This window comes from Eubalaena glacialis, chromosome 20, assembly GCF_028564815.1.
Source record: "Eubalaena glacialis isolate mEubGla1 chromosome 20, mEubGla1.1.hap2.+ XY, whole genome shotgun sequence".
Classification (NCBI taxonomy): Eukaryota; Metazoa; Chordata; class Mammalia; order Artiodactyla; family Balaenidae; genus Eubalaena; species Eubalaena glacialis.
Window position 1 is genome coordinate 32,324,112 of NC_083735.1, and position 236,362 is coordinate 32,560,473.

The 236,362-nt window shown below is 41.8% G+C and overlaps 5 protein-coding genes and 1 non-coding gene across 7 annotated transcripts; 3 read left to right on the forward strand and 3 right to left on the reverse strand.

Moving 5' to 3' along the window:
- Window positions 1-11,362: 11,362 nt before the first annotated feature.
- Window positions 11,363-113,504, reverse strand: ADAM9 (ADAM metallopeptidase domain 9). Its single transcript, XM_061177174.1, has 22 exons — window positions 113,190-113,504; window positions 103,053-103,150; window positions 100,429-100,487; window positions 85,442-85,520; window positions 79,784-79,860; window positions 78,569-78,764; window positions 76,874-76,939; window positions 74,871-74,942; window positions 71,384-71,553; window positions 68,161-68,242; window positions 67,498-67,631; window positions 60,148-60,319; window positions 53,881-53,973; window positions 52,658-52,853; window positions 50,005-50,110; window positions 42,655-42,838; window positions 27,590-27,670; window positions 27,235-27,340; window positions 21,959-22,100; window positions 20,207-20,294; window positions 13,883-13,950; window positions 11,363-12,154 (listed from the first exon to the last, which is right to left on the reverse strand). Exons 1-22 carry the CDS (start codon window positions 113,284-113,286, stop codon window positions 12,061-12,063), a joined length of 2,460 nt encoding a protein of 819 aa, XP_061033157.1. The 5' UTR covers window positions 113,287-113,504; the 3' UTR covers window positions 11,363-12,060.
- On the forward strand, window positions 81,404-81,476 carry TRNAR-CCU (transfer RNA arginine (anticodon CCU)). Its single transcript has one exon. It is a non-coding gene; the product is annotated as a tRNA-Arg (tRNA).
- A 268-nt stretch (window positions 113,505-113,772) lies between the features above and the next one.
- On the forward strand, window positions 113,773-118,529 carry TM2D2 (TM2 domain containing 2). Its single transcript, XM_061177322.1, has 4 exons — window positions 113,773-114,092; window positions 114,927-115,014; window positions 116,691-116,806; window positions 117,796-118,529. Exons 1-4 carry the CDS (start codon window positions 113,866-113,868, stop codon window positions 118,007-118,009), a joined length of 645 nt encoding a protein of 214 aa, XP_061033305.1. The 5' UTR covers window positions 113,773-113,865; the 3' UTR covers window positions 118,010-118,529.
- Window positions 118,530-120,490: 1,961 nt separating this feature from the next.
- HTRA4 (HtrA serine peptidase 4) lies at window positions 120,491-136,058 on the reverse strand. Its single transcript, XM_061177369.1, is given in 13 exon segments — window positions 120,491-120,708; window positions 120,711-120,760; window positions 123,820-123,915; window positions 124,323-124,380; window positions 124,905-124,989; window positions 132,739-132,771; window positions 133,202-133,396; window positions 134,224-134,428; window positions 135,162-135,207; window positions 135,210-135,260; window positions 135,657-135,909; window positions 135,911-135,935; window positions 135,937-136,058. Coding segments are annotated over 13 exon segments (1,437 nt in total).
- A 285-nt stretch (window positions 136,059-136,343) lies between these two features.
- On the reverse strand, window positions 136,344-191,796 carry PLEKHA2 (pleckstrin homology domain containing A2). Of its 2 annotated transcripts, none has more exons than XM_061177337.1 (12): window positions 191,624-191,796; window positions 180,439-180,602; window positions 166,629-166,685; window positions 161,161-161,209; window positions 159,661-159,758; window positions 153,944-154,084; window positions 152,988-153,134; window positions 152,588-152,656; window positions 152,162-152,232; window positions 148,409-148,472; window positions 140,728-140,805; window positions 136,344-140,290 (listed from the first exon to the last, which is right to left on the reverse strand). In XM_061177337.1, exons 2-12 carry the CDS (start codon window positions 180,577-180,579, stop codon window positions 139,928-139,930), a joined length of 1,278 nt encoding a protein of 425 aa, XP_061033320.1. In that variant the 5' UTR covers window positions 180,580-180,602; window positions 191,624-191,796; the 3' UTR covers window positions 136,344-139,927. The 2 variants fall into 2 exon arrangements, with proteins under 2 accessions (XP_061033320.1, XP_061033321.1); XM_061177338.1 differs by lacking the exon at window positions 191,624-191,796 and adding an exon at window positions 191,258-191,344.
- A 20,402-nt stretch (window positions 191,797-212,198) lies between these two features.
- On the forward strand, window positions 212,199-212,591 carry LOC133081378 (small ribosomal subunit protein eS25-like). Its single transcript, XM_061177473.1, has one exon. The coding sequence runs from the start codon at window positions 212,199-212,201 to the stop codon at window positions 212,574-212,576; it is 378 nt and encodes a 125-aa protein (XP_061033456.1). The 3' UTR covers window positions 212,577-212,591.
- Window positions 212,592-236,362: the final 23,771 nt, after the last annotated feature.

Genomic DNA, 236,362 nt, shown 5'->3' on the forward strand with positions numbered 1-236,362 from the left:
TATAATGTCTATAATTTGCTCCAAATAATATGAGAATAGAGGAAGTGGTAGGGAACGTAAAAAAGAAACAGAATTAACCACGAGTTTATAATTGTTGAACCTGAGTTCTTTACTCTTCTATTTTTGCATTTATTTGAAATCCTCATAATTAAAAAAAATTTTAATAACATGGAGGCCAAATAGCAATGGAGTAACCTTCTCAAAGTGCTATTGGTAAAATAACTGTCAGTCTGAAATTGGCTATCAAACTAAATTGTCATTCAACAGTGAGGGAGACATAAAGACATTTTCAAGTAAACAGCCAATTTACCACTCAAACTCTTGATGAAAAAGATACTAAGAAGGAAAGAGTAGGGTGCTAGAAAGAAGGTAAGCAAATAAAGCTGTAAACTTGTGGATAAATCTAAGCAAGCACTGACTGAGTAAACAAGTAACAATAAAGATGATGACTCATTTGGGAAACAATACATAAAAGTGGCAGTAAATACTAAACAACAATAACATGTAAGATGATAAAGGCAGTGTCTGACAACTTTCTAAGGTCATTGTCTTTTTTAGAAGAAGACACACTGCTTAATTGTAGACTCTGTAAGTCAGTTATACATGTTACATTAAAATTAGAAAAACATATAAGACAGGAAATAAGATTTCTAATGATATCAAATAAAAAGCATAGTAAATAGAAAGCATAAATATCATAAAAGAATTAAATACAAATATACTCTCCTTGAAAGCAGCATGGTTTTTCCAGTTTACTTCCTGGAAGTAAAGGGCTCAAGAGTTGTTTTAATTCTCAAATAGTCAAAAGCTTGTATAATCTGAGTTTGAAGTTTGGCAGTACACTACCATCAGAAATGTAGAAGTTTCTTATCTAGTTGTCTTCAGTAACTTTGCCATGCAATTAAAACACATATAAAACTTTTTAAAGTCATAATTTTCAAATCTGCTTTATTTCTTTGCCCTTTATTTTCTGGATACTAGACCCTTTTCAGACAAATCATTTACAAATATTTTCTCTCATCCTGCAATTTCTTTGCCTAACTCCTATTTCTCCTCCCCTCCTCTCTCATCTCTCTCTGTCTCTCAACTAAGTGATGGCAACCATAAGTCAGTCTAGAAAAATATAATGTAATGCCACACCCTTGATTGCAATTTTCTCTGAGAGTTTTTACTGAGGTTTTGTTGCTCAAACCTTTTTAAATTCCATTTCTTACTATTTGAAATCTGGAATTGGTCACCCTTTAAAGTCCTGAAAGGCCCCAAGTTTCTGGATTTATTCCCTATTAATTCGATTTGCAAACTGGTCAATTGTCTCTTGAGATTATCTCTTTCTCTTAACACTTTGACAAACTTGGGTAATGAAACCAACCTCCACTGCTAACAATCTGTTATCTAACTTCTACAGAATGTAGTCTGTCCCACAGTTTTTACCAAATGTTTTGTCACTTCTTATCATTGATTTCCATTTTTTCCAGGTGGTTTCCATTTCTTGTCACCTGATACCCATCAATACCCAGCAGCAAAGCCAAAGGCATATATTTTAAGTTTATCATGGCAGCACACCACTTCAAAGCTCCAATTTCTATATTAGTCAACTTAGGCTGACCAGGCTACGGAATGGCAATAAATAAACCTTGAAATCTTGGTGGCTTAACACAATAAAAGTTTATTTGTTTTTCATGCAAAATATGATGGGAGTCACCAGGGGCTCTCATTCAAATAGTAACTCAGAGATCCAAGCTCCCTCCAAGTGGTAACACCATAAACTCAGCTCATAGCTTCTAAGGTAAATCTGGCATCAGAAAAGAAATATGGAAGAGAAATACCAGCTCTTAATTGCCTTGATCTAAAGTGATGCAAATCACGTCTTTTCAACCCCATGAGCAATAGTATTTAAATTGACCCAAACTAAATGGAAAAAGGCTCAGAAATGTAGGCAAGAAGATGGATACTTAGTGAGCACTGGGGACTTTGCCACATAAAAGGATGGGAAAAAATATGTTCACAGCAAATATTAACCAAAGGGAAGCTGACATACCTATGTTAACATTAGCACTAATAGACTCAAAGGAGGAAAAAAGCATTATTAGGAATAAACAGGGGCAGGATATAGTTAATAAAAAGAAACCAGAATGAATGCAAATAAATAAAGTTGGAACCCTACCTCACACTATGTACGAAAATTAACTCAAAATGGATCAATGACGTAAACATAAGAGCTAAAACAATAAAATTCTTAGAAAAAAAGATAGTAAATATACATGACCTGAGATTTGGCAATGGATTCTTAGATATGACACTAAAACCATGAGCAACAAAATTAGATTCCATCATAATTTAAAACTTTTGTGAGTCAAAGGACACTCCCAAGAAAGTGAAGACAACCTACAGCATGAAAAAAAATATTTGCAAATCATTTGTCTGAAGGTCTAGTATCCAGAATATAAAAGGAACTCTTGTAACTAAACAAAATGAGCAACCTAATCTTTAAAATGGCAAAGGACTTGAATACTCATTTCTCCAAAAAAGATATACAAATGGCCAATAAGCATATGAAAAGATGCTCAACATCACTAACCATCAGCGGAATACAAATCAAAGCCACAATGAGATAACCTGTCATAACCATTAGGAAGACTATAATCATTAAAATATAAAAGTAAAATAACATGTATTAGGAAGAATGTGGAGAAACTGGAACGCTTGTGCACTGCTGGTAGAAATGTAAAATTGCACAGCCAGTATGGAAAACAATGTAACAGTTCCTTAAAAAATTAAAAATAGAAACACCGTATGATCCAGCAACTCCACTTCTGGACATATACCCAAAAGAATTAAAAGCAAGGACTCAAACAAGTACAGGTACATACATGTTCATGGCAGCATTATTCATAATATCCAAAAGGTAGAAGCAACCTAAGTATCCATCAACAGATGAATGGATAAACAAAATGAAATGTATATTTTTCCATATGTATTTCACACAATGGAATGCTATTCATGTGTCAGAATAAAAGGAGAAAATTCTGACACATGTTACAACATGGATAAATATTGAGGGCAATTATGCTAAGTGAAAGAAGTCAGTCACAAAGAAAACTACTGCATAACTCCACTTACACGAGGAAACTAGAGTAGTCAAATCCATGGAGACAGAAAGTAGAATGGTGGTTGCCAACAGCTGGGGGAAGGGAAGAATGAGGAATTAGTGTTAAATGGGTAATGAGTTTCAGTCTGGGAAGATAAAAAAAAAAAATGTTCTGGAGATGGATGATGGTGATGGCAAAACAAAGTGAATTTACTTAATGCCACTGAACTGTACACTTAAAAAAGGTTAGAATGAGCACAAAATAGAAATCACAGAGCTGAATACAATAACTAAACTGAAATTTTCAATAGAGGGGTTCAACAGCAGACTAGATCAAGTGAAAGAAAGGATCAGCAAACCTGAAGACAGAGCAATAGAATTCATCCAATCAGAGGAGCAAAAAATTAAAATTAAAAAAAAGAATGAAAAAGAGTGAAGGCAGATTAAAGGATTTATGGGACACCATCAAGCAGACCAGTTTCCACATTATAGAAGTCCCAGAAGGAGAAGGAGTGGGGGTGGAGGGCAGAAAGCTTATTTAAAGAAATAATGGCTAAAAACTTCTCTCAACTGGCGAAAAAAGAAAAGAAAAATAGACATCCTAATCTAGGAAGCCCAAAGAAAACCAAAAAAAAAAAAAAAAAATTAAAGAGAACTACACTGAGACACATTATAATTAAACTGCCAAAAATTAAAGACAAAGAGAAACTCTTAAAAAGCAGCAAGAGAAAGACAATTTGTTATGTACAAGGGAACTCCCATAAGACTATCAGTGGATTTTTCAGCAGAAACCTTGAATGGAGTGGGATAATATATTCAAAGTACTGAAAGAAAGAAAATTCCACCTAAGGATACCATACCCAGCAAAGCTGTCCTTCAGAATTGAAGGAGAGATAAAGAATTTCCTAAACAAAAGTCAGAGTCCATCACCACTAGAATGGCCTCACAAGAAATGTTAAAGAGAGTTCTTCATACTGAAACAAAAAGACACTAATTTTAAAAACTAAACATCTCCTTACCATATGATGCAGCAATAGCACTCCTTGGTATTTACCCAAAGGAGTTGAAAACTTATGTCCACACAAAAACTTGCCCACAGATATTTATGGTAGCTTTGTTCATACCTGTCAAAACTTGAAAGCAACCAAGATGTCTTTTAGTAAGTAAATGGATAAATAAACTGGTATATACAGACAATGGAATATCACTCACTGCTAAAAAGAAATAAGCTATTCAGCCCTGGAAAGACATGGAAGAACCATAAATGCATATTACTAAGTGAAAGAAGCCAATCTGAAAAAGGCAACATACTGTAAGATTCCAAATATATGACATTCTGGAAAAGGCAAAACTATGGAGACAGTAAAAAGATCAGTGGTTGCCAAGACTTAGGGGAAAGGGAGAGATGAATAGATGAAGCACAGAGGATTTTTAGGGCTGCGAAACTACTCTGGAGGATACATGTCATTATACATTTGTCAAATTCCATAGAATGTAAAACACCAAGAGTGAACCCTAAGGTAAACTATAGATTTGGGGTGATAATGATGTACCAGTGTGGGATCATCAATTCTAACAAATATACCACTGCGGAGCAGGATGTCTATAGCAGAGATTGTACATGTGTGGGGACAGGGGTATGTGAGAAATCTCTGTACCTTTCTCTCAGTTTTGCTATGAACCTGAAACACTCTAAAAAATAAAGTTTATTCATTTTTAAAATGGTTGAAGATGGTAAATTTTATGTTTTGTATATTTTACCACAATTTAAAATAATTTTAAAACAAAGGTATAAAGAAGATGTGGCACATATATACAATGGAATATTACTCAGCCATAAAAAGAAACAAAATTGAATTATTTGTAGTGAGGTGGATGGACCTAGAGTCTGTCATACAGAGTGAAGTAAGTCAGAAAGAGAAAAACAAATACCATATGCTAACACATATATATGGAATCTAAAAAAAAAAAAAAAAAAAAAAAATTGGTTCTGAAGAACCTAGGAGAAGGACAGGAATAAAGACGGAGATGTAGAAAATGGACTTGAGGACACGGGGAGGGGGAAGGGTAAGCTGGGATGAAGTGAGAGAGTGGCATGGACATATATACACTACCAAATGTAAAATAGCTAGCTAGTGGGGAGCAGCTGCATAGCACAGGGAGATCAGCTCGGTGCTTTGTGACCACCTAGAGGGGTGGGATAGGGAGGGTGGGAGGGAGATGCAAGAGGGAGGAGCTATGGGGATACACGTATATGTATAGCTGATTCACTATGTTATAAAGCAGAAACTAATACACCTTTGTAAAGCAATTATACTCCAGTAAAGATGTTAAAAAAAAAAAAAAAAAAAGGTAATGCATTTAAAAAAAAACAGATGGGTAAAATATCCATTAAAGTTCAAAACAGACCAATGGATTTTAACATAACATATTAAGAAAAATTCATTGATATGTTTTAGATTCCACATTGCAACTAAACTTTACCATTTATCAAGTCTGTATTTGGTGTAGTATCCAAAGAGGAATACTGGTAATTACCTGAAACGGCTCATAAACTACTCCCTTTTCCAACTACATAAGCTGGATTTTTTTCATATATTTCAAACAAAACATTTAGCAACAGACTGAATGCAGAAGTAGATATGAGAATCTAGCTGTCATCTATTAAGCCAAACCTTAAAGAGATTCACAAAAATGTAAAACAATACCACTCTAAATTCTTTGTTTTGGAAAATATAGTTTTTATTTTTTAAATATGTTACTTACGTTAACATATAATAGGTCTATTACTGTAACTGAGCGGGACCCTATGGGGTTTCCCAGGACAGACCTCCCCCACCCAATGTCCTCTGCCTGCCTCCTGTCTGTAGAAAAACTTTAGTCAAAGAATAAATTCAATCAGAGAAGTGAAAATAAAAAAGCAGAACCAAAGGAAAGCAGTCAAACAAGACAAAATAATAATAGTTTAGCCATTAAACAAAGTCCAGGACCTTTAGTTCCTCTTCAAGACCTACAGATAATATTCTGAGCCATGTCCTTTGAGCTGTTTTGCAAACACTGAAACCCTCACCAGGTGGGAGAAGTTACCTACATAATGACCAGACTGCAGCCAAGGCATAAGCTGCTCCATCTTGCACAATTCCAAGAACTGGCCTCAAGGAAATGGGAACCAACCCTGGAACTGAAGATTAACTGAACTTAAAACAATCAAGATGACACTGATCAGACCACCACATGACCAATTTCAAGATGATTGTCATAGAGCTGACTGTGCTGTTCTGCACGATGTAGCCCCCTCCCTCTGCCTATACATCCCTCAAACTCCCCTTTCAAAGCTCTTGCTCCCTGATCAACAACCAAGCTGGTTTTTGGACACGAGTCTACCTTCTCCCCAGGTTGCCAGCCTCCTGAATGAAGCAACCTTTCCTTTCCTACCAATACCTCTCTCTCGAGTACTGGCTTTCGAGCCGCGAGCAGCCAAACCAGAGTTCAGTAACATTACTGTTATTTTTTAACGAATTAATAAAAATTCTTAAATTTCTACATTAATTTCTAATATGACAAATACTGACGAATATAAGCAAAACATAAACAAAAGCTCTCTGAGAACTTCAATAATTGTTACATTTTTGTTCATTTCTTTGCTGAAAGAAACATTCCGAAAAGTTTCAGAAACACTGTATTTAAATGTTGCAGGTGTTATGGTGAAGGTGTGTCCCCCCCCAAATTTTCCTATTGAAGCCCTAACCCCCAATGTGATGGTATTTAGAAATGGGATCTTTGGGAGGTAATCAGGGTTAGATGAGATCGTGAAGATGGATCTCTCATGATGGGTTTCGCGCCTTTGTAATTAGAGACAAGTGAGTTTGCTCCTTCTCTCTGCTCACAAAGAGGTCACGTGAGTACACAGCAGGAAGGGAAGGGTCTACTAGCCAGGAAGAGAGTCCTCACCAGATCCCCACTATGAGAGCACCCTGATTTCAGGCTTCCTGCCTCCAGAACTGTGAGAAAATAAATCTCTGTGGTTTAAGCCACCGGGTCTAGGGTATTTTGTTGGGGGAACGGGGGGGCGCAGTCCGAGTTCAGCAGTGTAGCATGTAACAGCAAAATGACTGGAAACAATCCAATAGTCCTTTAATAAGAGAACTGGCTGATAAATTGTGGTACCTCCAAGCCACAGAACACTATGTAGTTGGGGGAGGAGAAGACAAGCTATCCCATGTACTGACACAGAATGGCAAGATTCAGAACAGTGTATAAAAAGGGAAGGAAAATAAGAACATATCTTAAAATTGTACTTGCATCTAAATCCCCCCCTAATATATTTAAAATTTTTGAGGACTCTCTGTAACTGTTCCCCGTATTGTCACAATGTCAGCACTCGAATATTTTTTTGGTATTGCAGGACAAGTTATTGAATGCAGGACAAATTATACTGGAACAGATGATATCTGAGGAGACGCAGTTTTCTGGAGTCTGAGTAGAGTTCATGAAGTTTCTGGGGTGCTTCTGAGCGCAAGAAATTGTGAGGTAGTTTTGTGAGTGCCTAACAGACCTACAAAAAAAGGCTGCCCCAAACCCAGATTCAGAGAGTCAGAGCGTCAGAGATTTAGTCCTTGAGCTTATTAAAAGTATCTTCCTCTCTCATGAGTCAGTTCTGTACCCCTACGGAGCGCCTAAAAACGGCCCGGTTTCCTGACTGGCAAAAGAAACCTAAAAGCAGGGAAGGGCGCCGAGTTTTCAATCGAGTCGGGGCGCAGTTTGACCCAAGCAGGTACGCGTGGAAAGAAGGAAAACAAAAATCTTCCTCCTCCCCATACCGGAGTAACAAACAGGGCATCCTCGGGCTTACCGGGTCTTGACGTTAGCAAGCCACGGAGCCCCGCTAGCAACATCATTAGGCGGAACATTGCGTGACTCCCGGCTTCAAGCGGAGACTTGAGCTCTACTGCCGTTGGCCGTCCGTGAGCGGCGTTCTCGCGAGGCTGTGGCACCTGCCCGAGCGCCCGGTACTCAGCGCCCCGTCCACCAATCGCCTGCAGGGCACGCCCCCCTTTATAGTCGTGCGTCCGGGTCTGCAGGGCGCTCTTTTCCCAGCAGCCCGCTCTATTCGATGGCCAGTTCGTCTGGAGGTCCCCTACCACCCCAGCCCTCTCCGTCGCGGTCATCGTCCCCCACAAACCTTTCACTTCGTGTGGATGGACCTAAAAGAACTAACATATTTATTGTGGGCTGTTTTGTATCAGACACTACTTGCTGAATTTAAAACTATGCGCATACGCACACAAACACACACACGAATTATACATTCATATTTCCTAAAGCTGAGGTTTTTTAAATTAAAACAACAACAACAACAAAAATCCAGATAGATTTTAAAACGATTCCAAGAAAGGGAAAAGTGAGTAGATTTTGGTATCTTAGGAAAGTACCTGCTATGGTTTTTTCCATACCCACTGCCCAAATATACCTTGTAACCAGGCTGTGTCTACTTTTTCCTCCAAACAAAAAGGTTCTCCCCAAACCGTTGGCTAAAATTCATGTGATGGCCTGCTCTTGTTCAGTAACTTCTCAGTACAATAAATATTCATTCATTCATGTAATGAATGAAATGGACAAGATTCTTGCCCATAATTACAGTAGATATGTTCCAGTAGAAAATTCTAGCCAAATTCCTCAACATAGTATTCAAAATTTTCTAAATTCGGAGCCCAGGCTGCTGCCTCTTTTCTTCTATCCCCAGTGCTAGGACTACTTATGACTTCCGGTCTTTCCTGAATGAAAATTGCCTTATTACCTTGGACTGCAATGCCTCCTCCCTCCCAGACTCACCCCCCCAGTCTCTACGTATATGCAACATCCTTTAATTCTTTCAGATCCCCAAGAATGAGTTAATCTCTCACACCAATTAACAGAACAGCAGATACACAAACTAAAATGTCCCGTGGTGACACAGAAAAGTTCATTTGGGGAATCACCACATCTAAACTCACAGATGAGATGTGATTTTATGAATGCATAGGATTTCAACAGGGTAATCTAAGCCTGCAAAAGAATATCATGAGCATAAACACGGCAACAAAAATACAACTGGCCTCTCGGTATCCACGGGGAGATTGATTCCAGGACCCACTGTGGATACCAAAATCCCCAGATGCTCAAGTCCCGATGTTGGCCCTCCGATTTCCGTACCTGCAGATTCAACCAACCATGGATACTGAACTATTTGCCACTTGCGGTTGGTTGAATCCACGGATGTCAACCTTCAGATATGGAGTGCCACTATATTTTTATTGGAAAAAAAAAAAAGCTTGCAAGTGGATCTGCGCAGTTCAAACCCACGTGGTTCAAGGGTCAACTGTATACACATAGCTTGCATCTCAACAGGAACAAAAAATGCTAGACTAACACTTCTTTTAGGGGGTAGTTGAGCCAAAAGCTGGTTTCATCTTGCTTCACAGCATTAGAACCATTACAGTAAATGCTTAGACTTGTTAATTAGTGGTAAGTACTTTGAATGAATTTCTAGTTATTTCATTTCTTTGTTATTTCCTTCTCCACAACCTTTCCTGTTTAAATCTTTTAAAAAGCAGACTTTATGTCATTCTTACTTGTGTATATGGCTCTCTCTATAATGGGAGGCATGTCTCATCCAGAACTTATATATCACAGGACCTAATGACCTACTGTGGTACCTGCAAGATGGTAGAGTTTCAGTAAACATTTGTAGAATTTAATAAAATCTGATCTGTGCTTAGAAAACCTAGATCATGTTTTACTATATGGTTAGAGACCCAGGCAGCTGCCTGATAGAAAGGGAAAATGCAATACCTCGAACAAGGTAATAAGCTTGTGAACACAGTCATACAGCGACACCAAAGTTACATACAATTTATCCTTGATTATTAAAACATCTTTAGCAGATGGCAAAGAATACCTTTAATATTTTCAAATTTTTAAGTGGCATCTATGACCAAGAAATTTTACAATTTTTAATAACAATCCAAGATAAATCAAAGACAAACCTAAGTGAAAAGAATATAAAATATGTAAAAATATATATAAAAGCAAAAGAAGTTCAGACTGATCAATAGTCTTTTAGAAAAACTTTCTAAATATTCAAAGATCCAAGGAATTATCTAATTCTGAAAAAAGTTTTAAGTTGCATAGTTAATATATTACCAACTGTGAAATTTCAGTGATATGAATGACAATTGCAAAACTGTGCAAAAACTGTGGGACTATCTCAGTGACAAACACAAACATTTTTGGTCGTATATTAATTCATTCAGAGATTTAAATTGAAATGAAGACTCTTTATTTGGGACTGTTTACAATTTTTAACATGTACCTGATTGTTAAAATAATGTACCATCTTCAGAAGACAGATATGTGTCTTCTTCAAAACCAATCTGTTTTTCTTTTTAACAGAAAGTCACTGTTCACAATTTGGCAGAAGTCTGGAAAATTAGTGAGATAGTATCTGTAAACGTTTGACTAGTAGTTTTACCTAAAACTAGTATAATGTTTTAATTAATAAGGTTATAAGTAGCTGAGTATTTAAGAAATTACTGGGCAACACAAATCAGAATTTCAAGTATTTTATTTATTGTAAATCTTATGTTTGTATATGTATGTATACACAAACCAAAAATTTTTTTAAAACTAAAGAAATTCTGTTAATAAACTTATTAATAAACTTTATTATGAAAAATTATGAAAAAAATTTAGATGCTTAAATTTTTATCATTCATACCATTTCTTCCACAGTAAAAATTCATTTTTTATCATAGCTGGGACGATAACTCACAGATACCACTAACTTTTTTGCACTCATCTAAGAAAACTTTTTCTTCCTTCCTTTCTCCAGCCTAATTTCTTTAAAAATATTAGTGTCAACAGAGACATTATCAAGCACACTTAGTAAATGTAAACATTCTAAATTATATTAATAGCAATCTTTGAAGTTTCAGATTTTGGACTTAAAATTAAAGTGCTTATGAAATTCTCAAGTGGTTTTATGATAGCTCAATTGATTGAAGATATTATAATTGTTCCTGCTTTTTATTACAGCCAAGAATCAACAGCGTATCTGATTAGTTCTATTAAATACTTCGTACCTTAAAGTTTATAATTAATTTAAAATAATGCTATTGTAAAAGGATGCTATGCTTTAACATGATTCATAATAGAAATTCTATTATTAAATTAACTTTTCTAATATTCATTATCCATAGATTGATCCACGGAATCTATTATCCATAGAATCCATAGAATCATATATCCATAGAATGTTCATTAAAATGGAAGATAATAACTGTGTGTAAGTATACACATACACACCTTTAGTGTGTTTTTGCACTTTTAAATTTGTATTATGATATCTTAATTCTGTATTTTGTGCATTCTTCTGAAGACAGAGTATTCCTTTATTCATGTAGTGAATGAGATACACAAAATTCTAGTGTGTGATGATTATTAGTCTGTGCAAGATTAAAAATATTAGATATTAATTGACAGCTAATTAGTTTTCACAGGTATTAGATTATTACATGTTCAATCAGAAACTACATTAATGATAACTAAGGTCAAAATTCAGAATTACATTTAAGCACATAATGACAAAACTTAAACCAATACAGTTAATTTGAGAATCATTACAATAACGTGTTCAAATAACATAATCCATGTCAGGTGCATTAACCTCACAGATGACTGAATAAAATGGATTCAGTAATGGAAATGAAAATGTTATTCTAATTTCCCTGGCTTTACTGCATTTCTTCTATTTCTCATTTCCCACTACTCAAGTTCTGTTTTTCTGTATTAATAAAGTTTGTTTTGTGGTATTTTGTTTTCATTCATAATCGCAGCAGGAAGAAAGGCTTTTCAAGAAAGTATCAGAAAAAAAAAGTATTAGCTCAGTTCCCTGAAGATGTCTGCAAAATGAAAGGTTAAAAAGAAAAAAAAAATCAAGTGAGGGAACTATATAAAGGAGGTGGAGGGGCAGGACGAGCAGGAATTAAATTTCCCTGAGATGATACTTTCGGTTGTGGTGGAGGTGGCCTGTGAGGGGGAAAAAAGACAGTTAATCGTATGTTTCAACTGTATGAAATAATGCTACCTTCATTACAAGCCCAACGTAACACCATTCTTGACATCACTGACAATTCTTAAGGGTACATTATATTCTGAGATCATTATGAATCCGGTATGTAATAGTTAAAAGTCTCCAATCGGAGTCGAAAATGGAGTAACTACCTTAAAGTCATGCTAGTGTATAATCAACAATGTACAAAGGTTCTGGTGTATATGTTTTTAAAAAGGATGGTACATGAAATAGAAAAGACAAATTGTAAAAGACAAGTGAAGATACTATGTGAATTAAGCACCTCTTGTCCTGTTAGGATTTAAGGGGAGCAAATCACAACTAAGTATAAACCTTACATACATATATAGAGCTGAAATTCCAGCTCTCTCAAATATAATTTCCACTCCAAGAATTAAACCTGCTATGACTTCTATACCTGTCCTTCTCAGTTCTCATGCTTTAACCTGTGGATACCCTTCCTTAACTTCTTCATCCAATTCTAGTATACCTCTATTCCAATAACAAACTAGAACTTCACCTGGTGAATATGTGTCTCACAATTTATATATTCTGCCCCTGATGCTCAGTTGGATTTCAGTACACTCTCACTGCATAATAAAGATTATACTTGAGGATACTACTCAGTGTGCAATTCAATTGTAATTTGAAGGACTTTAGCGGGGAGGGAGGGGTGAGATGTATTTTATGTGATGCAAAATGTTATGATAAATTTTCTCCTTTCTTGCTGATGTTACACCCATCCACTGAGTCTTTTATATTTCTTGTGTTTTTCAGTTCTAGAATTTCCATTTAATTCTTTTTTTAGGTTTTTAAGTTCAGGACATCTAGTTCTGTGCTGAAATTCTCAATCTTGACTATTAATTCTGTGACGTAATCGTCATAGTTACTTTAAAGTCCATCCCTGATATTAACTGGATACCCTCTGAGTCTGCTTTTCTTGGTTTTAGTCACATTTTCTTTTCTTATGTGTCTAGCTTTTTAAACTGGGGGCCAAACATTAAAAATAATAATAATAAAACTGTAGGAAATAAGTTGAGGGTCTGATTCACCCTTACCCCGGGGTCCCAACACAAAGACTGGGGTATTTGCCAGGGTACCACCTCCTTGACAGGGCTCCAGTCTTTGTCCCCTCATGCCTATGAGTTTGTTGAAAGCTCTCCTCAGCTTCGTATCCTCTCACGTTCAGAATAGGTAGATATTTACAATCTAGGATGAAAAATGGTCCCAAAAGCTGAGATTATCTCTGGACTGCCTTCCTCTCCTGGACCATAGTCCCATAATCTCTCATTTCCTTGGTAGTTTTCTGAGGCCTTCAAATACATATTTTCTTATATCGTCTAGCTTTTTTCTAGCTGTTCCTAATAGGAGGGCTGGTTCAGCCTATCTGATTTCCTATTGCTGGTTATTTTAAAGGTCGTTGCTTCTGAATCTTACAGACACCAAAGGCTACAGCAGCTGTTGACTGTCTTGTTTGGGCTTCTTTAAAATTTCATTCCGACGCTGCATTAATATGATAAAACTTATATAAAAGCTCTTAAAGGTTTTTCTGCAAATTGTGTTCTATCTAAACTGTTAGCAACAAATACCTTGTCCTAAATTAAATTAAAAATACAAGGGAACTATTTAGACATTAACCCTGGGTTTTATTCTGGTCAAGTAATCTAAGCAAATTCACTTCAGACCTTGATGGGAACTGCTGAGGCTGCTTGGCTGCATACGTTGGTACTGGAAATCTGTTTGCATATATAGGCTAAAAAGGAAAAAAAAAAGTTATTACCGCAGTGCACTCATAATTATATTTTCTATAAAGTTTATTTTCTATATAAAAGTAATCAATCTATTTAAAAATCAATGAATAGATGACTAGTAATGTTGACATTTTAAAATACTTTGCTTATTCAACATGTCTTTGCTACTGAGTGTAGAATATTTAATTCTTTTAAGATTGTATATATTTTTTAATAGATCTTTATTGGAGTATAATTGCTTCACAAAACCGTGTTAGTTTCTGTTGCGCAACAAAGCGAATCAGCCATATGCATACCTATATCCCCATATCCCCTCCCTCTTGCGTCTCCGTCCCACTCTCCCTATCCCACCCCTCTAGGTCATCGCAAAGCACCAAGCTGATCTCCCTGTGCTATGCTGCTGCTTCCCACCAGCCAACTATTTTACATTCAGTAGTGTATATATGTCGATGCTACTCTCACTTCGCCCCAGCTTCGCCCTCCCACGCCATGTCATCAAGTCCATTCTCTATGTCTACCTCTTTATTCCTGCCCTGCAACTAGGTTCATCAGTACCTTTTTTTTTTTTAGATTCCATATATATGCGTTAGCATACGGTATTTGTTTTCTCTTTCTGACTTAGATCGCTCTATGATGGACTCTAGGTCCATCCACCTCACTACAAATAACTCAATTTCCTTTCTTTTTATGGCTGAGTAATATTCCATTGTATATCATGTACCACATCTTCTTTATCCATTCATCTGTCGATGGATATTTAGGCTGGTTCCATGTCCTGGCTATTGTAAACAGTGCTGCGATGAACATTGTGGTACATGACTCTTTTTTTTTGACATCTTTATCGGAGTATAATTGCTTTACAATGGTGTTAGTTTCTGCTTTATAACAAAGTGAATCAGTTATACATATACATATGTTCCCATATCTCTTCCCTCTTGCATCTCCCTCTCTCCCACCTTCCCTATCCCACCCCTCTAGGTGGTCACAAAGCACCTAGCTGATCTCCCTGTGCTATGTGGTTGCTTCCCACTAGCTATCTATTTTATGTTTGGTAGTGTATATATGTCCATGCCACTCTCTCACTTTGTCACAGCTTACCCTTCCCCCTCCCCATATCCTCAAGTCCATTCTCTAGTAGGTCTGTGTCTTTATTCCCATCTTGCCACTAGGTTCTTCATGACCTTTTTTTTGTTTTTGTTTTTTCCTTAGATTCCATATATATGTGTTAGCATACGGTATTTGTTTTTCTCTTTCTGACTTACTTCACTCTGTATGACAGACTCTAACTCCATCCACCTCACTACAAATAACTCAATTTCATTTCTTTTTATGGCTGAGTAATATTCCACATCTTCTTTATCCATTCATCCAATGATGGACACTTAGGTTGCTTCCATGTCCTGGCTATTGTAAATAGAGCTGCAATGAACATTTTGGTACATGACTCTTTTTGAATTATGGTTTTCTCAGGGTATATGCCCAGTAGTGGGATTGCTGGGTCATATGGTAGTTCTATTTTTAGTTTTCTAAGGAACCTCCATACTGTTTTCCATAGTGGTTGTATCAATTTACATTCCCACTAACAGTGCAGGAGGGTTCCCTTTTCACCACACCCTTTCCAGCATTTATTGTTTCTAGCTTTTTTGATAATGGCCATTCTGACCGGCATGAGGTGATATCTTATTGTAGTTTTGATTTGCATTTCTCTAATGCAAATGATGATGTTGAGCATCTTTTCATCTGCCTCTTGGCCATCTGTATGTCTTCCTTGGTGAAATGTCTATTTAGGTCTTCTGCCCATTTTTTAACTGGATTGTTTGGTTTTTTGATATTGGGCTCCATGAGCTGTTTGTATATTTTAGAGGTTAATCCTTTATCTGTTGTTTCATTTGCAAATATTTTCTCCCATTCTGAGGGTTGTCTTTTTGCCTTGTTTATGGTTTCCTTTGTTGTGCAAAAGCTTTTAAGTCCCATTTGTTTATTTCTGTTTTTATTTCTGTTACTCTAGGAGGTGGGTCAAAAAAGATCTTGCTGTGGTTTATGTCAAAGAGTGTTTTTCCTATTTTTCCTCTAAAAGTTTTATAGTGTCTGGTCTTACATTTAAGTCTTTAATCCATTTGGAGTTTTATTTTTGTGTATGGTGTTAGGTAGTGTTCTAATTTCATTCTTTGACATGTAGCTGTCCAGTGTTCCCAGCACCACTTATTGAAGAGGCTGTCTTTCCTCCATTGTATGTTCTTGCCTCCTTTGTCATAAATTAGGTGCCCATATGTGTGTGGGTTTTTCTCTGGGCATTCTATCCTGTAGCATTGATCTATATTTCTGTTTTTGTGCCTGTACCATACTGTCTTGATTACTGTAGCTTTGTAGTATAGTCTGAAGTCAGGGAGCCTGATTCTTCCAGCTCCGTTTTTCTTTCTCAAGATTGCTTTGGCTATTCGGGGTCTTTTGTGTTTCCATATGAATTGTAAGATTTTTTGTTCTAATTCTGTGAAGAATGCCATTGGTAGTTTGATAGGGATTGCATTGACTCTGTAGATTGCTTTGGGTAGTATAGTCATTTTCACAATATTGATTCTTCCAATTCAAGAACATGGTATATTTCTCCATCTGTTTATGTCATCTTTGATTTCTTTCATCAGTGTTTTATAGTTTCCTGAGTACAAGTCTTTTGCCTCCTCAGGCAGGTTTATTCCTAGGTATTTTATTCTTTTTGTTGCAGTGGTAAATGGGAGTGTTTCCTTAATTTCCCTTTCTGGTTTTTCATTGTTGGTTTATAGGAATGCCAGAGATCTCTGTGCATTAACTTTGTATCCTGCAACCTTACCAAATTCATTGATTAGTTGTAGTAGTTTTCTAGTGGCATCTTTAGGATATTCTATGTATAGTATCATGTCATCAGCAAATAGTGACAGTTTTACTTCTTCTTCTCCAATTTGTATTCCTTTTCTTTCATTTTCTTCTCTGAGTGCCGTGGCTAGGACTTCCAATACTATGTTGAATAAGAGTGGCGAGAGTGGTCATCCTTATCTTGTTCCTGATTCTAGTGGAAATGCTTTCAGTTTTTCCCCATTGAGTATGATGTTTACTGTGGGTTTGTCATATATGGCCTTTATTATGCTGAGGCAGGTTCCCTCTATGCCCATTTTCTGGAGAGTTTTTATCATAAATGGGTGTTGAATTTTGTCAAAAACTTTTCCTGCATCTCTTGAGGTGATCATATGGTTTTTATTCTTTAATTTGTTAATATGGTGTATCACATTGATTGTTTTGTGTATATTGAAGAATCCTTGCATTCCGAGATAAATCCCACTTCATCATGGTGTATGATCCTTTTAATGTGCTGTTGGATTCCGTTTGCTAGCATTTTGTTCAGGATTTTTGCATCTATGTTCATCAGTGATATTGGTCTATAATGTTCTCTTTTTGTGATATCTTTTTCTGGTTTTGGTATCAGGGTGATGGTGGCTTTGTAGAATGAATTTGGGAGTGTTTCTCCCTCTGCAATCTTTTGGAAGACTTTGAGAAGGATCGGTGTTAGCTCTTCTCTAAATGTTTGATAGAATTTGCCTGTGAAGCCATCTGGTCCTGGACTTTTTTTGTTGGAAGATTGTTAATTATGGTTTCAATTTCATTACTTGTGATAGGTCTGTTTATATTTTCTAATTCTTCCTGGTTCAGTCTTGGAAAATTGTACCTTTCCAAGAATTTGTCCTTTTCTTCGTGGTTGTCCATTTTATTGGCATATAGTTGTTTGCAGTAGTCTCTTATAATCCTTTGTCTTTCTGCAGTGTCAGTTGTGATTTCTCCTTCTTCATTTCTAATTTTATTGATTTGCGTCCTCTCCCTTTTTTTCTTGATGAGTCTGCCTAAGGGTTTATCAATTTTGTTTATCTTCTCAAAGAACCAGCTTTTAGTTTTACTGATCTTTGCTATTATTTTCTTCGTTTCTATTTCATTTATTTCTGCTCTGATCTTTATGATTTCTTTCCTTCTACTTACTTTGGGTTTTCTTTGTTCTTCTTTCCCTAGTTGTTTTAAAAGTGTATTGTTTATTTGAGATTTTTCTTGTTTCTTGAGGTGAGATTGAATTGCTATAAACTTCCCTCTTAGAACTGCTTTTGCTGCGTCCCATAGATTTTGGGTCGTCATGTTTTCATTGTCATTTGTTTTTATGTATTTTTTAATTTCTTCTTTGATTTCTTCAGTGATCTCTTGGTTCTTTAGTAACGTACTGTTTAGCCTCCATGTATTTTTGTTTTTTACAGTTTTTTTCCTGTAATTGATTTCCAATCTCATAGCGTTGTGGTCAGAAAAGATGCTTGATACGATTTCAATTTTCTTAAATTTTCTGAGGCTTCTTTGTGACCCAAGATGTGATCTATCCTGTAGAATGTTCCATGTGCACTTGAGAAGAAAGTGTATTCTGCCACTTTTGGGTGGAATGTCCTAAAAATATCAATTAAATCTATCTGGTCTATTGTGTCATTTAAAGCTTGTGTTTCCTTATTTATTTTCTGTTTGGATGATCTGTCTCTTGGTGTAAGTGGGGTGTTAAAGTCCCGTACTATTACTGTATTACTATCGATTTCTCCTTTCATGGTTGTTAGCATTTGCCTTATGTACTGAGGTGCTCCTATTTTGGGTGCATAAACATTTATAATTGTTGTGTCTTATTCTTGGATTGATCCCTTGATCATTATGTAGTGTCCCTCCTTATCTCTTGTAACAGTCTTTATTTTAAACTCTATTTTATCTGATATGAGTATTGCTACTCCAGCTTTCTTTTGATTTCCACTTGCATGGAATACCCTTTTCCATCCCCTCACTTTCAGTCTGTATGTGTCCCTAGGTCTGAAGTGGGTTTCTTGTAGACAGCATATATACGGGTCTTGTTTTTGTATCCATTCAGCCAGTCTGTGTCTTTTGGTTGGGGCATTTAATCCATTTACATTCAAGGTTATTATTGATATGTATGTTCCTATTGCCATTTTCTTAATTGTTTTGGGTTTTTTTTTCCCGTGGGTCTTTTTCTTCTCTTGTGTTTCCCGCTTAGAGAAGTTTCTTTAGCATTTGTTGTAAAGCTGGTTTCGTGGTGCTGAATTCTCTTAGCTTTTGCTTGTCTGAAAAGCTTTTGACTTCTCCATTGAATCTGAATGAGATCCTTGCTGGGTAGAGTAGTCTTGGTTGTAGCTTTTTCTCTTTCATCGCTTTAAGTATATCCTGCCACTCCTTTCTGGTCTGCAGAGTTTCCACTGAAAAATCAGCTGATAACCTTATGGGGATTCCTTTGTATGTTATTTTTTGTTTTTCCCTGCTGCTTTTAATGTTTTTTCTTTGAATTTAATTTTTGTTAGTTTGATTAATATGTGTCTTGGTGTATTTTTCCTAGGGTTTATCCTGTATGGGACTCTCTGTGCTTCCTGGACTTGGGTGACTATTTCCTTTCCCATGTCAGGGAAGTTTTCCACTATAATCTCTTCAAATATTTTCTCAGACCCTTTCTTTTTCTCTTCTTCTGGGGCCCCTATAATTCGAATGTTGGTGCGTTTAGTGTTGTCCCAGAGGTCTCTGAGATTGTCTTCAATTCTTTTCATTCTTTTTATATCTGCTCCAGGGCAGTATTTCCACCATTTTGTCTTCCAGCTCACTTATTCGTTCTTCTGCCTCAGTTATTCTGTTATTGATTCCGTCTAGTGTATTTTTCATTTCAGATATTGTGCTGTTCATCTCTGTTTGTTCTGTACTTCTTCTAGGTCCTTGTTAAACATTTCTTGTATTTTCTCAATCCATGCTTCCATTCTATTTCCGAGATTCTAGATCATCTTTACTATCATTACTCTGAATTCTTTTTCAGGTAGATTACCTATTTCCTCTTCATTTATTTTGTCTTGTAGGTTTTTACCTTGCTCCTTCATCTATGACATATTTTTTTGCTGTCTCTTTTTTTTTTTTTATGAGTGGGATTGTGTTCGTGTTTTATTGGTTGTTTGGCCTGAGGCTCCCAACACTGGAGTCTGTAGGCTATTGGGTAGAGCTGGGTCTTAGTGCTGAGATGAGGAACTCTGTGAGACCTCACTCCAATGAATATTCCCTGGGGTCTGAGGTTCTCTGTTAGTCCAGTGGTTCAGACTCAGAGCTCCTAAATTCTTTGGAAATTATCTATGTTTATTCCTATATGATGTAACAATTTTTTTAATCTTTAAAAATTTGATATCATAATATAGTAAAGAAAAAGAATTTTTCATTTAAACTTACAACTTCTCTGGGAGGAGCCACTGAAGAAGCATGTCCAGGAACACTCACTGGCTGTCTAGAAACTTTTGCTTGATTTTTGCCATCTGACCTGAAAGATACAATTACTTTTGAGCTAAGTTAAGATTAAAACATTTCTACATGATATATTACATAGACCTTGCATTTTCCCAAGTACAGAACAATGTTGTTGGTAGTGGTGGTGATGATGATCATGAAGACAACTAAAATTTTTATGGCATTTTTAATAGCTTTCACCCAGTTTTAATCCTTAGAGTACTAGAAAGTTTTATTAACCTCATTTTACAATTAAATAAACTGAAATTCTAAGAAATTATGTAATTTGGTCAATTGGGCCAGTGTTCTCCAACTTCTCTCCTCAAGTTTTCCTGAAATGAGAGAGGAGTAAAAGCATATTCTTAGGTTTGAAGTAGTCACTCTGAATATTAGGAAGTCCAAGAGGAGCAAACAAGCTGGCTAGAAAGATGTCAGCTAAGATTTAGACATGCCAAAATGATAGTAAGTCAGCTAGGTAGAAGTGTATAGGAGATAGCTATTGCTATGGAACTAAAATTTCAGAGATGCAGACTGGGGAATTATCTATAGGGACTGGTCAGTCTGAAGTTAAGAAAAAGGATAGAAACATAAATCTGGGGAAGTCCCTGGCAGTCCAGTGGTTAGGACTTGGCGCTTCTACTGCTGTGGCCTGGGTTCAACCCCTGTTCAGGGAACTAAGATCCCACCAAGCCAAGTGCTTGGCCAAGTGCAGTGTGGCCAAAGAAAAGGATGGGCGAGGGCGCTACGCCTCAACAAATTATGTTTTTTAAAAAAAAGAAATATAAATCTGTTTTAGAATACATTAAGAAAAATAAAGCTAACATCAGGATACTCTAGGAAAACATTATGCAGTAAGTGAGGTAAGTGAGAAATAGGGCAATGAAGTAAAGGTGAGCAATCAAGGCAAGATTTGAACATTTTGGAATCATTATCATAATAAAGATTAGTTATTAAGTAATTACATTGTGCTATGGGTTTTATTTGTTAGTATTTCCTCATTTAATCCTCACATCAACCCGAAGAGATAGGTAATATCATTATTCCCATTTTAAAGGAAGTAAACCAAGGCTCAGAGACTTTTTTTATTATTCCAGTTCATAATTCTAGCAAATGACAAACTGGAACTTGAACTTAGATCTGACTACAAGGCCCATGCTAATATATGCTACATTCCAATGCCAACATATTAGAAGTGATCGTTGAGAGACAGTTGTATAAGAGTCCAACACATAGACTAGAAATATCAGGTGTCTGAATTACGACAACCCTTTCTTCCATCAAAGCTTATTTCTTAAAAGCTGATGATTCACAAAATCTGTTTTCAAAACAGACCTGAAGAACACTTCTCCTATGAGAACTGATACTTGAAATAGACATGGAAGAAAATTTTTTAACGAAGCCCAAATCAGAAGTTGTAGTCCAATTACTCCACTATCAGAAATCAAAGTCAAGTAAAATGAAGCCTAGCAGCCATTTTCAGTAGCATACAGGCTGGTCACCATAATCCTTTCCCCTCACCATTATAAGAGGTGGCTGAGTCACCACTGCCCTTTAACTCCTGCTAATCATGTCAAAAGAATGGAGAGATAACTTAGAACCCTATTTTTAAACCAGCTTCTATGATACGACTATCATCATTAATAATTATTATACTTTAAATTTTTTAATATGAATTTAAAAGAAAAATAATCTAAGTACTCATATGTTTGTGATCTCTTCCTTCTGCAGTAGCTTTTCTGTAGCTGGTCTCTCTTAATGAAGACAAAAGCAGCCAATACAGTAAGAGGAACAATGACGAAGAAGAACACCAGAAGTCCGTCCCTCAAGGCAGTATTCTTTTCTACAGAGAAGGATTTTACATTAATGATCATTAAATTAGAAGTTAACTCATATTAACTAGAACATATTAGGTGATGATACGTTTTACATTAATTTTCACATTGTTCAAAAGTCACACTGATATAAACTGAAATATATTGAGAAGTCTTGTTCACTCCTCATGCTTACCCACTTCATTTTTGCCTCCCTGAAGATAACCACTTTTATTAATTTCTTATATAATCTTACAGTATTTCTTCATGTAAATATAAGCAAGAACAAAATATGTTTTATTGTTAACCCTTTCTTACACAAAAGGTAGCATGGCATAAATGCTATTCCACACATTACTTTTATCACTTAGCTATACTACATATCTTCCCAAACTATACATAGAGCACCACCTCATTTTCTATACAGCTTTACGAAACTCCATTGCAAGGATGTCCCATAGTTTATTCAGTCAGTAAGTACCCTACTAATACTTTTATTTTTCCAATCTTTGCTGTTACAAAAAAAAATGTTATAAGGAATAACCTTGTACATATGTCATATCATTTCGGTGCAGGTATATCTGTAGAATAATTTCCCACAAGTAGAATTCCTGTATCAGAAGGTGAATGCATTCATCATTTTTTTTAAGGCACTATCAACCTTTCTACCACAGTGGTGGTTACAAGTTAGCATGCCATATATTCAGACTATAATTCAAAAAGGTACATGCACCCCTATATTCATAACAGCAATAGCCAAGACATGGAAACAACCTAAATGTCCATCGACAGATGAATGGATAAAGAAGATGTGGTACAGATATATATAATAGAATACTACTCAGCCATAAAAAAGAATGAAATAATGCCATTTACAGCAACATGGATGGACCTAGAGATTACCCTACTAAGTGAAGTAAGTCAGACAGAGAAAGACAAATACCATATGGTATCACTTGTATGCAGAATCTAAAATATGACACAAATGAACTTATCTATGAAACAGAAACAGACTCACAGACATAGAGAACAGACTTGTAGTTGCCAAGAGGAATGGGGGGAGGGAGAGGGATGGATTGGGAGTTTGGGATTAGCAGATGCAAACTATTATATATAGAACGGATAAACAACAAGGTCCTACTATATAGCACAGGGAACTATAGTCAATATCCTATGATCAACCATAATGGAAAAGAACATGGAAAAGAATGTATATACATGTATAACTGAATCACTTTGCTGTACAGCAGAAATTAACACAACATTGTAAATCAACTATACTTCAATAAAATAAATTTTTTTAAAAAGTTAGAAGGCCAGCCAGCAATATATAAGAATTTCTCACAGCCTCACCTATAGAGTCAAACTTCTGCATGTTTGCCAACCTGGAAGGTGAAAAACTCTATCTTTTATGATTTTAATTTGCATTTCTCTTTTTATACTATGATTTGAGCAACTTTTCATGTTTAAGGAAACATTGTATTTCTTTTTCTTCTCAGTCCTTTGACTGTTTTTCTGTTGGTCTATTGGTTTTTTTTCTTCTCAGTTTCTAAAAGCCTTTACATATTAGGGAGAATAGTTTTATCTGTATGTGAGTTGGAAATATTTTCCCCATTTTGTCATTTGTCTTATGGTACAATGCTTTTCTCCATGCATAAGTTTACTGTTCTGAGGTAGCTGAATTTATCAGTCTTACTTTTTATGGCTTATGGATTTAAAGTCTTATTATAACTTTAAAAATTCATTAATTAACATTAATTTTGTCTGTTTCATGTTCTTTAGTGAAAGAATATAGTAAATATGAACACGAGTGGTAAACTGTGAAATTATCCTCATAGTTTTAAATTTGTAAAAGTACCAAAACTTTCTGTTTCAAAAGTTATATGAAACTACATGAAACACTCAACCCAATTAAAAATAAAAATATGAAAAATTAAAGCAAGCTTGATCTATCAGTTTATACTTACTAATAAGTAGACAAGATTTAAATTACAGCATCCAACACTGGCCAGGTTATGTTAAAATTGGTACCTTCATACTGTCAGTGGCATTACACAAGTTCATTTGGAATTTTTATCGAGAATCATAAAAAGGGGCTTCCCTCATGGCGCAGTGGTTAAGAATCCACCTGCCAATGCAGGGGACACAGGTTCGAGCCCTGGTCCAGGAAGATCCTACATGCCACAGAGCAACTAAGCCCATGCACCACAACTACTGAGCCTGCGCTCTAGAGCCTGTGAGCCACAACTACTGAGCCCGTGTACCACAACTACTGAAGCCCATGCACCTTGAGCCTGTGCTCCACAATAAGAGAAGCCACCGCAATGAGAAGCCCGCGCACCGCAACGAAGAGTAGCCCCCACTCACCACAGCTAGAGAAAGCCCGCAGGCAGCAATGAAGACCCAATGCAGCCAAAAATTTTTTTAAATTAAAAAATAAAATAAAATAATCAAAAGAAAAGGATCATAAAAAGGATTATAGCCTTCAATCTAATAATACCATAACTGGCAATTTATACTTCAATTGGGAAAAAAGCATGAGTATTAAGATGTACACTACAATGTTATCAGTGTGTATCAAAAACTTAGAAACAACCTAAATGTCAAATAATTAGACAACAGCTAAGTCAAGTTATGGCACATCCATCAAGGGAATGATACACAGCCATTAACACCCATAGTTCTAACTTCTGCTTCTAGACAAGATGGAGTAACAGGGACCAGATTTATCCTGTCAGCTATAACAACCAGAAAACCAGGCAAAATACATGAAGCAATGGTTTTCATGGCATTGGACATAAGGCAATAAAGAACAATGACCCCTGAGAGACAGAAAGCAAATAAGGTGAGCTTTACAACAATCCCAGTTTGCTGCCTAGAGAAAGTTAACAGACTGTGATGAGGGGTGTGGGAATCCAAGCAAAGCCCAGTGGTCTCCTCGAGTTGAGGAATGCACGCTAGTTGTCTGAGGAAGAAGCCAAGACAACTAGAGTTCACAGGCAAAGTACCAGAAGGGAGGCAGCTGCACAGATAGAACTTGAAAGATCTGCAAAGGGTTCCCCTCAAATACTCAGCTGAGTACTGATCAGTGTATGCATGTAAGGAAACCATCTGAAGCCAGAGAAAGAATCACCCGAAAGGATTAGTGGGAACAAACCCAAGAACTCACACAGGACTGGAAAGAATGCCTGTTCCTGCCATTTCCAGTGGAAAACTCCATAGTTAATGGCATTGAGTAGAATAAACAGAAGGGGTTTGCCTCAGTAATGGGGCAAAATCAGCCCTAGGCTAAATGCTGCTCAGGTCCCCCTAACAGAGCTTAAAAAAAAGCTTCAAAAGAACCGTACTACAACCATGTAACTTAAGCCCACTTAAGCTTAAGCCCAAAGTTCAGCAATAGAAATCCAAAAATACCTAATATACAACAGGCAAAATTCACAATTTCTGGCATTTAGTAAAAAAATTAGAAGGCATGCAAAGAAGCAGAAAAATATGACCCAAAATGAGGAGAAAATCAATCAAAATTAAGAAATGATACAGATGATAGAATTAGTAGACAAGGACATTAGAAGTTATTATAAATGTATTCTACATGTTCAAGAAGATAAGTAAAGACTGAACATGCTGTGTAGAGACATGAGGAAGGAAAGAAGGAAGGAAGGGAGGGAGGGAGGAAGGGAGGAAGGAAGGAAGGGAGGGAGAGAGGAACGGAGAAAGAGAGAGTGTAGGAGGGAGGGAGGGAGGGAAGAAGGGAAGGAAGAAGGGAGGGAGGGAGGGAGGAACAGAGGGAGGAACGGAGAAAGAGAGAGTAGAAGGGAGGGAGAGAGAGAGAGGGAGTGAGGGAAGGAGGGATGGAGGGAGGGAGGAGGAAGGAAGGAAAGCAGGCAAAGAAAAAGAGAGAGGGAAAGAAAGAAAGAGAGAGAGAGAAAGAAAGAAAAAGAAAGGAAAAGGGAGGGAGAAATAGAACTTACAGAGATAAAAACTTCAATGTCTAAGATAAAGAATACACTGGATGGAATTAATGGCAGATCAGACATCACAGAAGAAGACTGAACTTGAAGAATAACAATAGAAACTATTCAAAGTTAAACACAAAGAATAAAGAATTTTTAAAAATCAAGGCAAATCACTGAGATGTGAAAGAACTCCAAGTAGCCAAATATACATGTAATTGGAGTCCCTGAGGGAGAGGAAAAAGAAGGAAAAAGGAAGAAAAAATATTTGAAGAAATAATAACCAAAATTTTTCCAAATTTGAAGAAAACTATAAAAGCACAAATCCAAAAAGTTTAAGAAATTCCAAGCACACCAAGGCACATTATAATCAAATACTAAAAATGAGAGATAAAGAGATAATCTTACAAGCAACCAGAGGGTAAAAAAGAGACACACTATAAACAGAAAACGAAAAAAAAAAAGATGATGGCAGATTTCTCAGGAAAAACAGTGCAAGTCAGAAGACAACGTAGGAACATCTGTGAAGAAGTAAAAGGAGGGAAAAAACTGTCACCTTAGAATTCTTTACCTAGTCATCATTCCAGAAGGAAGGCAAAATAAAGACTTTTTCAGATATACAAAGCTAAAAGTATTTGTCACCAGCAGAAATGTGAAAAGAAGACCTTCAAGCAGAAATTGAATGATGCCAGATGGAAATCTGACTTTACACAAAAAAATGAAGAGCACCAGAAATGGTAACTATGTGGGTAAATATAAAGACATTTTCTATTATCTAAATTTCTTCTTAAAATAATCAACTGTTTAAAGCAAAAATAATCACAATGTATTATAGGTTTATAACATATGTGGTATGATGACAATAGCACAAAAGCTGAGAGGAGAGAAATGGAAGGATCCTGAAATGGCACAATATCACATGAAGGGAGACTGTGATAGAAAAATATCAATATGGTAGATTTAAACCCAAACATATCAATAATCAAATTAAATATAATTGCCCAAAACAACTCAATTAAAAGGCAGAGATGGGCAGAGTGGATTAAAAATAAAACCAAGACCCAGCTATAGGCCGCCTACAAGAAACCAACTTTAAATATAAAGACACAAATAGATTAACGGATGTGGAAGCGAGGGCAAGGTACAAGGATGCCCCACTTTTGACACGGGCCACTGAAAGACCACACTAACTACCCTCCACATTACTTGCCATTGTATGCAGGTCCGCTATCCACACTTCCTCCGTACCCTGTAGCCTCACAATAGGGGGGAGCCCAGCCGCTGTCACAGTGACAATTCTTATTGCTGTTACATACCTTCAAAACAAAATACCACTTTTGTTAATTGTGAATGTTGCTCTACATGATGAACTCAAGAATAGAAACCAAGAGAAAAGACTAAATTCATGCAAATCCATAGACACTCTTTTTAAGAATGAACAATTTATCAGGTATCTAAATTCCCCAATATCTAAAAATCTAAGAAGTCTTACAGAGAATACTCACTAAGAATTCTCATTATTCAGCATTACTTTCGTGAACAAACCAAAAGAGGCTATTACCTACCCCATGTCCATGACACTTTTTCTGAATATCACAGTCATAATTCAGAACAGAAGCATTTACACATTGGAAATTTCTACAGATCTGAAAAAAAAAAAGAAGTAATGAGTAAAGAAAACTTGAACACATTAACAAACTAGCCAGAAAAAAAACAGACCTGGGTGTAGATTATTTCATTGGTGAATTCTTTCAAACTTTTAAGAAATAGTTAATTCCCATATCACATATTTGAAAATTTAGAAAAATAAGTGAAATTAACTAATTTGGATAGAACTAATGATCAAAGATGACACAAAGGCCAAAAACAAAAATAAAACTATAATCTATCCTTCCATACATATATAGATGTGAAAATCCAAAGTAAAACATTCACAAATGGATTTTTTCAAGTCAGAGATGATCCCACTACTACAGAAAAGGATCAATGATAGGAAATCTATTACTATAATACCTTACATAAATTGTCATTATTAAAATAAATATCAAAAAAGCATTTGATAAAATTTGACACTCATGTTAATTTTTTAAATTCTTTCCAAAATAAGAATAAAAGGATACTTTGTTGACAAGACAAAACCTGTCATCCAATATCATGACTAATTATGAAACTAATTCATGGAAATATACAGACATTCTTTTTAAGAGACAAAATTGAAATGATTCCATGATATTTTAATTTTTTATGGCAAAACAAATGACAAACTGCAAAAAAATATTTACAACAGACATAACTATCAGCTAATATTCTTTATATACGAGGAGCCTGTAAAAACAATAACAAAGATAGCCCAACAGAAAAACAGAAAGATATGAATATGGACTTAGCAGAATAAATGAATATGAATATGAATATGGCCTGTAAGACTTCTGCTGAGAAATCCATTGATAGCCTTGTGCAGTTTCCTTTGTAAGTTGCAAGTTTCTGTTTTCTTGCTGCGTTTTCTTTAATTCTTTTTCTTTCATTTTAATTCTTTGTCTTTAATTTTTGACAAATTTATTATAATGTGTCTTGAAGAAGATCTCTCAGTTGAGCTTGTTTGATGACCCATTTGCTTCGTGAACTTGGATATCCAGTTCTCTCCTCAGCTTTGGGAAGTTCTCAGCCATCATTTCGTTAAATGAGCTTTCTGCCCCCTTCTCCCTAGTTTCCTCTGGAACTCAATAATTCACAAATTGCTTCTTTTGATGTTATGCCATAGATCACATCAGCTTCCTTCACGCTTTTTCATTCTTTTGTTATTCTTTTCCTCTGAATGGATCATTTCAAAGTTCCTATCTTCCAGCTCACAGATTCTTTCTTCTGCTTCATCCATTCTATGATTGATGCTCTCTATTATATTTTTTTTCATTTCATCCATTATATTCTTCAGCTCCAGAATTTGTTTGGTTCTTTTCTTATGATTTCTATCTCTTTGTTAAACTTATCATTTTGTTCGTGTATTGTTTTCCTGATCTCATTAAATTGTGTTTTCTGTGTTCACTGAGCATCCTTCAAACAGCTATTTGAATTCTTTATTGGTACATTACAGATCATCATGTCTTTGGGATCAGTTACTGGAAGATTATTGTGATCCTTTGGTGGTGTCATGTTTCCTTGACTTTTCATGTTCCTGGAAGCTCTGCATTACTATCTTCATATCTGAAGTAGCAGTCAACTCCTCCAGTCTTTACTAACTACCTTTATGAGAGAAATACCTTCTTTCAGTCCTGCTAGGGATTCTGAGGCTTTCTCAGATTCTCTAGGATATGCCTGCTCCATACTTCTTGCTCCCTCTTAGGAAAGAATTCTTAAGCCTATTCTCTTCTCTCAATCCTGCAACACACCAAGCCAAGTGCTGACAACTCTCTCCAAAGCTGAAGCTCAAATCTGCATTCCCTCTCTGGCCAGCAGATTCTAGCTGGCTCTCTGCACATGCTCACTAGCTGTCTGCAAAAGCTCACTCTTGCACCACTGTTGGGAGGGCACGTAGGGTGCTGGCCACAGGGTGAAGGGTGTCTGGGTAAGGCATGCAGCGAGCTGGAGGCTCCTGTTGGCCACTTGGGGGGATCTGCAGGCAAAGCATCCCCAGCCGCTCATGGGTGGGTTTCTTGATGGAGTCCACCTCACAGTAGGATCTGCATTCCTTTAATATCCTCTGAGAGTCCTATGTGCCACTCTCCCAGCCTCTTCTCACCTCCCAGTCATGCAGCTCACAAGTCAGTATTCTGAACAGGATGGAACAGAATGGTCCCCGTACAGCTGGGGAAGCCAGGTGCTCACTCACCTGCTCTCATTTCCCCCTCACAGGAGAGATCACAAGCTGAAAATATCTCTCAGAGCCCTAAGCTGTGTCGCCTTGGGTGAGGGGTGCTGAGGGTAAAATCAAACCATTCCCCTTACCCTCTCCGATACATCCAATCTCATATTTTTTTGCTCCAACGTTGTGCTGGAACTTCTTCTCTGAAAACTGGGATTTCCACAAAGGCTCTCTCATCGTGGGTGACTAAGACGGTATCTTCCAGAGGCTTCCAGACTGTAGCCCAGAAGGGCTGAAGCCAGGCATAGGCCATGGCAGGGTCCACATCAAGAACTGAGGTCCGTCTGCCTATTACCCTGATACATGGGAGGCAAGACTCCTTCCAGGTTCCCTAACATTTGGTACTGGATCCCACAGTTCCCCCAAAGGCACTTCTGTCCATGGATGGATGTCAAATTGTTATTGCTGGGGCGGGGGGACAAAAATGAGGGACCTCTTATTCAGCCATGTTGCTGATGTCACTTAAAAGCCTGGGAGTGTTATTCTAATGGAAGTTCCTCCACAAGGAAACAATGAAGAAGGGAATAAATATCCCTTGCCAACAATTAGGACAAAACACTGTTGATTTCAAAGCGAGTTACTAAGAGTGTATTTTCCTTCTTATATAGCTTTTGTTTTTACTACAGCTAATACTTGTCTTTCTTCTTATACAATTGGCCTTTGTCATATCAGTATTCAATCTCTTCACCAAAAAAAAAAAAAAAGAAAAAGAAAAAAAAAAAGTTCTCACGTCCTTTCCTCTTTCAAGTTCCCTCTTTCTCTAGAAACCTCCCTGCAGGGTCCACTTGCTCCAATCTAAATTGATTACTCTCCTGGCCTGGTACATAGCTGCTATTTTAGAATTTCTCTTTGATGTTCTTCTGTGTCCTAGACTATAATTCTCTTTTTGGTTTACTTCCTCATTTGTTAGAACATTGTGTTAGATGATTTCCTAAGACAGGATAAATAAAGATAAATTTTCTGAAAAGAAAATTTGAAAAGATACGTTGTCTAAAATGTTTTTATTGTGCCCTCTCACTTGATTGCTACTTTGGCTGTGTATAGAATTCTAGGTTGAGAATCTTTCGGAAACATGAATGTGTTGCTCCCTTGGTTTCCAGATTTCAATTCTCAATCTCATCCTTTTATATGTGACCTTTGTTTGTTTTGGGGGGACCGGGAGTTTGTCTCTGGAAGCTATTCTTCACAAGTACTCTGACACAAGTTCGCTTCTCTGTTTTCTTTCTTTAAATTAGAGATTTAAATTAGTTGGATTTTAAAAGCTTTAGTTGATCCTTGCAGGCTTTTATCTTCTCTCTCATTTTTCTGTTTCAGTCTTTTTGTTCAGCTTCCTCACAGAATTGTCCAAGTTCATGTAACAATCCATCTATAGTTCAGTTATATATGCATGAAGGAGAACAGTATACTAGGGTTAGGACAGGGAGACAACAGTATACTAGGGTTAGGACAGGGAGACAGACATCTCCTAGGAGGATGACCAAATAATATCAAAAATCTTATCTTCTCATCTCCAACCTGTTCCTAGGGGAACAGGCAACTGGTTGCTGATGCTTTGTTGACAAGATAGGAGAAGCAGACAGACAGAAGAGCTAGCCTCTCCATTGGTAGAATAAACTTAAGTCCATTTTCAATACCATGCCTTCCCCCCACCAACCTCTCTCAGCTATAACCACTGTTTCCAAATCACCAATCTGTTTAGGATTCTGCCAGACTAAGATACAGGCTTTTTGTTCACACCCTATCAGTCTGCACTGTAAGTTGTAGGTCCCACTACTCAGTCAAACTATCAATACTTTCTCTCCTCTTTCAGTTTCAAAACGTGTTGAAGTTTTTATCTATTGATGAAATCTCATATACTTCACACTTTGGAATCTATTCCCTAATTTATTCCTTTATATTTTGAGAGATACTGGCAAGGCGAACAGGATAAATGAATATTACAATCCACCATCTTTTACAGATTTTTTTCCAATTCATATTTTCACTCTGAACTTCATAACTTGTAATAACTGACTGTGATGATTACTTTTATGTGTCCACCTATATGAAACAGAGGGCGCCAGGATCCATGGGTCCAGGAATGAAGGGGTGGAAGTGCAGTGGCACCACTTACTATTTCTCTTTGTGACCCACTAGCTAAATGTTTGCTTACTGCTCCCAGGACCTTATGCTCTGTTGGCCTAGAAGTCTTAGCTCTAGAGGGAGGAATGCTTCCATCAGGAGACACAACAGTGATGCCACTGAACTGGAAGTTAAGACTTCCAGTTAAGCTCATGCCTCTGAATGAACAAAGAAGGGAGTTACTGTAGGCTGGGGTGACTGATCCTGACTCCCAAGGGGAAATTGGACGGCTACTCCACAATGGTAGTAAGGAAGAGTATGTCTGGAATACAGGAGATCCCTTAGGGCGTTTCTTAGTATTATCATACCCTGTGATAAAGACCAATAGAAAACTACAACAACGCAATCCTGGCAGGACTACTAATAGCCCAGAGCCTTCAGGAATGAAGGTTTAGGGCATCCTGCCAAGTAAAGAACCATAATCAGCTGAGGTCCTTGCTGAAGGCAAAGAGAATACAGAAATAGTAGGGAAGAAGGTAGTTAAAAATACCAGCTATAACTGTATTACAGAAACAAAAACTGTAATTATCATGAGTATTTCCTCCTTATTTTATTATGAATATGCTTGGGTGTATATGTGTATCAAATATCTTTTTCTTCTTTCTCTTAGTCCCTTAGGTAACTCACAATGTATTGACTTTAAGTATTGTTAACTTTACATCACAGGATTTAAGTTACAGGATATTAAGAAAAGTAAACAATGGCCAAAGATTTTATCTCCTTTTCGCAGTAGGATTTAGTGCATTTTCGGTTGTAAGCAGGATACAATGGTTGTACACAGTTCTACCATGTTAGGTAGAATTATGATTGTGCTATTGTCTTCAAGATTGTTTTGAAGATTGTTATTGTCTTGGAGATTCTGTATGGTTTAAGGAGATGCATATGGACACCAAGCTGACAAGGTGTGGACCTGTGATGGTTAATTTCATGTATCAACTTGACTGGGCCACAGAGTGCCTAGATATTTGATCTAACATTATTCTAGATGTTTCTGTGGGATGTTTTTGGATATGCTTAACACATAAGTTGATCAAATGAGTAAAGCAGATTGTCTGTATGTTGGTCTCATCCAATCAGTTAATGGCCTGAATAAAATGAAAAGGCCGACCCTTCTCCAAATAAGCGAGAATTTCTCCTACCTGCCTGCCCTCTAGGTGGGACATTGGTTTTTTTCCTGCCTCTGGACTCAAACTGAATCATAACTCTTTCTGGGACTCAAACCCGCTAGCCTTTGAACTGGAACTACACCATCAGCTCTTCTGGGTCTCCAACTTGCCCACTGCAGATCTTGGGATTTCTTATCTTCCATAATTGTGTAAGCTAATTCCTCATTAAAAGCCTTATATATATAAACACATACACACACACACACACACACACACACACCCTTTTGGTTCTGTTTCTCTGGAGAACCCTGACCAATATTTCTTCCTTATGCCCAAACCAAGAATAAACAACCCAAAACAACTGAAATGTACCAATGTTGAGGTAAACCAGACTTTAGCACACTGAGTACAATGCACGACTCAACAGCAAAAGCTACATGGGCATGAGGCAGGAATGAATATTATCCAACTTCAATTAACTAAAGTCCATTCTAGTGGCTGTCTGTTACAGACTCAATGATTGTGTTCCCCTCAAAATTCATATGTTGAGGCCCTAATCCACATGTGATGGTATCTGAAGATGTGTAATTAAGGTTTGTTGAGGTCATGATGGTGAAGCCCTGGTCCAATGGGATTTAGTGCCCTTATATGAAGAGACACTAGAAAGGAGATACTCATGTCTGTGCCTCATGAGATCCTGAACTGGTGCTACACTCAGCTCCAGCCCCTCAAGCCACAGTCAGGAAGCAGCCCAGCACGTCCAAGGACCTGGCTGGGACATGCACATCCATGCCTCAAGAACTAGGCCTACAGACTTCAGTTTTGGCTGTGGAATCTGAAACGGCTCTGGGATTTCATTCCAGCCAATCTCAGTCACAGTCCAGGGTTAGTGCTGCCCATCCAGGGACCCAATTAATGAACAGACAGCAGCCCTCTTAGGTACCTGATGGGAGCCCCACCCGTCTATGCAACTGGTAATAGGCCTGCTGTTTAAGGACCCAACTGTGGACCCTGAGGCAGACCCCTGTCCTGGGGCCACCTCCTGAAAAAGGTACTGGAGGTTGGGCTTCCCTGGTGGCGCAGTGGTTGAGAATCTGCCTGCCAATGCAGGGGGCATGGGTTCGAGCCCTGGTCTGGGAAGATCCCACATGCCGTGGAGCAACTAGGTCCGTGAGCCACAATTACTGAGCCTGCGTGTCTGGAGCCTGTGCTCCGCAACAAGAGAGGCTGCGATAGTGAGAGGCCCGCGCACCGCGATGAAGAGTGGCCCCCACTTGCCACAACTGGAGAAAGCCCTCGCACAGAAACGAAGACCCAACACAGCCATAAATAAATAAATAAATAAAATGAATAAACCCAAAGTTTAAAAAAAAAAAAAAAAAGGTACTGGAGGCAGTTCAATCCACCCAGGGACCAGTCAGCACCCATGCCCTGCCAAGTCCGTGATAAAAAGTTCACCAACTGCAGGCCCTGCTGCACATCCAGAAACAGCTCTGTAACCAGCTCCAAACCAGGCAGACTGAGATCCCAGAGGTAATCCCATCAGCACACAGAACAGACAGGAGGTGTTTACCAGCTGAAACCAGTCTGTAAAGACTGGTGCTCCTTCAAATGCACAGACACCAATGCAAGGCTACATGGAAGAATCAAGCAAATATGACAACATCAAAAGAAACTAATAAAGTTCCAATAAATGATCCCAAAGAATGAAGACCTATAGTTTGCCTGACAAAGAACTCAAAATAATCATCATTAAGGAACTGAATGAAATGTGAGAGAACACAGGTAGCCAACCCAGCAAAATCAGGAAAACGATGAATGAACATAATGAGAAGTTTAATAAAGAAATAGAAACCATTAAAAGTAACCAAAAAGAAACCCTACAGAAGAATACAATGACAGAAATGAAAAATTCAGCAGAGAGCTTCAACAACCAACTTAATCACCCAGGAGAAAGAATCAGTGAACTCAAAGACAGATCACTTGAAATTAGCCCGTTAGAGAAACAAAAAGAAAAAAAGAATAAAAAAGAGTGAAGAAAGCCAATATGAATTATGGGACACCATCAAGGAAACAAACATTCGCATCGTGGGAGTCCCAGAAAGAGAAGGAAGAAAGGGGCAGAAAGAAAATTTAAAGAATTAATAGCAGGGACTTCCTGGTGGTGCAGGGATTAAGAATCCGCCTGCCAATGCAGGGTACGCAGGTTCGATCCCTGGTCCGGGACGATCCCACATGCCCTGAAGCAACTAAGCCTGTGTGCCACAACTACTGAGCTTGCACTCTAGAGCTCGTGAGCCACAACTACTGAGCTTGCACTCTACAGCCCGCGAGCCACAACTACTGAGCCCACTCACCACAACTACTGAAGCCCGCGTGCTAGAGTCCGTGCTCCACAGCAAGCCACCACAATGAGAAGCCCACGCACTGTAACAAAGAGTAGCCTCCACTCGCCGCAACTAGAGAAAGCCTGCGCACAGCAACGAAGACCAAATGCAGCCAAAAATTAAAAAGAAAAAAAAAAAGAAAAAGAATTAATAGCAGAAAACTTCTGAAACCTGGGGAGAATATGGACATTCAGGTACAGGAAGCTCACAGGACCCCAAGCAAGATTAACCCAAAGAAGATTGCTCTGAGACACATTATAATCAATAATCAAAATGTTAAAAGTTAAAGACAAGGAGAGAGTTTTAAAAGTAGCAAGAGAAAAATGACTCATCACATATTAGGGAAATCCACCAGCAGCCCAGTATGGCTATCAGTGGATTTTTCTAAAGAAACCTTGCAAGCCAAGAGAGAGTGAGATGATATATGCAATGTACTGAGTGAAAAAAATTGCCAACCACGAGTACTAACCTGTCCTTCTGAAATGGAAAGTTAAAGACATTCCCAGACAAACAAAGCTAGGGGATTTCATCACCACTAGACCTACCTTACAAGAAATGATAAAGAGACTTCTTCAAGTTGAAATGAAAGGACACTAAGTAACAATATGAAAACATAAAAAACTACAAAACTCATTGGTAAAGGTAAATATATAGTCAAAATCAGAATATTCTAATACTGTAATGATGGTGTGTAAATCACTTTATCTCGAGTATAAAAGTTTTAAAAAAAATCAAAAATAACTAAAGGTACAATATTGTTTCGGATATGTCTCCTCAGGGAAGGAAAACAAATGGAACTACAGCAAACTAAAAAGCTTTTGCATAGCAAAAGAAACCATCAACAAAATGAAAAGGTCATCTACTAAATGGGAGAGATATTTGCAAATGATATATCTGATAAGGGGTAAATTATCCAAAATACACACACACACACACACAAAACTCATATAACTCAACATCCAAAAAACAAACCACCTGATTTAAAAATGAGAAGAGAATCTGAATAGACATTTTTCCAAAGAAGACATACAGATAGCCAACAGGCATCACTAATCATCAGGGAAACGGGCAAATCAAAACCACAATGAGATATTACCTCACACCTGTTAGAATAGCTATTATCAAAAAGACAATAAATGACAAGTGTTGCCAAGGATGTGGAGAAAAAGGAACTCCTGTGCACTGTTGGTGAGAATATAAATTGGTGCAGCTGCTATGGAAAACAATATGGAGGTCCCTCAAAAAATTAAAAATAGAACTATTATATGACCCAGAAGTTTCACTTCTGGGTAGTTTTACAAATAAAACAAAAACACTAATTTAAAAAGATATATGCACCCCTATGTTCATATGCACACACACGCACACATACACACGCACACAATGAAATATTACTCAGCCATAATAAGAATGTTGCAACAACGTGGATGGACCCAGAGGGTATTATGTTAAGTGAAATAACTCAGACAGAGAAAGACAAATACCATATGATTTTACTTATATGTGGAATCTAAAAACCAAAACAAATGAACAAACATAACAAAGTAGAAACAGAGTCACTGATAAAGAGAACAAACAGGTGGTTGCCAGAGGGGAAGAAGGTGGGGGAATGAGTGAAATAAGTGAGGGAAATTAAGAGACACAAACTCCAAATGAGGCATGGGAATGAAATGTACAGCATGGGGAATATAGTCAATAATAACATAATATCTTTGTATGGTGACAGTTGGTAACCAGAGTTATCATGCTGATAATTTCGTAACAATTGAAAATATCGCATCACGATGTTGTGCGCTAGGAACTAACATAGTTTTGTAGGTCAACTATACTTCAAAACACAAACAGACAAACTCATAGAAAAAGAGATCAGATTTGTGGTTACCAGAGGTGGGGTTCGGGAGAGAGAGAACTGGATGAAGGGGGTCAAAAGGTACAAACTTCCAGTTATAAGATAAGTAAGTACTAGGGATGAATGTACAACACAATTAATGTAATGAACACTGCTGTGTGTTACATATGAAAGTTGTTATAAGAGTAAACCCTAAGAGTTCTCATCATAAGAAGAAAATATTTCTTTAATTTTGTATCTATATGAGATGATGGATGTTCACTAAACTTACTGTGATAATCATTTCATGATGTATGTAAGTCAAACCATTATGCTGTACACCCTAAACGTATACAGTGCTGTACGTCAATTATATCTCAATAAAAATGGAAGAAAAAATGATGAAAAAATAACTATACGTACAATAATTTGTTAATGGATGCACAATATAAAAAGATGTAAAGTATGACATCAATAGCATAAAATACAAGGAAAGGAGAAGTAAAAGTGTAGAGCTGTGTATACAGTTGAAGGTAAGTTGTTATCAGCTTAAAATAGACTGTTATAGCTATAAAATATTTTATGTAAGCCTCATGGTAACCACAAAGGGAAAAAACTTAAACACAAAAGATAAAGAGAAAGGAATTAAAACATGCACTACAAAAAAATAAATCACAAAAGAAGACAGAAAGAGAGGGGCAAAAGAACTAAAAAACAGTCAACAAACACTTAACAAACTGACAGTCAGTAGGTCTTTACCTATCAATAATTAAATACTTTAAACATAAATGAACTAAATTCCCATATCAAAAGACACAAAGTGGTTGAATGGATTAAAAAACCAAGATCTAACAATATGTTGTCAACAGGAGACTCACTTTAGCTTTAAGGACATACATAGGTTGAAAGTAAAGAGATGGAAAAAGATATTCTATGCAAATGGTAACCAAAAGAGAGCAGAAGTAGCTACACTTATATCACATATAATAGACTTTCAGTCAAAATCAATCACAAGAGACAAAGAAGGTCACTACATAGTGATAAAGGGGTCAATTCATCAAGAGGGTATAACAATTATAAGTATATATACACCCTACATTGGAGCATCTAATATTTAATGCAAATAAGAACAGAACTAAAGGGAGAAATAGACAACAATACAATAATAGTATAGGGGACTTCAGTTTCAATAGTGGATGGATGATCCAGACAGAAATGTAATAAGGAAACAGACCTGAAGAACACTACAGACCAAAATGGACCAAAAGACATAGACAGAACAATCCATGCAACAGCAGCAGAATACATATTTGGTATGTATTCTGTACATACATATTCTGTATGTATCCATTCCACAGGATAAATCATATGCTGGGCCACAGAGCAAGACTTAAGAAGATCAAAATCCCATCTGGTCTCTATCTTGACCACAGTGGTATAATTAGAAATCAGTAACAGAAAGAAAACTGGAAAATTCACAAAAATATGGAAATTAAACAACACATTCCCGAACAACCAATCCTGCCATTTGCAACAACATGGATGGACCTTCAGGGCATTCAGACTAAGAGAAATAAGTCTGATAGAGAAAGAAAAATACCATATGATCTCACTTATATGTGGAATCTTTTAAAAAGCTGAACTCAGAAACAGAGAGTGGAAGGGTGGTTGCCAGGGGCCAGGGAAGAGGAGAAATGGGGAGTCACTGGTCAAAGGGTACAAACTTCCAGTTATAAGATGAACAAGTCCTGAGGATCTAATATTCAGCATGGTGATTATAGTGAACAATACTGTATTATATACTTGAAAGTTGGTAATAAGAGAATAAATCTTAAATGTTCTCACCACAAAAAAAAGTTCTATTTATGTGAGGTGATAGATGTGTTAACTAACCTTATTGTGGTAATTATTTCACAATATATATGTGTATCAAATCATCACATTGTATACCTTAAACTTACACAATGTTATATATTGATTGTATCTCAATAAAGCTGGGCTTGGCGGGGGTGGGCAGAGAGGGGACCAACAAGGGAGAAGCAGAAATGAAAGATACAGGAAAAGAACCACAGGGACATTATCTCAGATTCTGGGTTCCAAAGCTCTTTATTTGATTCTGTGGTTTGAATCAGTAAATTTCCTGCTATGCTTTAATTCAGTCTTAGCTGAGTTTTTGTGAGATTTAAGAGTACTGACTATAATCCACAGAGTAAAATTTCATAAATTAAAAAAACATAAGTATACAGCTTCAGAAATATAAAAGTATATTCACCAGCACACAGAATCCAGGAATAAATCTACATTACCAGTATTCGCTCCTGGAATGTAAAGACAATTTATAAAGACGATTTAATGTCGAGGAATTTATCAATATAACCCAGCACATTAATAAGTCAAAGGAAAATATGTAGTGATTATTTAAATAGCTGTTGAAAAAACTACTTATAAAATTTTTAATCTATTTGTTCTTTTATTCTTACTAATCACAACTAAAACGATTCTCCATTAAATGAAAAATACTACCTACCCCAAGCCAATAGCCAAAATCATATATAACCTTGGAAGGCTAGATGCATTCCCAGTCAAGTTAGGGAGAAGACAAAGAAGTACACTATTATCATTAGTATTTAAAATTATCCTGAAAGCTCTATCATTGCAATTACACAAGAAAATAAATCCAAATTGTAAGTATCAGAAAGGAAATCAACTTTCTATCATTTACCGATGATTGTTTACCTAGAAAATTTTAATACAATCAACAATAAAAATATGTGACACTAAGTATATGGCTGGTAACAAAATAAATATATACAAGTGAATATATTTTTCTGAATATCAATAATAGCCAGTAAAAATATAAACAAACCAGTCTCTCTTATCAATAAACACCAATTAGAAAATGTAACATAACAAATTAGAAAACATAATAAGAGGCTATTCATAATAACAATAAAAATATAAAATACCTAGGAATAAAACTAACAAAAAATAAAAAGGACCTTTATAACTAAATCTTTAAAATAAGACCCCCCAAAAAATCGAGAGACATACCATGTTCTTCTATGGGAAGACTGAATAATGTAAAGATGTCACTTTTCCCCATGACAAATTTATAAATTTGATTTGATCCCAACCAAAATTCCAAAGCGCTTTTATTTAAAAAATTTTTTTTGCACCTTGACAAAATGATCTCAAGTTCATCTGGAATAATAAATGATATTAATAGCCAAGAAAACTATGAAAAAAGAATGAGGGGGCATTTGTATGACCAGATAATAAAAATATATTATAAAACTGACAAAAACTAAAAGAAGGAAATACTGACACATGAGTAGTCAGACCAATCAGTGGACATTAAGAGAAAAAGCAGAAATCAAGCCCAAGTGTATGTAAAAATTTAATAAGTAATTTAAATAAGATTTCAAATTAAAAGAGAGATTATAATTGAGGTGAAGGCAAATAACAAACCATTCTGAAAAAAAGTAACATTAGAAATCAGCATATAGTCATCATCTCTGAATGAATAAAATGAAAAAGGAAAAAAAGAAGAATGCCAACCTCATACTATACACTCCATATTCCCCTGGATTAAAGAGTTAAGTATTAAAAAAAATTAAAAATCTACTAGAAAATAATGCTCTGATACTATACTAAGAAAGTCTTGTAAAACATGTAAGTAAAGTTGGAAACCATAAAGGAAAGGAATAATAGATTTGTTTACATAAAAATGTAAACATGGCAAAAAAATACTAAAAACAAAAGGAAGAGGCAAGTAATAACTGGGCAAACATATTACAAGTATTACATTACATCTTATATGACATATGTTAAAGTTCTTTAAAATCAATAAGAAAAACACATCAATTTTTAAATGAACAAATAACATCGACAAGCAAATCACAAAAGAAGGAATAAATATATGGAGACAAAAAAATTCAACATCACTAATAATCGAGAAAGAGTAAAAAGAAAATTACCAAACGAAAGTTTAAAAACAATAGCACCTAATCCTGACTAGGATATAGAGAGTTAAAACATTTATTATTGAAAACTGCTTGGAAGATAAACTAATAAATACTTTTCTAAAGAGAAATTTGGCAAAACTATATCTAAAACCTTAAAAGTACACACCCCCTTATAGTAATTTAACCTCAGAAAATAATCAGGATTTTGTGAAATTTTTTAGAAAGCCATTTACCTCAGCATTGTTTATAGTACCTGCAGCAGTTGAGTTTACGGCCTGGCAAGGGCAGGCACAAGAATACCAGGGTCTTTTTGGTAAGAAGTAAGGGGCAACAGAATTGGAACTGAAAACTTGGTAGAAACTGAGGTAACTTGTGGGTCCCTCTGTCTTTTTCATTTGTCCCATAATCAATTGATTGTGTTCGCTCTCTCCTCCTCTATTCTCCCATGAGTTGGTTTCTTCAACTTGTTCAACAATCCTGCTCCCTCCGTCTCTTGTATATAGCTTAAGCTCGCCATAACCCTTCTAGCCCTCCTCCTATATCATGCTATCTCTCAAAGAATTCGTAGTTGCAGCACTACTCTTAACTACCCTTCTTTACTTATATATTCCCCCCAAAAAAAGGAATTAGGCCTAGCTCCTGTCATCCGGGACCACTGGTAGTAAGTCAGCGGCTAACTCTTGGCTCACACTGGATCCAAACAGCTGTGGCCAGGGTAGCAGGATGCATGGGCAGGACAAGCGTTATGACATTTCTAGTACAAAGACACGGATGCATGCACACATACACACATACACATACACACACACTCACACAAAATCCTGGAAATCCCAGTAATAGCAGCCTGGCTAATAAATTATAGCACATTGATGGGGATGGGGGGATATGCCCAGTATATTACAACATAGAAAACACAGGTTATAATATATGACCCCAATGAAGAAATCGGGATAATAGAATTATAGCTGTTCTTTTTTTTTTTAATGGATGCAGAAGTTTCTTTAATGAAATTGTGGAAATTATCCAATGAGATGCAGATAATGAATACTCTAATCTAAGCAGATCCAGTGACCATGATGAAAACTGATCATTTCTGAAGTTAAAAAAAGCATTACATGAAACTAACACAGCATTGTAAATCAACTATACTGCAATAAAAATTTTTTTAAAAAAAGAAAGCGTTATATGGCTATAAATCATCAGGAGGTATAGCTGTTCTTATTTTTATTCTTGGTAGCTTTCTATTTTCCCAAATCTCTACAATAAACAGATTTCTTTTATACCCAGAAAAGAACGACTAGTTTTATATAATGATTTTTTTAATTTTTAAAATTTTACTTTGTTTTAGAAAACATTATGATTACCTTTCCAACACCACATCTGGTGCCTTCATTCACCATGCCAGGATCGGGAACATCTGACCCAAGCTGGAAATCCACACCCCAACATTTGGTGCCTCTCCCAGGAGTCTGAATAATAGCAGGCACAATTCCAAATACAGGCATTTCTTGTACATTCTCACATTGAAGCTTTCCACACAAAGCATTCCTGGAAAGATAGAGAAATAATGCAAACTACAATGCATCCAGTGTAGATACAAAAGAAAAATTATATATTTTTAGTATATAGGCAGGGAGTATATTGCTGTTTAGCTAAAGGGAATCTCAGCAGAAAACGTGTGTGAAAGCAACAGAGATCAAAGTAGCGCTCTTTAAATATGGCAGAGAACAGGTAAGTGGATGCAAAGATGCAAATTAGTAGGGTATCACTCACTGCGGTGGCTTCTCTTGCTGAGGAGCACGGGCTCTAGGAGCGCGGGCTTCAGTAGTTGTGGCACGCGGGCTCAGTAGTTGTGGCGCACGGGCTTAGTTGCTCCACGGCATGCGGGATCTTCCCGGACCAGGGCTTGAACCCGTGTCCCCCGCATTAGCAGGCGGATTCTTAACCACTGTGCCATGAGGGAAGTCCTAATTGATTGTCTTTTGATCCAAGCACCTACCCTATTCTTAAATCTCCCCTATGCTATCACTGCCAAGTCATTATAGGATATTGTTTTCCAATTCCTCTAATTCATCACCTCCTAAATATTCTCATACCAGCTATCATATCTTTTACTTCTTGAGTTAAAATCTTTCTCCCTATAACTTTTCCTCATTGGTCCCAGATCTTCGACATGAGACCACACAGATAATGTCTTTTCTTTCCTCCACATGGCAGCTTTTTAGGACAATTATCACGTAGGTCCTAATTACTTCACAGGACAATAGTCTACAATCATTTCTCATGCAACAAGGAAGCTCTCCTCTAAATATGTTCTAGTTTGTCTCCCTCCCTCTTGAAGCACAGTGCTCGGAGTAAAACATGAAATTTCAGCTACAGCCTGACAAGCAAAGAACAAGATGAACTGTCATTTCCTTTATTCTAGATACTGTACTTCTATGAAGCCCAGGATGACAGTAGCTCTTATGGTAACTACATTACATTATTGATGTCCTTGAATTTATCCTCAGCTAGCACCCCTATTTACTTTTTGCACATGCTGCTATTAAGCCTCCTCTTCCTTCCATCCTTCACTTAAGAGTTAGTTATTTTGTCCCATCTTTACATTTATTCTTATGTCACCATTTATTCACGAAGTAACCTGAGTAAAGTGCTTAAACTTTCTTAAGCTCAGTTTCTTCATCTGGAAAACAAGAGCTAAATAATGATGCCTATCTCACATAATTAGTTGAAATTAGATATGAAAACCTCTAAAACAAAGCATAGAAGAAAGCAGATCTCAGTTAGCATCTACTGGAACCTACCAAAATTCATGCTGCTATGATATACTTAATGTCTCATGTATAGTCTTAGTGACATATTAAGAAGTAAAAGGGGGGCTTCCTTGGTGGCTCAGTGGTTGAGAATCTGCCTGCCAATGCAGGGGACACGGGTTCGAGCCCTGGTCTGGGAAGATCCCACATGCCGCGGAGCAGCTGGGCCCGTGAGCCACAATTACTGAGCCTGCGCGTCTGGAGCCTGTACTCCGCAACAAGAGAGGCTGCGATAGTGAGAGGCCCGCGCACCGCGATGAAGAGTGGCCCCCACTTGCCACAACTAGAGAAAGCCCTCGCACAGAAACGAAGACCCAACACAGCCATAAATAAATAAATAAATATTTAAAAAAAAAAAGAGCACTATATCTTTTAAAAAAAAAAAAAAGAAGTAAAAGGAAAATACTCTTAACATATTAAAAGAAAACTGTCACAAATCATTAAAAGGATAGTCACTTCAACAGAAAAAAATTAGCAAAGATGCAAATAGGCAATTCACAAAATAAGAAATGCAAACAGCCAACAAAGCTAAGAGATGCTCATTGTTATAGTAATAAAAATTATATTGCAAGCACCAATAGAATAACTGCTTCAGGCAAGGATCATCAATGCACGCTTAAACCATGAGGTGAAACACTGGTGGGGAACTGGATATTTATGCGATACAAAATCATCACTCCACATATTACTTGATAGTTGCAGTAGGAAAGACCTAACTTTACAAGAGCAAGATTTGGTCATTGCCACTTAGTAACAGTAATAATAAGACAATCCAGAATTATGTGCCTCCTTGACATCATCTACCACTTACGAAGTATTCAAATACTTATGAAGTATTCAAAATGTTTAACCTGAATCTAATTAAGACTTTAGATTTAACTTCTGATGTATAGAAAATTCAGGGAATAAAGACATAAGTTAAGCAATGTTGAGAAGAAACTACCAAACAAATCCAGAACATGGGCCACCCTAAAAGACCACTGGCCCAGTCATTTCCTCAGGTCACTGTCATTGAAAAGAAAAAAACAAATAAACTGAAGAAGAATATTTTAGATTAAAAGTGACTTAAGTGGGGCTTCCCTGGTGGCACAGTGGTTAAGAATCTGCCTGCCAATGCAGGGAACACAGGTTCAAGCCCTGGTCTGGGAAGATCCCACATGCTGCTGAGCAACTAAGTTGGTGCACCACAACTACTGAGCCCGCGCTCTAGAGCCCGCGAGCCACAACTACTGAGCCCATGTGCCTAGAGCCCGTGCTCCGCAACAAGAGGAGCCACCGCAATGAGAAGCCCGCGCACCGCAACGAAGAGTAGCCCTGGCTCACCGCACTAGAGAAAGCCGGCTCACAGCAATGAAGACCCAACGCAGCCAAAAATAAAATTAATTAATTTTTTTTTTTTTTTAAGTGCCTTAAGTGACATGACAACTAAATGCAATGTGTGAACCTTGGTTGAGTCCTGATGTGGAAAAAAAAAAACAGCTATGAAAGACAATTTGAGGACATGGACAATTGGAGAAATGTAAATATTGACCAGGGATTACATGACATTAGGAAACTCTTAATTTTGTTAGGTATGATAACAGTATTGAGAACGGGCTTATATGTTGGAGATGAATACTCAAGAATTTAGGAGTGACGCATCATAATGCTGATAATTTACTTAAAAATGGTTCAGCAAAATCTAGACAAGGTAAATATGATAAAATATTAACAATGTTTTAATCTAGGATATATGGGTGTTTATCATACTATTCTTTCTACTTCTCTGTGTATTTAAAACTTTTCATTTAAAAAGTTTAACAAACTATTGAGTGTTAAGAATGGTTCAAGGATGTATTTGTACAATACAACATGGGGAATATAGCCAATATTTTGTAATAAATGTAAATGGAAAGGAACCCTTAAAAATTGTATAAAAATATAAAAAATGTAAATAAATAAATAGTTTAAAAAGATGACACCATCTACGTTCTGAAAGAGAGGACAGCTCTTTTGGCGAAATGGAACAAGACAATGTGCACAGCAGGGGGTGGGAGTCGGGTGGGGACTAGGAGTGTATATGTGCATAATGAACTCTGGAAAGGCAGACAAGAAGCTCAAAGACACACTTGAAGAGCAGGGTGGGAAGAGGGGAAAAGAGAGTAAGAGTGGAAACCACATTTTCTCTATATCCCTTTAAACATTTTTGAAAAACAACAACAAGAAATTAAATAAGTATTTACAAATTCATTCAAAGCAAGAATGAAATATCTATTTGAGGTAACAAATTGGAAAAGTATTTCTTAAGACAATACTCTGACATTGATGAGGGGGTAGTGGAAGTATAAACCAGTCAAACGTTTTGAAGGCCAATTTAGAAGCATCTATGAAGAGCCTTTAAACTATTGTCCATTTTCTTTTGAGAAAAATCTACTAAAGAAACAATCAGAGACATAAATACTTAAACTGTATTTATCACAGCCTTGTTTAAAAAAACAAATTACTGGAAACAACTTACATTTCTAACATAAGGAAATGGTTAAAAGAAGCTGGGTATATCCTATAAATGCCCTTAATAGAGTGGAAAGTAAATACATCAACTTATAAAACAGTATAAATCATACTATGCAATTTTGTTTATACACACAGATGTGGGTCTCTGAGTACACATATGCGTATGTATACATGTGTATGATACATATTTATATGCTTATGAATACACATGAGAAGGAAATAACAATAAAAATTTAACAGTATCTCTGGATGACAGGACCATATGTGACCAGTTTCTTGAGACTTTTCTAGATTTTATGCATTTTCTATGATGGGGATGATTATAAAGAGGGTGATGATGATGATGATGATAAGTCCTACAATGAACCAGGCACTCTTCTTAGTATTAACATCCACCAACTCATTCAGTCTTTAAAACAACACTTAGAAATAAGTACCATTATTATTCCCATTTTACAGAAGAGAAAAATGAAGTAAGTAAGCGAAGTAACTTGTCCAAAGTCTCAGAGATCTTAAGTGGTTAAAGCAGTATTCAAACCCAGAGTCTAACTTCAAATGTGTATTCCTAATGACTATATTACATTATCCTTATATTACTATTATAAAACGCTTTTCAAATCAGCTACCCAGTAATTTAAGTTTTGTAAATGTAGTTGCTATATTTTCATTAAGATATTCATAAAAATATGGAAACGGGACCAGGCTAAAGACAAGGATAAGGCATATGTAGCAAGCCCCTTACAGGTCTGCATCAATCCACTTATCCCAAGGTTTAGCTCAGCTCATTCAATTAGTTACACTAATTCCACCCATTAGATATATCATCTGTTCCTTCATTCATTCAACAAACAGTTAATAGGCACTTACTATGACAATGTGCCAGGCACTATGTTAAACACAGAATGGACTTTACAGTGTAGTGACAAGGGTGGTAACCAGATGGTCACTTAAACAAATGAGATGTTTTATGAGACAAATACTACAAAAAAAAATTCCGAAGTATTAAATTTGGTAGTAATGAAAGGATCAGTTCTTCCAGAAGACATAACAATCCTAAAAGTGTATGCACCTAATAACATAAGCACTGAAGTACACACTTCAAAACACATACAGCAAAAATTTATAGAACTAAAAGAAATAGACAACGTCATAATGACAGCTGGGGATTTTAACACACCTCTCTCAGAAACTGAAGGGTAAACAGATAAACACACACACACCCAAAATATACAAGATTTGAACAAGACCATTAATTAACTTGACATTTATAGAATAATATATCCAACAACTGCAAGATACACTTTTCTTTTTAATTGAACATGGAACATTCACCAAAATAGACCATATGCTGGACACTAATTCACATCTCAATAAATGGAAAAGAACTGAAATCATAGAGAGTATGTTCTCAATGGAATTAAACTAGAAATCAAAAACAAACAGATAACCAGAATATTCCCAAATATTTGGAAATTAGCAATACACTTTTAATAACACATGAGTCAAAGGAGAAATCACAGTGTAACTTAGAAAATATTATGAACTGAACAATAAGGAAAATACAACACATCAAATTCAATGAAAGAGAAACATACAATTTTTTAACCAGGTCATCCTTCCTTCAACTTTCAAATTGCTACTTTTCTCATTTTGATTTAGCCTAATTATGTTAGCCAAGATGGGTCCAATTCCTCCAAGTGCAGGACAGAGCCCTCCTTGGTCTTTTCTAAACACCATAAAAGAATCTTGATAATGCTGTGCCTATAACTGGTTTTGTATCTGACCTTCCCTTTATCTGGAAAATTACCTATTACACTATCTATTGGACTGGCCAAAAAGTTCATTCGGTCAGTGAATATGTTGTTCAATAAAGTTCTTCGTGAAAATTTAAAATGTGTCTTTTATTTTTACTTAAAACCGAACGAACTTTTTGGCCGACCCAATATCTTTTCTAAGGCAGTATCGTTTTTAAGTGATTATTCTTGCTAAGGCAATGGTTTGGACATAACCTTCCTGTGCAATTTAAATATACTAAAAATTTATTAAGAATAATAGTTTGACTTCCTCAGAAAAAGAGTGCTATATAAGTGCAAGAGAACTTATATCTACAACTAGTTTTGAGACTGTACAAGGTAGTCAAAACAGTTATGTTCATACCCTCTTTTGAAATACTTTCTTGTTTTTCTAACTTCCTTCAACCTTCTCTGTTTTATATATCAAGAAAGGTATATTCTAAATATTCTGTGAAATATACTTTATGTGGATAACTAATTTGTAAAGAATTAGAACAACATAATTTGGCTAACATTAAAAAAATAAAAGCACACAGCATTAAGAACATCTATAAGAGGGACATCTGACCCTGTTAAGGAAGTTGAGGAAGTCTTTCTTAGAGAAGTTATACTTAAAATGGCAGAGGGGAGAGCATGCCAGGCAGAAGGAACAGCACGTGCCAAGGCCCTGTGGCAGAGGACAACATGTAGACCAGTAGAGCTGAAGTATTTCACATTTAATGGCTCAGTAGAGAAAGATGAGCCTACAAATAAATACATTAAAGTAGCATCCGGAAACAGAAAAAAATACTAGAAGAACATTCTACACAAAAGCCAAGGAAAGGGGTGTCTTCAAGGAGAAAATGGTCAACATAGTTGAATGCTACTGAAAGGTCCAGAAGCATGAAGACCTAAAGATGTCTGTTGGATTTCGGAACACGGAGGTCACGGTTGTTATTTCTTCTTAGTATAAGCACTGTTTTACCTCAGTTGCTTAGCCTAATTGGCAGAGTAGGAGGTGAAGTGAATAGAAGAGAAGCACAGTATTATAGAATAATTCCAATTATGCAAAATGTTAGTGTGTGTATGTATAGTGCACAGAAACAACAAAAAAAGGGAAGACATACACTGAAATTAGTGAATACATACAGACAGAGATTATGGATGACTTTTGTTTATATTTTTGTAATAATACTAATTTTTTTACAATGTGCAAATGTTATAGAAACAAAAAAGGCTTTTAATTTGTCACTTTCAAATTATATGGAGCCAGAAGAAAATGATGAAGTCCAGAATTAATTCTGCAGATACCTTTATGTATGGATTTAGCAGCATAATCTTTTAATGAAAGGAAGAGGGAGAAGAGTGTTTATTTGGGCTTCTTATTGTAGAACAGGATAAACACAAGTAACATTGTAAAAATCATTATATTTTAGACAGATAATGTCAAAAGGTATGAATAATTTTACCCTTCCTATTCAGAATCTCTCTGAAGTCATGTGTTACAAAATTGTAAGTTTGAAAAGTTAGATGTTTAAGGGGGAGAAAGTCGGCAGTCACAAGGAGCTGTAAAAGAGACTAAAGATAACTGATCTTACAATCTTTCATATTCTTTTATACTCTCGCCTCCACTTACCCAGTGGCACACTTCTTGTATTCATTGCCAGAGAAACCACAATTGCCAAATCTGTCACCTTTGGAATTCACATCAATGAAACAATCCCTTGGAGCAGCCTTGGCTTCTGTAACATCAAAAAAAATTTTTTTTCTACACCTGAAACTAACACAACATTGTAAATCAACTATACTCCAATAAAATCAAAATTTAAAAAAAATTTTTTTTAAGTTATGGCAATTTAATTCAGAAATAAAAGTATTCCCTACGACAGTCCACACGCCTGGATAAACTGCCTCAACACCTCTGAAAAGGTTTCAGGACCTACAGATAAAACATTTTGTTCCACATTTTATAATTAACAACAAAATGTGAAAATAAAGCTTAGATGGTACTTAAAAGTTAGCCTGGACTCGAGCACTCAAGTCCTCAAAGAAGTGTCATTAAACAAGATGAAATTATTAACCATGATGAAATTAAAAACCATGCACAGTATGGTAGCACTTTCAGCAAATTAATTCTCATTGCTCTCAAACACAGGCCTACTGCACCCCTGGTTAGATCAGCCTGGGAGGGCTGGTGAAAACACTTCCAGGTATTATTTTTTTTAACTTACCATATATGGATGCTTACTTTAGGTATTAATTACATTGAAAAATAGCCATGACAGCTACTAAAGTATCAATCCATTCTTGTTTTCTTATATTTTATATATGTACCACTTAATGTTTGATTTTTCCACTTAATTATATATTCCTAAAAATATTTTATTTGGAAATATTTTGAAGCCATTTTGGCAGTACATTCTATCTAATAATGGAAATTCATGTGTCTGTCTTACACACCTGATACTACGTTGTTCAGTTTACAAGAAAATGGATATGCGGTGAAAGGAGTTGGAAGAAAAAAGAGGTGGAGGATCAAGTAATCTGAAAATGGATGCAGAATACTTGCACAGGATAAACGTCACATGGCAATAACTCTAGCAAAGCACACGCTCACACTCACATTTATATTAGGAAAAAGTGACTAAATTAATAACAAGCCCCCCCCCCCAGTAATGTGGTTCCTTCGGTCGTCCTAGACTTTTTTGCAGGCCTCTACAAAGATAATATACTTGCTAAATAATAGCATTTGCTTCTCTAAAATGCCTATCTGTAAGTACTTTTTTGGTCTGCAGTAACCTGTCCATTCCTGCAAAATATATCAGAAGTTCACAGATCTCTACCACTGTATCCCATGACCTGACTAACATAAATGAAGTCCCATTTCATGCTTAGTCTTCTCTCCTCCGACCCTATCTGATCAAGGTTCCCATGACCCCCTCCTTGGGTTTGATTAATTTGCTAGAGCGGCTCACAGAACTCAGAGAAACATTTTACTCACTAGATTACTGGTGTATTATCAAAGAATATAACTCAGGAACAGCCAGATGGAAGAGATGCATAGGGCAAGGTATAGAGACAGGGGCTTGGAGGTTCCAGGCCCTGCCAAGTGTGACACTCTCCTTGCATCTCCACTTGTTCACCAAGCCAGAAGCTCTCGAAACCCTGTCCTTTTGGGGTTTCATGGAGGCTTCATTACATAGGCATGATTGATTAAATCACTGGCCACTTGTGAGTACGGCAATCTCCAGTCCCAGAGGTGAGGGAACTGAAAGTTCCAACTAATCACAGGGTTAGTTCCCTGGCAACCAGCTCCATCCTTAAGTCACTGAGGGGCTTTCCAAAAGTCACTTCATTGACATAACAAAAGACACTTTTACAGCTCTCATTACTTGGGAAATTCCAAGGGTTTTAGGAGCTCATGCCAGGAACTGGACAAAGACCAATTTTTTTTGGTTTGTTATAAATTACAACATCACAACAGTCAACACTGCTCTACCTAAAATTATAATTAATCCATATTAAGAGGATGGAGAATGAAAAATGAGCATGAGTAGGATGAGAGCTGACAAGTGTTGAAAGAAGAGAAGGTAAGAAATTAAATTATCGTCCTCCGCAGTGAAAAATTAACAGTTAATACCTAGAATGGAAAAATCGAAAAGTAGCATTACCAAGAAATTATCTAAAGACCTGGAGCAAGTAACAAAGTAATCGGCTAGAAATCAGCAAGAAAAGGTAAAAATGGTTGCCTTAAGGGATGGGGCTATTATGTGGAGGCACACTTTACTTTTTCATAAAATCTTGTGAATGATTTGGCTCTTTACTGTATGTATAACTTTGATAAAAATGAAATATTTAAAAAGAGACACAATAAAAAATATAATAGAATACTTTAATGCTCTATGATCTAAATATAGCAATACAGATGGATTGCAAAAACATTTTGAGTGAACAATTAAAATAGAAGATCCATATGTATGTCCCCATACTATTTACATGAATTTATTAAATCTAGAATATAATACTGTGCATATATATGTATACATATAATGTTAATATACACAGGATAGAGAGGTGAGAAAGTATTATACAAACAAAAATCACCAACTGAACTTGGACACATCAAATTCATGACCATGATTGCCTACAGAGAAGGAAAGAGGGAGACATGATAGGAGAGAGGAAACAGGAGAATTTCAATTTTAGCAATAATGTTTGTTTTCCATTTTTAACAAAAACAAAAACAAAAAAATAAAATCAAAGCAATCAATATAAATAAAATATCTTACTTGAGCCAAAGATGACTTGACACTGAGCATCATAATATTGGCACATGCCATTGTAACAATAGGCTTTGTTATTCTGGCAAGGATAGCCATTCTGAATAAAAACATCTGGCTGACAGAACTGAGAAGAACCGTTGCAATATTCTGGAACATCACATTCATTGGTTTTTCCTCGGCACAAAGTACCTCCTGGAAGGAACTAGGGTAATAGGATTGAAATTGAACAGGAATATCAGGAAAATTCCCACAAATTAATCAAATTGGAAACCACAGTATTTATATCTATAAAAAGTTCTAACAAAAACAAAAGATTAAATAACCCAACAGAAAAATGAACAAAGGCCCGTAATAGGCTATTCATAAAAGTCATGAAACATGGAAAATGAAAAAGCATAGCCTCATTGATAACCAAAAGAAATGCAAATTAAACTAAGATATAAAAGCGCTTTACACCTATCAAACTAACCTGGATCGTAACACTGGCTAGCAACCAATGTTAGTACGAGGAAACAAAAATAGTGCTTACATGATGTAATCAATACTGTACACTGTACAGTAATCAGTGTATTGATTATACTGGCAATTACAGACTGGCACATTTGTAGAAGGTATATAAAATGTGTGTCAAAAATTTTCATATGCATACTCTGTCCCAACAATGCCACTTATAAGCAAATATTGGAAGCTATCTAAATGTCCATCATTAGTAGACCAGATAAAGAAATTATGGTACAGCCATACAAAGGAATACTAACTATATAACCTTGTAGAACTACCTGAATGGAAGAAAATCCATGGTATCTTACTGAAAAAACTGCATAGTAAAAATATGTACACCCATGTTTACCCACTTTCACACACACACTCATACTCACATTTACATAGGAAAAAGTGACTAATAACAAATAATCAAACAATGGCTACCTGAAGAGGGTAAAATGATAGAGGGTCTTTCAGTGTCTACTTTCTATTGTTGAATTTTTAATGAAAAACATAGACCACTCTTAAATCAGAAAAATAAAATATTTTTACTTAAGAAAAAAAAATCTCTTTAGACCCCACTTGTCATAAAAGAACATGACACAAAACTGCAAACAAGTGTCATAAAACTTTTCATGTAATCATGTAATAAAAATAGTACTCTCTTACAGATCAGAGAAAACCAATTTTGATATATGCATATTTTTCCTTTTTCTATTTTTTCCAAATAGGGAGGAATTCCCTACCCAACAGTCTTGACAACAGTCGCCATATGCACATTCAGCAGATGATTTAAGTTTACAAGTACTTCCTTCACAACAAGGGTCCAATTCACATTCCTGTGAAGAGAAAATGACTGTCAATAAAGAAATAAATTATTGTCATCAATATTCATTAATAAAATTCTTATCTTAGACCTATGCTTTCTTCTAACCTGGCTGTAACAGTTACTCTCTGGAAACAGTCCCTTACTATCCTTCTGGATTTATCAGTGACTCTTTAGCTATTATCTAGGTCTCAACATACTTCAAAGGACTGAAATCACAGAAAGCATGTGTCTTAGTCTGCTGGGATTGCCAGAACAAGATACCATAGACTAATGACTTAAACAAAAGAAATTTATTACGTCAGCTCTGAAGGCTAGAGGCCCAAGATCAAAGTTCCAGCCAATTCAGTTTCTGGCGCAGACTCTCTTCCTTGGCTTGCAGACAGCTGCCTTCTTGCTGTGTGCTCACATGGCCTTTCTTCAGTGCATGTGTTCAGAGAGAAAGCAAGCAAACTCTCCAGTGTCTCTTTTTTATGAGGACTCTAATCCTATCAGATCAAGGCCCACCCTTATGACCTCATTTAACCTTAATTACTTTCCTAGAGGTCCCTTCTCCAAATACAGACATACTTGGGGGTTAGGGCTTCAACATATGAATTTGGGGGACACAAACATTCAGTTTATAACAGTGTGTTTAATGATCACAGGAAATTAAGCATCCATAAATGCACTTCTCTTCATGCTCAGGGTCTGACTTCTCTGTTGGGTGGATTTCCATCCATGTGGACATTCTTTTTATCTTGCTTGGCTTCTCTCACCCCACTTTGGCCCACCATGGCTCCCTACTCCTGCCCCAAACCTTCCACCCAGTGACATCTACTCTCCTATGTTCCAACTAATGTCTTCAGGTATGAATTGTTTGAGAAGGGAAGGAGAAAGGAGAGGGGGAAAGAAGAAGATAGGAGAAAGGAGGAGGAGGAGAGAAGGGGGCAGGGGAAATAAGCTTTAATTTTTGAAGAATATTTATTTTCCTATGTTGCAGAATTCTAGGCTGACGGTTTCTTCCTTTCAGAACTATAAATCTGCTGTTCTACTGTCTTCTGCTCCCAAAATCACCTGCCATTTATACATTTGTTCCCCATTTTCTTCTGACTTCTTGCATTATTTTCTGCTTATCTCAGCACTTTGATTACAATGTGCCTACAATCATTCTTAGTAATGATTCTGATTTGGCTTTACTTAGTGTTTTAGAATTGTAACTTAATATTTTCTGTTAAATATGGGAAATTTTCAGCCATTACTTCTTTGAATACTTTTCCCATCTCGTTCTCACTCTCCTCCTGGGATTTCACTTATAATTACATTAGGCTCTTTGATATTGCCTTCATGTCCCTGATGCTCTATTCATTTTTCTTTAATCTTTCTTCTTTTTTCTTTAGATTGGATTATTTCTTTTGTTCTACTTCATGTTCATTGACTCTTTTTCTGCCATCTTAGTCTGCTATTAATTCTACCCAGTGAATCTTTCATTTATTAGACTTTTTAGTTCTATAATTTCATTTGGTTCTTTATCATACATTTCTCTGCTGAGATTCTTCATATGTTTATTCATGAAGACCATATTTTTCTTTAATTCTCTGATGATAAAGAGTGGACTATAATTCATGGCAGCTTTATTCATAATAGCAAAATGTTAGAAACAACCTAGATATCCTTTAATGGGTGAATGGTTAAACAAACTTCAGATAGGCCCTTTGAGCTGGTGGAAATACCAGCCTAAACATTATTCCAAATCCCTGAAGTAATATCCATACAATGGACTGTTACTCACTAATAAAAAATAAAAAAATATTAACACATGCAACAACCTAGACTGACCTCAAAGGCATTACGCTTAGTGAAAAAAAGTCAGTCTCAAAAGGTTATATGTTGTATGATTCCATTTATTATTATTATTTTTAAAGATTTATTTATTTATTTTTGGCTGTGTCGGGTCTTAGTTGCAGCACGTGCGATCTTCATTGAGCCATGCAGGATCTTTTGTTGCAGCGTGCAGGCTCTTCATTGCAGCTCTCGAGCTTCTCTCTAGTTGTGGTGTGCAGGGTTTTCTCTTCTCTAGTTGTGGCTCCAGCCATGTGGGCTCTGTAGTTTGCAGCACGCGGGCTCTCTAGTTGAGGCGCGTGAGCTCATTGTTTGTGGTGCGCGGACTTAGTTGCCCCAAGGCATGTGGGATCTTAGTTCCCTGACCAGGGATCGAACCTGCGTCCCCTGCATTGTAAGGCGGATTCTTTACCACTGGACCACCAGGGAAGTCCCTCCATTTATTATTATTTCTTTTAAGTCTTTATTGAATTTGTTACAACATTGCTTCTGTTCTATGCTTTGGTTTTTTGGCCCGAGGCATGTGGAATCTTAACTCTCTGACCAGGGATTGAACCCACACCCCCTTCATTGGAAGGCAAAGTCCTAACCACTGGACCACCAGGGAAGTCCCTCTATTTATTATTGAAATGGCAAACATTATTGAAATGGCAAAACCACAGAGGGAAGCCAGGGGCAGGGATAAGGGCTGGAGTCAGGGTGGGTGTGATTACAACAAGGTAGCAGGAGGGTGTTCTTTTGTGGTGATGGAACAGTTCTGTATTTTAATTGAGGTGGTGGCTACATAAATCTATATATGGGATAAAACTGCATAAAAGTTGACACACACACACACGAATGCAGGTTAAAATGGTAAAAGCTGAATAAAGTCTGTAATCTAGTTAACATACCAATGTCGGTGTCCTGGTTTTTATACTGCACTATCACTATATAATTTGTCACCCTTTGGGGGAAACTGGGCGAAAAATACATAGGACTCTTTGGACTGTTTTTGCAACAGTCTGTCAGTTTATAATTATTTCATAATAAAAATTTGAAAATTTGAAAAATGATCTATACCTTGCACCGTACAAAAAATTAAGTCAAAATGGATCATAAACCTAAATGTAAAACCTAAAATGATGGACTTCCCTGATGGCACAGTGGTTAAGAATCCACCTGCCAATGCAGGGGACACGGGTTCGAGCCCTGATCCGGGAAGATCCCACATGCCGTGGAGCAACTAAGCCCGTGCACCACAACTACTGAGCCTGTGCTCTAGAGCCCGTGAGCCACAACTACTGAGCCCACATGCCACAACTAGCGAAGCCCGCGCTCCTGGAGCCTGTGCTCCGCAACAAGAGAAGACACCGCAATGAGAAGACTGCGCACCGCAACAAAAAGTAGCCCCCCCTCGCCACAACTAGAGAAAGCCTGTGTGTAGCAACAAAGACCTAACACAACCAAAAATAAATAAATAAAATATAAATAAATTTATTTTAAAAAACAACCTAAAATGATAAAGCTTCTAGGAGAAAACATTTGCAATCTTGGACTAGGCAAGATTTCTTAGATGTAACACCAAAAGCACAAAAACATATGTTTCACATATGCAAACAGGTATCAAAACCTAACTTGTATGCATTAAACGGGTGCAGTTCATTGTTGACAAGTGTTTATAATTGCCTGTTTCTTACCCTTTGCTTTGTCTTGACCAAACTTTAGCGAGCCTTCTCTCTTTCCTATAGGCCCTTGAACTCTGCTTGTCTCCACAAAAAAAAAAGGAACAAGTATCCCCACCCCTTCCCAGCTTCTCCTGGCAATCAGCTGACCAAAAGACAACTTCCTATCAGACCTCACTGGCTATTCTCCCCTGCTTATCCAGCTTCCCCATAAAAGATTCTGCTTATCTCTGTTTGCTCCCACATTTACCCTATAAAAGAAAAACCTTTTTGTTTGATTTTGAGACGCTTCCAGATGTCTGAGGTCAGCGTGTTCTCCCTACTACAATAGTCTTTCTTCTGGATAAAGCCTTTTCTTATCTAAGTCCGAATTTGGGGTGGTTTTTTTTGACATTGTATTCAATTATACTTCAATACAGCTGTTAATTTTTTTTCACAGCTACTGTGCAAGACAGACAGATGGCTTCATTAAAGAAAAGAGAATCCGGAAATAGACTATGTACACAGGAATTTTGTTTATGGTGAAAGTACCATTTTAAATGGTTTTGCAACAACTGACAATTAATGGGTAAAAGTCAATTCTCTAGCTCACTCCACACGACCCCCCCCCACCAATTATACAGCTCATACAAAAAACTGTAATTACAAAAGTGCTAGGAAAAATTATAGAGGGGCTATATGATGATAATCTTGAAACAGGAGTAAAACTTGTACCTTGCTCAGTTAACAAAACTATGGGGGACACTAAATGCCATGACATACTGTTGGTAAAAGTGCAAACTGACACAGCCTTTTTGTAGGAAATTTGGTAGTCTCTAATAAAATTAAAAACACACATACTTTGCAATTCAATAATTCTACCTTTATGTAATTATCTTAGAGAAATACTTGTATACATAGGTATGCACAAACACACATACATACATGGAGCATATACAGGGATGTACTGTTTGCAACAGAAGAATAGTAACTACAGTGAGTAAATGTCCTTTAATGAGAGTACGGTGAAATAAATCACAGTATATCCTTATACTGCAACACTAATCAGCAGATTAAAGGATTATGGGTAAATAACATAATGACATGGAAAAAGTCTCCAGGATATATTAATAGAAAAAAAAACTCTGCATGCAATGTATGAAGTCGGATTTCATTTATGTAAAAAAATAAAATCCTAAAACAAACCCAACTATGGTACAAATGTACACACTGTATATAGGTACATAAATGCATAGAATAAAATCTATGAAGAAACACACTAAACTTATAAGAATGATTACCACTGCAGAAGGAAGTGAAAAAATGTATGGGAGAAATAAAGGGGAATTTTGCTTGTGCTTGCTATTTGAAACTTTTATACCAAGAAAAACACCTGTGATATTTGAGGGGGAAGCGGTACTTTTTTCAAGAGTAATTTGTAGTGCAAAAGCTCGAGAAGCAAATATAGACTATTTCAATTAGTTCGATAATGAAGTAAACAGTCAGGAGAAATCAAAACATATATAATATTTTAGGAGAATGCCTGGAAAGAAGAGCTTGGTCATCCTAACAGTATAACAGTAATTTAGAGACTAAACATAACCTCATTAGGCTTTATTTTCCTCATTTGAAAATGAGAATATAAAGAAATATCAATCTCCTAGAGTTATTGTGAGGATCATACCATGGAAAACATTTAGCAGAGGCTGCTGACATGCAGCAGTAGTGCAATGAAGGCCCATGACAATTTCGTCATAAAATACATACTGCCTGGGAATTCCCTGGTGGTCCAGTGGTTAGGACTCTGTGCTCTCACTGCCGAGGGCCCAGGTTAGACCCCTGGTTGAGAAACTAAGATCTCACAAGCCAAGCGGTGCGCCCCTCCCCCCAGAAAACAAAAACAAAAAAACATACTGCCTTTCTAGAATGTAAAGCCTTCTGGCAAAAGCCAGGGATGTGTGGTCAGGTAAGGGAGAAGAAGCAGCACTTGTGGAAAAGATTGAGAATATAGTAAAGTTTACATACAATTGAACCAATTTCTTTAAAATTTAAATTTAATTTTTTTTAATTTTTGAAATTTAATTAAAATTTTTTTTCCTCCTAAGCCTTGTCTAGGAAGTCTTAAGTAGGCCATTTTGAGAGAAGAATGGCTGAGATATAGAAGAAGAAGAATAAAGATGGGCACAGACTTACGGCAGTAAGTGTGGGTAATAGGTGTGAGAAAGCCAGAGCGCGGTAGGTGAACTGAAGCTTACTAAAGGGAGAATGTTAATTTGAGTAGCAAGAACTTTGTTAACGAAGAACTTGGACAATGGGCCAGGTTCAATTTATTATTAAAATGAGGTCAACTGAATAAATGTTTCTGCAATGGCAGTGCCAGAACAGTAAAAGCTTATAAGTAAAGAGCCAAGAGAAAAACTGATTCATTCTTTAAAATAAATAAATGACTCAGTAACCATAACAGAAATGGTAGAAGGTAGCAAAAAAACAGAAGAATAAACATGGTGCTTTCCTGGACACCAAAACAGATGACACCATTGGTTATGTTCTAGGAAGGAGGGGATGATCAATCCCAGGAACATATCCCCACAAGCAAAATACCAATCCTCATTTTGCCACTAAATTTTACTTTAGCTCCTATGCTAGAGTTGCCCAAAGTGAGCTATTTTATTTTTTTGCAAATCCCAAGGTAACTTCGCAAAGCAAACATCGCACATTAAACTGACCTTTGGAGTACCACAGTCACACTCTTCCCCAGGGTCCACCAATTTATTACCACAGAAAGGAGCACTGTAAGCTTCATCAGGCTTTGGAATATTAAGAAGGCAGTTTCCACCTTTATTTAAAGTTAACTTCTCAAAGTCTTCTGCACTGCAAGTGCTGAAGTTTCTGGAACCTCTGTAATAAACATGAAGAAAAAGATCTTAAGTCATAGCAATTACTCACTTTGAAAATCTTAAGTCATGTCTTCAACCATCAAGAAGTGAACATTTAAGGGCTTCCCTGGTGGCGCAGTGGTTGAGAAGCTGCCTGCCAATGCAGGGGACACGGGTTCGAGCCCTGGTCTGGGAAGATCCCACATGCCGCGGAGCAACTAGGCCCGTGAGCCACAATTGCTGAGCCTGCGCGTCTGGAGCCTGTGCTCCGCAACAAGAGAGACCGCGATAGTGAGAGGCCCGCGCACCGCAATGAAGAGTGGCCCCCGCTCGCCGCAAGTAGAGAAAGCCCTCGCACAGAAACGAAGACCCAACACAACCATAAATAAATAAATAAATTTTAAAAACCCAAAAGTTTAAAAAAAAAAAAAAAGAAGTGAATGTTTAAAATGGCAGAGGAGGGCTTCCCTGGTGGCGCAGTGGTTAAGAATCTGCCTGCCAATGCAGGGGACACGGGTTCGAGCCCTGGTCTGGGAAGATCCCACATGCCGTGGAGCAACTAAGCCCGTGAGCCACAACTACTGAGCCTGCGCGTCTGGAGCCTGTGCTCTGCAACGGGAGAAGGCCCGCGCACCGCGATGAAGAGTGGACCCCACTCGCCGCAACTGGAGAAAGCCCTCGCACAGAAACGAAGACCCAACACAGCCAAAAATAAATAAATAAATAAATTTATTTTAAAAAAAATAAAAATAAAAATAAAATAGCAGAGGAAGTTCCCTGGCTGTCCAGTGGTTAGGACTCCACGCTTTCCCTACCAAGAGTCCAGGTTCAGTCTCCGGTCGGGGAACAAAGATCCTGCAAACCGCGAGACATGGCGAAAAAAATAAAAAATAAAATGGCAAAAAGTAAAAAATAAAATGGCAGAAGATACAGAAAATATTCACAGAATCATAAATCTCAGCATCAGAAGAGACCTCAAAAATTATCTAGTCCTCTCTAGAATTAAGTTTTATTTGTCTTCCATAGTAAAGGTTCTTCAAATATGTGAAGCGAGCTCTGTTTCCCCAACCTCTTTTCACTATGCTGAATGACATTCCTGCGCTCCCCTCACTAACACTTACGAGGAGCTATGTGACAATAATGTGAATCCAGCGATGATGCACGCACTATAGCTACCGAGAAGCAGCATGCACAGGGCAGAATTTCAGCTACAGTTTGAGGTTTAAATGCCTCTGATGGTAATTTCTAAGAACTGTAGTTAATACTCTGAAGGCTAGATGGGCTTCTAGAAATGGTCCAACTTGAACTGTCTATGTGATATTTATACGAACACAATTTTGATGTGTTTCTATGTGTTGCTGGGTTGTTTTTAGTTATTGTTTTACTCAATAACGATATTTTTAGATAGTCCCACTGGCTATGTTCACTTTTGAAGACTAGTGGGAGACACACTCAACTATAAAACAAGAACCTTTGAGAAATCCAAGTCACATTAAAATTTTATTGGGGGCGTTTGGTGCCCTGAAAGAATCTCTTTTTCATCAGTTTGAGCAATGGTACCAAAAGTAGCAGTGGGAATGAGAACCGTGTTACGTTACAGTGATTGAGAACTGTATTCCTATTGATTCTGTGTCTTCTGTACATCCAAGGAATCTAAGAAACAGATCCTTTCTGGGAGACTTTGTCCCCTGGGTAAACTCTTCTTTGCTAACCGGCCCAGAGTCTCCCAGGAAGAAGACAGTCCTGGCTCCTGGCTCCTGGCTTTTCGGACTGGAAAGCAGTCACACAGAAAGTAAAGACCTAGCACAAGATTTCCGATAATGACCAAAACACTCGTTTTCCACATTCTTCTTTTTCTTGCTACTCTCTGCTTAGGAATATTGTAAGGAGGAGCCCTTTTGTACAACGCTGTTCCTTCAACAAATCTTTGTGGAACATCTATCATGTACAAGGCACTCTTCTTCGTGCAAGGGAGAAAACAGTAAACAAGGCAGACAAAAATCCCCGCCCCTGTGAAGGCAACATACTACTGAGTGAAACAGACTATAAACATAATGAAGAAATAAATTCAATAGTACATTAGAAGACAAGTGACGTTGGGGGAAAAAGATGAGGAGGTGAAGAAGACGACCTCTGCAGGGGGAGGAGCGACTACAGTTTTTCAAAGAGCTGTCAGGACAGGCACTTCAAATACTGAGACAACTAAATCAAAACTGGATTTCTAGGGGAAGAACATTACCGGGAGAAGAAACAGTAAGTGCAAAAGCCCGAAGGGAGAAGCCTGCCTGTTCAAGGAACAGATAAGGAAGCCAGCACAGCTGGAGTGGAGTGAGACAGTGCGGGATACAGACAGCAAGGTGGGAAGAGGCCACTGCAAGAATCTGACTTTTTACGATCAGTGAAATAAGGAGGGGGGAATGACACAATGGAAAGCGTGAAGCAGGAATGATGTGATCTGATTTATGTTTTAATAAGATCACCATGTTTGCTATGTTAAGCAGGAAGAAGTCCACTCAACAGATGATGACGGACAAACGTGGCAGTGGTGAAAGCAGTAAGAAGGGTTTGGATTATTTATGTGGTTTAGAGAAATAGACATTAAGGCAAAGAATGTGAGAAAAGAGAAGTCAAGGGTGACTGAGATTTTTGTCCTGAGCTACTAGAAGGAAGGCGCTATCATTAACTATCACAGGAAGATGGGGGCAGAGCAGGTTTTAGGAAAGACAACAAGAGTTTGAGTCTAAGGACCTCAAGTAGAAATGTCAAACTAGAGCATGTGATAATTATCTGATAAACAAGGAGACTTCAATTTAAACGATCTTTTTTTATTTCCTATTATTGTTCTTTATATGGCTAGTACAGTGCCTACCACACAGTACATATTCAATAATGTTTTCTGTAAGAATATATTAATCAGCTGATAGTCACAGGAGTTGTACAGGCATATGTGTGTATTTCCTACACTTGAGCTCCTAATTTTAATCTACAAAGTTCACCACTTCTGAACAGATTATTTTTGAAATAAGCTTTTTATACAGTCTTTGGAACACATTTTCTGATAGAAACAATGTTTTATATGTGTGATCCTAAAGCAATCTACACACACAAAAAAAAAAATCTGTTTCACCCGCAGTGAAGTTGACTATAGTACTGAAAAGGATAACAAAATCATAACCACTTCTTATGCTGTTTAGTATGTGGAGATAATAACAAACATCCCCAAGTTGGCCTTCACTAACACTGTGGATAATAAAATGAAGATATTCTCTCCCTAGTCATCCTTGGATGTCACCTACAGTAATAAGAAGGATGATCTTTCTCCTGATACTTGGCTTGAATAATAGCAACTAAAGTACCCCTACTCTCTATCACTTCTGAGTACTCAGATATGAATCTAAAGCATCTCCGAATCTCTTTTGTCACATCTAGGTGAGTTTTATAAAACTGATTCAAAAGGAGATAGATGGGACTAACAGTGTTGGAAATGGTCTACCAGGATATGACCAAAAAAAACCAACTATCATTTAAAACATTCTCTCTATGACTAATCTGGAAATAAGCAGAACACATTTCCACCACTACCATCCTAATCCCCACAGCCTAGGAATAGGAAGTCCTAAGAAAGAACTCTAAGTGATGACACTTAATTAGATTTTTTTTTTTAAAAAAAGAGCACTCTTTTAAAAGCCTCCGATTATGGAGGCTTTCTGATGTAGGTGGCATTGAGGGGCAGAATTAAGAAAGCCATTTCTCTAGAAAGGTACCTCCCAGGAATAGCACCCCTGACACGTCCAGGAATCCAAGAGCAGTGTGTGAGGGGAATACTACCAGGTCCCTCAAATATCTTAAATAATGATAAAAATTATGTTACAAAGTTAGATTATCCACTTTTTAAACAGAACTGGATCCAACTGATTTATCTGGAAAAACTCTAGCATCTATATCACTTGCATCTAAAAAAAAGCCTAACTTATAACAGTCAACTAATGTTCATGAAATAGCGTACGAAGTAGAAGGTGGGAAATCTGTCCTCAAAAAGAAGATTTAATACGCCAAGGATAACATAATCCTACTTCTCAAATTATTTCTTACCAAAAATTGTTCAAATACAATGTCCAATACTTTATCAAAACATAACATGAAGACACAAGATACTGTGAGAACAACTATAAAAAAATTAAAAGACACTATAAGGGAAAAAAAAAAAACCAGATATAGTCCCATAAAGTCTCCAGATACTAGAATTATCAAACAATAACCCAAAAAGAGAAAATCTCTGCTTGCTATGGTCAGAGAGAAAAATGAGAAGCTTGAAAATTTTAGCAGGGAACTAAAATCCACAGTTGTAATACAGCAGATTTGATGTGTTTTTCTAAAACACATTCTTTACACATTTAAAATACCCTGAAATTGAGATTCATCTTAAAATTTGTATTAACTTGATAGGCACCGTTTTTTCATTCTAAGTGGTATGTTAATAATGGTATCTTATAATCAGTGTCACCTACATTTGCATAAATACAGTGTATTAGTGATCATATTAAACATAAGTAGATTAAATGATTCAATTAAGAGACAAATATTGTCAGGCTGGATTAAAAAAATAAAACCTAAATATAGGTTGTTTAGAAGCATATATCTAAAACACAAGAATAAAGAAAAGTTCAAAGTAAAGGAATAGAAAACATATACTGTCAACATTACCAAAAAAAAAAACAAAAACAAAAAACAAATCTGGGACAGCTAAATTAATATCACACAAAACTGACCACTCAAGCTAATGCAATAAAAAAGGAAATGAAAGACATACAAATTGGGAAGAAAGAAACAAAACTGTCTTTGTTTGCAGATCTCTGCCTGCTGTTGGACTGCTGCAGCTTGTGCCCAGACCCACGCTGAGTGCCCACACCAGCCCCTCTTGTCCCAGCACTGCTCCCCCCGCCCCGGGGAGAGGGTGCTGGTGCTGGGAAAGGGGACAGCACACACTTAAAGGGAACAGAGCGGGCTCAGACCCGACCCTCAGCGCTTGTGCTCCAGCAACTGGGGACCAAACCCCATGCCTGATAGGGCAGTGTTGGCCACTGAGCAGAGGGGAAGTCCCATCACAAACCCAGCTCCAGCTCCAGCCCCTCCATCCCCAGTCCCAACCCCTGCTAAGGTGATAGCTTCCAACACACGTTGAGGAAAGACATGACTTGTGTTCATGTCAAATCCAGCTCTCCCACGAAAATACAAATAACGCAATTTAAAAAATGGGCCATACACCAGATTAACAAATTGAAGAATAAAAACCATATGATCATCTCTATAGATGCAGAAAAAGCTTTTGATAAAATTCAATATCTGTTTAGGACAAAAACTCTTCAGAAAGTAGGCAGAGAGGGAACATACCTCAACATAATAAAGGTCATATAGGACGAATCCACAGCTAACATCATTCTCAATGGTGAAAAGCTGAAAGCATTTCCTCTAAGATCAGGAATAAGACAAGTATGCCCACTCTCGCAACTTTTATTCAACATAGCTTTGGAAGTCCTAGCCACAGCAGTCAGAGAAGAAAAAGAAATAAAAGGAATTCAAATTGAAAGCGAAGAAGTAAAACTGTCACTGTTTGAAGATGACATGATGCTATACACAGAAAATCCTAAAGACCCTACCGGAAAACTACTAGAGCTCATCAATGAATTCGGTAAAGTTGCAGGATATAAAATTAATGCACAGAAATCTACTGCATTTCTATACACTAACAACAAAATATCAGAAAGTGAAATTAAGGAAACAATCCCATTTACCATCACATCAAAGAATAAAATACCTAGGAATAAACCAATTTAAGGAGGCAAAAGACCTGTACTCCAAAAACTGTAAGACACTGATGAAAGAAATTGAAGTTGACACAAACAGATAGAAAGATATATCATGTTCTTGGATTGGAAGAATCAATATTGTTAAAATGACCATACTATTCAAGGCAATCTACAGATTCAATGCAATCCCTATCAAATTACCAATGGCATATTTCATAGAACTAGGACAAAAAATTTTAAAACTTGTATGGAAACACAAAGACTCTGAATAGCCAAAACAATCTTGAGAAAGAAGAATGGAGCTGAAGGTATCACACTTCCTAACTTCAGACTATATTACAAAGCTACAGTCATCAAAACAGTATGGTACTGACACAAAAACAGAAATATAGATCAATGGAACACGATAGAAAGCCACAGAAATAAGCCCACACACTTATGGTCAATTAATCTATGACAAAGGAGTCAAGAATATACAATGGAGAAAAGACAGCCTCTTCAATTAGTGGTGCTGGGAAAACTGGACAGCTACATGTAAAAGAATGAAATTAGAACATTCTCTAACACCATATACAGAAATAAAGTCATAATGGATTAAAGACCTGAATATAAGACCAGATACTATAAAACTCTTAGAGGAAAACATAGACAGAACACTTGTTGACATAAATTGCAGCAATATTTTTTGGATCCCTCTCCAAAAAATGAGTAACAGAAATAAAAACAAAAAATAAACAAATGGGACCTAATTAAACTTAACAGTTTTTGCACAGCAAAGGAAACCATAAACAAAACGAAAAGACAACCTACGGACTGGGAGAAAATATTTGCAAACGATGCAACCAACAAGGGATTAATTTCCAAAATATACAAACAGCTCATACTGCTTAACATCAAAAAAACAAACATCCCAATCAAAAAAATGGGCAGAAGATTTAAATAGACATTTCTCCAAAGAAGACATACAGATCACCAACAGGCACATAAAAAGATGCTTAATATCGCTATTATTAGAGAAATGCAAATCAAAACTCAATGAGTTATCACCTCACACCAGTCAGAATGGCAATCACTAAAAAGTCTACAAATAGTAAATGCTGGAGAGGGTGTGGAGAAAAAGGAATCCTCCTATACTGTTGGTGGGAATGTAAATTGATGCAGCCACTATGGAAAACAGTGTGAAGGTTCCTTAAAAAACTAAAAATATAGCTACCATATGATCCTGCAATCCCATTCCTGGGCATTCACCTGGGGAAAACTCTAATTCAAAAAGATACACATTACTCCAATCCAAACAATTCACTGTTTATTTTTAGCATTAAACAAATGTTCAATAAATAGTTTTAAAAAAGAAAAAGGAAAAAGAATAAAAAGAAAGAATTCAGTTACTCACGATGCTCCTGAATTCATGATGCAGCTCTTTGCTCCACAATAACAATCTCTCCCATCATCATGATTCATTCCAAGGTTATGACCCAACTCATGAGCAACAATGGATGCAAATGTCTCCACCGTGATTTGCCCAAACTGCCCAAACACAGGAAGGTATTCATTAGGTTTCTGAACAAAAAGGATATGCTTTTTGTTTCTCAGATTACTTTTTCACAAAAGGAAATTCATCACTACAATATTGATAGCCTACGTGATAAAGCAAGCATCCAACATCAGTGTGTAGACATTGCAGTCTAGTAGGAAACTGGTGTGACTTAACATACTGATGATAGAGATAGACTCTTTAAGCAACAGATCAATTCCTTTAGCACCAACAGATTATTCATGGTGGTTGATGGGAATACAAGTTCATTGTTCTGACTTAATTTTCTCAAATGGAGCCTCTGTTTCCTCATCCATAAAAAGTGAGGCGCTAATAAACACACAATAAATATTAGAAAACTTAATCCAGTCTCCAGGGAAAGAACACATCTGCCACTTCTACCATGCCCCTCATAATAGCCAAAATATTGCTGTAAGGACTAGGAGAGGAAGTATAGAGTCACTGAATGCTGGACATTTCCTAATGCAGATTCCAAAGATGAACATCAAGAACAAAACGTACCACGTTAATCCCGCCCGCGTGGCTCCTTGAACACACTGTTCCCACAAACGCCATTCCCGCGGTCCCACCAAAACCTTTCTTCCTAAATGAAGAGAACAGGTAAAAGTTATAAAATGTACTTGGGGAGGAAAAGGTACACATTGCTCCTATTTCTTTGGGTAATCTTAAACTGATTGGTAGACCCTACGAAAACTGGGAGAAAAATGGCAAAGGTAAATAACATTTTAAACATCACAATTCAATTAAAGACATCTCTTTTTCATTATCAGAGTGGAGATTAATATTACAAATTCATTTTTCAGACAAATGAAGAGATACATACATTTTTGATATCAAACCAAGTTGTTTTGTACCTTCTAGATGAAAAACCTTCCTAAAATGCAGTATATTTATTTATTCAAAAACTCTATTGAGATCAGGTAACAAAATGACATATTCACACAGGAGGCTGCAGGCAGGGAGCACAGGGAACAGAAGAGTCACGATGGTCTCCGTGTGGCTGCTCAATCATCGCGGACACACCTGTATCTAAGGACCTGGTCCCTCTGCCTGGAACTCTCCTCCCCAATATACAGCCTTAACTCACTCTCTCACCTGCTTCAGGTCTTTACACAAAGGTCATCTTCTCATTGAGGCCTTCCCTCACCAAGTTACCTAAAATTTCAACCTCACTCCCCCCAATACTTCTATCTCTACCCTCCCTGCTTTATTTTTCCTCCTTACCACTTATCATTATTTAGCATATTATATACACTTATTTATCTCACTTATGAGATAAATCTCCTCCACCACAATATGAACTCCATGAGAGCAAGAATTTTTGTCTGTTTTGTTCACTGCTACACCCCAGAGCCTAGGAATACATCTAATAAATATCTTTTAAATGAATGAATAAACCCTTCTCTCGGGCATCTGAACAGCCGGGACAAGAGGCCTAGAGATATTGACATAAGGGGACTGCCAAGAAAACATTTTAGCCAGATCACCCTGTAGTGAACCCCACAGTCCCCAAGCCCCACTTATGTCCTCAATGCTTCCAAAAGGCATTTTAGTACCCCATTCCTAACCACAAACAACCAGGGATTATCAGACATCTGGGAAACGCTTCTAACATGGCAGATGGAGACCAAACGGAGGAGACAGCTTGGTAGGTGTGGTTGGGCAAAGCACAGGGAGTGGGCCTGGTGCCAGTCCCTTTTGTGAACGAGAAGGCATGCTCACCGCCAGGGTATGAGGACACTCCCAGGTACAATTTTACTAAAAATTAATAAAAATGTCAGGATCAAGCTTTTGTGGTTATGGGGCCATAAAAATCCATTTAGGCATTCTCAGTGCCTTGCTTTAAATTAACTGGTATGACTAAATAAATAAGTAAATAAATAAATAAAATCAAGGGAAATTTCTCCTCAGAAAAACATTTGAGTTTTAGGTACCATCAACATTAAGGGAGGCAAAAATTATTACATGAAACATTTTTTGGCAAAATGTCAGCCCACCAACCAGAAGATTTTTAAGAAGAAAGAATTTTTTTAGTATTTTTAAGTGAGGGTTTTGTATTAACTTTTGGAATATATTTGTATTAAGTGATTACATAAGCTTAAGTTTTATTATGGTTCCATGAAAATACTATGTAGAAAGAAGAAAATTTTAAAAAATATATCAGAAATATCTCAAAGAGAGTTTAAAAAAATTATTATATCCATGAAATAAGAATTTGACCAGTTCTCTTCTCTTCTCTTCTCCACCATCTTATGTACGGTTAAATTTGCTCCTCGCCATGTCTTCTCACAAGACTTTCAGGATCAAGTGATTCCTGGCCAAGAAACAAAAGCAGGGAATCGTTCCATTCCCCAGTGGATTCAAATGAAAACTGGTAATAAAATCAGGTACAACTCCAAGAGAAGACATTGGAGAAGAACCAAGCTAGGTCTGTAAGGAGCCTCGCATATGAGGTGGCACACATTTTTGCTGGGTCAAGGACACTTGCATCTTACCATATCACTCTGAGAACATCACTACTACCCAAACAGCTGGATGGGTTTTATTAGGAAAGTGATTTTTCTCTTTGTGTCAGTGTTTCTGCACTAATACTTTGGCTCAGTAGTAAATATGTGGAACCTTTTGTTGGGAAAAAAAAAAAAAGAATTTGACCATATAAAAATTTTAAGGGGGACAAAAAAGAGCTAGATATTAAACATTAAAAATAAGATAGCTGAAATGAAAAACTCAATAAAAACCTTAGAAGGTAAATTTAAAGAAATATCCAGAAAGCAGAACAAAAAGACAAAGAGAAGGAGACAAAAGATAATAAAATTAGAGGACAAGCACAAGAAACTCAATAGCTGAGTAAAAGGAATCCCAGAAGGAATGAAGACTAAAAATAAAGAGGATGAAATCATCTACAAAATAATTTGAGAAAAATTCCTAGAACTGCAGTTTCAAGATTGAAGTTACCCACTAAGAACACAACACAATGAGTGATAAAAGACCTACACCAAAGCATAGCATCAGGAAAATTTAGAAGCCTGGGAACCAAGAGAAGATCCTACAAGTTTCGAAAGAAGAAAGAAAAAAAAAGGCCACATACAAAAGATCAGGAATCAGAATGAATTAAAGCTTCTCAGTAGTAATTCTGGAAGTCAAAAGACAATGGCCATGCCTTCAAAATTCTGAAGGAAAAAATTTCGTGCCTAGAATTTTATACTCAGCAAAATAACCTGAAATTTACAAAACAAACTAGAAAGCACACCTCTGCAAAACTGAGTTACTTAAGCCCTAGGATAATCAGAGTTCAAATTGAGATAATTTTTTTATTAATTGAAGTACAGTTGATTTACAGTGTTTTGTTACTTTCTGGTGTACAGGAGATAATTTTTAAATTCTGTTTCGAGACCATGAAACACATTTTCCAACAGGCAAGAGGTCAAAATTTTTTCTTTCAATATATCCTTACACAAGAAGAAACTAGAAAACATGCCATACCAAAATGAGGAAGTAAACCCAAGAAAGAGGAAGAAGGACATGGGAGAAAGGTTACAGAGGCTCCAACACAAAAGAGAGGTCTTATTATCATACTGTCACTTGTCCTATAGTAGCAAAAATTTCCCTCATTTAAATGAATGCTCAAAAACCTTAAGAGAATATGATTCTAATAAAAGCAAAAAAGCAAAAATTATTATTCTGACCATGCCATTAATAGTACCTTTAAAAAAAAATCACTTACAGAACTAGCTGTGCACTGTCATGTCTCCGACGTGTTATAAGAAACTTTTCCCGCCACTGTACAAAGTTCCCCAACACATCACCCGCACCTCCGATTATGTTGATCAGATTTCCATTTGTCCAAATCTCCAGTCCAACTAGCACAATTCGAATATTTAACATGATGTACATCTGGAAAGAAAACAAATAAAAATATATAAAATTTATTAAAGAATATGAGAATAATTCCTGGTTATATATCCGAAAAAAACAAAAACACTAATTCGAAAAGATATGTTAACCCCAATGTTCACAGCAGCATTATTTACAATAGCCAGGATATGGAAGCAATCTAAGTGTCCATCAACAGATGAATGGGTAAAGAAGGTGAGGTATATATATACACATACATACAATGGAATATTATTCAACCATAAAAAAGAATGAAATTTTTGCCATTTGCAGCAGCATGCATGGACTTGGACAGTATTACGCTAAGTGAAATAAGTCAGAAAGAGAAAGACAAATACAGTACGGTATCACTTATATGTGGAATCTAAAAACATACAACAAACTAGTGAATATAACAAAAAAGAAACAGACTCACAGATATAGAGAACAAACTAGTGGTTACCAGTGGGGAGAAGGAAGGGAGGGGGCACTACAGGGATAGGGGATTAAGAGGTAGAAACTATTATATATAAAATAAGTTACAAGGATATATTGTACAACACAAGGAATAGTAGCCAATATTTTATAATAACTATAAATGGAGTATAACCTTTAAAAATTGTGAATCAGCATACTGTACACCTGTAACGTATATAATATTGTACATCAACTATGCTTCAATAAAAAATAATACAATAGGGCTTCCCTGGTGGCGCAGTGGTTGGGAATCTGCCTGCCAATGCAGGGGACACGGGTTCGAGCCCTGGTCTGGGAAGATCCCACATGCCGCGGAGCAACTAGGCCCGTGAGCCACAACTACTGAGCCTGCGCGTCTGGAGCCTGTGCTCCGCAACAGGAGAGGCCACGATAGTGAGAGGCCCGCGCACCGCGATGAAGAGTGGCCCCCGCTTGCCGCAACTAGAGAAAGCCCTCGCACAGAAACGAAGACCCAACACAGCCAAAAATAAATAAATTAATTAATTAATTTAAAAAAAAAGAATATCTTGTGATGTGAAAATTCTATGGAATCCAAATTAAAAAAACAACAAAACAATATTAAAAAAAATAATAATAATAATACAATAAAATAAAGAATTTGAGAATATCTTTTAAGTAACAGGGCTTCCCTGGTGGCGCAGTGGTTGAGAGTCTGCCTGCTAATGCAGGGGACACGGGTTCGAGCCCTGGTCTGGGAGGATCCCACATGCCGCGGAGCGGCTGGGCCTGTGAGCCGCGACTACTGAGCCTGCGCGTCTGGAGCCTGTGCTCCGCAACGAGAGGCCACGATGGTGAGAGTCCCGCGCACCGCGATGAGGAGTGGCCCCCGCTTGCCGCAACTGGAGAAAGCCCTCGCACAGAAACGAAGACCCAACACAGCCAAAAATAAATAAATAAATAAGTAACACAACTGCTTAAATTTAAAACAGGACTCCTCCCCTCCAAAAAAAATTCCCTTCAATATAATGAGACTCTAACTTCTCAAGGGTCTCAGTTTCCTCATCCATAAAACAAAAGTAAAGATTCAAAACCCTTTTTATCTTCCATTCCAAAATCTGACAAAGTCTGGATATTTAAAGTTTTGGGTATTTTGATTCCAAAACTTTCCCTAAACTAATGCAAGCCTATTTATAGTCCATATTTAGCTCACTTAATGCAAATATTCATATATTTCACTACAGAAATATCAATGAGGTTGATTACAAGGTGCTACCCCAGGACCCTGTTGGAGCTGTAATGTAATACATAGTGAACTATATGTTATAAATGTATGCGAAGTGAACTATATTACCTATCTAAACTCTTATCTAAAATTCTAATGACATGTACCCCAAAGGTTTCAGATAAAGGCTTATGGAACTCATATCTATTTCACAGAGATACTGTGAGGAATAAATGAGTTAATAAATGTAAGGCAATTGACTCAGTTTCTAGAATGTTATAAATATCCAATAGAATGCTATCATTATCATCATCATCATTATTATGCTTGGTATTCGTATTAGGGGAGCAACTTAGAGATGAAATTATCTTATAAGGACATGTAGCTAATTCTCCAATATCTCCCACTGGATGAATAAACTCCAAAATCTCAAACCAAATCCCTCCTTCCCCCTCTCTCTCTCTCTCGCTCTCTCTCTCACACACATAGACACACACACACACACACACACACACAGTGTCATATTATAGCTTCAGAGGAGGCAGCCTTATTTAAAATAAGATTCTCTCAGTAAAAATTCAAAGATCTTTTTATAAATACCAAAGTACCTTAGCCTATCTGCTATGAAATAAAAGTCATATTTTATGGCAAGATGAGAAAAATTTAAACAAATACATTTTTCTCTGCCCTTTGGCCTCCTCTCTCCCCGCACTATGCATTGTGTATCTGCATTAGGCATCGACCAAGCCTCTCCCATTGGCAGAAATACCTGCTCAACCATAAAGAGCAGCATTCTCCTAGCATCAATAAGACAACTCCTTAAAAGATAACATTCCTGGGCTTCCCTGGTGGCGCAGTGGTTAAGAATCCGCCTGCCAATGCAGGAGACACGGGTTTGAGCCCTGGTCCGGGAGGATCCCACGTGCCGCGGAGCAACTGAGCCCGTGCACCACAACTACTGAGCCTGCGCTCTGGAGCCCACGAGCCACAACTACTGGGGCCCGCATGCCTAGAGCCCGTGCTCCGTGCCGAGAAGCCACCACAATGAGAAGCCCGCGCACCGCATCAAAGAGTAGCCCCCGCTCGCCGCAACTAGAGAAAGCCAGCGCACAGCAACAAAGACCCAACGCAGCCATAAATAAATAAATTGATTAATTAAAAAAAAAAAAAAAAGATAACATTCCTTCTTGACCTGTTAGGGACCACGATGATAATTAAGTCTGGATTGTGTAAACTGTCAATAATACCTTATTGAATGTACAGCTCTCTGTCTCAAAAAACTTATATAACTGTACCTTGACTTCTAACGAGGGGAACAGTTCTCAGAGCTTTCTGAGATGCTCTTCCTGGGTTATAATCCTCAAATTTGGCTCAATAAAATTTTCCATTTCTTTCTTAGATCAGCTGATGAATTTTTCGTTGACACTACTCTAAAGATAAAGTAGATGCTAATTCGAAATCTCTTGCTTGTCTCAGAGTCTCTCTCTCTACAATTATACTTTACTTTTAAACATAAAAAAGTTACAAAACAAATTAGAGAGCAGACCCCTGAAAGACTGAGTTACTTACTTAGGCTCTAGAATAATCAGAGCTCAAAATGAGACAATTTTAAAATTCTATTCGGAGACTGTGAGAGGAGAGGACAGAATAATCCCAGTTGATAGAAAATACAACTCACGCTATCCAAGTAGTTTGCTAAAAGAATCATCTCTTCTCGCACCGCAGTCTGGTTTCTTCCCATCATGTCATACTGAAAAGCAAAGAAGGGAAATCATTATCACCAAAGCAGTTTAAGAATAAAATTTCTATAATCTCTTACAATGAAGATAAGAATCCAAATATTTCCTCTGAACCAAAAACTGAGGCACTTAGACATTCTCCTGCATTTCAAACTAGTAAGTCTAAAGGATACATTTTAGTGATAAATAGGAATAAAAGCAAAGCAGGTACATGGGTGAAATGAATAATAATGAAAAAGCACTGAAATCTTAATTTTCTCCAAAGCAGTACAACTTTAAAATGAGTTTTGTACTTAACAGTCTTTAATTCATTTTAATGCAAAAATATTTTCAAGCATTTCACAAAGGTAGAGTTTAAAACAATCAAAATGCATAGATAAAGGAATGAAAGACAATCTGAAAGACTTCCTGATCCTTTCACCTCTTAGGCTAACGACATTACCAATAATCAATTTCTAAACTCTGGGCTAAATTAATTATCAGAGATTAACCAACGTTCACTAGTGAAAACATTATATGTAGATAGAAATATAGAGATATATAAAAGTTTAACCATATTAAGCCAAACAGTTGATTATGACTGATTCACTTCTTTGAGATCTAGCTAAATCCAAATGTCTATTTTAATATTATTTTAATATAACCAATTTAATAACTAATTAAAAGAACATTTTTAAAAGAATATGTGGTTTTGCTCTATGATAAGGGCATTAATACCAGACTATATCAGATTTTATTAATTAGACATTTTATCATGATTCTCCTAAACAAGAAAAAAAAATTTTTTAATACATTTGACAAGGTTTGATTAAAATGGAACCATTTTTATTTTGAACCATCTTCTACCTATGTGGAGAGAGTAATAAAGAAAAACTTTTCAAATCTCTATTTTTGTCACTTGTCCACACCATTCTACAGGAACATTTTACACATTATCTGGGACAAAGTTCATGCTTGTTCATATTCCTTTATGCTTCTTCCTTCTACACTTGAGGATAATGAACCTATAATGAACAAATCTGAATATATTTCTCTCTCTTAAAAATACGGCTTGTTTTTTTTCCAGTCTACATACAATACGGGATTTTTTTTAAAACACCATAAAAATCCTCAAAACTGTCTCTGCAGGTTACAAGAAAGGACTTGTCAATCGTGTTAAGTTTCTGCAAACAGCTTATTCGCACAAACAACAAAGTTGGCAGTACAAGTCAGACAAAACATTTCAAATAATCTATAGGTTAAATTATATAGCAGCTGTATCTAAAATTGATAATGCTGTAAATGCTGAAATAGATACATAACTTTTTTTAGTTGAGTAAAGCACAATTCTTAAGTATGAATAAGGAAAATGCCCTGGTGTTATCCTGTACAATAGAATACATAGTAAATGCTAAGGTGACCCATTCTCTGCTCCCTTCTAAAGCATGCCAGAACCTGGAAGTTTTCTAACTCTTCAATAGAATAGACAGATAGATAGATATCTCTTAGAGATATCTTTCTCTTAGATAGATAGTTTTCTATCTCTTAAATAGGTTAGCTGAAATACTAGAAAGAAAAGCAATTTTATTAGGCAACAAAGCAATACCTGATTAACTGGGTTTATCACCACAGTCCCTTAAATGTCTCTGAAAAAGTCTCAAGAGCTTAACTGAGAGGCAGAACAGTTTCACTTAAGAAATGTAGCATATGCAAACCACCCAAAAGAACAGGGGGAAGAAAATCACCAGTAAAAAATAAAGGTAGAGGTAATCTCATTTGCTACATTCCTTCTGGAGGTATTAGGAATATCATGTATGAATATCAAGAAAAAAAGTCATTTTAGTTTTAAAATTACATTTAACAAAAATCAATACAAGTACGTTATATTTAATATTTCCTTCATGGGATGCTCACTTCTCATCTGCTTTTCATGAAAAAGAAGAAAAACTGTCACCAATCCTACCCTTTCCTTGTCTACGACAATGAACAGCTCCACATAGCGGGTCTGTGGCAGGAGAGCTCTTCTTCTCTGTCAAACACACAAACATTATAAAGGCAAAAGAAAAAAAAAAAAAGGTATAAGACTACACGTTTTTCATACATAATGGTCTTACCCTAACCTCTAGTCACTTATTTCATGTCTGTTAAGAACTTCATAAAATGATTTTAACACATCCTAGATCAATAAAGCCAAAAAAACACGTTTTTTTTTAAAAAGTGATATCTGCCATCTGTACTGATCTGAGAAAAATTCTATCCAGTTAAAGATAATATGAGTTATTCAAGTTTCCAAAGCAGAATAACTGATCTTCTAATATCTAAACTACACACACACACACACACACACACACACATTTTAATAGGAAACTCCATCACTTTGTTGGGAGTAGAAGACAGAATATCTGCCAATAACCCAGAGCAGGAGGAAGGACAAGGCTGTCATTTTCTCTTGTTGTTGTTGTCCTTTATTTATTTATTTTCCTTCCAGTTTCATTGAGATGCAATTGACACTGACATACAAGGTTGCCACTTTAAAAAAAAATTAGTTTTGCGATTTTACAGAAATTTAGATAAAGTATAGAATGAGCTAAAATTTAATGTCTTCCAATGATTAAAAAGAACAGTACAAAAGTCAAAAGAATGAATGGCACGAGAGGCAATGAAAATAATGCCATAAACTAGTATGAGTTAATTAAAATACACCAGAAGAAGAGGCACAAGCCTCTTCTAACACAGCGACATCATCTCATTATGTAGAAAGCCGCCTTCTCTGCAACTGAGGTTCCTCTGGTCCTAGAAACAGTTCAGGTTAAGAGACTCCTGTCAAGAGTAAGCCAAGGAATCCTAAAGAAGTCTCAAACCAGGGATACCACGAGTGTCCCTGGAAAAAATCTGAGACCATTAAAGTCCTAAAACTCAATCTCTCTCTTTCCCTCTCTCTCTCTTTCTCACTTTAGAGCTCCAGAATTACCACTCCAGTCTGTGTAAAGCACATCCACATCAAAAAGCTCACAGCTGGACTTCCCTGGTGGCGCAGTGGTTAAGAATCTGCCTGCCAATTCAGGAGACACGGGTTCAAGCCCTGGTCCGGGAAGATCCCACATGCCACGGAGCAACTAAGCCCGTGAGCCACAACTACTGAGCCTGCGCTCTAGAGCCCGCGAGCCACAACTACTGAGCCTGCGCTCTAGAGCCCTCGAGCCACAACTACTGAAGCCCACGCACCTAGAGCCCGTGCTCCGCAACAAGAGAAGCCGCCGCAATGAGAAGCCCGCGCACCGCAACGAAGAGTAGCCCCCGCTCGCCGCAACTAGAGAAAGCCCGCGCGCAGCAATGAAGACCCAATGCAGCCAAAAGTAAATAAATAAATAAATATTTTTTTAAAAGCCCACTGCTCTCTCAAAGTAGCAATGACAAAAAGAAATACAGTTACTGTTTAAGACTTAAGCCCTAGTTTCCAAAACACAGAAGCCTGATTGTACTCATCTTGCTGGAGGGAACTGCGTATTGCTCGTCTTTTTATCCCCTTAGTACCCATCACAGTGTCTGGCACACAGTTGGCAAAAACACAGTAATAACAGGTATTGGTTTAAGGCACAAACACATCATTTTTTTAAAACTTGAGTCTTAGCCATGAAGAAATACATTATGTCCTTACTCGAAGTAGCCGAGTGACGCTAGGAGGCTCTTCCTCTTCATCCTTTGTGGTTTCTTCCTCTGTATCCTTGTTGGAAACCCCACATTTCACAGGCTCTTTGTGGACATCATCCATTCGATAAAAGATGTGCTCAAAATGAGAGCTGTTTTGCAGGGGTTCAATCCCATAACTCACATTCTCTATATGCAGCAAGCCTCTAAGTGTTGTATTACACGTACACAGTTTTTTAGAATGAAAAAAAAAAAAAACACAGGAAAAGGAATTAAGAAACCTGAATAAAAGTCCTACTTCTTAACATATGTAAGAAGGGGTAGAATGGTATAGAGAAAAACAGAGAGGCTTTAGAGGCAGGCAGACCTAAATTTAAAGCACAAGATGACTACTCACTAGCATGACTGCCTGAAAGTTACCTAACCTCTCTGAGGGTTTGCTGTATAAGGAAAGGCAATTCAGAACAGTGGCTAAAAGTGTGAAGTCTGGAGCCAGAGGACCACAGTTTGAATCCCAAATGTTTCCTACTAGCCTTAGTTTACATTCTCCATAGAGTTGTTCTGAAAACTAAATTATTTAATACACACAAAATACTTAGAACGTTGCCTGGCACACAGTAACTGTTCTACAAGTATCATTACTTAAATGGAGATAGTAGTCATAGCCATCTTACATAGCTGGTTTGAGAATTTAAAGTAATATTTCTTAGTTCAATCAATCATGCAAACAATCAACCAGCCCAGTGTCATACTGCCTGGCCCTTAATAAATTTAATTTTAATATTATTATCACTTCACTTGATACATGGTATGATTTCTCTGAACCTCAAATTGCTCACCTAAATATGGAAATAATCAGCCCCCTTCACAGTCATTATGCACCTTAGATGAAAGAATATAGGTGAAAATTTTATAAACCTAAAGGGTGACAGAAATTTAAAGTATGCTTTATTTTAAATATTTTAAATAAATAAAGTTTATTTAGTGGACTCAAAAAAATTAAATTTTTTCTTCAGTTATTAAAATTCATCAACTGCAAGAGTGTCCTAAATAAACATGCTGAAAATGACATCTGAAACACAGCTATAAAGACCTTCAGCAACATCAAAGTAAAATCTAAATTTAAGTCCCCTAAAATGACTTGATCTGGAGACAGAGATAGGTAAAGGGGAAAGAAATAAGGGAATGAAAAAAAAACAAAAAATTGATAAAGAAAATTCCTTACCTGAGTCCAAAACAGTTGCTAAGAGCAACGGATGAATTATAAACGCCCTCCACATATCCCCGATAATGACAATGATTCTAAATGATAAAAACTGTATTATCTTCAAATACTGTTACATTGCTGAAAATCATCATAGAAACTGCAGAGCTAACAAAATTATTTAAGGTCCATAAACTAAAAATTTTTATTATTGGCATCCCACAATTATCACATGGCATTCTTTGTACTATCTTCAGACTGTCTACTATCACCCTACAGCTACACAAATGTTTAGGCAGAATTCCAGAGGACACTAAGTACAAACAACTCTACTCCTATAACTAGAAGCAGAACAAGGAAGCATAACGTCATGTTTAACATTTTTAATCACAGGCAAGAAGATGCCACAGCAGCCAACTGAAATCCAATACAGAAGAGGACCTTGTGACAGGCTAATGACACCAAGGGGGAAAAAATTCAGTACACGGCAAAAACAGTGACTTTGATCCGATGATTTTCTTTTCTTCATATAAGCATACTGATTATACTATTATTATTATTATTATGTTATACATTTAACCATCTTTAAAAATTAAAGAGACTTTATCCTTAATCTTGAGCAAGAAATTGACCAGTGGAAATGCAAGCATATCACTTACTAATATCGGATTTTTTTAGTACACAATGAGATTTTTTCATCTTTAAAACAATTGTAAAGCACTAAAAAAAAAGCCAAGGGGAGTGGGAGGAGGAGGAGGAGGACCAGCCCTGCCAGACCTTATGACATATCATCAGGCCTTAATAATTAAAACAGTAGGGTCCTGGTGGTGCGTTAACTGAGAGACCAACTAGTGGAGCAGAATACAAAGTCTCAAAATAGACTGAAATACATGTGGCGCCTTACATGATAAAAGTGGCATCTCAAATCACTGAGGCAAAGATGCACTTTTTAACAAGTGGAGCTCAGCCAACCGGTTAGACATTCAAAAAAGGATAAAAGTAGATCCATACCTCACACCACACATAAGAATAAGCTCCAAATGGATCAAGAATCCAAACATTTAAAAAAATGAACCCATGAAAGAACTAAAAGAAAACATGGGTGAATTCCTCTTTAACCTGGTGTAGAGAAAGACTTTCTATCACTCAAAATCTAGAGTCAACAGAAGAAAAGACTGATAATTTTCACTGTATTAAAAAAAATTTTTTTAACTTCTACATTAAAAGAAACACCAAAAAAACAAAGTCAAAAGACAACTCAGAGACTGGTGAGAAGTATCTGTAACTTTTATCATAGATAAAACTATACTATATTATATATAATACAAAGAACTCTGAAACATTAAAGGGGAAAGATTAAACCCAATAGAAGATGGAGCAGAAGAGTTGAACAGACAATTCACAAAAGAAGATATAAAAATGCCCTTATATAAATGAAAAGATTTTCAATTTCACTAATGATACAGTAAGAACCCATGAGTCTATGCTGATATAAACAAATAAGAAGGAAAAACTCTTCCTTACAGTAGAAACCACCAGTGAATACAGAAGCACTGATGAAATTAGGAAATCGCCATTTTGACAACCATCATAACAACTGATTCAGGCAAATACTAAATACTAAAACTAGTGGGCGGGACTTCCCTGGTGGTCCAGTGGTTAAGACTCTGCACTCCTAATGCAGGGGCCCCGGGTTCAATCCCTGCTCAGGGAACTAGATCCCGCATGCCGCAACTAAGACCCAGCGCAGCCAAAACTAGTGGGTAAAAATGTGAGAAGCATTGGGATAGTTACTAAGCTTCAAAGTATCTAATCAAAAAAGACAAAACACAGTAACTTTACAGAGAAGAAACCTAGCAGACAACTCCTTAATCATCAATGTTAACACTGTCAGTGATAAACTAATTGCAGCACATGCTCATGATATGATACAGAGAACGGCTCAATGTCCCTTCAGGGTGGATTCCTGCCAAAAGTGCATAACCTGAATCCAATCATGAGTAAACACCACACAAACCCAAATTGCAGGACGTTCTACAAAAAGTCGGCCTGTACTTCTCAAAAATGCCAATGTTGTGAAATACAAGGGGAGACTACGGACTTCCGGATTAAACGAAAACGGGAGACTGCTGAGCACAACACGTGAACTTGGATTTCCTTTCACTATAAAGTACATTATTAGGATAATGGACCAAAACAAATACCAATAAGGTATGTAACTGAGTAACAGTATTGCTTCAATGTTAACTTCCTAATTTTGAGAATTATACTATGGTGACATAAAAGAAATTCTTGTTTTTAGTAAATTTACGCTGACGTATTTAAGGGTAAAGGGACACCAGGTGTACAATATACTCTTCAGGAAAAAAAAAAAGAGAGAGAAGAAGGGATAAAGTACACGTGATAAATGTTAACATTTGGAGAATCTAGGTGAAGGGTATGCACGAATGTTTTCTATTATTCCTGCAACTTTTCCTATAAGTCTAAAACTGTGAACATTTTTTTAAAAATTAAACAATTATGCACTAAACAACACAGGTGAAATTTCAACATTTTACAACTTTTTCCAGTGTGAGGCTATTTACAACCACTGTTTTCTTTCTAGTGCTTTGTAGTTAAAGTCTAGCTTTGATATTGTCTTCTCACTAGAGGAAAAGAAACACCTCTTCTATTACAGATGAGGTAGCACTTATGAGATAGTAATACAGTAACTCACAGCGCTCAAAAATTAAATGCTTTCTCACTTCCACTATAATAGAAGCTCTCATTTGACATGACTGAAATCCAGCACTTGATCACTCAATCTACCAACTTGATGGTATTTCTTTAATAACTTGGTTTTATTAAATCTTTCCAAAGCCTTCAGTTTAGTTTTTTAAAAAAACAACAAATCCTACTTCGCAAGTTTACAAAACATCCAATTGAATCGCATGATTAGAGTAAAGGTATAAATGGCATAAACAGTTTTGGAAACACAAAAACTGTAAGCAAAAAACTCAACTACCGGGAGGAGAAGTACTCAGAAGTATCTGAGAAGAGCCAACCAGCCACAAGAGCCAGCGAGCTTGGGGCCGTCAACAAATTTTTCAGAGGAAAGAAGGAGCATTAATTAACTGAGGGAGTTAGTTGAGAGACTTTCTAATGCATCTGCAAGGTACCCCAAAGTTCAACAACTAATACTAATTTGGAGTTTTATTTCACACAGCAACTCATATCAAGTGGTTATTAAAACTGTGTTTCTTTGTGAAAAATGGCCTTGTGAAAGATGCTGATGATGAAAGCCGCATAAGAGCTTTACAAATTAATTTAAATAACAGAATCACAGGGGAAAGCATTTACATTTTCTCAGTGTAACTTAACTGCATTTTATGAACAGAAGTATATTCCATGATGATATCTGACAATGTTGCCACACACAAAAACATCCCAGTACCAAAGTTTTAATTACTATCTCAAATCTATAGTCACACTTTTATCTATTTGAACAATATTCAATAACCAATAAGTGAAAGGCTCCATCTGGCTTAGTTTATATTTTTCAAACACCCAGGAAAACATAATTAAATTGTAATACTTTACGATAACAGTTGTATAAATTTCTATAAAACTGAAATCTATTTTTAGCAGTTTTAAGCATATAAACTTTCAATAATAGTAAAAAATAATATTTATTGAGTTCACAGTTGTCAGACTGACTGTTCTAAGTAGTATCTTACAAGTATTAACTCATTTAAGCTTTCCAATAACTCCATGAAGTTATAATTATTATTCCCATTTTAAGGTGAGGATTCTAAGGCATAAACAGATTAAAGAAACTTGACCAGCAAATAAATAATAGAGCCAGGAATCAAGTCCAAGCAATGTGTGTTACCAAAATCCAGGCCAAGAAACCGCTCCAAGAGAAAAAATGCCTTTTTAAAATCACTGCTTTTGTTGAGTGGCATAAATTATGTGGTCTTTGGTCTCATGCTATAGTAATCTTCGGATGGATGATTGGATGGATGGATGAACGGCTGAACGGATTATCTGTGTTCTGGTTTATGCTATCACACACATTTAAACCCCTCTACTATTTTGCTATTAAACAATGGACAAACAATAAAACAAAACGAAACAAATAAAGTAAAACAGTGGACAAACAGAACACTAAGATAAAGGAATCAGAAAACGGGCCAGCAAAGGATGGATCTAAGTCAGCATTGCCTTTTTTTTTAAGTACTAATAATTAATCTAAAATAAAGGTTTTCATAATTCAAAAAGAGTCATGTACCACAATGTTCATTGCAGCTCTATTTACAATAGCCAGGACATGGAAGCAACCGAAGTGTCCACTGACAGACGAATGGATAAAGAAGATGTGGCACATATATACAATGGAATATTACTCAGCCATAAAAAGAAACAAAATTGAGTTATTTGTAGTGAGGTGGATGGACCTAGAGTCTGTCATACAGAGTGAAGTAAGTCAGAAACAGAAAAACAAATACCGTATGCTAACACATATATATGGAGTCTAAAAAAAAAAAAAAAATGGTTCTGAGGGGCAGGACAGGAATAAAGGCGCAGATGTAGAGAATGGACTTGAGGACACGGGGAGGGGGAAAGGTAAGCTGGGACGAAGTGAGAGAGAAGCATTGACATATATACACTACCAAATGTGAAATAGCTAGCTAGTGGGAAGCAGCCGCATAGGACAGGGAGATCAGCTCGGTGCTTTGTCCACCTAGAGGGGTGGGATAGAGAGGGTGGGAGGGAGACGCAAGAGGGAGGGGATATGGGGATATAAGTATACATATAGCTGATTCACTTTGTTATACAGCAGAAACTAACACAACATTGTAAAGCAATTATACTCCAATAAAGATGTTAAAAATAAAATAAAGGTTTTGCCTTCCATTTATTTGAAGAGAGCTGCAAAAGTGCAAAGCTAACATAAACAATTCCACCTAGCAAAACATAACAAAGCTCAGGGGAAAAATAATACATGTTTAATGGTAGCAAAGATTTCTCATGAAAACTATAGCAAAAAGTAATAATATATAATACCTAACTGCCAAAAGGGACTTTAACACACTCTTCCCAACTAAAATTAGAAATGTTTATGCTCTAATTAAAAAACACATAAAGCAAAGTTGACATCTGCCAATTATTTCAAGTATTCCTGGCCAGTTCTGTCCTCAGGAAAACTCTGTTCTCTGATGCAAAAAGGACCACACTTCTTAAGAAAAGAATTGTTTTCAGCAAAAAATCAGAACATATAATAGGAAACAAGTGTTTGTTCTTTACTAAGTACTAATGGCAAGTCAAATGGTTTAATAAGCAAGTAAGATGTACTTTAAGAGGTATCCATTTTCAGCAAAATAAATAAAATAAAAAATAAAAAAATAAATCAAACTTTTCCCCTTCATAATCAGTAAGGATTAACATTAAATAGAAGATTATTTTCCTGGTCTTTTAAAAATCACTTGACCATGGAGAACCAGGAGAGCTGTAAGGTAATACAGTTTAATTTATGTCAGTGCACTCACACTCCCACCCCAGGACAATGCCATATATAATAATATCAAAAGAGGCCCTTGGGGAAGCACAAGGTAACAGTCCTGAGTACCTGAAGAGAACGCACTTTAAAATTATAATTGTTTTAAATTCTGCTATAGGGTCAAGAGGAAAATATATTACCTGTATATCAGGGTAGTCAGAGATCAGAGCCCCTTCCTTGCTGTAGGTATAAACTACAAAATCTTTGGGTAAAAGGTCCCTGCAAGAGGAATAAAACACACCATTTAAAATTATTTTATCTATTTGCAACTAAGGACACAACTTATAAGGCATTATTCCCAGAAGAGATGAGCAGGAATAAAAACTTTCACCTGATAAATTGTTATTCAAAGAAGGAGCTACCATAAAACTACAAGCTCATGAAGGGACTTGCATCTGAAATCATGCGCATTACTCCCTCAGAAAGAATGGTAACGCTGCACACTTGTTCTCACGGTCATAAAATGCTGGTTGCATAAAAAAATACGTAACATCCTTAAAGTTTTCTGATACATCTCATAGGAAAAGTATAAATTAGGTTATATAGTACATCATATTTCTAGAAGAAAATAAATGATTTTAGCCTCTTTTAAATGTCCTATATAAAGAAGCAGCACTCCTTTCCTTGACCTCCTAAGTATGGGGGCAAAATCTGTGTCAGCTGTTGGAGGAAACAATCATTGCTGATTCCTGAAGCTTCCTTCCATGTTAAGGTAGACTGATAGTGGAAACCACACGTGCAAAATAGGGTTAGCTTTGTCAACGAAAATATATCCAATGATGCTTGTTGAAGATGGTAAGGCGGACTTTATTATCGACATAGGTATAGGGACCACTGCAAAGGGATTTTACAGGGCGGTGGGGAGAAAGACCAGGCTCAACTCCAAATACAGCATGGGGAAGTAGGAATTTATAACCAAGGAGCATGGTGAGGGTCAGTGGATGGAAAATTACTAAAAGGAAACAACAGGGGTGAGGGGCATTCTGGCTAAACCAACCTAACAGATTCTTGCTGAGGACAGGCCAGGGTGATCAGACATCACTGGGCGGGGAAGGGGAGTGGAAGATAAAGAACCTGATCAGACATCCAGAGTGATCAGACATGGTGGGGAGGGGGAAGTTCTTGCTAAAACTAGATTTTACAACAAACTACACTGATGGACCTAGGAGAAGGTTCAGGAACCTGACTAAAGTTTGGTCAAGCAAAGAATCTTTGTCAGTCTCCCTTCTTGTTCAAGGAAAGAAAAGACATTCTTCTTTCCTCTGAATAATACAAGTCCATTTCCTCATTCAGTTGTCTTTTGTTCATTACAGACCAGCTGAATCATCTATTGGAACCTGATAGTAGAGGATATTTGCTGGGTGGTGCTAGCAGTCAGGCATTTAATGAGGGGTGTTGCTATGAAAAATAAAAGAAAAACAAAGATTACTAGTTAGAAACCCAGTTTCTGAGTCCAGGAGGAAGCCATCAAGATTTTTTAGACTTGAGCTTGGAGCATCTTCAGGTGTTAGACTGAGGTCGGCACTGGCCACCTGACACATTTTCCTAGTTTGCAGTTTGAATGTCACTGGTGATAACATCAGGTATTCTGATGAATTTCCTGAGAGGTCCACACAGCAGGAGGCATGAAGCTTGCCCATACATGATCTATTGTAATCTTTTTTTTTTTAAGTTTCTATCAAGTCTTCCAGCTGCAGCTTACAGAGTTTCAGGAAAAGGGCAGTTTTAGTTGTCAATGATTCCGAATCAGAAAGGACAAAAATTGGAAATGTTAACTTAGAGAGTTGTAGCCAGATACTGGAGGAAACTAGAAGAATTCAGGATTTGGTAAAGCTGGCAAAATGTTCAAGATGAAAGCAGCAACAGTTCACTATAGTTTTCCATTGAAACAAAAAAAAAAGCACGTTCTCTCTACAGTCACCCGCATTTCTGTGAAAGATAAAGTAAGACTAATTTGTTTGCAAGGAAGTTTGGTCTCATTAAACTTGGCCTGGTTATTTACATAAGTACAGCAAAAATAGTGATTGACCACATAGTACCTTGTGTGAGTTTGCTTTGCTGGAGCATTGCCTCTGAAGGCTAAGAAGCCAAGTCAAGAACTTGCCACCAGATCTGACAGCAATACCTATAGATTTGGGTGAATTCCTCTCTTCTGAAGGTCCCCCAAATATCCTGAGGTTCCTGGGTCTGCCAGAAGTGACCTTCCTTACTCACCTGTAAGGCAGGAAACCCTGAAAGCCAGGAACAGGATGGTTCTTCCAAGGGGAGCTGTATAAACATTGCCTTCTTAAAGTCAACCTTAGTTCCTTAGAGCTATCTGGTCATATCTGATTCAGTACCACATCATTCCCAAATATGACATTACAATCAAAGCCTTGGTAATATAAGCAAGGTTTCCAATTGCTTGTGTTACAAGGAGGATAGATTTTGACTGAACTTATGCAAATAACTATACTGCCGTGAATATAAGATGTGTTAACACTTCAAATAAACCTGATTAGTTCAACAACTCTATTTTTATAAGGAGAGAGACAAATCCTTTGAGACTTTCCAAGGGCCGTTTTGGAAATATTAAAGTTAGTTTGGGGTCAAAGAGACTCCACTTAGAATTTGATTTGGGGAAATTGTCAAAAATGCCAAAAGGTTTGAACACTTGACTAAATTGGATCACAGGTGTCACTGTGAAACAACACTTAGCTGTCCATTTAACCAAAGTCACAATTAAAAGATTTCAAAGGCAAATACAGAAAGTTACACAGTTACTAAAAAAAACAAAAAACAAAAAACTCTTAGCTCTCTTAATATTGAGAAGATCTGGTTTTCTTAAATAATCAAAGACCTGATAAACACATGACACATTGGAAATTATCTTAAAACACAAAATCTTATCTTCTCAAGCTGATTACTTAAATGTAAAGAAAAACAACCTTTTTTACCATTTCTTATTATGAGGAAACCAATAATCTAAGAAAACCTTGTGTTTTAACAGAGAAAGAAAACCAAATTCTGGTTTTGTATCAGTGTACTATTAATACTAAGGCAAATTAAACAAACAAACAAACCAAAAAACCTTACAAATAAATCCATCCAGTATTAGCCAGTTTTGACCACACAAGGAAAGATTCCTTTTCCAAGGTCCCTTTTCCACAAACTTGCTTTAGAAATTTTCTTACATCACTCAGTTTTTGTCCTACATTTTTCTTCTTTCTCATTCTAGAACAACAATTCATTCTACTTTGGGACAAAATTATTCTCTCTTACCCTTAGCAAAACATATCTTTCATACCCTTCCTTATCAAAAATACATCTTATATTTTCCTTGCATACAGTTTGTTTTCTTTACCCTTATTATTCCTAGTAGTTTCATTTCTTTATATTGATTAGATTTTTTAATCATTAGTAACTCTAATTTTCAGTAAAAACTAGGAAGCAGGCAATTGCAAACTGTCTGCTACATACTATCATTCTGTAATAATCAATACATTATTTCATAATTTCTAGAGATGTGTCTTTTTCACAGTACAATTCCTCATGCTTACTAACAGACCCAAATATATTTAGCTTCTCTATACCATATGAAAACAAGATGCCAAAAGTAAATAAAATTAAATTTCTCTTCAGCAATTAATATTTCAATATTTTATCTTATTTGGATATTATGTAGTCAATGATTATCCATCTTTGACTTAACTTTGTATAGCTTTAAGGTTTCAAGTTATGAAAAAAAATTTTGAAACTATTTTTCAGGAGGCATAAAACATAATTACCATTGAAAAGTTCATTTATAAACTTTTATTCCACTTACATCTATTTAATTTACTTGTTCTGAACAATTATACTTGAATTACTCATGAAAATTTCATGAGCCATTAATTAAACAAAGCTAGCCATCCATCATCTTGTTTTACCTGTTGACAAGTCATGCAAGTATCAAAAAAAAAAAAAAATCACAAAAGGGAAGAACAAAAAATTATACATTTATGGTTCTTCCCTCTTTTTTTTTAACTGCCATGCTTGACATCAAGCAATTCCTTTTTATTATACATTTTGTTCTAAGGGTTGATTTATAATTTATAATCTTAAATATCTGGTAAAGATAACATAAGCTTGTTTGAATAGTAAACATAGGTGGAAAAAATTGCATATCTGCATTACATATTTAAAGCCGACAACCCTGAAGTTGTCAGTTTATCAACAACTGTATCAACAATATAAGAACTAGCAAAAAGATTATTCAAGATCATGTGAACTTAAAAAAAACTTGGGTTAGTTTCTGTATTCCTGAGAGTTTTAAGAAAATAATTTATCTAAGTGCTCATTTATCTCTAAACCAATTTGAATAGAACTCTTCAAGGGATTTTATAAATTAATGTGATAATACCATCCAGAGGTAGGAAACTATCACACACCTATAACATACATATATATAGAAATACATAAACATACAGACGCAAATAGAGAACTTAGAGTTTTCATTTTAAAATTTTAGCCATGAGTCAGTAAAACAGCAATACAATCTCATTTGTTTATCTCCACTTCGTATTTTCGTCTGAACTGTCTCTGGCAAATGAAACAAGTTAAGGTCACCTGCCTACCAATACTTCTGGAGGAGACTTTTAAGATTTTCTTTTGCCATGATATGTAATCTTCCTTTGCTGTGGTCTAAATTTTAGGCAACAGACTGAAGAGACATCTAACTGCTGTCTGGATGTTTCCAAAGCCCATGTGAGTGGACACATCATTCAGTTCTATTTCCAAATAGCCTTTTGTTCTTCTTTTCAGACTCAAGTAGTTGCTTTCAAGGCTACCTGAGTTTCTTGAGAGCCCCCGATGGACGGCAAGGGACCAAAAATGGAAGTGACTGTGGGGAGCTGAGGGGCTGCAGTGGGAGGGGAAAGTCTGACGGGTGTGGACAGAGGGATGGAGGAGGTGGCGGTTTGAAGTGGGGCATATCAAAGGATCCAAGGGAACTGGGGGGAAGATTGATGGTGGTAAGAGGAGGACGGAGGAGCAGAAGCAACAGGGAGGGAGCAGTATTAGAGCAGTCAACCTGGGGAGATCTCAAGTTTCCAAAAGACGCCAACAAAGTTCCAAATTATCCTCAGCAAAACATGCCAACAAGAAAGGAAGCAGACAGAGCTGGCACAGCAGAGAGTCAGCAGGATGTGAGAAGAAGTGGTTTAGTTGGCTGAGAAGTTCCAATGGGGAGAAGCCAGATCCAAAAGAGAGAACAGAGAGACTTCACACAGAGTCAGGAAGAAAGGAGTTCCAGCCCAGGACATCAGAGAATAATCCCCATTCAGAACACGGAGCCAGGAGGACCTTCCAGCCCAGGAGGTACCTGTCGAAAGAAGCCTGGGTCTCTAACCCAACTTCAGAGGGTATACTCAAAACCGTAAAAATCAAGTCAGCTTCAACGGATGCTTGTCTGGAGCAATGGTTCAGGAGTCAGAGTCACCAATGGATCCCCGATCAGTCAGTCAGGACTGAAGACAAGGGCTTCAAGGTGCATACTTAGGGTCCAGAGTGAGAGGTCGGGGGGTCCAGTGATGAATCTGATCCTATACGAGTCATGGCGCCATGGCTGTCAAAGAAAAAAAATATTCAATGACACATGTTAAAGATGGTGAGGCCAAGCTTATTCAGGACCACTGCAATAGGTATAGGGACCACTGCAATGGGATTTTACAGTGGGGGACAGAGATCAGGCTCAACTCCAAGCACAGCATGGGCAGGCAGGAATTTGTACCCAGTGAGCAGGGTGGGGGTCAGTGGATGGAAAATTACTAAAATGAAACACCGCGGTGAAGGAAGCTCTGGCTAAACCGACTAACGGATTCTTACTGAAGACGGGCCACGGTGATCAGACATCACCCGAGGGGATGGTGGAAGATGAGGAATTTGATCAGATATTGAGGGTGGGGGGGTTCTTGCTAAATTCACTTAGCAGGGTTCTGGCTAAAACTGGATTTTCCAAGGAAGTGTAGAGATGGACCCAGGAGAAAGTTCAGTAGCCTGACCAAAGTCTGGTCAAGCAAAGAACCTGTGTCATTTGCAGCAGCAATGGAGCAGCAGTATACTTATCTCCAAGGCTTACGGACAAGTCAGGGATGCAGGTGCCAGCTAGTGGTTTACGACGTGACCCTTAACATTCTAAACTCCAGGCTCAGACTGTCTAGACTGTTTAAGAGATGGAGAGATCGATGGTTTACGTGCTGTTTAATCAGTTACACAGCCTGACTTTAGCCACGTGACCAATATAGTATAAAAGACCCCCTCGGTAAACGTGTGCCTGGGCTACCCTGAAAAGATGATGCTTCAGTCATATCTCAGTGGTTTGTAATCTGAAGACAAAGCACATCTGTGCAACTGAGAAAGGACCCTGGGGGGCTCTGTCTGGAAGTGTTCAAACCCCTTGATGATCTCCTCTGCTTTCTTTGTCCTGATGTCCTGTACCCTTTACCTTTATGAAAGTCTTCTTGAGTGAGCTTGGGAGTAGCCCGTGGAGTTTTGAGTCCTTTCCATTATCCAACCCTGTTCAGTCACCGCCCTGTCTCTCCCCTCTCTCTCCCCAACACATACACACTCTTTGCTCCCTCTGGTGGTGAATTTAAAAAGAATAAACTGGAGATGGTACTTGGCTTTGCTCTGCCCTTCCTCTTCCTTGCAAGTCACTGCCTGCCAGTGGGACCACAGATTCCGCCACGCTCCTCCAGGAGCAGGCCTGCCACCGTGCAGGCTGACGTGAGTGGCTGAATCTGCCTAATCCGGGGTTCAGGACGGGCAGGTCCATCAGGCTCTCATTCTATGGTAAATCCTCTAACCCAGTCCTTATCAATAATAAAAGCGGTATTTTGACCTCCTATCTAACTCACCCTTTTAGTTTATGTTTAAAGTTGTTGAGCACAGGCAGAGAAAAGGTGTGCTATCTTCTGCCCCACAACCCCCAGTCCCTGCCAAATAACCCAACAGAAGTAATTATGTCCACCCCTCTGCAAGGAGGCGTCGTATCTTTCAGCAAGGGATTCATGACCAAAAAAGGTTAAGACTGCCATTGTAGAGGCCCTGGGAGGAAAAAAATAAGCACTCACTCAAACAGAGTCCCCCCCTTCATTGATAGCCATAATAATAGGCTATCTACCCTAACTCTTTTTCACTAGTGATCATTAGCTTTGATGACTGCCTTTCAAAGACATTCAAAGACCTGGCCCCTCTTAACAAGTGCTTGGAAAAGTACATTTGCCCACTAATTCAAGAAGCATAGGAGGGACCTTCAAGATGGCGGAGGAGTAAAACATGGAGATCACCTTCCTCCCCACAAATACATCAGAAATACGTCTACATGTGGAACAAGTCCTACAGAACACGTACTGAATGCTGGCAGAAGACCTCAGACTTCCCAAAAGGCAAGATACTCCCCAAGTACCCGGGTAGGGCAAAAGAAAAAAGGAAAAACAGAGACAAAAGAATAGGGATGGGACCTACGCCTCTGGGAGGGAGCTGTGAAGGAGGAAAAGTTTCCACACACTAGGAAGCCTCTTCACTGGTGGAGATAAAGCTTCAGAGCCATGGAGGAGAGTGCAGCAACAGGGGTGCAGAGGGCAAAGTGGAGAGATTCACGCACAGAGGATCGGTGCCGACCAGCACTCACCAGCCCGAGAGGCTTGTCTGCTCACCTGCCGGAGCAGGTGGGGGCTGGGAGCTGAGGCTCGGGCTTCAGAGGTCGGATCCCAGGGACAGGACTGGGGTTGGCGGCGTGAACACAGCCTGAAGGCGGCTAGTGAGCCACAGCTAGCCGGGAGGGAGTCCGGGAAAAGGTCTGGACCTGCCTAAGAGGCAAGAGACCATTGTTTCAGGGTGCGCGAGGAGAGGGGATTCAGGGCACTGCCTAAATGAGCTCCAGAGACGGACGCGAGCCGCGGCTATCAGCGCGGACCCCAGAGATGGGCATAAAACGCTAATGCTGCTGCTGCAGCCACCAAGAAGCCTGTGTGCAAGCACAGGTCACTATCCACACCCCACCAAGGAGCCTGTGCAGCCTGCCACTGCCAGGGTCCCGTGATCCAGGGACAACTTCCCCAGGAGAACACACGGCGTGCCCCAGGCTGTTGCAACGTCACGTCGGCCTCTGCCACTGCAGGCTCGCCCCGCATTCCAATTATAACTACCGTACCCCTCCCACCCCCCGGCCTGAATGAGCAAGAGCCCCCTAAACAGCCGCTGCTTTAACCCCCTCCTGTCTGGGTGGGAACAGATGCCTGGGGGCGACCTACATGCAGAGGTGGGGCCAAAACCAAAGCTGAACCCCAGGAGCTGTGTGAACAAAGAAGAGAAAGGGAAATTTCTCCCAGCAGCCTCAGGAACAGCAGATTAAATCCTCACAATCAACTTGATATACCCTGCATCTGTGGAATACCTGAATAGACAATGAATCATCCCAAAATTGTGGTGGTGGACTTTGGGAGCAACTGTAGACTTGGGGTTTGCTGTCTGTGACTGATTTGTTTCCGATTTTTATGTTTATCTTAGCTTAGTGTTTAGCACTTGTTATCATTGGTGAATTTGTTTATTTGTTTGGTTGCTCTTTTCTTTTTTTTTTAAACTATTATTATTTTTATAATAATTTTTTAAAATTATTATTATTATTTTTTTCTCCCTTTTCTTCTCAGCCGTGTGGCTGACAGGGTCTTGGTGCTCCAGCCTGATGTCAGGCCTGAGCCTCTGGGTGGGAGAGCCAAATTCAGGACACTGAACCACAAGAGACCTCCCGGGCCCACATAATATCAATCGGCGAGAGCTCTCCCAGAGATGTCCATCTCAATGTTATGACCCAGCTCCACCCAACAGCCAGTGAACTCCAGTGCTGGACGCCCCATGCCAAACAACTAGCAAGACAGGAACACAACCCCACCCATTAGCAGAGAGGCTGCTTAAACTCCTACTAAGTTCACAGACACCCCAAAACACACCACCGGATGAGGCGCTGCCCACCAGAAAGACAAGATCCAGCCCAACCCACCAGAACACAGGCACCAGTCCCCTCCACCAGGAAGCTTACACAACCCACTGAACCAACCTCACCCACTGGGGACAGGAAACAAAAACAACAGGAACTACGAGCCTGGAGCCTGAGAAAAGGAGACCCCAAACACAGTAAGTTAGACAAAATGAGAAGACAGAGAAACACACAGCAGATGAAGGAGCAAGGTAAAAACCCACCAGACCTAACAAATGAAGAGGAAATAGTCAGTCTACTTGAAAAAGAATTCAGAGTAATGATAGTAAAGATGATCCAAAGTCTTGGAAATAGAATGGAGAAAATACAAGAAACGTTTAACAAGGACTTAGAAGAACTAAAGAGCAAACAAACAATGATGAGCAACACAATAAATGAAATTAAAAATTCTCTACAAGGAATCAGCAGCAGAATAACTGAGGCAGAAGAACGGATAAGTGACCTGGAAGATAAAATAGTGGAAATAACTGCCACAGAGCAGAATAAAGAAAAAAGAATGAAGAGAATTGAGGACAGTCTCAGAGACCTCTGAGACAACATTAAACACACCAACATTCGAACTGTAGGGGTCCCAGAAGAGAAAGAGAAAAAGAAAGGGTCTGAGAAAATATTTGAAGACATTATAGTTGAAAACTTCCCTAACGTGGGAAAGGAAATAGGCAATCAAGTCCAGGAAGCACAGAGAGTCCCATACAGGATAAATCCAAGGAGAAAAACGCCAAGACACATATTAATTACACTACCAAAAATTAAAAACAAAGAAAAAATATTAAAAGCAGCAAGGGAAAAGCAACAAATAACATACAAGGGAATCCCCATAAGGTTAACAGCTGATCTTTAGCAGAAACTCTGCAAGCCAGAAGGGAGGGGCAGGACATACTTAAAGTGATGAAAGGGAAAAACCTACAACCAAGATTACTCTACCCAGCAAGGATCTCATTCAGATTTGACGGACAAATTAAAACCTTTACAGACAAGCAAAAGCTAAGAGTATTCAGCACCACCAAAGCAACTTTACAACAAATGCTAAAGGAACTTCTCTAGGCAGGAAACACAAGAGAAGGAAAAGACCTATCAAAACAAACCCAAAACAATTAAGAAAATGATAATAGGAACATACATATTGATAATGACCTTAAATGTAAATGGATTAAATGCTCCAACCAAAAGACATACACTGGCTTAATGGATACAAAAACAAGACCCATACATATGCTGTCTACAAGAGACCCACTTCAGACCTAGGGACACATACAGACTGAAAGTGAGGGGATGGAAAAAGATATTCCAGGCAAATGGAAATCAAAAGAAAGCTGGAGTAGCAATTCTCATATCAGACAAAATAGACTTTAAAATAAAGACTATATTACAAGAGACAAAGAAGGACACAACATAATGATCAAGGGATCACAATCCAAGAAGAAGATATAACAATTGTCAATATTTATGCACCCAGCATAGGAGCACCTCAATACATAAGGCAAATGCTAACGGCCATAAAAGGGGAAATCAACAGTAACACAATAAGAGTAGGGGACTTTAACACCCCACTTTCACCAATGGACAGATTATCCAAAATGAAAATAAATTAAGGAAACACAAACTTTAAATGACACATTAAACAAGATGGACTTACTTGATATTTATAGGACATTCCATCCAGAAAAAACAGAATACACTTTCTTCTCAAGTGCTCATGGAGCATTCTCCAGGATAAATCATATCTTGGGTCACAAATCAACCCTTGGTAAATTTAAGAAAATTGAAATCATATCAAGTATCTTTAGCGACCACAATGCTATGAGACTAGATATCAATTACAGGAACAAATCTGTAAAAATACAAACACATGGAGGCTAAACAATACACTACTAAATAACCAAGAGATCACTGAAGAAATCAAAGAGGAAATCAAAAAATACCTAGAAACAAATGACAATGAAAACACGACGACCCAAAACCTATGGGATGCAGCAAAAGCAGTTCTAAGAGGGAGGTTTATAGCAATACAATCCTACCTCAAGAAACAAGAAAAATCTCAAATAAACAACCTAACCTTACACCTAAAACAATTAGAGAAAGAAGAACAAAAAAATCCCTAAGTTAGCAGAAGGAAAGAAACCATAAAGATCAGATGAGAAATAAATGAAAAAGAAATGAAGGAAATGATAGCAAAGATCAATAAAACTAAAAGCTGGTTCTTTGAGAAGATAAACAAAATTGATAAATCACTAGACACACTCACCAAGAAAAAAAGGGAGAAGACTCAAATCAATAGAATTAGAAATAAAAAGGAGAAGTAACAACAGACACTGCAGAAATACAAAGAATGTTGAGAGATTACTACAAGCAACTATATGCCAATAAAGTGGACAACCTGGAAGAAATGGACAAATTCTTAGAAAAGCACAACCTTCTGAGACTGAACCAGGAAGAAATAGAAAATATAAACAGAACAATCACAAGCACTGAAATTGAAACTGTGATTAAAAATTTTCCAACAAACAAAATCCCAGGACCAGATGGCTTCACAGGCGAATTCTATCAAACATTTAGAGAAGAGCTAACACCTATCCTTCTGAAACTCTTCCAAAATATAACAGAGGAAGGAACACTCCCAAACTCATTCTACGGGGCCACCATCACCCTGATACCAAAACCAGACAAAGATGTCACAAAGAAAGAAAACTACAGGCCAATATCACTGAGGAACATAGATGCAAAAATCCTCAACAAAATACTAGCAAACAGAATCCAACAGAACATTAAAAGGATCCTACACCATGATCAAGTGGGGTTTATCCCAGGAATGCAAGGATACTTCAATATACGCAAATCAATCAATGTGATAAACCATATTAACAAATTGAAGGAGAAAAACCATATGATCATCTCAATAGATGCAGAAAAAGCTTTCGACAAAATTGAACACCCATTTATGGTAAAAACCCTCCAGAAGGTAGGCATAGAGGGAACTTACCTCAACATAATAAAGGCCATATATGACAAACCCACAGCCAACATTGTTCTCAATGGTGAAAAACTGAAACCATTTCCTATAAGAACAGGGACAAGACAAGGTTGTCCACTCTCACCACCATTATTCAACACAGTTTTGGAAGTTTTAGCCACAGGCCACAGCAATCAGAGAAGAAAAAGAAATAAAGGGAATTCAAATTGGAAAAGAAGTAAAGCTGTCACTGTTTGCAGATGACATGATACTATACATAGAGAATCCTAAAGATGCTACCAGAAAACTACTAGAGCTAATCTATGAATTTGGTAAAGTAGCAGGATACAAAATTAATGCACAGAAATCTCCTGCATTCCTATACACTAATGATGAAAAATCTGAAAGAGAAATTAAGGAAACACTCCCATTTACCATTGCAACAAAAAGAATAAAATATGTAGGAATAAACCTACCTAAGGAGACAAAAGACCTGTATGCAGAAAACTATAAGACACTGATGAAAGAAATTAAAGATGATACAAACAGATGGAGAGATATACCATGTTCTTGGATTGGAAGAATCAACATTGTGAAAATGACTATACTACCCAAACCAATCTACAGATTCAATGCATTCCCTATCAAACTACCAATGGCATTTTATCACAGAACTAGAACTAAAAATTTCACAATTTGTATGGAAACACAAAAGACCCTGAATAGCCAAAGCAATCTTGAGAAACAAAAACGGAGCTGGAGGAATCAGGCTCCCTGACTTCAGACTATACTACAAAGCTACAGTATTCAAGACAGTACGGTACTGGCACAAAAAGAGAAATATAGATCAATGGAACAGGAAAGAAAGCCCAGAGATAAACCCACGCCCATATGGTCACCTTATTTTTGATAAAGGAGGCAAGAATATACAGTGGAGAGAAGACAGCCTCTTCAATAAGTGGTGCTGGGAAAAATGGAAAGCTACATGTAAAAGAATGAAATTAGAACACTTCCTAACACCATACACAAAAATAAATTCAAAATGGATTAAAGACCTAAATGTAAGGCCAAACACTATAAAACTCTTAGAGGAAAACATAGGCAGAACACTCTATGACATCAATCACAGCAAGATCCTTTTTGATTCACCTTCTACAGAAATGGAAATAAAAACAAAAATAAACAAATGGGACCTAATGAAACTTAAAAGCTTTTGCACAGCAAAGGAAACCATAAACAAGACGAAAAGACAACCCTCAGAATGGGAGAAAATATTTGCAAATGAAGCAACTGACAAAGGATTAATCTTCAAAATTTACAAGCAGCTCATGCGTCTCAATCAAAAAAACAAACAATCCAATCCAAAAATGGGCAGAAGACCTAAATAGACATTTCTCCAAAGAAGATATACAGATTGCCAACAAACACATGAAAGGATGCTCAACATCACTAATCATTAGAGAAATGCAAATCAAAACTACAATGAGGTATCACCTCACACGGGTCAGAATGGCCATCATCAAAAAATCTACAAACAATAAATGCTGGAGAGGGTGTGGAGAAAAGGGAACCCTCTTGCACTGTTGGTGGGAATGTAAATTGATAGAGCCACTATGGAGAACAGTATGGAAGTTCCTTAAAAAAAACTAAAAATAGAACTAACATTCGACCCAGCAATCCCACTACTGGGCATATACCCTGAGAAATCCATAATTCAAAAAGAGTAATGTACCACAATGTTCATTGCAGCTCTATTTACAATAGCCAGGACATGGAAGCAACCTAAGTGTCCATTGACAGATGAATGGATAAAGAAGATGTGGCACATATATACAATGGAATATTACTCAGCCATAAAAAGAAACGAAATTGAGTTATTTGTAGTGAGGTGGATGGACCTAGAGTCTATCATACAGAGTGAAGTTAAGTCAGAAAGCGAAAAACAAATACCGTATGCTAATACATATATATATGGAATCTAAAAAAAAAAAAAAATGGTTCTGATGAACCTAGGGGCAGGACAGGAATAAAGACACAGACGTAGAGCATGGACTTAAGGACACGGGGTGTGGGAAGGGTAAGCTGGGACGAAGTGTGAGAGTGGCATGGACTTATATATACTACCCAATGTAAAACAGATAGCTAGTGGGAAGCAGCTGCATAGCACAGGGAGTTCAGCTCGGTGCTTTGTGACCACCTAGAGGGGTAGGATAGGGATGGTGGGAGGGACACGCAAGAGGGAGGGGTTATGGGGATATATGTATAAATATAGCTGATTCACTTTGTTATACAGCAGAAACTAACACAACATTGTAAAGCAATTATACTCCAACAAAGATGTTAAAAAAAAAAGAAAAGAAAAGAAAAAAAAAGCATAGGAATGCAGACCAGACATCACACATGTATATACATCACTAGCCTTACTGAGGTGGGATCAGGTGAAATCATGACAAAATGAGGAGAAGAGATTAAAAAGGGGGTGAGAGACCACTGCTATGGACTGAATGTTTTGTCCCCCTCCCAAAATCCTTATGTTGAAGCCCTAACCCCCAGAGTGGCTGCATTTGGAGATGTGGCCACGAAGGAAGTTATGGTTAAATGAGGTCATAGGGTGGACCCCTGAGCCAACAGGATTAGTGTGCTCACAAGAAGAGAAGCCAGAGAGCTCGCTCATCCATCTACCCCCCTCCCTGTGCACACAGGCCAAGGAGAGGTCATGTGAGCACTGGCCAGAAGGTGGCCGTCTGCAACCCAAGAAGAGAGCCCTCACCAGACACTAACCCTGCTGGCACCTTGATCTTGGACTTCCAGTCCTGTGAGAAAATACATGTCTGTTGTTTACATCTGTAGTACTTTGCTGTGGCAGCTCTAGCAGACTGATAAAACTACTAAAGACTTCTTTACCCCCTGCTCAGCTGTTTCTTGGGCCGATCATGATTTTAAAGTTTTCTTAAATACAACTTTCTCTTCCTTTAATTTAGATTTATTTTCCTTTGCTCTAATGTCAATGGAAATGCAAAATAGTATGGCTTTTTCCATACTTCTACTCTTATTATTCTCACCTTTTTATCAATCTACTAAGCAATATCTAACTAGAAAAGATACCCATATAGCACTGAAAAAAAAATTACTGAAAAGCCAAAGTAAATTAAATTTCTTACTTATTCCTTTCCAAGTGAATAATATGCTCTTTTCCTTCAGCTTGAATGACATAAGACACCTAAATGCACAAAGGAGAAAAGAACAATAAAACACTATCTTCTAAATAACTTTTCAACAACAGAAATTCCATCCTGAATGAAAATAACTTGGTACTGACTAGAACTATTTTATGAAAGAACCTTAAATATACTCGTAAATAATAAAAATATACTCTGATCATCCCTACCTTCCTTTAATAAACTATTGTGGAAAACGACCTGCATGTTTACCTAAACTCTTCTTAAATTCATTTATAATTGAGCTATAACTTAAGGGATTATTTTTACTAAGTCCATCCCTGTATTACCTATAGTATAAAGTAGTTCTTCCTTTCGTTTTAAATGAAATGAACCTCTTAGTTTCAAAAGATATTCCCTCGTTCTGGTTAGACGAAATTAATAGCCTTTTATGATTTTATATCTTCACATGGCTCAACACATTTCATCGCTTCTAAACAGACTTTTTCCCCCTCACGTGAACATCTTTGAAATCCGGATACATCGTACAGAGGCAGAGCATTCTAACTGGTAGCACTCTGTTCCTTTCTTAATTAGTGGTACATTAAATAACAGTGTGATGAGGCAACTTACACTTACACATCCTCAGCTTGTGGGAGCCCCTTCTCTACCTCAAACGCTAAAATAACTTGCCCAGTGACTCACTGTTTCATTAGCAAGAAGCACTTAATGTGATCTCTAGGGCCAGGGGATTCACCTTTGCCATAATTCTCATAAAAAAGACAGTCATGGAGGGACTCAACAAATAATAATAGTACCAGAAGTGTCCTCTTATTCTCCCTACTGTTTCTGGACTCTAAGTGAACGTTTTGCCAAGAAACAGCAGGATCTCCTTTCCTAGGGCACTTCAACATCTGACTTCTAAGGCCGAGACCGAGATCCAGGTCCTGGGGTTCTGCTTCCACATCCTGTGTGGGGACCTCAGGACTCTGCCATCTACCTCCTTCTCCACTGAGGCATCAAAAATACCAAGCTCCTTCCAACGCCACAGTTTTGGCGTGTGCCTTTCTATCCTTTCTGCTCTTGGACAGACATAGGACGTAAAAACATCACTGTCATCTCCTCCGAGAAGAATTCTGAGGATCTGAGAATTGTTTTGTGACATTACATTCTTCCCCCAAACAGCTGCCTGGGTTGCTCATTCCCTTCCTTCTGGTCTTTGCTCTGCTCCAGGGTTACCTTCTTAGTAAGGTCTTCCCGGGCTGTCCTATTAAAAAACACAAACCCTCCTACCCCTTCACCCCAACCCCCAATTCCAACATTCCCCACCCCCTCCCTGCTTTAATTTTCCCCATAGCACTTCTTACCATCTTAAGTAATCTCTATTATTAATCTATATTGCTTATTTGTCTCCTCCTCTCCTCCCACGAGAATGGAAGCTCCACAGGGGCATGGAGTTTGTCTGTTTTGTTCACTGCCATATCCCCAGTGCTTAAACAGTGCTTCCACCTCTTCCCCAAATATTTATCAGGGTGCACGCAGGACATTTACTACAATCCCAAGTAGCTATGTGTGCAGTGTTGATAAAGGTCATCAGAGGCACGATAAAGTGGAAAACGTCCCTGTGCTGCTAAGTGAAGAAAAGGGGAAAAATAACAATGAAAACAGAAATTAATTCTACTCTAAAGGCAAAACAAAAATCAAAGAGTAGAATGTCCAGTTTAAAACAAAACAAGGAAAAATTATAAACTGTTCCACTGGAAGGAGATCTTAGAGTCATTTATTCCTTACTTATAAAGAAGTAAATGAAGACGAATGATCTACCCAATTCGTGGTAGCACCCAGAGGGAGGGCTAAAGCTAAAAGCTCCTGATGCTAACTCCAATGTTCTCTTCACTATGCCTAGTCCCTAAACAATGGACAAGCTGCCTTATCATTAGAAATATATCGGCAATTCAGAGGTAATAAGCTAAACTCTCTATCCTTCATCACCTGTTACTGTTAAACTATAATAAAGTTAAATTATACTTCTATAAAGTTGAAGGGTTTGCAAAGTCAGTTGATATCCAAATATATTATTTCTGAGCTTTACAGTAAGAGAAAAATAGCATAAAAATTAATTTTTGTGCATTGGTTTCCCTGTTAGCATATTATGTTTCTTCTGATATGGAGATAAAACTCACTTTTGAGCAAACATTCCCAGATATGAAATACATGCATATAACACACCACTATTCTCCAGTGTCAGTAAAGATACAGCATGTAGTACTCTACCTATCACACACTGAGAGAGAGGTGAATTCTTATTCTTATAACAAGACGACTGTAACCATCACCAGTCAGGTAAGGGTCAGAAATCTATGTAACCAGCATCCTACCCTGGTCACAGAATTTTACTTAACTGACTATTTCATCCTCTTATGTTTCAAGTTGATTATTTTGTCTTTAAAAAAAAAAAAAGCTACTAAGGATCAGTATGTCACTTTACTAGAATAATGTCCAATGGACACCGGTGCCATAATCACTGGCTGACATTACACACTGAACCAATCACTCCTGAAAATAACACCCTTGTCTTAAAAAAAGTGAAATTTAAATACATATATATTTCTCAAGAGATAACTTACCTGCTCTGAGCAGGGCCTAGGGGCTTCTCTTCTTTCTCTAGTTAATCTCCAAGGAGTTATTATTTCATAAGAAGAGAGATGGGAGGTCTGTTGAAAGCCTACAGAAAAGGGAATAACAAACATTATATAACAACTGAACCTGAAAAACTACATGTCCTAAAATACAATGGAAATCAAAAGCTGAATGTTCAATTCATAGAAAAATCATCTGATGTTCCCACACTAAAATATATATAGCTTTATACAAAGTTTTATAGGAAAATAGTAATATACTAGATAAGTATGAGGGGGAAGAAATGTATTTCTTAAAAAAGGATGTCAGCCTTTATCCAAACAGTATATACACAGCAATCATTTTCAAACAATTTTTAGCTATAAACCCTAATCCCCTGTCTTAAAAGAAATCTTAAGGCATAAACACAAGGGAAAAACTGCTCCGGTCGGGAAATGGAGGGAAGGCATCTAGAATCTGGCACCATTCACTCCTGTCTCTTTTCCCACCTTCACCCAACATGAATGACATCCCGAGATGGTACGGGGATACTTACGAGACGGTCAAGGACAATAAGAGGGAAAAGTTACTTTTAATGCCTGATGGATTAACTCTAATAAATACATAGCTAACAATGTAGCAATTATCTCCAATGAAATTACTGCCACTAATCTGTCCTAAAAAGTTGAATAGATTAAATGTATTAAAAATGAAGTACTCAGAGCCATCATGCAAGACTTCCTCCCAATTCCAATCCTGTACAGCTCACCACAGAGTGGAGTCACGTCTGAGTGGGGCCTGGGTTCTAAACTCATCACTTGAGAGGGGAGAGCGATAAACTAGGAGTGTGGGATTCACAGATACACACCACTATATGTAAAACAGATAAACAACAGGGACCTACTGAAAAGAACCTGAAAAAGAATGAATATATGTATATGCATAACTGAATCACTTTGCTGTACACCTGAAACTAACACAACATTGTAGATCAACTATAATCCAATAAAATTAAAAAAAAAAAAAACACCAAGGACCTACCGTATAGCACAGGGAACTATATTCAATATCTTATAATAATCTATAATGGAAAATAATCTGAAAAAATATATATATATAAAAAACTGAATCACTTTGCTGTATACTTGAAACCAATACAATATTGTAAATCAACTATACTTCAATGAAAAAAAAAAAAAGTAAATCTTCCTAAAAAAATTAAAATGAAAATAAATAAGTAAAGAAAACAATGAGCAGAAAGCCATTTTGGTTCATTGCATTGAAGCAGTCAAGCAGGATTTATGTATAAATACAAAGTTTTATTGTTAGGTTTCCATTTTGTATTTCTGAAATTATCAAAGGTATTAAATAATCATATATTATTTAAAAAATAAGATAACTGGAAAAAAAGTAAAGTCATCACTTAAGCAAAATTTGGGTATAATTAAAATGGCCCATTCAAATCCCTTAGGAAGGCACACCCCATGTTGGCATCTGATACAGTCTCTCAATACAACCAACACACCTCTTCTTCCTCCAGCATAACTGCCGATGATGGCATGTCAGTTTGTTCAGAGAACTTGATGACGTAGATGGTCACCATCTAAGGACCACGGATGAAAAATCTCTATCTCTATATATCTCCATATACCAAAACCACATTTGTTATGAGGAGGCTTGAGAATGGCATACACAAACAGAAACACTGAGGGAAGAACAGATTCACAGCTTCTACTCAGTGGGGATCAATTTAGGAAATAAATTCATTAAGTAGAATTTCTTGAACAAATAAATGTCATGAAACGGAGGAAGAGGGGACCATTATAAATTAAAAGAGCCATATAACCAAATGCAATATCTGGACCTATCTGGATCCTAATTAAAATAAATCAACAGAAAAAAAAAAAAATTCTGAGACAACCAGGGAAATTTTAACACTGTATAGATATGTGATGATCTTGAGGAATTAGTATTAATTTTTTAAAGTGTAATAGGCATATTGTGGTAATGTTTTCTTTAAAAGTCCTTATGTCATAGAGATTCATTCTGAGTATTCAAGGGCAACATGACATGAATCCAGGATTCGCATCAAAATAATCCAGTGTGCGTTTGAGGGACGAGATACATATGAAACTATATTAAAACTGGGTAATGGGTACAGAGGAGTTCATTACTCTTCTCTCTACTGTTGTGTATGTTTAAAATTTTTGATAGTAAAATAATTATTTTTTAAGTAGTTATCTATAGGGAGTGGGATGAGAGGAGAGACTTTTCACTTTATAAGCTCTGTATTATTTACAGTGTCTATGAAATGTTACAATTACAACATATATCATATATATGAGACTATAAGATGTGTCATAAACAAACATGTAAGTATCATAAGTAAATGTACCAAACTTGTTTAAAGCGGCTACCACGATGGAATAGAACCAGACAGTAATGAGATAAGGACTCAGGCTTTATTTCCTGTACTCATGCATGTCCGTATTGTTTGAATTTGTTTTTATAATGAGTATTTTGAAACCCCAAATTACCATTGAAATTAAAAGGGGGAAAAAGGAGTGTTTCTTCAATTAAAAAAGAAAAGCACAAGCTATTTAAAGTACTGATTATCTACTATCTCAACACCTCCTGTCTTCCCATCAGTCTCATTAACCTCACATCCAGACTATGATACCTTCTCACTCCCGCTCTCTCCTCTCCTTTGGATCCAAACTCTTATGTTCATTCACTCCTTAATTGCCTTATGCCTCTCAGATTTCTCAAATGCAGATTAAAATGAAGCATCTTCACCTAACCTTCCACAAGCTAACACTGTACATAAAAATGTCTATAACCTTGCCTAGTTTGGAATTTTTAAAGATACAATGTAAACAGGAAAATATAAATTATATCTCATTCAGTACAACATGTCATACTAACACTCTGCAAACTCTTTACCCGTCAACCCCTTAAATCTTAATAATTAGGCATAACATACCATCTAAATGGGGCTTCACGTCATTACATAAAAATACCAGAAATAGACTCCAATACTCACAAAAGCAACCAGGGGCTGGCTGATCTAAGGCATACTTACGACATACTATGATAAAATATCCTTCAGATATTTGGAGTTGCCAAATGGGAGCCGTGTCAAAAGAAATCCATGGCCTTGATAGAAGCAGGCTTCAAATCACTAAGTAGAAATATCCTTCATCCTAAATTAACTGAGGTACCGGACTATTTCCTCACCCAGAATAAACCTTTCAAGGACCTTCAGTTTTCTCAAATTCCTAAAAACACAAATTTCAATATTATCCTTAATATTTTTCTTTTAGATCATGGTAATTTGTTCAACTACTAAGACAGTCACTCTAGAAGTAATGGCAGGAACAGATGGCAGGAATAAATGCTTTCAGTGGGTTTCAGAGAAGAAGCTCCATATGATAAAAAAAAGTCAATCATCCTGTGCATTTATATGCAACTTCCTATGATTCTATAATTATTTCAAAATAAAAGATTTCTTAAGTAAATCCTTACAGGCAGGGATAAAATGTTAATAGGCTCAGGCAACTGTTATACTAGAAGCTAAACAATATGCAACTAAACTGAAATCTTTTCATCACAGCTCAGAAGCAAACATCACAGAGAAAAAGAAATGCCTCAGAAAAGACAACTACAAATGAGCAGGCACATATTTAAAGAGCTCTCATTTTGAAACGTGTTAAGTGACTTTATAAGGTCACAAAGCTAGTTTCAGGCCAGGACTGAAGCTATGGATCTTTTACCAAGATTGTTAGAGAAGAATGAAAGTCCAATAAAGGAATATAAGACACATTCTATCCTTTCTTCCATTTTAATGCACAATTCTTGTTTTAAAAAAAATATAAAAACTAATCATTTATTTTTTAAAGGCTTTCAAAATTATACCACCCCAAAATAACTTCTATTTACATATAAGAGCTGTTATTCTGATACTGACTTCTTGGTTTTAAAATCCAAGGATCCACTTTCTGAACGCCATAGGAGTTCCAAAACATCATAAGAAATGCACATATTTTGCTTATGTCAATGAAAAACAATACACACTGGTTGTATGAAACGCCTTCTTCCTGTATTTTTTCAACATTCCTTCATCCCTAGTCCTGGCTTATTTTTATTCTTTTTCCTGTTCATACCTTGCATAGATTTTCCCTAAATTCCTTTTATTTTTTGTTTTTAATTCCAAATAGTAGCACTTTCTCATGGGAATCTAAAGATCAAGTTTCCCATGTCACTATAAAGGATGTGCATCAACATTATTTGTACTATAAAGCTTCAGCCTCAGCACTATTGACATTTGAGGCCAGAAAATTCTTTGCTGTGGGTGTTTTTCTGTGCAATGTAGGATAGTTAGGAGCATCCCTGACCTCTACCCACCACTGGCCAGAAGCACCATCAGTGTGACAACTAAAAATATCTTCCAGATGCCTTCTGGGGGCAAAATCACCCCCCTTGAAAACCACTGGTATAGAGTTCACAATGAAAACTAAATCTTAATACAATCAGCTCCATGGAAAATACAAACTATTTTATCAGAATTTGACAGAATTTGATGCACACCATCAAAAGTCACATTACTAGAAAACATGGGCCGGAGATAAAAGTAAGAGTTGAGGGCTTCCCTGGTGGTGCAGTGGTTAAGAATCCGCCTGCCAATGCAGGAGACACGGGTTCCAGCCCTGGTCCGGGAAGATCCCACACGCCACGGAGCAGCTAAGCCCGTGTGCCACAACTTCTGAGCCTGAGCTCTAGAGCTTGCGAGCCACAACTACCAAGCCCGCGCACCACAACTACTGAAGCCCGCGCACCACAACTACTGAAGCCCGCGCACCACAACTACTGAAGCCCGCGTGCGTAGAGCCTGTGCTCCACAACAAGAGAAGCCACCGCAATGAGAACGCCACGCACAGCAATGAAGAGTAGCTCCCGCTCGGCACAACTAGAGAAAGCCCGCGCACAGCAACGAAGACCCAACACAGCCAAAAATAAATAAATAAAATAATAAATAAATTTATTAAAAAATAAGTAAGAGTTGAAACATGAAACTTAAAGTGTCTTAAACTTAGTAAAAGAAAGAAAAAGGTGTTAGTTGTCCTTCTTTCTTCCTTTAACTCCTTAGATATTTTTACGTACTGTGTTTTGGAGGAAGTCTAAATACATGTTTTGTAATAGCATCTGAGAAACTGAGTCCCCCTAAAAATGAGTCCCCTTACTGAGTTTATGATTAATCTCTCTATTCAAAACTTTATCCCCTTTCTTGCCCCCTCTGACCTCAATCCTGCGCTAACTGAACACTAATCAACCAGAGTCAGATGACAAAGATTGCTGTTGTTGATAACATCATTATGTGCCTAAAACTGCTGTTGTAGATACCACTATCATTCACGTACAAACTCAGGTTGCTTCTCCAGGGCAAGATGCCCTCATAGGCCCCCAGCCATGGACCACCTGGCCAGAGAATGTAAACCAGAGGCATTCTGACTCCCAAAACCAGGATTAAGAAATGTCAGAAGATGATGATTAATCCCAGCATCTTTGTTCTTCCCCTTTAAAAAAAAAAACAAAAAAACCCCACTTCACTCAAAAAGCCAAGCTGGAGTGGATCTGAGACTTGTCTTCCACTCCCTTGCTTGGCGCCCTACAACATACCCTTACTTTGCTGCAAACACCCGCTGCCAGAGTTTGGCTTTCTGTGCCCTGGACACAGAAGCCCTTCCTCGGTTACAAATGTAGATGGATATAAGTTAAAAGAATTCTACCTAATTGCAAAGCAAACAAATGTAAACCCTCAGCCAAGGGCTTTTCTCCTTTCCTTCCCGCCTATTGTGTAAACAAAGAGCCACCCTTAAGTACTTTCACTATAGAAAATAAACCTGGGTTTCACATACAAGATGAAGAAGATAATTCTGTTGTCTGAGTTATTTCTTGAAGAGAAATTGCAATTAGATCCATAAATTGCTGTTATTTTGAGCCATATATTTCCATTCCATTCACAAGGTCAGTGCCAAGTAAACATATATTATATATTAATAGCTATCTTCAAACATAATTATAATTTCCACTGTTATGTCCTACATTCTGACATTTTTTCCGTTATAATTTTTTTTACATTTACTCATTTTTACATTTAAAAAGAAACAGGGCTTTTGCTATTGTTTGTTTGTAAGTGGCCCTCGGGGGAAAAACACTCACCATTTATAAGATTCAATGCCCTAAAGAATTTAAATTCCTCTACCAAGGAATTTAAGTTTCTTGAAACAAAGGACGGTACCTTACTCATCCCCTATTTCCTGCACTGGTACAGTAGATATTCAACAAATGTATTGAGTAAATGACCTCTTTTGATCTTTACAGCTATACATACATAGAGCTCATAATTGCAAATTATCATGTACAACCTAAAATAAGCTTTATTTTTTATGATTAGCATCTTTCATATCAATTTTCCACAAATCCTCACGGCCCACACATTTGTCATGTTAATGCAATGCCACATTTCACTGTATTACTCTGCCATTGACTGCTTACCCTCCCCTCTGAAGCAGCCAATGTGTCAATAGATGGGGAACAGGCTCTCCCAGGCTCTACTTGTATGAGAGTTCTTAGGGGCTACTAAAGGAAGGGGTAGGGGGCACCTTCCAAAAATGAGTTAAGCCATAAAAAAATCTCATTAAAAGGAAAATATGTCAAAGGGAAAGAAGCATTTCCCATGTATGGGAATGGGTTTTGTCCTACAGTATGACAAATGTTTGGCGGTGACATCATTTTTACTTATTATAAGCTGAAATACTCTAATTCTTACGTTAAAATCAACATAAACCGATACGAAAACAACTGCAAATTTAAAAACTGACCAAAGTATTTATAAGTGAACTTCTCAGGTTCCCTAACTCATTCTTAAAGGGTGTGATTCAAGCAGTTCCTGACACATGATCACTTTGGGGAAAACGATTTGACTGAAATAACACTTTCACAAAATGAAAAATAAACTACAAATAATATATGAACAAGACTATACAATTCAAAGTGCAATTCAACTTTAATTGGGTCCATGTTGGCCCCATTCAAAGGCAGGGTGGTTGGGAGGTTAGTTACTGAGATACCTAGAGGACCAGATTTACTTATGCGGCAGTCCCATAGTTCTGACACAAAGGTGGCATAACTCCAAGACTCTGCTATATACTAGGCATCAAAGAAAAAAAAAGAAATATCATGAGGCTATCTATGTCATATATTTGAGCTTGTGGCTATTCCAAGAAAATGCTTCCAGTTACTTAAAGCTTGCATCTTTGGGGGAATTCTACCATAAAATAGGATTAAAAAAAAAAAAAACATATATATATATATATATATATATATATATATACACACACACACACACACACACACACACACACATATAAAGTCAACTTTGGTAAGGTAAAAATTATTTATTTAAATTTGGCCTCGCCACTCAGCTTACAGGATCTTAGTTCCCCCACCAGGGATCGAACCTGCACCCCCGGCAGTGAAAGCACGGAGTCCTAACCACTGGACCGCCAAGGAATTCCCGGTAAGGTAAAATTTAAAGTGTGTTTGGAAAACTGTCTTGGAACCCAGCAACTTGTTCTGTGCATATTTTAATTATAAATGTTTTACTTCTTTACATAAAAGTCTGAAACTCAAATTATCTTTATATTTAAAAGATTACATTCTCCTATTCAGAACAAACATACCAAATTCAAATAATTCACAGGCACCTAAAAACAAAATTAGTACAGACCTAAGTTCTTACCATGTAGTTCATCTTATAGTGATTCACCATGAGTAAGCCTTAAATCTCATTTCTTCTAGAATTCTAGTCTTGAAAAAAAAAAATTCTAGGTCTGCGCATCATAATCACTATCTTAAAAGAAGAAATCAGATGAGGTTTCATACCTGCCTGATTCCCTTTGTTATTGTTCACAGTGATACAAAGGTACCTTTGTCATCCCCAGTTTAAAAAAATATATAAAGTTTACTGTGTCAGCTTTTGAGAATTTATACTGCATTTCCTCATCAACACAATGTTATAAATGGTAAAAAAATAATAATAATAAAATCCTACAAAACCTATTTAACTCCTAATGTAACTGGATGTGTAGGTGGTACTTACTGAGTAAGCAAATTCCTCTTTCATTAGCAAAAAAGGTTTCAGTGCTGCTTTAAACATCCTGTATTGCAAAAATTCGGTCAGCTGATTTTGGAAGAACATTCCCGTAGGGAAACATGAGTTGACTCATTGCACACTAGTACAAAAGCCTCTTAACTGCTCTCTCCCAGCCTCCAGTCCCTCCCTCCTATATTCTGTCCTCCACTGTGTAGCCAGTTATATTAATCGCAAATCTAGTTATGTCACATCCCTACTTAAAAACCGTCCTGCCCAAAGAACTTCCTCCACGGTAAAGTCCAAGCCCCACAGCACATCACAAGAAGACTCTCCCCAGCTGGTACCAACCTACCTTGGTTTTTTCCGTGCCTCCCTTTCATGTAGACTGCCTGGTGACATTCTCATAATTCCCTAACTAGTCATGTCCTCATACCTCTCCATACTCTTGCAAAAACCCTTCTGCTTAGAAAAAATTCCTACTCCTTTCCTTGAACATTCACCTATATAGATCAGTTCAAATATCACTTTCTCGATAAAACCTTCCCCTATATCCCTCAGATAGACTCAGCACATTTGGTCACCTCCTGCCCCTCCACAAGCATTAAGCTTGGTGTTTATAGGCGTTTGATAAACGCTGACTAAATTTTGAAAGCATACACATGCTTCAGTGAGGGACTGGCCATAAACTGTTAAAGCTGCTATTAGAAAACATAAGGATATTCCATCCATCTATATGCGGGTATGCAATAAACAGACAGAATCATGGATTACTAAAACTCCAGATGTTTAACCTACTTCCCCTTAAATGTTGGTAAATGTTAACCATATAGAATACCACAGCAAAAAAAGTCTCAACCATAAAAGATTGGGTAGCTTCCCATTCAATAAAGTTTCAGCATTTAGAGCTTCAAAATTCCTGCAATGGGGCAAATTTACCTAATTGAAAAAGAATAAACCAAACATAAGAAAAAATTTAAATTTAGTCCTGCCCTGAAATCTTCACCTTTGAACAACTCTCAAGATAAAGATTTAGTAGAAACCCCCATTCTCCATCATACTCTATGGCTGATAAAGAAAACACAACCGTGCAAACAATAATTTAACACGAGCCAAAATAAAGAAAGAAGGTGTTTCCAGAAAGAAGCTAGTGTGTTGGCGATTTGTTTCCACTATGTTTGGGCATCTCCAATACAAATACGTTATATATTCAAGGTTAGTTTCACAAGTCAAAAGCGATTTCACATAAATGATCTAATTCTCACTGTAATCCTGTGAGTTAAGCAGAGCAGGGATTATTTGTCGGTATTTGAGATATTACCAACCCAATAAAAAAGAAGATAAAAGACCGTTTGGCTATAGAAATGTAGCACTTCGCTTCCAAAAAAGTATTCTTACTACAACAACAAAATGGCCCAAGAAAAAAATAAGAACCCCCCCCCCCGATTCCATCGCTAAATTTAGCTCTGTGTACCTAGTGGTGACTCCGCTAATAAAATGAACATCAAAATTTCAAATCATGATAACCTGGAGCAAAAGTTCCATCTCCCGGTCTGCTTCCCAGTGACATTGACTGTACAAGCAAGAGCAAGCTCCATTTCTCAAAGCACTTCTCAAAACCTCCGCTCGCACCCAGCCTCCAAGGCTCTCAGTCGAGTCCCCGAGGTCAGGGTCGGACCCAGAGTCGCCCCGAGAGGGTCTGGGGGCCCCAGCCTTGCGCGAGATGGGGGTGGGGCGCGCCGCAAAAGGCTCTGCCCAGCATGAGACCGAGGACGAGGAACCAGACCCGAGAACAGTGCCGAGAAGAATTTGGGGCGCCAGACCCCGAGCCTCAGGTCCGAGCACTGTCCACACACAGCTGAGCGGCTCCGCCTCCGACTCCGGGTTCAGTCCCCAGGCCAGGCCCCTCCACTCCCAGGCACCACGGGGTAACTCCGAGCATCCCAGCCCTAGGAAACCCGAATCCCAAAGGGTCCTGGGGCCGGACACCCACCTGACCGAGCCCCACCGAGGGCTGGGCTCACCAAGCCGAACAAGAGCAGCCACAGGAAGCAGAGGGTCCCAGAGGGCGAGCCCGCGCCCGATCCCATCTCGGCCGAGTCCGCAGGTTCCCCTCAACACTCGGTCGCCCCTGCCTCCTCCCGCTCCACCATTTCCCAGCCCTGCCGGGGCCCCAGAGCTGGCAGCGATGCGCGCGCTCGGCACTGACGCAAGTCGGCTCTGGTCCGAGCTCGCTCCCGACGCGGCGCTGGCTACACTGACGTAGAGAGCGATCCGTCCCCGGCGGGAGAATGGACTTTCTATCGGGCTCCTAAGACCCTCACTAGTCTGCCCCGCCCATCACTATCCGCCCCGCCTCCTCCCTCCAAGGCCCGCCTACTTCGGGGGTCGAGGGAGCCCATTGGAGGAAGCAATCGAGGCAAAACAAGGCGGAGCGTGAGACCCAGAAGCGGAATTGACAGGCACAAGGGAAGCGCAGCCCCGCCTCCTGCGCAGCCTCTTCTTATTAGCTGTCGGGGGTCGGGCGGAGCGTCGAGCTGCTCTCCCATTGGCTGTTTGGCGGCGAGGAGCGGGGCTACGCGGAGAGGCCTGACCAGGCAGGGCTTGGGTCGGCGGTGCCGGCCGGGGTTTGAGGTTGAGCTCGGGTCTCCGCCACTGGGCCCGGGAAGATGGTGCTGGGTGGTTGCCCGGTGAGTTACTTACTTCTCTGCGGCCAGGCGGCTTTGCTGATGGGGAATCTCCTGCTGCTGCATTGTGTCTCTCGGAGCCACTCGCACAACACTACCGCCGAGCCCGAGCCCACATCCGCTGGCGCCGCCCACCCGGAGGGCTCCACCGGCTCCGCGAGCTGGGAATATGGCGACCCCAACTCTCCAGTCATCCTTTGCTCTTACCTGTAAGCTACGCAGTCGTCGAGGCGGGTGGAGATGGAGATGGGGCCTGGGACATATGGGTGTTATGCAGGGGAGAGGAAGGGAGGGAGGCAGGCTGCTTTTTTCCCCCAGACCCTCTCCACCTGAGGACCTGATAGTCAACACGCGGGAAGTAAATATCGTGACAGGTTTCTCACTCGTCTCACTCATGCAGGGGAAAACCCTGTGTGTCGGTGGCAGATCCTTTGGGATCCCCAAAGAGGAGAACTAGGGAGGAGTGACATCATATAGCCTCCGGAAGAAGTGTACGGGTTGTGCCTTCTCTGTCCTGCTCCCTTTAACCTAAGGAGAAACCATCGTAGGTGCTGCTACTGAGTAGGGCACAATTGGAGTAAGTTATTTGTACCTACAAGCCACTTCCTTACAAAAAAAAAAAAAAAAAAGAATATCCTTACTGTTGCAGAGCCAAGTCAAAATTTTTAACATCTCTTTTAAGTCAAATAAGAAAAGGCGTTTGGGAAATGCAAAGAGGGCTGGGAATCCTCTGGCTTCAATTTTGCCCTCATACCTTGTGGCTGTTTGCCTAGGAAGAGATGAAGCCATGGCAGAGGTAGAATCCGTGTAGAAATAGGACCAGAAACACGCCCCTGGCACAACCAAAGGGTCATTTGGATGGCTGTTTGACCGGCTGTGCTTCAGCCTAACTGACAGCACTTCTTGTCTTTGGGAAGAGTCAGAATGAAATTAACCCCCAGAAAACTTAAATTTCTCTTTCCTGTTTTGATTATATACATGTAAACAGCCATTTGCAAAACCTTAATGATGATGACAATGATGCTCTTACTGGTGATTTACAGACCCGATGAATTTATAGAATGTGAAGACCCAGTGGATCATGTTGGAAATGCAACGGCATCCCAGGAACTCGGTTATGGTTGTCTCAAGGTGGGTTTTTGTTTTGTTTTATGAGCAAACTCTTCCATAGAGAAATAGTACTGGCTAAATGCTGTTACAGAAAAGTATAAGGGGCATGAAGTTACCTTTTTGTAAAATTCATTGGAATGACTGTTACTGGAAATTTTCAGCATGGCTAGGGTCAGTGGCTGAACAAGACATTTAGTTTCCTCAGGAAGAAGCAGTCTCTGTGCCAAAACTACCCAGGTGCAAAGACCAACCTGTCTTTGGTTCCTTTGGCCATTGAGATTGACAGATTTGGAACTCAAATATCACCGCTGACAGTCCTTCAAGGTATGTACTTTCCCGAAAGAGCAAAAGAAAGGTTTAGGCAGTTTCTAAAACTGATGATGGTTTGAGCAGTATCTTTGTTACACATGCATTTGGGGCAAAGATCCTCTTGCCAGTGACCTTTCTTTTCACCACACAAGCAGTTTCCACTGTGTCCTTAGGAAATAGGTAGGGTCTATCAGTATATGTCTTTGTAGGAGGTTATAGCATTCAGGAGAAGCCTTTGATAACAGTGGCCTCTTGGAATGGAAAGAAGCCATTCAGTTCCATTAATAATATCCCTAAAGCTGGATGCATGCTTCCTAGTCAGTGAACCAGTGAAGTTCACATACTTCCTCCCCACTGTGGACTCACCATTATGTTATATCATGCTACATAATGCAAGTCAAGACAGAGTCAGCTATAAGAGAATTATGGAAAATATTCTTTGTGCTAAATCAGACACAGAGGAATAAACCTGAAAGTAGTAAGGCCAAAAAGGCCACTCTTACTGCAGTCATGTGTAAAGAAATATTTTCAATACAATGAGATTTTGTTCTATGGGTAATTATTGATAAAAGTTTGAGTGAGTATTGTAGAGAGATCACTTCCTTTTACCCATTTTCATTAAACACTGGGTTGATCCTGTCAAGGTGCTCGGACTGTCACTTCCCCCAGAAGTCCCGGAGGACTGTCAACATTCAGGCACCCGTGTCCTAGGGGAGGACCCACCCCTTCCCTTTGAGGAATGTTCCAGCAAAAACAGTAGTGAAGCACTTAATAAGGTGCCAGTGGAGAATGTACAGCTGTGCTTTCTCTGCAAGCATTCAGTTACACAAAGGGTCAGAGGTCCTGTTCTGAAATTTTTTGCTGGAATTAAAACTTATACTATAGATGTATTACAGACATCTGAAAATCACAGTTTCGTGACCGAGGTGAAGTCCTGAGTCAGTTGCTATTCTGAGTTCTTTCCTAATGATGTTCATTTCTAATATGTATAAAACAGACCTCAACTACACATTGACTTTTTAAATACCCATTCCCAAATGTTCAGTAATGTGCTCTTTTTTTCCTGTAAATACAGGATAAAGCATTGTGTCTATTCTAAATGGCATTTAATGAAACTGATTATAAACTTTTTTATTATATTATTAAAGAAGGCAGTCATAAGGAAAGAAAAAAGAGGAGTTTATTTAAAACAATGTACATTTAGGATGGACTAATGTAAAATCACTTGAAGCATGTCACTGCATTCCTTGCTCTTTAGCATAGCTTTACCTCACCTTTGTTAGAATAATTATTGTCCTGAGTCAGCTTTTACTAATATAAAGATATATTTTATGTTACTTGCTCTGGTGAGTTTGGTTGGTTGTTTTGTTTTGGTCGTTCTTCCCCAGTTCGGTGGTCAGGCCTACAGTGATGTGGAACACACCTCCGTACAATGTCGCGCCCTGGACGGAATCGAATGTGCCAGTCCTAGGACCTTCCTACGAGAGAATAAACCTTGTATAAAGTAAGTGTTACTCTGAATGGAGTAGTTGTTACTTGGATGGAGGTAGAGCTGTTCTGTCATTTCTTGATGTGACTTTTTCTTTTACCGTAAGTGTTAAAGGGGCAACATGATGACTACTGTGCATCCTCCATGGACACCAACAATGTAGTTATAACAGAGGGGACACTGGACAGGAGACCAGAGGCTGTACATTCTAAATGTCTCTTTCACCAACCAGCTAAGGACCTTTGGCCACCCAGAGTCTCTATCCTCTCATCTGAAAAATGAAGGAGTTGGACCAGATGATGTAGCTCCAGAAGTCCTAGGATAGGCATAAATCCTTTGAAAACAGCCTTAGAATTTCAGGAATAAAGATTTTATTACAAAAAGTATGGGCCATTCTCCCTGAAAATCAGGTATTACCTTAAAGAATTAGGGTTATTTCTGTAAACTCCGCTTGAAGGCACAGAATTTACTATACCATTTGCTAATGGAGAGCCTGTGACTGTGTTAAGTGATGCTGTTAGAGCATCTGCAATTGATTGTCATCACAGTACATAAGACAGAAGACCTTACAAAGAAGTCCCGTTTTTAGGTGCCACAAAACAGCAGAAAAGGAATATGGAGATCAGTATTCATTTAAGGGAAGGTAACACCTCTTTAGAGAACTACATTCAGAACTGCAGCCTCCCTCGGGAAAGGAGCCTGTGTAGGAGGGATGGGGGCCCAGACTCCACGCCTACCAGGATACCTATCGTGCAAATGTGCTTGATAGTTTCTTGTCCAGTCCAGCTCTGTATTGGTTCCTATAGGTCCTCCATACCTTAGCAAGTACTCTTTTGAGACTCTAGACAAACAAGAGATTTTCCTTTTTGGGGGCGAGAGGGGGGGCAGTTAAGAGGTCACAAAGGGACTGCCCCACCATCTTTTCACTTACGTGAAATTCACTAATCGTTAAGTGTTTTCATTTTCACGTGGTAAACATCTTCCTCTTAATTCCCTTTGTGTAGGTATACCGGACACTACTTCATAACCACTTTGCTCTACTCCTTCTTCCTGGGATGTTTTGGAGTAGATCGTTTCTGTCTGGGACACACTGGCACAGCAGTGGGGAAGCTCTTGACACTTGGAGGACTTGGGATTTGGTGGTTTGTTGACCTTATTTTGCTTATTACTGGAGGGCTGATGCCAAGTGACGGCAGCAATTGGTGCACTGTTTACTAAAAAGAGCCACTACCGTGGCCCAGAGAGGTAAGTCTCCTGAATTCATCTCTACAGGCTCAGAACTCTTCCTTATTATCAGACCTGACCATTGCCTTCCTCTTTGGAGGGAATGGCTTTGGTTAGGAAGGTTTCTTTGGACTGTGGATTTTCAACCCAAACTTTACCTTGCAGACTAGAAATGACAAGCAAACAGTATTGTGGGTATCAAGTTTGCACCTTTCCTCATGTACAAAAAATATAAAGGATAGTGATTAACTTATAAGCTGCAGAAGGGTTTCCATACTCTTTATTTCTGTGCGTTGCTGTATAATCAATCCTTTGGAGCAAGTGGACCCAACAGGATCAGCAAAGTGAATATTTTTAGCCTTGTGCCTTTTGTGACCCTGAGTCCTCATGCGGTGGAGATCGGAAGCTGAACCAATGAAAATCTTCAGAAGTAGAAATGGCGATGGATTTTAATACACACTGAAATTCTGACTTTCTGAATTTAAATTGCAGAATAAATGTTGCCAACCTGGAATGCTCGTTTGGGTGTTTTCAGTAGGTAGAGTGAAACTCAAAATTATATTTGTTGTGCTTAAAGCTAAGCATTTGAACTGAGCCTGATAATAAACCCTATTGTTTCATCATTATTATGCCTGAGAGGGAATATATCCAGTACAGTAATTTCCTCATTCCAGTTATGTTTTGGATAGCTGAACATGGCTGAGTTCAGCTATCCTCTTGGCAGAGTCTTCCTATCAAAAAAGTAGTATTTACCAGTTTAGAGAGCCCATGTTGTAGACTAGTAAAAAAAAAAAAAAAAAAAGATTTCATACAAGTAACTGTAAATCTGTTCTTCATGATTAGGTAAGATAATATGAGGGGCCTCAGGCCCCTGGAAAGAAAAGCAGACTCTTCCTTAAAGGATATTACTACTGAGTGCTGGGTAGAGTTAGGATGTGATCTGGTGGGCAAAGAGAAACTGAACACATTCTGTCAAAATAAGCATGGTACCAAAATCTCTCAGTGTGGGCTATAGCAATCAGTCATAGGGAAAGAGACAGCCAAGGTTTCGAGTTCCCAAATCACTGGGAATAAAAGAAAATGTTCTGAATTATAAGTGGTTTTTAAAACTTAGTTCCCATCCCTTGCAATCTGAGTTGAAAAGGATATAAGGCAAAAATATAAAGTAAAAATGGGGTTTGTAAGGTAAATCAAACTAAGAGCCTGCTATTTGGGCAACTTATAAATTCTAGAAACAATCAAGGTAGAACTGCTCAAAGTTAAGTCTCATAATAATTGACATAAAGACCAAGAATCCCAGTTAAAATAACTCTGAATATGCTCTATCATTATGAAGTTTTCCTAAGAGTTTCAGCTTTATTATCTCTGATTAATATGACCACTGTTCTTACAGTATTAAATGGTGGCAATTATGTAAAAGTTAAAACAGATTATTCTATTTTGTCCTGAAAGTTATGTACCACGTTGACCTTAACCTTCTTTATAACAGTAATAATTGATAGCTTCTTATTTATAATCTCTACACTCTAAGGCAGTATATTTTAAATTGTTGCGGGTCATGAAGAAACTGGACCTTCTCCCCAGAAAAATGCACAGAAACATAAAATTTTGCATAGAACTTAAGAGGGTTCAAGGATGCCCCCTTTTAAAAAGAAAAGGAAAAAAAAACTTCTAAGAAAAATCTGGAAAACAAACTAAAATTGAAATCTTACCCCAAATAAGATACTACTTTAAAACCACAAATCCTGCTTCATCTCACACACACAAAAATAAAAATCTCCTTAAGGATATTCACAAACCCCATAAAAAGCTATTTTCCTTTAAAAATAAAAAATAAACTGTGGCAGCTTTCAGACTCAAAATCATTAATCATTAGTGTTTCCAGGAGGAAGAGCTTGGGTAAAGAGGTAAAAGTCTGTAAGTTATTAAATTTTGTATTTTATAGAAGAAGCCCTTCTCACAGAAAAGGTGATGGGGATCAAAGTTGTTTCCACTGCTAGGTGACAGCCTGAGAATCTTTACATTCCTCTGTGATGATCCGCATTTGTCAGTTTCAGTGTGGCTTCTAGGTGATGCCCATCCTCTGTATTCACAAACCCTGGCCAAATATGATACAACCTGAAAAACTATTTGAATAAAGGAATATTTTGAAAAATGTGATTTCCTTTACACTCTGGATTCAGTTTGTTTCTTAATATTTGGTAGATAGATCTATTTGTTTGTGTTATATCCAGTTTGTGGCTATAGAGAAGTTTTTAAATACTGAAGTGTCCTTCTTGTCAAGGTTAAACTAGAAACTCTGCCTGTTTTCAGTTGTTTCCTGTCTTTAAATAAAATTTTATCAGCTCCCCAGACTTCCTGGCACCATGTCCTTCTTCCACTTGCCTTAGGAATGCTTCTTAGCAGCAGTTATAACACCCCCAACCTAATGGTTCCGGAGTGTGTGTATGTGTGTTTTAAAGCATTCATTTTCCTTTATAAGAAAGAGATCCTAAAACCCCTTGCCATCTTTGGCACATCTTCAATACAAACCAGGTAGTAAAGCTTTGGTTTTGTTAGATCATTTCTTTTTAAAGCAAGACACTTAATTATTTCAGGTGTGACTGTCAGGATCAACGTTTGACTTCTCCGACGAACCAGGATAGAAAGGGAATCATTGGCCTTAACAGCTTCAATCACGTCGGTTGTTGTGTGACAGGTTGTCCGTTTATGCTGACTATTACATCATGGTCTCTCAACCCAGAGCTGGGAGGGGAGAAGAAAGGACCATGAAACTGTAAGAGTTTTACTTATCCCCATCTAGAATTTAATGTCTGTCTCTTAAGGCACTACCATTTTGCTGGCATTAAACATACAAACCAGGAAACCAGAAATAGCCTCCATCCTTCCGAATGTGAGGCCTGCTCTAATATATTCTGCAAAATCACTGGAGGACAACAACCCTATTTGCCTTTCCAAAACTAATATTCTACCAGAATCATGTGTAAGAAGTTTGCTCCTCCCATATATGAGATTTGGTTTGCAATAGGGAGTTGAGCTTTTCATTTCTATCAATCCCTGACCTCACTTAACCTGAAGCATACACTCGGCCTTACCAACAAACGTGGAAAGCCCAAGCAATATATATTTTTCCAGACAGTTACACTCTAATCAGTTTGATGTTGACAGCCCACTTACTTGCCCCATCTTCACCCACAGTTTATGGACCTGGAGGGTATGCTGAGCTGCACTATAGAAGCAGCTTCCAGTAAGTCAAAAACCAGTCACCAAGGTCTAAATATTTAAGGCTCTGGTTCTAGGCTCCTTTTCCTCAAAGTTGTGATTATATTCAGCCTCCAACATACTTGCTTCATGTAGAATATATATTCTAGAAACAAAAACCAGCTCCAAATACAAAACACTAGAATAAATATATAGCCATGCTGATGATCTGTCTTAAAGTCAAAAATAGCCTGGAAGTCAAATTAAATGACTGCAGGAGACATCATTTATGAGAAATGGGGGGAATTCCCTGGTGGTCCAGTGGTTAGGACTCAGTGCTCCCACTACCAGGGGCCCGGGTTCGATCCCTGGTCAGGGAACTAAGATCTCACAAGCCGTGAGGTGCAGCCAAAAAAAAAAAAAAGAGAGAGAGAGAAACTGGAAGCTGGGAAGCCCAGGGAAGAATGATAATGTGGGAGGATTACCAAGGTATGCAGAGTTTATTTTTTAAAAGAAAGAAAATTTAAAGGAAGAGGATGTGAAGTTGGAGCGTAGAACTAAAAGCAGGGAAAGCCTCAAGAACCAGGACAGCTCAGGGGAATGCCTGGGACAGTGCATAAAGAAAGTACTTAATTCATGAAAGTTCCGTGAGAAAGAAACCTGCAAAGTATTACTGAATGCAAACTATGCACCAAATATGAGGAAGTGGGGCTCAGGCAGGATAAAAGACCTTTTCCGTGTCCCACAGCTTGTAAGAGGCTAAAGTAGGATTTCATCCTGGATCTCTCAGACTTGAAAACCCATCTTCTTGCCAATCACTCTGCCTCTCAGAAACAAAAAAAGTAGCCGCAAGAGCAGGATAATACAGGGGCTAAGCTACGGTGCACATCCCTGCCGTCTGACTTACCGTGTAACTCTCAAGGTAATTAACGTCTCTGCACCACAGCTGCTGCCTCCGTAAAATAACACCTATATCCCAGAATTACTGGGGGCTCGAACAAGTACGTAAGACGCTTTAAATGATGCCTAACATAGTAAGTGGTTGATAAATGCCAGCTGTTATTACTGGAAGTATTGTCATTATTCTTAGATATAAGTGGGTGACGCCAGAATGATTTGCGGTTTATCAGGGACTTCAAGCAAGCAGTAATTCCCACATTTTAATGTGCATCTGAATCCCCTGAAGATCTTGTTTAAAAAGCAGATTCTGATTTTTTTTAAAACTTTTTATTTTATATTGGAGTATGTTGTGTTAGTTTCAGGCATACAGCAAAGTGATTCAGTTATACCTATACACATACCAGTTCTTTTTCAAATTCTTGTTCAGCGGTGCCCCTGTCACTGCATTTCTACAAAGCTCCAGCTGATGCTATTGCTGCTGGTCTACAGACCACATTTTGAGGAGCAAGGACTTGAAGAGCTGAAAGGGATAGCTTTGGCCTTGAACCAGAAGTTAAAAATAAGTGGGGGGGAGGGGGGGTGGGCAGGGACCAAGAACGTCTAGAAAAGCCTGTGACGCGTCAAATTTAGTAACAGGAGGCCTAACACTTAGCTCTTCTGAACAGTTAGTACCCTATAGATCCTTCCCCTCTGAAAAGAGTTGCCATAATCTAAGCAAAAGCAGTGAGGGAGGGATATGGAAGAAGTGTGAGAGGGAGACCGGGAGAATGTCTGTAGGCCAAGTCAGCCTGTCTCTCCGTAGTTACTATAAATGTCTCAAAACGTCTCTAGCCTTTGCTTTATTTACTGTATGTACTTGTTCGTTTGTTTAGTGCTGGCCTCTGATACTGTCATCCGGAATTCAAAGAAAAAAAGTGTTTTAAAGTACCTAAAATAGGTTCTTAAACTCCTAACCCCCTGGATTCTTCTGATTCTTAATAAGTAAGGTAGCAAAAGAGTAGATTTGGGAATTCCTAGCAAAATTAAACTTATGTCGTGAACTCATATCATGAATTCTTGGGCTGCAGAGAACCATGCCTTTCAAAAAAAGAGAAGCTGGGGGGGCCCTTACTAGTACACTCAGCACTGTCCAATAGAAATGTAAGGCAAGCCACATACATAATTTAAAAAGTTCTGGTAGCCACATTCAAAAAATTTTTAATTTTTAAACTTTTTAAAATTTTTAAACAGATGAAACTAATATATAATATAAAAATATATTTTAATAATATCTTAACTCTATATCTAAAATATCATTTAACATGTCATAGTTTAATAATTATTAATACATATTTTATGCTCTGTTCTAAGTCTTTGAAATCCTCTAGAAACTGTACACACCCAACATGCTGCTATACGATGATAATCTCTTACACAATGCAGTTACTAAAGTGAAACGCAGTCTCCCCAAAACACAAAAAGTGTGTTTCAGGGGAAAATATTTTACATTGCTTCTGGGTTTTTGTATTTAAATCAATTAAAGTTAAATAAAATTAAAAATGCAGTTCCTCAGTCACACCAGCCACCCCTCAGGTAGGTGTTCAATAGCCTCATGGCAGGCAGGGCCCACCGTATCAGGGCAAGTCTAGATCCTACACACATTTACCACGGGGCACATCTAGTGAGAACAGAGGAGGATGGTCAGAGGCCCGAGCTGCTCTTACCTTTCAGCAGCTGTTCCTTGAATCATCTCATATACAAAAACTCCAGAGGTCACATCAGGGAAATCTGGATCTTGCCTTTTCATTTCCTGAAGCAGGCTAAGAAAAGTCAGAAGAGTTTTCCCATGAGGTTAGGAAGCACAATGAATTAGTCTCCTGAGCCCTGGACAACCCTCCAACTGTCAGTGGGGACTCTATCTGCTCTGCTCAAGGCTCACACACATGGGACGAGGATGCCCTCTAGCTGGTCACCGACATTCTTCCCCAGGGGTGGTCTGATTCTCTGTGCCGAAGCCTAGAACCATTGGACACAGTGAAAGAAACCACTGAAAAGTACAGTGCGTGCTGGTGCCAGCAGATGCAGTCACCTACCCTGTGACAAGTAGGGCCTGCGGTCACGAGAGGAGCCAGCCGCTGTCCAAATGCTTTACCTTCCCCGTTCAGGCTCTCTACCTATAGCTTGTGCTTCTGAAAAACAACCCAGACATGGTCACACCCGCGCTTACTTCATAGTGAGGGGCAGCATGCGCAGACCCAGCTATTTCTTCTGTGAAACAGCCTTTCCTGGAAAGGAGAATTATAACCTGTTACTAACAAAGCCTTCTTTCCTTTTGGCAGACCGAGTCACAGAATATCCTTCCAATGTTAGCTGCCCTTTCAGGCTGCCAGCCAAGACAAACATGCCTCAGAGAACCTTTGTCGCTCACACAGGCCCACCTCCCCACGTCCAGCCCAGGGCTTTCCTTTCCACAATAGTTCCATCCAACTATCTCTGGGTACAGCTCAGGCTGGGTTTTGCACCTATTCCCCTGGTACTGCTGCCTGGATCACTGTGATCGGAGCTCAGTACCGGTGACTCTGTTTTCTACAGAACTCAAAGGATTGTCTCAGGGACTTCCCTGGCGGTCCAGTGGTTAGGGCTCCACGCTTCCACTGCAGGGGGCACGGATTCAATCCCTGGTAGCAGAACTAGGATCCCACAAGCCACACAGCATGGCCAAAAAAAGGGATTGTCCTCACCACAGTGGAGCCCTTTGAGGGCTCCTGAAAAGCACGGGAGGGGAAGAAAAAGTCCTAATTCCCCTTACCTTTCTGTCGAATGCGATCCAAGGGAATTGCAAAGGAGATTCCTGTGGTCACCTTCAGTGTGTTTATGTCAATCACATCACCATTCTGACAAGGGAGGAGACATTAATTCAGCAGCGCAGTTCTGCAGACTGACAAGCAAAGGAAGGAGAGGAGCTTAGGGTCACTTAGGGTCGAGCAACAGGTGGCATCTTAGCAGACCAAGGCGTGCAAATTCCTGCTGAAGAATTCTGGGTTTTAATGTTGAGCTCTTTTTTTTCTTGGCCAAATTACATTGCTTTTCAAAGTGAACCACAGTTTGTATTTTGACACAGATATGAGGGCAAGGAGTATATGTCTTTCCATTCCTTAAATGAGACTAAAAGTAAACACGGAAAAGGCAAAAAGCTGTTGACTTTCAGCCACACTTCAATGAAACTATTCAGAAGATTCAGCAAATTGACCTTAGGAACAAAGCTCTACTAAACTAAATTTATGAAGTGGGAAATACTTTCCTTTTTGTGCATTTCATCATCCCTTAGCCTTTGTTAGGTAACGGGAAGGATAGAAAAGAGACTTCCGATCACATTAAAATACAGATTATAATTCAGTAGGTCTGGAGTGTGGCTTGAAATTCTGCATTTCATCCCTGCTCTAGTAAACTCATTGTTTACTGGAGAAAAAGCAGGCACAAAAATCACATGCAACGTTAGGAGTAAAGAGGGGCGGAGTCAAGATGGCAGACTAGGAGGATGCGGAATTCGCGTCTCCTCACAACTAGGGCACCGGAGGGGGACCATGCACCGGAGGGGGACCATGGACACCTAAGGGGACGGGAGGAACCCCCATCGACCAGGTAAGATGTGGGGCTTGGGGGAGTGAAGGGGGAGGAGAAGTGGAGGTGGGACAGGACTGGCGCCCCTGAGGGGCCGCTGGGGGAGGGGAGGAGTTCCTACACCCAGCGGGACACACCCACGGTTAGGGGTCCAGCCGCAATGGGGGAGACCCTGGGGGAGATGGTGGGGGAGGGGCGTGGAGGAACGGAAGGGAACGGGGCCAGCACTTTTCCTGTCCTCTTAGGCACGGGGAACCTGTTGGGCTCCCGGGCCTAATCCTCTGCCCTAGGAGCCTCCCTCCTGCCACGCAGAGCCCCGCCCCTACACCCCCACCCAGGGCCCCACCTCTACACTCGGAGACCCCCTCTGAGACCCCCTCCAATGCGCTGGGCCTAAACCCCACCCACACACCCTCACCCAGGGCCCTACCACCAAACTCCTGAACCCCACACTCCAGAGGCCCTGCTTTCCACATGCTGCCTCTCCCCTTCCCTGCAGGCCCTAAGCAGAAGCCCCGCCCCACGCTTGAACGTCGCCTGCCTAGGCCCCGCCCCATGCCCAAACATCACCTCCCACCCGCCTAGTTCCCACCCACACTAAACCCCACCCCTGCTGAAGTTCCACCCCCGCCTAAACTCCGCCCCCCATAGCCAAGGCTTTTTTTTTTTTCTTTTTTCTTTTTTCCTCTTTTAGATTGGGGTTCTGTTTTACCTTGATTCATTTATATTTTTATTTTTCTAATAAATCTTTTAGTTTTCTAATTTTATTCTTTATACTTTGTTATTGTTCTCCTTTTCGCTTGTTCCCTTTTTTTTTTTCTTTTTTCTGTTGTGGTTTTATTTTACCTTGTTGCAGTTGTTTCAATTATAGTTTTATTTTTCCTAATATATTTTTTGTCTTTCTAATTTTATTTTGTTTTTTATTCTTTGTTATGGTATTGCTCCTTTTTCTTTTTTTTTTTCCTCCCGTGCCACACGGCTTGTGGGATCTTGGTTCCCAGGCTGGGGGTCGGGCCCGAGCTTCTGGTGGTGGGAGCTCTGAGTCCAAACCACTGGACTAACAGAGAACCTCAGACCCCAGGGAATATTAATCGGAGTGAGGCCTCCTGCAGGTCCTCATCTCAGCTCTAAGACCCGGCTCTATCCAACTGCCTGCAAACCCCAGTGCTGGACACCTCAGGCCAAACAACCAGTAAGACAGGAATACAGCCCCACCCATCAAAAAAAAAGCGATACGACAAAAAAATATGTTACAGATAAAGGAGCAAGGTAAAAACCTATATGACCAAATAAATGAAGACAAAATAGGTAACCTACCTGAAAAAGAATTCAGAGTAATGATAGGAAAAATGATAACAAAATCTCAGAAACAGAATGGAGAAAATACAAGAAACATTTCGCAAGGATCTAGAAGAACTAAAGAGCAAACAAACAGTGGTGAGCAACACAATAAATGAAATTAAAAATACTCTAGAAGGAATCAATAGCAGAATAACTGAGGCAGAAGAACACATAAGTGAGCTGGAAGATAAAATGGTGGAAATAACTGCCAGGGAGCAGAACAAAGAAAAGAGAATGAAAAGAATTGAGGACAGTCTCAAGAGACCTGAGGGACATTAAACGCACCAACATTCGAATTATAGGCGTCCCAGAAGAAGAAGAGAAAAAGAATGGGTCTGAGAAAATATTTGAAGAGATTATAGTCGAAAACTTCCCTAATATGGGAAAGGAAATAGTCAAGTCCAGGAAGCACAGAGAGTCCCATACAGGATAAACCCAAAGAGAAACACACCGAGACATGTATTAATCAAACTATCAAAAATTAAGTACAAAGAAAAAATATTAAGAGCAGCAAGGGAAAAGCAACAAATAACATACAATGGAATACCCATAAGGTTAAGAGCTGATCTTTCAGCAGAAACTCTGCAAGCCAGAAGGGAGTGGCAGGACATATTTAAAGTGATGAAAGGGAAAACCTACAGCCAAGATTACTCTACCCAGCAAGGATCGCATTCAGATTTGATGGAGAAATCAAAAGCTTTACGGAAAATCAAAAGTTCAGAGAATTCAGCGCCACCAAACCAGCTTTAAAACAAATGCTAGAGGAACTTCTCTAAGCGGGAAACACATGAGAAGAAAAAGACCCACAAAAACAAACCCAAATCAATTAAGAAAATGGTAATAGGAACATACATATCGATAATCACTTTGAATGTAAATGGATTAAATGCTCCAACCAAAAAACATAGACTGGCTGAATGGATACAAAAACAAGACCCTTATAAATGCTTTCTACAAGAGACCCACTTCAGACCTAGGGACACATACAGACTGAAAATGAGGGGATGGAAAAAGATATTCCATGCAAATGGAAATCACAAGAAAGCTGGAGTAGCAATACTCATATTAGAGTAAATAGGCTTTAAAATAAAGACTGTTACAAGAGATAAGGAAGGACACTATATAATGATCAAGAGATCGATCCAAGAAGAAAACATAACAATTATAAATATTTATGCACCCAACATAGGAGCACCTCAATACATAAGGCAAATGCTAACAGCCATAAAAGGAGAAATCAACAGTAACACAATAATAGTGGGGGACTTTAACACCCCACTTACACCAATAGACAGATCATCCAGACAGAAAATAAATAAGGAAACACAAGCTTTAAATGACACAATAGAACAGAAAGACTTAATTGATATTTTTAGGACATTCCACCCAAAAGAGGAAGAATACAGTTTCTTCTCAAGTGCACATGGAATGTTCTCCAGTCACATTTTGGGTCACAAATCAAGCCTTGGAAAACTTAAGAAAATTGAAATCATATCAAGCATCTTTTCCGAACACAATGCTATGAGATTAGAAATCAATTACAGGAAAAAAACAGTAAAAAACACAAATACATGAGGGCTAAACAGTGTGCTGCTAAATAACCAAGAGATCACTGAAGAAATCAAAGAGGAAATCAAAAAATACCTAGAAACAAATGACAATGAAAACACACAATGACCCAAAACCTATGGGATGCAGCAAAAGCAGTTCTAAGAGGGAAGTTTATAGTAATACAGTCCTACCTCAGGAAACAAGAAACATCTCAAATAAACAACCTAACCTTACACCTAAAGCAATGAGAGAAAGAAGAACAAAAAAACCCCAAAGTCAGCAGAAGGAAAGAAATATAAAGATAAGATCAGAAATAAATAAAAAAGAAGTGAAGGAAACAATAGCAAAGATCAATAAAACTAAAAGCTGGTCTTTTGAGACGATAAACAAAATTGATAAACCATTAGCCAGATTCATCAAGAAAAAAAGGGAGAAGACTCAAATCAATAGAATTAGAAATGAAAAAGGAGAAGTAACAACTGACACTGCAGAAATACAAAGGATCATGAGAGATTACTACAAGCAGCTATATGCCAATAAAATGGACAACCCGGAAGAAATGGACAAATTCTGAGAAAAGTACAACTTTCTGAGACTGAACCAGGAAGAAATAGAAAATATAAACAGACCAATAACAAGCACTGAAAATGAGACTGTGATTAAAAATCTTCCAACAAACAAAAGCCCAGGACCAGATGGCTTCACAGGCGAATTCTATCAAACATTTAGAGAAGAGCTAACCCCTATCCTTCTGAAACTCTTCCAAAATATAACAGAGGGAGGAACACTCCCCAACTCATTCTACGAGGCCATCATCACCCTGATACCAAAACCAGACAAAGATGTCACAAAAAAGGAACCTACAGGCCAATATCACTGATGAACATAGATGCAAAAATCCTCAACAAAATACTAGCAAACAGAATCCTACAGCATATTAAAAGGATCATACACCATGATCAAGTGGGATTTATCCCAGAATGCAAAGATTCTCCAATATATGCAAATCAATGTGATACACCATATTAACAAATTAAAGAATAAAAACCATATATCACCTCAATAGATGAAGAAAAAGCTTTTGACAAAATTCAACACCCATTTATGATAAAAACTCTCCAGAAAGTGGGCATAGAGGAACCTACCTCAACATAATAAAAGCCGTATATGACAAACCCACAGCAAACATCATTGTCAATGGTGAAAAACTGAAAGCATTTCCTTTAAGATCAGGAACAAGACAAGGTTGCCCACTCTCACCACTGTTATTCAGCATAGTGTTGGAAGTCCTAGCCACAGCAATCAGAGAAGAAAAAGAAAGAAAAGGAATACAAATTGGGAAAGAAGAAGTAAAACTGTCACTGTCTGCCGATGACATGATACTAAACATAGAAAATCCTAAAGATGCCACCAAAAAACTACTAGAACTAATCAATGAATTTGGTAAGGTTGCAGGATACAAAATTAATGCACAGAAATCCCTTGCATTCCTATACACTAACAACGAAAGATCAGAAAGAGAAATTAAGGAAACAATCCCATTTACCATCGCAACAAAAAGAATAAAATACCTAGGAATAAACCTACCTAAGGAGGAAAAAGACCGGTACTCAGAAAACTATAAAACACTGATGAAAGAAATCAAAGATAACATAAACAGAAGGAGAGATACCATGCTCCTGGATTGGAAAAATCAATATTGTGAAAATGACTATACTACCCAAAGCAATCTACAGGTTCAATGCAATCCCTATCAAATTACCAATGGCATTTTTCACAGAACTAGAACAAGAAATTTTACAATCTGTATGGAAACACAAAAGACCCTGAATAGCCAAAGCAATCTTGAGAAACAAAAACGGAGCTGGAGGAATCAGGCTCCCTGACTTCAGACTCTACTACAAAGCTACAGTAATCAAGACAGTATGGTACTGGCACAACAACAGAAATATAGATCAATGGAACAAGATAGAAAGCCCAGAGATAAACCCACGCACATATGGTCACCTTATCTTTGACAAAGGAAGCAAGAATATACAATGGAGAAAAGACAGCCTCTTCAATAAGTGGTGCTGGGAAAAATGGACAGCCTCATGGAAAAGAATGAAATTAGAACACACCCTAACACCATACACAAAAATAAACTCAAAATGGATTAAACACCTAAATGTAAGGCCAGACACTATAAAACTGTTAGAGGAAAACACAGGCAGAACACTCTATGACATAAATCACAGCAAGATCCTTTTTGACCCACCTCCTAGAGTAAGGGAAATAAAAACAAAAATAAACAAATGGGACCTAATGAAATTTGCCCAGCAAAGGAAACCATAAACAAGACGAAAAGACAACCCTCAGAATGGGAGAAAATATTTGCAAATGAAGCAACTGACAGAGGATTAATCTCCAAAATATACAAGCAGCTCATGCAGCTCAATATCACAAAAACAAACAACCCAGTCCAAAAATGAGCAGAAGACCTAAATAGACATTTCTCCAAAGGAGATATACAGATTGCCAACAAACACATGAAAGAATGCTCAACATCACTAGTCATTAGAGAGATGCAAATCAAAACTACAATGAGGTATCACCTCACACCGGTCAGAATGGCCATCATCAAAAAATCTACAAACAATAAATGCTGGAGAGGGTGTGGAGAAAAGGGAACCCTCCTGCACTGTTGGTGGGAATGTAAATTGATAGAGCCACTATGGTGAACAGTATGGAAGTTCCTTAAAAAACTAAAAATAGAACTACCATATGACCCAGCAATCCCACTACTGGGCATATACCCTGAGAAAACAATAATTCAAAAAGAGACATGTACCACAATGTTCATTGCAGCTCTATTTACAATAGCCAGGACATGGAAGCAACCTAAATGCCCATCAACAGATGACTGGATAAAGAAGATGTGGCACATATATACAATGGAATATTACTCAGCCATAAGGAGAAACGAAACTGAGTTATTGGTAGTGAGGTGGTTGGACCTAGAATCTGTCATACAGAGTGAAGTAAGTCAGAAAGAAGAAAAACAAATACCGTATGCTAACACATATATATGGAATCCAAAAAAAATGGAATTTAAAAAAGCAGTACTAATGAACCTAGTGGCAGGGCAGGAATACAGACACAGATATAGAGAACAGACTTGAGGGCACGGGAGGGAAGGGTAAGCTGGGAAGAAGTGAGACAGTAGCATTGACGTATATACACTACCAAATGTAAAATGGATGGCTAGTGGGAAGCTGCTGCATAGCACAGGGAGATAAGCTTGGTGCTTTGTGATGGCCTAGAGGGGTGGGATAAGGGAGGGTGGGAGGGAGACGCAAGAGGGAGGGGATATGGGGATATATGTATACATACAGCTGATTCACTTTGTTATACAGCAGAAACTATCACAACATTGTAAAGCATTGAAACTCCAATGAAGATGTGAAAAAAAAAAAAATTACGAGTAAAAAGCGCTCAGTGATTTCACACACAATTCCTCCTCCTACAAGCAAATGTAATATGTGAAGAGAAACCAGAAACAATCAGCTCAAGGGACTCAGAGAGCATGATCACAGGCCGTGTGTCAAACAGCACTGCTCTCTTGTTGTATCTGAGCAACTAGAAACCCTGGCATTTCCATTAGGGATGTTGAATAAAATTTAAGAATTAAATACATGACAGAAAAACGGATTGTTGTTGTGGCTTTTTTGTCGTGTCTAAGCAGGTCAATACTAAATTAGCATTTTGGGATGAGACTTAGTTCTTCACATGCAGAAGCAGGGGGTCTTCAAGGATATACATTACATAGTACAGTTGTCATTTGACATAATTTGGGTTTAGTACCCAGGACTTTTGTTAAGTACCCAATGAAAGCAGAAAGCACACTGAAGAGATGCAAGTAGGTGTTAAGGAAACCCTGATGCCCTCGGCTGGAGGAGCTCACATGCCAAGATGACAAATCCATCGTAGATCTTAAATTTTTCCTAGCCCTTTATTTAAGATGCAATAATAGAAAAGCATCGTACCACAAATCTGTACACAAGAGCGGCATCCCAGTCTGCATCATGAAATTTGTCAAGTTTTTGAAAGTTAAGAAGAAGCGTGAAGCAGCAAGGAAAGTGGTCACTTACCAAATTCACCAGAGGCCCCCCAGAATTCCCATGCTGAAGACAGAATTTGAAAAAGCCATCAGTACTTTTCTCCCAGTCATCTATATATAGTTCCCAAATAGGTTTACCAAAAACAGCCTGCCCTAGTGAGCCCCTGTTTCCCCAGGGCAGGCAAAGTTGGGCCCCATCATGATCATCTCCGAAGTCGGTGCAGGTAAAGAACAACAGCAAGAGGACCACCACCTCCTACGGCAGCAGTGACCTCTGCGACAGACCCTAGGAGACCATCCAATACCGTAGATGCCAGTTATCACACCAAACAGGCTGACCCCTAACAGCGTGGCATTCCGTACCTCTCACGAGGATAGACCTGATCTCTGGACATCCCCGAAAGGCCAAAGGGAAAAGAAGGCACCCTGAAGTGTTCTTCCCACCGCATTGCCAGTATCTTACGGGCTGAGGACAGCCTACCCCTGTGACTTACATTAATCATGGCATCCGTCTGGATATAGTCCGTGCCTGAATCCTTCAGCCCCAGCTCTTTGCCCTCTCGCTGTGTGGTGCTGACAGTGCCTGCCGTCACTGTGTTCTGCAGTGAAAACAGGCTACCCAAGGCCGCCACGAACTCGCCAGCTCGCAGGTCAGATGACTTTCCCAGCAGCAATACAGGAAGTCCAGTCTGCACGTGGGTGAGGAGGGACCGGATGGACAAATTAAGAATGGAACCAATCAGCGTTTGTATACAACCCATATATGACGTGGTCTTCACCATTTCGGCATCTATAATGCAAGAATCACCCACCCACCTAGTTTCTACAACTGCCTGAGTCTTCCTCCTTACAGTCCAACTACCACTAAACTCTTACTTGTTAAGATGATAGGGATCATCTCTAAAAATCTAAAATTATTGCCTGTAGAAATTACAATAAGTAAACCACCAGTGAAGTGACTGATGAACATAAACTGACATTAGCAATTTACTTAGCACCATTCCAGCTCAGAAGTTTACAAAGTTAATAAGCCACGAACAGAAAGGAGGTCACCCAAAGCAGTGCTTCTCCTTAATGTGCATATGAATCTCCCAGTGATCAGTAGACCTGGGTATGGTCTGAGTTTCTGTATTTCTAAAAAATTCTCAGATGATGTCAATGCTGCTGGGGTGCAGACCACACTTTGTATAGCAAGGAACTCAAAGCACTCCTTAGCAGCTTTGAATCCATTACAATCATTTCCGGTGTTCTGAGACAAGCAGAGAAATAAGTTTCCCAGAAGCAGCATCTGTTGAAGAAGGAACTGAAGGAGAAAAAAAGACAGCTGGGTAGTTAATAAAAATTGTTACAGACATACAGACAGGCATGGAAGAAAATAAACAAAAGAAGGAGTGAAGAATAGAAAGAAAGCAAACTAGAAAAAAAAAAAAAGTATATGCCAGGGAGAAAAGACTTGTGGTGGGGTGGGGAAGAAAATATCAGCAAGTTGATGAAAATCCTCGAATCGCAGACTCACATTTGGCTCAGTTTTAATCAGGGCAAGATCCAATTTATGGTCAATGTCCTTGACAGTGGCTTCATACTGGACCCCGCTCTGGAGCTCCACCTGGATCCACTGCTGGTTCGTGAGGACGTGGGCATTGGTAACAATAAGCCCATCCTCAGACACTATGAACCCAGAGCCACTGGATGCAGGAATATCCTCACTGCTGAGAGGCGACCTGTCTCGGCAAGACAACAGCATAAGCAGAAGGCGGGCAAATCAGGGCATCCGCCATAGTCTGGAAGCATGGGAACCTGGCATTTATCAAACATTCTTCCACCACAGTTTCCTCAGACATTTTACTTTTCCCTGTCTGTTTTCATTCTCTCCACATGTAATTAGACTCTGTCTGTGTTCAATGTCCTGGCCATCTCTTGTGAACAGGACTGAGAGCTGATTCCAACTCTCCTTTTCCAGGAAAAGCAGCACCCCTCTGCTTCAAAGACAACTAACCTAATCGTAATACTGGGGGCAAAAGTGGACCTAGTGCCACATTATCCAGCACCCAGGCAGGGAGGGAGTCAGAGAAGTCTGGTCCCGGCTTAGGTTCCACTACTAACTGGCCTTGTGACATAGGACAAGTTTCTCTTGCTCTCTGGGTTTGGGATTCCTTACGTGCAAAAGAAGGGGCCGGGCAAGATCACCATCAAGGTGCCTTCTGGCTCTTACCTCTGACCTTGAACTTGTCTGAGAGAGAGGAGTAGCCCAGATTTGGAAGTCAGAATCCTTATGACTCTGCTGTTTGGCTAAACGACCAACAGGCTATGCAACCTCTTTGAGCCGTTTGATTTCCTCACCGTGGTTTTTACAACTAAATTGTGCTGGGAGAGTGGTTGCGCGGGGCCTGGAGCAGGGAGGCGCTCGGGAACAGTTAGCCCGGGGAGCTGACGTCCTCCTCCGACCTCCTTTACCCGCGGAACAGCTGTAAGTGGACCACGGACGGGGCCGCCGTCTCAGCACGGCGGCGATGAAGTTGTACTTGCTCCTGAGCCAGCCTGCGCTTCTGGTCTCTGCAAAGAGATGCTCCATTCTTTGGTTGGGGAGGTGGGGGGGTGGGGGACGACCCTTGCTGCCTGACCGCATCAGGCATCACTTCTCTCCTCCCTCTCTCTCCTCTTTCCCTCCCCCTCCTCTCTTCGGTCTCCCACTGTGTATTCACTGCGGTCGCATGAGACCAGACCTGTCACCCCGATTTGAAAATAACTTAAAAGGGAAGACGGCGGCCACCAGCTATGGGGAGGAAATTGGGGAGCAACCACATGGGAACCGGTAACCGGACACCTAAGGAGGGGAAGAAAATCGGGAGCTAGGAGGCGTTGAATCGCTCTGGCGATGCAGCAGGGAGAACCGCGCGAACGGAACTCGCTCCTGAAGAGGGCGCGGAGAGCGCGCGGTCCTCCGCTCACCTGGGGCTCCACAGTCCCCCTTCCGCACCGGCACGGTCGGGAGCGCGCCACGGAGGCGCGCGGCGCGGTTCTCGGCGCGGAGCGCGCACAGGCTGGGGTAGGTGCGCTCGTCGCCGCCGCACGCGGCCGCCCCCCGCCGCCGAGGAGCCGGGGCGCGAGCGGCGCACGGCCGGCCGAGCGCCCCGCCGCAGGCCTCGCCCTCGGCCGCGGCGCAGACGCGGCAGCCCCCGCGGCGGTCGAGCCCCGGGGCCGTCTCCCGCCGAGCAGGGCGGGCAGCGGCGGGCAGCGCGGCGCGGGCCTGGCCCTCCTGGCCTGGACTCCGCGCCCCGGCGCCGCGGGCAGCCGCAGCCACGGCAGGACGAACGGTCCGAGCCCGGCGGGCCGCATCAGGGGTCTCGTCATCCCGCTCCCTTCCTCCTTGCCTCCCACTTTCCCGAGGACTCTCCTCTGGACCCGCAGCTGCTCTCAGACGAGCAACGCTTTCTCCGGACTGGGGTGCCGCCTCCTTCAGCCCCCGACTTTAAGGGGCAGAACCTGGCAGCCCTCTCCACACACACCCGTTCCCCACCCCGCCCCGCGTCCCGGCCCTTCCCCACCTCGTGAAATTCAGAACACCAAGAACGGGGGCAGACTGACAACTCACGCACCCACGGACAGACGATCCGAGTTAGGAAAACACACACCCTATTTCAGTATTTCACATGGTTTTTATTACAAAACAAGCGACAAAACAGTTTTAGAAAATTATTTTTTGCTACATACCAAGTAGGAGAGCGCTTAAAATGAGAAGCATAAGAGTTTCCATGCACTCAGCTCAGCCTACAGTCAGTGCATTTCACAGCTGAAACATACTGGTTCAAAACACAGAATCATGCTACACCTTGGGGAGCAGTGGGGGAAGGGGTCAAACAGTATGTTTAATATTCGCTTTATTCAAACTCTACCGAGCATGAGTGACTGTAATTCACTACTGCAGGCAGTAACAGAGAGAAAAAGGGAGTAAGAAAAAAAAGTGACATTGGTAGAAAAGATGTAATAAATCTGTCCATTTCTGACATGTTCAAAGTTTATAAACAAAGCTGATTTGGGAAACTCAGTTTCCAAAACTCTGCTACTTCCTTATGCCTATTTATCTGGTTAACAGTGAAAACAAACATATCAAATCCCACTACTCAACCACTGAATCTGCCACTTATTTATTGGATCCTTTTAGCCCATATCAGAGCACAGTTACATTCAGGGGGAAAAAAATAAAACAAAAACAAACCACCTTCTGCTTCAAGTGAACTATGCAGTTGGACTCTTTCTCATGGGAGCTCAGCATTCTACTCAGAAACAGATGTGTAACTCTGCAATTTTCACCTGAGATCGCTTTACCTGATGGGAACCTTAGTACGACTGTCATCTCACAGAATGCAAAAGGCCAAACTACGTTCACCAGCCATCAGCTGACCCTGAGCAAGCAATTCCGTAACTTTCAAGAACAGTGGACAATAATAGTTCACCTATGGGGAGACACCTGGAATTGTTACACACAGTGGGTCAAGACCACGTCAAAAGTCTTATGAAAACAGCACAACTCAGAGAACGTTTTTATTCCACACACACAAAAGAAATGCAGTACCTTTTTTGGTTCCTTTTTTTAAAAAAAACAAAACAAAACAAACAGATTTATTCCAGAGCCTATGCACTTAACTACTAATCGATATTGCATCCCCTCCTTGTTTTTTCCATTTGGTTCCATTTTTCACATTTGAAACCAAATGCTTTGGTCGTATATGCACCATCTTTGGCTCACATGTGTAGTGACATTAAAAGGTGTGATGTGAAATCAACCAGAAGCTAAGAAATATGAACACAAAAGGAATTCTGAAATAAGATTTGGCAACGAGAATGCCTCTAAGCTTCATTGAAGACAATTATATTTATCTGGTGCTGGAACTACATGAACAACGCTCTAACTTGGAATTCCCAAGTATCTGCCAACTAGAATCCCTGTTTCCCCTCTGTTATGATACTACAATCTGGATTTATAAGTATGTTTAATTTAATACATTCTCAAAATAAACCTTACTGAATAAGAAACAGATCGGCTTACCATAATGGCCAATTAATTTAGCAGTAGTAATCTAGCAGAGAGTTTATTTAAAGAAGAAATGGGTAGATTTAAAGAAGAAATGGGAAGAAATGGGAAGAAATGGGTAGATTTTCACAACTTAAACACCAAGAGATGACATCTTTCCATGAGTTAGGGAATGTTTACAGAGATCTCAAAAGTTTCTAATTTATCTTTGTTAGTTCCATATCTCTGGGCACTTTCTTTCACCTAGCCAAAGAATTTTCTTGAGGAAAATCTGAAGATGAAACCTGAGACAAAGAACTTTAAGAATTGGGAATGGCTTCTTGAAATCAGGCTACTTGAAGTATGTTGTCACCTTGATCACTCATAAATAAATAATCTCCAAACCAGGGATTTCTAAGGACAAAAGTATACAGGAGGCTGCAGAAAAGAGGGGGGAAAAAAGAGAGAGAGAGAAATCTAGAGTAGATTTCCGTTTTTATACCAGGACCACTAGGGCAAACAATTTAAGTGAAAGTTATCTCCAAAGCAGTACGGTCAAGAAAAGTTCTCAACCTGACACAGACTTCAACTACACTGCCCGAAACAAACAGAAGATTTCCCTCAAGCCACTAAGGATGTTCTGATCACAGTCTTCTCCTCCACTCGTTAATTCTTAATTTAAAGACAAAATTAACTGATCTAGCTGATAAAGAGTTCTAGATAGAACTGAGTTAAGCTCCCTCCCTTTAGGGAACCTTGGTAGCAGTTCACCACATAAGCTGGACAGATAATTTCTCCCAGGGACCCTGGAAATAGGATCTCTTGTCAAATGGAAGAAGGTACATCCTAAAATACGGGATGGGAAATACAATCTATGCTCTTCTACCTGGGAAATCTCTAACCAGCAATGCATAGCCTCTAAATCAATGTTCTCTGCACAGTTTCTATTTTATTAAAGATATAAATATCTCTCAAGATTATCTTTGTTATCTCCTCACTGTTAAGTACGTAGAACCTCGTCAGACGACAAGATTTCATCATGCAAGTACAGACACGAGGCATCATCCAAAGGGCAACACAAAGAACAGAAAGAAAGCAAATCTGCCAAGGTATACAATATACAGCACTTAAAATTAGACTACTATCGGCCCATGAAAGAAGAGCTGAGAGGCAAGGACCCAAGATAATCTGTCTTTGCGAAAAGAGACCTTTTCTTCTGTCTGGAAAACATGGATCAAAATTTTTTAGCTGGATGAACTAAACTCCATCTCTTCCCGGCACCTGCTTTAAAGCAACTCTCAAATTCTAAAATACAGATTTGATGTATCACACAAGTGAATTATCATACACTCAGCAACCCTCCACACATTCCAAGTAACGCCATATCAAGGGAAATGTCTGTTCTGTTCTCAGCACTGAACACTGATAAACCCATCCTAAGGGCCTGACACAGCAACAGGGTGGGCAGGTCTGTCTCTCACGGTGACAGTATTTGGGGTCAAAGAACATCTCAAAGAGAACAGAGTAATTCCCAAAACTGGCTGATGCACTGGGGTTGGGAGTGCGTTCTCCCATTCCTTACAAGAGGTCCCTATTTCTTCCCCGATGGAGGTCCCCTGGAGGAGGGGGGAATCTGCCCTGGTCGACATTCAGGGCGCCCCCACCAGCGCCCAGATTTTAACACCTTCCCTCAGAATGTATCACGGCCAAGCTGGAGCCTGGGTGTCCCCCACCGCTTCCCCCAGTTTCAGTTGGGTTAGTTCCCACCCTCCTACTTCACAGTCAAACTTCAGCCAATGAACAGGAATAGGATAAAACCAGATGACTGGCCTCAAGGGTCTGCGCCCGGCCTGAAAACAAAGCGAAGAAACTAATAAGACAAGGACAAGGAACTAAAACTTGGTTAGGGATGAAATTGGACTTCCAACCTCCTCTCACCAGGTGGACCATGGAAGAGTCAAAGTAAGAGGCACCCCGCTCTCCACTGAGCAAGCCTACAGGTCTAACCTAGTGACTTTCCCGAATTAAAAACACTGCATTGATTTTTAAAAAAAAAAAAAACCAGCTGGATGCTCCCCTCCCCCAAGAGAGCTCCACAGGGATGTGAGTGCCAGGAAGGCCTCTGACTGTCCTCCAGCAGGTGGAGAAACTGAGTCACGGCCCCTTGGACGTCTGAGTCCTCCCCCTCCCTCCTGGGCACTGCGCCTCATCACACATCAGAGGTCCGTATGTTTTCATCATCGAGGTTGAACACAAATGGCTTCTCCTTGGGGTGCTGGGGCTCCGATCTGTGCCTTATCCGGGAGCTGGGCAGCACCCCAGAAGTACTGCTCTCCCCAAGTCGAGGCATGAACAAAGAGTCCTCAGGAGTCTCTTCAGTGGGAAGCAGCTTTTCCCCAGCCTGGGGGACAGGTGTCCAGGGTTGCCAGGAGGAAGCCACGGAGGGGGCTTTGCAGAGGGCCCTTCTCTCCTCCAGAGGCGGCCGCCCTCTGCACAGGACAGAGTTGGGCCCCCCTGAGAGGCTGGAGCTTCCAGAGCGGGTCAAAGAAATGGATCGAGAAAAGGACATTTCCTACAAAAATAAAAGGCGGGAAAAAAAGGAAAGTAAGAGTTTTCCTGACAATGTTTATCCCGAGGTCCCAGGAAGAGGACCCCCTCCAGGATCACCACCTCACAGGCCCAGAGACACACGTCTACAGAAATTAAATATGGCCAGCGGCATTCACCCCAGAAGTGTCAAGGTCTGCCTGGCAGGGAGATGTGCAGGACACATCAGAAGCTCTGGTTCTCTATCCAACCCTACCTCACCTCCTCCAACTACTGAAAAAAACAAAAAAATAAAAATTTGTACCCAAACCAGTCAAAAGAGAAAAACAAGCAAGACAGACCGGGGCTTCAGCTGCATCTGGGCACCGGGCTGCTTCCCTACATCACCAAATAAAACCCACCCACTCGGGACAACTCATCACGAGGTTGACAGTGACTGTGAACAGGAAGGAAGTGACTTACTCTGGGGTGGCACTTGAGGGCCTGGACAGCTGCCCCGATCTCCTTAATCCAGCTGTGCATATCTTCTGGACTGTCTGCCTGCAAAACACCCACCACACTTACAGAGACATGTCTGGCGCTGTCATTTCAGCTTTCACGCCTGTGACTCAATTCTAAGTTCATAAAATCACACCATTAGAGCTGGAAGGGATCTCAGAGACCATCCAGACCAGTGGCTTTCAGACTTCTGAGGACATTTTTTTCCCCAGCAAAATCATATTTGTCACCCCATAAATAAAAGGGCTCAAAGTGGGGCAGAGGTCGTGACAGAGGGAGAGCTTAGAGGCCCATCCCTACTGAAGTCCCTCACGCCCTCTGGAACACAATCGGCCTGGCCTCACCCCCTGTTTTACAGAAAAGGAAAATGAAGCCCAGAAAGCCAGAGCCCAAGGTTTAGGGCTGGTCTAGATTCCAGTTCTCCTGACACCCAATGCAGTCATCCTTCTACCACAGCTATCCCAACAAATGATCCCACTTTCAGCTCCAGGCCCATTAAAACCAAATCCTCTGCAAATCCTCCCAGACAGGTGGTTTCTCCAGGAATAAGGCTTCTCTCAAAGCACAAGTGATCTGGGTCTGTCCTGAGTCCCATCCAGGCCTCAAGAGTTGCTAGACTTGCAGCACCAAGCTCACCAACATGTAGGGAGGGCACAGCCGAGGCCTTAAAAAGTTCTTCCCCCAGAAATACCGAGCAACCCCAGAAGGGGGCAGCAGCGGCTCTGTGAAGAAAGAGGAAAATCAGAAGCCAAGCCATAGTAGGTAGAGCCCTGGGAATTCTCAGTGCTTTCCAGCTTTACAGGAGTTGAATCCAAGTGAACCTGGCAAACATTTACTGAGGCCTTACTCAGGGTGACACGTGACATCACGTACCAGGCACAGAGATGGGACCAAGACTGAATGAAGCCTTGACCTCCAGAAACGTTTTATTAGTTAACCTCTCTCTGTCGCCCTGCACCTTCCCCTGATAGATAGAGCCATCCAAAATTACCAGAGTGCATTTGCATGCCCGTGCATACATGAATGCAAACACCACACACGCTGGCCTGCAAAATTCTCCACATATACCCCTCACTCTCCCCTTCCCTAAAATGATTCTTTCTCTTTGCATTATATCAAGGTAATACATGACCAGTCTTTTTAAAACTCTCAAATTTGCATGCTTACCCCATCCTGTCCCCAAACCAACCCTCCCTGGTTAGGTGTGTGCAGGACACTTACAAGGGGAACAGTTTCACACCCTGGCACGCTGGGCCAAAGAGAGGCAGCAACGGTGCCCCAGCAGAAGACCCTTCTCACGCACCATAGCTGCAAATTCACCTGCCCTCTCTCTTCCCTGGACTTTTCTTTTCCCAGTTACTTGACAACCTGGTGGTTTCCCAGAAAGAGAAATCCATCCCTAGTCTAAAAAGATAACCAGGACACGGTCTCCAAGATTCTTCCAGAAGGTATTTTACTGATAGCAGGGCTAGCTAACCTGTTCCACAAGTAGAACTATTGGGAAAAATTAAATGAACTCATTTAGGTAAAGCAGTTTGAAAGTGCCTGATACACAGAAAGGGCTTCATATTAGTCATTATTGTTATTATTATTATTATATGAGGGACACAGATGAAGCCTTAAATTCCAATATTATAAATATGTTTGCTGCCTTCTCCCTACAACTTTTTAATTTCATTTTCTTCATACTCAAACTGCGGATAATTCTTACCTAAAGGATCAAATTGTTGGGATCAAATAAGATAACATACTTTTTCTTAATATGCTTGTTTATCAGCCCCATAAAATGGCTTACAGACGGGAGGGTGACCAGGTCTTCACTGCCTACCTGTTTTCTACTGTATTCTTTTCAGCCTTCTTAAGGATTTCTGTACACATGTCTATATTTCTTGAAGTCTCTCAGATTCCTTGGGTTGTTTGAGAAGATATTAATAATTATTTCTATTATAAATAATATTATCCATAAATGCTAATGTCTATTTCTACAGTTAGGAAATTTAAAGTAAAACTGTATTATATCTCAATTCACCTCAGTTGTATTGCTTTTCTCTGGATAAAGTGACCAATTATACATTGCATTTTCTAATCTCAGTTTCAAAAGAATACTTTGCTAATTAAAAAATCTTTCAACTGTAAGCAGAATAATATTACAGCATGCTTAATTTACGTAGAAAGTCATATTCAAATTCTTAATTACTTCACTAGTCAATTACATTATAGAGATGACCCTGGAAACAAAAAGTAATGTAGAAGACAGCAAGTTGCAACTCTGGGGGGGAGGGGGGCGTTTATCAAGTCAATATGTAAAGAGCCTCTGCATGTAAATTATTGTCATTGTCAAGTAAATTAAAATAATATGAGCAAAAGGTAAAGGGAACTTCTGTAAAAAAAAAAAAAAAAAAAAAAAAAAAAACCCAAATAAGATAACATATTTGGGGGAGAAGAAAGGCTATTTTGAATTGGAATGAGACGGTGGCAATTAAATTGTCCATCAGCAGAAAAGCATTTCTTACAGATTTTCCTTCTAGGGGAACAGAAGTTGATTTGGTGGGGAAATGTGAGAAGACAGAGGGAAAGATGGGGATGGGAGCTAAGGGAGAGACAAAGGTCTCCCGCATCACACAGGAGATGGAACATTTTCATTAAACAGATTGCAAGACCCCCATGATGACAGTCCAATAGTCAGTTTCCAGGGCTTTTTAAGCTACTTTTAGTCCTTTTATCACCATAGCAAAAAACGCCCCACCCACAAGCCACAGACCACCTATCTGACTGTCCTTTGAGACAGTCAACAAACACTCACTCCTTCTCTAGGAGCAATCACTCAACCAGCCTAGGTGTGCTCACCCCAGCTCCACTTAGCAAGGAATCCTGAATCAGAGAACACTGGGAATCACCTGACTTAACAGCTGGAAACTCAAACACAAGAATCCAGATCCTCTAAAATTCGTTCAGATCATTTCCAATTCTCTAATATAAACAATACTGCTATTCACATCTTTGGGTATAAAGCTTTTGTCACACTTAAGATTCTTCAGCTCCCAGGGAAGTTGCTAAAGAGTATGCATGCTTTTTGGGGGGGGGGGGCGCACCACATGGCATGTGGGATCTTAGTTCCCGGGATCGAACCCACGCCCCCTGCAGTGGAAGTGCAGAGTCTTAACCACTGGATGGCCTGGAAAGTCCCAGAGTATCAGTGCTTTTAAGGCTCTTTTTATATATGGCCAGAGTGATTTCTAGTCAATAATACAGATTTCATTTAAATATATATATATATGTATGTATACTACATGCACCCTTGTTAGAATTAAATATTACAGTTAAAAAACTTTTTTAAATTTTTTGGCCACAATGCGCGGCTTGCAGGATCTTAGTTCCCCAACCAGGGATGGAACCTGGGCCCACGGCAGTGAAAGCGTGGAGTCCTAACCACTGGACTGCCAGGGAATTCCCTCTTATTTTTTCATTTCTTTTTGTTTTATATATTACAATGTTTAAAAAATCTTTGCTAATATGATGGGGCAAACAATTAAATCTCTTTCTTAAAACATTTAGTATTTGAGACGGAAATTGTTTGCTAATTACATTTCTTCCCTAATGCTCTAATTCCGTTTAAGGACATTTTTCTGTCAGATAACCTAGGTAGTGAACCCAGCCATGAGGATAATAAACAGTAGTAAACATTATTTTAATGTTCACTGATGTTTAAAACATTATTCAAGGGACTTCCCTGGTGGCGCAGTGGTTAAGAATCCGCCTGCCAATGCAAGGGACACGGGTTCGAGCCCTGGTCTGGGAAGATCCCACATGTGGCGGAGCAACTAAGCCCCTGCGCCACAACTACTGAGCCTGCTCTCCAGAGCCCTCGAGCCACAACTACTGAGCCTACGTGCCACAACTACTGAAGCCTGCACACCTAGAGACCGTGTTCCGCCACAAGAGAAGCCACCGCAATGAGAAGCCCGCACACCACAATGAAGAGTGGCCCCCGCTCACCGCAACTAGAGAAAGCCCGTGCGCAGCAACGAACACCAAACGCGGCCAAAAATAAATAAATAAAATAAATAAATTTATTTTAAAATATATATATATTATTCAAAGAGAAAAGCAGATACTGATCCCACATGAGAAGAAATAGGATATTACGTTACTGAGATCACAGTTTAAATCTCTATTAGTAGTTTTAAGAACTGGACTCCACTGGCAACAGAAATTAAGTGAAACCTCAAAAATTATATGCAAAAATTACAGTGTATGTGTATATCTATCTTTTATGGAAAGCCTGTGCTTAGCTTTCATCAAAAACTCAAAAATATCTTAAAACCACATCACAAAGGTAGCTCCATGAACCAGTAAAACACAAGAGCTGAAATCCACCCACCCTGTGGTGAATTACTAAGAGACTAAAAAAAAAAGCCTTGAAACTCAATAGGACAAGAAGGGAAGTGCCAAGCTTACACCTTTGTCTCTTCCTGGTTTGCTTAAGTGTGTACATGTCTCTGGTGCTTGGTTCAAAAGGAAAAGTAGGGTTTCTGTCCTTGAGGGCAGTTTTTGAGGTGAGAGGAACAAAGGGTATTAAATGAGTCACTGCAGTCTGTGGTTTTATTGCAGTCCGATAAGCTTTGATGATCTGGTATGAGCCCGGTATCATAACATTTGCAATGGTTTCAAGCACTGAGCTCTAACGGGCCATCAATAAAAGGCTTCCCATATGTACCTCTGGTTACTTCCATTGCAGCTATCCAAAAGATTTAGGCATCTCCTCCTTAATCTTATTCCCAACCTCTGCAGCCCTCCCTTTCCAACGAGCTAATAACCCCTACCTCTCCCCAAGAACCAATCCCACCTTTAGATACAGCCCTGCCACATATGATCCATTCAAAGTGCAAAACTGACCAATGGATTTTAATGTAAGAGTATAAAAGTTTATTGATGATTCCACACAGCACCTAAACATTAAGAAACTACGATTTGTCAAGTTTCGGTATAGAATCAAAGAAGATCCACAGTTATCTGAAAGAGCTATTAAAATATCCCTTTATTCCAAATACATGTCTCTGCGGGGCCAGATTTTCTTCATACTCTTCCATCAAAACAACATATGGCCACAGACTGAGTGCAGAAGCAGACATGAGAATCCTGCTGTCTTCTAATAAACCAGCCATTCAAGAGATTTGCAAAAATATATTTTAAAAAAAAGGCTACTCCTGTTGCTTTTTTGTTTTAGAAAGCGTTATTTTTCATTAAATGTTACTTGTGTTAACATAAATGAGTTTATAGTTGTTGTTTTTAAATGAATAAATACATATTCTTAAAGAGTTTTAATCTCTACTCTTCTCCAACCTTCTATTCTGAGTGTTGGTGCTATACACAGATTTGTCCATTCGCTCATTTATTTATTCAGGGGGATGTGAGTGCTCTTTTATCCTAGAAATGTGGGAGCAGATGGCAAACTAGGACAGAAATGATGATAAGGTTCTGGTCAATGTGCAGACACTCGTGCCAATGATGCAGTGTCTTCTGAACTTTTTTTTTTTTTGGTTGGCGTTCATGTTTCCCAAATCACTATCTCCAGTCCAAGGCTCTGTTCTAGACTCTTAACCCCAGCATAATCGCTCCCTTCACCCCACATCCAATCAACTCTCAAGTCCTGGAAAGGACTCATCAATAGCTTCAAATGTTTCCACTTTTCTCCATCCATCCAAGTTCAGGCTTCCTTTATCCCTCACTGAAACCATTACAACAGCCTTCCAACTGCTCTCCCTGGCTCCTGTCTAACCCTTTTCTTACCTGTCCCCTCCACTGCACCGGACAGGACATTCACCGCCAGCATCCCATCAACAGGACCAGGACTGAGGGCTCTCATCTCCACTTTACAGATGAGGAAAACAAGGCTCTTAGGTCACTTGCCCAAGTGGGATTTTTAGGAGGCAGATCTGATTGGGTCACTCCCCTAGCTTAACCTCCAAGGACCCTAACTCCCAGGATAAAATACAAGCTCCTGAACAAGGCCCACGGGCCACGGGCCCTCCATATCAGCTTCCCAGCACCTGTGCCCCTTTCATCTCCAAGATTTTTTAACCCCTGTGGTTTGCTGTTCCCTCTGCCTGGGCCACTCTTCCTCCAAGGGTTTGGCTTCGGTGTATCTTCCTTCAGGAAACCTCCCTTGACTCCCTGCGACTGGGGGAGGTACCCTTCTTGGAGTTCCCATGGCAACCACTGCTCACTCTAAGGGTAGCCCTTCTCACACTGTTTTCTTGTTTTGTTTTTTGTTGTTTTATGCCCCCACCCCCATGAGTGAGGTTGTTTCATACTTGTAACACATTGACGTTCTTTGGTCATATTCTGCATGCCATGCTAGGATCTCCTGACCTCCTAAATGATTTTTAAAATTTGCATATTTAAAGGTTTATGCTCTGTGCTGTGAAATTCGATTTCACGCATCTGCCACTGCAGTATCACACAGGACAGTTTCACTGCCCCGAAAGCTCCCCTGTGTTCATCTCTCCAACACGCCCTCCCCACCTCAGCACCCTGTTCTAACTGCCTGTTTACCTGACTATCTCCCCGTCGGGTTCAGGATCCGTTCTGTTGAATGCGGGGTCCCCAGGATGAGGCAACGCCCGGCACTCTGAGGAGGCTCTACCACTATCTGCCAAGTCCAAGAACTGGAAACTCTTTTGGGGCACCGACCGCTCAACCATGTCCCTGAACGGCAGTGGAGGCTGCTCGAGGGCCCCAGCAGCACTTTTCCACAGCTCTTCCCAGATGCTTGTCGAAATGAACGGAACACACAGACGCCTCAGGCTGCTAGCATGTCTGCTGGGCTCAGGCAGGGGGACCCGCTCAGAGGGACCTGCTGCTCACGAAACGGGTGAGGGTCGACCTCGCGAAAGGGAGGGTGTTGAGTGGGGAGCGCGCGGGGAACCCTGAGAAGCTTTGGTCAGGGAGCCCCACATTTCAACCAACACACTCCATGGCAGTCTTGGCGCTAGACGGGCACCGTCACCGCGAGGCTGCAGGGATCAAGGCATGCTCTGTGGACGGCTAGGCAGGCTGCAGCGAGGACTTGGCCTTGAAAGTCTAGGCCGTGCTAGAGGCTAGAAATCTGCCTTTCTAGCTCCTATGATTTGAAAAGGAGTTGGGAGAACTCCAAGGCTGTGGGTGGAGGGGAGATGCTTCTGAGAGCTGAACCGTCGGAGCCCAAACAATGGCTTTCTCTGTGCAGCTGGCTGTGCACCTGGTGCCCGCACAGGGCCCTCTGTGCTTCTGTCCTTCCGCACACAGTCACACAGTGCTGTCCACACATAGACGGGGCTTATAAATACCCTCCAAGGGAGAAGTGAAACCACTGACCAGTTCTCCTTTTCTCTGCTGAGCTGGCGCCCAGCAGCTACGAGCAGCTGGTACAAACTCACATTCCCCAGTGTAGCGGCTCAACCCGCTCTTACTATTTTACGGTTGGGAAGCTTTTGGCAAACATCCTGTTTAGAATAAAATGGGACTCGGACTGACTATCGGGGGCTAAATTTACCACCTAGAAACTTCGAACAAAATAAAAGAGAAAGCAAAGGGAAAGGCAGGCCTACAAGTACACCATCCACAGAGAAGGAACGTCAGCGTCTTCTGGCAGCGAGCTTTTTACCTGCACGTAGAAGGTCCTGGAGCTGGTTATTATTTCAAACAGGTTGTCCCTCATCAACAGATCGCTAGACAGAGAAAGAGATAGAAAGTTACCAGGCGTGCTGGTCACCCGTTGAGGACTTGATTCACCCTGAGGCAGGTACCCGTGCCCCCTACCCTAAAAAGGGGGTTCACAGGCCATTCCTCTTGCTGCCCTGCCTCAGAGGGCACTACAGGGTTTCCTCTAGCTTCACTTCCTGGAGGGTCTCCAGTGGTTTAACCATCCCCATGGATCTCCCTCCCCAGTACACACCACCACCAGTTCTAACAGGACAAAGCTCCTTGGCCTCCAAAACCTCTTGCCTCACGTGCACCACACCCCACACCGTCTACGACTGTGTGTTTCTTTAGTGGCTCAGATGTACTGATACAAAGTGCTTGGTGAGAAGTACTGTTTCAAGTGTTTTTATTTGAGGGTCAAGTAGATGAAAATTTTATTGGTTTTATATATATACACAAGCACACACTGTTCCATGTCCATTATGCTCCATTAAATATATATTTTTATATACATATATATTATAGAGAGATGGACATATAACGGTGTATTTGTAAGATAAAAAACAGTATATTCATTTCAGGTGTACAACATGATTTGATATTTGTATACACTGCAAATGATCACTGTCTCGTAACACTCAAATTTTTTTTCTCGTGATGAGATTATAGCTTTTAAGATCTATTCTCTTAGCAACTTTCAAATATAGACTACAGTGCTGTCAACCACAGTCACCGTGCTGCACATTCCATCCCCAGGACTTACTGATTTGATAACTGGAGGTTTGTATCTTTCGACCCCCTTCACCCATTTCGGCCACTCCCCACCCTCTGCCTCTGACAACCACCAATCTGTTCTTTGTGTTTTTTAATGTGTTATTTCATCCAATCTTCCCAACAATCCAATGAGGCAGTAAGACTTTCCCCACTTTATGGATGCGGACACCCAGGCTCAGAGAGGTTCTGTGACGTGTCCATGGCACCGGAGTAAGGAACCAGCAGAACCAGGATTTGAAACCGGGTCCGACTCCAGAGTCTACGCTCTTAGTTACTCCACTACCAGGTGCCTCTCCTAAGGGACCTGAATCTCCTATTTCCAAAGCCTTTCTCCACCCACACAGCAGCTGCATCAGCTTCACCAAATCCCTGCTCTCAGGAGGGGACTGGATGCTCAAGAGGAAAAAGGGAAGGAGAGAGGCGACCACTTGAAGATGCTTCAAGTTGGGTGTGAGGTTTGGAAGAGGGACCCTGTTTCCGCAAGGAAGAAGGCGAGAGGTAGCTGATGCTCAGCCACAAACCTCCCATCAGCCGAAATTATTTACAGGGTGAAATGCCTGCTCTGTGTATCCAGTCACTGTGGGGAACATATAAGGAGTAAAAGATCCAATTCCTTCCCCATGAAAGAACATAAAAAAGCAAAACTATACAGTCAGATGTTAGACTGCGTGTTATATGCCAAGAGTTAGAATAATTCCAAGAAAGGACTAATCACAGGGGGACTTCTCCAGCGGTCCGGTGGTTAAGACTCTGTACTTCCACTGCAGGGCGGCCCTGGTTAGATCCCTGGTTGAGTAACTAAGATCCTACATGCCATGTGGTGCGGTCAAAAAATTAAAAAAAAAAAAAAAAGAAAGAAAGGACTGATCACAGGCAGGGCTGGCTGCAGGAATCAGGACTTGGAAGGAAATGGCAGGTGCGCTGCCAGTGACATGGGCACCTGGGCAAAGGAGGAGCATGAGACTAAAGACCCACATGGGCGGGGACAGCAATCAGGGGTCAGACAGACCTGGGGCCCAATCCTGACTCCACTGGGAAAAGGTATTTTAGGAATATTTTTTAAACTTTGTGAGCCTTTCTACCCCAACTGTAAAATGGAAATCAGAAGCCCTCCTCTATCAAGCTTCTTACCACAAAGATCAGTTATAAGTTAAATAAGGCATCTCATAAGTTATATGAGGCACCTGGTACAATGAATGTCACATAGTGGCCATTTGAAATGCATTTCATCAGCTATTATAATTACTTCCTGAGTATCTGAGTGGAGATGGCTCTTCTTTCTGGATAAGATGGTTTAAACTCTTGAACTATTCATGCACATACAGCACAATCATGCAACCTACTACAGAGGAGGTAAAAGCAAAACAGGGAGGAAATCCCCACCCTTTTCATATCTACTTCTCAGGCTACATGTCGCCTTTTAATTCAACTCAATTCAATTCAACAAAACGTTAACTGACTACTCAGATGCCCTAACCCCCGTGACTGGGTTTGGGAGACCCCAGTCTCACAGGCCTGGAACCTGCAGAGCCTCGGCAACTTCCTTCCCCGAGGATCTTCAACTCCCTCAATTCTCTTCCTCGGAGTTCAGTCTGACCCTGGCTCAGGCAAAGTGCAAAGCGCTCTTAGGAACGAACCTTATCTGGGTTCCCTAAGCTGCCCCAATACGCTCATCAACCTGCACGGGCCTCCAGGGTCAGGAACAAGCCCCATCTCTCCTCCACCCACTGTCACCTCTGGAGCCACACTTCTGCAACTTCCATCTGTAGCACCTTTCACGAATGATAATTTGTCGGTGGGAACTTCCCTAATCTTCCATACTCTGCAAGACCCTCCCATGCCTTCATGTGAGAACAGTCAGCCTGCTGCTAACAGCTTCCCTGGGGACGCAGGCTCTGCATGCACAGTCCGTGGGACGGAGATTCAATATAATACCCCTACAGACTGCAGACTGAGGGCCAGATGAGGACTGCTAGATGCCCGGATGCCCTTGGGTCTCTAAAGTTTGGTTCCAGGGGCACCTGTATGGGTGTCGGATATGGGAGAGCCCTCGAAGAGGCCCCAGGTCCCAAACTCGTCCTACGCTCTGTGGCACTGGAAAGGTGACCATTTCCTAGTGGAAAGAGGAACACATTAAAAATACTTCCTCGTCCTGCCCAAGAGCATTGCTGTGCATCAGCCTCGTGTTAAGAAGACATCAGGGACTTTGTCAAAATGAGGAGAAGAGAAAGGCATACCAAGTTCAGGGCAGAGGCACTGGCATACACAGGGGTCTGAGCGGATGCACTGAAAAGCAAGTGACTACGGGCACAGCGCCCCTCCACCTCCAAGCCCAGTCCTCCTGTGACATGAGCAGCTGACACCTGAGAAGCACCTCTCCCTCCTTTGTTCTATATCCTTTCTCTTTCTCCACCAGAAAAGTATCACATAGGCTCATTTCAGGAGTGAGAGTAAGGGCATGGGAAGAGGGTGGGTTTGCCCAGCGCCACTTCACAGCTGCGGCAGCTCGGATGTGGAGAGTCAGCCACAGATGTCAGGGAGACAACACCTTCCTGCTCGTGGAAGAAGGTTCTGGAATAGAGCCTCAGAAGGGGAGTAACAGAAGAGTTAAGGCTGAGACGAAGTGAGAGAGTGGCATGGACTAATATACACTACCAAATGTAAAATAGATAGCTAGTGGGAAGCAGCCGCATAGCACAGGGAGATCAGCTCGGTGCTTTGTGACCACCTAGAGGGGTGGGATAGGGAGGGTGGGAGGGAGACCCAAGAGGGAGGGGATATGGGGCTATATGTATATGTATAGCTGATTCACTTGTTACCCAGCAGAAACTAACACACCACTGTAAAGCAATTATACTCCAATAAAGAAGTTTAAAAAAAAAAAAAGAGTTAAGAGGGCACACGGAGTTCTGACCAGAGAAGAATAAGCAGAGACAATTACCCAGACTTGACCAGACACTCGTGGGTCTTGAGAACATCCTTGAGGAATATGGTACGCAGTGGTTCTCGGTCCTGGGGGGGAAACAGAGAGAGAGTGCATGAGGCTGTCAGCCCCACGCCCAGACCAGGCAGCCATCATCATCAGAGATGACTGGTTGAAACCAGGTCGCAAACAAGACAAGGTCTCAAAATAATCGAGAGAGGAAAGAAATCTAAGAAGATGCTCTGTGGCTCTGACCACGAAGGCAGGGAGTTAAGGCCACTTTACATCACCGTGAAGATGCGCACACCAGGCGGACGGAGGTTAGACACAAGCACCCCCGGAGGCTGTGTGCCCACATCTCTGCTCAGACACACACACGTGGGTGCGACTCCTGTGCCTCTGCCCTGCACGGCCTCTCAGGCGGGCCCCAGAGTGACTACAAACCTGCTCACACTTGAAGTAGCAGATGGTGAAGTCGTCCAGCACAAAGAAGCGTCGTTTCCAGCTCTTGCGCTGAAATAAAGGGTAAAGAGCCGGATGTGAGAAGAGTTCCCAGCGTTTCCGGGGGTGGGTTCTGGTTCTAAGCTTCTGGGGACCCCGCCCCACCGAAGCCAGGCTCCCACGTTGGGGGTCAGGGGCAAGGACTTCTCATGGGGCGACTCCTCGGATCACCTCGAGCTGCGGGGCGGGAGTTCTCCCCACCCCAGCCTCTCCCTGGTTTGGGCGGTTTGGGCGTGGCTGGCTCCACGCTCCTCCTTGCAAACTGCCCTCCCCTCTGCCTCGCCCACACCCACTGGCTGCCGGGGTCCCCAGACCCCCTCCCAGCCCCCGCACGGACACTCACCACATTCCCTTGCTTCACACAATAGCCGCTCTTAATGAGGGGGGGCCCGGCGGGGACACGGCAGCCTGTCGTGGGGATGTAACTCTGAGACCTTCGAAGGATGGCGTGGGAGCCGGGCTCACTCCCTTCCTGCCCATCCCCACCGTTCTACAAGGAAACAGCTGCAGGATTAGCGCCTCCCCCTCCTGACGCAGCCACACCCCTGACCCCACCCTCTCCGGCCAGTCATCTCTTCCTCTTGGGCCACGATGGCAGTCAAGTAAGAAATAAACCAGATGGGTAAGCTGGGACGAAGTGACAGAGTGGCATGCACTTATATACACTACGAACTGTAAAACAGATAGCTAGTGGGGAGCAGCCGCATAGCACAGGGAGATCAGCTCGGTGCTTTGTGTCCATCTAGAGGGGTGGGATAGGGAGGGTGGGAGGGAGACGCAAGAGGGAGGGGCTATGGGGACATATGTACATGTATAGCTGATTCACTTTGTTATACAGCAGAAACTAACACACCATTGTAAAGCAAGTATACTCCAAAATGAAGATGCTAAAAAAAAAAAAGAAAGAAAGAAACCAGAAAAAAAAACCTTTGGCTTTGCCCCGGGGAGTGCGTTCACAGACCAAGGCTGGGGAGGTTGGGCAGACCCGGGAGAAAGGGAAGACTCTGAACGCAAACCGGACGAGGCCAAGGGACAGTGGGGCTTGTTTCCAGCCATCCTCGACCCCACTTCTCACGGGGTTCACAAGTGCCGGTCCCCGTGGATGATGCAGAGCCGTACTGCCACAAAGCTTCAGATGCAGTGGCCTCAATTTCTGCACTGCCGGTATTTTCTTGACCACCATGTGCACTGGCTCCACCGCCCTCACCCCTTCCTCGGTCCAGCCCTTCTGTCATGTCACTGACACACCACGGACACCCCCGAACCCCTCCACCCTCTGGCAGCCCCAGGCCCCAGCACCTGGCTGATGGGCGTGTGTACCACCACGCCTCCGATGATCTCTGTCTTGTAGGCCACCTGTGGCTTCTTCTCTAGGGCCAGAGGAGTTGCTAGGCTCTTGAGAACTTCGGTCGTCAGGGGCAGGTTCCCAACTTTGGGTACCTGGGAAGAATGACAGAACAGTTAACAGGGAACAGAAGGCCTAGGAAAAGTGGGGAGGCAACAGCAGGAGGGGGTGGGGAGAGAAGCTAATGTACGAAATTATAGCACGACGCCCCTCTCCCCACTACCCTTCCATCCATCCAAACCTGTATACGAGGAATTCAGCAAGCCACGCCCACCACACGCATACACACTCAACAAATGTACTGAGCACCTACTATGAGTCAGCCTTTGCCTGGCTAGAGACCAAAGGTAAACCAGCAATCACAGACACATGTCCTGCCCTCACACCACATAACGTGCTGATCAGGGAGACTGACCAAAAATACAGAGCAAGACTGACAATCAGAATAATTACAAATCGTGGCGAGTGCCATGAAGACGATAAACAGGAGCTGAGACTGACAGCAGCAGGGGAACGACCTGAAATGGAATGCTTGGCGTGGCTGGTGTGGGTGGTGGAGGTCTCCAAGGGGAGAAGATGCTGAAACAGTAACCTGGAGGACGAAAAGGAGCCAGGAACATAAAGACGGGAGAAAGCACGCTCAGCAGTGGGTAAGTTGCCTGTGGTATATGGTACAGGACTCGGGGAGCATGAGCTCTGGAGCCCCAGGGCCTGGGGTGTAACTCCTGACCTGTCACTAACTGAGTGACATAGTCATAGAGTTGTCATGGTCATCAAATGATAGAGGATATAAATTTCAACCCTTTAGAAATATGAATAAAAATACAAAAGTATTTTAATTGTCAAAATATTCTAAGTAACTTTTTATAAATGGTGCTAACATTTACAAATGCAGCCCTTTCTGCGGAACGAGTTATCTTTCCTCCTCTCTGTGACGGAGTTCGAGCACCACTGCTGATGAAAGAATCATGGAATTTTTAGGGCAAGTTTGAGACCACAGGTTGCAAACTGGTGGCCCAAAGGTAGACTTGCCCCAACTGTGTTTCATTTGTCCTATCCAGTGTGTTTTTCAATCTGCTGTCAAAATCTGGGATATTTCACGTAAAAATCTTGATTTCCAGTGAAGCAGCTGTCCACTCTAAGGATGGGGAACAGATTCTTCAGTTTGCCGCAGTCCTGAACATCCTCCCAACCCGAGGTCATTTATCCTCATTCATGTTGCCGCTTTTCTTCCTCCTTGTCCATTTCTCATTTATACGGGAAAATTTTTCATCACAAGAGAGGCCCAGAGTAGTCCAGTTATCTGCCCAACGCCGATTAATACCTAGACAGAGACCAGACCCTGACGCTGCCGTTGCAGTACCCACAGCATCACAAAGCCTGTCCTTCCACAGATGTAGAGAACAAACATACGGACACCAAGGGGGGAAAGCAGGGGCGGAGGGGTGGGGAGCGGAGATGGTGGGATGAATTGGGAGATTGGGATTGACATGTATACACCAATATGTGTAAGATAGATAACTAATAAGAACCTGCTGTATAAAAAATTAAATTAAATTAAAAAAAAAAAAAAAAAGCCTGTTCTTCACAAGGACTCAACGTCCCGTGTGGATCTGCCAGGAAAGTGACTGCAGACACCACGAGAAAAACTAACATCCTCTTCCACTTCTTCTACAGCCCTGGGAGCTAGAAAGACCTAAGAATCCAGACTGTTCAGGAGCTCACGGCCCAAGGATATATTGTATAATGCAGGGAATATAGCCAATATTTTGTAATAATTGCAAATGGAAAGGAACCTTTAAAAACTATATAAAAATTAAAAATTAAGGGACTTCCCTGGTGGTCCAGTGGTTAAGAATCCGCCTTCCAATGCAGGGGACGCAGGTTCAACCCCTGGTCAGGGAACTAAGATCCCCCATGCCGTGGGGCAACTAAGCCCGCGAGCCGCAGCTACAGCACCCACGCGCTCTGGAGCCCATGCGCCACAACTAGAGAGAAGCCCGCGTGCCGCACCGAGGAGCCCACGCACCACAGCAGAGGATCCCACATGCTACAACTAAGACCTGATGCAGCCAAAAATAAAATAAATACATAAATAATTTTTTTTTAAATTAAAAATTAAAAAAAATAAACTATTGCAAGCCACGGGGGAAAAAAAAAGAGCTCACAGCTCAGGGCCATAGGAGAACTCTGCCTGCCAAGGACAGGGACCAAGGGCCACACCCCCTGGCATCTACTGAAAGGACTAAGGCCATCAATGATGACACTGGGGTCCCAGAAAGGAGACAGGGCCCCTCTTCCTGGCCTGTGCACTCAGCTTAGACCATGGTGACCTCTGCCCACCACCTCTCCAGATTGGGCCAGAAATCCACCTTGTCCTTTCCTTCTGGCTGAGGGACAACCGCAGCTCCCATTGCTTTGGGCCTCTGTTCAGTGCCAGGCACAGTACCCATCTCTTTACTGCATTATCTCTCATCTCAGACGATCTTATCAGGTAGGCCTTATTTTCTCCATTTCATAGATGAAGTAAACTAAAGCTCATTGAAATGAAGTAATTGCCCCACTGCTAAACACCACTACCTACCTACCTGGACCATCCTTTCCGATTTCTCTGTGTTTTGCTCTGATATGATAGAATTCTTTAGGGATGTGGATTAGTGCTGGGGTGTCCAGAGATATAATCACCATGGAACAACACAACTGCCTACAAATGACCCAAATGAATTCCTGAAACCCAGCAAAGAAGGAGGGAAGTGGCCTTTCAGCATTCACGGTGGCCAGAAGAGGACTCCTGGTGACTTGGCTGTTGTGTTGCCTCTCAACCCGTCAGCCCACCCGGAGAACCGCTGGTTGTCACCACTCACGCCCCTGCATCGTGGGCTGCCTCTGGCCAACCACCTGGAGCCTCTGCAAAGCTGTTTCCACTTCCTGAGACTCTGAATCAGCCTGTGGAGGACAAACTCACCAATAACTACACTCCAGATCTTGAAAACAAGTTCATCCTCTTGGTTTGTGTATCTCCCAGAATCCCAATGAAAGGTGGGACCCCTTTCACCCATGTGGAGGGTCCTCTGATGGGGGAGGTCCACAGGGTTCCCATTTGCAACGTGAAACGAAATTTGCAAGGACTCATCTTTCTTCCCACCAGGCATGGCTAGATTGCTACAAGGAATAATCCAACTTGGGAGGGAACGGGGGTAAGCTGTGCTTTACTTTTACTGCTCAATTTTCAACCCTTTTGAAAAACTTTAGTGAGTTGAATAATGTCTCCCAAAATTGTCCACCCATAACTTCAGAACGTGACTGTATTTGGAAATAGGGTCTTCGCAGATATAATTAAATTAAGATGAAGTCATGCTGGTTTAGGGTGGGCCCTAAGACCAATGACTGATGTCCTCCTAAAAGGAGAGGTCACACAGACACACAGGCCATACAGTGGTGGAGATAGAGATGGAGGGATCCAGCTATTAGCCGGGCAACGCCAAGGACGGCCGGGGGCCACTGGGAGCTGGAAGAGGCAAGCAAGGATTTTCCCCTTGAGCCTTCAGGGGGCACATGGAGGGCCCTGCCGACACCTTGATTTCAGACTTCTCAGGACTATGCGAGAATACATTTCTGTTGCTTTAAGCCACGCAGTTTGTTACGATAGCCCAAGAAAACTAACACAGGAATACTGATACTCCGAGCCAACTCAATTCTTTAAATACCATTATGTTGACCATTATCTTCAATCATGAGAACTCAATGACCCAGCACTAAATGACCAGTGATCTGCGGGCAGAAAAATTGGCTCCTGACCCTGGGAGGATCACTGATCTCCAGGCACGTCCACTGCCTCGTTTATAAACAGAGATAATCATACCTCCCCTCCCTACCTAAGGTTTTCACAAGGCTAAAAGAAGCCATGGATATAAAAGTGGTGTGTAATCTAACCTCTTTTACAACTGCTGCTCATTTTTCATATATTTATAAACTCTTTGAGATCTTGGAAGTCAGAAGGTCCTGGGTTTGAATCCCAGCTCTGCCATTTACTAAACTCTAGATTTGGGGCAAGACTCTCATTTCTGTTTTCCTCATCTTAAAAATGGCAGTGAATGCACCTGTCTCACAGGAGTGATGTGAGGGGTGAAGGATGTGGCCCGTGAGAAAGCTTGGTTCACTGGATACGCTGTCTGTGTCTTTCATCTCTGCATCCCCCCTGGGATGCTTCACTTTGCACACAAGGTGCCCTAAGATAAAAATGCATGTAATCAGGCAGTAGGGTACCCCTCCTCTTCCTTCTGTCGCACAGGACCTTTGGCAGGAGGAGTGAAGAGGTGTATAAACGGAGCAAAGGAAAGTCAGGAGGACCCTGGAGGTTACGGAGCCCCTGCAGAGGCTGTGCCCTCCCCGCAGGCCTCTGGACTCCCGGCCTCTGGGTACCATCCCGCTCCCTCCCACTCCTGTCACCTATCACTTCTGTCCAGTGGGGCCAGGAAAGAGGACGGGGAACTAGCTGCTTAGAGCAACTCTACACTCATGGCACAACAGCAAGGCAAAGAGGCCACCGCTGCCTTGCAGGCTGTGTAGCCCAGTTCACCAGGCAGGACCAAGGGAGGAAACACTTAACGAGAAGAAGGTATTAGACGGTGAAAGAAATGCCCCAAATTGTGGAAGACACAGAAGGGTGAAGACCTCAACTTGAACGAAGAAAACCTTTACTAAAGTCAGCATTCTAGAGCCACACACACAAACATGTGGGTAGCAGAAGGGAGTTAGCAGCTTCCTCCCCCATGCCACCCCGCCATTTCTCTCTCTTTTCACAGGTTTACCGTTTATCAGAATAACGAGCCAACAAGCAAATCTGCTTTGTACTCTGCTTGGGTGCGGTATCACAAGTGCTGGGTAGAGTGTACAGGTTTCTTCTATGACTTTATTCACGGGAACCCTGAGATACCGGGGAGAATGATCTGCCCCAGCACGGACTGGTTGTTACCGAAGTCACTAGAATGTAAGCATTTCTGACTGTATGATACAGAAAATCAAGCTTTTCAGCAAAGCGTGCATTGCATGCCCGAAGCCTGCCTATATTATCGGTTAAAGGTCCAGTTTTTTCCCAAACATAGTTTCCCCCTCTCTTCCTCCCTACCCATCTCCCTTTTCCTGTATTTCTAAGAAAGGAGTTCTTCATTAGCCAAGTCAAGGAAAACAAGAGTCCTCACAGAACAGCCAGTAAACTGGTGCTTATAAACGGAAGGCTTCCCCAGGACAGGTCGGTAGATGGCCTGGACTGGTCCCCAGGTGGCTTCTTAAAGTCAGAAGAGTCTCCCCCAAGCCAGGAAAAAGTTCTGACTTCCCTCCTCATGTGAGTTTCCTTTACTCTGTTTCTCGGAGTCAGCAATCCATTTTCCAATCCCGCCACATTCTGAGTCAGCATCCCAGAATGACCCAAACCACGACCGACCAGGAGCCCTCCCAGGAAGCACAAAGGGGACACTCCATAAACTTCCCCTTGAACTTGATTCAAACTCAGACTCTCAGTTCAACTTGTGGTTAGTCAGCCAAGGTGTGAGAAGAGGTAGGGGAACTAGTCTGGAACAGGGTCCTGGGAAAGTCCCCGCCGCCATCTGGGTCGTTCCCATGCGGGGAAGAGGCCCTGACTCCCTCCAGAAAGGAGAAAGATCATACGTACAGTGATTTTGCTGGCTTGGTTCAGGGCTTCGACCCAGTCCTTCAGATCTTTCTGGTCATTGGCTTGAAGAAAATACCTCTGCGAGAGGGCGTTGATGACTGCAAAAGGCACGGGGACGAAGAGAGAAGAACCCAGGTCAGAACACACACAACACAGGGACTCCACAAAACTAAGGCACTTCAACTAGCAGGGCGGAGGATCCCCGCCACGCAGACAAAGACGTTTCCCACGGTGCAAAGTCACCTGCGTGAATATCTGGGAAGCAGCAGGCTCTCATTTTTAAAAGGTGTGGATTATTCCATTGGCCACAAGACAACAACAACAGCCTTAACGTGCTGCTGTGCAGTGAGGCGGCTCATCCACCATCCACAAGACACACGCTTGGACAGCTTTTCAGAGGCACCAAGAGATTGACAGTCATGATGATACATACATAATTTTGGCCCCAGTGCTCCTAGTTTCCACTGGCACAACTGACCCAGGTTAGGGGTCTTGTCTGTGGTTGAGAAATGTAACTAAGCTTGCCTGCGATCAAGTCTGTGACCTGGACCTCATTTTCAACCTGGTCTTTCCTCTGAGCACTCCATAAAGTCAACAATTTACTTCTGGGTTCACTTTTTTTTTTTTTTTTTTAAGATCCGCTGACCACAAAATCTGAGAGTCATGTTTGAGCTTGGTCATGATATTTAAAGGGAGTGGGAGAAAGAGCACAAAAGAAGTTTGAAGCAACCTGAAGTTGGGAAAGGGGACAGCTCAAAGGACCATTTTACTTTCCAGGCATAAATAAGCCGGAACTGGAGGAGGTGAGCATTGTGGGGTAGACAGAGAATCCCTTAGTTCATTCATTTATTCATTCAGCAAATATTTAGTGAGGACCCACTGTGTGCCAGGAACCACACTCTAAGTGCTGGGGATACAGCAAAGGCAAAGCAGAGGAGCATCCCAGCTGTCATGGAGCTCACACTCAGGACCAGATAGACAACAGAAGCTATCTGTTAGCACCTGCTCGTAGCACTCAGTACAGCACTGAGAAGGCAGTAGAAGGCAATACTGATGATTCAATGACCTGCCTCCACTGAGCGGCTCTGCTTCCTGTGTCACTCCCACCGGTCACTCATTTGGCAACAAGACTCTCAACAGAATGTTCCTTCTTTTCTATTATCCCCCAACTCCTTCGAGTCTCCACGTTTCCTGAGCACACCATTACTCTGCTCTGAGATGAAGGTTCCTGAAAACTTCAGGTAGATACCCGGCACCCTGCCCTGCGGAGCCAGGAAAACTGAGACATCACTGGCCCCTGTGCCTCTGTCTCATGCTGTTAACAATCTCTGCAGGGAGACCAAGGAAAGGAGTATCACTTGAGACCCACGGACATGGCTGGGAAAGCAGTCACTCACACACACAGGGTAGAAGTCACATGAGGTCACAGGACTGTCTCCACTCGAAAGAGGAAGCTGCTGTAGGAGTGTTCAGAAAACCCATCCTGGGCTCAGTACTTACCAAAGCAAAACGGAGTCTTGGGTTTCTGCTTTGGGGTGGCTATGCTCACCTAAATCAAATGAAAAATAAAAGAAACATGAATATGTTTCCAACAGTGTTGTAAAGTTGTGGGGGTTTTTTTTCTCAAATTTTTTAAATTGGGAAAACTTTATACAAAAAGAAGAGTATATAAAACATATTTGAACATTTTAAAAACTAATAATTAAGTGGAAACCCTGTACTCATCATCCAGATCAAGAAATAAGCCACTATCGGTCCTATTTCTTAGAAGCCCTTTGTGTGCCCCTCCCTGATAGAATCCCGTCCTCACCCCTCGGAGATAATCACTATCTTGATATCTGTGTTGAATCTTCATCCTTGCAAAAACTCTTAAAATCCACTGAGTCCTGATAAAATTCTCTTTGGACCACAAACATGCACTGGCCCCATTCACACAAGCAAGATTCCACTCCTCTCCCAACCACCAACGTCCTCCCTAAACAGCTCTGCGAATTAAAGGTGGAACTGTCACAAATACATAGATTCCAATCAGAGCTCGCAGAAAGGTGAGACAGCCCGTCACTCACTGCACTGGGACAACTGATCAATTTCCCTTATCTCTACCCTGACTGTTTCACCATAAAAATAAGCACTTGCCACCTGCCCAGAGAGAGGCCGATGGAATCAGAGAGCATACCTACCTGTATTGAAGTAGAAGGGTTTTTCTATCTGCTGCTGTGTTATCTTGCTTTTTCAAGCCTGCCTCTTACATGTATATTCCTGAGTACGTACATGTTGGGAGCCCACCTCATTCAGGTTCAAATACACTGAACAAATAAAGGAAAGCATATTCCATCATATGGAATTAGGTGACTGCCCTTGACGGAGGCTGAACCTCCCTGGAGCAGGCATCTACCACTGTACCTGGGAATTAAAATTAATACTGCCCGGAATACTCAAGACGGGAACCAAGGTGGCAGTCTATAAAAGAACAAAGGAAGGCCAGGCGGTACAGCCTGGGCTTCGGTGCCAGACCACCAGCCCCCAATCCCAGGCGGCCCAGTTGTCAGACCCCCATTTCCTGTTCTGTCAAATAGGGTTAGTAAATCACGTTCTCATAGGGCTATGGTGAGGATTAAATGTGACAGTGCAGGTGAAGCACTTAAGCCATCCTGTTATACAGGAGCTGCTCAACGAAGGAGCGGCTATTTACACCCACTCCACATACCAATACAAGCCGTGCCGTGCTTGGCACGATGGGCAAAATGCTGAGGGCCTTGTGAGCTTCTCCGGGGCCTAAAAAAATGCAACATTAATAAATATTTAATTAAATGTCTGTATAACATTATATCAACCTCACTGACAAGTATTTAAATAAACGCCTACAAGATGTCACACATTAAGTCAACTTCGTTCACGTTTCAATTAAACATTCACAAAAATCGCACTACATTCGAAAATAGTTAGTAGCTTCGATTTTCTTGGTTCATAAGAATCCTTGGATGCGCAAGGTGATAGCTGAGAAATTAGAGCCAATCATAAATTAAATGAGTTACAGCCAAATCATTCCAAAAGTAAAATGATTTAAATCCTCTCAAATATCTTACAGCCAGACAATTAAGAGTCAACGAGGGATGTGGGTGCATTTTGATATGTTTACCATGATGTGAGGTGGAGGACAGAGGGCCTAAGAAAGTGTTTAAATAGTCCCGAAAAACATGAAGATTTATGCAAAGGTAAGCCCCCATATCCTGAGTACAGACACACACAATGCAAATTCCATTACATCTTCAGCACTCCCAGGAACCGTGCGCTGGAGCCTCATGACGTTGAGTCCTGGCCCCCGTGCCACCTTGTTCTCCTGGGAGTCAGACCCCAGAATTCAATCTGAACAACACTGTGTGCCTTTATCCTGTTTGCCTCTGATGCTCTGATCTGTCAGTGACTCATGCGCTTCCTCCTTCAGCATCCGTGTTCCTGCAGGTCCTTGAGCCCATAGCTCCTATGCATCCTGCCCTTGGTTCCTGTATAACCTTGACCGTCGCAGAACTGCCTCGGCCATCCCAGTCCTCAGTACCCAGCTATCTCACGGCTGCCCTTCTACCTTTGCCTTTCAAATGGCAGTGAAAAGTTGGGTGCTTCGAGACTTTTCTCTGGCTTATTAGGAGACTTGCTCTTTCTGCCCCGACACTGACAATTTATCATCAACAAGAGAGAGCACCACTGTGGACACTTTCGCCCTGGCTGGGTGACAAACAGGCCCACTCTGACCACAACTTATTACCAGCCTATCCGGGGAGAATGTGCTTATTACCGGAACCCAAGCTTTCAAAGAGATCGCCTGGTTTTTCATTTGTTTTTGTATGTTTATCCAGCTTTCAGTTGGGAGTACGCTGATTACACACATGCACGTCTATAATTTGCCTCATGGTGACCACAGAAGGATTATTTGGCAAAGCAGCTCTTGCTGAATTAACAGGACGTCAGTTCCAGGTCAGCCCCCATGGGCTGTTGAGCAAGGGTAAGACTCTCAACATCTCTGATCAGCTTCCCGATTGGCAAAGCCAGAGTGGAAATCTAGTCCCCTTCTTAGAGTCCGGGAATGACAAAAGAAGAAAACGAAGTCATAGCTACTGGTTGCTGTGCCCTCCAAGAGAAGGGCCAGGGTTGCAGGGGGTCTCACTTACCATGAAGAGGTACAGCTCTGGCCTCCCCCCAGCAGAATCCCTGCCTCCTGGGAGGCATAACCCCACTCCTCCCACCACTACCGTCTGTTGGTCACCAGGACAGGCCGTGCAGCCTCCTTCACAAGAAGTAAAGGAACAGAGGCTCTTGAAGCGGTGTGGCTGACAGGCTGACGCTGGCCGCAGTTAAGTAGCTGCACAACGGTGGTTGACTGATGGGTCCTCGGTGAGAAGGCAGCGAGAGGCGGTCGGGACGTGAGGGAGGGACGGGCACGGGTCACCCGCAGGGTGACGCAAGCGAGGCCGCCCCACAGCTCGACAGGCTCTCAGGAACTTGCTCTTATCAGATCGCGCACAGACCACAGGAGCAGCAAAGTCGTGGGGCGCCGGGGCACTGCTAGCCCGCCCCACCCTGTCTGCCCGCGGCCGGAAGTGGAGCTGGGGCCCCTCTGGCAGAAGCAGCAGCAGCAGCCACGGTCTCGGAGCTCCGGTGCAGCTCGCGGCCTCCGTGTCCAGGGAGACCCCGCCCCACGAGGTGGCATCAAGAGCAGGGGAAGCAGCGGCCACCTACCCAGAGCAGTCGGAGGGGCTCTAAGCTGGGGTCTCTGCACCAGCTTCAGGGAGTCAAGGGGCCCTGAAGTCACAGGCAAAATCAGGGTGCGTGCACACATGCATGATTTACCTGGGAAATGAGACCACGCTTTTCATCGGACTTTAGAAAGGATCCCTGACACCCCGCCCCCGCAAAAGCCAGGAACACTGTTCCAGGAGGGTCTTCATTACAGTTAAGGGCCAGGCCCTGACAAAACGGAACGCGAGCTGGAGGTGGGACGGTGGGCCTGGCTGTGTGGAAGAGAAGGGCCCCCAGGCAAAGCGCGGAGGTGGGTAGCACCAAAGGCCAGCATCCATTTTTTTCTGGTTTGCCCAAGAATTGGTCCTGCCTCTGTCAACAGCCTGGACGACATCAAGTCAAGAACCTTTATCTCTGCTGGCCTCTCTGAAGGACCCCATCTTCCCAACACCAGCCTGCAAGAAGGAGCACCCCTGAATGGAGAGGCCACACAGATGCTCCGGCCAGGCTGCCACTGCCGGTTAAACGCTTTCCTCGGGGAGGGAACACCTAGGGGTTAACAAGAAGTAACCCGGAATGCTGAATTTGATACCAGCACCCGGCTACATGTTTTTCTGGGTAAACCCCTGCTTTCTGACATTGGGTCAGGTAGCAGTTAAAGGCTCTCCTCTCTGTGAAACCTGACCCAGTGGCAGCTGTGGGTTTTGCAAAACCCATCCAGTCCTGCCTCTTCCATCCATGAAGGGTAAAAGGCAGGACCACCCCTGCTAAATGACGGCAGCCTCCCAAGCTGAGAATTCTAGAAACCCTCATCTGAGCTACATTTATACATCACGATTCTGCAGGAGATTGTATTCACTCTTCTCCCATCAGGAAAAACGACGACGACAAAACCCTCTCCAACAGGAGAGGGTTTGGAGTTTCATTAATATTGAGGGTCTCTGCTCCCCGCTCTCTGAATCCTCTTTTTCTGAACCTCCTAATGAAATGACCTAATGAGCTCTCAGCAAGACAGGACAGAAGAGAGGAGGGCCCAGGCCTCTGACCGCTGGGCCGGGAGGCGGCCACATTCTAACCACAAGGCATGCAAATTGCCTGCTTCCACAGGCCCTTCCCCCTCCCCAGGTCCTTCCCTGCTCCCTCTAAGGCGCTCAGACACTGCCTGCAGCTTCTGCCTTGGCACCCGGCTGTGTCTGCCAGACTCTGGCCTGCAGCCCCTGCAGCTGCTCCCACCTCCGGCCCAGCTGAGATGGAGGGCTGCCCAAGGACTCCCGAAGCCTGTTACAAAAAGGAGCCAGGGGCCACTCAGATCAGGGCCTCATCCCCCTGAGGATGGGAGAACATGGACAAGGAAGCCGAGGTCCCCAAGAGACTTGACGTGAGGGGTGTGTGGGGAGAGCAGGCCTTCCGGAACCTCGGTCCTGGCTGGGCGCCACCTGGCTCTCCTCACTGGACAGAGCTCCTCTTTCTAACGAGGCTCTAAATCTCCCGGCCTTTTTTTTTTATCACTGCTGCACCACAGTTCAGCGCTGGTGCCTGCTCCAGGGAGGGGCCGCGAAACAAAGCTGAATTCAGCAGCTACGTCTGGGCATCAGCAGCCAGCCCCAGGCCCCACCCAGGTCTCAGCACGGAAGAGGGGCTGCTCTCGCCCTGTCTGTGCAAACAGGACCAGGGAGGGGATGGACTGTCGGCCTGCCCGCCGGACCCTCCAGCCCTTATCTGGCTGCTGAATGGCTTCCTGGCTCATCTGGGAACCTCCTCGGGGCGCTCGCAGCCTCCCCGCCACAGTGATCCCGTCCAGGTGATGCATATAATTCCAGTGCAGCCCTCGCTCCTTGTGAGCCACGCCAGTGCAACCACGCCATTTGGGAGAATCCTTTCCAGCCACCAGGGTTTTTGTAGTTGTGTTTGTGTTCCTTTTTGTCCCGATTACAAAAAAGTCACGTCCCACTCTTCCCCCCATCCCCCATCCCTCCTTTGCGGGAGCTGGCAGCATCACTGACTGCTGGGTGCCAGGAGTGAGAGGCCGCAGGCCACCCTCCAAGAACCTGCTGACCACAGGCCACCCCGCCCCAGTCAGCCGCAAGCTTCCACGGGCCACCGTGAGGAAGGGGAGCACTTTATGGCCAAGCAACATCCCCAGATGCCAATGCCCGAGGTGTGACGCTTTCTCTGGTTTACATCCTCAACCTACTCACGGACCATGAATCCCCAGAGCTCCAGGCCAACATTACCTTCGAGATGTAGGTCAGCTGCAAAGATCCGACGGCTCCTGCCCCAATTGCCAGGTTCTGAAAGACACATGTTTTGCGTTTTAAGAAGGATGCTATCTGAGGCAGTGAAGCACAACTAAGAGACAGAAGACCAAGATTCTGGTTCCGTTGATGCCACTTTCTGGCTTTGCAACCTTGAGCAAGTCACCCTACCTATTTCTTTTTTGATTTTTTATTTTATATTGGAGTACAGTTGATTAACAATGTTGTGTTCGTTTCAGGTGTACAGCAAAGTGATTCAGTTACACACATACATGTATCTCTTCTTTTTCAAATTCTTTTCCCAATTAGGATGTTACAGAATATTGAGCAGAGTTCCCTGTGCTACACAGTAGGTCCTTGTTGGTTATCCTTTTTAAATATAGCAGTGTGTACCCATCAGTCCCAGACTCCCTAACTATCCCTTTCCCCTACCCTTCCCACCTGGTAACCATAAGTTCGTTCTCTAGTCACTTACCTATTCTTCAGCTCACTTTCCTTGTCTGTAAAATAGTGATAATTCTTGCCGTGGGTATGTGGACTTAACATTTCCCTTGGTCTCATTTATTATAGAGAGGTATTCTAGTACAGTGGTTAAAACTGGGGCCTCCACCATTTGACTGTGAATAAGTTCCTTCACCGCTAAGCCTCAGTTTTCCCTTCTGTAAAAAGAGGGATAATAACGGTACCTACCTCACCAGACAGTTCTAAGGATGAGTTAATAGATTTACACCACCTGGAAGTGTCCCTGGTATATAGATGACTCTGAACAAGTGTTAGCTATTTTATATATATATATAAAATTCTTCAAGTTCTTTTCTTAACAAATAGGGTACAGGTTCACACAATATAGAAAAAAAAGAAAAGAAAAAAACATAGCTGTTCAGTCTATTTCAAAGGACACTTACGAGTACCAAATGGAATGATGTCTGTACACTATAAAACACTAAGCCAGTGCACTATTAAAACATCAAGAAACTCACAGGCACCTTGTCTGGCAATATTCTACCCTGGCACAATCTCTTTGGCTTTCTAACTTCTCCACTGTCAGAAATGAAGTGATGAAGACACACGGGCGGTAGCGTACCAAAAAAATGGCCAAGATGAGAAATCACAGCTGTGGAGTTTCTCATTTATAACTTGGCAAATCCAATCCCACAAGGACCTGAGAACGTGTCCATATCTCCTGGTGGCCTCTTAAACTGCTGCCAGAGGCCTCAAAGAATAACCTGGAAGCCCTCATTTTGAAGACCTGGGGTCTTCTCAAAGCAATAAACAGAGGCAAATCTAGGACAATGGGGATTTAGTAAACTTCCTAAAGGGTCAGTGGTGAAAAGACCTGTCATTCCAGGAGACTGCCCTTAAGAAATACCTTAGGTGGCAGGGGAGTGTCCTTCTAAGCCCAATTACCTAAATTAACATGCATCACTTGAAGCAAAGGCAATGTGTGAAGTTTCCTATTCACAAGAAAATGGATGGGGATAAAACCACAACAAAAGGATTCTCAGAGCTCAAGAAATTTAGAGAGAAATCTAGAAAGGACATCTCCCCCCTTTTGCAAATGAGGCCATAAGTCTAAAAGCTGCTTTTGAGTAGCTGATTTAGCATTTTGAATATGGACGATTAGATTTACACATTTGTTTTAACTACATAGTGATTGCATTTGTTTTTTCTTTTTTTTTTTTTAGAAAAAACTCTATTGGGTAATGACAGATAGGCCTTGTATCCCTAAATCAGAGTCCATAAAGGAGCCACAGCACCCCAAAAGGCCAGTGAGCAGCTGACACTGCCCCGGAGGAGGCCGTGAACCACCCTAGGCCTCTGCTGGACACTGGGCACCTGGCCCTCCCCCAGCCCCCGTTCTGCATTTGAGGAAAGTGACTCATGAGTGAGGGGATTTGCTCAAGGTCACACAACTGGCTCGGGTCTCCTGACTTCCACGCTGATGCCCTAGACGCAGCACACTGTCATTTCAAACCCTTGAGCGGCTGGAATTCCAGCTGAGACATTACCGCCCTAGGACCTCAGGCAAGTTTCTCTACCTATAAAATGGGGCTCATCCGCCCTGTTTCCTAAGCTTGTTGTGAGAGTTACATAAGAATAAACAGCGCAAGCCCAGCACAGGGCAGCTCCCATCCCCGACCCAGAGCGCTAATTACAAGCCGCAGATGCCAAGTCTCAGGGCCACTCTTGCTCAACTTGCTCTCCTCACCCCAGACCGCAGCCTGAAGGCCTCCAGAGCCTTAGCCTGAATTACAAGCGATGAAGTGGGATTTGGGGAGCCACTCAGACACTAACCTGTGCGTCCTGCCAGATACGAGCTGATCCCATTCCAATGACTTCATCCCCCCTACCCTCCAGAGGGAGGGCAGCTCCACCCTCAGCCCCTGCCCCCCTGAGCTCTCCCGCTTCAGAGACAAGGCCACATCAGTCTCCCGGCCCAGCTACCCTGGGACGGGGGTGTCCCCACGCCCCTCACCACGGCCCACGCTCGGCCTGCCTGCTCCTAGGCTCACAGGCACCTCCCTCCACCATGAGGAGCCAGGAAAATCTGACGCATGTCTGAAAATGCAGCTTCCCTCCACCTTCCTCCCCACCCAGGGGGAAGTGGGTGACAGGAGAAAATAGCGCCAAGATCACAGAGGCTCGATCCAGACGGATGGCTCAGCGTCCACTCCGACTGCTGGACCTCGGAGATGAATGACAACAGCTCGCTGCCAGGATGGCAGCCCCGGGCAGACACTTCCCGGGCCAGGAAAAATGTGCCAGCTGCCTGAGCAGAGTGCTTCGCAGCCAGATGTCAGGGCAAGGACACCAGGAGCCAGCACCTGGGGAGGGCCAGGTGTCAGAGCCCATGCAAGCACCATCTCTCCGGGGAAAGGATGGGAGGCCCTGCCTTCACAAAGCCTTGCTGTCCACCGCTGCAGCCTGCCCTGCCCTCCCGCCCCCGCCTGAATTCGTGCGCGCCATCCTCCAACTCTGGTGCACGTCAGCCTCTCCCGGGCAGCCTGTTTTAAAAGGCCCAGGCTCAAGCCTCACCCGAAAAAACACTGAATCAGAATCAAGTGGAATATGGTCAGAAAGTGCACATTCATTTTTCGAGCATCCCCTAAATAGGCCCACGTTTGAGAACACTGGTCTACATGACAAAATCTAGCCCTGGATTTTTTGTTGTTGTTTCTGCCCACACGGTGTGGCTTGCGGGATCTGAGTTCCCCGACCAGGGATCGAAACCGTGCCCCCCTGCAGTAGAAGTGCGGAGTCCTAACCACTGGACCGCCAGGGAAGTCCCCAGCCCTGAGTTTTGTATTGGAGTGTATTTTACTGTGAGTTTAAGTCTCTTCTTGCTAGATTTTAAGCACTTTGAGGACATGAGCAGCATCTTATTCCTCTACCCAGGAGACAACTCGATTTTTAAATGAAAACACAATTTGCATGGTGGTTAAGTTCGCAAACCTGCTACCCTCATAGGATACTGGACAACCAGGACAGCTTCTCTCTACCACTGGCAAACACTGTGCCTTCGAGAAGACCTGTTCAAGTTCGAACTTGGGTGTCACTTGAGTCTGCAGTTCCCCTGTCCTGGGGCAGGAACTGGGTGCAGGGGGGAGCGAAAGGAAAGAGTCCCCAGTAGAAGGGAGTCAAGGACCTGGGGGAGGAAGTTGAGGAAGGGGTTAGGGAGGGGCCAGCAGACAGGGAGTGGAGACAGAGGTTGGTGGGGAGGCTGCCTGTATGGATCACCTGGGGACATTTTCATACAAAGAATGCCCGTGCTTCATCCCAGGGTTTTAACATAAAGGGTAGGGCCCAGGCACCAGTATGTTTTTGAAGCTCGAAGGTGATTCCACCTTATGGCCAGGTCTCAGGCCCCCAGCTGCAGACTCTGGCTGGGCCTGCTGACTCTGCACTAGAGACCCAGCAGCGGGTGAGAAAGGCCAGTCACCCTGTCGTTGCACCATCACCAAGAGGGAAGAGGCAGACGCCAGGGCAGTGGGCAGAGAGGAGGAAAGGAGATCCCAGCACCACGCTGGGTGTCTGTGAGTCAGGAGCAGCCTGTCCATTTCTGGGGCTTCTAAATTTTCTGGAACAACGTAGGGCACAGGGCACGTTCCTATTTAATGACGGATGGTTTTAGGAAGACGTGGCCAACCCTTGCTTTCTGCTCAAGGGTTCTCCTGCCACCAAGGGCCTCAAGGGACCTCTCACTCCCATGAGTGGGAAGCAGGGGGTTGATTCTTTCCCATCACCAAGGAAGGAGCTGAGGTGCCCACAGAGATGTGACACACCTCCCAGGGGAAGCCTTTTTTCTGGAAGCAACATTGTTTCTTGAAAGAGAAAAATGTCCCCATCTTCTAGTGAGAGTAACAAGAACACAGAAATGACCAGAAGACCTATCTACAGATTCCTAAATTCATGGAATGTCAGAGCCAGAAGGTTCTGCGGCCACCCCATCATTCACCACGAGTCCTCTAAGCCTCACCTTGGGGAAATGACTTCCTCAAGGAGCCGAGTGAAGACAGACAGAGGTCCGAACTCCCAGAGTCAATCAGGTGCTTTGGCAAAGCACAGCCCGAGAAAGGAAGGCGGAAACTGACAAACGTTTAGAGTCTGTTTTGCACCAAGGCTGCTGCACACTGTCAGTTCATCCTAACAAGCCATTTCACAGGTGAGGAAACTCGGGATGGAGCAGGAGAAGCAAGTGCTCCGGGTCACATGGGTACTGGGTAGTCAGGCGAGGATTTGAACCCAGCCCTTCTTGATTCTCAAATACCAGGCCTTTATACCAGGTATAAAGGTATATTCTTTATACCAGGCCACCTCCTGTGAGACAGTCCTTCACATCTACCAGGACCTGCTCATTATCTAAGAGTTGATTATCATCGAAAGGTAAATACAAGAGCCGGACCAGCAGGGTTACACCAAGACGCCCTAAACAGTTGCCCAAACTGGGCAGGGCAAGAACTAGTCAAACTGGCTCTTGGATGCCAACTCCAGAAGACCAGGATTCAGAGAGCGAACAGAGGGAAGGAGAGATGCTGGGCCTTCTGACCTTCTCCTATGTGTCTCCTGGGTGCCTGGCAGACAGTCAGGACCTTAAACTCAATAAGCCCACTCCTCACCCCTTTCCTCAACTCAGCCTCCAACACATTTGCCTCAAACTCAATCATCACGTCCCCTCCACCCTCTAAATGATTCCCTCCCCAACTTCCCCACGTCCATCAGCCGCTCCACATTCTCCCACAGTCAACCAGGTTACCACGCCTTTGACCGCTGAACTTCGCCCTTCGGTCAGTCACCAAGCTTGCCACCGTCTTCCTTCAATCGGCCTTTAGATCTATCTGTCCCTTCCTCTCTGTTCCCACTGCACCACCACCGTGCAGACACCCCAGGAAAATCCAGGACAAATTCCTCGCTGTCTTCCCCAATTCCAGGCCCTCCCACTTCCCCGTCCATCCTGATGTCACTGCCAGAACAAACGTTAACAAATAGCACCTCTGTAGTGCTTTAGAGTTTATCAAAGCACTCTCCCATTCATTACTTTATTTAATCTTCACAGCAACAATGTCAGAGGTAGAGACAACAGAGGCTCAAAAAAAGGGGTGTTTCCAAATTAACGTGTTCATCAAGTTGTCCTGTGCTTGGCTGATGTAACTAACAAGATGGATTCTGAAGCAAAATCTGATATGCAGCCCTTCTCTCAAACACACCATTGCCTGCTTTGCCTTAGAGACATTTTTTAAAATAATAAAATGGCATTCTTTTGTATATAAATAGATATATAACTATATAAAAATAGATGTATATAATAGATACACTAAACAAATGCTGAAGGTTACAATCTAAAGCAAAACTTAACAACAATATAACCGAAGACAAATTTTAAGAAAACTTAGAACAGTCATCACCATGGTTCTGCATTAGTAAAACCTCTGCTAAGTTTCATAGCTTCCATCTCTTTAGCTGCTTGGACTTTAATATCCAGTAGTGCTAGCTATTAACATGATTGTCCCAAAGTGCTTCTTAATTTTTACTTCTTTTTAATTTAAACAAAGTACATCTTGTTATAAAAACGAGAATCGCCCTAAAGAGTAAGATTACTATAGAAAGCGCATAAAACAAAACTACACTTACAGTATTTTATATTAACTCTCAGAAAGTCCATACAACATTTTAATTCTAAAACCATTAATTTAATAATAATTTACCCTAAGCAGAATTTGCATTTTGATGAAAAAAAAAAAATCTGTTGCTCGAAATCTTCTTTTTGGAGTTTTTTTCCCCAAAGGAATTCTGCATTCTACTCTAACCCAGTATGGACGAAAACAGGCCAGAAATTCCACTTAACCCTTGAAATCACGTGTCTCCATGGATAGTTAATATACCAATTACATAAAATCCATGAATTAACAACACTTTGCCCCCAAAACTGATAAAGATCTGAAAGTTATCATGATGGTTATATGTGCTGAGAATATCTCTGGACAGACACACAAGAACCTGGAAACCCTGGCTGCCTCTAGTTAGGGGACCTGTGACTGGGGGCCAGGAGTGGAAGGGAGAAACGTGTCACTAAATCAACTTTCCCACATTTAGAATTTTATACCATGTGTATGTATTGGCCATTTTTTAAAGGAAGTTATCTTCCTGCTTCTTGGCATTTTGACTTTCTTGGCAGGTTTAGCATATGATGCAAACATCTTTTAAACATTGTTGGATTTCAGCCAAATTTTGCTCAAGGAGGTTTCTGATACAGAAAATGCAATTTTTTAAAAAATAGCAATTTTCACCCAGCCTTTAAGGCAAAACTATTGTCCATTCCATGTTACATGTTAATATCATTTTCTACCACTCTTCTGTATTCTTTCTACTAAAATGCAGCCAAATATCCATCTTTTTGTAATACAGCTGAAGCTCTTTGCCCCTTTCAGTGGAAAGAACGGCTTTCAGCTTTAAAAAAAAAAAAAAAAAGCAAAAAGCAAAGGGCTTTTATCGGGGCCCCAGAGTTACAAGGAGAAATGCTATCTTTTTGGATATTATGATGATTCATAATTCACATCATGGCCTTTGTAAAGTAAGAGCATCTGAGTATTTATTGGCAAAAGAGAGAAAATACAATCTACAGAGTAAATCTAACAAGGACAACTATCTAGTGCAATACTGTTTTCATGCTTCTGTTTATCCTTTGTCCGGGACTATATAATTTAGTCTCGCAATTACCTATCCACGTGGGCATCACAAGAGTTGAACGTAAGCATCCCCGTGCAACTAAAACATAGTTGGTTACTCGGTTGGTAATAAAGTAGAGCAGGCTAATTAAGAAATTTCACCTTTTCTGTCATGATAGGGACCAACATTAAATTAAATACATGTGCTGGTGCCATAATATCATCGTAATGTTTGGCAGGAAATCCAGCCCATGTTTGTCTCTATTCAGGAATTATTTGTGTGCTTGATATTGTCAGCAGATTGATTTTTAAATGCATGAACCAAATCAGGGGCCATAGTCAATAGTATTGAAACTTTCCATTTATAGGGTCCTTTTTAGCTAATGGGTTTCATCCTCTATCTGTTTGGTGCCACCACTGCCTGGATTAAAAAAACCTTGATTTCATACTTTATCACATGGATTCGAAATTCCATCAGGCACTCAAGGCTGTACCTGGTCCACCACGCTGACCCCCGACACGCACCCACCACCATCCCGCCAGTGGACATGCCACTGGCCTCCTAAATCTGACGTTTTGCTGCAGCTCTGCTTCCAAGGGCTGTCCTCAGGTTACTGGATCCATTCCGTCCCCCTGCGTACAGCCAAGACCATGACCGTCCACAGTGCGGTGTGCGAAGCCAGCTCCCTTGGGACCACTCTTGGGCCTGATTCACGGCAGGTCCCCTGGGGCATCTGGCTAAGCGTTTGCCGACTTCGGCCTGAGCTCAGACCCTCGTCGGGCTCCCTCCCCTTCCCTGTCCTGCTTCCCAGTTCTCTCCTTAATAAAGAACTTTCCACAAATCCTTGTCTCGGTGAGTCCTGGTCTCAGGGTCTCCTTCTGGGGAACTGGAGCCTGAACACGCTCCAAGCAGGCGAGCTCGCCTTCCCTCCCGGGCGCTGCCTCTGTCCCATAGCGATGCTGCTTCCCTCACAGGTGCCCTCCTGTCCCCTTGCGCTGTGCTTAGGACAAGGCGCCTGACAGTCAAGTGAGATACTATAAGTGAGAACACTTCAAACCTGTAAAATGCGCTACAAACGTGAATCGCTTGTAGCAATAATGACTCTAACCTCGCTCATCCTTGCAGACCTGGATCTAAGCCACCCCTCCTTGAAGGGGTGCCCTGCAGCTCTCCCTGCCGCAATTTTGTCTAATCCTCTATATCCTCACTTATAGTGCAAGCCCCATGAAGGCCCAGACTTCTTTGTCTTATGCACTGTTGCAGCCTCAGCATCTAGGCTGGTGCCTGGCACATGGGGCATATTTAGCAAATATGTGTTAAATAATGATGCTGAATTCAAAGGTCTTGCTCTAGTCTCAGCCACTTGGGAAACAGAAGGGCGAAGAGCCGGGTTAAGGATCACCCAAAGTGCCTACGATGACATGCCTAACGTACAAAACAACTCAGTGGCAGAGCCAGGACCTGATCCTTGATCTCTTGTCTCCCAGGCCTGGGACCGTTCCATCTGAGACTCCACCTCCAGGCCCTACATCTTCCCTGGACCGCAGGGGAAAACTGCAACCCCTTCTCCTTCACCCAAACTATCGGCATCTGCGCTGTTCACTTTAATGATACGCTACCTTGTTATAAAGACGGACTGGGTGACTTCCTTGGTGGCGCAGTGGTTAAGAATCCGCCTGCCAATGCAGGGGACACAGGTTCGATTCCCTGGCCCGGGAAGATCCCACATGCCGCGGAGCAACTAAGCCCGTGCGCCACAACTACTGAGCCTGCGCTCTAGAGCCTGTGAGCCACAGCTACTGAGCCCATGCGCCACAACTACTGAAGCCTGTGCGCCTAGAGCCCGTGCTCTGCAACAGAGTAGCCCCCGCTCTCTGCAACTAGAGAAAGCCCATGTGCAGCAACGAAGACCCAATGCAGCCAAAAATAAATAAATAAAATTTAAAAAAATTTTTTAAAATAATAAAGACGGACTGGGATTTTTAGCACTGTAGGGGTTTTTTTTGCCTTTTGTTTTTGTTGTTGTTGTTTACCAGTAAATTTATTTTTTTTTAATTGAAGTACAGTTGATTTACACTGTTGTGTTAATTTCTGTTGTACAGCAAAGTGATTCAGTTATACATGTGTATATATATATATACATTCTTTTTTTTAACATATTCTTTTCCATTGTGGTTTATCACAGGATACTGAATACAGTTCTCTGGGCTACACAGTAGGACCTTGTTGTTTATCCATTCTCTATATAAAAGCTTACATCTGCTAATCCCAAACTCCCACTCCATCCCTCCCCTGCCCCTCTCCCCCCTCAGCAACCACTAGCACTGTAGTTTTATGTGTGCTGTTTTCATCTCCCCAACTAAACCTGAAGCTTCCTGGTGGCAAAGACCTCTCTGAATTCCCGTCCACACCGTCTTCAGGACCCTGCACAGGACGGAGCACACATATCCGTTGGAGGAAAGAGGCAGACAAAGATGAAGCGTGCAGACGCTGAAGTCAGACAGACCTGGCTCCAGTGCCCGCTCTGCACTTACCACCTGCCTGGCCTTGAACAAAGCCGCTGACCATCTCTGCACCTTGCAGAGAAAGTGAGAGAGTCCCCGGGCCCCAGGATTACTGGGAGGACCTAAAGAGATAACACATGCCAAGCGTTCCGCACAACGGCTGGTATATGGCAACCACTCAGTAAGTATAACCTGCAGTTAGTAATACTAGTAGCAGTGGTAGTAAAAGCAGGCTCCCAAACACCAACTTCCAAGTGGTTTAAACAGGCAAAGATCAAAGACCTGAGTTCAGAAAAAATCCTGCTTATTAATGCCTATTAAATACCTAAACTATTATATCAGGTGTCTCCTTTTCCTTATAAACTTAAGATGTTCAGTAACTACACACAGTCCCCAATGTCCTTCTCCACAGGGAAAGGCCAACCCCCCTCCCCCCACAGTTTGCTTTTCTGGGTCACCTCCCATCCATCTCCTCCTGACTCCTGGCTCCCTGCTTCGCCCCACTTTGCAGAGCTTGCATTGGGTGTAGACTCCATCCCCAGTCCCAGGAGAGCAGTGCTGGACACTTTGCATTTCACAAAGGCATCCCTTCTGATAGCCTCATTCATTCATTCAATGAGCTCACATTTATCAAATGCTGGACACTTGGATCAAAAGCCAGATGAGCACCTGCCCTCTAGGACCTCCCAGCCCTGCGAGTCCCCCAGCTTCTCTTTCTTAATCACAGACTCCCCTTTGAGAGCTCTCCTTCCTCCCAAGCAGCATTAGGATGACTGTCTCATTCTCAGCAATAATAGCAGGCGAGCTGGATTCAGATGGCCAGAGTTAGAATACCGGCTCAGTCACTTTTTTATGACAAAACCATGGGCAAATTTCTTTCCCTCTCTGCCTCACCCACCTCACATTTAGAATGAGGATAATGATGCCTACCAACTAGACCTGTCGGAATGAAATGAAAACCCAATGAGCCTATATGGGATAAGAACCTAAAACAAGAGTGGATATATGCATATGTATAACTGATTCACTTTGCTATACACCTGAAACTAACACAACATTGTAAATCAACTATATTCCAATAAAAATTAAATAAATAAATTAAAAATATAAGAGAGTGGGATAATAAAAACATTTTTCTAAATGTTTTATTTAGAAAAAGTGAAAAAGTCTTAAAGTTAGAGTAACTTTTTTTAAAATAAATTTATTTATTTATTTAATTTTGGCTGCATTGGGTCTTCGTTGCTGCACGTGGGCTTTCACTGGTTGTGGTGAACGGGGGCTACTCTTCGTTGCAGCGCGCGGGCTTCTCATTGCGGTGGCTTCTCTTGTTTCGGAGCATGGGTTCTAGGCGTGCGGGCTTCAGTAGTTGTGGCACGCGGGCTCAGTAGTTGTGGCTCGTGGGCTCTAGAGCGCAGGCTCAGTAGTTGTGGCGCACGGGCTTAGTTGCTCCGCGGCATGGGGGATCTTCCCGGACCAGGGATCGAACCCGTGTCCCCTGCATTGGCAGGCGGGTTCTTAACCACTGCGCCACCAGGGAAGTCCCAAGTTAGATTAATTGTATCCAAAATGCCTACTAACTGTTATGCAGTAAAATCATTTATATACTCAAAAAAAAAAAACCAATAAAGTCTTTAGAACAGTGCGTGGCACATAGTAATAAATGCTCACTGATACCATTTTACAACTTACAAAAAAGATCTACCCTTTAGTTGGAACGGCTGTTTGGCGTTAACACAACAAAGAGCTAAGCTAACCACTGAAGAAGAAGAAGTAAAATGTTCTGAACTATTGCTATGTCACAGCAAGACTCTCCTTTTTTAGGCATCTGCCAAGCCAGCTAAAACCTCTGCTTCCAGGGAAAATGTAAAGAATCTTGAGCAGGGACCACAAGTTCTATTTGTAACTCAAACTCAAAGAAGGCTCTAGAACAAAGAGCATCCTGACAGCTCAGGGGGCAGAGAGGTGCAGGAGGCTGCCCTGGGCAGGGTGCGACCTGCCGCAGAGGCTGACCCCAGAGACCCCAGCAAGGCGGCCCGAGGCACAGCGTCCGAGGGAAGTGCAGGTTCTGGAACCAAGGGACAGCCAAATCAGAGGGCAGGACACAGCAAGGGAAATCCCTAGCACTGGCAACAGTTGAGATCCGAGATGGTGGCAATGTGGTCCTGGGTGATCCGTCACCAACAGCAAGACTCTCGGCCTGTGGCCCAGGGCGTGAAGGAGGGTCCACTCTCACGGGAGGGAGCTGGCAACAGCTGGGCAGGATTCCCCAAGCATGTGAATTTCAGTTAACAACAGTCCTGGCAGGAAGCATGGCACTAAGCAGGTAAATCAGGACAAAAATCCATTCGAAACACCTGAGCTAATAAGGCAGGTGAGCAGGAGAAGGTACTCAAAGGGAGAAAAGGGAAAAGATTAGACCCAGAGACCCCAGCCTGGGGCTCAGCCCTGGCCCATCAGAAGCCAAGTGTACTGGCAACAAAGACTTGATTCCAATCCCTCCAACGGTGGGAAGGCAGCACCTTAAATGCTACTTCCTTTCATAGTAGATGTGTTGACACAGCTGTGGGCACCCGTGCAGAGCAATGGAGGGAAAATGATGCAGCAGAGCCCAAAGGCAAACCCAAGACCAAAACATCGTAAGAGGCGAGCATTCCAGGTACGTCAAGGATGGGAGTGTCTGTGTGTAGGTTTCACTCTGCACGCTTAGCACGTTAAATGAAAGTCGCCCACAGAAGGGTTTACCAGGGATGTGGGGTGAAACATGGGGCTTCTATTTAGGGTTAAGTCTTTCCCAGAGAAGGCGATTAGTGGCAGTGACCTGAGTACGTTGTCTGTATTTATAGCATTTTCTCTCAGCCATCAAATCCAGAGGACAAATGCCAAAGGCCTCTAGAGGGTGAGTACCCGGATTTTTTCCACTTCACCTCTTAAAGCAAAACCCCTCCCCTAACACTCAGACTCTCCTCTGCCCAAGTCTCTGAACGAGAGCCAGCTCTCAGCCCACACCCCTTCCCGCCCCAACAGGGCCGTGACCCACGACCCTGCTGGGTCCAGAGGCCATGCCAGGCCTTGGGGTGGGAAGGGGTGTGGGACCCACCAGACTGCTCCAGGGAAGCAGGAAAGGAAGAGCGAACCACACTCACAGCGCCAGGAAAGAAGACCTGAGATCCCAAATCAGGAGCAGAGCAACTTTTTCCCAGACTGGTGATGACTCAAGGGATTCCCGGGCACAGCAATAAAGCCTCGGGGGCCGTCTTCGTGCCTGATGCCCCAAAACGCTAAGTGAGTCACCCCGTTCTGCTGCGTCCTTGCCAAAGTCAACTTCAATGTGAGCCTCAGTTTCTCATCTGTCACAAACTGGGTGGCCCCCAAAGTCACCTCCCACCCAGGATCCTATGACTGCCTGAGCAGGAGACCAAACAGGTCCAACCTTTGTCCAGTTCAGGGAACCAGGTCAATTCTCTGCTGGGTAGGAGCCCCAGACTGGAAGAGCAGGAGTGGTCACGAGGCTGCACTCCTGACAGAGGTAAGAGGAAGCAAGCCATGCCTCAGAGCCTGCATCCAGCCCAGCCAGCCTCTGCCGGACTTTTTCAAGTGTTAAATTCCTAGGCTTGAGAAAAGACACCAGATCCCCCGGGGCAGGAGAGAGATGAGCTTCCTCCTCCTCCAGCTAAGATCTGGGATGGTTTCCTGTGCATGTGTGTATGCGTGTGCGTGCGTGTGTGTGTGCGTGCGTGTGTGTATGAGCGTGTGTGTGCGTGTGTGTGTATGCGTGTGCGTGCGTGTGTGTGTGCATGCGTGTGTATGCGTGCGTGTGTGTATGAGCGTGTGTGTGCGTGTGTGTGCGTGTGTGTGCACGCGTGTGTGTGCGTGTGTGCGAGTGCGTGTGCGTGCGTGTGTGTGCGCGCGCGCGTGTGTATGCGTGTGTGTGTGTGCGTGCGTGCGTGTGTGTGCGCGTGCGTGTGTGTGTGTGCGCGTGCCTTTGTGGGGTTTTTCCCTCCCTCCTGACCAGCAGGTTGTGCTGCCCATGAGAGAGGGAGCCCTTGAGGCTAACCCTGTGTGCATCCCCCCAGCAATGATGGGCAGCCGGCCGCCCTGCCCCTTCCCATACCATCTCTTACCTGGGGGTTGTCCATGTACCAGAGAAGGCAGTTGGCCTGCGTGTCCAGAATAAAGTACCTCCGCAGAAACTTGCCGCTGTTCTCATTCTCCTCGATGTCCAGGAACCCACAGATTCGGTTCTGCCGATCCACATAAGGCATTCCTGGGCTCTGCTCACATTACCCTGTGTGGCAGGAGGGAGGGAGGGGCCATGAGAAGGAGAGTAAAGCGGGTGCCTCACTCTGGCCTGACTCCCCTCTGCCAGAAGGGAGGCTGGCACCCTCTCCCACTGGTGTCCTTCCCCAGGGCCCCAGATGTCCCACCCCAACCAGACCCTGGAAACTTCTGTCAACTCTGTTCCATGAACAGTCACCAAAATCCATTAATTCAACTAACTTTCCTGAGGCTCCACTACGTGCCAAGCAGAGTGCTAGGCAACTTTACATGCGTGGAAGATGTGAGTCTAGACTCTGGGTCAGGGGCCTGGGTTCAAATCCCAGTTCTGGCCACTTACTGATGTTTGTGTGACCACAAACTGTTTAACCTTTCCATGCCTCAGTTTCTGCATCTGTAAAATGGGGATAATAATAGGACCTACACCAGATTTTGGAGAGAATTAAGTATGTGGCAGACATAAAGCATTCATAAACACTAGGTATTATTATCACTCTTCAGAAAAGCCTTATAAAGTAGGTTATAACCCAATTTTATACGTAAAGAAACTATTGCAGAAAGGATTTAAGCTCCAGTGCAAACACTTGGATAAACTCTGCCGAGAATTCAGGTGTGAAGAGCAGCCCCTGCAGCTCCATGAAGGTACCAAGGAATCAAATCCGAGGGGTTCCTGGGGCCTGGGGCAGGTCCACACCCCTCAGCCCCAGGATCACTTCCTTCACTTTGCCGTTTCCCAGAAGCCACTTGTAATCGAAGGAATGAGGGAGCAGAAGAAAGCCCAACCCTGAACACTTTCCTGATTGCAGAAGAGGGTCCGGCGATTTGAGACAATCCGCACCCTCAGACGGGCCTCCCCTCTCCTGGCTCCCTTCTGTCTGTCTGAAGAGCCAAAGGAAAAGGCAGGAGCTCTGTTCTCCTCCCCAAGAGGAAAAGCACCCTCCAACAGGCAGCTACACCCCACCTGGACGCACAATGCACTGCAGAAGTGGGACACGGTGCCCAAGGGTTAGAAAACCCCACGTGACAGTCAGACCTTCAAGGACAGACGCCACCCACCCCACCCACCCCTGGTTCTGCTTGGCTCCAACAAAGCAAAAATTCACTGTGACCCAAGCCCGCCATGGCCCTGAGCCTATGACTAAGCACGGCTGGGAGACAGCTGGCTTCGGGCCGTGCCCTGCACCATGACCCTGGGTCAGCCCGTGAGCTACCAAGATGCCACGCCCGCAGGCTTCCTGGCCAGGAGGAAAGTCCCACATGCAGAGACACACATTTCCACAAGACAGGGCGAATTCTAAGGATGTGGATGGTGGCGTGGTCTGCTCTCTCCTGCCCCCGCAAGGGGCCTTGTGGTGCTGAGACGCTGCCCCAAGAAAAAAATACCCTGCTCACACACCAGGATGCCAGGAAACAGTGAATCCCTTGATTCCAGGTAAGGTCAGGCAGAATCCCAACGGGGCAGATGACTCAGTCAGGAGGGAGACGGGTCAGGGGATCCCACGGCGACTCACTGGGCAATGATGGGGGACAAAAAAGGAAAGCAGGCAGGGAAACAGGACACAGATGAAACAGCACAGCTAGAAAGGAGTAAAAGAGGAGGAGAGAAAAGGAGGAAAAGTGGAAAGAGGAGGTTTAAAAAGATGGCAGAGGAGAACGAAGTAGCAGCACAGTGGGAGAGGAAGACCCCGAGGGTGAGGGCCGGGGGGGACACCCCTGCACGCAGTGCATCACGTGGTCAGAGGTCCCTGTGGCCAGATCCCCAGCTTCTCGGTACCTCCCCAAACTAAGCCTCCATCCCAGCTCCCGTCTCACCACTGGCCAATGTGAGTTCAGGAAAGGGAGAGAGATGGGTTCAAGCCAAGGGGTAGGGTCAAAAATGGGGAGGGAGAGGCCCAGCGCTGGTTGGGGAGGAAGCGGATCCCTGAGAAAGGATGCGGCTTCCCCCAGGGAATCAGGGGAAATCAGGAGTCCCAGGCGGAAAGGCTGGGTCAGCCCTGCAGTGAGGGTGCACCCAACCCCCAAGAAAACTCAGCAAATTCCCCTGATGCCAGCCCAGCCACAGAGACAGACGTTCCGGGGGATTCAGCGCTGTCGCCACCCCGGGACATCCCTAAGGGGAAGGGTATAAACTGCAGTGGATAACAAAGCCAACCGTCTCTGGGTGCAGCCGGTCAGCACAGCATCCGACTTCACGCTGCCTTTCCAATGTCTCCTCTTCAGCCCAAGGGGCCTTTTTCTCAAGTCAGAGGCCAGAGGAGCCACTCTTTCCACAATCCTCCAACAGTCTACTCTTGTAGAGGGGGCTTCCCACTTGCATGGTGGGAGAGGACCCTCAGGGACCAAAAGGAAAGATGATAAAAAGAAGAAATCTGGTTACACATCTCCTGACTGTGGTTCTAGCCCAGAAAAAAAAGCTGCTCAGATGTCCTGAGAAGCAGCTGAGTCACAGGGCTCATCAGCATGTGGGAGGTGGGTGGGGGCAGGATGGGCGGCAGGAGAACCAAGCATCACACGGAAGTGTGGTTAGAACGAACAAGCCCACCCACACACAAGCGACAAACCCAAAGATGGCGCAGACACACAAACCTGAAGTCCTGAGCCCGGCCCTCTGACAGCGCATCCTCATCCTGTGGGTGCATCCCTTGTCCCAGCAGCTGCTGGTACAGAGAGCCAGCCGCCCCCGGCCCCCAATCCCCTCTCCCTGCTTCTTCAACCTGCCCCCCAGCGTCGTCCAAGTCTCCGTTGGCTCCTCCCCTTTCTCCCAGAGAGGCCCCTCAGATGCGATTAACTCTGCCACCCCCACCCCCAGCCCCGAAAACCAGGCAGGGAGGGGAGAAAAGGAAGTGCCAGCAACCGATCCATAAGGGGCAGGACACCCTGATGCACATACACATACTGTCTATCACCTCTTCGAAATGTCCTTTCCAACTTGCATGACACTCCTCGGTTATACAGTTCTAGCCTGTCTTTTAAACTTTAAAATCACTTGTTACCTTAAATTTCATTTTAACCGAGTTCCCCAGTGTAAAAATACTGGGGGGAGGGTGACACTGGGTGATGCGCCCCAGGAGTTGCCCCATGCATATCCCCAGCCCCACCGTATCCTGGGTCCCTCACCTGGACGGTGACTCTCGACCCATCTCCTGGGACAGCACGCAAAGTGTTCTGGCTGGGTCAGAGCACCGGACGGTACTCTCTCAGGCCAGCCCCTCCACTTTCGCTCTAATTCCTAACGAGACCACCCAGCGAGGAGCTCCTAGGCCATCACAACACATGCACGACAAAGAGCACAGACTCTGTGCACAGGAAGGGACCTCGGTCCACCGCACTCAGCACCCTGTCTTTCCAAAGCATGCCAATCTCCCCAGCGTTTTCTGTTTCTAGTGCAAAATTCACAATATAACAATGCTGGCATTAAAAAAAAAAATCACTCTAGCCAACTGTTTTCACTTTTGCATGCTTTTTCATGCTTCTGTCCACATAATCAACCTTCTTAAAACTTTAAATTATACCGTAAACATGTTCCATGTTGCTACACAGTCTTTATAATCAGTGTTTTTAATGGTTGCATAACATCACTGGACTGGATTTACTATAATTTACTTAAACCATTTCTCCATGACTAGACAGTTAGATGATATCCAATTTTTCTAATGCTAAAATTCATCTTTTTATACTTTGTTTCTTCTTTTACACATGGATACAGCATAAATTCCAAGTAGTAATAAAACTAGATCATAGGTTATGAACTTTTATAACTCTTGAGACTTATTACAAAATTGCTTTCTAAAAGTATTTCATCTGTTTACACTGCAGCCAGCAATATATTGTTACCATTGCTGTAATCTTACATACATAATGTTCTCATTATTTTAAACTGTGGCTAGTTTAAATATATAATGACGCCCAGTGAGGCAGAACATTTTTTCATGTTTGTTTCCTGCTTCACATTCCTTCCTAGACTTTGTTAAATGCAAATCAAAATTATGTGTGCACACAATCAATTTCTCTCCCTCTCTCTCCCTCTCCCTCCCTCCCTCCCTCCCTTTCTCTCTTTCTCTCTCTCTCTCTCTCTCACACACACCCCCCCCCAAACAAAACCAAAACATAGTCTCAATAATTCAAATAAGTAAATAATGTACCTTAATGAAAAGTAAAATAGAAAAGAGGCAAGTTTTACACCATCTAGATTTCCTTAGTACATAAGTTGCTAAGCATGTGGGCAAATGAAAATATGTTAAATATTTAATTGATGGTAAAAGTGAAACTTTTTTTTTTTTTTGGCCGCGAGGCTTGCGGGATCTTAGCTCCATCACCAGGGAGGGATCAAACCCGGGCCCCCTGCAGTGGAAGCACAGAGTCCTAACCACTGGACCCCCAGGGAATTCCCAAAAGTGAAACTTTTAGAAAGAAAGGGACATTGCATGGAGTTACCCATTGATCAGCAGCAGAAAATGGGTTAAATGTCAACTAACCCGAGATTCCTGGCCAACACTTGCCCGCTGATGAGATGAAGCTCGTGAGAAAAGAATTAATGGCTGCCCACCATCGAATGAGGTGAGGGCACAGGGCAACCTCCCTGTCCCAAATATCTCCTCTACTGCCCATTCCAGTGCCTAAGCCTCCATCACTGGAGGAGATTCAAGCCAAGAATAAAATTCTCCCCTAGGAATTGAGACAACTGACATCTTTATCAGGCTCATTAATATACGAGAGACAACTTGGGACCAAGACCCTAAGAAAATAAAACATGTCCCAACGGGAGACTGAGGCATTAGCGGGGAAGAAAAGTTAAGAAGGCTGTCTCCTGAAGACACTTCTTAGGATTCTTATACACCCGGGACAGTAGTATGAAGCTTTCTGGAAAGCAATTTGGCAGTATGGAACAAGAGAGCTAAAAATGTTCATATCCTTTGACCCAGAAATTCTACTTCTAGAATTCCATCCAAGTAAATAAACAAAGATGCAAATACAGATTAAAATAAAACGATGGCAACTGCAACAGAATTTATAATGACACAAAGTTGGAAATGCCCTGAATGTCCAAATGATTAGGGAATAATAAATAAATGATAGGACATTCACATAAGGAAATGCTGCACAATCTTTAAATAGCTATGTTTTCAAGTACTTTTAAATGAATTAGGGAAAAACTCCCCAAAAGTTTTTTAAAGATACAATAATATGATTTAGAATATGATCCCAGTCCTCTAAGTATTATTTTTATATTTCTATATTTGGATAGAAAAAGACTGACATCCAGGCACTAAAATATTAGCAGTTATTATCTATGGGTCACGGGCGAATTTTATCTACATCTATATTTTTTTCCATATTTCCCAAATTTTCTACAGGAAATGTATGTTACTTTATTTAGCAGGAGGGAAAGCTATTTAACTCCACACACACCCCCGTCCCCAGCGTACAAGTTTTGAAACTGAGAATAAATTTCTCAATTCTCCAGAGTCCATAAACAAGCAAAACCTTGCCTAAATTATAGCGCTCTTGGGACTTCTTAGTGTTTCAAAGTCTTAAATCTAATAAAGCCATGTTCCACCCATCACAATTGCCCAAAAGTTAGGTACCTACCCAGAGGGCTTTGGCACCCTCCAATCTAGTTGGGTTTCTTACTTCCTACTGCAGCCTCCCCTAAGAGAGGCTCTTTCTTTCCTCTCTGGGTTTGGTTGCTTGCTCTCTGGTCTTCATAAGAGGAGCCCCTGTCCTGGGGGTCAACTGAAGATTCACACCCAAGTCAGTGCCTCTTTCCCTCTGTTGTCACAGAGCCTGCAACACAGCAAGCCCAGAAGCAGGGATCCCGACAAAGACCCCCCCCCCCACAGTGGAATTTTCCTTCTTGAAACTTGGGAGACGGGACTGACGTCTTTAAGTTAAATGTCTAGATAGATGAATGAAAAGATGGATAAATAGGTTTTTTTTTTTTAAAGGAAAGCTAAAGAGCTATTAAGTCATGAAAGCTCTGGCTTACTGTACTGGACATCTTATTTTTAAGATCTCTAATGTGGCTTGAAGATACAGGAAAAAATAGAGTGAAATAAGGGAGATTCATCTGCCTGATTGTCCTGATACTTCTGAGGTAAATACAAACGAAAGAAAGTGGTAACAGAGATAAAGCCTTAAATGGTATTGGCCCCAGGATGAAATAATCCACTATAATCTCCAGTAGTTCAAAACTGAAAAAAAATGAATCCATTTTTAAATTTGGATATTTTTCTTTCATGTTACTTGGCGTTGGTAGGAAAGGGAATTTCAGGGATTTTGCTCCAGAAAAAAGTCAGGAAGGTGTTTCTTAACATAGCGGGGCGGGCAGGGATGCAGTGAATACATCTGCTATCTTGTCATCCTCGAGGGCGGAAGCTGGGGACAGCAGCATCAGTGGTAAGTGAGAGGGATACCAACAGGAAATTGCTACATTCTACAGGAGAAAGTTAATCGGGAAATGACATCAGAGGTCTCAGAGAGGGCTGTAATAAGCAGACAGGAACTGGGGTGTGGAGGTTAGAAAACGTATGGGCCATGCGAACAGAGAGTTCGCCTATGTTTCCATCTCCCGCCTACATAAGGGTGCATTGCGGAGGGCCCACGAACGCCCAGGGCCCAGTAAAAACACAAGAACGACAACAACAAAACGCAGGCATGGCTATTTCAGAACACAGCTCTGAGACTGGGCCAAAGGCTCTAACTTCCAAAATGTGGGACCATCTATTTCCTACTGTTATAATATCATTGCATTCTGAAGCTGTCGTAAGAGCAGACTCCAAATAGTCTGAGGCCGGAGAATAATGTGAGCGAGAAGGGAATGTACTGAGAACACATTCCCAGCGGAAGAACAGGCTGAGGAATGCAGACATCCACAGGAATGGGGAGGGCAAGAGAAGGTGCCCAACGTCCCCTGGACCCGAGAACTCTGAATGGAGGACAAGAGACACTCGAGGAATTTTTTAAGGGAAAAAAATACTGGGGAAAAGGCAGGAACGACTGACTACTGATACCACTCCAACAAAGATGCCAAAAACAGCAGAACGTTTTAAACACTCATGACCTCTCTGAACAGCAGCTTCATCTACGTTCAGAGAAAATGTGATTGTTAGAGCTGGTAGGAAACAAAGGCCTGCCCTTGACTCAAGGCTCCTGAGACCACCTCCCCCCCCCCCCCGCCCCCCCCCCCCCCCGAGAGTTCACCAGCCCAGGGAGCAGCCCCAGGGGTTATAAATAGCCTATAAAAACTGAGATCTCCCACTTTCAGAATCCAGTTACTAGGCTCTGCGATTCAGTTTCACTGTAGGGCTTCTTACTGGTAGCAGCACAGGAGCTTGATCTTCATTTAAAACTTGACCTTTTCACCCACTAACACCTGGGCAGTAGGAGAATGAAAAGAAAGCATCCTTATTTCTCCTATGTACTAGCCTTTTGCAAAGTGCTGGGGGAAAGTCTAAACGGCCTAAGCCTGCGCGTCTAAAGGCACCGTGCTCCCATCTCTGGATGTAGGGAAGGAGGAGGGGCCAGGTGTGGCACGGAGCACGTGCAGGTGACAAGGATCGGCCTGAGAGCATCTGACGAAACTCTTGCAAGAACGTGACCATTGAAGAGGGCGTGCTGATTTCAGTTACCCACCGATGTGCTGGAGTGAAGTGAAAGGGCATGGGTTTTAGAGTCAGACAGACTCTACTAAACTCTTCAGGGCCTATTTCCTCATTTGCAAAATGGAGAGAATCGCTGTACCTACTTCAAAGGCTGCTGTGTGGATTAAACGAAATAATGTGTGAAAAGTGCTTAAGAGGAGGTCTGGCAAAGACTAAGCACTGGGTAACTGTTGTTGTTAAGATGTGTGCGTGTGTAGTGCCTAACAAGTAGTACGGGACTCCCACCACTAGGTAAAACAGGGCAGGCAGCTGCAGGCTGGCTCCACCCCTCAAACAGCAATAAGTAAATCCCACTGGGAAAGCAGTGACGCTGGAATCCTCACAAAGAAAGGCATAAGCTGCCCTTACTCTTCTGTCTACTCCAAGAACCATCATATTTCTCATCTCGAAAATTCTCCAAAAGGTTAAAAAAAACAGTCTAAGAGATCCACTGACTCCATCTCGGCCAGGCCACCCTGAAAGTTAACAGAACCAGGCCTGCGATCAGATGCCAAGGAAGGGCCTCTGGAGCCACCTCCTGCTCGGCCCGCGGGAGAATCACAGCAGCAGAGATCCGCTCTGCACATGGATGGCCAAAAGGGAGTCCTAGCTGATGGGAGGGCGAGCCCTTGCCTTTGCACTTTAACCACAGCGTTTCTCAGGGAGAAGGGGACCTCCCTCTTTATCTCAGCTGGCAGGGCAGAAAGGCAACCCAAGGTTCGGAGTAAAGGTGAACGGGGCCTTCCAATGACTGTCCCACTGCAGCAACCACAGGCCTATGCAGAACGGGAAGCAAGGGACCCCATCCCTCCCGCCCCCCAGCAGCCCTGTCTCCCTGCCCTGGCCAATTCCCTGGCTCAATGATGGGCTTATATCAGGCAGGGCTGGGATTCTGCTCTTGCCATAGACTGTCACACTATAATATTTGCTCTGCTTCCTTCCTTTCCAAAGCCTAACAGATTGGATTGCCGGAGTCCTCTCCAGCTCACTAAGACACGTGGAAAACTGAAAGTAAGGCAGCGGTGGGAAGAGGGAAGAGGCCGAGCAGTGCAACGCCCCAGCACCCAGATCATCTTTTCCAAGCTCCACGACTATCTCAGCCAAAATAACTACTTGCTACAGTTTCAGGGAAACAGAAGAGATATTTACTGCACTGGGGCCACAGCAAGATCTAATTTGAGGCATTCCAGCCTTTTAACAGGGGCATCACCCACCTGCCCACCTGCCCCATGAAGAAGACCCGAGATCAATGAAGCGCCAGCTGGATGCACATCCGGAGATCGCGGCCCTGCTGCTCCCGGCTCCCTAGTGATCCAGCACTTTCAGCAAATACCAGGCAAGCTAGCAGGAGGGCTGCTCGGAGGGGCTTGGCTGGCTGAGAGGGCTGATGATTCTCCCTCCCCATTTTTGCAGAATCTCTCCATAAGTAGGCACCAACCAAAATCTGCATGTCTCCAGGATTTACTTTAACCTCGGGGGGAAACACCGAGCTGAATTACAGTTCAGCACACTACGATGACACGATGGGATTTGCAGGCCCTACTTCCTTATACAGAAGAGAGAAGCAAGCACCAACGACAAGGGAAAAGAAGCATTGCAAACTCTCCACCAAAGGGCAGGTGGTTCCCCAGTCCATACCTAGGTGATTACCCATCTGTGAAGTGAGCGAGGCTCCCATCAGTAGGAGTGCCATAGGCACTTTGTCAAAAGCGGGGCTTACAAAAAGGGCGAAGGATACTTAGGTCCAAAGGCAACACCCAAGGGAAACCCTCATGAACCAGCTCAAACCAGCTTGAGGCACCACCACATTGCTCTCTTCTCTTCCATTTGGATAGGGGCAAACAATTTATGTGCTTGCAGTCACTCACTCATTCATTCAAGAAACGTTTACTTAGCACCTAGTAGATGTCATACACCAGGCTGGCCACAGAGTCTAGACTGCAAGCTATGGCAAAAGTCACCTGCGTTCAAGTGGCACACAATGGAGAAGGCTAATATATGAAAGGACGAGGAGGCTTTTTAAAAGCTTCCTCTGGCTTCTCAAAGCATGCTGGATCTCTATTTTAGCAATCTGCATTGTGTCCTAGGTCCTGGTGTACCGCCTGTGTCCTCCATCAGATGGTAAGCTCCCTGAAGACAGAGGCTACATTTTGTTCATCACTGCCTTTCGTGTCTTAATTACCCAATAAATGTCAGCTGAATGCAACTGAAATAGAAAACAAACACTTCCATTCTTTCAAGATCTTTGGCTTTACTGTTTCTGAAGGCTTTGCCACCAAACAAAGAAAAATGATGAAGCTCCAGAAAGGAGGAAAAAGGGGATTGACTTAGATATATTAAGAAAACAGAAGTACAATTTTGGAACTTCAGCCCAAGTGCAACCACCACTCAGCGGACCGAGATGCCTCGGGGGTATCACCGCTGGCGTCCCGGTAGAATGCCTGTCCCCTCCCCTTCTCTGCGGGTTATTCTCCTCTGAAAATCCCCATTTGGAGCCCTAAAGAAAGACGGGGCGGGTGGCGGGAGAAGGAGTTAGAAGGGGAAGATTCACCAAGTAGCAAGGAAACCTTACAGCGAGAGGCTGGGGGGTCAGGGCTGGCCTGGGGAAGAGATGGGTCCGCCCCCAGTGAGGTGGCCCTGCCGCGCCTCCTCTCACACTTTTCGTTTCTACAAGGCCTCTCTTTTCCCTTTCCTCTTTTTTTTTTTTTTTTAATTCGATGAAATAGCAGTCTTCAGACTGGAGCAGAAGAGGGAAGCGTGTAAGGTGAGGAAGAAGTTCGTGAGACAGACAGACAGACAGCTCCCCTCGAGTGCTTTCCCAACCTGACACCAAATCTGCATTTTAGGACAGTTTCCTTTAAGTCACCCCAGAGCCCGTAGTTCCAGAAGCCCGAGGGGCCCGGGCTGGACCCAGAGGGAAGGGAGGGATCTCCCTCGGGAGCCTTCTAGGCCTGCCACGGAATAAGGTAATAGGGGAAGAGAAAGATGAGTCTCCACGGCCCCATCCGTGCCCCCGGGGACTTGCCTGCACGTTCTCTGCTCGTCTCCCCTACCCGCTGCCCGGGCAGTCGTGGCCGGGCCGGGGCCCCAGCGCCAGAACCCGCGGAGAACTTTCGCCGCTGCAAACGTGAGAAAACGCAGCTCCGCAGAACACCCGCCCCCACCCTGCCCGCGGCCCCACCCCGCAGCCCGACCCCTGGCGGCGGCGACCTTGGCCACCCCGGGCGCTCCCGAGGGCCGGAGGAGGGGCTGCCCTGCGGGCTCGCCGGGGGCCACCGGAGGCTGCCGGGGGCGGCGGCGACCTCCCCTCGGCCCGCACGGGGGCGCCTCCCCCCGCCGCGCGCCCCTCGTCGCCGCGCCGCTCCCGGGCCCGCGCGGGCGCCCCACTTACCCCGCCGCGCAGGGCCGGGGCTCGGGCAGGGTGCGTGGGTTACATCGGGCTGGGAAGCGCCTCTGGGGCCCCGCGGGCCGTCGCTCTCGGGGGATGTCTGTCGCCGCCAAACTCTCGGGGTCTCTCGCGCCTCTCGCTCCTCTCCCCCCTCCCCTCCCCTCCTCCCTCCTTCTCTCTTGTCCCTCGGCTCTTTTTTCCGGGTTAATTACGTTTCGCATTAAAGCAAAACCCAGCCCCGGATGTGAGTACAATGCTCCGCCGAGCCCGCCGGGGGCGGAGAGGGGTGCCGGGGCGCCGCGGGCTGGGAGGGGGCGCGGCCAGGCGCGCGGGCTGCGCGGACCCGGCGGGGGCGGGGCGCCCGGAGGCGGCCCCCGAGGCTGCGCGCCGGGACCACCTCGCCCAGGCGGGCGGCCGCGCCGGGGGAGGCCCTGCTTCCGACGCCGGCCCCGGGCAGCAGGTGTCCGAGTGGGAAAGGGGCCCGGGGATGAGGGCATCCTAGAAACAGGGAGACGAGCTGGCCCGCGGGCTCACTCTTTACCCCGTTTCTTCTTCCCAAAGCACCCACCTCCTCCCCACCCCGCTCCAGCGACTTCAGCCGGGCCTTCCCCGGACCCGGAGCCTTCAGCCATCGGGGTTTAGGGTTAGCGTCGAAGGAAGCATCTCAGATTCTCCCGGGTTGTCATGCACGTGCCCCAGGAGCCCAGGGGGGTCGTAAGTTCTAACGGCTGTATAGGGACTTTTTCAGAGCGTGGCGCAAAGACGCCCTTCCAGCCCTCGGAGCGGGAGGGAGCTCTGGGGAAAAATGGGAAACAGACAAGCAGCAGGTATTAAGTAATATTGCCAAGAGGAACCTAAGAGAACTGTCGGGTGCCGGTGCAGCCTCTGCGTTATCGCATTTGATCCACGCTGCAACCCTATGGGTATAAATCCCCTTCACGATGAGGAAACCGAGACTCAGAGACGTTAAGGAGTTTGCCCTGGGTCCCACAGTTATCAATGGCTCGTCTGTCAGGTTCTGACGCCGGCCTCCCACGTGAGGAGATAGATATTTAAATGTACATGCAGCCAGGCACATAACATTCGAAACAGAAACGTAGTGGATTCACCCTGGGATGGAGGACCGACCGGGAGCTGCGATTCCTGGGGATTTTGGTGCAAATATAGTTGATAAGGTCCGAGTCCTAGTTACAAGGCTTTGACGCAGGGGAGGGCCGAAGAAGACCCTTGAGGCTCAAAGTCTGGATGGGCGGGATTGCGGGAAAGGCTGGTCCACGTCCCTGTGTTGGAAGGGGAAAGGCAGACTGTTAAAAAGTCTCCAGGACCTGAGGCAGCAAAGCCTGGGGGAAGGGGGGCCCCAGCCAGACGAGCCGGGAGGAAGGTAGGACCACGCTCAGCACACACCCCGAAAGCACCAGTGATGAAACCACACAAGTTTCCTCTTCCATTTTGATTGCCAAAGCAAAAATGAACCGCCCCGCTCTCTCAGGTGTGAAAAAAGACTGTTTGCTTTAGAACATTTTGCTTTGAATGAGGAAGGAAAGGGGGACACAAGAAAAAAAGCATTTCCTTTGAAATAAATACATCAACGTCATTTTTTTTTTTTTTCTATCTGCTCATGAAGATTTTTGCCACTTACATAAATTTCAGGCAGAGCATATACTCTGGAACCAGATGGCCTGGGTTTGAATCCCAGCTGTGGTGCTTATTAGCTTTGATCCCAGAGCAAGTGACAACCTTTCCGTGCCTTATTTTCTACATCTGGATGCTTACAAAGAGTGAATGAGTTCACATGTGTAGAGTGTTTGGATTACTGCCGAACGTGAAGTAGGTGCTATGTAAATGTTTTTGAATTTTAAAATTAGATTATGGTTTTCAGGGTGAAATGGAACAAAATTCCATCCAGCTCCCAGCAAATCCAACTGGAACGGATGGTTTCCAGTATGAGCCATGAGGTAAAAAGTCTCAGATTCCATGGTATGGTTCATATTAAAACCCATAACACTCTAGTCCCTGTGGGGCCTGCCTGAGTTACTCAGTCACAGAGCCACAAATATGTCCTGAGCACTACTGTATTGGATGCCTGGGAGGCAAAGCTCGTTGAGAGGATGCAAGTGTTACTAGGAGGTTGACGCAGCCTTGTCTCCCTCCTGGAAATGCCATGAAAATGGCACAGAGTGACAAAGTACTACCAACTTTTAGAGGAACAAGACGTGTGTGTGCGCGCACGCACGCGTGTGTTTGGGAGGGGTCCTCGAGAAGGAAGCAGTGAATTTTGAAATGGGCCTGAGAAGATGGGGGCAATTTGACTCCAGTGTTGGGCTGGTGGCGGGGGGGGGGGGGGTCATCAGTGCACTTTGGGTGATGCTTGTACTTCACTGGGATCCCCGTTTACTGCCACATTTGTTGCTAGCCAGGACCTGGCCCCAGTTAGACTACAATTTCTTCTCTGACTCCTGTATTTCCGCTGTTTCCTCAGAGGACTCCCGCCACCCCCTCCCCTAGTGGCACAGAGTGTCAATTGAGTCTGAGCCCTGGTGTGGTCCTTTTGCCATCTCTGACACATTTTGAAAGTATTTCCATTGACTGATTTTATGCATTCATTTTTTTCAGTGCAATAAACAGCCCGGATGTCTGAAAATGTGACTCTGCCTATTGGGAAAAGAATGTCAAAAAGGGCCTTTCACATCAGCTATCTCAGTCCCCTGTTGTATCAGTGCAAGATGAGGTTCAACAATTTGCTGAAGGTTTTGCAGCTGGTTAGTGGCAGAGATGTTTCTAGAACCCAGGGTTGACTACCCCCAGAATCTTCTAGTATTGATATGGGAACCTTTCCATGAAGATGGAGACTACTGGTCCAGAACCTAAGAATTTAACAGAGAGCCTTATACTCCATAGCCATTTATGCACTTTTCTATTCATTTTCAGTGTTCACGGCTGGGTAACTAGATGCCCTAACGACCTTCAGTGGTGAGCCAGGGCACCCTCCGGGGAACCACATTGTGCTCTGTCCTTAGAGACACCCATTATAGAAGGTACCAGGCTGCAGCTGGGGTCAGGTAGTTCCGTTGGGGAAAGTGTGGGACTGAAGAGGCCAAGGTCAGTGATTGATCCTGGTTCAGGCCAGTTAATTTCGCACAAAGATGAATTGCTCCAAGGCCATTGCACTTCTAATGCTAGCTGGTCATTTTATAAAGAGTTGTTGTTGGTTTCAATAGCAAAGTACCATCCATTTCTAGAAAGATTGCTCAAACTACTATTGTTCTATTCAGTCCTATTCATTCAGCAAACAATGATCTGAACCTATTAACCTTTTTTCCTCCCATATATCTTGTACTTACTTATTTTCCAGGTACTTACTAAATGTTAATTGCTTTACATGTATTGTCTCATTTAAGTCTTACAACACTGGGAGTAAGGTACTACTATTTCCCCATTTTATAGATGAGGTGACTAAAACATGGAGACCAAGCCTAGTTACAAACCTGTGCAGTCTGATGCCAGAGCTGGCCCCCTCTTAACCACCAAGTTTGTGAAGGATTCAGGAAGACATAAAACAAGACTCTTTCCCTCCACATTTTCGATAATTATCATCATTTAGAATCTCCTTTCCTTTTCAGCTAGGAATTTCATGTCCAAAGCTTTGTCCTACAGAAAGTCATCCGGAGATATATATAGTATAGATGGAGTGTATGTTTATGTGTATATACAAAGTGTATATGTGGAATATATATGCACATTTGCTGCAGCATAATAGTGAAATTTGGAAATCAGTCATTCTCATCAGCAAGGGATTGAACAGGTAAATACCATTAATGCCATATAATCTTATACTATGCAGCTGTTAAAAAAGAATGAGATACATCTCTATATGAAAAAATACTAAATAAGTAGGAATAAAAAAAGGTACAAAGGTGCCTGTATAGTACAATCCCATTTCTGTAAATAAAAACCGTACATGTTTATTACATGAAAAAAAAGTCTAAAAGACTATATTCCAAACTGTTAGCCACAGTTCTCTTAGGGCATGGGAAGAGGGGCTATAATGACGAATCTCAATTTCTAAGAGATGTATTTCTGTAATGTGTTATTTTTTGCAATAAGCCTGCATACATTTGCTTATCAAAGAAGAACAATAATGATTTAAAATTGTAATGAAAAATTTTTAAGTTCTATGAGAAAGCATATTGCACCCCTCAAGAATCCCATCATTTAGTTGGGAGGGAATGTAACAAACAGAAAGAAATGTCATAAAAGCCAGAAACTGATACACGCAGAGACAAGAGGAAAGAGAAGATTTTGTGGGAAAAAAACAACCAGCTGGAGTCGAGAGGTGCAGGAGAAAATGTATGAAGGAGATGGCACTTTGGAAGAACCTTGAAGGTGTAGAGAGTGTAAAATGTGGAAGGTGGAGAGGGGCATGAGAATAAATGGGTTCCAGATAAAGTGACTGGTCCTGTGCAGCTGGAGCACGGTGGGAGCAGGGAGGATGAAGGATTTTCATGGGGAACAAAACAAGAAAGAAAGGTTGCTGGAGGGTCTTTATTGCTAAGCAAATGAGTTTTACTTTATTACTTTAGACTTTAAGAGCCACTGGAGGTTTTTGAACAAGGAAGTGACACAATTAGAAGTAAATAAGCAGCAATTTCGTAGTTCGTGACTGCATGGTAACTGGTCTCTTAACACCAAGCTGCCACCAGGATGTGACTCCTGACTCTGTTCCTAATTAGCTCTATAGCCATGGACCAGTTACTCTGCTTCTCTGTATTTCTATAAAATGGAGAAGGTGGTGATAACAGATAACTTATCTCATACCATTGTTGTTGAGACTGAGTGAGTTAATGTTTTTAGGGCACATGGTAATTGCTGAGAATGTCTGTTAAACTTTAACAATTAGCTTCATACCTTTGGATTAAAATGTTTGCATTTCATTTTGAAACTTTTATTACAAAGAGCTAACATTACACGACAAATTATTAACTATTCTTTCTTCACACTTTCACAGGTTTATAGATTATTAATCCCATTTTACAGGTGGAAGAATTTAGGTTTTTAAGGAGAGATACAGTCTCAGAATCACATAGCAAGACATGAGTTGTGAGTCCTGGTTCAGTGGTCCCTGCCCAATACCCAGGGTTATCGCTTAGCTCCAATTCTCAGAGCCTTGAGAATAGGAAAAATAAAAGAACGTTGGCAATTTCTGTTTATAGGATAAGGGAAACAGCAGTAAGGGACAGTAATAAAGTAAAATCAAAAACGAGAAAACTTTGGTGAAATACCTGGAAGTGTGTATATAAAATCAAATTTGTTATATATATATATATATATATATATATATATATATATATATATATGGTGAATTACGCTACCTCCAAAATAAAAGTCATATGTTGAAGACCTAACTCCCAAGCTGACTGCATTTGGAGATAGAGCTTTTAGGAGGTAATTACGGTTGAATGAGTTTATAAGGGTGAGGTCCTAATCCGATAGGATTGAATGGCCATATAAGAAGAGGAAGAGATCTCTCTCCCTGTCTCCAGGGCACCAAGGAAAAGCCGTGTGAACACACAGCAAGAAGGCAGCCGTCTGCAGTCCTAGAAGAGAGCTCTCACCAGAGCCCAACCGTGCTGGCAACCCCATCCCGGACTCCAGCCTCCAGACTGTGAGAAAATAAATTTCTGTTGTTTAAGCCACCCACTCTATAGTACTTTTTATACTCATACATATATAGAGACATTACATATGTACACATGCCAAAATTACTTCCCAGTGACAAAGTTTGGAAAACATTGCCATACTGCTAAATCTGACACTAATATAAACTTCAAAATGAAGTGCCCATCCAGTCCCCAGAAATAACAGTCTCCTGGCTAAATGCACCATTCCTATTGATTCATGCTGATGGCATTGTTTTTCTGTCAGTTTGAACAAGGGCAGTGCATGGCTTGGATTCCTGCATCCCCAGTGATGCCCTGTGATTACAAGGGAAGAAATGGGCCTGTGGAATCAGAGAGAGAGAATGAATAGATAGATACCTTAGGTTTGGATCCTTGACCTTGCTTTCGTACTAAATTTAACTTTATTTTTGCTTAGACTAGTTTCATAATTCATTTCCTCAGCACCGAGCCTACATAGGGGCTACGATTAGAAAATACTGGGGGTGAATATAGTTAAAGTTGGCAGCTGGAATAAACTATCTGGTTTATTCCAAGAGATGCCTATGGTGGTCAGTGAAGCGGGTTGGCTGTTACTTCAGTGGTTCACAACACAAGCTGGTGATCACAAAACAAAGAAAATCAAACAGGATATTTGAACAGATGGATTTATGTCCTTCCATTATTTTGTCAATAGGAAATATATGCACACCGTACAAAGTTCAAAAGGTACAAAAGAGGAAGAGTGAACAAATATTTTATTTTTAAAAATCCTTTCTAGGGGCTTCCCTGGTGGTGCAGTGGTTAAGAATCCGCCTGCCAATGCAGGGGACATGGGTTCGAGCCCTGGTCCGGGAAGATCCCACGCGCTGCGGAGCAACTAAGCCCGTGCGCCACAACTACTGAGGCTGCGTGCCACAACTACTGAAGCCCACGCGCCTAGAGCCCATGCTCCGCAACAAGAGAAGCCACCGCAATGAGAAGCCCACGCACCGCAACGAAGAGTAGCCCCCACGCACCGCAACTAGAGAAAGCCCATGCACTGAGATGAAGACCCAACGCAGCCAAAAATAAAATAAATAAAATAAATAAATTTATAAAAAGAATCCTTTCTATTTCTGAATTTTCCAAGTATTCTTCCATAAGCATGTATTATTTTATGATTATAAGAAAAAAGTTAGCTTTATAAGCAAATAACTAGTTTTTAATTTTAAAGTACCTCAGAGATCTCATAGCTACTTTGTGATTTTAAAAAAAAGCAACAACATACCACTAACTTTATCTTCAACTTAAAAATAATTGTGTCTTTGGATATATTTTTCAAGAAATTTTAGCCAACTTTGTATCCATTCACGTTAAAATTCCTGCCACTGGAAAAGATATACAAAACTGACTGGCAGTCTGAACCCCGAGAACTGGTGAAACTCGGTATGAGTCACTGGAGACAGGTAATTTGCTGAGGAATCTTCTTTCAAATTTCATCCTAATTTGTATGATGACTCCACATGTCTGTCAAATGTTGTTAAAATTAAGTGCAACACTAGGCTGGAGGATTTAGCCCAGTCCAGTTTAACTCCTTCATTTAGTAATTAAACAATAACAAGCTAGATTTATCCTTACACCTAATGCATAATGATGGTTTGGATGTTCTAATTGGATAAGTGGCCAAATGCTCCCTCCAGCATATGATGTCAGAAGATGTCACAGTCCCGGTTTGCTGCAAAGACATATCAGGAACATGGTCCTGACCTGGAGGTCACTTTCTGGTAACTTCAATCCCTGGAACAGAACTCTGAACCGGAAGGTAAGAGGGGAAGAGCCTCTGCGTAGCCAAGTCCCTGCATCATCATGGAGATGCCTTTCTTAGGCTTGCTTATTGATTCTGGCTGAAGATCTAATTTCAGAAGGTCCAGTTATGTGGTTTCCCAGTCCTCAGTGTATTAGAAACCAAGAAAATAGAAAAGCTTTTGGAGATGGAGGAGGGAGGGGGAGGGAAAAATGACTTTATTCAGTTCATTCCTCTCTCTGTAAATGGATTAGCTGACAACAACAAAGGAGGGAAAGAAAAGTTAACAAGCATTCCCAGAGGTTATATGTGCCCCAGACAGTCTTCTTCATACCCAGTGATGACCTTGGGGTACGAAAATGTGTTTGAACTGTGATGAGAAATTTTCATATAGTTTTGCTGGTAAGAGTGGTGGCCTCTGGGGAGGAGATCACTTCTGAGGTGGTAAGAGGAGACAGGACTCATTCATGCTCTTGTATATTTTTCAGATATTATATTATGTGCATTATGTTTCTTTTGCTTAATAATAAATTTTTTAAAATTATTTAATGCCCCCACAAAAGACTTTACAAATAAAAAGTACATGAAAAGAAAAGTGTATAAATTAAATATTGGAGACCTGAAACCATAAAACTCTAGAAGAAAACATACTGGGTAAGCTCCTTGACATTGGCCTTGGCAATGATTTTTTTGGATTTAACACCAAAAGCAACAAAAGCAAAAATAAACAGGTGAGGCTACACCAAACCAAAGCAAAGGAAACCATCAACAAAATGAAAAGGCAACCTACGGAATGGGAGAAAATACTTGCAAATCACATATCTGATAAGGGATTAATATCCAAAATATGTAACGAACTCATACAACACAACAACAAAAAGCAAACAATCTGATTTTTTAAATGGGCGGAAGAGCTGAATAGACATTTTTCCAAAGACGATATACAGATAGCCAACAGGTACATGAAAAGATGCTCAACATCACTAATCATCAGGGAAATGCAAATCACGACCACAATGAGATATCACCTCACACGTATCAGAATGGCTATCATCAAAAAGACAGCAAATGACAAGTTGGCAAGGACGTGGAGAAAAGGGAACCCTCAGGCACCATTGGAATGCAAATTTGTGTAGCCACTATGGAAAACAGTATGGAGGTTCCTCAAAAAATTAAAAATAGAACTACCATGTGATCCAGCAGTTCCACTTCTGTGTATATATCAGAAGGAAACAAAATCACTATCTCAAAAAGATATCTGCACTCCCATGTTCACTGCAGCATTATTCACAATAGCCAGAACATAGAAACAAAGTGTCCATTGACAGATGAATAGATACAGAAAATGTGGTGTATATATATATATATATATAGACACACATATATATATGCAATGAAATATATTCAGCCATAAAAAAAGAAGGAAATCCTGCCATTTGCAGCAACATGGATGGACCTTGAAGGCGTTATGCTAAGTAAAGTGAGACAGAGAAAAACAAATGCTGTATGATCTCACTTATATGTGGAACCTAAAAAACCACTGTGGAAAACAGTATGGAGGTTCCTTAAAAAACTAAAAATAGAACTACCATATGACCCAGCAATCCCACTACTGGGCATATACCCTGAGAAAACCATAATTCAAAAAGAGACATGAACCACAATGTTCATTGCAGCACTATTTACAATAGCCAGGACATGGAAGCAACCTAAATGTCCATCAACAGATGAATGGATAAAGAAGATGTGGCACATATATACAATGGAATATTACTCAGCCATAAAAAGAAACAAAATTGAGTTATTTGTAGTGAGGTGAATGGACCTAGATGGAATCTAAAAAAAAAAAAAAAAAAATGGTACTGATGAACCTAGTTGCAGGGCAGGAATAAAGATGTAGACATAGAGAATGGACTTGAGGACACGAGGTGGGAGGGAGAAGCTGGGGTGAAGTGAGAGTAGAATCGACATATATACACTACCGAATGTAAAATATTTAGCTAATGGGAAGCAGCAGCATAGCACAGGGAGATCAGCTCGGTGCTTTGCGATGACCTAGAGGGGTGGGATAGGGAGGATGGGAGGCAGGCTCAAGAGGGAGGGGATATGGGGATATATGTATGCATATGGCTGATTCACTTTGGTGTACAGCAGAAACTAACACAGTATTGTGAAGCAATTATACTCCAATAAAGATCTATTAAAAAAACAAAACAAAACAAAACCCTGAACTTATAGAAACAGAGAACAGATTGGTGGTTGCCAGAGGTGAGTGTGGGGTGAGGGGAATGTGTGAAGGCGGTCAAAAGGTGCAAACTTCCAGTTATAAGATAAATAAGTTCTGGGGATGGATGGTATGGATGGATGCATGGTAACTATAGTTAACAATACCATATAGTATGTTTGAAAGTTGGTAAGAGAGTAGATCTCAGAAGTGTGCATGACAGAAAAGAACTATCATTTACTTTTCAGTTCTGATGTGAAGAACGGTGCTTCATTTCTCTCCTATTTCAACTGCTACAATCCCTGTGACCGAGCTTCCCCCCATGTGGATTTCCTTTGCCATTTGGGCATATGGTTGCTTCCATTCGTTTTTTTGCCCTCCTTGAAAAGAAAGTCCACCAGAACCTTGGCTAGTATGCGAGAAAGTCACTCTCCAGAGGGGTGCGCATCAGGGTTAGTTAGATCATTTCAATTAGTTACCATCCAACCCTGAGGTGGCTCCCCTATACTCAGAAGGTGACAAGCAAGCATTACAGTAGAAGTCAAGTCCGTTAGAACGCAGCTTGTAATTACATGTCACTGAGTACACCATGAGTCAAATCATGGTCACTGAAATGTAACTGCATGTTCTTGAAATAGTTCAGCCGTGAGATCTAAGGGCTGATTTATTTCTGATTTCTCCAATTTAAGCCCTTGTATCATGACCCTGGAACTACCACCCAGTTCAGAGAAGATGGGCAACATGATGAGGTAAAAAGAAGTGGGGACTAGGAATCCTCTGAAACTGTAAGTAAAATGATGCCTACATTTTTTATTGTTCAGAGTTGTGAAGTATCTAGAAATATAAGGATTATGAGCAGAAATATTGGGAAGACAATGATATAAAGTGGTGGTCTTCAAACTTTTCTTTACCAACACCCCCTAAAATATGCTAGAAAACTACATATCTCTGCATACAATTTTAAATTGACATCTGTAACTTTTAATCACAGGTTTGAGTGGTTCAAAGGATGTATTCTGTTAGCATGGTATATTTTAAAATAAAACTGTCATATAGCTTTTTTTTTTTTTTTTTTGGTCATGCCGCAGGGCTTGCGGGAACCGGCAGTGAAAGTGTGGAGTCCTAACCACTGGTCCACCAGGGAATTCCCATAACACTCTTTTAAAATGCATCCAACAGAATCTAATACCACAGTAACTTGACACTTACCATCATTCCTTTTTCAAAATGAACAAGCAATTCTTTAACAGTCAGAAATGTTAAATCCTTTCCTTTCTTCCTGGAACTCTATATTCATTCCACTTCTTCTAAACAAGTGTATCCAAATTCATGTTTTTATGACATGTTTTATTATTTGAATATCTATTATTTGAATTATTATATTACTGATTACCCCCTCACATTTTCTGAAGCAAAAATGCCTATGTAAATAGATTTCCAATTTAAAATTTTAAAACTATCCCACGACCTTCAGGCTCCAAGTGTTAAAACATTTTTTGGAAACTAAGTCATCATTACAATTATTTGTAACAAGGTAAATATGTATGTTATTGATCACTAAACATAGAGCAGTAAAATGTTTTTGGAAATGATTCCCTTAATACATAAACATATGTATTTTTATATATTTACATACATATGTAATTAGTTAAAATATCCATTAATTAATATTACTTAGGGCAAGAATGAGCTGGTTTAGCACCAGTATTATCCCTCTTTCTCTTTTTTTTTTTTTTTTTTTTAACACATGGAAAAAGAGTAAGGAAAAGAAGTGTCTAAGGCCTCATGGGAACTAAGTAATAGCAACAGAACCAGAAGTCATGTAAAGACAGCCACAGACACATACCTGGGCTATATGGCAATCACAATGTAATTTGAGAACTAGAAGATTTCTATTCCTCAAGATTCAATTCTAGCTTTAGAGACCCATCTATTTCTCATTTTTGTGAACGTAGGCACTGAGAAACCTTGTTCACATGAACAAATTGATGAGGCTGTAAGGAGTTTTATTACGACAGTGCTTAGGGCTCATGAGAAGGAGGGAAAATTGGGACATACTTCTGGGCTCATGGCTTCAGAGCGGGGTCTGGAATGACTCAATGAACACAAACCCTGTGTGAAGATTTCTAGCGAGTCCACCTTTGCCAGGGAACTCAAAATTTGTTTTTCAGCAGAGCCGAGTTTGGCAGTGTCATTCAATTTTTTGAACTCCTTCGAGTTATAGGTCAGACATCACGTCAAGAATTACTCTGTGGGGGAGGTTGGAGGGCAGGGAGCATATGGGAACGCTCTGTACTTTCTGCTCAATTCTGCTGTGAACCTAAAACTGCTCTAAAAAATAAAGCCTATTTTTTAAAAAATTGTTGTAATGATCTACAGTGGTCAACTCAATTAGGCTTTTTTCCTCCAAGTTTTATGGAAAGCCATAAATTGGAAGCCACCTACCTTGTGAAATGATTTGTACCTCAGTTACGAAAGGCTTCTGCTTTCTCAACAAAAACACAGATATGTCTAATCATCCCTCGTCTTGGCCCTGGAGGTTTTTACAACAAAGGGCAATGCCTTTCTTTCCTTTTTTAGAAGAGAGAGAGGGCCGGTGTGAAAGGGCAGGTGGGAGCAGAGAAGACGGGCATGAAACCCCACTCTCTCTCCATCTCAGGCAGATGGAGAAACTGATTCCCTAAAACTGTGTGCCCCGTGGGTGCCCATCCTTTAAACATCACCTGTGGGCGGCGATTTAAGGGCTACCTCAAATACACAGAATTATAAAGTCAGATTTTTAATAATGAATTCGTTGTTTATCTGAAATTGAAATTTAACTGGGAGTCCAGTGTCTACAATCTATCTGGCGACCCTTTCTCATCCTCATCATTCTTTTTAAGAGATGAGAAAAACTGAGACCTGGAAAGAACAAAGTACTGGACCAAGGGGCTTTTATTTCTCCCTCTACTTGATTCTCAAATGTAATTACTGTTTTCTCACCTCTCATCATGGGGCCCATCTTTATCTGTCCTCCCACGGTGTTCCCATCCTTCTTACCCAAAGCAAAAACAAAAACAATAACAAAATATGATGGTATTCCTGAAAGGACGAAAGTTTTGGAGGAAACCAGGGCCAGGAATTGGTTTGAGAGAAGCAGAGACAGCGTGTGGGTACAGTGTGGGCAAAGCATCTCTGCCCTGTAACCTTGAAAACAGCGGCTAAAAAAAGGAGAGGGAACAGCAGCCGCTGCCTTCAGGGCAGACACCAAATTTATATAAAATTTGTGAATACTCCCCTTTGCAGGCTAGCCCATGGATATATAAGAGAAAATATTATTCAAGTCCAGCTGCATATCGGATCACCTTTGCCGCCATCCTGAGCTGCTTCTTAGGAAAGACACCAAGCAGGCCTTTTGTTTTCTCTTTCCCCTTCTGTTCTATTTACTACCACTGCCCTCTCTTGCACTCCCAAACACCAAAAATAATTTGAATTTCAAGCCTTTTTTTGGCCTCCCTGTGGGTGTGGGAGGACCTCCCTTGAGAATTGCTCTGGATCTAGTCGGCTACATCCGTAATTTGACAGAATCTCTGTCGCACCCCACCACCACCTCCCGTTCTTAATACATAGGGCATCCGGGTGCCTCCACCCCCAAACCTTCTCTACCTCATCCTTAGTGAGAAGAGCCCCCCAGGAATGCCCAGCCTCCACTTACCCGCCCCGGTTTGGGAAGAACAAGGCTCTTTGCCAAGGGAGCCAGCTCGGCCAGCCAACTGCTGCCAAGGACAAGGCAACAGCGACAAGGAGGAGGGCTAGACCTGAGCCCCTCGGTTCAGGAGACCCAAGGCAAGTTCCTGTTTCAGAGACAGTTTGAAAAACTGAAAAACTGATCAAGTTCAGAGAGGGGTGTGTGTACTTCCCTCTCCCCAACTCACTCACGTGACCCCCTTGATCTTCCCCAGGGGGACAGCTGATCTGCTTTTCTAAAGAATCTCTCTAGACCTAACCCTGTCCCTCCCCGCCCCTCTGTCCTCATGGCCATTCCTTAGCTGGTGTCTCAATACTCTGGTACATTTTTGTTATTGACAAGAAAAAGGAAAGGGAAAAAAATGAGAAAGAGAAAAAGGATGGCACATCTGAGTTTTTTGTGGTTTGGGACAGTTTTAGTTCAAGGTTTTCAGGACTTGATTTCCCCTGGTCCTTTCCATGCTGAAGACGGCGCTCAGTAACACTGCTGGTTACCAGTGGGACGTGTATTCTCCTTCTGATCCAACAGGAGATGCTCTCCCTAGATTTGGAGTTGGGAGGGAGGAGATGGCAGGGGTGATGTCCAAGGATGAAGAGCCAGTTTCAGACGGGATCTTCTGCGCTAACCAGAGCCCCTGCCTTCAGTTCTGCAGGTGGACACTGAGCCCAGCAGGGGCACCAGAGGGATGGCTCACCTCTCCCATGGAAAGAGAGGGGGGGGGAGGGTGGGAGGGAGCGGGAGGGACTGAGGAAGAAAGAAATAAAAGGAAAAAAGGAAGGAAGGAAGAAAGAAAGAGAGGGAGAGAGAGAGAGGGTAAATTTGTATATTCCTCTATTTTGACAGCTTCCTTATATTAAAATGGGTATAGAGACACAGACATAGAGAAAAAAACGTATGGATACCAAGGGGGAAAGGGGTAGGGTGGGATGAATTGGGAGATGGGGATTGACATATATACACTATTGATACTATGTATAAAATAGATAACTAATGAGGACCTACTGTATAGCACAGGGAACTCTACTCAGTGCTCTGTGGTGACCTAAATGGGAAGGAATTCCAAAAAAGAGGGGATATATGTATATGTGTAGCTGATTCACTTTGCTGTACAGTAGACACTAACACAATATTGTAAAGCAACTATACTCCAATAAAAATTTTAAAAAAGAAACGTATCAATAAAAAATTCTTAAAAACAGTAAATAAATAAAAATTTTTTTAAATTTTAAAAATGGGTATAATAATGCCTAACATACAATGTTATTATAAGGAATGAATAAAATAAAAATGCCCAGTAGTACAGTGCCTGACATACAGTAGATGCTAAATTAATTTTGTTGAGCATGAAGGGCACTTACACTTATGTTGTGTTTGCTTACCTGTTTGTCTTACCCCCCAGACTCTGAATGCCTTACTCATTTCCGTAACCCCTGTACCTATGACAATGCCTGCAATATAGTAGACACTCAATACATATTTTTGAATTAATTCATCAGTTAATCAATACCCTGTCCCACCCTCACCTGGCTCCATTTTCCTTCCTGGTCAAGAGTATATTCTTTGCCCTCTCTCACTATGCTCCCTGGACCAAGGTTTTGGAACTCAAACTCTGAACAAAGTTTGTTGGACCTGCAATGGATGAAATGCCAGTACTCTACTTCCTAGAAATACCAAAGAGTTTTCCCAGCAAGCACAAGGAAGGCAAGAGATTAGGAAGGGCAGACTGTGGATTGTTGGTATTTCGAAGTCCATTGCGGAAACGTGATGTGTTTAAATTAAAACCAGAGTCCAAGGTACTACTTATATTTGAAGTATTTTAAAGAGCAGAGGACATCAGCCTCCCCAACGCAGTCAAGGAGGGAGGAACAGCGTTCTAGAAGAGAGAAAGAGAGAGGAGGGATTGAGGAAGGAAGAAAAAGAAGGAAAGAAGGAGAGAAGGGAGGAGGGAGGGAGGGAGGAAGGGAAGGAGAGAAACAGGAAAGAAAGAAAGTTGGAACAGTGAATTTTCAAATAGGCATGCGGAAATCTGAGTCAAGCATGGTCTACTGAACACATAATTTTATCGCTGCTGCTTTGTAAACCTCCACTAAAATGGCAGTAATGGAGGAAAGGAGCATACATCCTCAAGGATAAAGAATGTGAGAACAGCCACAACCAGCAATAAATGTTAAACCTTTAAGAAACACAAAAGCTATGATCAGTGGAAACTAACCTACTATATCAGAAAAACCTAGACCTGTGCAGACTGGAAGCAGCAAGAAACCAGCTGTTCAGCATCTCCAAGCCCCAGACATGTTCGGGGATTCAAGGACCAGGAGCCTCTGAAAGGAGTGGGGAGGGAGGTATGGTTTGGGTGGGGCTGGAAACAGGAAGATGGGTTGAAAGCTTGCGTGAGGAGGAGGAAGACTGAGGTTGAACAAGGAAGGCTCAGGGCTTAGGGTCCAGGCTCCACCGAGGACAGAAATAAGACAGTGGAGTGACAGCCCGTATAATGAACAGAATGCCACCACTCACCCCCCATCTCCCTTGTCCAGTTTGGCTGGAAAAATGCTGAAGAAGGCTTATACCTCCCCAATTCTCACCCCCAACCCCAGGCAGGAACGTGGGGGTGTAATCTCATTGGAAAACACTCCAGCTCAAGGGACAAAGGCTACAGAATCAGGTATTTGTCTCCTGGTACAATGGCTTTGGTGCACCCACCTGCCTTCAGGCCGCTCACTTATGCTCAACACTTTCAAATAGATTTTAGTGCCTCGCTCATAACTGTGAACCACCACCAAGAACCATTGAATAGGAACTTCCCTGGCGGTCCAGTGGTTAGGACTCCGAGCTCTCACGGCTGAAGCCGTGGGTTCTATCCCTGGTTGGGGAACTAAAATCCCACAAGCTGCATGGCGCAGCCGAAAAAAAAAAGAAACATCGAATATTTGAGGGAATCCTCCAACATAAAAGGTAGACTAAAACAAATGGGGGCAGTAGGGGGAACTTTGAAGAAACAGAGGCAATGCAGGGAGAGAAAAAATACTATAATATTGAGGTAAAAAAGATACTGTGTTTATTTTTTAAATGATAATACCTTTTAAAAAATATCAGGATGCCCTTTAAAGAGAGAGAGAGCATACAGAAAACAAGAAAGACGTCAAAGAGGTTAGAAACATGATAGAAAAAAATTCAATAGGAGGGTTGAAAGATAAAGTTGAGGGACTCTACCAGAAAGTAAAACAGAAAGACAAAAAGGTGGAAAGTAGGAAAGATGAAAAAAATTGATATAAATTCAGGAGTCTCAATACCTGCTAAGTAACAGTTACAAAAAGAGAAAACAGAGAAACTAAATCAAGATAGAATCCTGGAACTGATGTACATCAGTTTCCCAATTAAAAGGGCCAATCAGTGTCCAACACAGTGAATGAAAACAAACCCTCACCAAGATACATTACTGTGAGACTTCAGAACTTCAGGGATAAAGAGAAGATCCCAAAAGCTTCTGGAAACAGGTCACACTCAGAGAAGTCAAGGAGTCAGAATGGCATCAGACTTCTGAACAGCAGGACAAAAGGATCAAGGCCTTCAAAAGGCCTCAAAAGGGAAAAATGATTTATAACCTAGACTTCTATACCCAACAAAAGTGTAAACCAAACATGTGGACAGAATAAAGTTATTTTTCAGGCATCCATTGTCTCAAAAAATTCACTTTCCTTTCCCCCATTCCAAAAAAGCTACTGGAAGATGCATTCCTCCCAAACAAAAGAAGAGACAAACTAAGATCCCTGGAAAATAGGCCTAACACAGGAGAGAAGTGGAAGGAATTCCCAGGATGAAGATGAAGGGAAGTTTCAGAATCACAGCTGTGCATCAGACCTACGAAAAAGCAGTCCATATCTGAGCTGGAGGTCAGAGAAATTCAGGATTGCTGAATCTCAGAGACATTCAAAAGAAAAAATAAGAAATTGGGAGATCACCTGATGTGTTTGGATGTATTAGGAAGAATTGTATGGTTCTTATTAGTTACAGAATTATATTCTAATTTATAAAATTAAGAATTTTATAATTCTTAAATTATAATTTTATAATTCATAAAGTTAGAAGATGAATTAAAGACACATAAAAAACCAATTAAACAACAATAACAACAAAGAGGCAAATATTAATTCCAGGAAAAACAAAAAGTTATATAGGAAAGAAAAGGTAATCACCGTGTGCTACATGGCTCCTCTCTGAACAAAGTTTACATAAATATTTAGTACTAATGTGAACATGGAACATTGATTTGATAAAAATTGTTATGTGGGACTTCCCTGGTGGCGCAGCGGTTAAGAATCCGCCTGCCAATGCAGGGGACACGGGTTTGAGCCCTGGTCTGGGAAGATCCCACATGCCGCGGAGCAGCTAAGCCCGTGCGCCATAACTACTGAGCCTGCGCTCTAGAGCCCGCGAGCCACACCTACTCAGCCCATGTGCCATAGCTACTAAAGCCCGCGCGCCTAGAGCCCGTGCTCCACGACAAGAGAAGCCACCGCAATGAGAAGCCTGCACGCCGCAACGAAGAGTAGCCCCCGCTCGCTGCAACTAGAGAAAGCCCGCGCGCAGCAACAAAGACACAGCGCAGCCATAAATAAATAAATAAATAAATAAATAAATAAAATTTTAAAAAATCGTTATGTAACTGGAAGGGAGAGTAGTAAGGGAGCTAAAATCTCATATTTCATAGTAAGATGTCCATAGAAGGAAAAATCAAGAACTAGCAGCGTAAGCATGATATATGAAACTAAGAAGGTAAAGCGCATCAGACACAGCCGAGTTGCAAGTGACTGCCTCTCAGGTACGGGCGGCAGTTGAAGCAAGGAGCTATTGTTTTGTGATAAGCCTTGTAGCACTATTTGATTTTTTAAGACCTGTGTGCATCTGCTGCTTCCATATGATCGTTTGAAAGTTGACAAACCAGGCAATCTGAGTTCTGGTCCTATTCTCCCCTCCTCTGATACAGGATTTCAGTTTCTCATACATCAGATGAGGAGCTGGTGAATAAGCCAGAAGAGAGGCGGTAATCAGAGCTCTCGGGAGGCGTTTCCCCAAACACTCTTCTCGTCCTCTGAGCTCCTGGCACTTGATGTTTATCCCTTTTCCACAATAATCATGTTTATTCAACCTCTAAAGTCAACTGGGGGAGACTTGGTGGCATCTTTATGGAGGTTGGGGGAAGTTTTTATTACGTTTTCTTTTACATAGGACGATGACAAGATGCAGAGTAAGGGCAATACTGGGAAGCTGGTCTCTACCACGTGTTCAATAACATCCCACCCTGCTCTCTGACAGTCCTTGTATCCTAAACTTGATCAAATATTTTTGGCCTTTCCCCCCCAAACCGGTTGAAAACTTTCCCCATGGTTAGGGACCATAATTAATGTGTTTTTTGTTTGTTTGCTTGGCTGGGGTGTTTGGTTTGGAGTGTTTTGTTTGTTTTGTTTTGTTTTTTCCATTCCCCACAGAGCATGATAGTGGCTTGATAACCATCTGCTGAGCAAGCCAGGAGCCTCGTCCTGTCTTGGTGAGGGGTCCTGCAGTGCATGTGTTCATAAGGGGAACGGATTTATTTTGAGAATAAAAAGAGCAGGATGACAGTGGGGAATTTTGGTCACAGGACCCGAGGAACTGCTTGTGTGGTTCTCTGCACCAGCCCCGTTTCTATTTTTTGCTGGTCGTTTTGTCCTGTTCCTGGCGACATCACTGTGTTAGGAACCAGAAAGCACCAAGACCTCAGCTATCTTGTGCCCCTGCTGTCCTGGGTGACCTTGAGAAACTCAGATATAATAGTTTAGCTTCATTTTCTCCCCGGTAAGATACAGGGTTGGACCAGCTGATTGCTATGGGCCCTTCTCGTGCTAAGATTGCAGAAGTCACGACTGTTTACGAGTAAGTGGACACACTGCCGGGGTTGCCGGGGCCCTGTGCCGCCCTCGGGAGGAGAGAACGGCGTTGCTCAATATGGAAGGAAGGAGGAATAACAGTCACACCAGGTGGCAGAGGGCCGAGCTGGGTGACAGATGTGAAAAGGGAAGTAAAATAAAGCGCGAGTCAACTGCAGGTGGAATAATTCATGAGGAAAAGGGCACCTCCGCCCACATCACTTCAGGTGACTTTGGTAAGAGGAGCCGCTGGTCTGCAGCCTGTGCCCATGACAAAGCTCAGTAATTCTAGAAAACAGTAATGATACAATTCCCATCAAAGTCACTGATTTGGAAGAGGATGCTGGTAACTAGGTGGGGCAAAAAGCCAATGAGCATTTGGTGCGAGGGTTGGGAGGGCTTGAGGGGAGAGCTGGAAAGCAGATTATATTATAATTACCAGTCACGGGGGACTGGCTCCCGTGCTCAGCGGCCAAGTGCACTTGCTCCTGTATCTCAGCGTTGGAGAGTGCCCCTCCCTACACCTCGGCTCTCTTGAGAATGCCCTTTCTCCCGCCCAACTCTGGTTCCAGAGGGGAGTCTCCGTGTTCTCTCTGGTACCGTTACTTGGTCACCAATGGATCCCTGCTTTAATTTGAGCCCATCACCCTGTCCCACCTACATGGCTTAGTTGATTGGTCCAGGGGTGGGTCTGTGACCCACGTCTGTCCACATCCAGGGCAAAGGACCTAAAGGGACCACTTTGATACAAGCAAGGTGGGTCTCTCAAAGGTGGCTGAGGCGATCAGAATGGCCATAGCTGCTTTAGATCCATTGAGACAAGTTCTAAACAGTGGGCATGCAGTCCAACAATTTGTACCAGCGTCCCCGGCCCCTGGTTGCCCGTGTTTCTGCTCCTGCGGCTTCCATGGGTGTACAAGTTTACTTGGACCTCTGCCTCATCTTTCTTCTTTTGCGCGTCAGCCTGCACATTTTCTTCTTCCTCCACTTGGCTCTCGTGGCTCGGAGATTTCTCAGAAGATGGCACTAAGGCCGAGAGAGCCTAGAGCTGAATTTAAGCATCCAGGTCCTCTTGGGTGTGTCGAAGCTGGGTGTGAGATTACCTATGGCTGGTGAAGAAAGTTGCTCTGAGAAAATGAAGCCCCCAGGTTAGGAAAAAACAGAATATTAAGAGTTGCAGGGGCTGGATTTCCCCTGGTGGCTCAGGGGTTAAGAATCCGCCTGCCCTTTTTGTCGGACATCTTAACGAGGCGCAGTGGTAGCAGTTGCTCTCCCGGCTTCGCTATGCCGCCCAAGGACAACACGAAGAAGAAAGATGCTGGAAAGTCAGCCAAAAAAGACAAAGACCCAGTGAACAAATCTGGGGGCAAGGCCAAAAAGAGGAAGTGGTCCAAAGGCAAAGTTCGGGACAAGCTCAATAACCTAGTCTTGTTTGACAAAGCAACATATGAGAAACTCTGTAAAGAAGTTCCCAACTATAAGCTTATAACTCCAGCTGTCGTCTCTGAGAGACTGAAGATTCGTGGTTCGCTGGCCAGGGCAGCCCTGCAGGAGCTCCTTAGTAAAGGACTTATTAAACTGGTTTCAAAGCACAGAGCTCAAGTAATGCATACCAGAAATACCAAGGGTGGAGATGCTCTAGCTGCTAGTGAAGATGCATGAACAGGTCCCACCAACTGTACATTTTGAAAAATAAAACTTTACTAAATCAAAAAAAAAAAAGAATCCGCCTGCCAATTCAGGGGACATGGGTTTGAGCCCTGGTCCGGGAAGATCCCACACGCCGGGGAGCAATTAAGCCTGTGCGCCACAACTACCGAGCCTGCCCTCTAGAGCCCACGAGCCACAACTACTGAGCCCACGTGCCACAACTACTGAAGCCCGTGCACCTAGAGCCCGTGCTCCGCAACAAGAGAAGCCACCGCAATGAGAAACCCGCGCACTGCAATGAAGACCCAATGCAGCCAAAAATAAATAAATTAAATAAATAAATAAATTTTTTAAAAAAGAAAAGAAAACATGTATGGAGTGCTGTCTTTGGGGTGGGCCCTATTCTAGGTGCTTGGGAAAAGAGTCCCAGGCTCCTGGCGCTCATATGAGCAAGGAAACCTATGAGTAAGTGACAGGCAGAGGAAGTGGAATGGGAGGGGTGGAGAGCAGTGGAGATCCGAGGTGGTGAGGGAAGGATTCCCCCAGGAGGTGACAGCGGAGCAGAGACCTACAGGAGTGAAGGAGTGAGCCATGCAAGGATGGGGAGGAGGGATCCAGGCCAAGGCAACATAGGTCAAAGGCCCCGTGTGGCACCGAGTTCCGCTTGTTCAAGGAACAGCAAGAAGGCCCTTGTTGCTGGAGCGAGTGTATCCCCCATACAAGGGGAATGTCTAGGAGATGAGGTCAGAGACATGCGCGGAGCCACATTACATGGGGAGCTGGTAGCGCTCACATCTGACACGATGAGCAGGATGCAGCTGGGGCAATGCATTGACTGAAGAGTTTGGGTCTTTTGCCCGTTTTACCTTTTTGTAACCATATTCAAAGGTATCCTTGGGTCTCATGGTGGCCAGTCACCTCTCCCACCTGTGCCCCCAGCCGCCCATTGCCCCTCCCCACAATCATCTTTGACAGCTTCTCGTGTGTCTTTCCAGAGATATTCTGTGCATCTGTAAGAACATTCTAATACATTTTTAACCTCCTGTTTTACACAAATGTTAACATATTATTTACAGTGTTCTCCATTTTATAAGGAATTTTGGGAAAGTGGGCTAAGGATTAATCAGGAATTGAATAAAGATGGCAGAACAAACCCATACTTTAGCCTCTCCCTCCTACTTCCCCAGAAATGTCAGTAATTGGAAGTACTGTACTACCGACTTTAAAATAATGGCCTTAGTGCTGTGTTTCAAAAGCTTTGTGCAGCAACATGGATGGACCTAGAGATTGTCATACTGAGTGAAGTAAGTCAGACAGAGAAAGACAAATATCATATGATATCGTGTATATGTGGAATCTAAAAAAATGGTACAAATGAACTTATTTACAAAACAGAAATAGAGTTACAGATGTAGAAAATAAACTTATGTTTACCAGAGGATAAGGCGGGGAGGGAGGGATAAATTGGGAGATTGGGATTGACATATACACACTACTACACATAAAATAGATAACTAATATGAACCTGCACAGGGAACTTTACTCAATACTCTGTAATGACCTATATGGGAAAAGAATCTAAAAAAGAGTGGATATATGTATATGTATAACTGATTCACTTTGCTGTACGCCTGAAACTAACACAACGCTGCAAATCAACTATACTCCAATAAAAATTTAAAAAAAAAAAAGCTTTGTGAAATCTAAATTCAACCAGCAATCTGTATTTATAAACCCATCAGGCTATTTCTTCAGGGTCCATGACTTCTTGTTTAGGAATGCTGGAAAGGGCAGAAAACTCAGGAAACTAGGGTTCAGGTTCTTCTGTCTTGTCACTAACTTTGTGTGACCTTGGATAAGCCACCTCAGAAACTGAAAGAAGGGAGGGAGGAGGGAGGAAGGAAGGATCAGTTTGGGCTTAGTCTTTCCTAAGAGTGGAAGTGTGTGTGTGTGTGTGTGTGTGTGCGCGCGTATGTGTGTATGCAAACTCGCGATAATGAACAAAAGGGACAAATCCTGTGCCTTCATGATGTTTACATCCTAGAGGAGGAAAAGACCCCACAAAATATAGAAATAATTTAAAAATATATATTAAATAACAGTAAGTGCTAAGAAGAAAAGAATGAAGCAGGAAAGAAGGCTTGGAAATAAAGGGGAGGTGAAGTTTGGATGTAGAGGCCAGCAAATGTGTGGTTGAGAAGGTGACTTTGGAATAAAAATCTGAAGGACATGAGGCAGCAGCCAGGGATGATCTGGGGGCGAGAGGCAGAGAGAGCACAGTGCAAAGGCCACAGACCTGAAAGCCACGTGGTAAAGATGGGAAAGACGAGAGGCAGAAACTAAGGCGGACCAGCGACATCGACATTGGTGCTGCCCTGGAGCCCCTGCACAAATTCTAGACTGCTTCTGGGCTGCAATGTAAGTCCCAGAACGAACCCCTGTTGAGTTAAGTTATTGGAGGTGAGTTTCTGTTAGATGCAGCAGAACAAAATCCTACGTTGATTCATTCTCTTATTTTAAAAATATTTTTTAAAGTGGATTGCTACAGTACCGATTGTTACATTCTTTGGGGAAAGCAATTTTCAAAAGCCTTAAAGTATTTTTTACTTTTTAGCCCAATGATTTGCACTCTAGGAATCTATCCAAAGGAAATAATCTGAAATGCAGGTGAGAAAAAAAATTATACGCAATGTGCTGTAAGCTGAATTGTGTCCCCCCCAAAACTGCCATGTTGAAGTCCTAATGCCCTCAGAAGGTGGCTGTATTTGGACATGCAGTCTTTAAAGATCTAAGTTAAAATGAGGCCCTTAGGGTGGGCCTTAATCCAATATGACTAGTGTCCTGTAAGAAGAGGAGATTAGGACATACCCAGGGAAAACCACATGAGAGCACAGCGAGAAGAGGTCCATTTGCAAGGCGAGGAGAGAGGCCTCAGAAGAGACCAACCCTACCCACACCTTAATCTCAGAGTTCTAGCCTCCAGAGCTGTGAGAAAATAAATTTCTGTTGTTTAAGCGAGTCTGTGGTACTTTGCTATGGCAGCTTGAGCAAATTAACATACAACAATTTTTATTTTTATTTATTTATTTATTTTTAACTTTTGGCCATGCCGAGAGGCATGTGGGATCTTAGTTACCCGACCAGGGATCAAACCTGGGCCTCCTGCGGTGGAAGCGTGGAGTCCTAACCACTGGACTGCCAGGGAATTCCCAACAATTTTAAAAAATCATTATATATTTTAAATAGAGAAAAATTAGAAATAGTCTAAAAGTTCAATAATAAGGAAAGAATATTATGCAGTCATCAAAATGCTGAGGCTGCATGGAAAAAAATACAAGATAATGTTTGGAAGAAAAAGCAAGATACAATGATTTAGATAGATAGATAGATAGATGATAGATAGACAGATAGATAGGGATGTAGTCAGCCCTCTGTGTCCGTGGGTTCCACATCTGCAGATTCAACCAACTGCAGATCAAAAATATTCAGGAAAAAAAATGCAGAAAGTTCCGAAAAGCAGAACTTGAATTTGCTGAGCGCTGGCAACTATTTACATAGCATTTACATGGTATTAGGTATTATAACTAGAGATGATTTGAAGTAGATGGGATGATGTGTGTAGCTTAGATGCAAATGCTACATCATTTTGTGTAAGTGACTTGATCATCCACGGATTTTGGTATCCAAGGAGGGTCCTGGAACCAATCCCCCCCCCCTGCAGACACCAAGGGACGACTGACTACATCCAAAGGAAGTGAATACATGTATACACACATATATGCATATACATATATATATATGATAATATATATGATTTTAACTATGCTTTGCAAAGCCCATGGAGGAAAAAAAAAACTAGAAGGAAGAATAAAAACACTGGTAGTGTTAGTTTTAGAAGATTATAACTTACATTCTCCTTTCTTTGTTAATGAGTTTAGACTATTGTTATTTGAAGTGTACCTTATTCAAATAAACAGATACAATGGGGAATTGTAAAAGTGGGCTTATACACTCTCCCAGAATGTCTCTTTTTCAGAAAGGAAACTATTTATGTTGTTTAGATTGAGGATTCGTGCACACACTGTATTGATCAAATTCCTGCGCACGGGTCCAAAGCAGCTGGTTAAACGCCATTCATTCCTTGGTGGGTCTCTGGGGGACTGAACCCTTTTGTTCTTTTCTCTGAGGCCAAGCCCTGGAAGGCTCTAGAAACCCTTCCTGAGTCCCAGCATCGTGGCATCTGCCCAGCCAGCAGTGGGACCACCATCCCAGGAGTCCTGGGATGCACGGACCTGCTTTCTTCCCCACGTGGGAGGCGTGTTCTCAGGCCCAGTGCCCGCCTCCTGTTTCTCCCCCTCACAGCCACGCCCTCTCCTTCTCCGGTTTAACTGATGTCTTTCCCTGGACTCCAGCTGCCGAACGTGCTGACAGCTCCTAAATCTGTGTCGTTGGTTTGGACCTTTGTCCTTCGCTCTAGATTCCCATATCCAATTGCTTCCTGGTCTCCTACCCCGGAATGTCCCAGAGTGAATTCATCTCACACTGAGCTCACGCAGTTTGCCTCGGAAGTCTCTCCCGGGACTTCCCTGGCGGTCCAGTGGTTATCACTCCACCTGCCACTGTCCGGGCGGCCAGCTTGGATCCCTGCTCCGGGAACTAAGATCCCAGAAGCCCCGCGGGTGTGGCAAAAAAAAAAAAAAAAATCTCTCGCCCACTGCATTCGCCGTCTCTGTCAAGGATAACCATCGGCTGGGTCACCCAATCTGGAAACCTAAATCTCGGTCTTCCTCCCCCCTCTCTCTCCCCACCCATGTCCATTTAGTCACCAAGCCGGATGAATCCTCGCTGCTTCACACTCTTTAATTCCATTCATTCATTCAGGGTCTAAGGTTGGTGAATAAGACAAGAACGACCCCTTCCCTCGTGAAGGCTCTTTGAAGGGGCAGAAGATAGTAATTTAAAAAGCTAAAGAATCACATGTATACAGTACATTAAAATGGTCTGAGATTACAACGGAGGGCTCCTGGTTGAGAAGGAGTCCTGGGCAGAGCCCAAGGTCAACACTCCAGGCAAGAGAAACAGTGAGTAAGTGCAAGGGTCCTCAGGCAGAAAGACTGGCCACGTGTGAGAAGCGCTGACAAAGGGCCCGGTGGCTGTAGATCCCTGAGAAGGCGGTGGAGGAGTAGGCGGGGCCCTTCTGAGCAACGATGAGAAGCCGGGATTTATTTTAATCCCTTGGAATATTTCAAGCAGGAGAGTGAGATGTCTTCCTGGGTCTGCCCCTCCAATCCTTCTTCAATACAGTGTCAAGGCTGATCGCTGTGTAACAGAGATCTGATTATGTGTCTCTGTGGTTTTAAAAACTTTCAATGGCTCCTGTTTGCCTGCGGAATGACACCCAAACCCCCTAGCCTGGCTTTACAAGTCCCTTCATAACCTTGCCCCACATTTCTCCTGCCCTTATTTCTCCCTGTGCCTCCTTAAACCCTTTGCTTGGCCGTGAGAAGCGACTTCCAAATCCCCTGATGGATCCGCTTTTTTTTTTTTTTTTTTTTTAAATTTCGGCCACACCAAGCAGCATGTGGGATCTTAGTTTTCCGACCAGGGATCGAACCCGTGCCCCCTGCAGTAGAAGCACAGAGTCCTAACCACTGGACCCCCAGGGAAGTCCCTGTAGCTGCTATTTCACTGCCGAGTCCTTACTCATGATTCGTCTCTTCTGAGCACCGTGATCCCCACCCCATCTTCAACAGAAACCTACTCACCTTTCAAGACGAAGATCAAATGTCCCCTCACCTGGGTAATCTTTCCTGTCACTGCCCCCCAGTAGAATGGACCATTCCTTCCTTTGTGTCCATCCTCAATGTGCCCTGGATGACCTTCTAGCATAACCCCGTTAACACTTCATGGCCCTTCTCAGTTTATATGCATCTTTCCCTGTTCACACGTAACCCTCTCTTACTCCTATGTATTCCCTACCACTTAGCATAGATCTTGGAATACCTTATTGTATGAAGAGAAGTAGTTTTCTCTGTTTTGCATATTAAGATTACGTAGGATAATTCTGCCAGAACTATTGAAGCTCAGGAAAAGCTGTAATGACCATGTCAGATGAGACTTGTAGCAGATGTACCGGTCTCTGAGCTAACAGGGTCCCCAACACTAGCTACATCAGTGCATTGATTCTCATTGGTAAGGCTGAGACTGGGAAAGAGTTTGACCAGGTAAAAACATCTATGGGGCATGGGTTTTGAAACCTCTTTGCTTGTCAGGCACCTCTCCGCATTCTGCCATGTCCGTGTCATCCACTGTCTCTGCAGCGCTCATCCCATGACTAATGATGCTAGGACATCGGTTAGCTGGTTGGTGCAGGACAGTTGGAGACTGAACTTATCAGTTTATCATTTCCTGCTAAGTGTTCAGCACTGCGGAGTGTAGGCTGGGGAGAATAAAGAAGTAACTTGTTCCCTCTATTTGGGGATGGGAGATCATGATATCTATAGAAGACACTAATTGGTATTTATCACTTGACACATTGATAGGTGAGACATAATTACAAAATAACCCAGGACTATATAATCAAGTGCTGGATGGTGTGTTCTAGGCAGTAACTGCTGTAGATTTTTTTCAGGGTCTCTTGACCTTGATGTTGAAGGTCAATGTGTGGCTTCTACCAGCTTGTATCTGCTTGTCATGGGTGGGACCCGAATGAGGATGAACCAAAGGAGAATCAGGAAATGACTCTGCCCAGTGCTCGGAGCGGCGTCTCTGCTGTTTATTCAGAGTGCTTGCGGGTACTGAGAAATGCATTCGGAATGTACCCTGCCTTTTTCGGCAGCTGCATCTCAGCAGAAGGGGAGGCAAAACTGACCTGGAGGAGCTCAGCTCAGAGGCGGCCAGGTTTGCTGAGTCCTGGGAAGTATACTTTTTTACGAGTTCTCACTGAAAAAAGTCATAATGGGACTCCAAAGGCAAATGTGCTCCTGGTGAAGGTCGTAAATTCTCTTGCTCTCCGAACAGCTGCAGCTGCAGCAGGTCACCCAGGAGCTTTGCCAAGAAGGCATCATTGCCTGTACAGACTTCACACGGAGCCGTGCTGAGGGGAGGGCGGCTGGCTGGAGCGCAGATGAGATGTGATCATTAACGACTTCTGAAGAAAGACTTGAAACTTTAAATCAAATTACAGATTATGAAGGCTCATCCCTCCATTAACCCTAACTGTGGTGCCTTCACTTGGTCTCAAGCAACAAGCGATGTACACCTCCTCGGTGAAGTTCAAGTCCGTGTATCTCCTCATTTAATGGTACAAAATTTCAGTTGATTTTTTTTTCTTGTAGCTTTCCATACATTTCTTGAGTCACCAATCTAATTTGATACGCGACATGATGTCTTCGGAGCAGGGGCCTGTGCAGTTCATTGCACACAGCAAACTCGTACTAAATATCTGTCGCTTGACGGATACCTTGAGTTTTCACTTTTTAGATGACAGCAAGACATGTCATATTGATTAAATATCACCTAATAGAGTCCACATTCGCACAGCTCCAAGAGCACACAAAAGGCCTTTATGGCTCTTGTTGGCTAGCTTTTAACCTCTGAACCTCTTAAGAGAGTTTCTTATATTCCCAGGTGCTTGATCACAATCTTCCTTAATCTTTATTTTCTGCGGAGGTAGAACCCATGTCCTCAAAGGCAAAGGAGGAATTTAATTTCCAGGCTCTTCTCTGTGGATAAGAACTGGCCCAATGCGTCAGATCTGCTGGGCGCCCGAGGCAATGCCCTGTCTCCAACACAGATTCCAAGGGAGGTGTGGGAAGGGCAGGCTGTGTTCCAGCTCTTTCCTCTGAGTATCAGCTGTAAACACAAACTCACTCTGGAGCTAGGAACCTTGGTTTTAAAAGGAAAACAAACATATGAATAGCATTTGATGTTAATAATGTGTGACCATGTCCCAATTAGCTCATTTGTTTTCTGATTAGCTACTTGCATTAACCACGTCACCCTAAGTCACTTAGGTCTTTGCCTTCTGACGAGAGAAGCTTCGTGGTGGTCTGTCTTTAGATAAGTCACTCCAAGTTTCACTTAAAAGCAACCAAACAACTCAATCATTGAAAACAGAATTAGACACACCAGGTCCAAAAATTATGTACCCCCAATCTAGCTTTTGCTAACGGGCATCTCCCCACCTTCCATATTTAACATTTTTGAGTGTGCGTGTGCCAAGATGATTCATCCAAGCTGCTCTGGAATTTGTCTCTGCTGGTGAGAGTGCAGCTGATCCGCCCTCGTCTGCCCTCCCCTCATCTGGTGAAAATGCAGAATATCAGTTCCGTGGCTCTGTCACCAGCACACCATGGCTTTCTTTATTTAGGTACCATGCACTTAGGCAAGTTGCTCCCACGTGGAGCTTTTCATCTCCCGATCGCATTTCTCCACCACTTCTATCTGCCTGCACCACCCAGAGTGCGACCCTAAAGAGGGTGAGGACCTAAGGATCCCGAGGGTCCCCAGAACCCACAGAGCGGCCCCTCCAACAAGTGATCTCCTCACTCTGTGGTCCTTGCTTATCCAAGGAGACTGTGTATAACCTCTCCCCCAGCCCTATCAGCCCAGGAGCCCTGCTCTCTCTTCCTGCTTCTCTGAGATTCCCCCCAGCAAAGGTGCCAAAAATTCATCTTCTTTGAACTTTCAGCAATTCTGATGCTGACTGTATTCCCAGAGATCCTGAAACTTCTGGCGGTATTAGCTCTTGGGTTTCTTTTTACAACATTTGGGGGACAGATCTGTGTTCTGAGGTTCAGGCTAACCACCCTAAAAAATGAGTACTTTTGTGGGAATTGCCCGTTTCCCCTCCCTTCTCCACTCCCTCTATAGATTTTCACATTCTGGAGGAAAGCCAGGCTTCTTTCTTTTTTGTTGTTTTTACTGTAGATTTTCAAGCTAGCTCTAGCCGGCATCCAGCTCTCCCTCCTCCCTCGGTCTTTCCCCTCCTGGCTCCTATTCAATGACTAAAGCTCTCCAGGAGTATTTACAGACCTGGGTATCTACCATGACCTTGTGATTGCACTAATCCCTGGCACCATGACCTTGTGATTGCACTAATCCCTGGCGTAAGGCTGCTCTCTGCTCTGCCTGTCACAAGGGTGAGGGGATGGGAGTGGAAGGACGGTGCCTCATCCGGGAGCAGCCCGTTTATTTATAGAACCGGCCTTTTCCTCTCTTTCCTAGTGTCTGTTGCCATATCCTCAACACCCCCTCTGGGAGACAGATGACAGATTGGCAGGGGTGGGCCCAGGGCTCCAGGGGTAAAGGCCAGAGTTCTCAGGGTCAGGGCACCAAAGGACTGCTTTCCCCACCTCCATGGGCAAACCGAAGGAGGCCCAAGTTCCCAGGGCTGGTTGACCACTGAGGATTACAACTTCCTTCCTCACAACCCCAGAGGTGCGGCCAGATGCTCCTGCCCGGGGACTCTGGGCTCAGTGGCCTCAGAGAGTGTGACTCAAGTTCCTGGGAAACTCTGGCAGCATCTGAGGTCTGGTTGACCTGACCATCTCTTTGGGGTCTTTGAAAAGCAGACGAGAAAATTGCTGATAGAATAAGAGAGAAGAAAGATGGAAAGGGGCCTGACTTTGCATGTCTTGGAGAATGGAATTGCCACCATCTGGATTAAGGAAAAAAAAAAAACCCTGGACAGATTTCCTTGGCGGTCCAGTGGTTAAGACTCCATGCTTCCACTGCCAGGGACACGGGTTCGGTCCCTGGTCGGGGAACTAAGATGCCACACCAAAAAAACAAAACAGAACAAAACAAAAAACCAAGACTTTGGAGAAAGAGTGAGAATGAAGGCCACGTGATTACAGCTGGAGGAGGACTCCAGTTGACAAGACCTGTGTAGCCTTGTCACAGTTTAGCTCATGATGATGCGACACCTTGGGTGACCATGACTGCTTCTTGTGTTCAAGTTCTGACCCAGTTTGACAGTAAATCACGTGGGGGCAGGAACCTGAGGGCACAGAGCTGGGTGCCACATTCGTGCTCAGTCAGCCTTGTGAGGTCTCATACGTGGATTATAAGTGACTATTATTAGCGTTAAGAAGGGTTTTTTGAAGATGATGATGTTGACGCTGATGATGGCTGGATAGTACTGTAGGCAGGAACCCTGTGCCTTTTTAAATCTCTCTCCTCCCTCTGCCCAGCGAGTACCATGCACTTAGTAGGCTTTCAAAATCATTTGCTAGATTTGTATTAAATAAATGATGATTATAATAGTTCCATGTCTGGGAACTTCTACCCTGCTTAGTAGACGCTTTTCTCTCTCTTAAAAAAAAAAGAATCTTCTGAGCCTGTGTTCAGTTTTCTCGTGTAGCTCCTTCTCGTGTGTGATACCACAGGGGGATGGTCCTCAAACGTTAGCCTTGCATCAGAGCCACCTCTGAGGCTTGTGTTTCTTTTCTTTTCTTTTTTTTAACTGGCTGCAGCTGTGGGTTGGCTGCTGCCTTTTTTTTTTTTTTTTTTTTTTTTTTTTTGGCTGCTTTGATTCTTCCTTGCTGCGCGCGGTGGCTACTCTTTGTTGCCGTGCGCCGGCTTCTCATTGCGGTGGCTTCTCTTGTTGCGGAGCACGGGCTCTAGGCGCGCGGGCTTCAGTAGTTGCGGCATGTGGGCTCAGTAGCTGTGGCTCGCGGGCTCTAGGGCTCAGGCTCAGCCGTTGTGGCGCATGGGCTGAGTTGCTCCGCGGCATGTGGGATCTTCCCGGACCAGGGTTCGAACCCATGTCCCCTGCATTGGCAGGCGGGTTCTTAACCACTGCGCCACCAGGGAAGCCCAGGCTTGTGTTTCTGATCAGTAGGTAGGGGGTGGGGCTCAAGAACGTGCTTTTCTAGAGTTCTCATGGCAGCTGCTGCGAGTCTAGGGACCACACTCTGGGAACCACTGCTGTACGGGTGTGTCCGAAATGTCTCAGGTTCTCTTACCTGGAACTTGAGGATTGAAGAAGAGGCCTACGAAATGGGCCACAGTTGTCTGTGGAGAGGCCTCAGTAGAATCCTTCTCCGAGGGGATCATTGCCCATCTCTGCACAGGGGCCACTTTCTCTAGAATTTAGAACTTGCCAAAGTGGGACAAAGGTTGCCAAGAACCCACTTGGGAATCCCAATCTAATTTGCCTGCAGGCTCACCTCTCCCCAGTCTATTCTCCTCACTCCAGCCCAGGTGATTGTCTCAATCAGAAATCCGGTTACCTCTGTCTCCTGCTTAAAAACCTTCAGTGGCTTCCCGTTCCTTCCAGCTTAAAGCCCAGACTGTGGGATGCCTTAGCCTGGTTGGCAAACCCTTCATGATTTGACCCTTGCCTTTGCATTCAACTTGGGATCCTGCCACTCCCCGACTACCATGGTCCCCAAAAATGACTTCTCCCACCCCATTCCTCTGCACAAGCTTCCCCTGGGTTCAGAGTGAACTTTCTTTTATTATTATTATTATTTTATTTATTTATTTTTTATTGGAGTATAATCGCTTTACAATGTTCTGTTAGTTTCTGCTGTACAGTGAAGTGCATCAGCTATATGTATACATATATCCCCTCCCTCTTGGACCTCCCTCCTCCCCCCCATCCCACCCATCTAGGTCATCATAGAGCACCGAGCTGAGCTCCCTGTGCTATACAGCAGGTTCCCACTAGCCATCTATTTTACACATGGTAGTGTATTTATGTCAAACCTAATCTCCCAATTCATCCCACCCTCCCCCTCCCCCGCTGTGTCCACAAGGCCTTTCTCCACGTCTGCGTTTCTATTCCTGCCCTGCAAATAGGTCCATCTGTACCATTTTTCTAGATTCCACATATATGCGTTAATATACGATATTTGTTTTTCTCTTCCTGGTTTACAATGTCGTGTTAATTACTGCTATACAGGGACTTCCCTGGTGGTCCAGTGGTTGGGACTCTGCGCTTCCAATGCAGGGGGTGCAGGTTCGATCCCTGGTTGGGGAACTAGGATCCCACATGTCACGTGGTGTGGCCAAAAAAGATTTAAAAAAAAAAACTAAATCATTTATTTAAAAAATTAATAATAATTACTGCTGTACAGCAAAATGGTTCAGTTATACATATTTATACATTCTTTTTTTTTTAGATATTCTTTTCCATTATGGTTTATCATAGGATATTGAATGTAGTTCTCTGGGCTACACAGTAGGACCTCGTTGTTTATCCATTCTCTACATAAAAACTTACATCTGCTAACCCCAAACTCCCAGAGTGAACTTTCTGGTCCCCTTTCCCTGCATCCTACCCGCAGGGCTGTCCCCTGCTAGATCTCCAAGCAAAGCAAGCCTCCTGCTTAGCCCCCTTCCCCTGGGCACGGGGTCCTCATTACAAGTTGTCCTTAGTACTTTACTCCGTGTCTGGCCCCCAACCCCCAGGCTATGGAGGGACCAGGACTGGCCTTTGAGTCCCTAATACTTCCAGCACACCACCTGGATCGAAGGCATTTGGGGAAGATTTGTTGAGTGAATGGAAATTGTTGAAGACTCAGCGGGTAGCAGACCACACACTGATCTCAGTAATTACTTTGGATACTTTTTGATACAAAACAATGGAGGGGAAAAAAACCAACAAAACAAGGGAGAGGTGGGGAGGGGAGTGCATTCCCAGGTAAAGCTGAGGAGAGACCTAGAGAGAGGGGAGGGTGGAATTACCAGTACTCCCTTCAAGTCACCTGCAGTAAAATTAATTCCTCCAGCCTTTGTCTACCTAAAGCACAGTGACAAAGGTGGGTTCAGAAGCAAACAAATGGAGCTCTAGAGGTAAAACTTTAGGTCCTGGCCTGTAGAGTGGGGAGGAAGTCGGAGGTTTTGCAAAAGGGGAAGTTGGAGCCTCCTGAAATTACAGCGCCGGTAAGAGAGGCCTCCCCAGGCCCTTAGCTCACGCCTCCTGGGGATCACGCTCCCCTTCTCTCGGGATGGGGGACAGTGTCTTCCTGATTCCCTTTTGATTTGATGGCCTTAGATGGTGACAAGTTGCTTTCAGGTCTTGATTCTGTGTAGTGCCTGAGGACATTAGTTGTCTCTTTCTGCACTTAGTACATAAATCAACTTCATTTTGGAAGCACTTTTATACTTACGAGGCTGACTTCTATACCATAGGATGAAGTTTATAATAAAAGAACTAGACTAGGAGGCCTGGTTCCTCTCTCTCCTCTGGTGCCCAGCTAGATGTCTGCATTTGGGCAGCTGTATTTTCAACTTCCTTCACTGTTCAGGCAGCACTTAGTAAGAATGCCCGCTCTGGTTTATGTGTGACCCTTTCAAACCGACCCCATAGCTGTTTTCCATTCCTAAGATTGTGCCTTTGCAAACTTGGACCTACTTTGTAAGTTCTCTCTCTGATATCACTCTCTGTGAACTCCAGTGGCCAGGAAAGTATGATAAACAAAAGCAGCCCCGGAGGGAGTTTCTTAAGCTCCAAATGTTTGATCTCAAAATCTGGCTGAATTTATCGGCTGAAACCACCATTGACAGAATATTTCTGGCTGACCTCTCTGCCCTCTGCACCAGCCACCCGGCTTCGGAAGGAACCCGGAGCTTCTCAGCTCCTCTTAGCATCTGCAGAGATACCTCCCCCGGGATGAGAGTCTGTGTTCTTCCTGGAACCAATTTAAACCCAAAGGAATCTTTAAAAAAATACATTTAATTGTTGGAGAGGCTCCCCCTCCTTTTAACTTCTGAGCTCATTCCCTCTGGGAACAAGTGACATTTAGATTTTGGTGTGTAAGTTGTTTTTTCTTTAGATTAGTTTTTGTGTAAACATTCCCCTGCAAATTATTTTCACATTTTGAGGCAGCTTCTTTCAAGCGGCCAGTCAGACTGATTCCCCTTCTGTTCCCTTTACTACCCGCAGTTCAGCTCTCTCTCACTCACCCACTTCCCCATTTCTCAAATTCAAACTAATTCTACTGTTTATGAAAATATTTCCCCAACTTTCTGGAATTTCCATTTCTCAGGGTTATCTCCCCTGGGCCGCAGCCAAAGCTGCACCCACTAGGATGAGTGAAGCCAGCCCAGGTCAAAAAAGGGGAGCCATCACTGTGCATGCAGGTGTGGTCAGCAGAGGCCAGGGCTGCCCTGAGAAGGGGCCTCAGGACCCACAAGACAGGCTTAGCGTGAGGCCGGAGGACTAGCTCCAGGACTAAGCAAAGGGGGAGTAGCTTTCTAATTATGAGACTGACAGGAGCCTGGCAGTCACAACCAGAAAAGCAGGCAAATTACATCCTCTTCTTCAGCCACAAATGTGATCATTCTTTGTAACAGGCCCACAAGAGTAACCTCTCCTCCTGTCTTTTCTTCCAACATCGCTGTTGAAAGCTTTGTCTAATTTGGTGCAATTTTCCTTATACAGACTCTGTCTCTCAGTTTTAAAACACGTCCCTTTATCAGGGCACCATGAATAGCCACAGGGACTGGTCACAACTCCAGTGGGCGCCATTCATGTAGACTACAATATATTCATCAAAATAAGATACTTATCCTCAACTAACACAATACTGTAAATCAACTATATTTCAATTAAACAAACAAAAAACAACCAAGCAACTTGTCTTTAAAACTTAGTGACATCTTTTATTTTTCTTCTATACGTTAGGAAAGGTAAGCTGGTTGAGTGGAAAGAATACCTATCATTGCTAATGGTCCTATCATTGCCACAGAATTACCACGTGGCCTTGGACAGGTCCCCTTGCTACCCATGTCTCACATCTGCAAAGTAAGGAAATGGGACTAGATCATCTCTAAGGATCCTGCTCTCTGGCAATGATGTTTTCTGATCAGCAGAAAGTGAGATGTCTTTGATCATTAAGTTCCATGATGAGGAGATTTAGCTTAGTCATTTTCCTCCTTTGCCTCTCTGGCATCTCAAGCTGTTCAGCCAGGTCTGACTTTAGCACTCCCCTTGCAAGGCTGTGGATTTTGAAGTCCAGTGAATGTGGACTCACCAGGCCAATTTTCTTCCTTGATTTTCTGAGCTTGGATCTTTTCTGCACCATTAAAACCAGAGGTACTAATCTGAGGAATTAACTGAGGTGGTCCCTTGAGGTTCAATAGCAGCTGTAACCCTTCTGGGTCTCACTTTTGCAAAGAAAAGAAGAAAAAAAAGAGGCAAGAAGGTTGACCAGATAAGTTTGGGGGTTTAGGAAACGAAGCATTCCGTTCTAAGTTTGGGGCAGTGGGGGCTGAATCATGGCTCCTCCTGGGTTTTGTTTCCTATCAAATCACAACTTGGCCAACATTTTCTGCCAAGGGTCATAAACCAGTGCCATGGAGGACAGAAGAAGAGACACTTGGCCAATCCCAGAGCAGCTCTGCCATCCCAAGTCCCAGGAAGGAGGCTCGGGAGAGAAGTCTCTTTAGTTGGCTGCATCCAACAAGCATTTGTCAGGAGCTCCGGTTGTGAGGAGACAGCTCGTAAACAGTACTCCTGAACCTCAAGAAAGATTTGTAATCTAACACATGTGCAGAATTAGAAAATTAAAAACAGTCCTTCTCAACCACTAGAGCAGGGGTGGGAGGTGGGAGCATAATATCGTAAGTAATTTATTCCTGATTAATACTTAGAGCACTCAACTTTGAAAGTGATCGCTTTGAAAATACAGATTAGAGTGGATTCGAGGTCATCTTTCAATACTGAGAATTTTTTTAAAAGTCCTCTGCAAGAATCCCTCTGAAGGAGGCAGTTGTTTTTGTTTAGGAAAATACTTTGAAGGGACATTTAAGTTGTTTTTTTAAAAAATAAATTTATTTATTTATTTTTGGCTGCGTTGGGTCTTCGTTGCTGCACGTGGACTTTCTCTAGTTGCAGTGAGTGGGGGCTACTCTTCATTGCAGTGCGTGGGCTTCTCACTGAGGTGGCTTCTCTTGTTGTGGAGCACGGGCTCTAGGCGCACAGGATTCAGTAGTTGTGGCACGTGGGCTCAGTGGTTGTGGCTTGCAGGCTCTAGAGTGCAGGCTCAGCAGTTGTGGCACATGGACTTAGTTGTTCCACGGCATGTGGGATCTTCCCGGACCAGGGCTCGAACCCGTGTCCCCTGCATTGGCAGGCGGATTCTTAACCACTGCGCCACCAGGGAAGTCCCCCATAGTCACTCTTAACTGAAATCTTCAGTGACACTCATGATTTTATAGTCTGCCTGTAAACTGCCTTAAAATCGTTTTCAGAACAAAATGGAATTATAAATAAGTCTAAATAGCCTATGCTGATCAGAAAATGTGACCTGAATCATATTACAAATACCTTCTCCAGACAAGCTAGAACTTGTCGGACTATATTATATCGACACCGGTCAATTTCATAGACCAGATTTAGGAATTTTCCAGAGTTAGGAAACTGGCATAACAGTGTCCAAAAACACAGAGGCCCAGAATTGGATCCACCTACGAAACTGAACAGGCTCCAGCTGCAGCCTCCAGAGGCTGCCGGCTTGGCCTCCTGGTGTGCACCCCCCATGCCCCCGTGTACTGTCTCCCAGACCAGCAAAGGCATTTGCCCCCAGCCCAGTGAACCCTCTCCTCCTGAAGCTCATGGTCCCTGAACACAGTTACCGAAGTTACCTGCACAAAGGTACGGCTGTATTTTTGCTTAGGGTTCATAATTCTATTTCTTTTTTTGTGCCTCTGATTTCATTCAGGGCTCAGGCAGTTGTTAGTGTGGAGGGTGAACTTTCAAATAGGAATCCCATAAGGAGCAGCGTTTCTCAATGCAGGGCTATGACCAAATGCATTAGGAGAACAGCTGTGTCAGGAATCTCTCTGGAATACGAAGGAAAACGGAACAGAAATTGGAAGAGAGCTTGTTTTAAAGATACATTGATTTTTTAAATTAATTAATTACAAAATTAATTAAGTTAATTAATTAAAACTTTCTTAAATTTATTGTTTAAAAGTAAATTTAAAAAAATTTAAAAACTGAAGTATAGTTGATTTACAGTGTTTCAGGTGTACAGCAAAGTGATTCAGTTATATATATATATGTGTGTGTGTGTCTGTATCCTTTTTCAGATTCTTTTCCATTATAGGTTACTACAAGATATTGAATATACTTCCCTGTGCTTTACAGTAGGTCCTTTATATACAGTAGTGTGTATATGTTAATTTTATACAGTAGTGTGTATATGTTAATCCCAAATTCCCAATTTATCCCTCCCCCTCTTTCCCCTTTGGTAACCATAAGTTTGTTTTCTATGTCTGTGAGTCTGTTTCTGTTTTGTAAATAAGTTCATTTGTATCATTTTTTTTAGATTCCACATATAAGTGATATCACATGATATTTGTCTTCCTCTGTAAAGACGCATTTAAAATGATAGAATAGGGCTTCCCTGGTGGCGGTGGCACAGTCGTTAAGAATCTGCCTGCCAATGCGGGGACACGGGTTCGAGCCCTGGTCTGGGAGGATCCCACACGCCGCGGAGCAACTGGGCCCGTGCGCCACAACTACTGAGCCTGCTCTCTAGAGCCTGCGAGCCACAACTACTGAAGCCCGTGCGCCTAGAGCCTGTGCTCCTCGACAAGAGAAACCACCGCAATGAGAAGCCCGCGTGCCGCAACGAAGAGTAGCCCCCGGTCTCTGCAACTAGAGAAAGTCTGTGCGGCCAAAAATAAATAAATAAATTTATTTTTAAAAAATAAAAAAATAAATTTATTTTTAAAAAATAAAAGAGGGCTTCCCTGGTGGCGTAGTGGTTGAGAGTCCGCCTGCCAATGCAGGGGACACGGGTTCGAGCCCTGGTCTGGGAGGATCCCACATGCCGCGGAGCAACTGGGCCCGTGAGCCACAATTACTGAGCCTGCGCGTCTGGAGCCTGTGCTCCGCAACAAGAAGAGGCCGCGATAGTGAGAGGCCCGCGCACCGCGATGAAGGGAGGGAGGGAGATGCAAGAGGGAAGAGATATGGCAACATATGTATATGTGTAACTGATTCACTTTGTTGTAAAGCAGAAGCTAGCACACCATTGTAAAGCAATTATACTTCAATAAAGATGTTTAAAAAAAAAAAAAAAAAAGAGAGGCCCCGGTTTGCCGCAGCTGGGGAAAGCCCTCGCACAGAAACGAAGACCCAACACAGCCATAAATAAATAAATAAATAATAAAATTAAAAAAAAAATTATTAAAAAAAAAAATAAAAGAAAATGATAGGATGGCTAAAGACCTATACGGTTTTTAAAAGAGCAGAGAGTCACAAAGCAAGTCCCAACTTCTGGTGAGGAAGGAGGTCCACGCACCACAGTGACTGTCCAGAGCCCCGTTGTCAGGCCAGGCCTTCAGCCAAGCTCTCTTCTTCCACTTGACTCTGGCTCTTTGCATAGAAGATGCAGGCAGGGAAAGGAAGGGGGTCTTTCTTTCATCTAAGATGAATAATCACATATCAATTTGCAGCTTTAAAGAATTTAGAGTGCTACATCTTACTGGGAAAGAGATCACCCACGACACCACTGCTTAGTGATAACCACAGGGATGCTTGTTTCTAAGATGGGGTGAGGAGCTCACGGTCCTTTCTTTTCCCTTTGTGCAACTTACCACACACGTACAATGATGCTTGTAAAAGGGCGGGGGGCGGGGGGGAGTGCTGACTTGCCACTTTCCTGTACATCTGCAATTATTCCAAAATAAGTTTAAAATGTTTAGAGAAGCCTGTGGTTATTTCAACAAATATTCCGACTCACTGATTATTTTCCCATACCTCTGGAATTCTCTGATTTCTACCCGCGTGACCTTGTGGTGAACCTTCCTGTTTTCTCCTTACGTTTATGTCCTTGATTCAAACGCTTGGATTCAACTTCAAACTTTTATCACCCTTCTGCAAATTCGAGGTCACCTCGGGACTTAGTCACTTACCTCATACATGTGGATGAACGGCTTGTGGTTACTGAGCTGAAGAATGGCATATGTGGTGATAGAAAATCACCCCCATCTAGTGAAGGTTTTCATGAGATCTTGGTGGCTGCAGATACAAACATTCATCATTTAGAACTGAACTGTGCAAAAAGAGTTAAGTACAATCAAGGAGAATTCTTGCTTCTAACAGAGGAGGCTTCATGTTTTCAGATGTAAGTCAGGTTCGTTTTTTTAAGCAGCTGTCACAAAACAGAAATGGGGCTTTTGAACCCAAGTAGCTCGCCCTCTGCTGCCACAGAGGGGGAGGAAGAGTTTGGGGAAGGAAAGAAGACTTACGCTTTTATTTATTTTTGAAAACACTTTATTTTTTAGAGCAGTTTTAGGTTCAGAGGATTTTATTCTTCACATGCTCCCCCGCTGACTTCCTCTTTTCTTCTTTCCCTCTCAACTGAGCATTAGAAAGGAATGTTTATTATGTCCTATTTCCTGAATGCAGCTTCACGTGCTGAAGTTTTCGTTTAAGTTACTATAAACTGTGGTTGCCGGTTACTAAATGTTGGAACTCTAGCGTACTTTTAAAAGATGGCTACTGCAAACGGAAGTTATTTTTTCCTCCCATAAAACCCTCGACTGATTCAGCAACCCCTCTTGCCCCCATAACCTAAAGTTAGTGGCTTTCAAACTTAAAAAAAATTTTCTGGAGGGACTTTTCAGGCCCCCAACCTAAGACATTTAAAATTGCAACCCAGGGACTTCCCTGGTGGCACAGTGGTTAAGAATCCGCCTGCCAATGCAGGGGACACGGGTTCGAGCCCTGGTCCAGGAAAATCCCACATGCCGGGGAGCAACTAAGCCCATGCGCTGCAAATACTGAGCCTGCGCTCTAGAACCTGTGAGCCACAGCTACTGAAGCCCGCATGCCTAGAGCCTGTGCTCTGAAACAAAGAGAAGCCACTGCAATGAGAAGCTCGTGCACTGCAATGAAGAGTAGCCCCCACTTGCCACAACTAGAGAAAGCCCGTGCACAGCAATGAAGACCCAACACAGCCAAAAAAAATAGATAAATAAATTTAAAAAATAATAATAAAAAAAATAAAATTGCAACCCAGTATACACATATGCATGTAAGTGAAATGAAAGTTCCACAAAACAATACTTTCCTTACTATTTACTCTTACAAATGCTCTTTTCTGTCCTTTTCGCATCCACATCCTCTAAAGTGGGTTTTGACCTGCAGTTTGAAAACCATGGTCCAAAAGGCTGACTGTAAGCCTGTGGGATTGGGGCCCCCCAGTGACCATTCACACACATTTGCACTGGAAACTGATGCAGGAAATAAAACCATATTTTATTTTATTATTTTCTTTCTTTCTTTTCTGTTTTACCCCACCGCGAGGCTTGTGGGATCTTAGTTCCCCGACCAGGGATTGAAACTGGGCCCACAGTTTCTCCCAGCAGTGAGAGTGTGGAGTCCTAACCACTGGACTGCCAGGGAATTCCCAAAACTGTATTTTAGATGTCTTATTTTTGCCAAAAATTGGTGATGTTACAAAGATCAATTGAAAGGGAGAAAGAAAAACAAAAATGTGTCAGGAAAAAAATCAGGATTTCATAAGAGACAAATTTTCAGTGCCAGTTTTTCAGTGAAATAGAAGGCACATCATGGCACATCACCATGAGGTCTGGACTGCTCTGTCTGGACTCAAGGATTTTAGTAAAATATCGTGAATATGCCTGAATGCATCAAATTCACTCATTGTGCTGTCATTTTTGGTGCCTAGAATAAAAATGCCTTTTTGAATCCACAGAGTGTCTTATGTTTGAATATTTGTTTTTTTTTTAATTTTTAAATTTTTTATTTTTTTGGCCATGCCGGCATGCAGGATCTCAGTTCCCCAACCAGGGATCAAACCAGTGCCCCCTGCAGTGGAAGCACAGAGTCCTAACCACTGGTCTTCCAGGGAATTCCCGAATATTTGTGATTATGAGTTCGCACATCTTAAGACTTCGACATGTTTTGTCAGCTTATTCTCAGGAATGCAGGCAACGCAGGGTGGCCAGCTTCACAGGGCGTGCAACTGAGCTACAGGGTCTGCGGGCACATTAGTGGGGAAATGTTGAGTGGTGGGTACAGCAGCTGTAATTGAGACAGGAAGACAAGAGCACAGCCATTTTGGAAAAGGACCAGGGAATGGCCTTGGGCAAGACAGGCTTTGGAAGCTAAAGAACAAAGGTCCTGGGGGCCCAAGTCCCAGAGACAAAAACCAGGCTCACAGGAATAAAAGATTAACTTTATCTCTGTTACACCCACGAGTATACCTAGTTGCCACAAGACAAGAAACTCAACTATAAATTTTAACCTTATCTGTTCCGGTGCTTTCTTGCAGAAAATTCTCATGCATTTCTTTCCCCTTACAGAAGTCCTCCCTATTCCTGACAGCCACCATGGAGACCCCTGAAGCTGATCAAAGAAGTTTGACGATTTCTATCAATAGAAATGATCAGTGATCATGAGACAAACCCTCCCTTTTATTTTTTTAAAAATTTACTTATTTAATTAATTTATTTTTGGCTGCGTTGGGTCTTCGTTGCAGCGCACAGGCTTCTCACTGCGGTGGCTTCTCTTGTTGCGGAGCACGGGCTCTAGGCATACGGGCTTCAGTAGTTGCGGCATGCAGGCTCAGTAGTTGTGGCACACAGGCTTAGTTGCTCCGCAGCATGTGGGATCTTCCCGGACCAGGGATCTAACCCGTCCCCTGCATTGGCAGGCGATTCTTAACCACTGCGCCACCAGGGAAGCCCCCAAACCCTCCCTTTTAGAAGCAATTTCCCCTTATACTCCGGGAGCTGGCATTCCCCACCCCCCTCTTTTCTCCCTTGCGCACAAGCTATCTCTTTTAACAAAAAGCTTTGCTTGCCTTAAGTCTTGTGGAAGCGATACTCATGTCTACGGTATTGCTGTCCAAGTATCTGGAAAGGGCCCAGGAACATGACACTCTCACTTCTTGGGAGAGGCCTCAGGATAAACCCAGCTTCTCCATCCTGAGGACAAAACTGAGGCCCAGAGAGCTGCAGTCGTCAGAGAAAATGAGAGCATGGACTTGGATGTGGGTGTAGGGCTTGGGCCCAGGCCTTTTCCCTTCCTGGGTGATGTGGGCTGGCGTTCACTCTTCTGAACGCTGTAGCCACAGTGGACGCAGCAAAAAGTCCTGTGGACCCACCATCTTGTGGCAAGTCCACTACTGTCAGAACATCTCACGACAGGCGTTTTCAGAATGATTCTGAAAGAAAAACTCGGAGACTGTTGCCTTATAGTTAGCACTTTAGGCAGACTTGTGAAATCGCAAATCACAGGGAAGGGCCTTCTAGCATCCTCAGTCCAAATGAGGGTGTTAAAGGCCTGTCCAAGGCAGTTGACAAAAGCTGGGACTAGAAACCGCATCTCAGCCTTCATGCCAAAGCTTGTTCCGCAAACAAGGATGGCAAAAATGAGAACCGGAGCTTTGATTTCCCTTCCTGTGCCTTTCCAGTACAGTAACAAATGATGCATCTTTGACTAGGTTCCGTGTTCTTAACACTGTTAAACTTTGGTGACATGATTATGCAATGGCTTCTCTGACATCCACTTAAATATTCCCACTTGAGATGAGAAAAGAGCAAGAAAATTCATTTAGTGAATAAAAAGTTCATCCTTGGCCCTGTTGAGGACGATTTTCCAATGTACGCCCGGCACATACTGGCCTTAAAGAAGAGTGGGATTTGAGATCAAAGAGACCTGGGTTCACGCGCGAGCCACCTTCCTAGCTGATCGATGTAAAGGGTCTTTGTTTCTGGGAAAGAATAGTTTTAATTAGCATATTGTTTATATTGAAATGAAGTTTCAGTGAAACTTCAAAACATTTCTCTTTAGATAACTAGCCTCAGAAACTTCTGTATGTTCACTTTAACTCTGCAAATGCAGTATTTGGTAAATGAATGAATGAATCAATGTAGAAAAAAGGTCTTTGGTTTTGATTGGTCCTTAAATGCCTACAGACTTAGAAAGTGATGTAAATATACTACTATCCAAACCTGGGAGAACTTGGATTTGAAGAGTTCCAAAAGAACTACTAAGAGGCAATTAATTCTGTTGCCCATTTTGAGTGAGGGCAGCAATGTTCACTAATATTCGAGCTCTGCGATCTTGGCCACACCACTGCTCTCTCTGGGCCTCAGTGTCTTCCACTGTAAAGTGACTTCTGTCGACTAGACCAAGTTTTTCTTGCTTTGACCACTAGACACAGCAAGAAATTAATTTTTCTCCATCACCTAGCTCACATTCACTTATATCCGAAACAAACTTCATGAAGCAATACTTATCCTTCATTGTGCAATGCACTCTATTTCCTGCAGTATTTTCTCTTAATTTATATTTATTATGTATTTATTAATTTATTAAATGCTGTGCCACCTCCTTTGGTCATTTTACAGGATTCCCTCCAGGCAGTTCAGCGGGCTCACTAGTGGGAAACACTCTTTTTAAGAACTTTAGAGGCTGCCATGTCTTACGATGTAGGAAATAGTAAGAAAGTTAACAGTGCTCTGATTTTCCTTAGTGGATCCCCACCTAAGTTGTAAATGGAGCCTTAACTGGCCTCTTAATTTATCTTTTCCTGTAATAAAACTCATGACATTTCCTGACCAGTCTCCTACCCTTTAAGTGGAGAGTTGGCCTGGTTAGTACTGAAAAAATTTTTCCTGGTATTAACCTAGAAGAAACATAAAACGTCAACTATTTTTTTGTGGGCCGTGCTGCAATGTTTACACAGTTCTGGCTGATCCTGTGTCCTTCAAGAGTCGGAAAGCTTGGGGTGACTTAGGTTCTTACGACTTGAAATATGCCAGGGCAGACAAGTAGTCTGTTAAGCAAAACCAAGACG

Bases quoted from the DNA above. Each gene is read 5' to 3' on its own strand.
- ADAM9 (XM_061177174.1), bottom strand. From the start codon at position 113,286: ATGGGATCGGGCGCGGGCTCGCCCTCTGGGACCCTCTGCTTCCTGTGG. The intron at 68,243-71,383 runs GTAAGTGATTTT...CTCTTCATTTAG, and splicing joins GACAGTGCACAGCTAGTTCT to GAAGAAAGGTTTTGGTGGGA. The intron at 50,111-52,657 runs GTAAGATATTTT...TTGATGTTACAG, and splicing joins TCAAGTCATCTTTGGCTCAA to AAGCCAAGGCTGCTCCAAGG.
- TM2D2 (XM_061177322.1), top strand. From the start codon at position 113,866: ATGGTGCTGGGTGGTTGCCCGGTGAGTTACTTACTTCTCTGCGGCCAG. The intron at 115,015-116,690 runs GTGGGTTTTTGT...GTTCTTCCCCAG, and splicing joins TCGGTTATGGTTGTCTCAAG to TTCGGTGGTCAGGCCTACAG. The intron at 116,807-117,795 runs GTAAGTGTTACT...CCCTTTGTGTAG, and splicing joins GAGAATAAACCTTGTATAAA to GTATACCGGACACTACTTCA.
- PLEKHA2 (XM_061177337.1), bottom strand. From the start codon at position 180,579: ATGCCTTATGTGGATCGGCAGAACCGAATCTGTGGGTTCCTGGACATC. The intron at 161,210-166,628 runs GTAATGTTGGCC...CATTTGATTTAG, and splicing joins AGCTGACCTACATCTCGAAG to GTGAGCATAGCCACCCCAAA. The intron at 152,657-152,987 runs GTGAGTGTCCGT...CCTTTATTTCAG, and splicing joins GTGTGAAGCAAGGGAATGTG to CGCAAGAGCTGGAAACGACG.
- LOC133081378 (XM_061177473.1), top strand. From the start codon at position 212,199: ATGCCGCCCAAGGACAACACGAAGAAGAAAGATGCTGGAAAGTCAGCC.